Source organism: Felis catus, chromosome A1 (assembly GCF_018350175.1).
Source record: "Felis catus isolate Fca126 chromosome A1, F.catus_Fca126_mat1.0, whole genome shotgun sequence".
Lineage (NCBI taxonomy): Eukaryota > Metazoa > Chordata > Mammalia > Carnivora > Felidae > Felis > Felis catus.
In genome coordinates, this window is record NC_058368.1 from 188,246,468 (window position 1) to 188,495,342 (window position 248,875).

General features: G+C 43.3%; 2 protein-coding genes and 3 long non-coding RNA genes across 9 annotated transcripts; 1 reads left to right on the top strand and 4 right to left on the bottom strand.

Annotated features, from left to right (window-relative positions):
• Positions 1 to 53,262: 53,262 nt before the first annotated feature.
• Positions 53,263 to 53,535, bottom strand: LOC109492996 (40S ribosomal protein S27-like). Its single transcript, XM_019814310.3, has one exon. The coding sequence runs from the start codon at positions 53,515 to 53,517 to the stop codon at positions 53,263 to 53,265; it is 255 nt and encodes an 84-aa protein (XP_019669869.2). The 5' UTR covers positions 53,518 to 53,535.
• A 32,322-nt stretch (positions 53,536 to 85,857) lies between these two features.
• On the bottom strand, positions 85,858 to 92,016 carry LOC109492999. Its single transcript, XR_002147031.3, has 3 exons — positions 91,860 to 92,016; positions 88,415 to 91,403; positions 85,858 to 86,697 (listed from the first exon to the last, which is right to left on the bottom strand). It is a non-coding gene; the product is annotated as an uncharacterized LOC109492999 (long non-coding RNA).
• Positions 92,017 to 94,818: 2,802 nt separating this feature from the next.
• On the bottom strand, positions 94,819 to 154,669 carry LOC111562213. 2 transcript variants are annotated; one of them, XR_006584546.1, is made up of 7 exons: positions 152,149 to 154,669; positions 147,018 to 147,076; positions 145,542 to 145,639; positions 142,834 to 142,965; positions 140,017 to 140,296; positions 139,599 to 139,811; positions 94,819 to 96,789 (listed from the first exon to the last, which is right to left on the bottom strand). It is a non-coding gene; the product is annotated as an uncharacterized LOC111562213 (long non-coding RNA). The 2 variants fall into 2 exon arrangements; XR_002745241.2 differs by lacking the exon at positions 94,819 to 96,789 and adding an exon at positions 133,776 to 135,685.
• A 93-nt stretch (positions 154,670 to 154,762) lies between these two features.
• LOC109503415 lies at positions 154,763 to 221,530 on the bottom strand. Of its 4 annotated transcripts, none has more exons than XR_006584553.1 (9): positions 221,394 to 221,530; positions 218,559 to 218,746; positions 167,907 to 168,459; positions 164,915 to 165,108; positions 161,432 to 161,930; positions 160,925 to 161,020; positions 159,979 to 160,368; positions 156,546 to 156,683; positions 154,763 to 155,154 (listed from the first exon to the last, which is right to left on the bottom strand). It is a non-coding gene; the product is annotated as an uncharacterized LOC109503415 (long non-coding RNA). The 4 variants fall into 4 exon arrangements; XR_006584550.1 differs by lacking the exon at positions 154,763 to 155,154 and having other exon boundaries at positions 155,812 to 156,683; positions 161,432 to 161,551; positions 161,730 to 161,930; XR_006584549.1 differs by lacking the exon at positions 154,763 to 155,154 and having other exon boundaries at positions 155,812 to 156,683.
• A 5,699-nt stretch (positions 221,531 to 227,229) lies between these two features.
• Positions 227,230 to 236,700, top strand: IL12B (interleukin 12B; the record flags this gene model as incomplete). The annotated part of the gene is given in 6 exon segments (NM_001077413.1): positions 227,230 to 227,317; positions 230,716 to 230,991; positions 231,495 to 231,612; positions 233,152 to 233,369; positions 235,041 to 235,198; positions 236,567 to 236,700. Coding segments are annotated over 6 exon segments (990 nt in total).
• Between the last annotated feature and the right edge of the window lie 12,175 nt (positions 236,701 to 248,875).

Below are 248,875 nucleotides of genomic sequence, written 5' to 3' on the forward strand. Positions count from 1 at the left end.
CACCTTGTCGTGTGATATTCTTGGTCTGGTAGCCTCTCCAACAACCATTGTCCCTTCCTCCTTGGCTAATGGGAGTGAACAGACCTGGGGCAGTTTGGTTGTGTGGCACAAAGCAGATTCTTTTGTGGGTGTGTTGGTAGCCTCTGGTGGTTAGAGGCAGGAAGAAGTTATACAGTCTTTTTCTTGCCACCTTGATCCTAGATGGCATCCTGAAGAGGAAGCAAGTCTCAGGAAACATTCACCAAGCATACAGGTACTTATTAGCAAGCAGGCAGACAAGTACTGTGTCTTGGAAGAGACTCCTCCTCGCCCTGCCTGCAGGTTGCCTCGCACACCCTTTACAAGAGCAGCTTCCTGCGAAACAGATTTCCTTCAAGCATAACGGGAGGCCCCGCCACCAGGCCAGGTGGTAGGGTCCTCCGTGGGAAGACACAGGGCCACAGGGCTCCCGAACTTCCACTCTGGTACTGACAGCTGAGTGTGCCACGTTCCTCTACCTCATTCATGCACCAGCGGTGCCTTCTGCTACCCAGTCCTAACTGATCTTAAACACAGCTCATTTCACCAATAAAAACGTATTCCTCACATTCCTTCTGCTAATCAACAAACCAAAGGTATGGATTCAGATAAGGACTCTTCATATACTAATTAACCACTCATTCTTAGAGTGTCGATTGGCATGAACTTGCACACATACCCATCACACCGCTTATACTGAAGTAGTTTAAAGTAAATTACTAGGCACACAATATGCCACCAACAGAACCCTGATTTTGTTTGGGTTTCTAAGTATGCAGCCTTGAGAGATGAATTGTGATTGCGTTTGCTAATTCAATCATGACAAAGTCAGCCTCCTCTTATCAAATAGTCCCTTTGCCAGCCTTTGTTTGTGGTCTTAGGTGACCACTTGATTGAGTACTGGTCTGTGAAATAAAAGGGGAAGTATGCTGAGAAATATTTTCTTCTCTGATAAAAAAGAGACACACATGAAGCACTTTCTCAGCACCTTGTCTGCCTTTGTTTCTGCCTTTGTATGTAGTCAGGAGAAAATGTGATTCCTAGTGCTGAGGCAGTTACTTTGCAATCATGAGGCCTCCAGGATGAGGCTGAAAAACTAAAATTCTGAGGACGGTAGAATGGAAAGTCTTGAGTTCTAATGACCTCGCTGAGTTACTGACCATCCCTGAGGCTTCTGCCCTTCTTTTAGTAAGAAATACACCTACCTATGGTTTTAGTTATTGTTAGTTAGGTTTTCTATTATTTTCAGCCCAAAGTATCCCGATTGATACATTTGGTCTGAAATACACATATTTTTAAAAATTTTTTTATTGTTTATTTTTGAGAGAGACAGAGATGAAATGTGAGTGGGGGAGGGGCAAGGGAAGAGGGAGACACAGAATCCAAAGCAGGCTCCAGGCTCATAGCTGTCAGCACAGAGCTCAACGCAGGGCTCAAACTCATGAGCTGTGAGATCATGACCTGAGCTAAGTTGGATGCTTAACCGACTGAGCCACCCAAGCGCCCTTGGCCTGAAATAAATATATAAGGGAGGGACGTTTTCTACACATCTAATGCTCTAAGGTAACACACACACACACACACACACACACACACACACACATTTCCCTGCCCCACCAAGACTGAAGAAGACCCATTCTTCTCAAAGAATTAGTACAAGTCCATTTTTCAGAGTGTTCTGACCAGTTCTAGCCTCAGTTTCTTCATCTCTAAAATAAGAAGAATAGCATCTTCCCTAAAGATCTCATGGGCTTACGACAAAAATTAAATAAGATAATTTAAATGAGAGATGATTTAGGACAGTGCTTGAAGGCAGATACCCTGGGTTAAAACCACAGTTCTACTACTGGTAAATTGAACGAGCATATTATTTCTCTGTGCTCTAATTTCTTCATCTGCAAAATGAGGATAAAAATAATACCTGTTTCAAAGGGCTTTTATTAGGCTTTAATGACTTAATACATGTAAGGCACTTATAATAGCAACCAACAAAAGTTAGCACTATATAAGTATTAGGTATCATCTTTATCATTATCATTATCATTATTATTACATATGAAAGGGTTTTGGAAAATGTAAGCGCACTATGTGAAAGCATAAAAGGGTGATGATAACACTGATCACCCCCAGTTAGTAATAAAGGAATATTAGTGAAACCAACAGAACTGATGATTTTAGGGAGAGAGGAGAATAGAAGAGATAAGAAAACCACAGAAAGGGAAGAGAAGGAAATGGGAGGGGTTAGGAAGTGAGGGAGGAAAGAGGAGAGGAGAGGAAAGGAAACATGGCAGGTGGAATTGTGCGGAGTGGAAATAAGGGCTAAGTGACAAGAACAGGGAGGAACTGCTCATTTTCTTTTCAGCAGGCATCACTGTGACTTTGGGAGAACATTGTTCAAAATGTGCCATTTCCCACAGAGAGTAATGTGGCTTACCCACAATTTCATCAGTTGTGCCCCAGCTGCATTAAAAGCATTGAATCTAGCCCTTTACCTTAGGATACTGCCATGTGGTGCCATGGTTTCCATGACAAACAAAAGCATTCCTAGGAAACAGAGCAGGGAAAGTAACTGAAATGTCCATAGCATAGTGAGAAATTCAGAGCTGCTCTTCCACATTTGTGAGATTGCCCTGTGTTCGAGATTCCCACCCTGGTGGTTGGTCCCTAAGGGCCCTATTTTTTTATTTTCTTTCTTATTTTTTTTAATTTTTTTAATGTTTATTTATTTTTTGAAAGAGAGAGACAGAGTGCAAGTAGGGGAGGGGCAGAGAGAGAGAGGGAGACACAGAATCTGAAGCAGGTTCCAGCACAGAGCCTGATGAGGGGCTTGAACTCATGAGCTGTGAGATCATGACCCAAGCTGAAGTTGGACGCTCAACCGACTGAGCCACCCAGGCACCCCATGAGGGTCCTATTTTTGAACAGAGAACTAAGCATGAGCGTTGACTGCCCACACATGGGGGTTCAGATGCCTCCCCTCCTGATTCCTGGTACACACTAAATCAGGAACGTGTGAATTCTGTCCCAAGTCCAAAACCTTAGCTGCTCAGCTCCCCTCCTCCCTCAGAAAGACCTATTCCTCATCTCTGTTTACATTCCCTGGCTGGGATCTTGACCTGATGGTTCCCGCACAACCTTCATCTCTACCGATTCCCTTCACCTCAGTGTAAATGCCCTATAAACATTTTTGACTTTAAAATATAAAGTGATTACTAAAGAACCAAGAAGAGCTATTGGGGACGTACTAAAACCAAGCACTTAATAAATATTAGTTGCTCTTCATTTCCCTCCTATAAATTAGATCGTTCATATAATCCCTATCTCAATCTTTCATGGAGGCAGTGAAGTCCAATCTTGAAGGCTAGTGGCTTTGAGTGCTATAGATGTGAAAAATCATCTGCAAGCAGATTATGTTTTCATAAATCATTAATCACCTTATTTTATTTTATTATTTTTTATTTTCTTAATTTTTTATTAAAAATTTTTTGTAATGTTTATTTGTTTTTGAGAGAGAAAGAGTGTGAGCGTGGGAGGAGCAGAAAGAGAAGGAGACACAGAATCTGAAGCAGGCTCCAGGCTCCGAGCTGTCAGCACAGAGTCCAATGAGGGGCTTGAGCCCAAGAATTGTGAGATCATGACCTGAACTGAAGTTGGACACTTAAACCTATTGAGCCACCCGGGTGCCCCAATTACTTTATTTTAAAAATAAAATGGGTTGTTGAAGGAATCTACTATTTAACTTATAGAATCAAATTTAATACTACAACTATGAGGATATAAAGATCCATAAAAAACCATCGCTCCCTAACAACAACAGAAAACCATGTAAACAAACAAACAACAAAAGAGGGAGTTGAGCTTTTTTAGATAAACACAGACCAGAGACCATATTAATCTCTATAAGCTGCAGAGTCTGGGGGAGAAGCAAGCCTGCTGAGGGCAGAACAGTTTAGTGGGAACAAGGAGAAATCAGCCAAGCTTTTAAAGGCCCTGCATAGGCTGTCATGGAAGATTAGAATCTGGAAGAGTCGCAAAGTCAGAGTTAGCCCTCCCCACCTACCAATTTCCCCCACAGGCATTTTATTCAATAAATGAAATCATCAGAAAGCCTGGAACAGGTATGGAAAACACAGAGAGATGGCCAAGTCTTGTGGTGCTTAAGTCCCAAAACCCTGCTGAAGAGAGGGGTCTGATCTCCCTTAAGACCTTTAAACCAGAGGATAAAGGAAACTAATTCTGCTGGCCATGCAGCCCCTATTCAGCTCAACTGCTAATTAGCTTGATGAGTTCGGCCCCTAATAATAGCTGCATGTCAAACAAAAGGGTGAGTCCTTTCTGGAATCCGTGACAATCTCCTTCAGTCTCTGCTGATCTTTTACACACTGTGTCTGAAATATAATAAAAAATTATGACATGTGAAGAAGCAGAAGGGGCACTTGGGTGGTTCAGTGGGTTAGGCATCCAACTCTTGATTTCCGCTCAGGTAATGATCTCCCCAGTTTGCGAGTTCGAGTCCTGCATCCAGCTCTGTGCTGACAGCATGGGCCTGCTTGGTATTCTTTCTCTCTCCCTCTCTCTCTGCCCTTCCCCTGCTCTCACTGTCTCAAGATAAATAAACTTAAAAACATTATTTTGAAGAAGCAGGAATATGTGACACACAGTAAAGAGACATAAAACCTGAATATCAGTAGACTCAGATCCACAGGTGATCCATATGATGAAATTTTCAGAAAAGAACTTATTTATAATTACTATAACTATGAATGAATTCAGAAGAAAGGTTTAAATATTGTTAGAATTGGAGAATTTTATCATATAAATGAAAAATATACAAAAGAACCAAATAGAAATTGTATAACTGAAATATATATGTAATATATATGTGTAATGTGTAATATGTTATATATATATGTATATATACATATATATATATATATATATATATGAACTATCGGATGGGTTTAACAGTAGGCTACACAAAGCATAACAAAGGATTAGTGACCTGTAAGTGAGTCAATAGAAATTATTCAATTAAAGCAGAGAGAAAAACTGAAAAAAATAACAATATCAAAGACCTGTGGAAAGGTATAAACTTAACTAACACAAGTGCAATTGGAATCTCAGAAATAAAGAAGAGAAAATTGAAAAGAAAAAATATTTGAAGAGATGATGGCCCCCAAATTTCCAAAACAGATGAAACACTCTAACCCACACATTTTAAAAGCAGAATACAAAAAACAAACAACAATAAACCCCATATATTTTATCTCCCCTATTGTTTTTTTTTCCTCAGAGAGGTGAAAGGTCTTATACTTTCTTTTAAAAAAATAAAATAAGGTGGATTTTTACTCTGTGACCCTTCATTAATTTTTCATGTGAGTCATACTGATCTTTGCTCTGAGATTACACATTTAACTAATTGTTTCTTTTCTGAGTGAACTTGAGAGAGTGTGTATATATATCTTGAACAAGATCAAGTTCCAAGCTCTGTAGTACAGAAAATAAATTTGCAAACTGCTCTAGCTTCACCTCTGAGTTCGGTATATTCTGAAGTGGCTGGGAGGATGTGAAAGGACTTGGACACAGAGTGCTTGGGTAAAGGGGTGAAATATTATATTTCTTCAGGGGAGGACCTTGAGATATATTTCAAATGGAAGTCTCCTATAATTTGTAAGTTACAATTGACTGCTCATTTCAAACAAGAGGTACCTGCCCATGTGTGGGGACACACCATGTGCGCACGCACACACACACACACACACACACACTGCAAGACCTTTCAAGGTAAACCATCAAATATGTCTTATGACAAATTCTTTCTCATAAATCAGAACCATTATCAACTTGCAGTTCCTGAAGAGAATTAACTTTCCCTGTCAATCACGTTTTCCATAAACCCAAGGCTGTCCACCCTGGTGTTCTCTGCAGTCAGGAAAGGAGTAGATCTGAGAATGAGGTGACCCGCCATTTGGGCAATGCATTGGCTGTTGGAATGTGCTTCTTATCTTCCTGGCAAATTCACTGGAGAAACATTTCACCTTGGCTGCTCCACAGCACACTGCTGTCACTCCAGTGTGTGTGTGGAAGGATCCAAGTGTGCTACATATTTGCCTGAAAACTTGCCCACAGTTCATTACCAGAGAGGCCAGTCTATTTTATCTCAACCAAACTGAGGTTCTGGAAGCATTTATTTTGCAAGTCTACATTTTCTGTGCCATTGACCCTACTCCTCTCAGAGAACCAAAGTGGAGAAAGATTAGCTGTTTATAAACATAGCGTATAAGTTAATCAAGATTTAGGTCCTGTGGGTTTTTTTTTTTTTTTCCAATAGTAAAAAGGTCAAATTAAATGCCATGATGCAGCCTGTCTTTCTATAATGAACAGCTGGTTCCCTAAAAAAAAGTTGCACTAACAAAATTCACCTTATAATAATTTCCATCATTTATTGACCACTTACTGTGTGCTAGGCATTGTACTAAGGCCTCACAAGATTACTTCATTGACCTTTCATAATCCTACGAGATAAGCATTATTATTATCCTCATTTTACAAATGAAGAAATTGAAGCTGAGAGCTTAAGTAATTTTTTTTAAGTTTATTTATTTTGAGATAGAGACAGTGGAAGTGGGGGAGGGTCAGAGAGAGAGAGAGAGAGGAGAGAGAATCTCAAGCAGGCTCTACACTGTCAGTGCAGAGCCCAATGTGGGGTGTCAAACCCATAAAGCTGTGAGGTCATGACCTGAGCATAAATCAGGAGTCAGATGCTCAACCGACTGAGCCAGCCAGGTGCCCCTGAGAGCTTAAGTCATTTTTATACTAATCTTAATGGGGCCTGGATTCAAAGTCTAATTCAAAGAACTCTAATTCATAAGGCTTTTTTTGTAACCATGATTTTTTATTGCTTCCCACTAAAAACAAACCAATGAGCCAGTTGTAGCATTGGAGAAAAAGAGATTAGGAGTTAAAGAGTTTCTTTTACACAATTTTATCATCTTTGCTGTACATTGTTAACACAAATGAAAGAGGTTGTGACAGAATTTGCAACTACAAATGGACAACAACCCATACTGAGAAACTCACCACGCTGACAGGTAGCAATGTGCTTCCCTGCCTGGGGAGACCAGCTTTTCTCATCCAAGTGGTGCAGATTTCTCTGGGATTATATCAGAACTCTAATGTTCTGCACAGGTAAAATTATGTACTCTACTTGATCAATGCCACTGCATTTAGTTTGCATTATGAAAACTTGAGGTGTGGGGAAAATATCTGTAAATATAAAGTAAATTTTCAAGTATGAATAGTTCACATGCTTTTAGGGAGCCCCATGTTTATATTTCTTGCCATGTCTGGATCCCAATCTTCACGGTGCAGGGAATAAAGCACTGAGTTCACTGTAATGACTTTTTCTTTAATAGTCTGCAAACAGCAGAGAATTTGGGGCATTTTGTGTCCTGGGAAATAGCCACAGCCATGTAGCCTTTTCCTTGGTCTCATACCCCACTAAAGTAGTTAGATGGAGACTCAGAGTATCAGTCAGATTTCTGCAGTGATAATGCTGTGTAACAAACATCCAACTCCTTGCATCTCATTGACTTACAACAAGACTCTGTTTTGTGTTCATGGGAATGTAGGTTGCCTGTGAATTGGCTTGGCTCAGCAACACTAGGCTGAACTCCATTCCATGGTTTGTTTAAATCTGTGTCTAGAACTCAGGCTGAGAGACCAATGACTACCTGAGAGACATGGCCTTATGGTCAAAGGAAAAAGTCTGAGGTGTCTGACAGAAATTTGCTATGCCACTTAAAGTATTTGTTCAGAACCGGCTCATTGTCACTTTACTTCTGCCTAAATTAATTGGTCAAAGCAGGTCACATGGTCAAGTCCCAAGTGAATGGGATGGGAATATTTGCTCTGCCTACTCTTGTGACAGTCACTAGGAGGTATGTGGCAGAGAGCATGGGTGTATAATTCTTTATAGAAAGGTACAATAATCCAATCTACCACACTTAGTATTTCCATGGGACTTTGCTCATATTTTCTTTTAAAGTTTATTCATTAACTTTGAGAGAGAGAGAGAGAGAGACAGAGAGAGAGAACAAGTGAGCACACACAAGTGGGAGAGAGGCAGAGAGAGAGACAGAGAATCCCAAGAAGGCTCTGCACTGTCAGCACGGAGCCCGATGCAGGGCTCAATACCACAAACTGTGAGATCGTGACCTGAGCCAAAATCAAGAGTTGGACACTTAACTGAGCCACTCAGGTGCCCCCCATGGTCATATGTTTTTTAAAAGGACCTATGATATTTTACTACAACTGTATTCATATATATGATTCTCCCAGTAGACTGGGTCACCACTCATCTCCAGCCCCAGAGACCAGAGCACTGTTGTGACATTAGCAGATATTCAATAAATATATAATGAATGTATGAATGAAGATATTTGTAAGCCAAGTATTATGAGCATACATAAGTTATTTAATTCTCAAAATTAGATTATACCAGAGCATCATCTATAAGAAAGTTGGTAATTACTGGTTCAGAAAGTAATTATTCAGAAGTTTTATTTTGAAATGCTCTAATTTTGAACCATTTCACCCATTAAATCAGTATATATTTATGGAGTTTCAACTATGTGCCAGGTGCAAGGACATACAAGTGAATAAGATAGATACAATTACTGCTGTCACAAGTTAGTGGGCAAGAGACACAAATAGGAAATTATCACACTGTGTGATAACTGGCGGGGTTATGGAAGGGTACAACCCAGGTTTCAGATTTGGGCAGCTGGGTGGATGGTGATGTGATGACATTTACTAAGAAGAAATACAAGAGGAAGAAGAATCTGTTGGATGGGGTGGTGGGATGAGGATAGGGGTTTATTTGCAGACATTGATGGATTAGAGGTACCATGGTATCTCCTAAAAAAGCTACCCAGATAGCGGTTGAATCTGAGGGTCTTAATTTCAGAGGAGGTATATGAGCTGAAGCAATAAATTTGTGATTCATGTGTGCATATGTGCATGATATAATAAAAATATATATCTGGTCTTTGTCCCCAGTTCCTGGCACAAAGCTTCAAAAACCTTAGAATTTCTTAGTGACAAGAGTGTCTTTGTTATGCTAATGAATCTACCCTTGGTGGGCCCTAGATAGTTCTGCAATGAGAGTTGGCCACCAGAAAGACCAACCACATGATTAGAGGGTTAAAACTTTGGGCCAGTCCAACCCCCAGTGAGGAAGGTGCTGGACATTGAGTTCAATCACATGACCAATGATGCCTAGATAATGAAACCCCAATAAAAACTCTGGACACCAAGGCTCAGAGGACCTTCCTAATTGGCGAGCATATTGATATGATGGGAGGGTGGTGTGTCTAGATCCCATGAAGAGAGGCCATAGAAGCTGTGTCCACCATATCCCCAGATCTTGCCGTGTGCATCTCTTGGCTGTTCCTGAGTTTGTATCCTTTATAATAAAACTATAATCATAGGTATGGCATTTTCAGTGAGTTCTATGTGTTGTGCTAGCTAATTATTGAAACTGAGGGGGTCACAGGAACCCCTAAATTTATAGAAGTCAGAAGTGTGGGTATTCCCTGAGACTTGTGACTGGTATCTGAAATGGAAGCAATCTTGTGAAAGACATTTCTCTTAACTTGTAGGGTTTGCACTAACTGCAGCTAGTTGATGCCAGATTTGAATTACATTATAAGATATCCATTTTGTGCCAGAAGATTTTTGTCAGAACAATGTGTAAACTGAGACAATTTGCTGCTAATGAGTGGTTATAGACAAGACCATCTACTACAAAACCTCAGGGAATATGGACATTAATGCAATGTTCCCCAAAATGTCATTTTAATGCCATTGGTACTATATTGAGCTTGAGTGCTCTAGAAATAAACTTCTGTTATCTAATAACTATGTATTTCTTATAAATGTGTTGAGGCATAACTTTTATTTATAGAAAGAAATACTGGTTTTCCATTAATAAGAGTGCTATAAAGTTTCCTTGTAGGAAATTCATTTGAGTTTAAAAGGTGAGCCAATTAAAATAAAAATATTGGCAAAAAACTGTAGATGTGATACTCAAATGACTAGGTTCATTCATTCAACAAATATGTATTAAGTGCCCATTATGTGCCAGGTCTGGGAATCTATTAGTAAGCAAAGATTAAAAAAAAAAATGCCTGCCCTCATGTGGTTTATATTCTGATGGAGGGAGAAAGAGAACAATGAAGATAAGATACACACACACACACACACACACACACTCCAGCAGATGGTAATAAAAAGGCGGAATGTGGATAATAAGTTTGGGGAAGGAGGGCAGAAAGTTCAGATTTCAAGGCCATCAAGGCCAAGAAAGATTTCATCAGGAAGATGACAACTGAGCAAAGTCTTGAAGGAAGAAAGGAAGCTTGTGAATATTTGGAAGAAAAGCATTCTAGCAAGAAGCAGCGGGAAGTGCAAGGGACCTGGAGCAGGAGCAGACCTGGAAGCAAGGAGGCTGGTGTGGCCTGAGAGGAATGGACAAAGGGACAGCAGATGGATGAGAAGAGCCTCTAATCTTCCATGCGGCTGGAAGAGGCTGAAACTAGACAAGAGGAGTGACAGTTACTGGCAATCAATTGATCCAAGATGAGGAGGGGAGGAAGGTGCACAGAACGTAAGTGGAACTGTGTGTCTCAGATAAGAAGGGTGTGGATTCCATCGCAACAGGTAACAACAACAACAACAAAATGCCTGCCACAAAGTTAGATGCTGCTGAGCTGTCCCAGGGAGAAGATCATCTTCAGGATTTAGGACCTATTTCTTTCTAGCCTAAACTGCCCAGCAGGCGGGTATCCAATAGCTATCCCAGGCCTCCCACCTCCATTGACCTCATCCCAGTGAATCCCCATTATCTCTCTCACTTCTCTTGTTTGTTTGGGGCCTGGTGCCCTGCAGTCTAATTAGTAAAATAGCTCTACTCATTTGCATTACTTAAGCAGCATTTACCTGGAAAGTACTGAAGGTGATATGCAAATCACAAGGACAGTCTAGAAATCCCATAACTGAGGGTAAAGAACCATAAGCTAATTAAACTTCATCTGGTTTGTGGCACCATGAGTGCAATCCTGCTTCCCTAAGTAAAAGAAAACAAAATCTGCAGAGTGTTATTGCCAGAGGGGGGTTTGGGGACCTTCTTCTACAGCCTGTCTCATCTGTCCCCTCCCACCTCTAATTCTTTTAGCCCAGGGGAGCTGCTCAAGTATTCCAAGGCCACAGAGCTTGATAGGCAATGCTCAAGAACTCCAGGTACCCTCCAGACTTTTTAAACTTCTTCCTCCAAGTTTCATCAGGACAGCAGGGTTTGAATTTGTGTGGGGAAGAGGACTGGAGTTCCAGGCCCAAAAGCTCAAATTTCTTTATCTTTCAAATTGTACTTTTCTTTTGAAGGTCATCTAAATTTTGTATTATCCTCCATAATGTATCTGTGTTGTGTTTTGGTTTTAATGGACTCCCCTCCCCCCGCCCAGTTTTGAGTAAAACTGAGACTCCAGGAGAAAGGATCATGTTTTTTGGTTTTTGTTTTAATTTTGATTCCAGTGTAGTTAGCATACAGTGCTATATTAGTTTCAGGTGTACAACAGACTGATTCAACACTTGCATACAACACCATCAGTGTGTTCTCTATAGTTAAGAGTGTTTCTTGATTTGTCTCTCTTTTTTTTCCTTTGCTCATTTGTTTTGTTTCTTAAATTCCACATATGAGTGAAATCATACGGTATTTGTCTTTCTCTGACTGACTTATTTCCCTTAGCATTACTCTCTAGCTCCATCTATGTCATTGCAAAATTTGAGAATTCATTCTTTTTTATGGCTGAGTAATATTCCACATAATATACATACATATATATACACATTATGAATATATATTTATATATATTCCATATATTCTTTATCCATTTATCAGTCAATGGACACTTGGGCTACTTCCATACCTTGGCTATTGTAAATAACCCCAATAAACATTGGGTAATATTCCACATAATATACATACATATATATATACACATTATGAATATGTATTTATATATATTCCATATATTCTTTATCCATTTATCAGTCAATGGACACTTGGGCTACTTCCATACCTTGGCTATTGTAAATAACCCCAATAAACATTGGGGTGCATGTATCCCTTTGAATTAGTAGCTTTGTATTCTTTTGGCAAATAACCAGTAGTGGGATTACTGGATCATAGGGTAGTTCTATTTTTAATGAGGACCCTCTATACCATTTTCCACAGTGGCTGCTCCAGTTTGCATTCCCACCAACAGTGCAAGAGGGCTCCCCTTTCTCCACATCCTCCCCAACACTTGTTGTTTCTTTTGTTTTTGATTTTAGCCATTCTGACAGGTGTGAGGTGGCATTTTATCATGGTTTTGATCTGCATTTCCCTGATGGTGAGTGATATTGAGCATCTTTTCATATGTCTGTGGGCCATCTGGACATCTTCCTTGGAGAAAGGATTGTGTTTCATTCAGGTTCTTTCTACCTCACTACCCACTCTAAGAAGCCCAGTATGTGTGGTGTCATCCTCTATAATACCAGCCCTTTTGGCAGCTTCCTCTGAATAATCAGTGACACATCAATAACACATCAGTGACATGCAGTCTTTCATCACCACTCCTCTATATTTAGATCTTAAGTGCCCATTTCATTGTGATATCCTGTGGGCAGATGTGCTAGATGCAGTGTTTACTCTGTTATGGACTGAATATTCGTGTCCCCCTCCCCCAAATTCGTATGTTGAAACCATAACCCCCAATGTAATAGTATTTGGAGATAGGGAGTTTAGGAGGCAACTAATGTTAGATGAGGTCATGTGGTTGGGGCCCTCGTGATGGGATTAGTGTCCTTAGAATAAGACATAGCAGAGAGTTGGTGCTCTCTCTCTCCTTGCTCATGCACCAAAGAGAGCTCATGTGAGGACACAGTGAGAAGGTGGCTATCTGCAAGCCAGGAAGAAAGATCTCACCAGAATCCAACCATTCTGGCACCCTGGACTTCTAGCCTCCACAATTGTAAGAAATAAATGTCTGTTGTTTAAACCACCCAGTCCATGGTATTTTGTTATGGCAGCATGAGCAGATTAAGACAGCTTTTCTAGGCCTCCTTTATTCCTTTATTGGGACTGCCCTCTTCACATTCGCTCCCTTCCATAAGAGGAAGCTGTCCTCCTAAAATAACTGAAGCTGTCCAGGTCACAGCTGTTTGGTCCACATTGGGTAAGTAACTCTCTCCCTCCCCACCCATGCCATGGCTGATTGGTCCAATCAGAGAATTTCCATAAACTTCCACAATATGAAAGTCACTCTCTCTCCAGTGGTATGAGCAGAAAGGGTAAAATCAGGGGACGTTCATGGACATTGTCCTACCATGCAAAGAATGAGGCCAACACCAAGGCATAGTGGATGTGAGAACCAAGTGGAGGCCTCATACTGCTGAGTCTGCATCCAGTTTTCCTGAGCCCTGGCTATGGCCCTGCCCTTCCTGTGACTTGAAATTTATGCTTGCATTCTGGGGCCAATAAATTCCCCTTTACTTAAGCAACTTTGGCAGGGATGTCTGTCACTTGTTCTAAGAGGAATTAAATGTAATACTTCTTCAGAAAGCTACACAAAGATTAGGAGAGTAATAAGTACTTGTTGATTGCCTGTTTACCATTTATTGGCTTAAGTCTTGCTGAGAGATACCATCCTGGGAAAATATTGACTGCTAGAGACTTCAACCAGAAGACATAACCCCAGGCAGCTCACACTTGCAGTACTTGTGAAATTCATTACTACAGACTAGTCTAGCCCAGAGGGTAAAAACAAATGAAGGAGCCTCTGGCTAGGAAGGGGAGAAACAGACACAGCAATGGCTTTGCCCCAGGACAACACACTCAAAATGGTGACAAAAGATGAAGGAGAAGGTAAATAGTCTGGACCATGGATCAGAAGACCTGGATCTTCACCCTGGATCTACTACTGACTAGCTGTGGGACCCTGGAATAATCACAGGGCTTGTGTTTTCTCATTTATAGAATGAGAAGGTTAGATGAGACAACTTTTGAGATGTAAAAGGTGAGGCTTCCCTTTCCCTTTACTCACAGTGGGGGGGGGGGTGCTCTTAACCCATACCCTCATTTGAAGGGAGTTATGGGCTCTCCTCTCTCAATCTGAGGAGGTCATCACATTCTGCCTAAGGTGTGCCAATCCCTGCAGGTGGCAATCACCGTTACAGATCTGTCTGGAGAGGAAAGAGGTGGTCCTTGGGAAGGTCTTTCCTTAGATGGAGAGTTGGACATCCTCAGTGTGGATGGACACTATAGAGATCGATTTAAGGGCCATCAAATTTACCAAGGAGGAGAACGTGGTCTTCCAAATCAAGGTGGCGGAGTGACAAGCTTGCAGGGACAGAGAACTGTGCCAGGCAGAAACAGGAGCCAAATAGAGAGCAAATGGCTGTTCCTGTTTGGCAGATGATAATGAGGACCTAGGGAAGCTAGATCTTGTGAGAAAAGAAATAAACCAAAACAGAAATCAGATTGCAATGTGAAATCTTACTGTTTTAAAATGGGAGCATCCAAACAACAAAAACAACAAATACTATCAGGGGAAAAATAATACAACAATAATAAAAATCATGCCGGTAGACTCAATCTGAACCATGGCCTTGGCACAGTATGGTGTATATGTTACATTATGATTCCAAGATCCATAATACCTTATCATACCAACTCACTAGAGCTTCCAACATCCCAGGGAGAGTCACCAAGTACAGGCAACACATTAAAGTTGCTTGATTTGCATGCATGTAAAGTCTACAGTTTTATAGCCTGACAAGTGGAGGTAGTAGGCCAGCATGTGCAGTAGTCAAACTAGTAGGTTTCATTAAGGATGAGATGTTGAGTTTCCACGGCACCATGATGCTTGCTTTCACTTCATGCTCATGCTATGCTGATGCTCTCCTGGTGCTTGAGGGTCCCATCTCGGGCTGGGAACTCTAGACCTCACCCTAGATCCAATCCCCACTGCTAGGTTAGGTGGCTTCTATAGGAGAGAGCACCCAGCGCTTTAAACTATGTGAACCATCACAATCCCCTGTGATGTGGGGAAAGGTTGGGGTACTGTGGCCTCTTCCATCCCAAAGGAATGTGTATATGTCTATGCGGTATTGTATCTTAATAAGAAGGTTTGGCTTAAAAAGTTCAGATCATTTTATATTGGATAAGGTTTTGTTATGTTCAATAATTTTTATGATCAATAGCAGTCATTTGGGAAGCCTATCTCTGGTGGGTTTCTACCTATTATACTAAATCCAAGGAGCAAATGTAACAGGATTTGCTGAAGGCCTTAGATCTTCAAACCTGAGCCTCCCAAAAACAACAAAGAGAAGCAAATTTAGAGTATCTGTTTCCATGGACACTTTGATTCTCAGTCTCTTGCTCTTTTCTTCTTTCCATCCTTCTATCCTGAACTCAACTCTTCTTCTCTGGCTAGCAAAGGTTAGAAGACCCAAATGAGCCCAAAGTCATTAGCCTAAGTCTTTCTTGTTCAAAGAAAGGAACCATAAGGAAACCAAAGAGAGAAAACAAGGAAGAAGTAGAAAGTTGAGAGGTGGGCATTCTAAAACAAGGTCATTCATCTATATTTAATTCTGTTCATTTTTTATGCTATTTGACATTTACTTTCCATTTACCTCTGTTTGTTTTGCTGATAAGGAAGCAAAATTCAGGCATTTTAAGTGCCCAAAAGGGAAGGATATTCCAGCCACCATTGTAGATAAGCCTCCCAGACATGCAGACACATCTCTCAAGCTTGGTTCAGTGGAAACAGATTGGGGATTTTCACCACCTAAGTCCCCAGTGTTAGGGGCTGTCAGCTCTGATCATCTATCTTGTTGATTATCCAGGTGCTTTGTTGTTTTGTTCCATCCTGCCTACTGCCTGAGTAAGCTCAATGTCAAATTATCAGTCTGGAATGAGGAAGTATGGGAAAGGGCATGTATGGAAAAGAGTGGGAATGTTCTCCAGCATGTTGGAAGGAATCTTCTAAAAACTTACCCATGATCCCTAAAGTAGAGTCACTCCTGTCTCTGCAGTCCAGTCATACCTAAGGACATTAGCCTAGGCAGTTAGTGAGCAGTATAACCAGTGGTCCCAACATCCTACTTGAACAGAGTTCTAGACCCTTCTTCTCTATCCAGGGCTGCAGGTCATCTAACAGATGTAGACATGTATCAGATGGAAAAGTGAGTTAGGGGACTCAAAACTGTCTAGACTGCTTGGAGGGTAAAAGGGAGTGCTGTTCATAGGTACACAAGGACACCAGACATACAATCACACGGACTGGTATCATTATTCTTCTCATGAATCATGAAGACAAGCAGTCTCAAACTTTTTCTTGTCCTGGGTCCCTTTGAGAATGGGATGAAATTTATGTACTTTCACCCTGCATACATGTACATTGTTTTGCATAAAAATTCTGGAGTATCAGAAGCCCTCTTCATCCCATCCATTGATCCCAAGCTAGCAACCTTTTATAGCAAAGATAATAATAATTGCCTGTAAAACCACCTGTCCCCCAGTGTTCACTCACTTATATGAGGGAAAAAGAGGGGGCTTCAGAATTCTGTGTGGTCCTGAAAGAACCCCACCATGATCTCACCCCAAAAACTCTGCCTTAACACTATCAGGTCAGCACTAATCTCCCTATGCCTCTCATTCCGGATCTGTCTAGTCATTGGGTCCCCCATGCCAGTCCTTACATCCCACACCTCAATCTTCATTCAGCTCAGGGAGTGGTTGGGGAAAACAATGCGTGTGCACCCTGCTACTCCCCAGTACCATGGCACTTATCACTGTCTAAATATCATTTTACCTGTCTGACTCCTTTAGGCATGAGGTGTCAGGGGCTTGGTGCATAAAAGACTCTTTGTATACATATTTTGAATGAAAACCTAATTAATAGAAAGCTAACATTTATGGAGCACCTACTACATACCTGGCATGTAAACACTTTTGCATATAGTGTTTCATTTCATCTTTGCAACAACCCAATGAGAGAAGTACTTATTACTTTTATTTTATAGATGAGGAGACGGAGACTTACCAAGGTTATGGAAGGTATCCAAAGTCACAGAGCTAGTGAGCAGTGGAGCCAAGTTTCATTCCAGCAGCTGTGCTCCTAAGTACTAGGGTCTGATGAGGTTTAAGTCATTACCTGAAATATCCTAAGCTACAGGTTATTCTGGGTCACAGATGGGATATCTTGACCTGTTTTCTGTCTTTGTCTCAGCTGTGTTTTCTGTTATTCTAACAGATGGCGAGATAAACTCGATCTGTTCTACCCATACACACACACACACACACACACACACACACACACCATTTCCTCCCATAGCACATACCATAAGGAGATTTGGAACACTGGACCTAGAAATATTTGATTAGAACAAGTATCTTCATGAAACTACACAGTATTACTCACTTTCCACCACCCCTGGGTAAACCGTATCCACCAGATGAGAAGTCAGGTTGGTCCCAATTGAGCATTCACGGCATGCTTGGAGCGTGAGCTGAGGAGCCTGGCATACGCTCAGAATGATACATTGCACCTGCAAGACTGCAATGGCGCATTCATTTCTCATTCATGGGAAGAGTGGGACACCTCTGGAAAGAACAGGTCTGGAGCAGATGACTGAGAATTGACCAAAAAGCAAGCAAGTTGTCTGCTTGAAAGGACAGGACCATCTTCCAAAATAGAGCCCTCACTGCCTCCGCTAAGACGGTGCTGCAAAGGGAGAGGTGGGGGTGCCCCATCGCCACACAGAGAAAATCATGTGCAGAATCTGCATTAACCTCCACATTCCCATAAAGGCCAATTTTTCTCATGCTAAATAGAGTCATCACTTATCTGTATTAGTGATATTACAGAAGGTTCAAATTCAGATGGTCCCCTTTCTTTCCCCTTCAAAGCCCCAGTGGGGTTAGAAATGTCCACATTAAGACATTAAAGGTTTCTGATAAATTCACTCATTTGGTATGCATGGACATGCCAGGAATTGGGCTGAAGGACACAGGAATGGAAAAAGAAGGAAAAAAAAAAAAAGCAGGGCTCTCGTCTCCCATTCTCCTCAGACTAGACTTCACGTGGGGCAGTCACACTTTCCAAGGAGCATATTCTTAGGTCATCATCGGCATTGTGTCAGCAAGAGCTGCGGTACCTCTGAGTCACCTGCAGGACCAGAGCCCAGAGGTGGGCATTCTAAGGCATCTTAGCTACATCAAGTCTGATTGCAGGGTTTTCCAGTAGGATCTCAGAAGTTGTGGTGGGTCCCACTGGTCCCAGAACATTTACACCAGAATCACCTTGGGTGCTATTCTAAATGCAGATCGCTATGTCTATGAAATCAAAATCTCAGGGTGGTGGGCCAAAAATGTGCAAAAGGAGTGTTTAATGTGTGCCCTACCCATGACCACTGGCCTAGTGCCCATGGCTCTAGATCCCTAAGCCCACATTTAGGAGCAAGAGATACAACACATTACTCTGTTCTTTTCCCTTTGGTGACTTTTCTCATTGTGCTAGCTTAAGACCATCTATTTAGGAGCTAGTAGAGAATTTGTTAAGAGCTTGAGCTTTATAAATCAGGAGAGCCAGGTCGAAATCACTAAGTAGTCACAGTTACCTGGGACAAGTTACTTAGCTTTTTGAGCCCCAGTCAACTCACATGTTAGGTGGGGCGTACTACCTACCTCTTGGTATTGCTATGGAAGGTATTAGATGCGATAATGCCTGTGAGACGTCTGTCTGGTGCAGTGCTTGGAAAGGAGCAGGATAATGGCAGTGCTGGAGATGGTGGCGGTGGTGGTGATAGTGACATTGAGGCCTAGGGCCAGGAGGAAGGGGTGCTGACGGACATATGAGGAGTCTTAGGTTTAAAATCTGAGAACTTGGCAAAGTGAAGTAAGAAAAAGGATGGGTGAGTTATGAGAGGGTCACTGTCAGGGATACAGGAAGCACCCTAACCAGGGGTTCTGCAAACTACATCTCTTGGGTCAAATTCAGTCTGGCATCTGTTTGTAAATAAAGTTATATTGGAACACAGCCAGGCCCTGTGTTTACATACTCTCTATGGATGCTTTCAAGCCACAATGGCAGAGTTGAGTAGCTGTGACAGAGACCATATGGCCCACAGAGCTTAAAATATTTACTAATGGGTCCTTTTCAGAAAAAGTTTACCAATCCCTATTCCAGCAGGCTGGAGGAGGGACTTTTATATAGGAAAAGGGGGCCCAAGAGAAGATACTGAATAATATGGAAGACAAAGGTACCAGCTGAGCTGACCTGTGCTGCCCAACAACATCCACACACACAACAGGACACACACACACACATACACACACACACATACGAAACATCCCCCACACTTAGTACACATGACACACATAGTCCCACTACATAACCACTGCATCCACAAACACTCCCCACAACCCCAGACACTCCTACATATCCCACTAACCCACACACATCCCATACAAAACACTCCCAACACCCACATGTATCCATATTGCCCCCCATGCCTTACATAACTGCCCTCCCCCACACTACATTCTTCCACACAGACACTGCTTCCCATCAGGAGACTGGAAGGATTTGTTCTCCTTCTAAGGGTTTCTCAGCACACCCATCCCCCAGCCTTGCCAAGGTAAAGGAGCATGAAGTTAGGGGCTAGGATACTTGGACCCAGTCCTGGTCCTGCCACTGACCAGCTCTGTGACCTTGCACAGGTCGTTTTATCTTTCTGAGCCTCAGGGTCCTCATCTGTGCAATGAAGAGGCTGGACTTGCTGGACCATTTACTGATATACCTGAAGAGCAGGCATCTCATGCAGGGGCCACTAGTCTTTCTGTGTCTGTTAGGACAACATTGCTGGGAGTGAGGAACTGACTGGATAACTGGATATCCTTTTGGTCCTTAGCACCAGGTTTCAGGCTCATGCCCTGGGAATGGCATGAGTACTCTCCACATGACTTTGGACATGATGGTCAATAAACAAGTGTTGATTAGTGTTACAGAATGAATTGTGCCGCCCCCACCCCCGACTCTGACCCCTGCCAAATTCACAGTTGAAGCCCTAACCTCCAATGTGATGGTGTTTTGAGACAGGACTTTTAAAAAGGAAGTTATTAAGGTTAAGCAAGATCATTAGGGTGATGCCCTAATCCAATGGGATTGGTGCCTTTGTAGGAGACTGTCTCCATGCCTACACAGAGAAAAGACCATGGGAGGACACAGTGAGAAGGGGGTTGTCTACAAGTCAGGAAGAGAGGTCTCACCAGAAACTGACCCGACTGCGCCGTAAGCTCAGAGTTCTGGTCTCCAGAACCATGGGAAAATAAATTTCTGTTGTTTAAGCTGTCCAGTCTGTGGTATTTTGTTATGGCCGCCCTCACTGACTAATACATCTAGATTCCTGACTTGGAGATTCTGTGAGGGATAACAACGACACAGGATTTAGTTCAAAGGGCTTCTTCTGCAGGTGCAGATTAGGAAGGAGGAGTAGAGACACAGGACATCACTTCACCTTGGCCAGGCTGGGGGATGGGTGTTCACACCCACTCTTGCTCAGTTTCATTTCAACATTCTTTTGCCTGTGGGTGGATGGACTTAGTGGGTTTTGTTTTTTGGGTTTTTTTGCGTGGTTTTTTTTTGTTCGTTTGTTTTTTGTTTTGTTGTTTTTGACAAACAGGGAGGAGAAATGGGCTTTGAAGTCAGGAAGTCTACATTCCAATCTGAGTTCCACAGTATTATACAAGTCAGGTCCAGCTTGGCTTTGGGGTTGAACAGATCTGAAGTTAAAAACCTGTTATACCTCTAGTTGTGTGACCTTGGGCAATTTACCCAACACCTCTGATGGATATTCGCTTTATCTATAAAAGGGGAACAATATTAGTAATTTGCTGGGTCATTGTGAAGATTAAACGCCAATAGAGCATACAAAGAATTTGGTTCATATTAGGTAATGCCATGCACTATAACAAATGCAGCTCACAAGAAGGCAGTTGCATTAATTACTTTTTGTTATGTAACAAATTACCCCAAAACTTAATGGCTTAAAACAACAAATATTTATTATTTCACAGTTTCTTTAGGGTAAGAATCTGCACATGGCTTAGCTTGCTGCCTCCATTCTTTAAAAAAAATTTTTTTTAATGTTTATTTATTTTTTAGAGAGAGAGAGTGAGCGAGGGAGGGTCAGAAAGGGGGAGACAAAGGATCTGAAGCAGACTCCAGCGCAGTGAGCGCAGAGCCTGACGCAGCCCTCAAACTCACAAACCGTGAGATCATGACCTGACCTGAAACCAAGAGTCGGATGCTTAACCAACTGAGCCACCCAGGTGCCCCTTGCTGCCTCCATCCTAAGGTTTCATACAAAGCTCCAACTAATGAATTGGTCAGGATTGTCAGCTCATCTGAACCTGACTGGGGGAGCATCTGCTCACTCACGTGGTGTTTCAGGAACTGGTTCCTTGCTGTATTGAGAGCCTCCTTTCCTTGCTGGCTCTATCAGTTCCTTGCTATGTTGGCCTCTTTATAGGGCAGCTCACACCATGGCATCTGGCTTCCCACACAGTAAATAAGAAAGCATAATAGAGTGTCCAATATGAAAGTTATAGTCTTTTTGCAATTGAATCTTAAAAGTGACATCTTATTACCTTAAGTCACATTCTATTCATTAGAAATCAATCACGAGGTCCAGAACATACTCAAGGGAAGGGGATTACCAAGGACATGAAGGCCAGGAGGTGGGGATCACTGGAGGCCATTGTAGAGGCTGCTGATCACAGTACCAATTGTGAAGAAATGCACAAACACGATCTGGAATGAGACTACAGCCAGTCCTCATTATTTGCAAATTTGTAAATTGGCCTGCCTGCTAAAATTTACTTATAAGTCCAAAATCAATAGTTATGGCACTTTCATGGTCATTTGCTGACATGTCCAAAGCAGTGCAGAATTTGAGTCACCTAATTCAGACATCTGCAGCTGATACGGGACAACAAAAGGAACCTAACCTTGCATTTCCCTTAGAAACAATGGTTCAGTGTTCACTAATTCAGTGTTTATGCTGACTTTATAGAACATAGTCACTATGAATAGCACGAATTGATTGTACTTGGGTTTGAAATCCAGTGTCACCTCTTGCGCCGCTGTGCCATCCTGAGCAAGCTTCTTAACCTCTCTGTGTTTTATTTTCACTGAATAGAATGAGAATAACAACAGGACACATCGCCCAAGGTCTTTGGGGAGGATGAATTGTAATGTAGTCGGTGGCACATAGCAAATGCTTAACAAATAGGAGATATTTTTATAATTATTATTGTCTGACCTCAGTTTCATCTGAATTACACTAAATTTTCGGAGACTTCCCTCAGATTCCTGGACAGTGCTGGGCACAGAGTAGGTACTCCTTGACCACATACTGAATAAAATAAAGATTCTCTGATTCCATCAGAGATCTAGAGCTGGAGGAGAGAGAGGACTTCTGTGCCTGGCTTCTGGGTTTGAGATCATAATTGTAGCTGATGGGGGTGGGAAGATAGGACGCATTATAAAACCTCTCACACCAGAGCCCACATGAAGACACTAAATCCATAGTATTGACAGACTGTTAACTCACTTCCCCCAGGCACCCAGAGAACACCCAGCAGATGGAAATGTACCCAAGAGACAGCAGCCATGGTATTTTCCCCACATCACCAGGCATGAGGCCAGAAGTGGATTTGGCCACAGCACACAAAGGGATCAATCATCTGTAAATAAGTCGCCTACGTAGTCTCAGAGATGATTCTTCATCTCTAAACGCTGAGTCATCGCCACAGGAGCTGACGTGTAAAATCTCTATGGCTTCTGGGTTTGGGATCCAACCTTGCTTTTGCAAGTTGCTCTCCAACCCAAAGGCCCTGTCTTCCTCCAAGTTGGACAGCATTTGGGAGCTCTCCATCACCGACCATCTTCAGGAGGGGGCACGGGTGGATTTCAAGAGCTACTGTCATTCACCTTCTCTTGGGAAGGCAGAAAAATTATTCGAGAGGGTTATCATGGCCGCAGCGGACGGGGGTGTGTGTGGAGGATGGCTTGTTTCTTGAGGGCATCCTGACGGAGTTGTGTGACTCAGGCTCAATTAATCTCTCTGAGACTTAGTTGCCCTCATCAGTGAAATAAGAATGGTAAACAGTGCCTATTTTATAAACCTATGGAGATTCACCCATGTAAGGCGAAAGTAACTTAATTTGTTCCCAGTGGAATCATATCACCACGCACCCCTCCTTCTCAGCATTTAGTAATAGCTGCTTACAATAGGTAACTTTTATTGAGTACGATGTCCCACGCATGCTCTCATTCACTCCCCCACAAACCCGATTACTATTCCCATGAGACGACAGAACTGAGACACAGAGACGTAAAGTTACTTGCCTAAGGTCACGAAGCTAAGAATTGGCAGAGCTGGGATTTACCCCTGGATCATCTGACTGCAGAGCTTGGGCTAATGCCTTGCACCTCTTCTAGAAAATACCTATATTTTAACAAAGATAACGTTTTCACCTAAATAAACAGTGGACATTTCAGATTGTACATCCAACTGGTGAGAGAGACAGCTGGGGACGACAGGGTCTGCACTACACCTCACCCATGATTCTCCTACCTCGGTTTGAGAGCTGACTACCTAAAACAGGGAACGGAAAATTAACCTCGCTCATCATTTCTCCCTTCCCAGACATCCTTCCTCAATCTTAAATGAGGAGCTGTAATCTATTTGGTCTGCTAAGAGACTTTTCAGGGTCTCAGAGCTTAGGGCAAGAGGCCCCCAACTCCACAGACACCATCACCCGTGCTTTGTTTTTTAAGAAAGCACTATGTATCCCACCCCTACTCGGTACCAGGGCCTGGTCTCAGTACGTGGCACGCTTTATCACTACCCCTCACAAAAATTTATGAACTAGCAACTAAAACCCCATTTCACAGACGAGCAAGGGAAGTCAGAGCAGTCACGTGGGCTCTCAAGACAGACCACCGGTAAGAGATAGGTGCGGGGGTCTGGTCCGGGGCTGCCTGGCTCCAAAGCCAGGACTCCCACGTCACCACACTGTGACCCCAGAAAGCTTCCTTGGGTCTACAAACCTGCTCCTTGCTCCAGAAGGTTTCATTAGTCTGTCTGTTACCGGGTGGCAGCTGAAACTGCCAGGCTGGATAAGAGGCTGTCGAGCTTGGCAGGAGATGGAAGTGGCACATAAAACAAAAGCCTCTTTGGAGACAGAAAGAAGATGCAACCCAGGACGCCAGGTAACATATATTAGGGGTATAATGCGACTCAGGTGGTAAGCGAACTTTTATCACACCCAGGAGGAGTGGAACTAAAAAGGTTCACGGGCCAGGATTCCTACCTCGGATGTCCACCGCAGTTTTGAAGAATGTTCTTATACCACCCCTCAGAAAGGTCACCTCACAGGCCAGCACCGCAGAAACCCTTCCACACATGGAAGATTTTGACATAGTAATATCTTGAGCTAGAAGCCATGGAGATTTAAAAGAAAAAAAGTCCAGGAAGAGATTCTGACACCTAACTCTGAGGCAATTTGGGGCCTATTGAACCAAAATTGTTCTCAGCATCACATACTGGGAGAATTACAATCTGAAATAACATTTCCGGAGGGCATTTTAGCAATATGGATCAAAGAGCTTAAAAATATGCATGGCCTTTTATCCAGCCATTCTGCTTCTAGCAGCGTATCCTGAGGAAACAATCAGAGATTTGCACAAATGAGTTTATAACAGCATTAGTTTTCAAACAATAAATAATAATGAAGCGATCTACATGTCCAGTAATAGGGGGTGGGTTAGATTGACTCACAGTGGTGAAGTAGGCAGATGCCAGTTCAAAGCTCATGACTTTGCCTCGAGATCCTGCTTTTCCTCTAGTGCTCCCCTGCAGTGACACCCTCATCCATGCCAGTGTACCAGGTAGAAACCTGGGGGTGCTCCTGGATGCCTCTCTTCTTCCCTTCCCTAGCCAATCCGCCCCCAAGTCCCGTCCCACACAAGTCCTAAGAAGATCTCAGATCCATCTATTCTCTCTTGTTCCCATGGCGTAACCCTAGTCCAAACCACCACCCCTTCTCTCCCGATTACTCTGAGGTTCCCTGAATCCACCCATAGTCCCCACTTCTAATCTGCTCTCCCTACCATGTCCAGAGTTCTCCTTCTAAAAGGAGATCTGATTAGGTTTCTTCCCTGCTCTCCTGCAAATTCTTCCCATTGCACTTATAATAAAACAATTTTATCTCATCCCCAGCTGCAAGACCCAAAGCCGGGGTCAGCAAACTTTTCTATAAAGGGTAGATAGAGGGAGATAGTGAGCTTTCTGTAAAGGGAGATAGTAACAAATGTTTATGGTTTGCGAACCAAACATATGTCTCTGCAGCAACTACTCATCTCTGACACTATAGTGTGAAAACAACCATAGACATTACGTAGATGATTGGACATGGCTGTGCTCCAATAAAACTTTATTTAAAAAAAAGCAGCTGGTATGCTGGATTTGACCCATGGGTTGTAGTTTGTTGACACTTACCCTATAGGTTCTGACCCTATTTCCCTCTGCAACCTCCACAAATCTCTCATCTAGTCACTGTCCCCTCATCAGGACCTCAGGCAAGCTGTTCCCTCTACTGGGAGTCTTCCCTTTCTCTGTTCCCTGATGGCTCCCCGCCTCCCCCCCACTATCCCCTTGGTCCAACACATACCCCCTTTTCTGGCCAGCGATTTCTTACCATCCTGACTTCAGTTTCGAAGTTCCTTCCTTAGGTGCACTTCCTGATGCACTCAGGCTAAGGTAGGACCCCTATTCTCTCAACAGACTCAGTATGCCCTTTGTTGACTTTGCCAAGTTTGACATGAAATCCTTCTAAGTGCAGTTGTGTGTTTATGTGTCATTTCTGCTAGACCCAAAGTTTCATGAGATAAAGGATTATGCATTTGACCACAACTGTATTCCTGGTGCCTAGAAAGGTGTTCATACACACAGACAGCAATAAATATTTGTGGAAATGTTGACTGAATAAATGATCACACAACTAGGAGAAAAAAATCTGCACAGATCTATACTGAAATATTAGGAGATGAGTGTATAGGTGATTTTGTTTTCTTCCTACACATTCCTCCATTTCTTGAATTTTTCACAAAGAGCATATATTACTAGTATATTTAGAAAAATAATCAATGTCGAAAGAGGGGAGGGAAGAGAAAGTGAAAGAGAGAAAGAGAGAGAGTTTGTGCCTGTCTCAGCCTATTCATAGTAATGCCATAGGCTATAAGTACCTAGGCGCACTCACCTGGGTCCCGGTGAGCTTCCCCCAGATAGATACTTCCCCTTTCCAAGCCAATGTTACATGAGTGGACCAACCCATATGGTTCTTATTATGGTTGCAAGATGCCCTTCAGCAACAACCATCAAAGAATTTTGAAAAAATAAAAGTTTATACTTACAAGACCTGGAAATTATACAGCACACCTGGGGCCACACATCAAGGTTGCAAGTAGAGAGACAGACAGACAGAGAAAAGAGAGAGAATCTTGGCACAGGGGTTGGGGATTCTGCTTTTATTGGGTCGAAGATGGGGGCCTAGTGTTTCACACTCTTTGTTGGTGAACTGAAAATATAAGACTTGGAATTTAAAGTATGGGAAGAGAAATGACAAGAAGCCCAAATGATCAGTTGCTGAAATCAACTAGGACCTTTAAAACAAAGGGGTCTCAGTTGGGGAGGTGACTTGACTCTTTCTCTAGTCCTGTGGCTGGCAATGTGCTTATTGGAGATAGCTGTCTTACCAGAGAGGGAGGGAGGCAAACCATAAGAGTCTCTTAAATACTGAGAACAAACTGAGGGTTGATGGGGGGTGGGTGAGAGGGGAAAGTGGGTGATGGGCATGGAGGACAGCGCTTGTTGGGATGAGCACTGGGTTGTATGGAAACCAATTTGACAATAAATTATATTTAATATAAAAAATAAAAACATAAAGAAGATGTGGTGTATATATAAAAAAAATTAAAAAGTATTTGCTGTTCTTCTGAAATTCAAACAAACAAACAAAAAAGAAGCAGATGCCCCTTTGAAATGGATGCCTCAGCAAGCAAAGCTTAAGTCGGGTACTTGCATCCCAAAAAAGGAAAACAAAACAAAACAAAAGAAAATCCAACCCAACTGTCAGGGCTACAGAGAGAGAGACAGACAGAAAGAAAGAGAGAGACCCGGCTTCTGGCTTCTGATAACCTGGAAGATTAGCCCGTTATTGGCAGATGCTATGTTTTGGACCATCATTTTTCCTCTGCTTGTTCAGAGTTGCCTAATAAATAGCTCCATATTGCTCTTGTTGCCTTTACCTGGCCACTCCTCATGCTCTCCAGGTGTCCCCATAAGGTCCAGGGGTGCCTGTATACCTAGACAATGATTTGAGTCAAACCACTGCTTCCAGAAGTGCCCACAGCACATGAACACCAGTGTCTACACACCTGTGTGGTCGAATTAGCCTTCCAGGGCCTTCCAACTCCAAATTGAGGAAGGGGTTAAGAACCATGTGAGATCCTAAGCACCAGTGGCTTTGCAGCGCAGAAACTGTCCGTGCAGATGGAACGTGTGACAGCAAACTTTTTTATTTCACTCACCAGTGGCTGAGCTTCAAACATCTGGTCATTTCCATGCCAGGCTAGTCTCCAAGTAGTACTTGGGGGCAACAGGCCACATGGCCACCGTGTTCCTATTCATTCATCCAGTAATTCCCTCCACACTGACGAGAAAGCCAATAAAGATGAGACTAATTATTATCTCCAAAAGAGAGAGCATTTTGGTCACCATCTGAAAGAATCTGTGGATGGAATAAAGAGAGGGTTACTAATTGACAAAAATGTATGGATTATGTAAAGTGTGGTGGGGCTACAGAGAAGTAAAGGGTCCATCTCTGTCCTTGACGCAGAAAATTTCCAGACTAGTCAGATATTCAAAATAGTCACATAGAAAGGAAACAACAGTACAAGGTGAAATAAATACCAGCCATAATTGTCAAACAAGTGATAGTGACAATAAGCGACATGCAGGTCACTTCCACCAGTGCTCGCAAAGTCAAGTCCATTGCTTCACGTTCTTAAGTTTCATGGCATAGCAGAATGCTACTGGCCCCAAGAAAAATCCCAGCTCAGAAGGACTTAGGTAATAAAGGAAATATCACTTCATATTTGACAAAGTCAAGAGGTAAGGTAGGCATTGGTTGTTTAGCAGCTCATGAAGTCGCCCCAGAATCCTGCTTTTTTCCATCTTTTCGCTCTGCCATCAGTGATTGTTTCAATCTCAGATTTGGAATTAAAATGGCTGCAGCGATTACAGGCATGACATTGAGATGTAAAATCTCTTCTTGTGGTTTTCTATTAGGAATGAGAAAACTTTCCTCGGAAACCCTCCAAAAGATTCCCCTAATGTACCCTTGGCTAGAGTTGAATCATGTCCTCCATGAGGCAATCCTGGCAAAGGGACAGAGATGAACCACTGCTGGAGCTGGGGATAGGGTCAGCTTCTCCTGAACTGGTTACATGGGGGATGGCTTTTGTTAGGAAGAAGGGGAAATGAATGCTGAGCAGGCTACTGATAACGTCTACCATTCGTGGTTAATTCTAAAGATAAGAAACATTTTACCCCTGCAGAACCTGACATTGCAATTACCTTCCCAGATTCATCTCACTACTCCACACCTTCATCACACACACACACACACACACACACACTCACACTCTAGGCTAGTCAGACTCCAATTCTCTCAGTTCTTCAAAAGCAACATGCTTTCTCATACCACTCTGGAACTTTTTCTGCTTCTCAGCTCTGGGCTAATTACACATCTCTATTTACCCAGAGAAGCCGTGGTTTATACCTATTGTCTTGGCATAACTACCAATAGTGCCCTCTTCATTCTTGAAAATGTTCCAACTTGGATAAGAGCATGAACAATATGAAGCAGAACAGTATTTGGGGGATCAGGTGTGGAAGGTCAAGGAGACAGAGGAGTCTTGGATGAGTCTCAGGCATCTGATTCGAGAGACTGGGTAGGTGGCAGTGCCAACCATCAAAACAGGGAATCAAGAAGGAGATGCTTTGGAGGAACATGTTAAGGAATGAAGTTTATAGGGCTACAGAGAGTTCAAACACAATAAGGAACAGAGAGAGTTTATTGACATCCGGAATTCACTGGCTACCTTTCCTAGAGCATTCAGAGAACAGCACAGAATCATCTAATTTTAAGGTAGAAGAGAATGTTATTGATGACCTAGTTTTTAATGGAAAAACAGAGTCTTCACAAGATTAATTAAGGCTCCATGGACAAAAACCTGGACAAAAATCCCTGACACTTGACTCATCATTCATGGAATGGTCTACCATATTATGCTGTCTCTTTTTGTGTGCTGAAACTGTAGAGATGAGTGAAAATGGGAAGGATGTGGGATCAACACAAATCTGTCTTCATCTGTCTAGAAAAATAAGACTACCCTGTGTCTCCACTATTGCCACCTTGGTTGTGGCCACTATCACACTTAGCTTGGACTGCAGCAGTACCCTCCTCCTGATCGCCCCACTGCCTCCAGTTCATTTTCTTCACATCAGCAAGTACATCACATTGCTTCTCTACTTAAAACCCATCAGATAATTACCAAAGCGGTTCAAAGGGAGAAAGGAACAGATACTGTAATAACTGGATAATCATCTGAGAAAAAAAAGACTCTAACCCCTATGTGGTCAAAAATAAAATTTAAGGTGAGTCGTAAATCTAAACATGAAAACCAAAACTACACTGATTCTAGAAGAAAACTTGGGAAAGTAATTCACAACCTGGGCCCCGGCAAAGATTATTAGGTACAAAACAAAAAGCAGCAACTGCTAAAGAAAAAAGATCAAATGGGCTTCATCAAAATTAAAAACTTAATTCTCATCAAAAGACCCAATTAAGAAAATGAAATAAACAAGTCATAAACTGGGAGGAAATGGTTTGATAGACGTGTGGGTATGTTCGTGTGTATGTGTCTATCTACGTGTGTGTTCATTTACGTATGAAATCAATACCCAAGGCAAAAATCCCAATTTAAGAAACTTCACAAAAAGAAGGCTTATGAATGACCAAAAAAGCAAATGAAAGGTGCTCCAAATCATTAGTCATAAAGATAAGGCAAGTTAAAATTACGGTGTGATACCACTTCACATCCTGTGAGAATGGCTACGATTGAGAAAGACAGACTGAGAATGTTGACAAGTTTGTGGACCAAGTAGAACTCTAATGCATGGCTATTTGGAGGACAAAATCCACGACTCCTCTGAAGTACTGGAGGCAGTCCCTTACAAAGTTAAATACACACCTTTAAAAAAAGAAAAAGAAAATGGGAAGATTTGCACCATACAATTTCAAGACTTAACTATAACACTGTAGTAATCAAACTGTGATAATGATGCATGGATAGACATATAGAACAAGGGGACAGAAGAGAGAATCCAGAAAAAGACCCACAATATATGATAAATTGATTTTTTGACAAAGGTGTCAAGGTAATTCAATGAGGGAGAAGGTAACCTTTTTAAAAAACGGTGCAAGAACGAGTGAATATGCATATACAAAATAAATGAACCTTGACTCTTGTTTCACATCATTTATAAAAGTGAACTCAAAATTGATCATAAATCTAAACCTAAGACTAAAATTATAAAACTTCTAGGGGTGCCTGGGTGGCTCAGGCAGTTAAGCATCTGACTTTGGCTCAGATCATGATCTCACGGTCTGTGTATTGAAGCCCAGTGTCTGGCTCTGGGCTGACAGCTCAGAGCCTGGAGCCTGCTTTGGATTCTGTGTCTTCCACTCTCTCTGCCTCTCCCCTGCTCATGCTCTGCCTCTTTCAAAAATAAATAAACAAAAAAAATTTTTTTTAAATAAAACTACAATAAAATCTTGTGATCTTGGGTTCAGGAAGGATATCTTAGAAAGGACACAAAATATGAATCATAAAAGAAAAAAATTAGAAACTTGGACTTCATCAAAATAGAAAATTGCTTCTTGTCTTTTTTTAGTGTTTATTTACTTATTTCGAGAGAGAAAGGGAGAGAGAGAGAGAGAGAGAACAAGTGTAAGCAGGGGAGTGGCAGACAGGGAGAGGGAGGATTCCATGCAGGCTCTGGCTGTCAGCGCAGAGCCCAATGCAGGGCTTGATCTTATGAGCCATGAGATCATGACCTGAGCCGAAATCAAGAGTTGGACGCTTAACCAAACGAGCCACCCAGGCACCCCAAGAAAATTGCTTTTTGAAAGATACTGTTACAAAATTGAAAACATATGCTGCAGACTGGGAAAAAATGTTGGCTAAACATGTATTTGATGAAGGATTTGTATACATAATATATAAAGAATTCTCAAAACTCACAGGAAAATAACTTAATTTTTTAAAAATGTATAAAGGTTTGAGCAGACATTTTATCAAACAGTATAAGACTGGCACATAAGCACTTGAAAAGATGCTCAATGTTATTAGTCATTATGGAAATGCAAATTAGAACCAAATGAGGAAAATGGCAGAGTAAGGATCTTTGAGAATTCTTTCCTCAATAAAAGCAATGAAAAAACTGGCAAAAATGGTTAGAATCAACTTTTTCAGAACTCTGCAAATTAACCAGTCTTGCAGCAATCTGGGGAGCATTTGTTCAAGAAAAACAGATAAATCTCAGAAAGAACACAAGTTCTGTGGTATTCTAATTTGCCCTGGTCTCATCCCTACTCTCCAGCTCCAGAGTAGTTTTGAAAACCAGCAACCCCGAATCATAGTAAAAACCAGCAATCTGGCAGCCACCAGAGGAGGTAGAAGGGGGTTGGAGCTACTTCAAAGCCCCATTCCCAAAGAAATGTCATTATATGATATGTCTAATGATTCCCTGGAGGATCTCATTTGCTATCTGTATTTATTTGACCTGAGTCAGAACTCACCCATGCCTCTGTGTGTGTGTGGGGGGGGGGGGTAGATTTGCCAAAAATAGTTACAGGCAATTGCTTAATTCTATGACTGTCTGATTCCATGAATTGTCCATGATTCCATGACAGTTGGGGCAAGCAACGAACTAACCAAAAAGCTTAAAAGGGAAATTAAGTATGAGATGCCCATAAAGCCTTGGAAAGCTTTGACATATCCCTGAGAATCTAAAAGGCCACGAGCATACATGGGGCTGTGTACAGGCACAGCAAAGGCCTGAGAAAACCCTATGCCTGATTGACCTTGAGGCTCTGTGCAAGCAGGAAGTGAAGGATAAGGTAGACATGTCAGCTGCCTGGCTGAGCGTTCAAGGCATGTTCCCACATTAATGCAGAACCCTTTGCAAAGACTGGGACTCATATTGGTTCTAAGTGTTTTAAGGAAAACTGTCTAATTATCAGATGATCAGTAAGCTATAAGCAATAACCACAGTGGCCACACTCAACAACGAATACAAATATGTCAGAAAAGTCACCAAGCAAACTAACAGCAAGAACTACAACAACCAGCAATGACAACACACCCTAAGGAGGGGAGAGAACCTGACTTCCAGAGTTGCTACATTATATCATTTAAAATATCCAGTTTTCAACAAAAAATTAGGAGACATGTAAAGAAATAAGAAAGTATGACCCATACGCAGAAGAAAAAACAAAAAGCAAAAAGCAATCAGTGGAAACTCTCTGAGAAAGCACAGACATTGGGCTTTGTAAGCAAAGAATCTAAATTAGTTATTTTTAATATGTTCAAACAAATAAAGTATACCAGGTCTAAAGAACTAAAGGAAATGATGAGAACAATGTCTCACCAAACACAGAATATCAATAAAGAGATAGAAATTATATAAAAGAGTCAAACAGGAATTATGACATCAAAAAGTACAATGACAAGTGAAAAGTCACCAGAGGGAGGGGCTCCACAGCATATTTGAACAGGCTGGAGAACGCATTAGCAAATATGAAGGTAGGTCAGTTGAGATGATCTAATCTGAAGAATGTGAAGAAAAAGGAATGAAGAAAAATTAACAGAGCCTCAGAGACCTGTAGAACACTGCCCAGTATGCATAATTACAGTCCCATAAGGAGGGTGGTCATGGTAAGGGGCAGAAAGAATATTGGAAGAAATATTGGTCAGAAACTTCCCAAATTTGAGGGAAAGAATCAACTGACACATCCAAAATGCTCAACAAACCGCAGGTAGGAAAAACTCAAGGAGAGCCATGCCTAGACATACCATAACCAAACTGTCAAAATCAAAACCAAACAACATTCTCCTACACCCTAACGAGAATGGCTAAAATGAAAACGGGCATGAGGTCACCAGAACCCTTATGCATTTCTGGTGGAAATGCAAAATGGCACTGTTACTTTAGAATATATTTTTTTACTCTCATATACATTAAATACACACTTACCACATAGTTCAGCAACTCCACTCTATGTCCCCAAGAGAAATAAAAACATTAGGACCTCATGAAGACTTATATTTGAATGTTTACGGTAGCTTTTTAAGATAACAGCTCCACACTGTAAAAAAACAAAGAAACAAAAACAAAAAAACAACAAAAAACCTTAGTGTCCATCAACTGATGAGTGAATAAACAAATTGTGGCATATCCATTCCATAAAATACTACTCAGCAATACACAGAAACGAACTAGTTATGCATACATCGACATGGAGCTCATGCTCAAAAGCATTCAGCTAAGTGACAGAAATGAGACATAAAATATTACATAACATGATTTAATTAATGTATGAAAGTCTAGAAAAGGCAAAACTGTGGTGACAGAGAACAGATCAATGGTTGCCAAGGAAAATGTATGAGGAACTCATTGACTCCAAAGGGACATGAGGGAATTTCAGAAAATAATATAAATGCTCTTTGTTATACTTATGATGATGTTTACAGACCATATATATTTGTTAAAACTCATCAAGTAATTTATTTAAGATAGGTGATTTTTATTACATGTAAATTATACCTCCACAAAACAAATTAATTCAAAACATAGAAGAAAAAGTAATCATATACCTACCTATGGGTCACCTGTGTAGCTCAGTTGGTTGAGCATCTGACTACTGATTTTGGCTCACGTCATGATCCAGGGTCATGGGATCGAGCCCTGTGTCAGCTTTGAGCCCAGCATGGAGATTGCTTAAGATTTTCTCTTTTTCTCCTTCTGCCCCTCTCCCCCAGCTCCTCCATGCTCGCTTTCTCTCTCTCTCTCTCTCTCTCTCTCTCTCTCTCTCTCTAAAACAAAGAAACAAGAAACAAAGAAAATACTTACCTATAACTCAGCAATTTCACTCCCGTTATTTACTCAAAAGAAGTGAAAATATATGTCATCAAGGAGACTTGTACAGAAATGTGTATGGCAGTTTTATTTATAAAAGTCAAAACACAAAAGCAAAAAGTCCCTCAACAAGAGAATGGATGAGCCAATTGTGGTATATTCATACAATTAAATGATACTTAAAAGGAATCAGTAACTTGGATGAATCTCAAAAATATTATGGTGAGCAAAAAGCTAGATTCGAAACAATATATATTGCATGATTTCATTTGTATGAAGTTAAGAATAAGCAAAACGAATATATGGTGGTAGAAAGCAGAAGACTGGTATTATTTCTTAGGGGTGGTAATTGACTCAAAGGGGACATAAGGAAACTTTCTTGGGGGGAACTGAAATATTCTACATCATGACTAGGGAATTTGTTACAGGGTATACTCACTGGTTACTTTTGGTAGAATGCTACACTTGAGCTTTGTGCATTTCAGCATGTATAAATTTTACAAACTTCAAAGGATTCTCGTTGCATTTAGGATAAAATTCAGACTCCTCTCTGAGGCCTTTAAAATACCCGCCCACTTCTCCAATTTACCTTATTCCACACTTTCCGTTCCTCCCCTTCTTCCAGGCATATGAGCTTCCTTTAGGATGTCAAGCCTAACCTAGTAATCTGGGCCTTTGCACATGCTGTCCTTTTGCCTGGATACTCTCCTCTGCCCCTTCACTTGTCCCAGCCATTCTCATACTTCCGGTCTCAGATAAATGCCACCTCCTCCAAGAAGCTTTCCTTGACTACACCTAAAAGTGGACCTCCTTGGTTGTTTGCCTCTGTCCCTAGTGGTTGCACTCACAATATTTATTTACAATTCTTCATATTTTGTGGTCTAGTTACCTCTTTTTGCCACCCACAGAGCTGTAAGTCCCCAGCTCTGTCAACAGTGTTCCGTGTTTTGTTTTCCACTGTCGAGGGAAGTGGGGATGGAAGTTGTTTTTATTTAAAAGCAACACCTATCACTTTTTTCTCCAAACCTGTCTCAAGCACTTTTTCATCCCCGTCAGTCCTGACTTTCCAAATTAAATTAAAAATTCCTAAGGGTAGGCATCAGATTTATTTATTTCCAAGGGGGACTCCCTAGACACTCACTTGGTTTGATGTAGCTTCTGCTGCAAAAGCCTTACTTGCCCTCTGTTTAGCTCACCTGCTACTATGTCAGAATATCAGGATCCCCAATGTTAGAGATCTTTGTTGGGTCAAGATAAAAATATCTCTAGGAGGCCCCTGTGGAAATAGGAATACATCTTTGGAGTGGATAAAATGTTGTCATGTAGGTATCATTAATAATAGCCCTCCTTTACTCTTAAAAGTGTCCCAGTTTGGACACGAAATTCTATAGCCATCCTACCCAGCAGGAAACCTCACTGACACAGCAGCATGGAGGAGAGGTAAGCTGTGGTGGGGGCCGAGGGACAGGTGGCTGGCAGATGAGACAGACAGGTGCATAAAGTTGATAGGAGGTGCCAGATGTGCAAGAAGGAGGAGGAATGGTGAACAGTGGGCGATGGGGGCGCCTGGGTGGCGCAGTCGGTTAAGCGTCCGACTTCAGCCAGGTCACGATCTCGCGGTCCGGGAGTTCGAGCCCCGCGTCGGGCTCTGGGCTGATGGCTCGGAGCCTGGAGCCTGTTTCCGATTCTGTGTCTCCCTCTCTCTCTGCCCCTTCCCCGTTCATGCTCTGTCTCTCTCTGTCCCAAAAATAAATAAACGTTGAAAAAAAAAAAAAACAGTGGGCGATGAAAGAGGTCCCAGAAAGGGAAAGGAGAGGTCAAGACACGTTTGTTGCCTTGACAATTTTGTCAGGTGCTACTTCAGCCTCCAACACTCAAAACATAATCTACCTTTCCTTGAGGTGAAGGTGATGAGCACCAGTCTTGTCTACAGGAGAATTAATGCATATTCACAACTTATATTGAACCCACAACCCTGTTTATTCTAGAAGAGGAGTTAGGAACTTCTCTTTCAACACTTTAATCCTTTGGCCTAATCATTTTCCAGCAGTGGCTGAAGCTGCGTACAGACTAATCACAGAGAGAGGGGTGGCGGGGGTGGGGGTCGATGGGGAGATCCTGTGTGAGCCAAGCAAACAGTCAGTTTGAGCGCGGAATGCTGGCTAGACAGCACCGGTTTCTTGATCCCTTTGGGTTATGTTTGGGCAATTCCCACGAATGCTTATCTAAGGTTCCCTGGCCTGGCTGACAGTTCACTGTTTGCACCTCTTAACAGGGCTGGTCTATGGAGAAAACCCCTTTTCAGATTTCTCTCTCCCCTGAGCCTGGAAAAGAATCTCCTTTTCACTGTGACCTCCTGCCATGGCTGTTGGCCGGAGATGGAAAACCCAGGGCTCATCAGGCAGTAAATGTTTCCGGGTGTTTCCATTGAAGGTCTGCCATGGGTGGAGAGGCTGGACTCGACTTTCTGCAACTTCTCCACCACAGCTGAAAGCAGGGAGCTCCAGCGGTGAGCTGCCTTACACCCATGCTCACCATCTACCACGAAAAGGGGAGAAGAAACATTGTGGTCTTCATGGACCACGGAAACCTGTACTCCAAAGATGGTCACTTGGCAGCTTTTTGAATCCCCTTTTTCTACCCCAGTTGGGCTCTCTCTCAGAATTGTTTTCCAAGTGGCAGCTTGTGTTTATTCTACTGGGCTTTTGGAAAACTTAAGGAAAGAAAAAAATCAACAAAGTGTAGTTATGTGCACGGAAAACCATATGTTCGTAAAACTGCATATGCTCTGTGTTTAAGATGTACAGGAAGATACGCAAAAATAAACACCTGCCAACTTCCGAATCTACCTAGATTAGAAACTTCAGAAAGCCTATGTTCATACGCAAAAAATACAGCCTGACTTAAATGTCACAGGTTGTTAAACCTGAAAACTGACAGAGCTCATTCAAAGTTTTCACATTCAGATTCCTATGGGGAACAGACAGGTCGTCTAAGTGAGGGAAATGGGCCGGGTGGGGCCCGTGGGGAAATGGAACAAGATGGGGACTGCCCAAACTAGTTCCTTCAGACAATTGTTGCCCATCGAAAGCACAAGGACAGCTAGACATCAAGAATATGTGAATTCTCTTGATCTTTTCAGTGTTGTTGGGTCATTCCAATTAATTTAAAACCATTGTATAGGCCAAACAACACTGCAAATAGGATTTGATCCGTGGACATCCAGGTTGAGAACCCTTCTAGAAAGATTCCATAATTTATTAATAGATGAGTGGTTTGACGTAAAGAAAGACTTCCACAAAGTCACACTGATTATGAATAACAGATCGTCACCTGGGCGCAGCATTTATAACCGTTGTCCTGGTGGTCTTTCTGCTAATTCTGATGTTGTGTGACCTGCTTCAGTGTGGGATGATGCTTCATGTACATGTTTCCAGAGGATCAGCTGAGTTGTGCATTTTTCCTGCTTATTTTTCATTTGCCCCTCAAGATCCATTCTGCACCCACTTTATCTTGCTCTTTGTCTCAAGAGGCTGACCTGTATTGCCTAGGTCAACGGGCTCCCTGGTCTTTTGGCTTCCAGCGGAGTTTAGCCAATGAGAGGCCCCAATATGAGCTCAAAGAGATGGTGGAAGGACACTGACGTGTTTCCCTCTGCGAAAGGCTCCTATCAGGCAGCATGCTCCTTGGAGCTTTCTCTGGGTTTTGGTAACCACACCCTCTCCTTGCCCCTTCAGGCTTAGGGATGGTAATAGCCCCCAATTATTCTTGGGTTCAGAGTGCTGCATTCTTCCCCAATGGGTTGCCTAAACCCTGTCCATAAATTTCTGAATAGTTCCTTTATTAATGTTTTTTCAATTACCAGTTGATATTGGGTAAGCAACTATCCTGGCTTGCCTGAGACTCTGTTTTAGCACTAGAAAGCTTGCGTCCTGGGAAATCCCTCAGTCCTAGGCAAACCATGACGTTGGTCAATCTATGTATGAGCTATATTTGTATGCTTCTTCAAACTCAGCTGCTTCCTTTGCCATTCTATTCCTTCTCTCATATCTTTAATAGCTTCAGATATACTTATTTTATAGTCTCTTAAACATACTTGTATTACTTCTTTTTCTTTCTTTCTTTTTTTTTTTTTTTTTGGTGGAGCCCAACACAGGGCTTGAACTCACGACCCTGAGATCAAAACCTGAGCTGAGATCAAGAGTCAAGTGCTTAACCGACTGAGCCACCCAGGCGCCCCGATACTTCTATTATTTCTGAATCTTAGGGTGTTCATTAATCTTTGCTGCATCCAATGACTCTCACTCATGGTGGCTAACTTCCTTGTAGGAGTGTGCCTGTGTGCCTGTTTGTGTCCCAAGTTTTACAATTGCTTCTATTTTATTCTAAGGGTTCGGTTGACCTGAACAGCTTGTGCTCACTTGGCAGGAGTACACATGTAGATACCCTTCCCATATGTGGCACAGACTTGGGATTCTCATGTCTTGGACATAACTTAATTTTCTTCTTTAAACCCGGGCTTTAGACAGGTGGCAAGATTTCTTGCTTCTTTCCTAGACTCAAATGTGGAGTTTTCATAGTTGCCATTTTATAGACATTGTAACTTGTCAAGGCTCACAGCTTTATGCTGAAGCTCAGTTTTGGTTTCCCTGCCGGGCAAGGGCTTGAGGCCACATCTCCTGTAAATCTAGCAACCATCAGGCCCCCAACCGCCAGCTCTTACGGCCTCTATCTGGGTCAGAAACTTTGCTGAAATGCCAGCCCTCCATCACAAGTCCTGGCTTTGATTTCTTTCTTCATTCCTTGCACCAGAGGAATTTTTTTCTGCCTTTCATGTCAAAATTTTATAAAATTCTTTTTTTTCATTCAGCCTTTCAATGAATCTGTTCTGCCATGCCGTCAGAACCAAAGATTACTTTGAAACCCTGAAGTTCATACCCAGCATAAACTGGAAGGGGGCTTATGTGATTCTGCTTCTGCCCTTGCATAGTCAGTGAGAGAATCTGGCTCACAAACTGAGGCCAAAATGCAGCCAGTCTCAGAGGCCAGACTTGGATACCTAACCAAGTGTGAGTCACTTCTGATGCTAATCTAGTCTCATTGAAGGTGATTGGCACCAGGAGGCAAGGTGGAAATGAAATATTCATTGCCTATTCAATATTACCTAATTTGTATGTCCAAGTGTTGACAAAAGAGAGGCCTTTGCTGTCTACTTTATGAGTAATTGTAAATTAATATGCAACCCTGCACCCATTCTAGTGAGAAGAGAATAACTTCCATTTGCCAACTGTTCGACCACATGGCCTGGTTTCAACTGCAGATGTCACCCATCCTGCTGGAAATTTAGAGGGATGGAGAGACTTCCTAAGAGGAGCAACTCGGAATAACATTACAGAATGTGGAATCTAAGAATCTTAAATAGCCGAGGTAAAACAAACAAACAAACAAACAAACAAACAAACAAACAAACATTCAAGATCATCTTATTTAACAGGTGAGGAAGATGAGGCCCAACTTGGATTTCAGGTTTAGACATCTCTTCCAGCACTTTTACGGCACAGCCACACGGTCATTTTGCTCCTGAAGTGATTTTCTCACTATATAGCTTGCTAGACTTTGTTTTTCCACTGAAAAGTTGTATTGAACAGATCTTTGAATGTTCAATGCCTACACAGAACTTGCAGGCAGGACTAGCGTGTCACATCCATCAGAATGACGTCCAGCCCAAAGACAGCAACCTGTTCTTCATTTGCATAATTAATACATCAGGCCCTAAGCTTTCCCAGGGCTTGATCAGGGAGGAGATGCCCAGAGCTTTGACACTTTGCAAATGTCAGTTTGAAGTTCCAGACATTTCTGCTAACCTGTAGGTTGTCAGCACAGGAGCCAGCCACCCCCCCACCCCCACCCCCGAACGCCAGCACAAAGCAGTTCCTCCATCACCTCCCCGCCAGAGCCCTCTTTAGGGGGTTTCAGCTCAAGTCAAGAGCTAGGAGTTCTGAATCTAATTTCTTCATTCAATATCAGAGGCAAGAGCCAGTGGGAGAGGGTACCAGAGGAATAAGGTGATGTGGGTGAAGCAGAAGGGAAAAGCAGGACTGTAATTGGAAAAGGGGAAACCGATCCTGATAAAACTGGTAAGCGTCGTTTGTGGCCTTTGCGTTCATTATCTTATTTAATCATTACCAAACGCTGCGAGTGAAGTACTCCTCTTAATCCCATTCTGCAGATGAGAAAACTGAGGCACCAGGTAGTGGAGCAGGAGAACACACAGCTGGTTAAGTGGCAGAACCAGAATTTGATTCAGGCACTTTGACTTAGGAACCTCCAGTCTTAACCACTATGGGTGTTATGTCCTGTACTCTGGGGAGCAACATCATTCAAACTAATGTGTATCTGTCCTTGTGACACTTCCTAGGCATGCTCCCTTCTCTTAGTTTTAGATTTTAGTAATAACAATACCTAGATACTTCTGATAGAAAAACACTGAGTTGAACAAATGCTTTATATGCACCCCTTACCTCATTTGTCCTCACTGCTCTATGAGATATTATTATTCCCATTTTACTGATAGGAAAACAAAGGCTGAAAGGAGGCTAGGTCACTAGCCCAACGGCAGACAGGTAGTAAGTGGTAGAGGCCACATTCAAATCCAGGCCTTCTAATGTCAAAGTCTGATCTCTCGTTGCTATGGCAGTGGATTTCAAACTTCAGTGTGTACCCTGAGAGTCTTTTAAGAAAGCAGATCCCAGGCCTCTCCTCCCAGATTCTGAATCAGTGGATCTGGGGAAATCCCAGGAATGTGCCTTCTTCAGCTTCTCAGAGTTGAGGACTCTGCTTTTCCAGCCCACACTGTGCCATAATGCCTCTATGACTGTAATAGATCAGGCATAAACTGGTCAGTTGGATTTTAGCTCTGACAACGTAGTATTGCCAAAGCCTGCTCTCTGCTGCTGGCTGGATTATCCAAACCTTATTGCTCACTGTATTTGCTCAACACATTACGGATGTTCTTTTCTTCCCCCTTCCTGCACATAGCCCTGAGTACCAAGGTATCTGTGTTAGCTGGGACATTTTTCATTGAAAATGACAAAAATACAATTAATACAAACTTTAGTGAAAGGGGAGAATTCAGTGGCCCACTGAACCGAAGACTCCAGGGGTGATCTTACCTTCAGGTATGGCTTGATCCAGGTGGCCAACTGGTGTCACCAGGAATTCATCTTTGTCCACTTTTCAGTATTGTTTTCCTCTGTATTTGCTTCATTCTCAGGTCCAGGCTCTCTTCAAGAACTGATGGCCATCTGAAACTTGAGGCTTACATTCATGTAATTTAGTGACTCCTGTGGAAAGAGGGAAACTCATTCTCAATTGTCTTGGCAAAAATCCCCAGGATGAGTCTCATTAAGCTGTGTTGATTTAAATTCTCATTCTTGAATCAAATACTGTGGCCTCTGGCTGTAAAATACTCCAATTGGCTAAACATTGTCTGCCCCTGGGAGGTGGGGTTGGGGGTTGGGCAGCTGGACCATAACCGCATGACCTGAGATGAGGGAGAGGTGGTTCTCTAAAAAAAGAATGATGAAGGGCATAAAAGGAATAGATAAGAGGCAGGTGAAATTTACCCAGGCCCAGCATTAGAGCAAGATGTCTGATTCCTGGGGCAGAAATAACCAGGCCACAATTGATTCTTCTCTGGGAAATTGACTCTTCAGGCTTTTCCCGTACTCATAAGCAAGTTAGCCTGGTTTGGGGACCCTAACGTTTTGAGTACTAACAAAACAAAACAAAATAAACTTGGCCCTTTACAAATGGAATAGAACACACAATAGAATTTCAGAGTTGAGAAGGATCTTATTGATCTTCCAGTCCAGCCATTTAATTTTGACATTTTAAAAAATCAACAGAATTAACCATTTTGAGTTAGAAAAATCAATAAACCATTCACTGAGCACACAAGTAAGGAGCAGGTTTGTTGATGTCTGTGGAAACAGCACTAGAAGGTTTGGAGTCTTGAGTTCTAGTTCCAGATGAAGGAGGCAGGTCCCTTAAGCAATGTGGGTCCCACCTTCTTCCACCTGGTGATTGGTGACACTTTTCTCAGTGACAATCATATTGGAGTCAGGACCACAACCCACATCCCCTGGCCTAGAACTCTTTCTTTCGTCTTTGCAGTCCTTTTTTTTTTTTTTTTAATGTTTATTTGTTTTTGAGGGTAAGGCACACACATGCATGAGTGTGCAGGGCAGGGGAGGAGCAGAGAGAGAGAGGGAGACAGCAGATCTGAAGCAAGCTCTGCCCTCATAGCCAAGCACCAGATGCGGGGCTCAAATTCACTGAACTGAACCAAAGTCTGATGCTTAGTTGACTGAGCCAGCCAGGCGCCCCTATCTTTGCAGCCCTGGTGGGAGCTCATGTCCCCTCCCTTTCTTGGTCCTACTTTCTTTGCTCTTTCCTCCTTTTATACTTCCTGCCAATCAAGGGTTTGCATCGCTCATGCAGCCTGCATTTATGGACTTCACGAAGCATGTAAGGAAAGGAGTGACAAGGGAGACGCAGTTGGGCCCTCGAACGTACAACTGGGATGTCCTCAAGTTTCTTGGGAAACGCTTCTTTCCTGCCAGTTCGTCCCCATCTGCCACACAACCCCCTCAGTCTCAACAGTTCAGAGTCCTCCCCAGTCGTTCTCATTCCTCAAAACACCTTCCTCCTCAGGGAGGTTGTACAGAGACCAGCTCACTCCCTTTCTTGCTTTCCTGCCCCACGGGCACAGAGTAACCTTTCTCCAAGCTCATTCAGCACCACCTGACACCATCCGTTAAAATTTAACGGCAAGTGCTTAGCAAAAAGATGACGAGCTTTACTGGCAATTCAAACCAGGTTATTGGGCACCATCTGCCTTCCTTCAAATTAATGGGAAGAAGGAATGGATCCTTTGGGCCTTGTTTATTTTTAGATCATTGCAAAGGAACCCAGAGGGCTGACTCTTGATCATGTTAGTCCCCAGTTTAAATGAGGCCAAAATATCAAGGGGGAGAAGAAGTGACCATAAATAGGTATCTCTTCACATAGAGTAGTTGTGGGAAAAGCAGAATAAAGTGTTCCGGTGTCCCTGTCTTCCCTCTATCATCCCCACCCATCCCCGGACTCACTCGGAAAAAAGCAACTAGATGTATAGCCCCAAGGAGGTAGCTGATTGAGACTTTGCTGGAGTAACAGGAGTACAGCAAGCACATCCCATCTCTCCAGCAGCCTACATCAAATTCAGGCCAAGTCAGTGGTTATAATTCACCTTCAATGTCAGCTCCTAAGACAATCAGAACTCCAGAGACGAATCTCTCTGGAAAATGCTAGATAGGTCAAGTTTGGACTTGACTGAGCTTAGAAGGATGACTCCATAGGAGCTGTGGAGGAGACTGGGCTCCCATGGTTTTCAAACAGGAGTGTGCACAGGATTCCTCTGGGACACTGTCAAAAGGCAGATCCAGACCACATTTGCAGAGATGTGACACAATGTATCCAAGTGAGAGGAGGGAGTGTGCTTTTAACAAAACCCTGGACAGTTCTGAGGCAGGAAATTATTCTGGGGGCCCCCTTGAGAAATTCTCTCCATCTCATGCCCTCCTGCCCCCAGGCTGCCTTTCTAAAACTCTCCCCCTAGCAGGCATTGGCTCTAGAAGGCTCCCATTAAAAATCAAACAGATCCCCCCAGTGATGAACCAGTAACTCGTTAACAAATGCTAACCCTTCTACACAGATTGATGAGCAGACAGAAGCACTGCACTTAGAGGGACCAGTACAGGATTGATCAGGAATGAGCTAAGAAGTCCTGAACATGGGCCTCCCAGGAGCATGAACAGAGGGAAAGGAAAGATGGGGAAGGCTGGGGTGGGGGAAGGGGGATGAAGACACTGGGTCTTATAGGGTTTGGCGACAAAGGTGGAGCCTTGCCAGGATAAGAAGAGAAGAGGGAAGTGATGGGGAGTTGGAAAAGTCATGGGAAAGGATAAGAAATTTCAATAAAATTTTGGCTACCTTCCAGTTTCTTCTAGCGCACATTCTCCAGGATTGGAAAGAACAGCAGCGCATATGATTTTCCCATCCTTGATAAGTACCAGGTATTTGGGAGGGGGGAATATCTGTGTTAGCAACATTCACATTAATACATTACTAAGGGGCATCTGGGTGGGTCAGTTAGTTGAGCGTCGGACTTCAGATCAGGTAGCAATCTCTCAGTTTGTGAGTTCGAGCCCCACATCAGGCTCTCTGCTATCAGCACAGAGCCTACTTTGGATTCTCTAGTCTCCTGTCTCCCTCCCCCCACCTCTCAAAAATAAATAAGCATTAAAAAATTTTTAAAAATACATCAATAAAATTATCCTATTGGCCTAACATGTCTGTACATTATAAAGTATAAAAACAACTTTTGGCAATTCATTGGCAAATTATTTCATTTATTTATATGGCAATTATTACCTTCGGGAGCGTTTTGTGAGATCTACTTAATGCATTATATTTTACAAGCTCCCATTGGTGTCCTGTCAGAACCTCATCATTATAAAATTGTTTCATTGTTAAATAAGCTTGGGAAATGCTAAAGTCCAAATTGTCTTGTTTGCATACACCCAGTGATGGGGAACTCTTTTCCACCAGCAGTGAGACAGCTCAGTGTGCTGCTGAAAAACTCTACCAGGAAGAGCATTCTTCCTTATGTCCAATTAATGGTTCTGAAATTCTAGTGCACACCAGAATTAGTGGCGGGTTGGGGAAACACAGCTTGTGGGCCCCACCCCCAGAATTTCTGCCTCAGTACGTGTGTGGTGGGACCTGAGGACTTGCACCTAGGACATGTTCTCAGCTGCTGCTGCTGTGGCTGCTGGTCCAGGACCACATTTGAGAACCACTGGCCTAACTAACCCTGGGCACCTCCCTGTAATTTTCACTCCCTCTTCCCTAACTCTGATTCCCAGAATGACTGAGCAAGTCTAATTCCTTGTCTAAAACAAAGAACTTCAAACATGGGGCTTCAAACATGCAGCTTCCCAATGCAATGTAAGCACAAGCGTAAGGCTGGGTATGCAGCGTTCTTTCTTTATTCACAGTGGCTCAAACAGTGCTGGCAACTTAATGTGCATGCAAGAAAGATCTGTTGATTGACTGGCTGGCACACAGTAATCACTATATAATTGTAGCTCATTATTCTTATTACTTCTGAGGAATAATAATCTCACAAGGCAGATCTTCTTTCTAGAGGGCTCCAAGATAAGCTGTAAACACACTCTGACCCTGTCTGCTGCGTGTCCAGACCTCAGTAGGGCCTAGAACCATGCAAGGAGTGTCCTTTTGCCTCAGGGTAAGGAATTTCTAGAATTTTCCATACATGGGCCTGGCTCATATTATTCTACATTTCTTTAAAGAATGGGCTCACAGGGGCGCCTGGGTGGCGCAGTCGGTTAAGCGTCCGACTTCAGCCAGGTCACGATCTCGCGGTCTGTGAGTTTGAGCCCCGCGTCGGGCTCTGGGCTGATGGCTCAGAGCCTGGAGCCTGTTTCTGATTCTGTGTCTCCCTCTCTCTCTGCCCTTCCCCCGTTCATGCTTTGTCTCTCTCTGTCCCAAAAATAAATAAACGTTGAAAAAAAAAATTAAAAAAAAAAAAAAGAATGGGCTCACAAAAGGAATGATGTGATGAATATTTTCAGCAAAGAATTCTCTTACTGAATGGAAGAAAAGTGTGGAAGTCAGCAATCGGATGGGAGATGAAAGTGTGAAACCAGTATCCCTCAGGGGATGTCCTCCAGACATCCTCAGAGTAATTTACCTCAACCCTCCACAGCTGGAAAAGAGCAAAAGAGAGGTTGTGCAAAGAGTCTGGGGTGTGTACACAGCAGCTTCTTATTCCTGTCCTTCCCGAGGGAATGAACCTCTATCCAGTGTCATTTGTCATTATCAGTGTTCCCACCCTAGTGTTCGCATCCCATTGTGTCCCTCGGTGATGAAGTTGGTTTGCATCTTGTAGCTGGCCTTGGTGGTTCCCCAACCTGGTGCTTCAGTTTAAGGAAGAAGAAATAACAAGGCTTTCAAATGAATAACTATAAAAGCAATTCATTTTTGTCCTAAAGCATAAGTAGGGTCTGGGAGAGTTGAATGGAAAACTTCCTTTTCAGAGCTCTTCCCAGGCTCAGGAACAAGTTATTCCAAAGCCATCACAGGCAAAGAGAAAAAACAGAAGAAACTATTGCTATAATTATTGCTAATTACAATCTCATGATTCCATTTAATCTCCACAGAAGAAGTTCACCAACTGGAGAATGCCATTGATCCTCTGTGCCCAAGCCAATTAGATATTTTGGTCCAATCCAGAATGGTTACCCAGCCTTTGCCAGAATGAAATTGTGTTTAGAATTTTATTTTTATAGTCTCTGAGGCATCCCAGATTTTAACAGGACATTGGATACCATCCATTTGTGGCACATCTGCTCCAACAAGATCTGCATATTTCAAAAATCATTAAGAAGTTAATACCAAAACCTGTTTTAACTCTCTCTCTCATAACAAGTGGTTTTTTTTTTTAATGTTCAAGCGTTTAGATTTCCCTTCGAAAAAATGAAAATGATTCCTTTACCTTGGGATTTTGATCCAGATAGTGGAGGAGGAAAGAGATTATAAGTGACATCTTAATTTGGGGCACCTCATTAGTCAGGGGGACTTGGTTTTTGATGATGCTCTTCTAATTGACTATCTGCAGACGGCCATTCTCTGGAGTGTTGGAGAACTCTAAGAATCCAACTTCCAGTCCTCCCGAGTTTTGCAGACTCCTGCCTTTCACTGCCTAAGGGTCCCTGGAGCTCCAGAAATCACAGAAGGGGGTGGGGCCTCAGTCATTTACCTGCCCTGAAGCAAGTTGTTTATACCCTCTGACCCTCTGCTTTCTTGAGGTGTAAGATGAATAGAATGCTCCCTGCCTGAAAGTTTGCTGTGAGAATGGAAAACAGCATCTGTTGTCCTAGGGCTGGGGACAGGGTCAGTGCCCAAAACAAAACTGTGTATTTGTTTATTCAACCAAAAGTTAGGCACAAGAGTGAGTGCACAATATATGGGCCCCGCTTTCCTGGTCATTATGGTCTGGTGGAGAAAACAGATTATGAGTCAAATAATCACTCAGTTTAATTAAAGATGGAAGTAAGTACAATAAAGGAGAATTTACAGCAGAGAAACTGCTACTTAGTTGGGGGTGGACAAGGGGCCAGGGTGGGGATTAGGGAAGAGGAGGAAGTAACTTTTGAGCTGAGATCTGAAAGACAGGGGTGGGGGAGATACACTGCAGGGCCCCTGGGGGACAGTGTCAGAGAAGCAGGCCCTTGGAGAGAACAAGGGGGTAGCTGCAGACATCGGCCTTAATTAACCACTGGCAATTTCGCATAAATCACTAGCAAGCTTTAGCTGAGGAAGCCTTTGATTTAAATGACAAAATTTTACAAGTATGTCTTAAGAACAAATCTTTAATGTTGTGTGAAATAAGATTTATTGACAGAATACTTTTTGAGCCATTTCACTAATTTCTCTGAAAAGGTAATTAGTTTATATGAAAGAAAAAAAGGAAAAAGTATATATAGTTATATATAGCTACTTCATTACATACAGTAGATAGATAATGCATGAATGCATTAAAATTTATCATAAGTCATAAGGATAGGTGAACTGGAAGCATTTGGGATAGAGGCTCAACCGTGCTCATTGCTAGTTGTATTATCTTTTTTTTAAAGTTAATTTTTATTTATTTTGAGACAGAGAGACAGAGAGCAAGTGGGGGAGGGGCAGAGAGAGAGGAGACAGAGGGTCTCCACACTATCAGTGCAGAGCCCAATGTGGGGCTTGAACTCACAGACCATGAGACCATGACCTGAGCCAAAATCAAGAGTTGGACACTTAACCGACTGAGCCACTCAGGCGCCCCACTAGTTATGTTTTCTCAAGCAAGTTGTTTACTTAGGGTTTTCTCTGCTTTTTTTTCTGTTTTTCTCTGTTTTCACTGTACTAAGAGCTTACATGACATATATTACCGAAGGTTCACAACTATTCAGTGCTATCAACGTCCTCCTCCTCCTCGTCATTAGCATTATCTCCACTTTACGGTAGAGACAGAGGTTCAAAAAATTAAGTAGTATGCCAAGTTTTACATAGGTAATAAATAATAAGATTGGCATTTTAATCCTGGCAACCACTTCCCAAATCAGTGTTCTTAAAACCACAGCATCATTTGCTCTGTCCAGCCTGGAAGGTGGTCATGAACATGAAACAGTCGTGAAAGACACAACACCAATGTAAGAGACCACCAGGATGCACATTTCTGCTTTCCTGCCATGAAACCAGACCCTTTCAGGTTCACCTCAACTTGATTCCAACCATCCAAGCTGGGACTTCAGAAGAGGTTTTTTAGCAGATGTATGCCCAGGGGCTCATGGGTCCACTGGAATCGTTGGCGAGGTATTCAATACACGTGCAGATGTACATTTTTTTTGAGGTCAGTCACCCAAAACATTTATGAAGTTCTGGTAAGAAGAAGCCTCTCTCCAAATAATGATCCAATGAAGTGGATTAAGGACAATAAAGGACTGAGTTCAGGAGAGATTTTTAATTCAGTCTGGTCCCAAGCAATAAGCAATAACGACCTGCTCACTAGATACTTCAGGTAGGCCAATAATGTGCTAGTCCAGGGTTCTAACTGCAGTCAGGCTCCTTTAAAAATTATTCCTGGCTTACACCCTTAAAAAAACGCTTCCTCAGTCCTCAGTCCTCAGTCCTCTACATTTAAGCGTTAGGTAACCTTGCAGAGAAAAAAAGAGCCTAAATGACATTGAACTCTGAACTATCCACATCCTTCAAATTCTGTGCAGTCTTCGACAATATTTATTAAGATGACTTGCACAGCACTGTGATCAGTATATACATTCCCCTTTGCAGTGGTTTCTCATAAGTGGTATTTCACATGAACACTTTCTTACATTCACGTGGTCCACACACTTGTGATTTTAATAACCTGATAGTATTCCATTCTGTTAACATTTCTTGAATACATTTAGGTCTCTTTACAAAACAGAAACCCTCAATTTTAGATCCTTAACTCACAGGTTTTCATTTTAAGATTTAAAAAAATCTTATATAGAAAATGCTAACAATGTATAACATAATGGTTTCCGAGCATGGGTCTTGGAACCCAACAGACCTGTATTTGAATCCCATTTCTGTCTCTTATGAGTTATGTGACGTTGAGCAATTCACTTAAACTCTCTGGGCCCCAGTTTCCTCATTGTAAAACGAGATAATAGCAATATCTCCCACTTCAAATTGTTGCAAGATTAGCAATATGAAATGCTTAATGTGTTTTGCCGAGTGCCTAGTACATGCTAAAAGCTTGGTAAGTGATAGCTATTGGCATAATAGAAACTAGAGAACAGGGCCCACCTAGGGCCATTTCTTTAAGAGGGGTGAAAACATTATTTTTTCCAAGGTCACAAAGAAAGGAAATCTGGGGAAATAAGGAAGTTCAGTTGGCCACATGTTGGTATAATTTTACTTGCCAATTCCAAGTTTGGGTGTCTGAAACGAACATTTTCAGTCCTAAAATAAGATGGCAAACTTGGGGCTGGTGCACATGAATAAATATAGCCAGAGAATAAATACACCCCGCGTGTCCCTGGCATGGTGCATCTGTTCAGCCTTACCAATCCCCACCTCCCTGCAAAGCAAATTCTTCCAAACCAAGTCAGCCCTCCACCATCAAGGAGGATTTTCAGGCACCTTCCCCAACCAAATGCTTGAACATACAAGTGAGAAGAACCACAGCGATTCTCTCTTGTCCAACTCATTCACTTTATAGACCAGAAAAAGGGAGGCTTGGGCAAGTGACGTGCATTCCCGAGGTTGCATAACTCCTGAAGAGCAGAACTGGTCTAGAACTCCTTCCTGTTATTTTATTTAAGTGTGGACCTCTTAGACTAATATTTACTTAATTTTTAATTATCTCTTTCTTTTTTTTCCTAAAAGTAAATGTGAAAAGGAACTTTATATTACTATTAGTGGAAAATCCAGTATTACTCAACTTAAAAGATAATCATAAAAATAAGTAGCAGAACAGTGACACTGAATTCTAGCTAAAATATACAAAAGATTGCAGCCTGAGGTGAAGCCTCTCCTCCGCAGAGAAGGAGATTAGCAAGAGTTCAAGTGCAGCTGAACAAGGACCACCAAACTTATAAATGAAAATGCCATCAAACTTTTCTGTCTGAGGGTGGAAAAGGAATGAGAAGGAAATAACTGCCTTGGCATGGTATGGGGGGTGTGAATTTGGAAACACCAGTCTGCTCCATTTTGCTTGGTTACTTTCTCGTGTCCCTACACTATTTTATGGGTCACTCAACTTAGAATGTTCCCTGGAAGCCTTGCATTTTGAGGTCGATGCTAAGCTCCAACAAAGCAGTCCAATTCTTTGCTTCCCTTTTCAATCTCAAAGCTCCAGTCAAACCCTCAACATCCCTGTGCAGTTAAATTGTTCTCAGCCCACTTTGAGGCTCATTTTAGCCTCAGGTTAGTCTTGTTTGTATGCATTATTATATTCAATCTCCAATGATTTCTTTTTCTTTTTCTTTTTTTTTTTTTTTTTAGTTTTTTAAAAACTTGTTTAGAGAGAGAGGGAGCATGAGTCGGGGAGGGGCAGAGAGAGGAAGTGAGAGAATACCAAGCAAGCTGCACACTATCAGCACAGAACCTGATGTGGGTCTCAATCCCACAAACCATGAGATCATGACCTGAGCCAAAATCAAGAGGCAGATGCTTAACTGATTGAGCCACGCAGGTGCCCAACCAGTGATACCTTTTTAAGTAGACACTGCTACAATCCTCATTTGACATATAAGGAAATTGAGGCTTGAAGAAATCACTGAACTCATCCAAGTCCTTAGCTGATAGCTCAGAGCTATGTGATTCAGTATTCTATGCCTTTTTTTTTAAGTTTATTTACTTTTGAGAGAGCGAGAGAGAGAGAGCATGAGTGGGAGAGGGGCAGAAAGAGAAGGAGACACAGAATATGAAGCAGGCTCCAGGCTCTGAGCTGTCAGCACAGAAGCCCTATGTGGGGCTTGAACTCACAGACTGCGAGATCATGACCTGAGCCGAAGTCGGACGCTCAACTGACTGAGCCACCCATGCGCCCCATAGTATTCTATGCTCTTAATCACTGTGATATATTACCTTCCAGTCTAAATTCTATTATTTAATTTGCTTCAAAAATATTTACTGAATATTTCTTATGATCCCATCAACAGACTCAGTATAGTAGGGGCGAGCAAAGAAGGGCATAACGCAGTCCTGGTCCTTGAGTTTTATATGCCATTAATACATTCAGCAAATACTTATTGGCCTACTGCCAAGTTGTAACCTTGTTGAAGACCCAAGACACATACACATAAAGTGCATAAATAAATAATATAATCAAGTACCAATATGTACGAGTCGTTGGTAAGAGTTGTGAGCAGGTCAGGAAGGAGATGCATTATGTGATCTGGCATTACTGGGGAAGGCTTTATGGAAGACACAGCCCTTGGAAGGAGGGAGGACATTCCTTGTGAAAGTACAGAGTAAGCAAAAGGACAGAGGTGGGTGGTACTAAGCCCAGGGCGACAGGAGGCTCCTTTTCTTAATACATGATAAATTAACAACAACAGAACAAACAAACACACAAACCAGCCACAGGCTGGCAGGGTCTTACACTTGGCTATAATTTTCAGGAATCAGTTATAATAAACCCCTTGAGAAAAAAAGTTCCTCCGGTCTAAAGAGTAGCATTGGGTCAAAGGGGAGCTTTCCCCAAGGATGCTTTAGATTTCAATTGTGTGCCTGAGAAAGTTCTGCCACTGGCATGGCCTAGAATATCAACTCAGGGGCAGGAAGCTTTCAGGCAGCCTCAGTGCGGTAGAAGGAGGAAAAAAAAATCTACTTATTAGGATTGTTCGCCTGAGAAGCCTTGAGGTACACTAGCAAGGCAAGAGCTTAGGAAATAAGACCTGCTCCTTACAGTTAAATGCCAAGTGCTGTCAATGACTTAGGGCTGGCTCATTATGGACCTATTTCAGCTAATCCTCCGCAGGCAACAATCCTCCTCTTTTCAGGGACTATGGAAGCCTGGGGAAGGCCATTTCTTTTCCAGTCAGGTGTGAGGGCAAAGAGCCATCCATCTTTAATAAATCTCTAGGCTCACAGGATTCTTCTCATTGTAGCTAATGCAGAATTTCTATGTCTCTGAAATGTTCAACATTCATTCTGCCCCCTACTGATTAAACAACAACAGCAACCTGTCTATCTGACATCCTATCTCCTCTATTAGATGCTAAGTTTCTAGAATAGTCATCCCTATATTCCCTTACCTGTGCATTAATTCGATCAACAACTGAGTACCTCAATTGCATGCACCTTTATGTTAGCACCTAAACACTTGATTGTACTCGTTGCTATTTGGGGTCTGGCCCTTACCTATATCTCTCGCTTCATCTCCCACTCTCCTGTGCCCAACCCTCTAGATTCCAGACACACTGACTCTGCTCCCTCGTCTGACAGCCTCCTGCTTACCATAACCAACTCTTCTTATAAGCTAACTCTTCTGCACGGACATGGAACAAATATTCCTTTCCACCTCCCCACTTCATCTGGTTAGCTTCTCTGTCTCTCTCTCTCTCTCTCTGTCTCTCTTTTTCTTTTTAAATCCAAAATGTGTTTATTGGGATAGTTTCCCACTCATCTTGAGTCAAGGTGCTTTTAGTGCTGCTTCCGTCTGAAGGAGCATCCTTCTGTGAGCCTTGCTTTTCCTCCTGTAGGCTGGCCAAGGAAAATGGAGCAGCCAACACACAAAACTAGTGTTTGTGCCTGGCTAAAGATGGTGGTGATTTTGTAGCGTCCTGGGCACTTCCCATCCATGGAGTAGGAGTTGGGGCTGTGCACCAGGCGCTTCTTCCTGTGTTTCTTCTTCTCCTTTTCTGGAGATAGGTGAAGGAGGCCCTCTGAGAGGGACATGTTCTTGTGGGGAGGCTGTCACTGCTGGAAACTCATCTGGTTAGCCTCTTCTCCTCATTCAAATCAGCTCAGGTCTTCCCTTGTCTCCCAGGCCTGACTCCCAGGCTAAGCCAGGTTCTTGACTTATAGGCAGGTGAGCCTCTGTGCCCTCACTAGTCTGTGAGCTCCATGAGGCAAGGATCTTGTCTGCTTTTCTTCCCAACAGTTAGTGCAGTGTCTGGCCCATAGTAAGCATTCAACATAATTTGTTGTTTGAAGGAAGGATGGGAGGGAGGGAAGGAGAGAAGAAGGGAGGAAGGAAGGAAGGGAGGAAGGAAGGAAGGAAGGAAGGAAGGAAGGAAGAAAGTGCGGTCCTTTCTCCCAGGATTCTGTAAGACCTTAAAGGCAGTGTTGGTATCTCTTGGTCCTAGTGCCCAGCACAATGCCTGGCATAAGAGCACTTAGAAAGTATGTGTTGAAACAAACAAAGAAAACTTCCCTGTGCAAGCTACCACTTCAACGTTCCATGAAGGACCAAAAGTAAACAAAAAAAAACATTAAAAGGACAGACATATAAATACATGGTCCTAAACCTTATGGGGCTTTTAGTGAAAGAGAGAAAAGGGGGCAAGTACACAAATTAACCATAATACATAGTGAAAATAAATAGGTGTCTCAAGAGGAGTACAGACAAAGGGGCTTGGGAAGTTCAGTCAAGGAAGATCACATCTGAGGAAGGGGTTGGAGAAGGGGACAACACATGGCACAGGGAGATGAATGGAATGAGGCTTTAGGGAAGACGTGGCCCTAAACTCAGCAACTGTTCTAGTCTTTATCTGGAGCCGTGTGTCCAGTGCGGTCGTGTAGGGCAATTCCTGGTCTGACTTGAGTGGATGGGCTACCCATCCATCACCACCCCACTTCTAAAGCTTTTCTCTATTTTACGAAGGCTCAAAACAGGGCAGACAATTTAAAAGACTACAGAGGCCAGAAAGCGAAGATAACCACAAGATATAAGTTGGCTCTAGGACCCCGGCCAATTGCAAAGCATATCGCTTGCACGACAAGCAGAGGCAACTGATTCTCAAATACTGCCAGTTGTCGTCATGTGTGAATATGGGCCCTCTGGAGGGATGTCTTCCCATTTTTCCCCCAAGGAGAAAACAGAAGTCTGGATTCTTTGGTGAAAGCTTCCGATATTCAAATGTTGGCAACTAATTCAATTTTTTGGTTCAAAAACTACCCTTTGGTCAAACAAAACACATCCATGGATGGCATGCAGACCGCAGGCTTCATGCAGCCATGCACAACCGGTTTGCAACCTCTGGCCTAAACAGATTGGACTCATGAAAATTCAAACTGCCATTTTGCACCCACAAGATTAGCAAATGTTAGGAAATCTGTTCAAATCAAACCTTGCCAAGAAAGTGGAGCAACAGGAACGCTCGGATGCAGCTGCTGTGGGTGGTGACTGGGACAGCTACTCTGGGAATCAGTGGAGTGATCCTGTAAACATAAGGATTTGCACATCCTATTACCTAAAGTTCCATTCCTATGCATAAGCTCTAGTGAAATTGTTGCAAAAGTGCACAAAGAAGCATATATGGGAATATTGATAGCTGCATTATTATAGCAAGAAATTGGAAACAAACCAAATGCCAATTTCCAGAAGAATATATAAGCTGTGGCGCACTTGTAGAAGAGAATGAAAATAACCAACGTGCTATGGATTAATATGGATCTGATGTCTGCAAGGATTAGGTTCATGTGACCTCTAACGTATTTCCATCTCTAAAATGAAGCTTTCCTAGATATTACTAACCTCCTGTTCGCAGAATTTTTATTCATTCAACAACTATGAGCATCTATATACCTGGCACTCTGCTAAATGCTGGGGAAGCAGTGGGGACCAGACAGAAACCGTCCCTGCCTTTACAGTGTGGTGGGAGACAGCAATACACAACCAAATAGGCACATAGAGTCACAACTGACGGAAGAGCAGGGTGCTCTAAGGGAGCACAATCGAGGAGGAACGCGGTGTAGACAGCCGGGGTGGGGGGGGGGGGGGGGGGGGGAAGAGTATACAGAGTCAGGGAAGTCTTTTCTGTAGAAGCGATATTTAAATTGAAACCTGAGAAGTTAGCCAAGAAAAGAAGGCAGAAAAAACACACCGGGGCCTTCTCAGGGAGGGAACAGTCCCACAAAGGCCCTGAGTCAGGAAATAGCTTAGATGCTCAGGAACTGAGAGAAGCTCAGTGTGGCTACAGCATTGTGCACTACCGCTCTAAGGCCTGCTAGCAATGAGGAATAATCGGTGTTCGTTCTTCTACCCATTTTCAAGATGGCTGGCAAGCCAGAATAATGTATGAAATCTAAATAACAAAACAAAAGTAACTGGCTTCACCAGACAAGCTCTTGCTGCCTTAACATGGAATTCTACTAAACTACCCATCAGCTAGAAATAAGAGACTATGAGGAAAGCTCAAATGTCTTCCCTCTGCTTGTGCAAAGGGACCACGGTAAGGCTAAGTCTAGACATTCAGAGGATGAGAGTTCGTGACACAAAATAGTTTCAGCTTTTGAAGATAAACAAATTCATGTGAAACACTCAGCCCCCTGCAAGAAAGGCATTACAACCAATGATTGCTTTTCTCATGGTTTCTAATTCACAAATTGTGCACCATTTCCATATATCTCAACACCCATGCATACACATCTACCACCTATATACACAAATAACATCAGAATCTAATTTAAAATTTTTCTGTCTTCACTGAAGCAGGCTCAGTGGTTAAGTGTCAGGTGGCTCAGTTGGTTAAGTATCAGACTCCTGATTTGGGCTCAGGTCATAAACTCACAGTTCCAAGAGATCAAGCCCCATGTTGGGCCCCATGTTGGACCTCATGCTGATAGCACAAAGAACCTGCAAGGGATTCTCTCCCTCTCTCTCTCTGCCCCTTCCCCACTTGCTCTTTCTCTCTCATTCTCTTCTCTCTCATAATAAATAAATACAATTAAAAAGTTTTCTTCTATCTTCACTGTTTAATTCTTGCTGGTTTGGCCATGAAACTTCAACTGAGCACAGCTCATACTACAGTTCAACTTGTTTTAAAAATTTCATCTCCTAGGTAATGGGAATGGGGCAAGAACAGTGGCCCTTGCAACGGTTCCCCAGGGGCCTCACAGTGTGGACCACCACCTTTTAGGAACAGGCAGGCAGTGTTTTAATCTCAGGAGTGGTTTTTGCCAAAAGCTCTCCATAACTAATTTTGCAGTCAGATTCCACAAGACCTATTCAGTGTCTGGCTAAATCTCATGGAACATCTCATTTCCTTTCAATTTTTCATTAGTTTGAATTAAAAATAAAAAAAGCTAACAAGCGTGGCTTGCATGGATATTTCTAAATTAAAACACAGCAGCATTCTTATTCGTTTTGTTGTTTACAGGGCTGACCCCCACCGCCTGCTCTCCCCCAGTCTGAACCGCCTCCAGTTTTGCAGTGACCTCTTTGTGCCCTTGGAGAGTGTGACTTGACCTTGTTCCAAGCGGAAGATGAGGATAATGGCTTCCTTCCTATCACACAGTTCTTCGATTTGTTAGGTGCTGGGCAATGAGCATTTGTGTCCTAATCTCACATTCATAGCTCCCATTTCTAAGGGGTCTAAATGAAACTAGTAAGCAAGAAGGGGTGGGGTTCAGGGAGGATGCAGGGTAGAAGTGTCTTGGAACTTTGGACAAATGAATTATCTTGTAGGATCCACACCTGAAACGAGTGTGTCTGTGAGATTTCCCATGGAAAGAAGGTAGAAAATACTGTGCAGTCTAGTCATATGACCTCAGTGCATTCATAAAGTCTCCTGTTTTCTGCTCCCAGATTCCTTTTGGAGGTCAAATTTTCCTTGAGTTTCTAAATACTGCGTGTCTTTTGATCTTCTCCTATCTCTCTGACCACGTTCATTCATTCATTCAGCAAATTTTTTAGCACCTCTTAAGTGCCAAGGATTGTACTAGGCACGAAGATTATTCTGGTGGGATGGGGTAAATTATTGCCGCCAATCACACACTCCTACCACATCTCTATAAGAGAATTACATGCTCACCTAGCACCCTGCAACTTGCTGTGCTTTCTGGAGGTTACTTTGGGCTTGGCTATGGGTCAAGCTCTGGCCAATGGAAGGAGGGCAGGCATGGTATACCCCACATCCACGCAGAAGTTTTAGAGGCATCACCTGTTCCCACAGACCTCTTGCTTCTCCTTTCCTCCCTGAAAACAGCATGTCCCAGCTGGAGGTGGGTTCTCTCCACCAAATCCTGGAGTGGGAAGACACATGGAGCAGATGGCTGCCTTGAACAGAGTCACTGCTGACCTACAGTGCAACATGCCTGTTACAGGAGTGAAAAAAAGTGTCCATTGATGAAAGCCACAGAGATTAGGAGGTAGTTACTGCAGCAAGCCGGACTAATGCACTCACCAATGCAGTAAAAGCAGACTTGACCCTTGCTCTTATGGATCTAATAGTCTAATCAAGGGAGCCAGACAACAAAGCAGATGAACCAACTAATAATCATGTAAGTATATAATAACATCCCTATGTTCACCCTAACTCCTCTTCCTCACCCAACCAAATGTAGCCCCTGGCCCTCCTCTGTTATGGCCACATTCTCTCCTTTGACAACTCCATCTATTCCCATAGCTTCATATCTCTTCAAATGACCCGTTAATCTAGTTCCCTAGTCTGGCCAGATCCATGTTCCCAGCAGGCAGCTGGTTATCATGTCTGTAGGATCCATTTGTATACCTAACCTCAGCATAATTGGAACCAAATGCATCAATTATTTCTCATGGTTTCTGTGGGTCAAGAATTCAGGAAGAGCTCAGCTGGGTGGCTCTTCTCTGGGATCTCTGAGTGGTGCTGGAACAATGAGGGGCTGCCCCCATGGGTCTGTTCAAGCATTTTCTCCCTTTTTCTGGGTTTGCTCTTAGGGTCTCTCTTTGTGGTTTTTCCATGAGGGCAAGTTTGGGCTGTCAAAGGTGAAATTATTCTAGACAGCAAGATAGCACTTGAGTCACTTTTTATGACTTATGAGAAGTCACATGTGCCACATCCACCATCATTTGCAAGGAAATGATGAGCCCGCTCAGATTCAAGTTTAAGGGAATTAGACTTTATATTCTTATGCGGTGGGAAGGAAGTTAATGTTGTGGCCATCTTTGGAAAATATAATTTGCCACATCGTCCCTCAGATGCTTTTCCTGACTTCTTTTCTGTGACTGGTACCAAATTCTGCCATTTTACTTCCACCGCTTCCTCTGTTTTTTATTTTCAGAAGGCTCTCTTCATGATCAAGTTCCAATAACTTTCAGTATGAGTTAGTAGTGATGCTGTCTCTCTACTCCAATGTCTCTTCTTTCCTCTCCAATGCTACACAATCTCTTTTTCTAAAAGCACCACCCTGATCTTGCCGCGCATCTGCAGTGTGACCAGCACACAGTAGGTTTTCCTGGACAAGGGGCTTTCCTGAAATATCTCTGAGGACCCTCCATGGTCTGTTGAATTAGGTACAAAGACGTTGTTGCCCTGATACTGAAAGTCTCCATAAGATTCACCAATTTATTCAACAAATATTTATTCAGTTTCCACTCTGCCAGACACTGTGCTAGGAGATGGGAGAGGAGCATGTTTCCTGCCTTTGTGGAGTTTCTGCGTAGTGGGGAAAAGGGGTAAACCTTCATTCATTCATTCAGAAACTGTTTAACCTGTTGAACATACAACTGTTCCCCAGATACAGTTCTAATCTGCCCTAAGTGGGACAACGTTTATATAACATTAATATAGCCACATTGTATCTGATTTGCCACAGTGAATTGAGTTGAATTGCCTTGAAATACATGTTCTGAATAACCCAGACTATCCATTTATTTTCTTTTTCTGCCCAGAAAGTTTCCATTTTCATTTTAGAGTATGCTGGTCTAATTGTCTGGAATTCTCATTTCTCCCCAGGCTTCAAATTCTAACTCAAATCCTATATATTGTAAGGTATGTTTTCTCTACTCTGCAGTGAAGTGTGGGCTCTTCTTCCTTTACACCTCCACAGTGTAGTTTACACCTCCTTCAGGCCACCTATGATGTTCTGCTTTATAGGATGGGCAATTATGTATGAATCTTGGCTCCCCTGCTGGCCTAGTAGGCGCTTGAAGGCAAGGAATGTGTCCTACTTATCTTTATTGGTCTTTGTTACCTATACTTACTGCAGCTACTCAATATTTACCGAATTAATGGATAGTCTGGGAACAAAGTTGAGAAAGTACCAACCTCATCCCTTGTTTTGAGACAAGGAGTATTAGCAGACTGGTTTGGTTCTAAGTTCCCAGAAATCCAATTCCAACTGGCCTTAACGAAAAATGAAAGTATTGGCTGATGTAACTGAGAAGTCCGTGGACGGTTCTGTGGCACTGAGAGTCCCTTTTCTCCCTCTGTTGGTTCTGCTTGTTACTGTGGTGCTTTGTTCTCAGACAGGTTCTCCAATTGTCCACAAGGCTTATTATCCTATTAGCTTAGCAACTCCTTGGGAAAGAGAATAACCTTTTGCTAAGTTCCAAGATTCAATGTCATTGGCTCGGCTGAAGTCACATGCACAACCCTGGACCAATCACTGTGGCCCAAGGCCATGGTCCTCTGCCTCCTGTAGGTGTTCGAGGCAATGCAGGACTGTGGAGGCTCTGGAGCAGAAGCAAGATGAATTGTCTAGCAGAGTTGTGAGAAAAACAATCCGATGGGAAAGCAAAAGATGTATTGATGACAATGACAGACAAAAGAGAGGAGTCAAAAATGACATTTTGAACTCCAAGCCTGGGACCTCAATTCCCACTCTGCGGAAAAGACCAGCCAAAGTGGAGGAGCAGGAAGCATACAAAGAGACCTAAACCGAGGGGCGCCTGGGTGGCTCAGTCAGTTAAGCCTCTGACTTCCCCTCAGGTCATGATCTCACAGCTTGTGAGTTCGAGACCCGCGTCCAGTTCTGTGCTGACAGCTCAGAGCCTGGAGCCTTCTTCAGATTCTGTGTCTCCCTCTCTCTCTCTCTGTCCCTCCCCCACTCATGCTCTGTCTCCCTCTGTCTCTCAAAAATAAATAAACATTACAAAGAAACAAAACAAAAAACAAAGAGACCTAAACCGAAAGGCCCTGGGCAGCAGCTGAACAGGACTTACCGTCAGGCCTACACAGCAGCAAGGGAATCGTGGATCGACAACAGAACAGGAGGCAGGAAACTTGAGTCACATCCCTGCCTCTGCCACTAACTCTCATGATCTTGAACAAATCACTTAACCTTTCTGGACCTCAGTTTCCTCGTTTCTAAAATAAGCTGTGAGGATTGCTGGTCACTGACTTCCTTTTCTGTTGTGACATTCTGCATTGCTATTTCTGGAGATGAGTATAACTGATCCTTCCTTCATAATAGCTCTGGAATTCACTTCTCCCTGCCCAGTGGCCTAGGTCCTCACAGAGCCATTAAGAGTATGACTCCTTCCACTTACTAGCTGTGGGATCTCAGGCATATCATCTAATCTCTCTTGGCTCCAGGTTCCTCATCTATAAAACTTGGATAGTAACTGCCCCCGTCTCTTTGGTTTGCTGTCAGGATTAAATTAAGTGAATATATGTAAAATGCTTAGGAAGAGTGAGGCAAATTACTAGGTGCAATATAACTGTGAGCTATTACCAAAATTGAATAATTTTGTGTTGTTTCCTGACTTCTCTTAGGATGAGGGACCCTTGAAACCAGGACGTGGGAAGGTGGACACTGTCTGAGAGATACAATCCCCTTGGTCATGTGAATAATTCAGGAGTGGCCATGGTGACAATCTCCTTTGGGCTTGAAGAAGTAAAGCAGTTCCTTAGGGGTACGGTGACCATATTTTCAGAACCTCAAATTAGGCCGTCTGATTTTACAAGTCTGATTACACTTATTAGGCAAGGGGGAAAGATCATTTGAAAGGAAAACTCTCCTACGTTCTTGACATACTTAAGAGAAGATTTCATTTGCCTGTATCCATGTTCTGTCCCTCAACAAACACTTTAATGGCCCAAAAAGAAATGCCACTTGCATTAGAACCAGACCCAGTCATACTATGCCCTTGCTCCCTGAGAAATGCTTTCTAGATGCTTCAGGGACAGAACAGCACTTACGGACATAAATCACACACACACACACACACACACACACACACACACACCCCTCCTCTTTTTCTCCCCAAGGCTGAAGTTCCACCAACTTCAGGCTCCTCCAGCAAATTCCAGATGAGTCATTTTCCAAAATCTCCTCTGTCGGTACTGCCTCTTAGTGCCAACTTCCTCTGTGCAGAAAATAAAATAAAAATAAAATAAAATAAGACATGAAATTGATGGGTCCTGCAGCCTTCTAAAAACAACTCCATTTCATTTACGATGGTTATTGAGAATTGCTTCCAAAACCCAGGTTCTTATGGTAGTGCCCTCTACTACAAAGTTGTCATGAAGCTGAGGGCAGAGGAAGAGAGACCCCGATTGGCCCTGAATGCTGAGGGTCTTGGTCAGAAGAGCAGTTCACATCTGTGTTCATGCTTCGAGGGCCTTTCATGTCTACGACTATATCCATTTCTCACATGTACCCTGTGGCTACATGCTATCATTATTGCCATTTCACAAGAGAGGCAACTGAGGCTCAGAAAAAGAAAAGGACTTGTAAAAAAAAAATCTAAGTTTATGTTTCAACTGGACCAAAAATCTGTGTCTCCTTGGACTTCTACTTCATTGCTTTTCTCAAGAATAGCAAATAGGATTTTCCTCATGTGCCATTTCTAATCTATTGGTGATGGTTGACCAGTGATTTAACATTGAAAAGGATTCAAAGGCCATGCCTAGGCTGTGATTGATTAATAATGTCTGACATGCCCTGGGTAAGAAAGTGGTGGTAAATATGCCAGACATTTCCATCTTATGCTGTGTCATGATATCTATATTCTTAAACTGATCCCTGGATTCTAGCAATCTACACAGTTACATCTCAGAAGTGTCTCTTTTCATTGCAAGTAAGTTCAAATACACTTAAGCTGAAAAAGGAAATTTTATTATAAGAATACAGAAGTGTCTCTTAGAACCAATGACCAGAAATGCTGACCGGCCTGTCGGTGGACTAAAACCAAGAACTGGATTGTCATTAGGAACCCAGGCAGACTTTGCCTGTTGCTTTCCTTGTCTCTGTCTCGTTCCCTCTCTCTAACTCTTTCTAGCCCCATCTCCACCCCCACTCCCACTCCTTCTCCTTAGTCTCCCTCTTCTCTTTCTCTCTCTCTCTCTCCTTCTGGAGCCACATGTTCATTTGTATTTGCATTTCTCTGTCCATTCTTTTCTTCTTCTTTCTCTGTGGATCAGTTTTCTCTCTTTCTCCAGGCACATGGGATAGATTAAGAGAAGCTTTTTCCAATAGAAATACAATGCAAGTCACAAATATAATTTAAAAAATTTTAATAGAAACATTAAAAAAATTTTTTTAAATGTTTACTTATTTTTTATAGAGAGAGAGAGACAGAGCATGAGTGGGGGAGGGGCAGAGAGAGAGAGGGAGACACAGAATCAGAAGCAGGCTCCAGGCTCTGAGCTGTCAGCACAGAGCCCGATGCAGGGCTCGACCTCACAGACTGGGAGATCATGACCTGAGCCCAAATCGGACACTCAACTGACTGAGCCACCCAGGCACCCCATTGATAGAGACATTTTAAAAAGGAAAGATTAGTTTAAAAAATATACCTTTAATCAAGATATAAGTTAACGTAATCAATATAAAAAATTTAATGAGATGTTTTGAATTTTTTACTTCATGCTAAGTCTTTAAAATCTAATGTATAGTTTACACTCACAGACAATCTCAATTTGAATGGACCATATTTCATATGACCCATGTGTAGTGGCTACCAAACTGGACAGCAAAGACCTAGAGTTCGTATTACTTTGATTCTAGCAACAGCTGGGAATGGCTAGCATCTATGAATACCCACTTCAGGCTTTCAGGACAGAGATTCTGTTTGGCCCACATTGAGTCAGGTGTCTGTATCTCATCCAATCAGTCTTGACCAGGAAGGGAAGAATCACATCCTATAAATATGGAGGTCGAGGGGGCAGAAAACTTGTTAGAAGAAACAGGTAGTGTCACCTGAATTCTCTAGAAGATTCCAGAAGTTCTCAATAATCTTACATTTGGGGGATATAAAACAGAAGCTCCTCAGACAAGAACAACCCAAGAAGAATGGTGTGCTGCCACCTGGGGGAAATAAACTGAGTATGCATCCCTAACTCAGTTGAGACCCAGAGCTACCTAGAGAGAAGACACATCGTGCTGGATAAACTCAGCACTGGATCAGAAGTCTGAGGCAGAGGCTGGGAAAAAGGCAGTATTATGATCACTTTCTCAAATTCAGGACTCATCTTCAAGAGTGAATTTAATCCAGAAAGAAAATCCCATGTAGCTTGGGAATCTGCCCTGGCCCTCTGGCCCCCAGGCCTTGGGATAGAACATTTGTCGTGCCATTCGCCAACACCCAGAGCTCCCCTTTATACAGACGCCTTTCAGTTACACAAACAATTTTTGTGGGAACATCCAGTAATCTCTGGTTTTGTTTATGGAAGCTCTTCAATATGAAGAAGGCTTAAGTCCTTAATGAGAGCAGAGAAAATAGCTGTTCTTTCTCTCCTCAGGACACTGGGACTCCGAAGGAGCATATGCCCCTTATTTAGTCAGCCACGATCATTTTATGAGGTGGTCATGTCAGCCGTTTGTCACGGATCCTCACCCAAGCATGTTCACTTAGCCCTCAGTTAATAACAGGGACAGAGAAAGTTAGCCACGACTGCACATTGCTCTGAGGAGAGCAAATGGTGGGGACAGGGTGGAAAGGCAGTAAGGTGAGATTCCCGGAAGCCTGTTTCCTTGGCTGAGGCAAGGCCCCACGGTCAGTGTTTCTCAAAGCGTAGGATTATGGCTTTCTGCTGCTTCACTGCTTTCTAAGGCTTCACGTTTTTCTTAGGGTAAAGTCCAAACTCATCACTGTGGTCCCTGCCTATCTCTCTGACATCATCACGTAGCTCACTTTAGTCCAATACAGGTCTCCTTTCTGTTCCTTGAACACAGCAATCCATCAGAACCTCCTCTCCCCTAGCTCTGTGTGGCCATTTCACTCTCATGGTTCAAGAGATCAACTCAAATGCCAGTTCTTCAGAGAGTCTCAAGCATACAGTAATCCCCCACCCCTTTCTCCCAGCCATTCTTCAATCCATCACCCACTTCGTAACGTTCTCCCCAGGTTGAAATGATCTTATTTATTCATCATTATCTGCTCCACTGCGATAGGTAATAAGGTTCTTCAGGGTAAAGACACATCTAGTTTATTAACTGCTGAACCCCAAGGTCCAAAACAGTGGCTGGCACACAGGAGGATCTTAAGAACTATCTGTTCAGTAAGTGAATCAACTATCGGCAAGTACCTCAGACCCGCTAAAGAATATCTTCTGGGAGCAGCGCCTGGAATCAGCATGGTTCACAAGAGCCTCAAACAATTTGTGAACACCTTGGGATTTGAAAAAAATTTATGTTGATTTTACTTACTTAGTCAACAGCCCACCTTTCTTTCTTATCCTCAACTTAAGGGTTCTGTACTACCTGACCCTGGGGAGAAATTGGAGGACATTTAAGTCTCTTCCAGCTTGGTGGCTCGATCTATCCTTCCTCAACTGTTCATTGAACAATGATGCATCAGGAGTGTGGGATAATGAGCTCAATGAGGACAAGAGTCAAGTGAGTATTGTTCATCTTGGCACTGAGAGAGTGCCTACAATAAATACTTATTCAGTTTTATATATTATATAATATATAACACATGCAATATATATTAAATATATTAAAACATATTATAATATATATTATAAAATCTATAAATATTTTATAAAATATATTAAATATATACTCTAAAATATATAATATATAAATATATCTCATAAAAATATGTATTATAAAATACATATAAAATATATTAAATATATATTCTGAAATATATTAAATATATATCATAAAATTTATATATTATATATAACATACATAATATATAAAAATATATTATAAAATATATTATTAGATACAGAATAGATATTATAAAATATGTATATTATAAAATATCAACTACAATAAGTATTTGTTAAATCAATTAATAAAAAAAGTCATGAGCACTAGATGACATGCTAGGCACCAAATATGACAGATCTACATACGAGTTGCTCTAAGTCTAGAGGGAAGACAAAAATGAAAATTTGTAATTAGAATATAAGCTCTATGTACAAAGTACTGTGGGCTTCTACGTGAAGGTAAGGTTTGGGCTACATTGTTTTATTTCTTCTTCATCCCCTGTTACGTCAACTGACCTGAAGTAAAATATTTCAGTTTTCTGGAGAGGTAGAGAAGACTGGTAGTTTGCTTCTTGGCTTCATTTTCTTACCAACTGTGGAAAATGAAGCAAACCTCTCTAAACCTTGTTTTCCACCGTTTATGCCAACTTCATAGGGTTTAGGGAAGAGTTAGATAAATTACTTAATACACATGAAATGTTTATCCCAGTACCTGAGACACAGTAAGCACTCAAAATCCATCAGCTATTATTATCATGTAGTTTTAAGTGCCTCTAAACCCTGTATCCAGCCTCTCTTCATGCACATGGAAAAAATGCATTTTTACAAATTCATTTACCAATAGCTAAAGCAAAGGGGAATATCAGTCCCAGCCTCTGCCCAAGTTAATACAAATCCCAGGTTAGTGGAGTCTGAAATTACTTGGCTTTCTTCTCCTTGTAACATTGTAATTTAGAATGAGTCTGCTCCCTAGATGGGAGAGGAATTTCACTGTTACATCACGGAGAATCAGTATACCCATGTCTTGCAGAAGCATTTGCAAAGAAAAATTCTGTTACAATGAAATCACATGTTCAAACCAAAATCTTTTGTTATGTGAAACTTTGACTTTAACGAAAAAGAAATGTTAAATAGGTAGATTATTGTCCATGCCTTGGAGGGGCTTTGAATCCCTTGAAATGTGGAGACAATGGAGTTTGTTAATAGCTCCCATTAGCCAGTAAATTCCCAGACAATAGGATCTGGACTTTGTGGTTACAGAAACCACATGTCCTAGCTTGCCAGAGACAGTCACATTTTATGCCCATCCTTACTGTTTAATTAATAATAGCACTTTGGGGGCACCTGGGTGGTTCAGTTGGTTAAGCCTCTGACTCTTGATTTCAGCTCAGGTCATGATCGCGCGGTTCATGGGATCGAGCCCCATGATGGGCTCTGTGCTGACACTGCACAACCCATTTGGAATTCTCTCTCCACACACCGCCCGCCCCTCCCCTGCTTCCTCTCTCTCTCTCTCAAGACACATAAATTAACATTAAAAAAATAATAACACTTTCTTGTACTCTTAAAATTATCCGTTTGAGTGACAATTATATGGCCACCCTAGTCATGGCTCTCTGTTTCCCCAGTGGAGAACCTAAGGCCCATAATGGAGAAATAATGATGAAAACAACATTTGTAAAGCCTTGCTATGTGCCAGGCATGTCTCATCACTCACCAGGCAACATTTCATTCACTCTCCCCAGCAAGGCTCAGATAAGACTTCCAGAAGACTTGGACACAGAAGAGATTACAGTGGACTGACTGCCTTCCAACCATATTCAACATAAAAACAACTACATGTGGTAAATCAAATAAAGAAGACTGCATGCATCTCAAAATTAAAATAGCTTCTTTCTAGATGTATCATTGCAAAATTTGGAACTTGTTCATCAAAGCTGAACTTTTCACATTTCCTTTCCTTCCTTGCTGGTACCTTAAGCACACACTCAGTCTGCCTGAGCTCACAAATCTAGAACTGCTCGCAATGACCCAGCAAAATAGGTGTCATTGCACCCATTTCACAGATTAGACACCTAAGGTTTGGAGAAATCACCCCACTGTCACACCACTTTCTTGATTCTAAAACACCATGTTTATTCCCCTTCACATTTGAACAACTCTGGAATCAAGATGATCTCACAACCAATGAACACTTTTAGCATAGCATTACTCCCCTGACCCAGTGATATATCTTATACCTGATGGCTTCTTAGGCTCCAGGATATATGATGAATGGTGGAGCTGACACTTGAATCTGTTCCATAGCCTTACCCTAACCACTGCACCACACTGCACTTAATGAATGTTTATTAAATATCATTATACGTGAAGTGAAAAACTAGTAGCAACACTTAGCTGGCCACGTGGTAGTCCCACAATTAGAAGACTCCCCACCTCTACAGTTCTCATCCTTTCAATGTCTTCTTTCTAGTATTCTGTGTAACCAGTAGGGGTGGGAATAGGAGGAGGGGGCTGAGGAGAGGGGTCCAGAGAAAGCAGGGCATAAGGGCAAGGGTCCCCAAAGGAAGTTTTCTGATCTCACATTTTGCGGGGTACAGACACCGCAAACTGTTAGTAGATTAAGTCCTGCTTGACTTTGACCCTGGTTAATCACTCTGTCCCTCAGTTTCAGCATCTGTGAAGTGGTTACGACAAGAGCTGTGAGCCGTTGTTAGGAGCCAAGCTCCTAGGCCCTATGGAATGAGAGTTGGCGCAAAGAACCACACGGCACTCCGACGTCGGCAGAGAGTCTTTACTGGTGCACCAGGGCTCCCCAGTGTTGGAAAGCGGGAGAGCCCCGATAAACGGGGTCACAGGTCTTTTATGCTATTTTGAGTCTTATTTGCATACAGGCTGGTGGTAGGCTCTCTGCTCGGTGATGGTTAGGGTTGTGGGTAGTTTCGTCCCGGGGAAGCTTGGGAAATGAAGTTTCTTTTGGCTGATGCAACTTGGAGCCCGGGCTGCGAAGCGGCTAGGGACCTTCCGGTTAGGGTTGGGCGCGTAAGCAAGATTACTATGGTTGGGCGCGTAAGCAAGATTACAGAAGCGAGAGGAAAGCGGTTATCTATGTAGCAGCCTGTACAGCTCCCCCGGGGTCCAGATGTCTAACCGCAGAAATCCTGTTTGTTAACTAGTGGGAGTACAGGCTCTGCGAGTGAGGCGTTTACAAAGTTGAAGGTAGGGTGGGGGTGTTTTAGTAAGCTAGACCAGGGGTCTCTCACCGTAAAGGAACATTACAGGCAAAGCCCTTAGAACAGTGCCTGGCGTACTGTTAAGTCCTCAAGAAGTGTTATTCATTACTGCTAGTCATCTCTTGAGCCTCATTTGGGGTCACCTCCCCAACACACACACACACACACACACACACACACACACACACACACATATTTCCCAGCCATATTGGATTTCTTCCAGCCATTCCAACAAGCCAAGCTCTTTATCTCTTCAAAATTTTCATACATGCTGTTCTTTCATCCTGGGATGCTCTTCCTCTCCTCTTTGAAAGGCCAATTCATGCTCATGCTTTGAGGCTTACCTTAATTATCAGCTCCTCAAAGAGGCCTTTCTCGACCCCTCTTCAAATACCGTCTCATTCTGTCCCTTCCTATTATATTTCTCTGCTTATTTCTTTCCTAGCCTTTCTTGGATCTAAAATGGTCTTATTTATTCATTAGTTTATATACTTATCACCTGCTACCACCCCTCCCAGGAATGTTAAATGTCTTGCTAGTCATGTGTCTCTGCACCTAGCGTTGTGCCCGGCCTGATGGATGCTCAATAAAGATTTGTTGAATTGGATTTCCCAAACTCAATAAATGAAAACTTCAGATTCTAAATCCAGGTCAGGTTACAGCCAGAGGCATGACATAGAAAGGGAAATGGTGTGCTGTACAAATGGTTTTCTTTCCCACAGGAACCTCGGTCATCGTCAAGGGCTCTGAGCCTATGACTCAGCATTCCAACCCAGCCACCCTCTCCCCATTTATCTCCTGGCATGCATGCCCTGAAAGTAGAGTTATTGTCACACTCACGATTCGATGATTTGAGTCCCGTCCTGACACCTTGCGGAGAAACAGGAGCCCTCCGATGGACATTTGCTGAGAAAGCAAGGAAAGCTGCCTCATAAAACTCATTGTCTGTGCTGTTTGGGGAGCGACAGTTTCATAGGACGCATCACCACATGGCTTCCTGAATTGAACATATTTAAGCCAAACGTCTGTGGGATTTGGAAAACTCAAGTTGGCTTGGGGACTTTCCTGTCCTTGACAGAGACAGAGTGCAGGGTGATGAACTTTTGCATTGGTGAGAGTCACCTGCAGATCTTAGGTGAAAATGCTCCTGCCCAGCATCCCACCTCTTAAGGAATCAGTGGAGATTTCATTATAGTAGAAGCTATCAGAGTAACTTTTGTAACTGCAGACACATAGGTGCTGTGGCCAACAGCTTTACATATATTATTTGTTTTATACAACAGCAGCCCTATGATGTGGGCACTACCTTCTCCCTCTTTATAGATAAAGAACCTGGCACTGAAAGAAATTACTTTCCCCGTGCCCACGGAGCTCATGAGTGGAGCTATGCCAAGTGTGGTCTGTGGACCAGCAGCTTCAGCATCACCTGGAGGTTTGTTAGAAATGCAGATTCTCGGGCTCCATCTCAGAACTCCTGACTCCAAATCTGCATTTTAACAAGATCCTCCACTGACTAATGGCACATTCAAGTTTGAGAACCCTGCTCTAGTTTACTTGACTCAAAGCTGGCATCTTATTTTTTTAATGTTTTATTTATTTTTGAAGGAGGGAGAGACAGAGCGTGAGCAGGGAAGGGGCAGAGAGAGAGGGAGACACAGAATCCGAAGCAGGCTCCAGGCTCTGATCTGTCAACACAGAGCCTGATATGGGGCTCGAACTCACGAAATGTGAGTTCATGACCCGAGCAAAAGTCGGACGCTTAACCGACTGAGCCACCCAGAGCCCCAAAGCTGGCGTCTTATTAAGAGCATGGGAGTTGGAGTCACAGACCTTAATACAGACCCAGTTTTTCTGCTCCTTAGCTGCATAACTTTGGGAAAGTCACAAAACCTACTTAAACCTAAGTTTCCTTGTATACAAAACAGAAGTCATAATAGTAACAGTCTCCAAAGGTTGTAATGAAAATAATACTATTACAATGCATTATTACTTTAAACACTGACACACATTTTTACAGCCATGTTTGGTTTTTCAATGAGCTTGAAGTTGTTTTAATTGTTTTAAAGCCCCCTGAGGACAAGGGACTGTTCCTTGAACTCAACCCACAGTTCCCAACTGGATATATTCATGAGCACTTGCTCAGTGATAGAGATCAGCCCCAGTCATTGTTACTATGTTTGCATACCAAGGGAGGGAAGAAACTCTTCTTCAAGGCATAGTTTCCCTGACCCGTGCCTCACCCTGTTTCTCCATTTACAGAGAGAAGGCAGAAATGTACAGAGAAACTCCTACCAACTGCGGAAGATGAACTTTGCTTTAGAGAAAAGTTACCTTGAAAAAGAATTAAACTGGGCATCACCAGCACTTTTCCCATCTTTGTTGGTGGTCTTAGGCAAATCACTTAGTCTCTCTTGGTCTCTATTTCTCTCCCTGTTAAATAAGCAGGATGGTTGCTAACGTTTCTCCGGGCTCTTGCCAGTACTAACATTCTAATTCTGTAAATCCTTATTCAATGACTCTCAAATTGCCCACCCACCACTCTTAAGCTTCACTGTGGGATATTGATGAAGAATGACAAGGGTCTTGCCAAATGGGAGATGCACAAAATGTATTAAATATAATATCTATAAACCATTAGAACTACTATACATTGCGTGCCTACTATGTGCCACCCAGTAGTCTAGTGCCTGTACACAACTTTCACGGCAACCCTGAAAGGTGGGTTACTACTCTGATTTTACAGATGAGGAAACTAAGGCACAGAGAGCATAAGATGCACGCCCAAGGTCACACAGTGACATAGATAGGATTTGACCCCAGTTGTGTGTGTGTGTGTGTGTGTGTGTGTGTGTGTGTGTGTGATTCAGGATACATCATGAAGTTAAAAAAAAGGCAAAATGGTTAATAATGTGTACAATATACTACAATTTATCTAAGAAAAGGGAGATATGGATACAAGTTAGACACATGAAACATTATTTGTCTGTCAACCTGAAAATAAAGAGCCAACAATGAGAGGCATCAAACATTTATTTGGGATACAAAGGTTGCAACTGGGAGAGCACAGATTCCAGCAATAACCAGGAAAGTGTCTCCTGCCTGCAGGGTGAAGACGAGGAGTTTTTATGAGAAAGAGGGAGGTGGGCAATTACATGACTTGGATAAAAGAGAAACAAATTGTCAATTGGTGCTAACAGGTTGGTTACATACTGATGGACTATACTACTGATATTAAACCATTCCTGGTATGCATTAGTTAGCTATTTTGTCTTCAGAAAACCTGTACCAACAGTTTCATGGTCAGGAGGCTGCTTGTCCCATTGACTTTATGAACTACTGCCTGTAAAACCATTGCTGCTTCTGGCCTGGTCCAAGGGTCTTTATGCACAGTTCAAGAATCCATTAGCCATCTTTTCTAGCAAGGAAAATGGAGCTTTTGTCAAAACAGAGTCTGTCATGTCCAGAAACTTCACACAATCCCATGTGTCTATACCCATCTCAATATCGATGCAACAGAAAGATCCACTGTAAAAGTTTTTACGTGATTTCTTACAGGAAGAGGGAAGGAACCGGGTGAAAGTGACAGGGGCTTCTTTTTAATATATCTTGTTTTAAAAAGCACTCCCTAAAAATTCCAAGATCAAATGAAGCAAAGGAATTTAAATATGTAACCAGTTGTTGGCATAATCATATGACACGTTGAAGTGTCTTTAAAGCACCACTACCTGGCTGCATGTCCCTACTAAGATTTATCCTAAGGACAAAGGACCTGGTGAAAACAACTGTCTTTAGTAATTTAACTGGTGGTGGTAGTGTTGCTAGGGTTATTCCAAGACTGTTGTGAATGTAGTGCGGGATAAATCGAATGAATACTCTTGTGAGTATCATGGAAAACCAGGACTTTCAACACAGGAGCAAAGAAATACAGATGTAAGACAGATGGTGGTAAGGAAAAACCCTCTGAATAAAAGCGATCTGTATGATGCATATCAGTATGATACATATTTCCTAGTTCTATCCACTGAAAGGGCCTAGGAACAATAATCCAGAAGTGAGTCCCGCTTGGTCTAGATTATTATCTCTAAACTCCATTTTTCACTAAAAGAAACCAGGGCTCCTTGGAGAAATGACTGATTTCATGTCCAGGCAGAAAATGTACAAAATAAGCCTGGAAAATTTGTCACACCAGGAAGCGAGGAAGCTATCAAAGATTACTAGGATTGTGTCAAAAGGACTCGGGAACCGACTTGCAGAGGCTCCCATTCACCAAAGTTGGAATAATTTGAGCATCTAACCTGCAAATCACATCTAATGTATTTAAATTCATGATGCTTAAAAACATTTATTAATCACCCTTACACGTTGCTGTAGAATCAACATATTATTTAGAAAACTGGAAAGTAAGAGGAAAGAATTAGCATTAATTATATTTTTTGGTAAGAACTATGCCTTGACATAACCAGATAGTGGATGAAGAGAAGTTTCTCTGCATAGAGGTATTCTAGCTAATTAAAAAAAAAAAAAAAAAGATGGAACTCAGAATTAGTCCTTCATCATTTTGCAATATGAATCAATGGATCCAAGCAACGATCAATGACTGCTCACATTGCAGAGAAAATCAGACGCCCCAATCAAAGCACTACCAATGAAGCAGCCTTGCCAAAGAAGTGATTGTGAGCTTAATCAAGATTCAACATCCAACTACCAAATTGCAGTAAACCCAAGGGACAGGGAATCCGCCAGATGTCACCACTGAGAGGCTGTCAGTAAGATGGAGGTACGAGAAACCCTCCAGGACAACCCACGCAGGTTCAGAAAATCCGTTCCCCATGAGCACTGTGGGTCAGAGCGTTCACTTCATTCTTTAAACACGGAGATATCAGTCTGCGTCTGAACTGTCGCATTCAAGGTGACTCTATATCTGAAGTGCAACCATCAACTATTTCATAATGCTTCCAGAATAGTCAGGTCTACATTTTTCTACATTGCAATTCTTATTACTCTATCATAAATTATCTTTCTTTTCTTTTTTATTTATATTACAGAGAGGCATTACAATATCTTCTTTAAAAATTATGTATCTAAATGGATATGATGTTTGAACTTCATTTCACAATAACAAAGGGGGTGAGAGATATTTGTGATGAAAGGGTGTTCTGAATCTGGTGGGGTTGAGAGCATGGCTGTATCAGAACAGTAGTTACTCGTGCTCTCTGGCTCAAATTCCACATTCCTACCACAGATATGATATCTGCACCTATCTCACAGATTAGCTGTGAGGATTAAATACTAGCAATAGGCTTAATGAATGCAGTTATTATGATTAGGATTACAGTTACTGTTATTATAACTAATCACATAAAATCTCTCTTCACAGCTTTGTCTAATTGAAATTGGGCCTTTGTGACCTGGCCCCACGGACATTACACTATCCCAACCCTGTGGTCTGACCAAATGTAACAACTTCCCATCCCCTGAGTGATCTGAGCAGTTAAAAGGCCTGGCCATGTGCATGCTGTTCTCTCTGCCTAGACAGCTCTTTCTGTGACCCCAATCTTTCCCACTTTTCCCTCAAGACTCAGTTCAACTAACACCTCTTCTGGGAAGCCTTCTTCCACCAGCAAATCTTATGTCGCTCTCTCCTTTATGTTCCAAACACTGTGTTTCCTGCCCCTCTCATAGCTATATTGTAATTAGTAGTTGATTCATCCATTTCCCGTATTACACTGTGAATCCTTTGAGAGCATAGAGGGGGTTTTGTGTCTTTGAACTCTGGCACACGAGTTGGTGTTCAGTAAGTGTTTGTTGATTGACTGAATAAATGAGTAAGTGAGTGAAGGACGTGAAGGAATGAATGGTACCCATTGCCTAGAAACCCTTTCTAGGCCTGATAATTAGCAAAGCCAGGCCTGAAATGTGCGTCTTTAAACATCCAACTCAGGGGCGCTTCCTGTAGTAACCCAGCTCACCACAGTGGTTTGGCCTGGTCAACAGAGCAGAACAAATATTTTCCCTCCTGGAAAGTTTTACTTCCAGTTCCAGGATTCCCAGCTGTGTTGGACAAAGTGCTACCTTCAAAACAGTGAGGAAGAGTACTCCTCCTCTTAGGAAAGAAGTAGGGCCCAGGAAGTGCGAGGGCTCTCAGGAATCGAACATCCTTGGGCTTCCAATATATCCATCAGCTGTTCAGATTTTCTTCTGAGGCTTTGCCCTGATGAGGATTCTGGCCGCTCTACCCCAACCTCATATTCCAGGCAATTCTGCCTTTCCAGGAGGTACCTAATGGGACCCACTTAAGATTCTAACTTGACAACCACCATAAGTTACCAGGCCCAACCAGGACTTGGGGAAACACCAAAATTTTTGCTTTTCTCACATTTGTGGCTGTTAGGCGATGGGTCAGTAGCAACCAGGTCCTTAGTGAATTCCAGGACCCCAATTTGGTGACCACTGGCAGAGTAGACTTGGCTGCTGGCTTCCCCAGGTCAAGAGGAACCTTTTATTTTATTTATTCTTTTATTTTTATTATTTTGTAATGTCTTATTTATTTTTGAGACAGGGAGACAGAGTACCAGCAGGGGAGGGACAGAGAGAGAGCGAGACACAGAATCCGAAGCAGGCTCCAGGCTCCGAGCTGTCAGCACAGAGCCCAACGCCGGGCTCCAACTTGTGAACCGCATGATTGAGACCCGAGCTGAAGTCAGAGGCTCCACCAACTGAGCCACCCAGGCTCCCCCAGAGGTTCTTTTTTAAATGTTCATATTCTAGTGTTTCTGGTACCTGTTTTCGATTCCTTCCTTGCTTCCTGGGGAAGTAGAAAAAGTACCGAACTGTGAGGACCCAGTTCTAGACTTGGTTCTGCCATGGCACACATCTGTGGCCTTGAGGAAGTCACACAATTGGTCGGGGTTCTAGTTACCTAATTTGTGAAAAGATAGGATTCAAACTTATCTCTAAGATTGCTTCTAGTTCTAAGTACTCTACACACTTGCTACACAAAGTGTGGTCCACAGACCAGCAGCAGAGCATCACCTGGGAGATGGTAGAAATGCCAAGTCTCACTCAGGCCCCACCTGGAGCTACTGAATTAGAATCTGCATTTTACCAAGATCCCTATACCTTCAAAATTTAGAATGCATTGCTCTAGGACACCACATGTTTGATCACTAGACTGAGTTTCTCCTCCTTCTAGAAAAGTACTTTTGAATCCGGACAAGAACTGCATCTACCTAAGAGATTAGTGTCACTCAGAGAGGAAAGATGGCTCTTTGAATAGGGTTTGTTCAGCTCATACTGCCTAAGTAAGCTCTAACCAGATTCTTCCTTTCCTTTCCTGACTTTCTACCTTCTTTCCTTCCTTTTTTCTTTCCTTCTGTCCTTCCCTTCTCTTCCTTCCTTCTCTCCTTCCTCCCTCCCTCCCTCCCTTCCTCCCTTCCACCTCTCCTTCCTTCCTTTCCCACTGGGAAAATGGGGAGAAAAAGAAAAGCCTTACTATCTTCCAACAAAAGAATTATCTTACTCCTGCTTCCCCAGGGCCCCTGGTCCCCTCTGGGATAAGCCCTGTAAGTGTGCTCTGACTCCTGCCCAAGAACACAGCCCTCTGTAGCCATCCAGCTGAGGAGGTAGAGGAGAGGCCCTGGAAGTTGGGGAATGAGAAACAGGGGAGGGACTGAAAGGGCTCTGCAGGGAGCCAGGCCCCACTGAGGGAGCTTTTAAAAACAAACATTCCGATGGCTTTTCTCTACTCTTGCCAAAACTTCCCTTCTGGAAATGAGGCCACAAGGACCCTCTATGGCACCCATCCTTAGGCAGCCACAGGGCAGATTCAGAGAGCAAAGCTACCCATTGCTGCATGCTGCTGGTATGCCCAGTCCCTGATAGAAGATTAATGTCCCCTTGCCTGGTGAGAAGTTGAAAATTAACACGTGAGTGTTCCCAGTCCTCTCCTCATCTGCCTGATTAGGTTTTTCCTCTCCACACTCCTTCAGGGAGTCTGCTGCCATTGCCAGAAGGGTTCTTTGGTATGTGCACATGGCCAGAAAAGGGAAAGAGAGGTACGAGATTTAGGAGTCATAAAAGAAGACGGTTTTTTAGGTGAGTTTCAAAAAGAGATCATGAGGACAGCTAAAGGATGTGAGGGTTGTTGATGGGAGAGAAAAAACAGATGTTGTGTCCTTATAAACCAGTGGTTCTCAAAGTGAGGTCCCAAGACCCCTTGTATCAACATCATTTAAGAATGTGCTAGAAATACAAATTCTCAGGCCCTATCTCAGACCTATTGAATCAGATAGTCTGGGGATGGGGCCCAGCAATCTCTTTTAAAATGTTTTCCAGTTTGATGCCTGCTAAAGTTTGAGAATTATCATTATAAACTATGCATTATTTCCATAGTAAATAAGAATTAGAGGGGAAAAAACGGGTTTATTTGAAACTATCGCACTCTTTCTTTGGCCACACACTTTGGCTCTCAAATGGGAAGATGTGGATCACTGACATGATAGGGTTACACTTGTCTTGCTGGTGTTCGTTGCAAGAAAGCATCTTCTCATGCCGTGCATCTTCGTTCTGCTCTTACAAAGAATCATCACACAGGATTTCTATCTCGTCCATTGCATGGGCCTTAAGCAACAGGATGGTAGGTAAAGTTGAAGGACTGTTCTTTTGTCCTTGGTGTTTTATGCTCAAGAACTGACATCTACAAAACCCTGTTTTCATTCAATAGTGGACAGCCTATTTAACTTGTGCCCCAGACTACAATTTTACCTAAAACTTTAACCAGAACTGACCAGAGTTGGGAGACTGGAGAGAAAGCGTATATTCTCATGATCCAAGTTTTTCTAGATGCCACCAGCCTGTAAGCACAGGGGAGTTCAACACTCATCCAGATACTTCACTGTCTTCTTCCACTTTGTTCATGGAGGATCAGCTTCCCAAGCCTCCCTCCAGTACCTAATGTGATGTCATAAATCAGGCTGGCATTACCAAGTGCCATCCCTGCACAGGGATCCCTTCTGCTGGGTATCACCCTAACCAGTAAGTTCAGACTTATACGGAACACAGACATGTAAATAGGCTACTGTACTACAGGAGGATTTCTTCAAACCTTAAAAAAAGAAATAAATAAAAGACATGATTTAAAAAAACATAAATATAGTAAAATTGTATGAAACAAAAAGTAAAATTGCTTTCTCTCACTTTTAGCTACCTTATTCCCAAAACGTTTTGTGTGAATCTTTCCAGAAATGTTTTATGCACGTGCTAGCATATATATTCTTTCTTTCATTCGCACATGGGACCACTTTGTGCACACAGTTCTGCACTTCAATTTTCTCCATCAATAGCTTGGAAACTGTTTAGCACATTCTTTTTTGTGGGTGTGTGATTTTTTTTTAATTTTATTTTTAATTTTTTTTTAATTTACATCCAAATTAGCATATAGTGAAACAATGATTTCAGGAGTAGATCCCTTAATGCCTCTTACCCATTTAGCCCATCCCCCCCCCACAACCCCTCCAGCGACCCTCAGTTTGTTCTCCATATTTGAGTCTCTTCTGTTTTTTCCCCTCCCTGTTTTTATATTATTTTTGTTTCCCTTCCCGTTTGTTCATCTGTTTTGTCTCTTCAAGTCCTCATATGATAGCACATTCTTTTTAATGGCTGCATAATATTCCATCATATGGATGTGCCATGATTGTAATAACCAATCCTATTTATGGCCCTTTCCCGTTTTTACTTTCTAGAAACAATATTGCAGTGAACATTCCTGTAGTTATATTTGTGAATATATATATGTGGGTTAAACTATCACCCATGGATCAAAAGGTATACACACTTCCAATTATTGCCAAAATGCCCGACTAAAATATTATATCAGTTATATGCTCACTGACTGTGAATGCGTGTCCCTGTTTCCTTATTTACTCAACAACACGGAGTATTATCAAGCTTTTCAGATTTTTTCCAATCTGATAGGTGAAAAATGTCATCTCATTGCTGCCTAGATTTGCATGGCTTTGATTAGAAGAAAGCTGAACATCTTTTCGTGCATTTATTGGTTATTGCATTTTTTTTTCTGAACTGTCTTTTATATCCTTTGCCCATTTCTCGGTTGGTTTGTTCATATTTATTCTTATTGGTTTGTATGAGCTCTTTGTAAAGTAAGGAAATGACCTTCTTGTCTGTTCTACGTGTTGCAGATACTATGTACTGTTTTATCATTTGTCTCTACATTTTAATTTGTATTAATTTTTTTTTCTTTCTGGAGACCAGCATGATGCGGGAAGAATCGGCAGTGAGATGGTCCATTTCAGACAGCATTTCTTTGCCCGGCTGGTCCTTTGTGAAGCTGGAGACTCAGAGGTGACAGAGGCTGAGAGAGGGTGGATGGAAGGTGTGTGAGCCTGTGTCTTCCAGCTGTGAGTACTGGGGACGGTGCTGGGTCGGCCACTCCCACAGACCCAGCACAACACTTCTTTCATATCTCACCTTTGTAGCAAAACACAGCCCATCGGTCTGATCTTCACCATCAGAAAGAGTTCTCTTTCTGGGGCCTCGTGGCCCTTTCCACAATGGTGAGGTCACTACAGACCATCAAGCAAATTTTGATAACTCTGAACCTCCAGGAGATTAAGCTGGAATTTTTTGTCCCTTTCCTCCCAGGGGGCCACTGTGCTCCTAACTATATGGGTGTAAATAGCTCGGCCATCTCGCTCAGGGGAAACCAAGGCCCCTTCATACTAAAGAGAGAGTTAGTAATGAGTCCCTGATTTGACCTGTTACAAAATTAATGAACTAACTGATCACCTCTTAAGGCTTTCAGAGGAATATTGGTGGGAGAGAATCTCATATTGGTGGCATTTCAAGGAATATAACAAGGGAGGTGGAAAATCATTCAGGTTCTGTAAGAAAGGATACGCTTGGGCCGGGTGGGAGGGAGGTGGGTGGTACAGGGATATACTCACCCTGCCCCATGGTCTGCCTCCGAGTCAATGCCCACTTCCTAACCCATCCCACCTAACAAGGTCATTTTGACTTTATTTTTTATTTGTTTTTACTTTTATTTTTTTTAAACAGTAAGATTACGTCTTTATTTTTTAATGTTTATTTATTTTTGAGAGAGACAGAGACAGTGAGAGAGCATGAGTGGGGGAGGGGCAGAGAGAGCGGGAGAGAGAGAATCCCAAGCAGACTTTGTGCTACCAGCGCAGAGCCTGATGTGGGCCTCAAACCCACGAGTTGTGAAAGCACGACCTGAGCCGAAACCAAGAGTGGAATGCGTAACCGACTGAGCCACCCCGGCACCCCTGATTTTATTTTTTAAACCATGCCCACAGCAGTAGCTGTTGGGGGAAATGCTTAGAATAGCCTGTCAGAATGGAGATGGTGAGCTGGGAATTCTGTCTCCTCACTTTTTCAAGAGAATGGAGGAGAAACAGCACAGAGCTACCTAAAGGCAGAAGCTTGTATCATTCCTACCCCACTGTAATCCTTATGTGCTGATGGCAAGGAACGAGTATGAACTCTGCTTCAAAGCTCAGTTAGAAGGAACATCACGTTACTTCAAGTCTAAATAAGCCTAGCTCTTCAGCCCTCACCAGGTTGATGGGAAATTCAATCTGAGTCATGATTTTGAGAGCCCTTCCACTCCCTGAATTCATACCAGATTCCAGGAACTTATTTGGACGTTGGGTAACAGGAGAAGGGTCCTGAGCCACCTCACCCCAGTGACCCTTCTGATGACAAGAGGTAGTGTTATCCTGCTCACACCTTTGGGCACTGGGTCTTTCCTGGAAGCTACAATCTGACTGTTCTCTGAGATTCTAAACATGTTCAGGGTGCTGGGTGTCACCAGCTACAGGACTTGCCAAAACCCTGACACTTACCCAGTTGTGGTGCTTTTAACACCCATCTGCAATTTCCTTAACATTCCTCCCATCAAAAGGGAGAATTTAATTCCCCTCCCTTTGAATATGGACTAGCTTTGGTGTTACAGGCTGAATTATGTCTCTCCCTCCACCGCTGCCCCATAAAATTCATGCATTGAAGCCCTAATCCCCCAGTACCTAAGACGGTGACTGTTTGGAGATAGTGCCTTTAAAGAGGTAAATAAGTTAAATTGAGGCCATTTGGGTGGGTCCTTATGAGAAACGATTAGGACCCAAAAACACACACCAAGGGAAGACCAAATGAAGACACAGGGAGACGACAGTCTCCACAAGCCAAGGAGAGGGGCCTCGGAAGAAACCAATCCTGATAAAACCTTGATCTTGGACTTCCAGCCTCCAGAACTGTGAGAAATAAATTTCTGTTGCTTAAGCCTCCCAGTCTGTGGTGCTTTGCTATGGCAGCACTAGCAGATTAATACATGTGGTGACTAGAACGTAGTCCACGGGAGGCTGTGGGACTTCTCAGGCTAGGTTAGAAAAGGTAACACAGCTCCTGCCCGGCTCTCTCTCCCAAGATGCTTGCCCTTGGAGCCCAGCCACCATGTGGCAAGGAGGAAGCCCCGGCCATGAGAAGTGTACGTGTTCTGGCCGGCAGCCCCAGTGAAGGCCCCACTGACAGCCAGTATTAATTGTCAGGCATGTGAGCAAACAGACTTGAGAGGACTCCAGCCCCAACCTTCCAGACGCCCCAGCTGAGTGGAGACAGAGAGAGAGAGAGAGAGAGAGAGGTGCATTGTTCCCACCAACCCCTGGCCAACCTGCCAATTCATGAGTAAAATAAATGTTGTTGTTCTAAGCCACCAAGTTTTGGGGTGTTCCTTTAAGAAGCAATAGATAAAATGAACACCGGTCTCGAGGAGTCAACAACTTCTGGCTCTCTCTAGTCTTAAGAAATATTTCCTTTCTCCTCCTCCCATTGCAAAAGATCCCACATAATCTCCTTCAACTTGACTTTCACTATACAGTGTTGGCTTCTCTTTCTAGGGGGTAAGGGTGGGAGGACAGGTTTATACCAACCAGTTTTTTTTTTCTTATTATTTCACACTAATACAGTAATCTGAGTGCTCTCTGTATATCACTTTTTTATTTCCTGTGGATGGTGAGATCTATAGAGGTAAGCAGGTCCCTGCATCTGTATACAGTCAATACGTGCAGGGGTCCCTTTGACTGCCTCTGCTCCGGCTTAAGGCCAACCTTGAGTTAACATTCAGCACTCTGCCACACCCCTCAGAACAAACTTAATTCCCCATACGCTGGAGATTAATGCAGGTGTCATTGTAAATTGAACCGGAGGGTGGAGAGAGGGTTATAACACATACTACCCAGAAAAACTGTTGGTCTACTATAGACATCACTACTTTCTCTTTCCGGTTTTCCCAGGATCTACCCCTCTCCCCTGGTGCCCGGTCCCGGGGGCTCTTGGCTCCACCCCTCCAACAGTGGAATTCTACCTCTCTTTAGCTAGCGTGCTACACCCAGCAGAATACAAAATTTGGGGCAGCCAAACAGCAACAGTGCGGTTCCTGAAGCATGCCCCTAAGGCTTTCAGCTCTTTCCAACACGCTTTCAATCTCATTTTCGTGTTGTTACTCATGTTACTTGTTTCTGTTTCTTTCCCTGGGAGCTCAAGGAAATTGGCAAGGGCTGTGCTGTTTTCTCTCTGTTGCTTTGAAGAATGTGACCATGGCAGCCCTCCTCCAAAGTCCCTGTTGCCAAAGTCAACACTAGGGTGCAGAAGCTAGAGCCGGTCACCAGCGCATGGCGGCCCGGTCCTGCTGTAGCAATAGCCTCACCCGACAAAAGGCACACAGCCCCCAAATAGCAAGGAGCCAAGGCAGACGCGAGAAGAAACGCTCCTTCTATGTACCTCTTTATTTTATTTGCCAGATAAAGGGTGTTAGAGTCTAGTTCTCACCCCAGAGGTGGAAAACTGCAGCAATCATGCCAGGAGGGGTTGCCAAAGATAGTGGTTGGGGAAAGCCAGCCCCTCCCAAAGATGCAGCTATATGTAGCAATTATAACCAGAATGCACAGCTCCCATTTGTTCAGCACTTACTGTGTGGTAGTCATGTCGAGTTCTTCATGCGCTATCTCACCTGATACTCAGAACAACCTTATGAGGCAGGTACCATTATTACTCCCACTTCACAGATGACAAAACAGAGGCGCAGACGGTGCTAAGTGGCTTAGCCAAGACTACAGAGCCAATGAGGACAGGAGACCAATGAGCAAGTGAGGACAGTTCTTTTCTCTCATCATCAGTATCAAAGGAATGTCAAACAAATCTGGTCCAAGAGGACAGGGACTGTCATGTTCCCCATAAGAAGAGGCACCATTCCCAAGCACTCACCACGTGCTAACTCTTTAAGGTGAGGCCTCTCCTTTATTACTCATGTCAACCTTAGGAAGTAGATGTGCTCATTATTCCTTGTCTTACTGATGAGGATTTTATTTTATTTTATTTATTTATTTATTTATTTTTTTTGGGACAGAGACAGAGCATGAACGGGGGAGGGGCAGAGAGAGAGGGAGACACAGAATCGGAAACAGGCTCCAGGCTCTGAGTCATCAGCCCAGAGCCCGACGCGGGGCTCGAACCCACGGACCGCGAGATCGTAACCTGGCTGAAGTCGGACGCTTAACCGACTGCGCCACCCAGGCGCCCCATTGATGAGGATTTTAAACAAAGAAGGAGCACAACCTGATTTATATGTTGAAAGGCCCTCTCCAGGTCTTTGCCCAAATCCCTAAAGTCACTTCCTGCTGTGTGGAGAATGGGTGCTTGGAGGCAGGGTGGAAGCAAGGAAAGCAGTTACAGCACGTGCAATCATACAGGTGACGAGGAGAGGTAGCAGGCAGACCACAGGGACCTTGTGGAGGGATGCATGGTGGAGCCACAAGCCTCCGTGACTCCATTTTCTCTGGCGTGACTCCATTTTCTCGGGCTTGCAGGGAGAATCACCGCTGTTGTAATGATTAGCCAGCACACCCCACCCTCAGGGCAAATGCCTGGCACAGAGCCAACACTGAATCCGTGGGGGTGGTAATGGTGGCAGCAGTGGCAGCCACATCAGGAGAGATGATGAAAGATAACACAGTGCCTAGAAGGGTAAAAGAGTGCCCAAAGGAAAGATAGATGACAGTTGCCAGTAGGAACCATTTTGCAGAGGCTGATCCTGATGACCATGTGGACAATAGAGAGAATGACAATACCAGCCACCAACTCAGTGTGCGCCAGGGTTCAGGCACCTCGCCTTGCACGTTGAATTCATTCTCTCTGAATCCTCATAAGAACTCAGTTAAGTAGATGCTACTAATACCCTCCATTTATGTTTGAGGAAACAGGTTCAGGGAGCAGAAGCCAGGAGGCGACACAGCCAGGACCCTAACCCTCTCTGTTTGCCCAAGTAGTGAGCTCTCTGCACCACCTCTCCTCCCACGCCCCAAACCATAAGGGTGCTGCCTCATCCTGTGAACTCCCAGCCTCCTTCTGGGCAAGAAGGCTGGGCAATGCACTCTGTTCTTCTCTCTTCGGGGTCCGGAGGTCACGGCCCTGCAGCAAGCAGACAAGCCCCGGGCCAGGCAGGGCCAGATCTGAAGTCTTGCTATCTGCTTCATTTCATCAGGCTGCCAGCGGCCGAGCACAGGAAATTAAAAGCAACTCGTAGATCCCAGAGCGTGGCATCAAGTGATCTCAGACAGAATCTGTCCCCCTTCCCTCCCACTTCTCGCTTCTGCAAGAAGGTGGCTCTTAGCAGTCAGTAGCTGAACTTTGCAGAGAACCAGGGTGTCCTAGCTGCTGGAGCCCCAGAGGCAAATAAGGAGGCTCGCCCTCAGTGGGTTCGGGGTCTGGGGAGGCAGGTCCTTAGAGTGACGGTGGTAGTGCGTGCGTGTGCGCGAGTGTGTGTGTGTGTGTGCACATGTGAGCATGCACATGTGTATTCTAGAAGGAGACACAGAAAAGAATGGTGGCTTTCATGGGGCAAACTGGACTCACAGGTGACGAGAAGCCAATTTTTCTCTCTATACCTTTTGCATAGTTGAACTTTGTACCACGTGCTTACGTTAACTATTTTGATAAACAATATATACTTGGAAGATGAAATAAAATAAAGATCTACGTAGAAGAGAGACACCTAACCCATGGGGAAGGGGACAGTTAGAGAAAGTTTCTTTCAGGTGATACTCTTGAGTCTTAAAGAACAAAATGAATTAACAGGTAGCAAAGACAGGGGAAGGAATTTCAGGCAGAGGACACAGCTCAAGCAAAGGCTTAGAGGTGAGGGGGAGCCAGGGAGCTTACTGTAGGGAAAAGGCCGAGCACTGGAACACAAGGGACTGGATTTTCAGCTTCTCTCCTTCCTCCTCCATTTGCCAGCCACATGCTGGAGCATTGCTCAGGTCTAACCATAGGCCTGTTGTGAAATTAATTTCAAGACGTAGTGGGGGGGTTGGGTATCTTACCAATCCACCATTACGTGCCAGCAGTAACATCTCATAGCTGAGACACCCTGTGAGTGCAGACATCTGCTATTTCTGCTTGCCTAACATCCCTTCCTCTGAGTCTTGGCTGAAGTACCCCCTTTCCTTCCTTTGAAAACCCTCCCCTTACTCTCTCATGTGGTTCCGAGAAGATGGTCAATGATGACACCCCTACTCCATGTTACTCCAGCCAAGTGAGGGGGTGGGTGGTGGCACAGCTGACCCAGACTTGTCCACAGGACTCCCTCTCTCTAGGATCTGATCTTGGCAGGAACCTCGTCAGCATGCCCAAAGGCTGGGCTGATTCTCTCCTTTGGGGATGCCCTGAAGTGGCAGGTTCCTGTTCATTGGGAACTGACTGTTGGGTTTTTCCCTTCACTTCTCTGAACTAAGCCACCTAATAAGTTGGCTTAGTTGCTTTTTAGCCTATTACTTACAACCAAAGAACCCTAGGGAATGCCCCTGCTCTTTGAGAGTCAAATAAAAATTGGTTTGAGACCCCATCCTACATGCGAAGCACAATCCTCATTCCTGTCCACCCTTCTGAGGACTTCCTTAATCACCTGTTTCCACTGAACTATTTTAGTTTATGGATAATCCCCCCATCTTGTGCAGGCTGTCAGTGCCAATACACATGAGGAATTCAGCATGTTTTCCTCAATTTCTCTCTTCTTCCCTAAGACCCACTTATACAAGGGATGTGTGTGTGTGGGGGGGAATCTTTATCGAAGAGAGATAATGGTTTACAGCACTCACAAATAAAAACTGTGCAATCAAAAATTAGACATCCTTGTTCTTAAAATTTCCACAAGTATAAGTTTCAAGTTTCATTTCCCCCTGAGAAGTCCCCTCCTCCTGTACTTCCTCTCCTTCAGAGTCTCTCACCCAAAGTCCCTATTTATTTTTATGCACAAGACACCAGTTCTCTCTTCATCATTTTGTCTCTTGCCAACTTCGCCCTCAGGGTCTCAAGACAGTTCTCCTCCAGAAGAGAATTCTGGGGCCAGGCATTAGAATAGTTGCACCCCACTACAATGATTTCTTCAGACAGAAGATTAGAACCAGGCCAAAGAACTGCCGTGGCCCCTTCCAGTTTTAGAACAATGATTCTGGCCTCTGGAAAGGTCACAATCCTTTCTACTTGAGTTCACATTGAATTGGATGGGGTGATCACCTGTGCAAGAATGCAGGGCTCTCTCAAGGGCCACATTCATTTCTTCCCAGAGGCCAAAGCCCCCCAAGGGAAGGATGCTGTGGGAATTAGAGCCACAGGTGGGCTGAGGAAGTGACCAGTGACCAGTGACCAACAGTGATTCTGGTCAGGGAGGGTGTCTCAGTGGTACCCAGTTTCTCCTTCTGCTGAATCTTTGCCATGTTACTTTGTGTGTATCATTCTAGTCACTGGACACTTGGGGTCCTGAAAACATGAGATCCGCATGGTGTTTACTCTTCATGGTGTTCACTCATGATCTCGGTGGTGCTTGATCCATGCCTGTAGAAGTAGCATATTCCCTCCCCAGAACTCATACTTCTCACTGACCATTCATTCAATAAACATGTGTCAAATTCCCCTTCTGTGCCAGCTCCTATCCACGAGAGTCTAAGAACCTAGTGGGGGATGTAGGGAAGAAACAGGCCATTATTTAAGAGTGAGATAAGTTCTGGATCATGAGTCCACTTTAAATAGCTATTGAGTATCTTCGGTGTGCTAGGCCTTGTCAAGGGAAATAAGACAGATCTCTGGAAAAAAGGGGGGGGGGAAGAAAAGAAAAGAAAAGAAAAGAAAAGAAGAGGAGAGGAGAGGAGAGGAGAGGAAAGAAGAGAAGAGAAAAGAAAAGAAAAGAAAAGAAAAGAAAAGAAAAGAAAAGAAAGAAAAGAGAAAAGAAACCTGTGAGCTCGATTGTGTGTTGCACCTAACACAGTGCGAAGCACACGGAGTTACTCAGTAAATACTTACTGGATAAATACTGACAAAAATATAATTACAGGACATGGCACGGGCTATTCCAGAAGCAAAAAATCAGAGAACATCTTCGAAAATGGGATGGCATCCGAACCTTGCCTGAGCAGGGATGTGTGCTGAGTGGAGCACAAGTTTGGTGAGGGTGGTGGGGAAAAGGCAAATGATGGAGATGGAAAAAAGAAGTCTGGGGCTACAGTGCCGAAGGCTGTCTGTGACACAGTCACAGTTGAGAAGCCATCAGCCCCGACTTCCAGGCAGGATTGTGAGCAATTGCTGCCTCTACATGTCTGTGTTTTCACAGCAGAAGGTGGAAGGCGCCACTCACCCACTTGATAACAGAGTAGATAGGAACGAGGGATTTAGAATCAAGCAGACCCGGGTTCAAATCCCAGCTCCACCACCTTTTTAACACCAAGATGTTGAGCAAGTAATTTAACTTCTCTGAGCCTCAGTAGTTTCATCGCCATAAAGGGAACCATAATGTCCACCCCCGAAGAGTATCATAAAGGATTACACCAGGTCATGTACCGTAAAATCAGTCATAGAGTACCTGGCTCATAGTATTTTTAAAATGGTGCTTTGTTGCTGTCATTTTGGTTATAATTATAACTACTGTCACTCTTTTTGGAATAATGTTGCTTTGCATCCATCTGCCTATACTGCCTATGAGGAAACTTAACTTTGAGCCTCATCTCTTCTATATGGGTTATCTCAACAGAGCAAGTGAATTTAGATCCATCATTTGATGGGAAAGTGTGGATTACTCACCAAGAGAAATCCTCCAAGAGCATGTGGGCCAAGATTTCTCAACTTACCATTGAGGAGACTGAGGCCCACAGAAACTGAAGTCTTGGCCCTGGTCCCACCACGGCTCAGGGGGAAGAGCCCCTCACCACGGCTCAGGGGGCCAATTCCCCGAGTGTCCAGATTCCTATGCTATGCCCCTCTGGTTCCAGCCCACTATAATCCAGTTGACTCTATTGTTGTGTAGACAGGGCCAAGATTAAAATCAACTTCAAGTGCCAATCTTCCAAAGCCAAGTGCCCTGGAGGAGCCAGATCTCCTGCCCTGCCCCCCTCACAGGGGTGCCTGCTTTCCTCACACTCTCTCTGAAGCCTCCACAGGCAGCTGCTCTGTGTCTGAGAATAGATGTTGCCCTGGAGGCCTCCTGACCCCTGGAGGAGGAGACGAGAGGCCCTTCCCGGCCAGTGTCAGCTTACAGTGGGAACAGGGCCTGGGGACAAGGCCAGAGCTGGGCTGACACGGGGAATGTTATTGCTTCCCCAGGCCCTCATCCCCAGCAGAGGCTGTGTACGAGTCACACTGCGGTGGCCTCACCATAGCATGGGGTAGGTTTCTCACCAGCAGGCCTCGGTCGGTCGCTCTGGAGTCAGCCATTCTTTGGCAGTTTTGCAGGCTCCCGTGGCGTCCCAGAACTCCTCTCTTTGTCTGGGGTCACAGCGCTCCTCTGGAAGAGAAGCTCAAGGGGAGACCCTCAGCAGGACAGGAGTAGTTTGTCTTTTTCTGGAATTCCCCCAGTAGCTTTCCAAATCCTTCACTGAGGGCTCTCATGGGAGGATTCAAATGGTCTGGGCAAGCCACGTTAAGTGCCCAGCTGCTATTTGGTCCCCTTTGTGAGACTCAGAGAACTTGCCATACCCAGTCAAATTAAAGAACTCTTAACGCAAAAGAAGTGATTTTCTGCATCGTGGATCCCTACCCACATCTGGCCTGACCCATAGAGACCCAGGCTGTGGGCTAACTGAGGCCTGTGTGGGAGCCACTGCCTAGCCGATGGGACCCCGCTGGACTAGAGGATGACTGACCACCTGAACCAGTTAGATCCTCCCTCACTACCCTACTTTACTGAGTAGAGATTGAGGCTTTCTATGTGCCAGGTCCCATGGTACTATGCCAGGTCCCAGTGGTAGAAAACTGGGAGGGGTTCCATAACCCCAGATAATTTTGCCCTCTGTAAGAATTCAGTGTATGACTCCTGTGCCATATTAGCAGCTTAGATTAGCTATCAGGATTTTGTTGTGACATAAACACAACTCTCATTTATAAGGGGGCCATTACCTTAAATACACCAACACATTTATTAGAATCTTTGACTTCAAGGAACAGAAGCTGAACCCAATCTGGCTTAAGGAAAAGTCAGAACTCACTGGCTGTGAGAGACTACAGCTGTCCCCAGGGAATCAAATGACGAGAGCATCTCTCTTGGCCTCCTTCCCCTGCTCCCTTCTCACCCCATATCTTAGCTCTCTGCTTCTCTCCATGTGTTGGACTCATTCTTTCTTAAGATGAAAGAGGTCTGTCCACACAGCAGAAGGCATGGCAGAGGCAGCTCCAGGCTTCATCAACCCAGATTAGCAACATACACAGAGAAAGAGGATTTCGCTGTCCCAGACCCCGCGGGTAAAACTCAAGGGAAGGACCAAACTTGGGTCACAGGGCCACCACTGAGCCAATCACTGTGGCAAGGGGTATGACATATGACGACTGGTCCAGTCTTGGTCACATGATACCCCTCAGCCCACCCCAACCAGAGGCGAAAGAGGAACAGTTCTATAAAGAAGAGAGTATGTTCTTTCAATGGGCAAATGGAGCAGATGCTAAACAGGATGGGGGAGGGGGGAGAAATCTCTGTTACACCAGAAAGAATAAAAGGAAAAGCTATTTCTATACAGAAGAAAAAAGTAGGGAAGGCCTTTACCAAAGAGTAACTACCTTTAAGATTATTCCTAATGGCCAGCTTTTTTAGAATATGGAAAACATGAATATATTTAAAAATAGTCCATGGACTGGCAACTTTTATGGGATATATAGATGTGGTGAGTCAGTGCAGAGCTAATGCCCAGGGTGACAGAAAACAAATCAAGTGTCTTTGCGGGGAGGAAGAGAATTCACATCTACTGAACATCTACTGGGTGTTGGGCTTTGTGGGTCCATGTGATTCATGAAGCAATATGGCCACCCTATGAGGCAGGCACCATTGTTTCCCTCCATTTATAGGAGAGGAACCGATGCTGAAAGATATTTTGAAAAGCCCATCTCACTGAAGGCCCCTCAGCAAGTGAATAGTGAAGTTGGGATGTGAACCCAAGTTTGTCTTATTCCAAAGTTTGCCCTGCCAGCCAAAGGCAAAATATAGCCCAGCTAAAAGGTGGAGGGGCAAATAATGAGTCCCTCCTCTATTTATACACAGAGAACAAAACCAGACTGCATAAAAGGGCAGAAGTGCCAAAAAGGGAAATAGTTTTTCCGGGTCCTTCATGAGGACATTCTTTGCTCCCAAAATGGAGACAGCGCTTGAAAGTAAGCTTACACATTATTCTGTGGCAGCCAGGAGACCATGACCAAGAAAGGATAAGGGATTCAGCAGCCCAGGGGGCGCCCATGCCCTGCAAGAGTCAGCAGTGGAGGCCTGTGTCCAGACATGATATGTAAAGGGACTTAACGTCTTAACTGGTCGAGAAAGGGAGCTTTCAAAGGTAAACCTCCTCATATGAGAAGTGTGGTGATAAATGTGAAGATACCTGCATGTTTTTGAATTACAGGGAAACAATGACTGAAGAGGAAGGGTTAAAAGAATCAGATTTTAATGAAAACAAGTCCTTGCCTTATTACAGATACAAAAGCACTGGAAAGGACATGGCATGAACAACAGAAATAAAAATCCCAATTAACCTGCCCAGTGAAAACCCTGGGCTAGAAAAACAATGAGTCTGAATGATGACACAGTTCTCTGTTGGTTTGTCTTCCTTACACTCTTTCCCCACTTTTCCTGTGAACATCAAGTACAGACTGCTACACATAGGGTGCCATGTAAATGCTCTGGCCCCTCCTCATACTTTCTTCCACTGGATGCAGTAGTTGACTGACCTGATGTGACTCAAGCTAAGCCTGATGTTTCTCTGGGATCAACGTAAGAGTGTTAGGAGAGAGCAGTCCTCTCTCTCCACTGGGTTAGAACGGCCTCACATATCAGGAAACGGCCATAGGCAGCTCTAGGCTTCATCCATCCAGATTAGCAACAACCCAGACAACGGAGGATTTCTGTCCCTCAGAACACACACAGAAAATTCAAGAGAAGACACCTCTCCTGACCATGTGAAGGGATCCCACCAAGTGGGAGGGAATGAGGCCAGCCCAGAGAAGGGGAGAGAGACAGAGACAGACAGGCAAACAGAAACAACATCCTTCAAAATTCTGACTCCAGTCATACCTGCTCTCCATCCTGGACTCCCCTCCTGGTAAGACAGCTAGAATTGGACTTCTATAACAACAAAAATAGAGTCCACTAACAGAACTCCCATCAAAGCTTCAACCAATAGGATAGGGTACACTGTGAATAGAAATGAAAGTTGTGACCTGCTGGAGCCACTGAAAATGAATATCATAATAATTATAAAAGATACGGGCCCCTGTCCTCAAGGAGTTCAAAGTTATGAGAAGTTCTTTTGCTTTCCTGCTATAGGTAGGAAATCCTTCAGACATATCAGTAATAGTGTATGTGTGGTGGGGGGAGGGGATGACAGAGTCTTGAGTGTTTACAATCTTCCTCCAACAGGAAAATGATAATAACCGAGTTATTGGCTGGACGTGACAAATACACACAGAAACCAGGAAGGTGGCACACAGGGCTTTGTATGTTTCTCACGCTCACAGGGACGCTCTCAATGGGCTTTCATAAAGCCTTCCTCTCAGGCTTAGCTCCTCTTTCCTGGGACTCCCTTGGCATCCTGGCCTTTGGGCCCCTCTGCCCTCCTCCCAGGGCTCCCAGAAAACCAGTTCCACTCACCCCATGAGCAGCTGGAGGCAGTCAGATCAGATTCCTCCAGAGAGGGGGCTCCAGGTCCTTCGGCAAAACATCAGAAGAGCTACAGATTGTTCCTGGATAATACTGTCTCTCTCAGAGCACTTCTTCCGTGAACAACCACTATGGAGGTGTCGACCTTTTCTCTGTCTTACAAAAAAAGGGGGGTGTGAAAAAGAAGATAATTGTGTAACACAGCACAGGGTGAGGGCCTCTGACAGTCCCCGTTTCCTACCACCGCAGAAACAATACCAGCTCTCATGCTCGACGCACCATTTACAACTACAGAGCCACACTATAAAATGCACACCACTTTTTAAAATCCTGCTAAAAAGCTTTTTCTGCATAGGTAATAAACCTTCAATAAGGAGGATGTTTACATTTGCAGCTTCCATTGGGTTTGAAAATTCTTTTTCAAAGTCAGAGACCAGCACTCCAACACACACACACTGGCTCACAGATGCTGCTGGTGACAAAATAAATGGATACAACATTAATGGTGAGCTGTCTGGCGATGTGTTTCGAAAGCCTTGAAAGATGTCATATATTTTGACTCAGTAATTTTATTTTTGCGTGTGATTATAGTTGACACACAATGTTATACCAGTTTCGGGTGCAGAACATCGTGACTCGACATCACTGTATATGTTATGCTACGCCCCCTACAAGTGTAGCCATCATCCATCATCACGAAACCATGATTGGTCCCGTTGACTCTATTCCCTATGCTGTACCTGTTACTCCCGTGACTGACTTATTCCGTAACTGGCGGCCTCCCATTTTGCCCAACTCCTCCACCCATTGTGGCCAACCCCTCACCCCCACCCCACCCTGAACTGGCAGCCATTAGTTTGTTCTCTGTATTTATAATTCATCCAGCAATTGTAATTACAGACTGTGGACTCTGGAGCCACATCGGCTTCACCACCAATCGGTCATGTGATTTAGCCTCTTTGAGTCTCAGTTTCCTCATCTCTAAAGGAGGGATGGTAACAGTATCTATCTCTTGGGTTGGTTTTGAGGATTAAATGAAATAAATATATGCAATGCCTTAGAACGGTATCCAGCATAGGGTTACAGGCTACATAAGTGTTAGCTAAGTAGGTGATTACAGATAGGAGCAGAAATACATCCCAGAATTATTTTAATCAGCAAAATTTTAGAAAACATCTAATAATGGGAACTGGTTAAAAACAATTAAGGTACATCCATAAGACGGAAAGCTACATAAGCAGTCTTTAAAATCATATTTTAAAGAATATTTATGATTTGGAAGATGTTCATAACACAGTGTTAGGCCAAAGAAAACATAATCAAGTTTCAAATAGTATGTATAATATGGTACAAATATAAAACTGAAAAGTGAAGGAAATACTGTAAAGTGTTATTGGCAAGGGGATGGTTCAACCTTGCCTGCGACGCCAGAATCACCTCCAGAATTAAAAAAAAAAAAAAACCAATGCTGATGGATGACCCCATTTGTAGAAAATCTGATGTAATTGGCCTGGAATATCACCAGGGCCTCAAGATCTTTATTTTCTTCTGTGTGCTTGTTTCTTTCCCCCATTTTTTCCCCTAAAATTTTCTAAAATAAACACGTATCATTTTTGTAACTAGAAATTAAGACCATAAATGCTATTTAAAAGACACTGCAATTAGTCCCATCAGAGTAGCTAGCTGACTAAGCAGCTATGCCAGTACCTGGTTTACCAGGTTGCCTTCTCCCCAGGGGGGTGCTCCTGGAGGGAAGCCGGGGCTGGCCGAAGACGGACAGGTGGCTTCAGAGCATGAGTCAGCGTCCTGCAGAACGGATCTGGGAGGGGGCAGCCGATGGGGAGGTGAGGGACTGGGGCGGCCCAGAATGCTTGAGGGCCCGGGGTAGGGGGGCGGCCGGGAGGCCCCATGGCCGGCTGGCTCTGCTGGCAGAGCAGTGGTGCAATGTTATTTATGGCCTTCCTGCCAGAGGCCTTGCTCGGTGCCCGTTGTGATACTGGGATTTCATTTGCGTAAGTCAGCGTCGCGTTTTCTCTTTTCCAGCACACGCGCGTGCTAAGGGCCGAGAGGAGTGGAGAAACAAGGACAAAGGGAGCAAAGGAAGGTCTGCGGCTGCTAACAAATGTAACTGACAACGAGTCCAGGGCTGTTCCTATTTTTCTCCCTCGGTGTCTAATATTAAATGCTCTGGGCCTGCTGATTGAGCTTCTTCATCGGTGATAGCATTTATTTATTTTTTTCCCCCATCATTCAGCAAATCCTTTTGGAACTCTGATTATGTGCCAAGCCCTGTGCCAAATACTTTTCATCATTTAATTCTTATCTAGAGCTTTAAACTAATGACTCAGGTACTGTTATTAGCTTGCCTTTTACAGATGAACAGTTTGAAGCTCAGGGAAGTTACTGGCCTAAAGTTACCCAGCAAGTTGTTACTCAACACCATCATCATCAGAGTGGCTACCATTTACTGAGCACATACTATGTGCCAGGCACTATACAAAGAGCTTTATACCCATTATAATTGCCAACCCAACCCCTTACCCCACTCTACCCCACCCCTGCAATAGCCCCATGAAACAATTATTATTATTATTACTACCCCTGATTTTCAAGTGAGGAAACTTAGGCACAGAGAGAGAGAGCATTACTCACCTAAGGTCACACAGCTTTTAGCAACAGAAAAGGATTTATATCCGAGAGTGTCAAACTCCTGGGCTCCTATTCCTCAGCCATAAATTATGCTGCCCCCACAATTTAGTGCTGAGCTTCAGAAGTCAGGCCAGGCTTAATGCCTTTAGTATGCAGTGTATTAAGACGCTTACTTACATCAGTTCAAGATGTTCACCTGCCTTGGCCTGTTCTCGCTACCTGGGATTTCTTCATCCTACAAGCAAATAACATGAGGAGCTGGAAACCTACTCCAACCTAATTTGGGTTTCTTTTTTCCTCTTTTAATTCTAATTCTCTTTATAACTGCTATTTCAGGCATGTGCCCATTATCATCCACAAAGCCATGGCAGGAGAGAATTATGGGAAGATGAAAGAGAAGGCAAGAAAAGGGCACCTGCTGGTTGCCACGGTGAAATGTTCAAAGGAAGCAGGAGACAGCCATTAGCATTCAGTTTAATGGTGTGTTTAGCCCCATCCATAACTGGAAGTGTGTTTACTGTTTCATATATCCTTTGTAAGAGGGAGCCACAAATCTCATTCTCCATATTGAGAGCCAGTTAATGGTTCTAATTATGTGTCAGCTCACACTGTTCTTCAACCAAAGGATGGGGCAATCAGAGTTCCCCACTTACCCCAGGCTCTGCAAGCAAACACCTTGCACCTTGGTCCCACGGGACTACCTACTTGCTGATAATCCAGAAGCGCTGGGATGTGGCCCAGAGCACCACCACATGGAAACTGAAATCGGGTCACTTCAAAGCCCCAGGAGCACTTTCTCCCAATGCTTCCCATGTAAATGGCCCTCTACAAGCTGTTTATCCACCCAATGCTCTGCAATGTTGTCAAGCTCCATTGCCCACACGCTGCAAATGGAGATACTGAGACAAAGGTGCACTACCTGGAATGTGAATCAGCCACTTCCAAGAAGGGAATGGAAAAGTTTCTAACCACAAGGAATTTGCTAAATCCCTCCCAAACCTCTTCCTCTCCTCAGTGGTCCTCAAGCCTGGAGGCCTATCAGAACCACCTGGGAAGCTCTGGCTCCATCCTCAATCCAGAGATCCAGAATTTCAGGGGGTCAGGACCAGACCTCTCTAGCTCATGAATGCTCCTCGGGCAATTCAGGCGCGCAGCAGGGAGTAAGAACAAGAACGCTGCTCTGATCCCTCTACAGTTTCTCACGGGCCCTGACTTACACATTTGCCATTTCACTCCCTCTGCCAAACAAGCTTCCTCGTTAAGCTAGAGTGTCCTGCAGAGAGCATGGTTCAGTGGTAAGCATGGGGCTGCTGACACCCGGCTGGCCTGGGTTTGAATCCCAGCTCTGCCACTTTCTGGACAAGTAACTTAAACACACTGGGGCGTAATCTGCTGGTCTGCAGAACCGGAATGGGAATAGTGGCTGCCTTATGGGGCCATCGAAGGCGTCAAGTTCCCGGCACACGGTTAACACTGGTAAAGGGTAGCCACCACCACGGTGATGATCTAAACTGTTTCTTACGGAGGACAGGGGAAGGAGGGCTGTCCTGGCCCAGTGGGTTTCTGCTGTGAGCAGGGGATGCAAAGTCTGGCTCTGCATTTGCCAATATTTTCAGCACACAGTGGGAGGGTGCATTTTCCCCTGGTTCAGACACCAAGAGGCCTACCAGGACCGAGTAGGACCACAAACTGAGATAAACAGGTCTCAACAACACCACCCTTCTTTTTTTCAGTTCTGAAAACTGGGTAGTCAAAACATCCAGATGCACACGAACAAAAAAAAAAAAGAAAGAAAGAAAGAAAAAGGAAAAGAAAAAACACCACCAATTACCTGGTTTGGGGCAGCACAGATTCAGATCATTGCCCCGACTTTGCAGTTTCCACATATGTATATAGGTTCCTCCTAGACAATATCTAATAAGCATTGAGTGCTTGCTGTACATCAGAGCCAAGTAGTTTCTTTCTACGCCTCGTCTCATTCAATTCTCACAACGGGCCCCTAAGATAAATGCTGTTTTAAGTAAGCCACCAAGGCTCACAGAGGTTAAATAACTTGCCCAAGATTACACAGTAAGTAAGTAAGTTGAGACCTAAACTCTACAAGCCCCACCTCTCAGGCTTCCATCGGGCAGAGTGAATACATGGTGATTATCCCATGGCCAATGGGTTGCAAAGACTTACCCGCAACCAGGTGTCAATCCTCAAACTCTAGCTCAGCAGCTTGAATGTCACCTTCCTCCAACCTCTGATGGTCCTTCTTCCCCCACAGGGCCTTTGGGAAGGAATAACAGCATCTTTGCGTAGAGGTATTACAGCCCCACGGAAGTATCAGATGACCTGAAGTCCCCCCAGTCATCATGAACTCCGCTCAAGAAGCAGCACTGGCAACCTTTGTTTGCAAGAGTTATGCTAGTTCCTACCTCTGATTGCATTCTATCCTGCAAACAAGCCTGTAGGTAGAGGTGTTCCCACTGCCAAGAAAACACAAATGCAGCCACGGGGTGTGAAAAGGGCCAGAAAGGCAGCCACCTCCTACTTTTTCTCACTCTCTTTTTTTTGGTCCTTTGTCTCTGTTGCACTCTACCTCTGGGGAGGCAATGTCATATAGTCTAAGAATGTCAAAGAGACAGCATGTGCGCCACTGGACATCCTCCCTCACCCCTCACAGATGTGACATTACTGCCACATTGCAGCACTCTCTCCACCCAGTCGGGAGAGCACCCGATATTCTTCTAAGGGCTTCTGGCAGCAACTCCCAACCAATGGATGCAGGCACAGTACACACGGCATATTTCATTCCTGGTGTTGTGACTAACAGCATGTACTTTCGACTCAGTCAAACCTAGATTAGAGTCCCAGCTCTGACTGTGTGGCCATGACCATGTTACCTTTTGTTTTTTAAGTTTATTTATTTTGAGAGAAAGGGAGAGAGAGAGAGAGAGAGAGAGAGAGAGAGAGAGAGAGGATCCCAAGCAGGCTCCACACTGTCAGCACGGAGCCCAAAGCCTGATGTGGGGCTCGAACCCATGACCTGTGAGATTATGACCTGAGCTGAAACCAAGAGTCAGACACAATAGACTGAGCCTCCCAGCCACCTCTATGACCATGTTATTTAACCAGTCTGAGCTTTAGCTTACTTTTCAGCAAAATGAAGATTATCATCTTTCTTTCCCAGGATGATGATTAATTGAGGATGAGAAATGACTGCACAGCTCTGGGCTCCTCACCTGGCACACAGAGGGCCCTTCCTAAAAGGTATCCATCCCTCCCATGGCCCTAACATTTCTTGAGGATAACTAGCATTACTCTGTATCACTCTGCTAAGAGCTGGGACCCCGAGAGTGGGCAAGTAAGGTAAGCTTCCTGATCTCACATCACATTCTAGGGGAGAGAGCCATTTTTGGTAAATAATTATTTATCAAATCATTTCAGTCTGTGGTAAGTGGCCTGAAAGAAAGGGCTTTGTGATGAGATAAAAAGCACCAGGATGGGGTGAGGAGCAACATGGGGGCGTCTCAGACACTACAGAAAGTTTCATCCCTCTCAAGTGCCGGCCCTTGAATCCCTGGCAGAGGAAAAAACAAATGGAAATGGGCCAGAGTGGTGTTTTGAAGCACTGTGATGGTAAAGGAGGCAGGTTATTCATAGTACTTCTGCCCTCTGACCCTCTCCGGTTTGATTGGCTCTGTCTCCAGGATGAGAGAAGTAGAACACTCAGAGCTGTATTCATGTGTTCTGATGAGGCCCCTTTTAAGTCCCGACTAATCTGCTACAATCAGCCTGCAGTCTGCAGCACAGACCCAACCACCCCAGCAAATCAGCCCTGGACCCCTGGGAACCCATGCTGGCACACTGGCCCCTTCCTCTCTCATCCTCCCCCTTCCTCTGCTCCCAGTCCCACAACTTCCTCCCTCCACTTCCCCCTCCCCTCCTCCCTCCACTTCCCCATGCCTGGGGTACAGAGCCCATGGAGGCCTGGGGTGGGGGCCAAAGAATTACCTGCTGAGTGACCAGATTGCATTGCCTGGGTATGGGCTCAGCAGCCAGAGACAGAAACAAAAATCAATGGCCGGGGAAGGGACATTTCTAGAGAGGTGTAAGTCTGGGCTCCTCCAAAGGGTGACCCTGAGAATATATGCACATTCAAAGGGAGACAGACCCAGATAATTCTCATCTGCTTGTACATGATACTTAACAAACCATTTTCATAACATTTATCTTTCCAGCAACCTTCCAAGGCGTTAGGCAGGGGGAGGAAACAAGCTCAGGGGTCCTAAGAGTTTTGCCCAGGGCTGCTCAGCTGGGGAATGGAAGAACCAGGGCTAAGATCTGGTTTGTTTTTTTTTTAACACTGCCTCCCAACTCTCTACCCCCCAATATCCAGAGTGTGCTCCCTCTGCATCAGTCAGAGCTCTGCAGAGAAACAGAAGCAATAGGATATATATACAGTGAGAGAGAGAGATTTATTTTAAGGAACAGTTCACACAGTTGTGGAGGCTGGCAAGTCTGAAATCTGCAGGGCAGGCCAGCAGGCTGAAAAATCCAGGTAGGAGTTGATGTTGCAGTCTTGAGTCTGAAAACCACAAGGCAGCCCAGTACAGCTTGGAAACTGGGACAGGATCTCTGTGTTAACAGTCTTGAGACAGAATTCCTTCTTTTCTGGAAAACTTCAGTGTTTACTCTTAAAACTTCGGTGGATTATGTGAGGCCCAACTACATTATGGAGAGTAAGTAGTCTGTTTTACGTAAAGTCACCTGATTATAAATGTTAATCACATCTACAAAGTACCTTCACTGCAGCAACATCTAGGCTAGGGTTTGACCAAATAATTAAGCGCTACTGTCTAGCCATGTTGAAAATTAACCATCATGCCCTCTTTGGGACATTTTCATGCATCATCCCACTTAATCTTCACAATAACCCATGAGGAGTCTGTTGACATGATGCCCATTTTACAGATGAGGAAACTGAGGCTCAAAGAGCTAAAGTAACTTTTCCAGTCTCTCCTGTGGCTCACGTGGCTGAGCCAGGAGGCAGCCTCCCACTACAGAGACTTCTCAAGGTCCAAATTCTATGGTTGGAAGGCAGCAATTTATCCCTAAAATTCAGGTAACTATAAAGTCGTGAGACTGGTGTTTAGCATAAACATACCAGAATTTGCACAAAATCTAGTGATCTTAAAAGGCATTTTAAGCATTGACTGAATATATACAGATGATTCCTTTTTTATTTAATTTTTTAAAATTTACATGCAAATTAGTTAGCATATAGTGACACAGTGATTTCAGGAGTAGATTCCTTAGTGCCCCTTACCCATTTAGCCCATCCCCCCTCCCACAACCCCTCCAGTAACCCTCAGTTTGTTCTCCATTATTTATGAGTCTCTTCTGTTTTGTGCCCCTCCCTGTTTTATATTATTTTTGTTTCCCTTCCCTTATGTCCATCTGTTTTATCTCTTAAAGTCCTCAGATGAGTGATGTCGTATGATTTTTGTCTTTCTCTGACTGACTGATTTCATTCAGCATAATACCCTCCAGTTCCATCCACGGAGTTGCAAATGGCAAGATTTCATTCTTTTTCATTGCCAAGTAATACTCCATTATATATATATGTGTATATATATATATATATATATATATATATATATATGGCACATCTTCTTTATCCATTCATCCATCGCTGGACATTTGGGCTCTTTCCATACTTTGGCTATTGTTGATAGTGCCGCTATAAACATGGGCGTGCATGTGTCCCTTCGAAACAATACACCTGTATCCCATGGATAAATGCCTAGTAGTGCAATTGCTGGGTCGTAGGGTAGTTCTGTTTTTAGTTTTTTGAGGAACCTCCATACTATTTTCCAGAGTGGCTGCACTAGCTTGCATTCCCACCAACAATGCAAAAGAGATCCTCTTTCTTCGCATACTCGCCAACATCTGTTGTTGCCTGAGTTGTTAATGTGAGCCATTATGATAGGTATGAGGTGGTATCTCATTGTGGTTTTGATTTGTATTTCCCTGATGATGAGTGATGTTGAGCACTTTTTCATGTGTCGGTTGGCCAACAGATGATTCTTTGAGCCTTCTTCAAAACATTTAAGGCCCTCCAGACTCTCCAGAAGGAAAACTGGGTGAATGGGGGATTCAAAAGGGGCTTTTAACTATTTATCCTATTATATAATATATATTACATATTATTATATATTAAATTTGGAATTGTATTTGAATTATATATATCTTTGAAATTTGACCAATGTGAATGTGTTGGTTATGAAATTAATGAAAGTAGAAACAGATAACTAAGACAAAACATTTAAAAAGATCTTACAAGGATCTCAGTCTCATGATTGCACTTTGCTCTGGACACAGAAAAAAGATGAGGCAGACAGTCATGCTAGCCAACCTGTTCATCAACACTTGGCACTCAGGGACTCTAGCTTCTTCCAAAATCAGAACCACTCTCAAAGAATGAGGATTTGCCACCAGTGAGGATGTTCAAAGAATTTGCTTTAGGCTCTGAAAACAATTCCAAGAGGAGTCTGAAAATCCTTTTGAGAAAAAGCAGTATCATTGAGGAGAGTATACATCTCCCCCAAGGTGAGACTTTGAAGGAGAAGAATTCACTGGACTATGTAAGTTCAAGGTCCATTTTTTTCCCCCTTCCCTTCCTTTCCTCTCCCCCCCCCCCCAATTTGTCACAGTACAGTCTTCAAGTACCTAATCAACTATCACATGAAAAGATTAGACCAGACCAGGCATTACAAAATCAAAACGCTTCCCAGTGCAGGCAGGTAGCATAAACATAGGAAGCTCCCAGGAAATATAACGGGTGTTGTGGGGACCACAGGAAAAAGACTCTGCCTGATCACCTGAAGCACCCACACAACTTTATTCAAAACATCGTGTTGGGCAATGATCTTGTCTCAGGTCAGATATGGCGATAGTCTACCATTTTGCCTCTGCTGAATTAAGCTTTCTCTTTATGGATAAAAGAGAACTGAAGCCAGCACAGAGTTAGAAGGAAGACTTCAGGTCACTGGAAAGACTGATAAGCTTAATAATGGAAGTCCATCAACAATGAAATGGTTAGTTACAGGAGGAATGAGTTTCCTGTTGCTGGAAGGTATTCAAGGACACTAGTTGATTTTATGCTGGCTAGGTGGTTGACAGAGTTTCAAGCATTCAGTGATCACTGTGGAATTGATGATCTGGAAATTTCTTTCCTACCTAGAGATTTGATGGGTATGTGACTGATGAATGACAGATTCAGGGGAATATTCACATCTAACCAATGTTATGTTCACAGCCCTCTCTCTCTGCTCCCTACTTCCCCCTCTGTTTCCAACTACCAGAAGTGCTTCTTGACATAGATTTATTTTTTATATTTGTGAAAGGGAAACAAAAGACCTTTCTTCTCTCTTTCTCTTGTCTTCCCTAATCTTCCCTTCCTTCCTCCCTTCCTTTCTCTCCCTTCCTTTCTTTCTTTCTTTCTTTCTTTCTTTCTTTCTTTCTTTCTTTCTTTTTCTTTGTCCCTTCCTCCCTTCCTTATTCCCTCCCTCCCTTCTTTCTTTCTTTCTTTCTCTCTCTCAGTCCTCTTCTTCTGCTAATATCCCCCCAAATTTCTCTAGGACACTATTCTGTCAGGTGGTTCTGATGAATCTCTACTTCCTACCCCAATATTGGACCATGTGACCCAGGCCTGTTCAATTGCTGGAATTTTATCCCTAGGCTACAGTGATTGATTCAGGCATATGATGGCCCAATCAGAGTGAATACAGGGACATGTAGCTTCAGGAAGACAACCCCTTTTTCCACTAGACATCAACGTGGAGGACACAGAAATGGAGATGCTGCAGCCATCTTGCCACAATGTTTGGCCTGAGAATGAAGATTACCTGGAGGCCAGAGGAACTAAGAAATGGAGAGAGGCTGGGTCTGAAGCCTCTAGATCAACCTTTCTCTGGCTTTTTCTGTTATGTAAGATAATTCCTTATTTTGCTTAAGTCTTGAGTTGGGTTTTCTGTCATTTATCACCAAAATAGTTCTAATGAATACATTTGCCAGTAACAATATGTTCCTTTGGGTTTGAGAATAGAGAGAATTCTCAATCTGCCAAAATTTCCCATGAAAATGCAAATATTTTTGGGAAAGAGACTGATATAATGGGCAGAATCTAGGCCTTATAAAGATGGCAGGAATCTCAGAAATCTCCTTTCAGAAGTCCCCAATGATTTTCAAGTTTTCTTTCAGCAACAGAACACTTTTCAAAGAAAATCATACACAGAATCCTAATATTATAAATATATCTTTTCTTGCCCATTCTACACTGGTTGTACAACATAGGTGCCACTAGGCCTTTGCACATGCTGTTTCCACTACCTAAAGCTGTTTCTACTGCCCATTTCTCCCTCCTCACCCTCAGCCAGTTTACTAAACAAACTCAACTTCTGGATAATTCCCTTTAAATGGTACTTGCGTTGAGATGCCGTCTCTGAAGCTCGGGGTTTAGTGCCCTGCTAATATACTCCCACATGACACTATACTCCTCACCACAGCACCTATAACACACTGAGCTACAATCGCTCACATCTTTACCTACCTGCCCACCTGGAAGTTGGTTCTGAGGGTAGAGATCAGATCTTAAGCACTTCTCTATATAACGTATATCATGCACACAAGAATTTGTTGAATGAATGCGTGCATGGATGAATGGATGAATGAGATCTTGTGCCCCCACAGTTTAACCTCCATGCAGAGATTGGGTTATAGAAGACAGAATTAATAGCAGTCTTCCCTACTTGCCTACAAACTATTCTTCCCCACCAGGCTTTCTCTGTTTCTAACAATTCTACTTCAGCATTTTGTTTCTTTGTGTTAAAGGACATCAGTTGCTTCTCTGAGGGCAAGCATGACATCTTGGGTCATCTTTGGGTGCGTGGCATCAAATCCCACTGAGATGTAAGCCTCATGAAAGCAGGCCTTTGTTTCCTCTGTTTTGTATGGTGAACAGTGCCTGGTAGGTAACAGGGCTCCAGGAACATTCGTCAAATAAATAAATGGATCAGACGGCACTCCTGCTGCAACAGAATTTAGAAGGTAGACCATTCAGTGATTTCCAAAGGACTGTATTCTGAGGGACTAATATTTTGAGAAAAGAAGAGTCTGTGTCCAAATAAGTATGCGATCCTCTGTGTGCGATCTCCCAGTTTTAATGACTCACAGTGCATGTTAAAGACTAAATAATCCCTGTGGTGAAGATGCCCATTTAAGTTTCTTCAACCCAGAGGTTTCTATATTTATTTGACCAGAACAATTGATGTTTATTTTGATGTCTTTAGTGTAATGCCCCTTGACCTCCCGCAGAACTGGTGTTTTAAGGAGCGCACTTTGGGAAACGTTACCCTAGAACAATTTGCTAATTTTTCAGTGGAATTATAATGGTTTACATCTGTACAAAAGTTTTCTATTTCAAGTGCTGGCTTTGCTACTATCTCCTTTAAGCCTCCCCAAACGCCAAGAGATCAATAAGATAGTCTTCCTATTTTGGAGATAAGAAAATCGAGGTCCAGACGGGTTAAGGGATTTACTCAAGGCCACACAGCTAGTTAGTGACAGAGATGAGAAGCGAATCCAAGTCTCATATTTATCCAGTTATCATTAATTAACACCTTAGCAGGTGTCTGTCCAATCTTTTTCCATAACCAGGAAAGCAAGTTGAAAGCAGCATCTTTCTCAAAGAAACCTGAAATAGATCATTTTGGCTTGGGGGAGACAGAAATGTTGAAGATAAGAATTATTGCTAAGAATTTGGATGGATCTTCCTCCTTGTTAAAAACTTCAAAAGATTAAGGGTGACCCCAGGTCTCCTGCTTGTCTTTACTGTCACATGCATTCTTCACGCCCAGAGGTGGCACATTCATGGCACAATTGCCATCACGGCCCCTCCCTTGACCAAGACAGACATGGCTCAATCACTACCAACCACCGAGGCCCGGCATGGCCTGAGATTTCCTGAATCAAGGACTTCAGGCAGCCACTATTGACAGAGCAGAGCCGGCCCAAAGTTGAAGTCTGTTTGAGGGTTTTGCTTCTTCCTTCTACATAGTTCCCTTGGGCTAATGGGGTTTATAAATGTACTCCTTAAGTGTCGACTAAGGTTTCCTTTTTACTTGCCTGGAGGAGACATCTTTCAGACTTCAAAGAATTGGTGCTTATTTTTATAAGAATTCAGTGATACATATATATAAGTGAAAGAGCTTTGGAAACAAAGAATTAGACTACTAAAAGCATTATTATTGTGATTATTGCTCCTTTTCATCTGTCTAGACTAGAGACAGCATGCTTTATCTTCCTACTTTCTCTTTCTAATTTTGGCCCATTTGTTCTAACTATTGGTTGCTCCGTCCCAAATGACCTAAATAATTTTTTAAAAATCAACACTAAATTGAGCTTTACTTTAAATAGGCCATAGATACTCTAATAATTATAAACATTTTGTTTAGAGTAAAGGGTAACTTAAGACACAAGTTGAGAGCAAGCAGCACCCAGTTTAATTCCAACTATCATTGGATTTAGTACCTCCTTTAGACCCAGGCAAGAGGGCCCCTGCCCAGGTACCCACACTTTAGAGAGACCCGTCTGGTCTCTCCTCCGACTACACCTCTCTCCGTGGAGTGAGGGCTCCTGGGGGCCAAGGACTCCTATCCAGCACCTGCACTCACCTCTTTCACACTAACTACCAAGCAGCCCAGGATTTCCTTTCTACGTGACCCTGAGCTCACTTCTGGGACCATGCAGCTCTCTTCCCTAGAGCCTACTCTTCTGAGAGGGTAGAAATAGAGCTTGGGGGTGGTGCTGGGTGTGCCCCCACCTGCACTCACGGCCTCTCGTTGTGTGAGACGGAGCTGAGACAGGAAGACAAGGAGGGGTGGCCAGGTCAGACTCTCCCCGCCCTGCAGTGGTCTATGGGAGACTCTAAACCTGGTCCCAGAACATCATAAAGATCTATTTATTAAAGCAGGGGGACAGAATATATTTTATTTCATAGTTTTCTGGCTTGGTTTATATATTTTCAATATTCAAACATATGTGAGTGGGCCTCCATTTGTAACTACTCTTACTTTGAGCCCCGCAGATCTTAGATGTGGACCTGACTGGATCCTGTTGGCTCTTTTAGTTCTCAAAACAGCCTTACCTGATGTTTTTGTATGTGGTCTGTCATTCAAGGTCAATCTGACATATAATCCTAACTCTGGAGGAAACATGCAGCGATGGCTCTGTCTCTACATTGCATTTAAAAAGGCATTCATTTATTTACTGAACACCCAGAAGGTTCTTCAGCTTTATGAGGGAGTTAAAATCTACCAGATGGTTTATCTTCTTTTCAATCAGATTATATAACATAGGTAGCAATGCTTGTAAACTGTAAAGTGTTATTCAAATATAAGGCATTTTTATCTCTGTTTTTCGGGGGGGGGGAAGCATCTTACAGAGAGGATGGGCTGTGATTTCCTTCATCACGGTATGACTGAGGTTGTCAGAGATCTCATTTGTGATTCTAATGAGAAGCAGGGAAATGAATGACTTTTAAAATGCCCAGTTTTCCCATGGCCTTTTCATAAATGTGTATTTGGGGTCCCTATCACTGAAAATACATACCTGCATAAGGTAAATTATTTTCATTTCACATCCCTCAGGAGGACGTGTAGAAAGCCATAAGCAATACCAGCAAATGCATGGCCTTTGTATATTTCCACCTTTCCAGATTGTCTCCAAACATCTGAGCAGGTGCTCAATTTTCCCTGAAGCCTGGAAGCATATCAAGGCTGAGGAGCCCTCATCACGGCCAAGCAAATCAATCAAAACTGACTGAGAGCCCACATGACTGTCCAGGAGGCAGCAGACATAGTGGCTTAGGAGAGCCCAGGGTGAAAGGAGAGAACTTCACTCAAGAGCTGTTTCCCAGTTATCCAGGCAGGGAGGCATAGGAATAATAGAAACCCAGAGAGCTCCCAAAGTTTATTCCAGTCTACAGCTCCTGCCCCTTTCTTCCTCTATACCCTTTTAACTCAGGCATTGACAAGTAGGCCATGGACTTGAGAAATTGCGATTCTCAGAACCAATTGATGTCTATTTATCTCTTAGGGCTCTTGGTTGGCAGAGATTTACTGTTCTGTATATTTTGGCTTAGCAGCTACTATGTGCCAGGTTCTGTCCTGAGCCCTGAGAATAGTGATGAGTAAGATGAATATGGTCCCTGCTTTCCTGGAATATATTTAATAAGTTTTTTACTCCTTAAAGTGTGGCCTTTTTGAGATGTCTTTCCTAAACCTTCACTTCACTCCTAACTTACCCGCCACCACCAAAAAAATTTTTTGACATGTACCAGGCAATAAAGTAAAAATGAAAACAAAATAAGTCACGTTATAAGTACTACCAAAGAATTAGACCAGGTGGTATAATAAGACTGGAGGGGGCACATGATTAGCCTAGCTGGCCAGAGAAGGCTTACCTGTTACACTGAGTTCAATGTAACATTGAGCTGACACCCTCCGGGTGGGGGCCCTTGCAGAGTGGCCGAGTCCTGGCTACCCTCCACTGTGACTACTCAGCTTATGGGAAACACTTTTCTCCTGTCCCACAAATGACACAAGGATCATTGCTCGCACTGCTACCGTGTCTCCTGGCACCACTGTGACGAACAGTTCCAGCCAGCCCTTGGCCTTCAGAGTCTTCTGGGCAGGGATATGCACCCCCAATACTGCCACATATTCATTCTTGGGGTTCTCCTGTATGCTTGGAAGTAGTAGAGGCTGTTGGGGGGAGTTTTTAGTACTTTCTACTCCTAAGACATCCCTTCATTAAATCCCACGTTCTCAAATTGCTGATCTTCCTCCTACAGACACTAGGGTAAATGGCAGGCAGGAGGGAACCATTTTGCTGACTCTCAGTAGCTCTCCATGAATGGGTCTGGTGTCTAGCACCTTTTTCTCCCCCAGAAGCCATGGGTACTTATCACTCATTGCCCTCAACTCTGGGGACTCAGTTAAGCCTCTGAGAATACAATGAAAGTCAATATAACCTCCTGGTACATTAGTTTATAAGCTTAAAAGCACTCAACTTTAGGGGCACCTGTGTGGCTAAAGTTGGTTGAGCACCCTACCCTTGAATTTGGCTCAGGTCATAAACCCAGCATCATGGGATCAAACCCCACGTTGGGCTCCGCTCAGAGTGAACCTGCTTGAGATTCTCTCTCTCTCTCTCTCTCTCTCTCTCCCTCTCCCTCTGCCCCCTCCCCTACTTGTGCACTCTCTCTCTTTCTCAAATAAATAAACTTAAAAAAATAAAAAATAAATAAAAGCATTCAATTTTATTCCATCAATTGTATTTAAGAAGTAATAGGATCTCTTATCTTTTGTGGGAGAAGTGACTTCTCATAAAGACAAGCTGGTAGACACCTTTCAGCAGGAAGTGATTCAGTCCTTCCTCGAGTCTCTGACTGGCCATCTCAGCAGGAAAGAAAGCCATCTTCCATTAGTGCTGTCTGTTCCGGGCTTGGGAGGGGGAGTTGAGGCAAAAGTACCATGTATTTGCAATCCCTGGACTAAGGTCTTATATTTGTAAAGGTCTTATATAGAAAGAGCCTCAGTAAATGCTAACCTCCTGTGGACTATAATGAACTCCCTTCCAGACTAGCGTGAGAACATGAACCACTCCATCACTGTATATTTTTCTGCATCATTCACATTAATGAGATTTGCTTAAATTAGACGAATATAAATGTGCATATATTTTCAGCCTTTCTCCAGAGGAAATGTGTTTGGGGGCACTTTATCTGCAGAATTGGATATAATCCAATTGGATTATATCCAATTCTGGGCCTTGCCAGATATTTACTTACGGAAAATTGAAAACGATTCTGTGTTATATAAACTTTTCAATGAGCTTGACATTCCTTTACAACTAGGAAGGTTACCACTGCCTACTGTCCCGTGAATATGCACCATAGCCTGGACCTGGGGCCACATGGCCATGAGAGCATCCAACCAATCCGAGTTTGGCACCAACCTGGCTACCTGCCAAGCACAGACACCTAGTGATGGTTATTCACACCAGCGCTCCAAAATGAGGACTTATCTCTGGTCCTTGTGAGTGGAATACTTAATAAGGCACATAAACTCATTTAAAAAGGTGACTCACCCTGGTTAATGACCAACAATAAAATAATACAGTTATAACCCATTGTGTAAATGTCTACAAGAGGAAAGAACTTGACAAGAGCAGAATGTTATAATCATATTATGCAAATAGAAAAAAAAAGTGGCTTTCTTTGACAGAATTAAGCTTGTCTTATGCTTGTCTTTTGTCTAGGTCTAGCTAGCCCCAGAGAGATCTGTGAGCCCTAGGGTGAGGGGAAAGATGTGTGTATTCATTCAGTTATTTCCTACCTGGCAACAAAGTGAAAGTGTCATTTGAAGTTGAGACAATGTTGAAAAATCCTAAGTAATGGTAGGATCTCCTGCTCACTGTCAGAAGGGGAAGTCCCCTTAACATCCTGTGGGCTATCCCCCACACACATTGAAATCCAAAAAGGTGAAGTGACTTCTTCAAGGCCACATGGCTAGTTGATGACAAAGTAGGACCAGCATTCTGGATCCCAGACTCCTCGTCAAGTGCTCCTTCCCAGACCCCAGTCAACACTCTTTTGATGGACGCCCAGGTCCTAACATTTTCCACGTCTTTCAATTTCTTGCTAAAAAAAAGATGTTCTTCTAAGTTAATACAAGAGTCCTGAAATATGTCATCACCTCTCTGGTGATAGGTTACTGGATTTGTACCACGGCTACGGCTTTCCAAAAGGATCTACTTCTGGACATGTGCTTTGCCGCTGCTTCTGGGAGGTCTGGGAGAGAGACGCTCAAGACAGCATCAGCAAGAGCCATATGCTGAAGGAGGGTGAGGCCTCCTCTCAGGACTTCACTCCCAGAATTCCAGCCTCTGTTATTTCAGACCCACTTACTGCTTTGTAAATACTGCTTTTCCAGAATGGAAAAAGAAACAGCTTCTCTACAGCATAATAAAAGAAGCAGCCCCCGAATTAATCAAATTAATGGGGAAGAAAATCAATAAAGGTAATTATCACAAATAAACTCAAGGAAATAAACAACTTATTTACTGAATTATTCACTTTGCCACTAGGTGTTTTGACTTCAAAGAAGTGTAATTTAAAGGAGGTACGGGCTGTTCAAATGAGACCAGACTAGACAGGAATGGACATAAAGATGTATAAAAACAAAAAAGCCCAATGTGGGGCATTGAAAACAGGCACACTCATACATACTGCAAGAGTAGTCTTAAACTAACCCAACTTTTCAAGAAAGTAATTCGGCAATATGTATCAAGAGACTTAAAAATGTTCACGGTCTTTCAAGTGGAAATTCCATGTCTAGGGAATTTCTTTTATGAAGATAATCAGAGAGAAGCTCAGAGATTTTGTAGAATAAAGTTCAATAGTTTTATATCACAAAGAAAAAAGGTGGGGGGAAAGGAAAGAACATACATATCTAATAATAGGAGGGTAGTGGATATTGCTGGGGCTTTTCTACCAGCCAAATCCTAGTGGCCTTCCTGTTTGGGGGAAGGCCCCTACAGGTAAGTCTTGATGGAGTCAGGGCTCCACTTCTCACTACAAAATGTGTCTCCTTGTAGGCAGGGTGGGACACATTTCCTGGCCTTGGCCAACAAGAGGCTTCTTCTCAGAACCCTGAAATGTAAGTACAAAAATCTAAGAACAGATTGTTTCTGTGGTCAATCCTATATAGAGTGCACACTGCTGAGTCTATCTTGACTTCTGCCCTTTTTCTTAGCCTATTTTTCTAGCCCTTCCATAGATTCTATGGCTACCAAGTATTGTTCCAGTAAATTCTTCTTCCATTCAATTTAGCCAGGGTTGGTTTTGTGGCTTGGAAACAAAAACTGTGCCAGACACAAGGAGAGTCATCAAATACATTATGAAACATCTTTTCAATATATTACTATGCATCTATCAAAATCCATGTTTTCAACACATAATTAAAAGCATGGAAAAGCCAACATTGAATGATACATAGATATTATGATCACAGTTCCATAAACGTACAGACATCTATATAATCATTATTATGATATTTATACATAGATATTATGATCACAGTTCCATAAACGTACAGACATCTATATAATCATTATTATGATATTTATATATCTACCTCTCTGTGTATGGGAAAAAATCCTGGAAGAAAATACACATAAATGCTAACAGTTCTTTTATCTGAGAAGAAAAATTACAGGTGATATAGGATGCTTCCTCAACCACCCAAGCTATTTTATCTTCAGAACTGGCTTATTTGTCACCTCCTCCAGAAAGACTTCACCAGTGTGCTTTAGGCCCCCTCCTTTGAGCTTTGAGAGTGCGTAATACATCCTTGTATCATAACACCGAATTGTAATTGCCTCTTTAATCTACCTGTCTTCCTGACCATTTTTTATTGCCTACTCTCTATCCCTTATGCTCACATGGTGCCTGATCGTGGTAAAAATTCAATAAAATTCGCAAGTAGATGCATGCAAGAATTATTGTTATAAGGAAAAATGATGTGTTTTTTTTAAAGGCTAGAAACAGAAGATATTTGGGTGAGAAGTAAAGAGAGACAGAAAACTATTACTTTCTAATGAGTAAATTACACGTGACAGTGAATTGACTATTTTGGACCCAGTGAAACAGACAGATGTTGTGTTGTCTAGTGTATTAGATTGGTGTAGACAGATAAACCATGGCTTTTTCTTGGTCTAAATCACTGTGATAACTGCCTCCCCTCTCCATTGTCACTTTGCTCCCAGAGATATTGCCTGTTTACCTAGCGGCTTCTGTCCTCTGAGTGTATCTTCTGAGATTACCATCAGCTAAATATTGCATTGTCTTTGGCCGATTTTCCTACATTGTAACTCCCCACCGCATTTTCACTGCTTTTCTAGTTCCAGACAAGCTACAGACTGTTAATTTACCCTTGCCTCTGCCTTGCCCAAGGAAATTGAAAATAACTTTAATTTCCTAGTTGAGGGTTATGATGCTTTGTGTGGTTCAGAGAAAAAGAATAATTATTGTTTGATGGAATTAGGGAATATGAGGAGGGTTTCTGAAGTTAGTGAAGTTACACAGTAATTGGTCACTTGTCCACATATTTAGAAGTTGCTCCAGAAAACAGAGGTTTTGTCAACATCTGAGGTCTGTTTGAGACCTGGCCTCAATCTGTCAATTACTCCAGTAACCATATGCATAGACGTCAGCTCTGAATTTTGAATTCCATCAAAAGCTTTCAGCTGGCCTTGGAGACGCTATTGAGACCATTCTTGTAGTTACCTGTCTGACCACACAAAATGAAAGAAAAACTTCCTTTGGGGCCAATCAACCGTCTCTGGAAGGACAATAAACAAGGCTACTGTCAGAATTTCAGAGGCCTGAGCCTGAGAATCCAGAAGAAAAGGAGGAGTAGAGAAGTCTTTGTTGGTAGCTGAGACCACCTGTAGGAATTTAATGGAAGTTTGGGCATTTGGACTTGCTCAGTGCAGTCCTAGGATGAGCCTGTGTGATGGGACTGGAGGAGGCAGAACAAATTGTTATTTCTCAGGGAGGAAAAAACAAACAGTAATTTTTGGCAGCTTGGATTTTTTGTTGTTGTTGTTGCTGTTCTGTCTTTGAAAGTTGTTTTTATTGTAAACATACATAAAGCTAGCAATAGAATAGTCAACAAGAATTTATTGTATACCTACTGTGTGATACAAACTGGGTTCCACATGTCAGTGAACATAAAAGAAATAGCCTACATGCACACAAATGTCTGTGTATCTTGTCTTTTATTTTTACCTCGTTGTAATCATTACACGTATAAAAATGTTTTATTTTGACTCCACATTATTATGTCTCACACTTTCCCACGTTTCTGCATGGTCTTCTTGGTAAAAAGTTAATTCTGACAGAGGCGCCTGGGTGGCTCAGTCGGTAAGCATCCGACTTCGGCTCAGGCCATGATCTCATGGTTTGTGAGTTCAAGCCCCACATCGGGCTCTGTGTGGACAGCTCAGAGCCTGAAGCCTGTTTCTGATTCTGTGTCTCTCTCTCTCTCTCTGTTCCTCCCCCACTCACACTCTGTCTCTCTCTCAAAAATAAACATTAAAAAAAATTTTTTTTAATTTAATTCTGACAAGTGACCATTCCCCTTCTGTAGGATAAATTGCTGAGCTAGCAAACAGGATCAAGGAAAACATTTGTGTGGCATGTCACTTTTTTTCCTCCCATTGTAATTGTTTCCTGGGATAAATCCTCAGTGTGAGATTCTTCAGTCCCTGGAGAAGGCAAATGCAGTGGGTGTATACATACACCATGCTTCATTTCTAGGACACTGGAATGCTTCACTGTATCAGATGTACCACTGTTTCTGGGTGCCATCACTGCCTCAGAATCCTTCTTAACACAATACTCCAAGCAGCCTCTACCATTCAGCCTTGGAGATACAACGGGGGGGGGTGGGGGGGGGTGGGGGGTGGGGCGTTGCCACTTTCATTAGCTTCCCCTTCCTAAGAAATTAGCAGATTTTCCTTTTAGCTGACCCAATCTTCCCTGTGGTTTCTCACTCACTTTGTGTTTCTAAATATTCAATCCTCCCCCTTCCTATCCATGGTGTTCCATCAGAGCTCACTGTACCATGATGCAACCTGCCTGGATGCAATGAATTTCACCAGAGCTTAAACAAAAGCACTAAATTTCCTTTAGCTAAAGTGTCGGCCTTCCTGACAGTTCAATGACCACCAACAAGGGAAAAGAAACTTCCCAAAGCAATGAGGAAGAGGTCCTGATATCTTTGTTATTTTAGTTAGAGAAAATAAGTTTAAAGCAAGAGGCCACCAAGGGTCAGTATCCTGGCCCCGCCCCAACCAGGCACCATCTGCTGACCTCCACAAAGGAAAAGATGTGACTGGCCCGTGCAGTCATTTCTCCAGGAGTGTCAAGGTCTGGCCGATGCCTTTAACAGCTTCCTCTCCATCCACACCGAAAGCCCCCAGCACTCTAAAAAATTTTACTCCAGAGTCTCTCCAAGTTCTGCTTCTTTTCACTCCAAACCCTATTGCTCATTTTTTCTGATTTGTCCAGTGTAGGGGACATCTGCTACTTTGCTTTACCTAGTATCTCTCTCCTCTGGTTCACCGGATAACAGCCTCCATCTAGGGCATTATGCTTCTCATGTGAGGGTGGTAGGACTGCCAATTCCAGTTGCCTGCCCATCCCTCTGAAACAATTAGTATATGGCCCATCCTCAGTCCCCTGGCTAGAGAAATTGGTTCCAAGTTGACCGAGAGACCCAAGATAGAGTGATCACAGTCTTTTCCAGAGTCCTAAGTCTTCTGAAATAGGTTGGGAGGGTTCTGCTTTCCTCCCAAGGTGGCTAGGCGCGATTACAATGAGCTTGGATTGACTGTGGCCACGCCCCCTATGCCTTCTGCCCCAGGGTGGAAGATCAGCCACAAGAGAAGAGAAGGAAGCCTTCCTAAACAGATGGGGGGGCTACAGTGGGTGGGTCCTACTGGCAAATCGGAGTCTCTGAATTTAGTATGGGCAAGCGCAGGGGAAATAGTCTAAAGAATCTTTTGATTCTTCTAAAAGAATAATCTTTTCTTCTTTCATTTATTTTTTTAAGATTTTTCTTTAAGTTTATTTATTTATTTTGAGAGAAAGGGAGAGAGAGCAGGGGAGGAGCAGAGAGAGAGGGAGAGAAAATCTCTTGCAGGCTCCGAGCTGTCAAGCGCAGAGCCCTACGTGGGGCTCGAACTCACGAACGTGAGATCATGACCTGAGCCAAAACCAAGAGTCGGATGCTTAACTGACTGCGCCACCCAGGCACCCCATGAAGAATCCTTTCTTCATTTAGAAGAATCTAAAGACTTCTTCATCCCAAAGTACCCAGAGCCCGTCTTCACCCCGCTAACAAAAGTGGGGCTGGTATGACCATTCTCAGAAAGAACTGGGTCACTGATATAGGTTTATTAACCAGATGGTCTGAGGTACAGCCAGCTGGTCTACTCAATGCTTGAAAGGCTGGCTTCTTAACAGAGGCCTGGACTGAGTGGGGCAGCTCCAACCTTGTTTTTCACAGGTACACAAGGGCACACTTGTTAGGAGTTCACAAATGTGATCATCCCAAATTTTAGGAATATCCCCTAAGGACCCCTAAATTCTTGTCAATAAACCTCCTTCCCTTAAGAAGGCAGTCTCTCTGGGATACTCGAGTTTTGACGGAGAGGAAACGTGATTGATGAGGACATTAACTGATCAGCCAAAAAATGTGTGCTCACTGCCCCCAAACGTCTCAAGCACAGCTCTCTGCAAACACAGTTCCCACACCTCAGTGTCTTTCCTCCTTTCCCCCACGGATTCTAGGGACATCTGAGTTTTTTCAATTGTGCCACCTGCATCCAAAATCCATGCGTGGGTGCAGGCCGGCTGCAGGGTGATTTATTGACAAGGATGGTAGGTTGAGGGTCTCCCCATTTGGTATAGGACTTTTGGGTATGATTCAGTTGTTATTCAAGTGTACCTGGAAGCTTTATTGAGATTTATTTTTTCCTTTTGTCAGTAATCCCTCAGAAGGCCCACGTTTTATGAGGTAGTTTTAGTTAAGGAATGGAACTGAAAGGCTTCTGAATCATGCCATTTATTTATATTCAACTTCAATGACAATTACTAATTCATCCCAAAGTTCCAGCCAACACGCAACCAGAGTGATGACAAGTAACTGTGCTCCATGGCCGTGCCACGCCATGTGTGTTAGCCACGTCAGGAAATGTTTTAATTACAAAATCTCGGATGGGCTCTGCCCTGGACCCAGGCCATAGATGGAGGTAGGTGACTCTAAGAACCCCGTCCTCCATGAAGCATTCTCTGAGCTTCTTTCCCTTCTGAGCTTCTCATTAGCTTCTGATCATTTGTTGCATCTCATTAATAAGCATTTACTGAGGGCCAGACACCAACCAAGTACCAGACATTCTTTTTTTTTTAAGTTTTTATTTTAATTCCAGCTAGTTAACATACAATGTTATATTAGTTTTAGGCATCTGATTAATTCATTCCTACACCCACCTCCCCTCTATAACCATCAGTTTGTTCTCTATGGTTAAGGGTCTGATTCTTCATTTTCCCTCTCTCTTTTTACCCTTTTTCTGGTTTGTTTCTGAAAGTCCACATATGAATAAAATCATACGGTATTTGTTTTTCTTGGACTGATTTAATTCATTTAGCATTATGCTCTCTAGCTCCATCCATGTCATTGCAAACAGCCAGATTTCATTCTTTCTTTAAATTTTTGTTAATGTTTTTATTTATTTTTGAGACAGAGAGAGACAGAGCATGAGCAGGGGTAGAGGCAGAGAGAGAGGGAGACACAGAATCCGAAGCAGGTTCCAAGCTCAGAGCTGTCAGCACAGAGCCCCACGCGGGGCTCGAACTCACAGACTGTGAGATCATGACCTGAGCTGAAGTCCGACGCTTAACCGACTGAGCCACCCAGGTGCCCCATGATTTCATTCTTTTTGATGGCTGAGTAATATTCCATCATGTATAAATACCACATCTTCTTTATCCATTCATCATATATGGACATTTCGACTCTTTCCATAATTTGGCCATTGTAAATAATGTTGCTATAAACATTGGAGGTGCATGTATCCCTTTGAATTAGTAGTTCTGTATTCTCTGGGTAAATACCTAGTAGTGCAATTGCTGAATCATAGGGTAGTTCTATTTTTAACTTTTTCAGGAAGCTCCATACGGTTTTCCAGAGTGGCTGCATCAGTTTGCATTCCCACCGACAGTGCAAGAGCGTTCCCCTTTCTCCACATCCTCACTAACACCTGTTATTTCTTGTGTTGTTGATTTTAACCCTTCTAACAGGTGTGAAATGATATCTCATTGTAGTTTTGGTCTGTATTTCTCAGATGATCAGCAATGTTGAACATCTTTCCTTTTGTCTATTGGCCATCATGTCATCTTTGGGGGGAAAATCTGTTCATGTCTTCTGCTCATTTTTAATTGGATTATTCATTTTTTGGGTGTTGAGTTTTATAAGTTTTTTATATATTTTGGATACTAACCCTTTATCAGATGTGTCATTTGCAATTGCAAGTGCCAGTCTGTTAGGTATTGTAGGGAATCCTTTTTCCTTTCTCTTCCTGGAAGTACATACTTTTATCCCTCTCTCCACCTCTTGCCCACCCCTCCACATGGGAAGAGGAGAAGGTAATATGACTGATGACCCGTTGACTTTTTACTGTTAACAGTGTTACCCCTAATGGTCCTGCTGGCTCATCGCTGGCTGGATGGGTAAGGCAAGCCTGCCATCCTTGCCCATGTCTCTGGTTGGGCAAAAGCCCATGAACTTGGGTTCTGCTGCCTGTCTCCCTCTCCCTGTAGGCACATCTGAGAATGTGGGTCCCAAGACAGGGAGAAGTTCTACGGTGCAGGACAGAGCACACAATGAGGAATTCCCTCTGGTCAAATAGGAAGCAGAGTTAAGAAATTGTATATATATATATATATATATATATATATATATAGTCTAATATATATGTTATATAATATATATAGCTATTAGAAATTCTCTACACACACACACACACACACACACACACACACACACACAAACCCTTCTACTTTCTGTGAAATTTCTGTGAATTTTCCTATCAGTATCTCACTCTCTTTTTTCCTGGTTTTATGGAGATATCATTGCCATGGCACTATATAAGTTAAGGTGTACAGCATAATGATTTGGCTTGCATATATTGTGAAACAATAACAACAATCAGTTTAGTTAACATCCTGCATTCCACCTAAAAGCAAAAAGTAAGGTGGGGCGGGGGGCAGACATTTTTTCCTTGTGATGAAAACTCTTAGGATCTACTCTCTCTTTTTTTTTTTTTTTTTTTTTTTTTAATTTATTTTTGGGACAGAGAGAGACAGAGCATGAATGGGGGAGGGGCAGAGGGGCAGAGAGAGAGGGAGACACAGAATCGGAAACAGGCTCCAGGCTCCGAGCCATCAGCCCAGAGCCTGACGCGGGGCTCGAACTCCCGGACCGCGAGATGGTGACCTGGCTGAAGTCGGACGCTTAACCGACTGCGCCACCCAGGCGCCCCAGGATCTACTCTCTTAACATTCTTATCACCATAGAGGAGGGTCGACTATAGTCATCATGTACATCGTATCCCTAGTACTTATTTATCATATAACTGGAAGTTTGTACCTTTGGACCCCCCTTCCTCCTGTTCCCCTCCCTTCACCCCCTACTCTGGTAACCACATGTCTAATCTCTTTTTCTAGGAGTAGCTCATTCTTTTTTTTTTTTTTTTTTTTTTTTTTTTTTTGAGAAAGAGCGAGCACAAGCACATGTGCACTTGCATGAGTGGGGGAGGGCCAGGGGGAGAGAGAGAGAATCTTAGACAGGTTCCACATGGAGCCTGACCCCACCACCCTGGGATCATGACCTGAGCCAAAATCAAGTCAGTCACTTACCCAACAGAGTCACCCAGGGACCCCAGGAGTAGCTCACACTTAATGTTACATTGTTGCTATTTAATCTTCAGAAATCATCTCTTAAATTGCAAATATGTCTGGGAGAAGTCATAATTTATTAAGCCCTCATCTATCAATAACTGAGTAGGAGACTGGACAAATGATAGCCAATGGTGAACCAGCTGAAGACAAAGCCCAGAGCCAGTGGATCCCCACGCGCTCTCCCACATATAGGTAATGCTGTTTCTCTCATACAGAGTTGCAGTTATGACTAATAAAACATAAATGCATTTAGAAGTATCACCACACCCTCTCTAATGTGGAAAAAATATCCGAGACACAAGTGAAAAAGAGAGAGTGGAAGACAATTTGCATAAGGGAAGATAACTATCCAATCATGGAAAAATAAAAAATATACATTTGTGTTAGAGTACACATAGAAAATGAAGACCAAAAGAATATTCACCAAGCTATTTACAATTAATATGCAGAAGGCGAAATACGAAAATGCCCTTTTTTTCCCTTTGTTAAATTTAAGTTTAATTTTATCAGAATAATTTGTATAAAAAATTTAAAAGTCAAATAGTTCCACAGGGCTTATACCAGGAAAACAAGCACTCTCTTTCTCACACTCTTTGTAGCCCTCATTGCCTCCCTGGGGCCAATGACGTTCAGCTCTTCAGGCTGTTTCTCCTGGTATTTACTTCGATATATTAAAATAATGTTCATAAGCCAGTACTTCCTGAATGTTCCTTTTTATACATTATTTATTGACTTCCCACTGTGGCCTTGACCTTCTCGCACTGTTCCCCATATACTCTTTCTCTTCCTCCGCTCTCCTAACATATTTATATCATTATCTAGCACTTACAATACTGTACCTGAGTAGGTGTTGCTCACAGAGGTGACCACACCCTGACCACACCATATCATTTTCTTTCCTGTACAACTCTTCGGTCTTCCCGGAGTTGTCTTGTCTTGTTTTTGTTATGGTTGTGACTAACATTATTGTCTTAGTTTTCTATGTGCCTGTCACTAATTTATCCCCAAGTGTCCCCATGGAACTCTAAGAATTTCTCTCAGTATACCCACATCCATTAGCTATCTCTCAGAGACATTTTTGTTTAGGGACATCCATCACGGAGACTTCCATCCTTTTGTGCCAACCTGTACTGTATACTCTTGAGACCTGCTAAGCAGCTGTCATTTGAAAATGTCTTCCACCATCTGCCTGGGAATTCCCTTCAGTCCTCTCCTGTGTTGGATCCTCTATTTCTTATATCTTATGAATTTTCTGTCTTGTTTTACTTTCAATACGGCAGAACACAAACTAAAAATGATTACTATGGGATATAACATTCTCAAGATCTTATATATCTGAAAGTGCCATTTTTAAATTCTCACACTTGGTTCATAGTTTGTCTGTGAAGCCAAATGTAGAATGGATTTCATTTTCCTTCAGCAACATAAAGGCACTTCTTTACTGACTTCCGGTTTCCAGTGTAGCTGTTAAGGAGCCCCATGCCATTCTGAGTTCCCTTCTTTCTTTTTTCTTTTCTTTTCTTTTCTTTTCTTTTTTAATTTGAGGGAGAGAGAGAGAGAGAGAGAGAGAAAGCAAATGGGGGAGAAGGGCAGAGGAAGAGAGAGAAAAATTTAAGTAGGCTCAGCGTGGAGCCTGACTTGGGTCTTGATCCCATGACCCTGGGATCATGACCTGAGCCGAAATCAAGAGTCAGGCCCTTAACGGACTGAGCCATCCAGGCGCCCCTGATTTCCCTTCTTTGTATATGACCTGTTCTCCCTGGAAGCTTTCAGATTTGTCTCTGGCATTCTGGAATTTAACAATGATGTGCTTTGTGAGGGTCCTTTTAATGTCATTGTTGTGAGCACTTGGGTGGTCACTTTGCATCTAGACACTCGGGTCCTTCAATTACAGGCAGTATTATTACCTTGATATTCTCTTCTTCTTTAGTTTATTCCCTTTTTCTGAACTCCTATTAACTGAAGGTTGGACCTCCTGGATAAATCTTCTATTTTTCTCTCTACTTTCTCTCTTTTCTCTCTTCTTTCTACCCACTGGCAGGGAGATTTCCTCTATTTTAACAGAGTCTTTTACTGAAACTTTTATTCCTGTTACCCTATTTGTAACTATCAAAACCATGAGTGCTTTTTTACAATGTTCTGTTCTTATCTCTTAGATATAATGTCTTAGTTCTCTGGAGCTAATACTAATCTATTTTTTAAACCTTCCTTTTTACCACTGCACTGTCTTTGTCTCCTCCATTTTTGTTTCCCTTGCTAATTTACTTTGGTATCTGTATTTCAAGTTAGAAGCTATCTTCAGCGTTTAGCTATACTGAGGGGAGGCTCTTATGGCATGTTTGCATCCCCTTTAGAATTCATATGTTGAAACGCTAATGCCTGGTGTGCTAGTATTAGGAGATGGGGCTTTGGAGGGTGATCATGAAGGTGGAGCCCTCATGCATAAGGTTAATGCTCTTCTGAAAGAGACCCACAGAACTCCCTGGCTCCTTCCACCATATGAGGACACAAAGAAAAGGCACTGCAATGAACCCAGAAGACAGCCTTCACCCAACCATGCTAAAACCATGATCTTGGAATTCCCAGCCTCCAGAACTTCAAAAATAAATTTGTTAGGACCACCTGGGTGGCTCAGTTGGTTGAGCATCTGGCTTCAGCTCAGGGCATGACCTCGAGGTTTGTGAGTTCGAGCCCCACATCTGGCTCTCTGCTATCAGCCAGAGCCTGCTTTGGATCCTCCCTCTCTCTGGCCCTCCCCCAGTCTTTCTCTATCTCTCAAGAATAAATAAACATTTGGGGCGCCTGGATGGCTCAGTCGGTTAAGCAGCCGACTCGGCTCAGGTCATGATCTCGCGGTCCTTGAATTCGAGCCCTGAGTCGGGCTCTGTGCTGACAGCTCAGAGCCTGGAGCCTGTTTCAGATTCTGTGTCTCCCTCTCTCTGACCCTCCCCCGTTCATGCTCAGTCTCTCTCTGTCTCAAAAATAAATAAACGTTAAAAAAAAATTTTTTTTAAAGAATAAATAAATATTTAAAAATAAAATAAAATAGGGCGCCTGGGTGGCTCAGTCGGTTAGGGGTCCAACTTCAGCTCAGGTCATGATCTCACGGTTCGTGGGTTCAAGCCCCAAATCAGGTTCTGTGCTGACTGCTCGGAGCCTGAAGTCTGCTTCTGATTCTGTGTCTCCTTCTCTCTCCCTGCCCCTCCCCTGATTGCACTCTGTCTGTCTGTCTCTCTCTCTCAAAAATAAACATTAAAATCAATCAATCAGGGGCTCCCGGGTGGCTCAGTCGGTTAAGCGTCCGACTTCAGCTCAGGTCATGATCTGGCAGTAAGTTTGAACTCCACGTCGGGCTCTGTGCTGACCGCTCAGAGCCTGAAGCCTGCTTTGGATTCTGTGTCTCCCTCTCTCTCTGCCCTTCCCCTGCTCGTGCTCTGTCTCTCTCTGTCTCAAAAAAAAAAAAAAAAAAAAAAAAAAAAAAAAAAATTAAAAAAAATAAAATCAATCTATCCATCAATTAATTAATTAAATAATAAAAATAAATTTGTTGTTTATAAGTCACCCAGTCTATGATATTTTGTTATACCCACCAGAACAGACTAAGATATAGGTTTGGCTATTCCCCCACTTACAAGGGAAGCACTCACCAAGACTGACTCACCCACTCCTCTGGGGATTTCCAAAGCACAGTACTTACAGGATTTTCTCTTGTGTTGATCCAGTTCCCCTGAGAACAACCATCCAACCTACCTGTATAGAAGTGTGAGGCCGACTGCTGCATTCTGGGAACTGAGCGGTGGAAAGAAGCAGGGGCCCCACACATTTGACATAGAACCTTTTTCTTAATCCCTGGCTCACCACCCCTGTGCTCATCTGTGTCTCAAACCCGGAACCTCTCAGGTTCAACCTCTCCAGAGAAGACACATTGTATCCTCAGCTGGGATGTGGAAGGCAGAATGGCCCAGATGTTCAGTCTGGGGAAGGAGCCCTGAGGGTCTAACTGCTCCTTAATTAGACTTAAAACGTACCCTGTGTTGGGCCCACCTGCACCCTGGCTTGCCAGAGAGCCCGCTGCTCCAATCCCTGAGCCCGGGGGGCTCCGGGGGCCAAGTCAACTTGCTCTTCCACTTACAGGCTCTTGGGTTGCAACTGCCCTCTTGAAAAAGGCCCTTATTATCACTCCTACCTCTCATCTTCCATTCTCTCGACTTCTCTCATTTTCCCTTTGTTTTTATGGATTTTATCATCATCAATTAATTAGTATCATTTTAGCTGACTTTGGGGCAGAAATCCAGATTAACAGACCTATTCACTCTGCCTTTTTAAAAATTTTTATTTATTTTCAAGAGGCGGGGAGGGGCAGAGAGAGAGGCAGACACAGAATCTGTAGCAGGCCCCAGGCTCTGAGCTGTCAGCACAGAGCCTGAGGCGGGGCTTGAACTTACATGACCTGAGCCAAAGTCAGACCCTCAAGGGACTGAGCCCCCCAGGCGCCTCCACTCTGTCACAATTAAATGGTTGTTCTCAGGGCATCTTTATTTTTATGTTTCAGCAGCTTTTGTGTTATTTGTTTTATGTCCAAATAAATATATTTTTATTCCGTATTATAATTAGGAAAATATTAACATTTTAAAGAGCTTTTCTGAAATCTTATTAGCTATGACCATGTTTTTTCTCAAAAACAAAAACAAACAACAAACCTCCCCTAAAAACAAGCAATCAAGCAGAGGGTTCACTGAAAGCACCATCTCAGCCCATAACAACTTTTTTTCAAAAAAGCTCAGCCCAGGCCCCTGAAAGGGCTCAAGTTTTCTGGTCTGTGGGGCCCCCTCAGGTTGGAGAAAGAGGAAAGGAAGAGCGAGAGTGGGAGCAGCCATAGCAAGAAACCGCAAAGGAAAGAGGGGCTTGGAGAGGAGAAAGAGTGTGAGGAGGGACCCAAACAGGTGCCTCACCCCCACAGCCCTTCCTAGATCGGGCCCTACCCAGCAGAACAAACAGCATCACGGTCAAACTCTCTCCTACATAAAATGAGTTCGGAAGCCCAGATGACACCGAACCCAATAGAAATCAATACCACAAAATCTCAACAGAACTCAGGAAATCAGGGCAGCCCCTGGAAGTGGGCTGTGATGGGCTTCCACCTGCTGGTGTGGCTGTGTGGCTGAGGGAAGGAGGGGGGCCCGGGACCCAGGCCAAGGGAGGCATGGCCGGCTCATCCCCTCCCACACTCTATGTTTCTCTGAAGAAATCTAATTTTCTTTTTTGGGTTCTCTTCTCTGACAGCATCCATTCTTCTTGGTGAGGCCATGAAAACCTTCACCTCATTTTCTTTTGATCGGGTTCCCGGCTTTTATGGGCTTTGGCAGAGGGCGACTGAAATCTAGTTACCGTTATTCACGTGGCTATTGTTTCAAAAGGCAAACAGATAGGCTCCGAACCCTATTATGTGCCATCGATGTCCCCTCCAGCCTCGGGTCTGCTGGAATGTGCTCCGTCACCCCGACGGGATGGCTTCCTATTAATATTTTACCAGCTGCCGCTCTGAGTCTAATCCTCTTACCCCAGGACGCGGTCTAGCCACTAGCTGCAGCTCGAAAACCCGGCGTGGTAACTGTGTACTTAAGAGCCTGTGTTCTTGGCCCTTGATTGCAAACCCGGAAAGAAACCAAATAAGGATCAACTCATAAAATGAAATGCACAAATTAGATTTTGTTCTTCCCAAGGCCCAGCCCCCAGGATTACAGTGACAGCTGCCGCAGGTGGAGGGAAGCACGGAGATTTCAGGCCCTGGGGGACAGCTCGGGCTTGGCCACAAGTGCAATGGTCAGGAACCCAGGAAGGAGGTCTGCTTGGAGGGGTCCTGCCCTGAGCTAAAGCCACATGGGGGTGTTTGGAGAGCTCTAAAGTGTCTCTCTTGTCCAATTCTCTCCAAAAACCCCTGGAGGAAAACTCCAATGTGTGGTTTTCTACCCTGTACTTGTTTCTGGAAACTGTGGCTCAATTCCCATGTGCCCATGTGAGGCAGCCCACCTTCCTATCTCAGCAGTCAGAAATCAAAGTAGTGGACACTGTGGCCAGGAGGCACAGGCAACACGGTGGGATGGGCGTGAGAGACAGCTTCTGGAGTACTGGCAGGATTCTGGGTTTTGATCTGGGCGCTGATAACTTAGGGATACTCAGTTTATGCAAATCCAGCAAGCTGTACATTTATAATAAGAACACTTTTCTTTATGTATATATTCTATGTATGTTTATTACTTACTCTTCAATAAAGTGTATTAAAAATTGACATCAGTTATATTGTCTCTCTGGAGTCACAGAGCCCTTTGAGAATCTGATAAATGACGTGAACCTTCTCCCCAGGAAAACTCACAAACACCGCAAATTTTGCATCTACGGTCCCCGCCTTCCAGGGGTCTCTGCCTCCTCCCTCATGTCTCCCCAATTTCTGAATCACAGCCACTGCTCCTGCAGAACAGACAGGCTGGCCCACCTCTGGCCTCTGTTGTCCCTAATCCATCTCAGGCACCACTGTTTCATCATGAAAAGGTTTCTGCTCAAAAACTTACACTGCCTTCTCTTGACTAACTGGAACAAATAGAAACATCTTATCCCGGATTTGTAGAATCTCCATCAGCTGCCCTTTCTTACCTACCTAATGCCACCTCATACTCTCCTCCGACTGTACCCTTGCAATTTCAGTGACTGCAACATGTCAATTCATTCCTGCCTTTGAACATTCTACTTTTCTCAGCCAGAAATCTCCTTTTGTTAGGCTTGTAAAATACGACAACCACAGTCCTGCCTTCCCCAAGAACCCTTTCTCGACTACATCTGCAAAGATGTCTCCCTCCTTTGAATCCTAAGCACTTTTCTCTCTCTTATTTCATTACATGGTTCTGTATCATTCATTCATGTGTTCTGTAGAGAGTACCTGTTACTCTGTTTCAACTCCATTAGCTTTCTATTGCTGCCATGACTAATTACCACAAACTCAGTGACTTAAAATAACACAAATTTATTATAGTTCCGTAGGTCAGAAGTTCAAAATGAGTGCCAGTGGGCTAAAGTCAAGGTGTTGGATGGCTGTGTTCCTTTCTGGTGGCTGTAGAGGAGAATCTACTTCCTTACCATTTCCAGCTTCTAGAAGATGTCTACGTTCCACAGTGCAAAGCCCCTTCCTCTGTCTTCAAGCCAGCAACAGTGAGCTGAGCTGTTCTCACATGTCATCACTCTGACTTCCTCTTCTGCCTCTTCTGTCTTCCCCTTTCAAGAAACCTCATGATTACATTAGGCATTCCCAAATAATCCAGGATAATCTCCTTATTCTGAGGTCAGATGATTAGCAAACTTAATTCCATCCACAACCTAAATTCTTATTTGCCACGTAAAGTAACATATTCATAGGTTCCAGGAATTATAATGTGGGCATTCAGGGCGGGGGCGGGGGGGGGGGGGGGATTATCTTGCTCTACCACAAATTCCATTCCATATTTTTTTCTTTATACCTGATTTTATTACTTGGCTCTGTATAATTTATTCATTTTATTCACCCACTCCATTCATTCATTTTATAGTGAACATGTATTGTTGTGTGGTCCAGTATCCATTGCCCCACTTCTAATACAGTATCCCAAATTTTCCCTTGGGAATCACCGCCTGTCACTGTTGGTCCACCAGCTCCAGGACAGGAAACCTCTACCCAACTCCACCCCTGGCCATAGTCGTTCTTCTCACTATTTTATTTTATTTTATTTTTAATATGAAATTTATTGTCAAATTGGTTTCCATACAACACCCAGTGCTCATCCCAACAGATGCCCTCCTCAATGCCCATCACCCACTCTTCCCTCCTTCCCACCTCCCATCAACCCTCATGGGTTTTTTTTTTACTATTTTATTTTATTTTTTATATGAAATTTATTGTCAAATTCTCTCAGAAACATGTGACCCAGTAAGAATCAGCGAAACGATTAGTGCAACTAGTGGGAAAGAAGAACATGCTCTTTGCCACTAACATAATAGGAAAAATGAGAATCTGGAGGTACCCGGAATGCCATAGAAAGCCTGAAAATGAAATGGATGCCTGAAAACAGAGCCAACTTTTAAGAAGGCAGAGCTGAGAGATGAAAAGAAACTGAATATTACAGCCATCATTTAAGCCCCTGGATCAAGCCACACCTGAAGTCAAACCAACTTCTGGGCTTTTCAGTCATGAGGTCTGTAAGTTTCTTTTTTGGATTAAACCTGGTTAGATTGGGGTGTTCTGTCACTTATAACCGAAAGAGTTCTAAGTGAAACACATTCCTTCACTTCTTTATTCAGCAAGTTCCCACTGCACACCTACTTTGTGTTATGCACTAGAAATTGCAACATAATATTGCTATCACGATGAAGATTATGGAAGTGTTCAGCATAGACAGGTGATCTAAAGAATGGGGACAGGCAGGGTGACCTGTGGCTCAGTGGTTAAGTGTCCAACTTCAGCTCAGGCCATGATCTCAGAGTTCACAAGTTTGAGTCCCGTGTCAAGCTCTCTGCTGTCAGTGCAGAGCCTGCTTCAGATCCTTTGTCTCCCTCTCTCTCTGCCCCTGCCCTGCATGCTGTCTCTCTCTTCTCAAAAATAAATAAACATAAAAAAAAAAAAATTAAATAAAGAATGGGGACAGGGAAGCAACTAAGCTGATATAGTGTAATGAATAGGAATTTTCGAGGCTGAGGTTGGGAGAGGTGATAATAAATTGTGTTTCAGACTGAAGGAAAAATATGTGCAAAGGCTGGGAAGCAAGGGACTCTCTTCTTGTTTTCCAAGTGTAAGTCTTGCCTCTACAACCAGATCATAACTCCTCAGTGTCTGTCTAGATTCAAGGTGGCATTATAATTGTAGTCATAACAACTATAATATCATCATAACAACAAAGAATAAGCATAGTATCAATAAATGCCAACACTTTCTGAGCCCTTACCATATATCAGCCATTACTCCAAGTATTTATACGTATTATTTAATCTTCAAAGCCAGACTTTGAAGTGTTTCTTATTATCGCCATTTTACACACAGGGACGCTGAGGCAAAGAAAATCTAAGCAACTTGCTGAGCATGGCAGGTACTTCTGGTTGACTGACCAACAGTCGTGACTTTGTTTTTCCCTGGCTAGCAAAACCTCAGTTTTTGTTCAAAAGATCATGTCCAGTTTTTTTATACCACATATCATTTTTGTACATTCATAAAAATATTAAGGGAAGTAAATTGGTCAAGGTATTCCGAAATCTGCTTTAAAAAAAAAATGCTTATTTACTTTTGAGAGGGTGGGGAGAGAGAGAAAGAACATGAGTGGGTGAGGGGCACAGAGAGAGGGAGATACACTGTCAGTGCAGAGCTCGATGCGGGACTCGAACTCACGAACCGCGAGATCATGACCTGAGCTGAAGTCAGATGCTTAACCGAATGAGCCACCCAGGTGCCCCCCTAAATCTGCTTTACGTTGAGAATCTGCACACTTTTCCATCCAGAGTCCTCAGTGCTCAAGTTTTTCCATATATGATTGTCCTCTGTACCACCAAGAACTTTGATGATGTAGTGTTTCTCAAAAGGGTGCCCTTCTGTCATCTCTGGGCTGTGTTCCCAGGAAGCCATCAGCATTCTGCAGGGTTGCTGCATGAGGACAGGCAATGCTTAGCACTAATAACTGCATGACCTACCCAATATGAGAGACGCTAAAAATATATAATGTGTGTGTGTGCACATGTACATGCACACACATCTTAGGTTTAAAAAAAAAGAAGAATTGGGGCACCTGAGTGGCTCGGTGGGTTAAGGTCCGACTCTAGCTCAGGTCATGATCTCACAGTTCATAAGTTCGAGCCCCACATCGGGCTCTGTGCTAGAGCTCAGAGCCTGGAGCCTGCTTCAAATTCCGTGTCTCCCTCTCTAACTGCCCCTCTCCAGCCCACACTCTGTCTCTATCTCTCTCAAAAATAAACAAACATTAAAAAAATTAAAAATTAAATAAAAATTAGAAAAAGAAGAATAGTAACTTTCTCGTACTATTAAAACACTTTTAGTTTGGGGGCACCTGGTTGGCTCAGTCAGTAGACCATGCCACGCTTGATCATGAGTCCAAGCCCCCCATTGGGTGTGGAGCCTACTTTAAAAAAAATGTTAAAAAACACTTTTAGTTTGGTTTGTGTTATTTGCAGCCAAAAGCTTCTTTTCTGACTGACCAAGGTCACCAGTATAATATGTGGCAGAGCTCAGACTTGAACCCAGGCATTCTGACTCCAAAGAAAGCTACTGTGCTAAACAGCTTTTGTGTTTTAGCTGAAGTGACAGATCTGATGTATTGATAGCAATTCCCCAGAGTGTCGTGTTGAGAGGGATTCTGAAGCCATGGTGTGTTATCTATGACTGCCATGGAACCCTGACTGGTGACTCTTATTGTGCAAGCTACATGTTTACCCTTCCTAGATAATCACCTCAACTCTCAACTTTTATTCAAAGCCATGGATTCCTACAGCTGGAACAGGACCAGCTTCCACCTAAACACTTCAGAACAAACAGGCAGGACTGCCACAAACGGCCATGACTCCAAAGAGTGCTATTCACATAGATTATGGTGTAAATGTCAGCCCCTGGTTTTGTGCAGTACACAACCTACACAATTGTACCTGGAAGCTCTTCAAAGAGTAATTCTTTATTTAAATACCACAAATACAATCTTCATAGCTAATTGCAGTCATTTATTCTGGGATTTTATAACCACTATGAAGGTCAAGTCATTTTAATGTCTAATTAAATTTCTCCTGTTTAAATTAAATTCTCTTCCTGGATGACACAGACTTAAGAATAATACAAAGCATTTAGTCTGACTCTATAGGGGCTCAATATTCATGAAACATAAGTGAATCCTAAAAAGTCCTTCATACATTTGAAGACAATAATTAAGTCTCTTATTCCCATTAGCTTCCGTAAGCTAAACAAGCACAGTTTATTTTACTAGCCATTACCACGGGCCACTTTAATTCAGCATATCACTTCATCCTCACTGTAACCCTATGAAGAAGCCTTGTCATTGTTTCCATTTTACAGATGAAGACCGGAGTAGTTGGGAATACAGGTCCTGCAGTTAGTCAGCCTGGGTCTGTGTGACTTGGGATATGTTCCCTCTGTGCTCCAGGCCCCTCAGCTGTGACATAGAGATAACCACAGACCTGTTTCTCAGGATTGCCCCAGAATTTAGAGTATTTCACATCATGTCATTGCGTAGTAAATACTCGACACTCTTGTGCTGCCACTGTTAGTATAACTCCAGCATCCCAGCCTGGGAAGGGACTGAGCAGGGAGCTGAGCTCCAGATGTCTTTCTCCTACTCCACCCTTCTCACTCTATCACAGGTTTGAAAAGGACCTGAGAGACTGTGTCATCACCTCATCATTCTACAGACCAGGGACCTGAGGCCCACTGTGGATCATCATCACCCACTTAGCTATCAGGGAGAATCTGGTACTCAGAATAGTCACTCTTCTCTGCCTACCCTACTGCTTTGAACCTGATCTCATGGGCCCAGTCTTCACCCATCCATTGGGATCAATGGAGAAATCTTAAAAAAAAAAAAAAAAAAAAAAAAAATAGCGGCTCATACGGGACAACTTGGAGCCATGTTGTTTCATGGAGCAGTGAGAGATCGTCCCCCAACCATGCCAAGCTGATCAAGGTTCCAAGGGTCCCCAGGCGTGGCAGGAGCATGCTCATGCCTGGACACCCCAGGGACCCACAACAACTACAGGGCACCATTTGCTTGCCCTGGGGACTCCTTGTGTGAATTAGTGTGTCCTATTAAAAATGAAATCCAAGATAACAAATTGTCCTAAAAGGCTCAGATGTCTTTAACTGTGGCTTTATCTTCTCCCCCAGGCCCAGTGACTTCTAATGAGTTCCAGCTCACATCCTGGATGAATTATCGTTGGAGAAGTGTGTGCACTCAGTGAAAATAAACGAACAGCGAGACTCATGTTTACTCCTTAATTTACTCTATCCCAAAATAGTTTCCTTTAAAAAAAAAAAAAAAAAGAACATTTTCAAATAGAGGAATGAACATTGATTAACCCCTTGTGCTTCATACAAAAAAAAAAAAAAAAAAAAAAAAAAAACCCAAAACCACCACACACACACACACACACACACACAGTTGAATTTATGACTATTGACTTACAGAGTAATGTGAACTTGAAACATCTGTGACCTTTGACAAGTGTATTCCCATCCTGGGCCTCAGTCTACTCATCTACAGGTAAGGATAAAAACATCTATTTTTACGGCTATCGTGAGGATTCACGTAAATAAACTGGTTCAGCACATAGTAGTAAATGTTAGGTTTTTGCAAAAAGCTGATATTTTATAATGTTATGCAAAGTTGCATGTAAATTTAATTTGGGAAATCCATCCTGTTTTCCCCGTTGTTTTACATAATGTCAGAGATCCTTCGTCTTTTTCCTTCATTCCTCCTGGATGTCCAGCAGACTACAGGTCCTGTTTTTCTGCCTCCCTATGCCTTCCATCAAAAACTCATGATCTACAAGCTAATTCTTAAATGCCCTAGGGAACTACTCCTTAAAGGAATCCTGTGCAGAGGCAAAGCCATTGCCTGTAAAGTGAATAATCGCCTTTTAATTGATCTGGTTTATGAGGTAGTATATTGAGTTTCTGTAAGTTGAACCCACACTGTGGGGGTCACTCCACGTCGACTCCCTTGGCAACCTCATTTGGTGAGAAAGAAATTAGGTAGAATTGCTTATACTCCAAGGAAGGGAGACACGAAGCTGCTCCCTGTCCCTTCTCTCTACAGAGCAGTTTTATTTTTGTTTTTGTTCTTATTTTTCCATAATTCCTTCCTCATCCTGCCTGTGGAAGAAGAAACAGCCTCGGGGCAGGGTCACTTGTCACCATGGTGGTGAGGGACAGTTCCGCATGTGAGTGTGTGGATCTGAGAGTGGGTGTTTGAGGCGGGAACGGCACTTCAGAACTGAAGTCTGGGTCTGGGTAGAGACAGAGCCTCTGACAGGAAGAGCCCCTTGTCCCAAACAGCCACCACCTCTCTTCCCAGCACCTCCTGCCTCTCTTCCCCTTGCCTTCCTCACAGGGCTGCCTTGACCTCAACCTAGAAAAAAAACAGAAGCTGGAGGGACTCTAGTCAAGGGCATCATGACTTCCCCCTCAGCTCTGAGGGGTGAGTCATCTTCTGGTTTCTCCATTGATTAAAAGAGGAAAATGAATATGCATTCCCTCAGGGAAACCGTGAAGTCTACTGATGAAGCCTCAGCCATTATTCATGGGTTTAATATCTACCTTGGTCCTGGCAAGCACTTCAGATTATGAGAAGGCTGTCTGAGGGGGAAGTCAAGAGAAGACTAGAAAAGAAAATATTGGAGGATGTTTTTACCTAAACCCCTCTTGTGGGTATAAAGTTCACAGTCACAATTCTGGTACCACTGTTTCTGCAAGGGGCGAAAAAACTCTTAGCTCTTTCCACAGCAAGATAATGGCATCACTTCTCTGGTGAAAGCCCATCTCTTTGGGGGTAATTTATTCAATTGAATTGAAACTTCTTTCTCTTCCCCTTCATCTTGTCTCCTCCAGGGGGAAGCTAAATTCTCCGAAGGCTTTTTCTTTTTTTTTTTTTCTTTTTTTACATTTATTTATTTTTGAGAAACAGAGTGAGACAAAGCGTGAACGGGGGAGGGGCAGAAAGCGTAGGAGACACAGAATCTGAAGCAGGCTCCAGGCTCCGAGCAAGCGGTCAGCACAGAGCCTGATGCGGGGCTCGAACCCACAAACTGTGAGATCATGACCTGAGCCGAAGTTGGACACTCAACCGACTGAGTCACCCAGGCGCCTCCCCAGAAGGCTTTTTCTTAGCCTTCTAGCCTGATGGGAGGGTCCCCTGTTCCAGATATGTCTGTCATCCTGGTAGGTTTAGGTACCACCCAATGTCCAGGCTGGCCTTCACTGAGGTATATGCCATCTTTCTAGGCCTGGGTGTGGGCTTCTCCCCTTGTCCCACCCGCTTCCAAAGTGTCCACCCCTGATGTAACAGTGGTACAGTAAATACAAGTTGTTTTCCCAATGGCTGAGTGTCTTCTTGGGTCTGTGGATCCTGAGAACTGTCCTCTCTGAGCCCCACCTTTGGCCCATTACTAACGACTCTGCCAGGATGTCCCCTCAAGCCACATCCCAGTGACCCCATAGCAGGCACTAGATTCTGACTTCTTAACTGCATTTCTCTCCCCAATCAAATAGGGTGTAGGGGCATTTTGAGATCTCATCCACATCGGCTAGACCTGAGGGAGACTCAGAGGCAGGGTGCGGGGAAGACAGCACAAGACCCTCTCCACCTAAAAATGCAGCCACTCCTGCTCTATTGAAGCCGCCCCATATTGGCATGGGGCACCTCAACCAAAAGGTGGTCTCGTCCCAGAATATCGGATCCTGTTTTTAGATCTCCAACCTGCCCTCCTCCTTTGTGGATTCAACACAAAGCAGGAGGTGGGGGAAGTAAAGAATAATTATTCTACTTTCCACCTGTCTCAGAGTGTGGATATAAACCCTCAGAGGATCCAAGGAGAAAACATACGTAAGGCAGTAAGCGCATAGACCCAGAAAGTGCTCTATCAGTCTTAAAAAGATAAAGCTATCCCCATTAGCTAGCACAGCCTAATCAACTGTTTAATCAGTCACTTAATTGATTTAATATCTGTGTTCTTGTTATCCATGCCAACACAGTACCTTATACACAACAAGGGCTCAGAAAGTATTTGCTGAATTCACTCACTTTAAGGGAAGAAATGCAACCGGCTTGAAGACAAATCCTATCCTTTCCACTGGATTGGGAGAGAGGGTAGCTCATGTGGGAACCCCACAGGAACCAGGACATGAGCTGGCTAGGGGCAGTACTTCTGGGGCTTTCCAACCCATGATAGTCCTTCATGTACTTCTTCTTTAATTATTTGTCAAGAGTCCCTCTGAAAGCAAGAGGACAGGTCTACTTTAGGAAATGGTTTTGAAATTGATAGGCTCCAGGAAGTCTCCTTGATTCAAAACCTGAAGAAAGTGAGTATTGCTGAACAACGAGCTCATCCTACTCAAGGTAGAAAGAAAGACCTTAGGGGAAATGACATGGGACCAAGCAGCCCCTATTCAGCACTATTTCCTAGCACACAGCAGGGGTTCAATTGATGGAATGAATGATTTCTTGATTTCAGATAGCATTCAAAGCCTCACCTTCCCCCTCCCCCCCCCCCCGTCTTGTTCAGAGAGTGACCACAGTGCACATTTACTAGACCACAACCTGGCTATCTTAGCTACATAGACAGAACAGCAAATGCCCAAAAGGGCTTGATTTATTATTGCACACATGTGAATAAATCCCTGGCCTACCATATCCCAGCCCTCCTAGCACCTGGAACCAAAGCTGGCTACTTCAGAACGCCCTATAAGCTATTCAGTGTGGGCACCTACGATGTGTAAGAACAGTAATGAGATCTTTGAGGCAATGATGTAGGAATAAAATATAATTTCTGCCTTACAAATTGGGAGGAAAAAATAAACACACAAATGCAGACTTAGTTACACCAGGAAATTTATGTTAAATTACAACTGAGTGATATAATCATTTTGTGCTACAGGTTTGCAAAAGAGCAGATGATATCTGAGAGGTGATCAGAAGAGGTGAGGGAAGACTTTCTGGAGAAGCTGAGGTTGCATGAGTCATGAGGCATGAGTTATGGTCGGGGGAGCACTAGGACAGTGAGGAGACTGAGTGTCCATTGGCCACCTCACCAGGGGATCCTCAGAGAAGACATTGGGGAGAGCGTCGACTGATAACAATAGTTACCACATGTCAGGCATTGGACTGAGCTTGACATGAATAAGCTCAGGGAATCGTCTTAACAACTCTGAGACAGTGTGTTAGAAACTGCTGGGGTCTCCCTTTCTTCCTTCTTCACAGAACCTCGGTTTTGTTTCAGGCAACACTGTGTTCAGTTAAAATACTCAGGATCCCAGCTTCCTTTGCAGGTGTCGTTGGTCATCCTGGCATAGTTGTGGCCAATGAAGTGTAAGATGGAGTCACCTAGTGGGACTCTCCAGAAAGCTCTTCAAAGGGAGACAAATGCAACATGCTCATGTCTTAGCCACCTTGTGGCCCTGGGTGCTTGGGTAGCAAGACAGAGGGAGCCTGGGTCCCTGATGAGTCCCATGAACAATGGCACCAATACAGGATTACCCACCCCTGAACTGTTTGTCAACGTGAGAAAAACACACTCTTCCTTGGTTAAGCCACTACCATTCGATCTCTGTTACTTGCAGCAGAACACTATCTTAACACACACAGGTAATATTAATATCCTGTAGACAGACTAAGAAACCAGGTTCAAAAGTGTCACTGCTTTGAAGTAGTAAATGTAACATTCAAATCCAGACCAATGCAGAACGAGGCTGGTTGACTCCAAAACTGCACTGAGAATGTATGAAACTCCAGAATCCCATTAAAAAACAAGGTAAAGAAAGGAAGCAATCTTTAGCAATGTCTTAGTTTCTCGTGTAGTCCTTATCGCAGTGTACCTTTTATCGGCTGCTGGGAAGTGTCTCTGTCTCCCAGTACATTGCTTTGAAATCTCCTGGAAGGCAGGACCAGGACATAATCATGCCGGTAGCAAGCCCCTCTCCCTGCCTCCCTCAATGCTTAGCTCCGGCTGAGTAAACACCCCCACCAAAATGTGGGTTGGGTTGAGTTTGTTGAAAAACACTCAGGATAATAACTGCTCATGAGAAAGTGCATCTTTTTGTGAACAGATGCATATGGTTGTGCTGGTACCTACTTGAGGGAGTGTTTCACATTGTGTATTATATGTGTGTGCATGCACACAACCCCGTGTCTGCATGTCTGAGAAAGGGAGCCAGGAATATTTCCTCATCACTGTCACATCCATCCTCCACCCCCTTCCCGCTCCTACAGCCCTACAGTGACAGCACCAATGATTATATTAGTGATAACTAAACTTTTGTGCAGGACCTGAAAATTTAATTTCCTTGTGGGAAGACGTAGAGAACCAAGCTTATTCAGGGCGAAGAACTCATGAACTTTCTCAGAAAGGAAGAGAGAATACCAGATACAGTCATTGGTCTTTAGATTTTCTTGAAAAATATAAAAGCACCAGCTCATTTTTGAACGGCCCCTTTGGACGCAGCTTCAGATCTTTTTTCTCTGTCCCCACCCCACATCAGAGTGGAAAGGAAGAGATGAGTGGCCCTTGAGAAACAGCTAATTCATTCCAATTTATTCCATGAGTGTGAATTTCTTTTTTCCATTATTTAAGAAAGTACAATTCCATCAATTTTTCTTTTCCTTCTCAAATTGCTTGGATGGTCAGGATCCTGGTGATATTTAATGAGTGCTCATCATGTTGCAGGCGCTGGAGTTAAGTGTTTGCGTGCTTTAACTCTTTTAACCCTCCCATTTCGAGGATTAAGAAACTGAAACACAGAGAAGATAAGTAACTTGCCTAAGGTCACACAGCTAAGAAGTGACAGCCCTGGGATTCAAACCCCAAAAGTGCAGCTGTAAAGCCCAAGACGGTTTATGGCCACATCACGGTACAGCCTGGTCAGTCTGGAATTCTCCTCTGGGTGTCTGAGTGCATCAGTTCTTTGACTATAAACAACAATTATCTCTGAGACACTTAAGCAAAACAAAAAACAAAAAACAAAAAAAAGTGGAAAAATAAGAAGCAACATATCATTCAGCATTGGGGGATTTGCAGCCAATTCCCACGGACAGTCTGATCATCTCGGCCTCATCACAGCTCACCCTTAGACCAGGGTTGAACAGGTGACCTAAGGTGACCATCCCTGCTCTGCTTCAGAAGAAATGGAGGAGAAGCTATCAGAACGGGATGGTGTGGACACAGGGCGAGAGACAATGACAGATGCATATGCTGCCGTGCCTCTAAGGAAAGAACAAGTCTTGCTGAATTTAATGAATTTGGGGTCAAATTGTGACACAGACTTGGCAGCATGGGATTTTGAAGGTGTTCCACCCATATAATTCATCTGTTCACTCAGTTGTGCACCTGTTTATCCCCCCAACGCCCCGAACAGTCCCTTTCGTGTGCAAGCAGCGTTCTGGGTGATTCACTGCTCCCAGTCATGTATGGCCCATGTGGTGACCCCAGATGTATATCCCCCCAGTCATTTTCCAAGCTCTATTGCACACCACAGCAAACCAGGCCCAGTGTCGAGCACTGGGAATAGAGCAATGAACAACTCAGACGCAGTCCTCACCACATAGCTAATCTCCTGGTAACTGCAGTGAATTAGAAACAGCGGTGATCTGGGGAGCAAAGAGCAGGGACCTCGTTTAGGATGAGCTGCATATTTTCCATTCCACCCCACCCCCGCGCCCCACCCTGCCACCAGATCCACTTTCCACGTATTTCCATCCTTCTTGGTGCCCGCAGTAGGCTAGCATGTAAGGACTGTTCCCACAGGATCTCTTGCCCTCTGGCTCCCAGTTAGATTCAGCCAATTGAGACACTGGCAGGAGATTGAGGGAGAGGAGAAAATGAGGTTGAGGTATTTATTTTCTCAGCTCCTTCCTGCTGGGTGACTACCGGTGGGCCTCCTCCCTCTACGTAAGGCAAATCCTGCCAGGTGCCCTTTCCTACAATCCCTGCAACTATGACCCTTCTGGCCTCAAGGACTGCGCCCTCCCCTGCCTATTCCAGTCCAGCAGGGGTAAGCCTTGCAGCTCTCGCTAGCTCCAGGAAGGCATCACCTTCCTTGGCTGGATTCCTTTAATTCTGCCCACACCTTCGGAAAAGTCCCCTCCGTTAGCTTGGAGTGAAGGTAACACTGTTTCCTATAGGGAGGTCAAGTAAAGTTTCCCAAGAAGGGACGCTGAGGCTGATCTAGACCATCTTAAGCAAGAATGTCAGACAATAATGCACGAGATGCCCAGCAGAGCATTACTCCCAAAGGAACTACCAGCTTGGTCCTGCTAAAGTAATTCTAGCCTTAGCTTCACTGATTCAGAATTTCAAACGGTACAAATTAAATTAACTGTAAGTTAAATTGGGGGGATTTACCAAAGAAATATCCTAACATGAATGTGATTAACCCCCTACACACGAGCGTTTGGGGGTGCCTGCCCAACTGCCACAGCCACTTCTCTGAGGACAGGTTTGAACTGAAGAGTCTGCCCTTTGCAACAGCCGATCAGAGCACAGGCAGGCAGACACCTGGCCCAAACTAGACCAGTTTGTAGTTCAGCCAGAAATAAGACATGACGAAAATATCATTTCATCCTTGTGGGCACTGGAAAAACGTGGGTTAGATGACAGCACATTGAGGGCGGTTGGGCACCATCTGAACAACCAATATGCTAGAAGCCTGATTCATTATGCCAGTGAGTGTCCTCCCAGAACACAGCCTCTGTCTTCAGCTCTGTCCTATTCAGGTGGCAACTCATCAGAGTTGGGCCTTGGACCTAGCACATGGCACAAGCTCCCAGGCCATGCCTCCTGTCTTCCTACACAGGGACCAGTCAGAAGCCAGTCCGTGACTTGCTTTTCCCGCTGCAAGTAACAGCAAGGCACTCAAACTAACTAAGGAACAAAAGGGAGGGTATATTCAAGGCGTATGGGGTGTGTCCAGGAACCCAGGTAGGAGGAGCTCACCTGGGTTCTTTCTCAGACTGGCTACAGCACTGAGCATAAGCTAACAAGCTACGCAATTCTGTAGTCAGATTTTTAAATTCTCCAACTACACCGATCGTAGCTGGGAAGGAATGCAGCTTGGTGCTGGCACAGGTGGAAGGAACACTTAGGATTTTGACTGTCGGCTCAGGATGAGTCAACAGTATGATGTGACTGCCAAAATAGCAGTGTAATCTTGGGCTGCATTAATAAAAGAGGAGGGAATGGTACTTCCTTCAATTTAGGGCATCATGTATTCAAGGCACAGTGCACACAGAAGAGTGCCCAGGGAGAACTCAAATCATGCTCTGTGGGGAACAGTGGGATACCTGGGATATTGCTGTCTAGCTTTTGGGGGGATTGGTGAGAATTACCGGGATGTAGGCTCACCAGTCTGGAGTCTGGAATTAGACCACCTAATCTAAAACCCCAATTCAGCCACTTCCTAGCCATTTCTTATATGCCAGGAGCATCCTAAACACTTCATGTGACAAATCTTATTTAATCCTCACCACAACCCTCTGAAGGAGTACCATTTTTATCCTTATTTGACAGATGAGAAAATTTAGGCACAGAGAGGCTAATTAGCTTGCCTAAGGTCACACAGCTAACAGGTTGAAGAGCTAGACTCTAACGGCAAGGAGAGTATACTTTCTTTGCTCTGCCCCTAACTGGCCGTATGTCCTTGAGTCTTGTCACCCCTCTTCACTATGTCTCAGTTTGCCCAACTGGAATGTGGGGTGAAGAACCCCTGTCCTACACCAACTAGGAAGTATATGTTGTGGCTGAAGTGATATTGTTGACAGGAAAATATTAGAGAATGGTTAATATGATATGCCAAAGGATGTATTGCCTTAGCTTATGGAGGCTTACAGAGAAGAACCCTTTCCCTGCACTGCCACATACAGGGATTTCATCCTGGCTGTCTTTCATTTGCATAGTATAAACCCGTGGATCTCAGATGATCCAATCAGCTTTTTTTTTTTTTTGAAAGAGAGAGAGAGAGCAAGTGGGGTGGGAGAAGCAGAGGGAGAGAGAGGGGCAGGGAGAGAGAGAGAGAGAGAGAGAGAGAGAGAGAACCTCAAGCAGGTTCCACAACGCTCAGCGTAGGGTCCGATGTGGGGCTCGATCCCACAACTTTGGGATCATGACCTGAGCTGACATCAAGAGTCAGACACTCAACCGACCGAGCCACCCAGGCGCTCCAATCCGATCAGCTTTTATAGCCACTTATTAACCCCCAAACAGCCAATAGGAGTGGACACACTTTGGAGCAAAATTTACCCCACCTCAGGACATTATCTTCCTGATGTATAGTGACAGTGCACTAATTCAGGCAGAAGTAATAACATCAAAAGCCATTTATTGGGCATTGTTCTCATTATCTAACCTGCATAAGAAACCACCCCCAAACATAGGGGCTTAAAAGGAAAACATTTATTTTGCTCACAAATCTGCAACGGGGCAGGGCTTGGTTGGGACAGTTCGTCTCTGCTCTACTCGGCATCAGCTGCACTGGGCTCAGAGGTGGGGCCCTTCACCTCACTCACTCTGGCTGGTGCCCAGGGAGAGAAGACTCACACAGCGGGAAGCTGGAAGAGCTGGGGCTCCCGGGTATCACTCTGTCTCTGTGAGGGCCTCCCTACTACATGCCCTCTCCAACACAATGGCGGCCGGTTAACCAGCCCACTTACCTGTTGACACAAGGCTCCCCGGGGCACATGTCTCAAGATTGAGGGAAAGAGGCAGGCGGACACTTTCATGATCCAGTCTCAGAAGTCACATAGTATTACTTCCATTGTACTCTGTTGGCCAAGGCATTTACCACGATGCATCCTGGTCCAAAAGGAGGGACTCTAAACCTAACGGTCAGTGAAGCAGTGTCACCATCACGCGGGTAAAAGAGCCTGTGGGATGGTGTCGATATTGAGATGGACAGCTTTGGGCAATACATGTGCCACAGGCACTTGCTATGTTCTCAGCATGGAGATAAGTGCTTCATAACCATTATGTATTGCCATTATACCCACCCCCAAATCCTGTTCTAGTAGGCACTATTATTTCGTCTTACGGGAGGTAGAAGACCGAGATACAGAAAGGTGAGCAACTTACCCCAGTCACACACCAGCCTGTGGAGGAGCTGGGGATGAGCCCCAGGTGTTTTGACTATGAGGCCAGGGAAACACATGAGGTTCATGAAGGTCCCACTTCCACGAAGGAACACACTTGGTGGCGGCCATGTGGCACAATGACTAGCTGTGGGAGGGCTTGACATCAGTCTGCTAGGGCTCCCTTCCGGGCCCCTCCACTCACAAACTGCACAACCTAGCTTCTTCACCTCTCCAAGCTTCACTGTCTTCACCAGCAAAACGGGAATAACCACAGCGCCCACCTGTGAGGACGAATCGAGACGACACAGGTCAAAGGCCCCACACGTTGTCTGGAATCTAGTGAGGACTCTATAAATGTCAGCTGTTATTATTTTAAAAGTGGCTCAGGAAAGACATCTTAAAAGGACAAATCTATTGCTATTAGCAAAAACATGTGTCACACATCCTCAAGCCCGGCAAACATATTTAGTTCATTGGCGTCATTATTCTTGTCTATCCCTGTGTAGACAGGATGCTGCAGTGTGCTGGCCGGGAAAGACACTCCACCCCCTCCCTCCCTCCCCTCTGATCAACAAGGCAGGTGGTGCAGCCTGTAAGAGTTCCTAGCGTGTCCTTTCCGGGAGGGGTACCTGGGCTGACTCAGCTGGGAGGGTGTCCAGTGACTCATTAAGTGTCAAAAGCTGATTAAATGTCCTCAGGCCTCAGGAAGGGAGCTAACACCCAGGAGACCCTAGATTCTCTCCTCACCCCAGGCTCCCGGTAGCTCTCAGATAGGAGAACAGGGGCGGGACGATGACCTGGGTCTCCATATCAGCAGGGAGGTTAGTCATTCTACACACACACCTCTCCAGCTTTAATAAGAGGAGTTTCACCTCTCTTCTGCATATTCAAACTCATGGCTCAGCACCCCTCCCTCATCTGTTCCCATGGCTTCAATTACCATCCAGAGCTAATGAGTCCCAAATTCACATCTCCAAACCAGACTTTCAGACGTCTTTCCAGAGCTGGATACCCGCCTCCACTCAGATGTCCCACAGGCCCCTCAAACCAGCCTGCCCCCCACCTTGGACTTGTCTCCTTCCCCTCACCTGGACCAGGCTCTCCTCCAGGATGCTCGGTGACGATTTCCATGGCCCACCCAGGGGCCCAAACCAGAAATCCAGCTCACCCTGACACTCCCCTGCCCTGCCCCACAGGTGGTCCATCACAAATCCTACTGTTTCTACCTCCTGAGTCTCTCCTTCTGCCAGATTCTCTTAGAGGGTCACCCAACCACTTGCAAACCCATCTCCATTCTTCTCCAACTCTTTCCCCTTGCTGCTGTAAGAATCTGTAAAATGCAAACACGAGCACTGTCACCCTGCCTTAGTCTCTGCTGTGACTCCTCCTCGTCTTCAGATAAAGTCCTTAACACGGTTCCCAGGCCTTGTGTGATCTAGGCACTGCCCATGTGTTATGATCTGAATCATGTCCCCCAAATTCACATGTTGAAGCCCCAACCTCCAGTACCTTAGAATGGGACTGTATTTGGAGACAGAGCCTTTAAAGAGGTGATTAAGTCAAAATGGCATCATTATAGTAGACTCAAATCCAACGTGACTAGTGTCCTTATAAGTTGCCTCCCGGGGCTCCTGGGTGGCTCAGTCAGTTGAGTGTCCAACTCTTGGTTTCGCCTTAGGTCATGACCTCACAGTTAGTGAGTTCGAGCCTCACATCACGCTCTGCACTGAAAGTGTGGAGCCTGCTTGGAATTCTCTTTCTCCCTCTCTCTCTGCCCCTCCTCCATTCTCTCTCTCAATAAATAAAAACTTAAAAAAAAAAAAAGATGCCTCCCAGTGTATGCCTCCCAGTTTGGTCCTTTGTCACCCTAGCTGTCTAATGCACCATCGTTCACCTCTACCTCACCACCCCCCACCCCATACAGCTGCAGCTGCACACATTCCTGCTCTCTGCTCTGGGCTTGGCCCTGCTCTTTCTTAAGGATCTAATGGTCTTCCCAAGCCTCTTTATCCAGTCACCTCCTTCCAGTTCTGGCATTATTTCCTCCAGGAAGCCATCCCTGACCTCCATGTTTAAGTGTCTCCCAAAACAACCCTCAAGTTCCTCCCTCATAGCCCCATATTACAACCACCGATTTATTTATCTGTGTGTGTCACTAGACTGTTAGCAGCATGGGCACAGGGACCACGACATCTAGGACAGCATCTGATCCCTAGAAGGTGCTCTATAAATCCTTTTCAATGACTGGCACTTCATGAGTGGATGAAAAGTCACAAAAAATTCAAAATAATTTAAAAATACAAAACTACTTTTAGCATTCAAAAAAAAAAAGTTCATAAATATCCTAGTACAGATCCCAACACAGCTCCTTTTGGACTACCTAAGTTTCCAAGCAAAAGAGAGCCATTGTCTCATAAATCTGATTCTTGGGCCTCCAGATAGTCTGTAAAAGAAGGGGGTGTCTGTGGACCTTAAACTGAAGGTGCTGATGAAGATTTGGTTCAGCTCCTGAACCCACGTTTAACATGTAACATGATGAGCTTATATCTCACTTCAGGTTTATGGCCTCATGACGGGGAAAGCCGTCCCAGAATTCCCGGCCATCTCCATAACGGCCAGCAAGATGGAGCACCTGGGTGGCTTGGTCGGTTAAATGTCTGACTGTTGGTTTGGGCTCAGGTCATGATCTCGCGGTTTGTGAGATCGAGCCCTGCATCAGGCTCTGCACTGACAGCACAGAGCCTGCTTAGTATTCTCTCTCTGTCTTTCTGCTCCTCTCCTGCCCTCTCTTTCTCCCTATTAATAAATACATACATACCCTCTGTCTCTTAAGGGCAGCCTGTGGCAGCAGAACACACATCCATACTGGTCTTGACCACCCAGGTCAGTGCTGTTCCCAACCCACCAGTCAAGGGTGGGCCTGGGGTCCCCGGCTCTGCGTGAACTGGCCCTGTATGGAGCAGAGAATAATTTCACCCTTAAGTCCCTCCTTGGCTCTGAGAGTCCCCTGCCAGGTGTTGGACTTACCTGCATTTTACCCATATAGGGTGAATCTGGGTTTTCTGAATAATGACCTGCTTGTTTAGAAAAACAAAAACAAAAACAACCTGATTCTAGCTCCACCTGGAACTAGAATGAAGGTCCGTATGCAGACAGATTCAACTCTACCAGCCCTCCCCTCCTCCCTTCCCTGATTTGTTAAGTCACTTTCACCATCACCTAATTTACTGTGTATTCATTGTATTTGCTCACCCTACCCCACCGCACCGCTATCAGCAATAGAATAAGGGCACTGTGAGGGCGAGCATTTTGTCTGTTTTCTTCCCTGCTGTTCCTCTCATGCCTTGAACACAGTCTGGCACAGAATAGAACACAGCTTGCTCAGGGTGTGTGTGCTGAGCGAAGAGATGAAAAACTGAATGAAGGAATGAATGTACACACTCCCTTCTGTCCTCCCGCCACTCTCACTGCCACCTTGGAAATCCCCCTAAATTCGCAGGGGGAATCCCCTCTGGTGCCCCTCATACCTTACCTTCCTCTAAATGAGATTTCAATATGTGCATTAAAATCATTCCCTGGTCCATCTGTGAATATTGCCCCAGTTCTACAAATGTCCCTCTAGGGCCAAGGGGAGTTCTGTTCACACGTGAAATGAGACAGGATTCCATTGATCCTAAAACCCACATGAACAGATCCACCAGTGACCTGGGTTTCCTGCCCTCTCTGGGCAGAGCTCCCAGGGGACAAAAATGTGAGGCCGAGACCCTGACTGTGGAGGTACAGTGGACACTTGGGGTCCATCAGCACCTGCTGCCTCAGGACAGACTTGGGAGGTGGGGGCAGCAGAGAGGGCACTGGACCAGGAGTCAGGATCTGGCCTCTGGGCTAGCTGACCAACCTCAAGTCATGGCAAGCAGGTCAGGTTTACTGAGCCCAAAGACCTGTCTTGGGCCATTGTGAGAAGCAAAAGAAGCATGGCGAGGGTGTGTGTGTGTGGGGGGGGGTGCAGCAAAGCCATGGTGAATGGCTCAGTCTGGGATTGAAACCCCCATCCACCACTCGATGCTACGTGACCTCCAGCAGGCTTCCAAACCAACTCCAGACCTCATTGTCATCTCAGGATCCAGCATGTGGTTAACAAGCCATTATTATGAAATGTAAAAGAATGCAAGAGAGTAACCTGATCCCAGGAAGGAGGGAGGAAAAATGTAGGTGCTCTGCAAATGTACAGCCTCACTGCAGTTATCTGAGAATCTGAAAATTGTCCTGTTCCCACTATTCTCTCCCTCTTGGCCCCCACAAATTTTGGGGGCGGGGGGAGGAGCACTGGTATGCTGCTTTGGGCATGGGTGGCTGCTGGGCCTAGAATCTTCCCAGAAGCTGCAAATACTAAAGCCTTCCCTTAGTTGCTGACTGATTTGAGACCCATATGTGATCTCCACCCTGAAAAGGCTCTGGAGTCAGACCGATGGCAGTTCAAATCCCAGCTCTACCGCTTAGCTGTGTGACCTCAGCCAAATTAATCACCCTCTCTGTACCTCATTTTCCTCCTCTGTAAAATGCAAATAATGATAGGTAGCACCTACCTCATACGGTGATGCATTACCAACACGTCCGTGTCACCAAAACAAACCCCATGCTTCTCTGCCATGGCTCCTGGTGGTTCCTTCCAGCCTCTAATGCTTTCTTCCCTTTTCATCTCTGCCTGTTGAGACCCAAACTAATCCAGAAGGCCATGTTCAAATGACTCCTCCACCATAGTGTTTTCCCAGGTCTCTCTGTCATGTGCCCTCGCCTTCCTTTCAACCTTGCTGACACGCTTACATACACCCTTCTATGAAGTCGCCTTGGAATCACATGAATGAAGGACACATTTTATTCCTGGCCTCCTTCTCAACAGATCCTCAGTTTCCTCACCCGTAAAAAGAACATGCTGAAACACCTAGCTTATAAGTTTGTGGTAAGAATTAAAGGGGATAATGCGTACAAAACATGGGGCACAGAGCAGATCACATCATATATGCCAGGAAATGTTACTATAATTGTAACGATTGTTAGTACTAAGTAGACGTGAGTCTGAAAGGCTGCCATTTGGAATTCATTCCTCTGGGTCTCTCTCCAGTTCAGTTTCTTCTCAACTGTGATCTTGGGTCAGTAGTGGTAGCCCCAGGGAGGAACAATTGGCTCTGAACTCTCCCTAAAGACTTAGCTATTCTTTTGACAACAGGACTTTTGGTGCCTGAGGCAAAAGGAGAGAAGAGAAGGGGCAGGGAGAAGCTGGAAGGAGCATCTTCCAAGTAAAAGGGGGCGTAATATGGAAGGTGGCCACCATGCGTTGAGGGCTCCGCATGCGACCCTTTTCCACAAGTTGTCTCTTTGGACCTCATGACAAACCTTCAGAGCCCTCCCCCCCCCCCCCAGCTATTTTCTAGGTGACAACTCTGACCTCAAAACAATAAAGTGATGAACCCAAGGTCACACAACCAGTGGCAACACAGCTCAGATACAAACCCAGGTCTCTCTTACCCCGAGGCTCATGGAGAGGAGAGAGGTCAGAAGAAAGAAGGGAGAGAACTTTTATCCACGGAAAGCACACACCTCCATCATAGGGCAGAAAAAACAATCTGTGAAAATGTATGGTTTTATTTATGGAAAATTAATTCAGCATACAACTTCATCATAATACCATTTCTCGAAACATTAACTCCCATCAATGTTGTAAAAGTCTGGGAAGCTACAAAATGTCTTTTTTTTTTTTAACCTGCTATTATCTATAAACATCCTTGATGGCCAAGATGGCCAAGATTTCCCCTCCTCCCCTCTTAATCTGTTGATTTTCAATCTAGAAAGGTCAGGGATGGCCCCATGTGTTACTGTGGCTTGAGAAAGGTTCCCATCAGCCTATAAACTCAGGGTAAAGCAATGCTCACTTTAATTGCTCTGTGAATTAGAGCCTCCTTTTGATTTAAATCCACAGCCACAAATGTATTGTTTTCCCCAGTCCTAGAAACAACCGTGAAGCATTTCTTTTGTTTCTCTTGTCCGATATCGCCCTCTAGTGGTCGCAACTCTACTTGAAAATAGAGTGTAAACCCACCAAAGAGATGTGTGCCACTCAGACCCTTTCACAGCCTCCCCTATCTATTCATCCATCCAGTCAGCCATACCTCTGGCCATCATTGCTTGAGAGCCTACTGTGTGCCAAGCACAAGCAGCGAGGATTCTGGGATGCCCTAAGAGCTTAACAATTTGCTTACTAATGTGGAACTTGAGGGAGGGTCTAGGGAAAATGGCCTAGATCCTAGGCCTCGAGAACTGGGTTGGAATCCTAGCTCTTCCAACCCAAGTGATCCTTGGGATGGAGGTCAGTTCCCCGCCAGACTTGTTTCATCACCACAGAGCTGGTAACCAACTTGTCCATCTTCAAAATAGACAATATTAGATGCATCCTATCTTTATTTAATCTTACCTTTGTTTTTCACAACCAGATCGCCCCACTACTCTTGGAGCACACCTAGTTTTTGTGATGGAGGAAAGGCAGGGGAGCTAGTGGGTAAGCTCAGATCATGGTTTCAGAAGCCCTGGGTTCGAATCCCTGTTCTGCCAGTTACCATGGACAAACTACACAGCCTCTCTCAGTCTATTCTTTCTTGTCTATAAAATGGGCACAATCAGAGAATCCAAGATAATTCAGGTTCTCGGACTTCGGTGTAAGCAAAATCCCCTGGGGATCTTGTTAACAGGACAGCCCCTTCTCAAACTTACTCGTCCAAAATCTCTGAAAACAGTCCCAGGTATCTGATCAGTAACCAAGGTGGCCAGGTGATTTGGATGTCCAACAGCCTTTGACAGCAAGGGGGACACAACAGCCCCCTGGCCCTCAAGCTTGGCCAGACATTAGAATCTTTGAAAATTCTGATTCCCACCCCACTAGATTCTGACAGAACTGGCCCCGGGGAGTCTGGCATTGGGATTTTCAAGAATTCCTGTGGTGATACTCACGTGCAGCCAGGGTTGACAACCGCTGCCGTAGACCAGTGCTTAATGCGCAGTAATACTTCCTAAAAGTTAAAAGAAGCCCTCTCAACACATCCACATCATGACTCAAACACCTTCACTCAACAATAATACATAATGAGCTTCTGTCGGGTGCCAGGCATTGGCAAAAGAATGGCCATCAAACCAAAACAAAAAGATAAGAATCTCTACCCTCAGGGAGCTCACGATAATGTAGCAGGGCCAATTTGCCCTTTTGTACTGACCCCCCCCAAATTATAAAGCCAGCCCCCAAAAGCAGGCATGGCATATCATGTAGTTCCTTGTGGGTCACAGTAAGAGCTTTCTCTTTGAGATGGAAAGTCATCACATGCCCTGCCATTATCTGTCTTAGAAAAAAAAAAAGAGATTTTGAGATGCCCTTGCACCTTCCAGAAAAGTGACTATCTCATGGTAAGATTTCAGTCAGAGACTGGGTGTGGGGCAGGTGCATATTTGGGGCAGTGAGACCTACCCTGACTTACTGCATCCCATGTGTCTGTCTATTCCCCTCTGAGTAAGGCTGTCGGAGCAGGAGACAGACGACTGTAGCCTGGAGCTTCCCTCCTGCGCCCCCTCCACCCACTGGCCTGCAGCCTGCAGCCTCCTTCTCGGCTGACTCAGAGGGCCAGCTGTTTCCAGCTGTACAGACACATGGGAATACTTATTCTTAATCAGGATTTGAGCCTTGCACCTGCTCCCCTTGGCTGGGGCTGAGCCTACTTCAGAGGCCAGGGATACAGAGGGTGCAGGGAAACCCTTTTTTATCACTGTAGCCACGCCAACCCCTAGCTGCTCATTAGCACCTATGAACGAGGCCAGAAAACCCTGTGAAATCTGGTTAAATCACTGAGAGTGTGGGAGGAGGGAGGATAGAGAGGCCTCTCCTGGTCCTCCAACTTAAAATAACTGCCTCCATCACTCTCTCTTCTCCCTGCATTATCTTTATTCATAGCACCCATCGCAAGCTGACACTTTACTCTGTGTTTGTTTACTTCTCGTAGTCGGCCTCCCCCACTGGAATGTAAATGCTCTATCTTCAGCACCAAGCAGTGCGTGACACCTAGAGAGATGTTTAATTAATATTATGTGTTGAATGAGTGAGTGAATGAATGAATGAATGAATGACACCGGTCTCCTGGAGTTTCCAGGAGCTGCCTACTCCTCACATTTACTGCTTTCCTGCCCAGCCCTGGAGGCTTTGGATTGCTCACCCCTCCTCTCCCTGCCCTGCTGGCTTAGCTCCCACTCCAGGGCTTGGGGGCTTCCATGCCGGCTCCTGGGGACTGAACTCAGGCTGCACTGGGCAGCAGAATTTGCCTGGACAGCCTCCCAGACCTGTCCGCAGAGTCACGGCCCTAAGAGGCCAAGGTCACCTGGGGGACACCCGGCATCTCTCCTGTGCAACCACATGGCAAGCCTAAGGGTGAGGGTTATTCTTTCCTTCCTTCATGTGGCTTCCAAGAATTCAGCCACCAGGGTGATTTTATTCAGGTCACCTTCCCCAGCTTTAGACACCAACACCCCCCCTTTTTTTGCTTAGCCTGGTAGACATAACCCCCCAGCCTTCATGATCTCTGATCCCCCAGCCCTCTATCCCCATCTTAAATTTCCTAACCAAGCTCATTCCTTTCCATATTTCTCTGTGGCCGCCATCCCCCAGCCCCGCAAACCTACTCAACCATCTCTGGCACGCAGCCTGTCCTGCTTGTTATTCATATTCTTGAGAATAATGGATAATAAATAAGACCTTGCTTGCAAAGAGCTTTCACACCACCAACCCAGAGCCTCACACGAACCCTATGAGGTAAATGGTGACTCGCAGAGCTTAAGTGACTTGTCGATGATCAGCAGCTAGTTAGTGGCCGAGCCAAGTCGGGAACCTATTTTAAGTGCCATTATTTATGTCTTATCAGGAGATTGTCATTGTAGAAAGGAAACGAGTGGAAATGACAGTCCAGGTTTTAATGTATGGCTTTATTATATTTCAAGGGTAAGATTTATTCCCACTCCTTAGTATTGTAATTAAAGTAAATGGAATAAGATTTGGTTTTATATTTGCCTTTCAAACAACCTTTCAGAGACACCTGCATTGCTCTGCAAAAGGAAAGCCATCTGTTCATGTATTCACTGTGTTAAACAACTACTCATTCACTCAGTCAACAATTCTGTATTTTATTTTCCCTGTGTGCCGGACCCTGGGCTTGACACAAGACAAGCACTGGTGAGCAGAGCAGGCCTGGCCTTTCCCTCATGCACTTTGAGTCTAGTGAAGTCAGGTATTACACCAAGGTTCATGCCAAGAATGGAGGGTCAGAAATAGGGTAAGGGCCTTGAAGGAGGCACAGGAGCTCCGGCAACTTCTTTTTTTTTTTTTTAATTTTTTTTTCAACGTTTTTATTTATTTTTGGGACAGAGAGAGACAGAGCATGAATGGGGGAGGGGCAGAGAGAGAGGGAGACACAGAATCGGGAACAGGCTCCAGGCTCTGAGCCATCAGCCCAGAGCCTGACGCGGGGCTCGAACTCACGGACCGCGAGATCGTGACCTGGCTGAAGTCGGACACTTAACCGACTGTGCCACCCAGGCGCTCCTAGCTCCGGCAACTTCTAGCAAAGAAATTGACTCAGCCCAGGAGTTCAGGGAGGGCTTCCCAAGGGAGTGACCATTGGCCCGGGAGGAGAAAGATGAGAATTTAACACAGGGAAGAGGGAAGAGAAGGAATTTGTGGAAGAGGGAACAGCATGAGCAATGCCCTGTTGCTGGAGAGAGAACAGCACTCTCAGGAAACCATGAGGAGTTGGAGAAGTGACCTGGTGTGAGACAAGGTGGGGGGCCTGGACTACTCAGGCCTTGTGGGTCCAGGAAGCGGTCTTGGTCTCTTCCCAGAGAGCACAACAAACTGCTCAAAGCAGAGATTGATATAATCAGATTAGGTCTAATTCTGTGCTGAGCATTTGCAGTGGCACAGGGAGAAGAATGTCTGAAACTGCAAAGAACTTTCCATCACCTTCTTTAGCATTAATGAAGCCCCGTTCAAAATTAGGACATTGATTTTCTCAGAAATATAGGTACCACTCTTAAGCTGACAATATTAATAAAACCAATAATTATAATAATTATAATAATAAGTACCTACTAGGCATTTGATGTTTTGTATATATGATTTCATGTAATCCATGCTTCACCATAATTTATAAGACAGGCATTATCTTTGCCCATCTACAGATGAAGAAAGTGAAGTTCAGAGGGGGTTAGCAACTTACCCAAGGTCACACAGCTACTGGCAGATCCAGAGTCCAAACTTAGAAGACTGTCTAAATAAATGGTGGCTCTGTCATCTCTATGCTCCATAATCTTGGGATCCTTACCCAGAAATTCAAGGGCAGCCACCATGATAGGTCTAAAGAGTTTGTCATCACTAGGGTATCAGGGTCAATAAAGGCCTACGCTTTGCCAAAGCCAATGGCCAAATCTCTCCTTATCTTATTTGACCTTCAGCAGCAATGACCTGATGATCACCTCTCCTTCTTGAAACATGTTCTTCTTTTTTCAGTTTTAATTTTTTGAGACACAGAGAAAGAGAGAGTATGCACACGTGTGTGTGCACAGGGTAAGGACAGAGGACAAGGGAGAGAGAGAGAATCCCAAGCAGGCTCCACACCCATCACAGAATCCAGCTGAATCTCAGGACCAACTGGGAGACCATGACCTAAGCCGAAATCAAGAGTTGTACACTTAACCAACTGAAACATCCAAGCACCCCAAAACATGTTTTTCTTTAACCCTCACCTGGTTGTCCTCCTACCCACTGCTTTTTCCTGCTCAGTCTCCTCTGCTAGCTACCCCCCCCCATACACACACACACAGCTCACCCTTTAATTGCTAGACTCTCTAAAGCTCCGCCCTTGGCCATTTTCTTATTTATAGTCCTTTACTTGACGATCTCATCGAGCCCAGGACTTTAAACTGCATCTATACACTGATGACAACCAAATGTACACCTCTTCTCCCTACCTCTCCCCTGATGGTGTTTCCATTCAGTTATTGAATTGACCCTCCAGGTTAGTTTTCGATCTTCACCCCCAAACCCTGCCCTGCCCTTGAGGTCCCCATCTTAGCAAATGACACTTCCTTGCGCTTTGTTGCTCAGATCAAAAATCTAGGTCTTATCTTTTGATTAATATCTTTCTCACGTTTCACATCCAACCATCAACACACCTTCAATATACACCTTGAATCCAAGCATCCTGCACCACTTCTCCAACACCACCTTAGTCTGAGCTATCATTTTTTTCCCACCTGGATTATTGTGTCTACCTCCTCACTGGTCCTGCTGCTTCTGCCTTCGCTCCCCCACAGCAGTCAGGGTGCAGGTGTTTAATTTGCACACAGGGAGTCTGACCTGGATTCAAATGTCAGCTCAGCCCTGGGGCAGGACACTTAAACTCAGTTTCCCATCTTTCAACCAAGGCTTAGGTCATAGCATTGTTTGAGTAGTCAGTGAGATGCTTAGCCTGGTTCCTGGTTCATAATGAGTGCTCAATAAATGGGAGTTCTTGTTACAGGCTCCTTGGATTTCCTCGAAGTTGGCCCCCAAAGTTGATGCTGATGCTGCTCAGTAAACCGGGTAACTCCTAATTCATCATGTGCCAGCTTCTTGGGGCTTCCCCAGGCTGTGATGGGCACCGGGCACCTCTCCAGGCTCCACCACTTGGTGTGTGTTAACTATCAGGGATGTACACCAAGGCCTACAAGCAGAGTTTCAAAATGCAAAGTGACATGGGGTTTGGACAGCAGTTTTCTTCACTCCCGGTGAAACCACTCCCCGAAACACCTATCCTCTAAGACCCAGAGGGAAGCCCTGACATTTGCATCCTCCAACTCTGAGGCAAGATTTTGTTGTCACATCCTGGAAGAACCAAAGTCTTGGCCAAGAGAGGAGGTGGGTGTGGTGGGAAAAGAGCCATTGTGGGTGATGTTTGTGTCCTCCTATGGGATTTCCAAACTATGAAGACAAAAATTCTCATCCTTTTGAAAGCACCGGACCCAAACCTCACAGGCTGGGGCACTCTTGCCCTCTGGGGCCCATCTTTACCTTCTCTCATCTTGTCTCCCTCCTTCCTGGAAGGCGGGGCTCAGGCTGCAGGGTTTGAGGGCCAGCTCTGCTGCTCACTGGCCCGGGACAACCGTGAAATCTCCTTGAACCTCAGCTTCTCTACATACAAAATGGAAAATAAAAGTAGGAGCTGTGGCCATTGCAAAAATAAGAACCATTGTATCTGAAAACAGAGAGGCAGCATAGGATGGCAGTAAAGAGGATGGTCTCTAGGGTTGGAGTCCAGCTCTTCTGTGCACTGGCTGGCCCTCGCACAAGTTGCCTAATCTCTGTTTCATTTGTAAGATGAGGATGACAACTGTTCCTCCCCCAATGGCACGCTGGGGAACCAAAGGCATGAACACACATAAAGAGCCTTGAACAGTCTACAGTTAGAAAGTGCCCACACTTGCTATTATTTCCACCCACTTCCTATGGCCTTCCCGGGACTGACTGTGCATGGAGCCTGGGTCCCAAGAGAGGGAGGTCCCAATGTCAGATGGATGACAACCCTCTTACACGCTCCCTTACAAGAGGACTCACTGCAATTTTCTTGTTTCCCAGAAAGCTTTGCAATTGGCAGTGAACTAACCCCCCAAAAAGAGGCTCATGGGACCTCCATGGGACAAGTCTTCCCTCAGAGCTGTAAGGGAATATCCATAGGCAGGCACTGTCTGTATCATCTACTCCTAACCCTCACCATTAGCATGCAAAGTGAACTGGTTCCAAACAGTGCCTGACCTCCCATCTCTGATGCATTCTCCACATGACAACCAGAATAGGCTTGCTAACATGCATTGTTCAGCAATGCCTTGACCTACCCCTGCTCCACAACCTGCCATGGCTCCTGAGGACCCCAGGAGAGAGTCCAAGCCCCTTACCTGGTCTTGAGGTTCTCACACAATCTACCTCCAGCCTGTCTCTGCTGTTCTCTTTCCATACAACGTGCCTTCCCCCTCCTCCTCCCCTCCACACACCATTGCCACCCTGCAGTACTTAATAACCCCAAAGGGAAATTTCATACCTTTGTGCTTTTCCTCACTTGGTTTGCTCAGTCTGGGATGCCTTCTCACCTTTGGCAAGTGCCTACTGATGTCTCAGGACCCAGTTTAAATGCCAGGTCTTCTGGGAAGCCTGTCCTCACTTAGTAAGTTAACACCTTACTTGCACTTCATACAAACCTTTGTCAAAACCACTGGCGTGCTGGTAAATACTTAACGACAACTCTCTGGGGAGGCAGGGTGGGAGGGGAGCCACGATTTGTAGTGCTTGCCAACTTCCATGGTGTAAATGCTCTCTCTCACCTGTTTTTGAATTTCAAGCTACCATGATTTAACACTCAGCTTGCGAATCTCCTAAAAATTTAACAATTGGCCCTGGTGAGCAAGTACAAGCTCCGGCACATCACATTACGTGACTTTTTTTCCATGCTCCTTAGTGGATTCCTCATTCCCTTCAGATAATGTCCAAACTCATGGACATTAACAGAGCTCATGGCCCTGAGAAAATCAGGGCTGGCTGGGCTGAGGACATGAAAGCAAACCAGCAAGCATAGAGACCCTGAGGCAGGAGTGGGCTTGCGGTGTTTAAGGCCAACGTAGCTAGAGCAGAATGGTGAGGATTTGGCTTTTACTCCGAGCCCACAAGAAGCCACTGGAGGGTCTGAGCAGAGCAGGGACACAATCTGACGTGTTTTAAGAGGATCACTGTTGGCAGCACCAATCAGGAGCCAGATGGCCACCCCAGCCCTGCCACTGACTAGATGGGTGACTTCAGTTAAGTACTGTCTTCCTGGGGCTGTTGTAAGAATCCAGGTGAGTTGAAATCTGTAAAGCACTCAGACTTGTGCCTGGCACCTAGGGAGCACCATTTAAGTATTTGCTTAAAAAAATAAAAACGATCTACAAACAAGCTAATCCCACCAAAGGATCATGCTGTGGAGTCAAGGATGGAAACAGGGAGACCAGGTAGGAGTTGAGATGCAGGTAGGAGATGCTGGCAACTTTGACCAGGGTCAGCAGAGGGGTGGAGCAGGTGAAGCCGGGACAACCCGCCAACAGTATTTCACGGCTGTTTGAGGAGAACGGAGTCAACGATGATGCCAAGTTTTTTGGCTTCAGCAAAGGGAAAGCTGAGTTGCATTCATGGAGATGGGCTGGTCATCATGGAAACAGCAGGTGTCAGGTAGAGTGTGGATGGACAGGGACATGAACACGCCCCTCTTGAAGTCATGACCGCATTTTACATGCGTTTTCCAGGACTGTTCCACGTGGCCCCACCACAACCTTTCAAGAGGGGTATTACTATCGCCACTTAGAGATAAGGAAACCGAGGTTCAGAGAGGTAGAGTAACCTCACCAAGGCCACATAGGGAGTAAGAAGGAGCAGGCTCAGGACCTGAACCGGGCAGCAGTGCTAGCTCATGTGCTAAGCATTTTCTCTTTGAAGACCATGGGAACCATACCTGCCAGATGCATGCACACCACCAGGTGACATTACAAATGAATGGGTGTTAATCCATGCAGGAGTCAGGACTGCGGTATGAGTTTAGAGGACAGGAAACAATAGCAACGTAAGTGGTTTCTTACTGACCTCATTTCACTGAAGAGGAGGCTGAGCCTTAGAGAGAAAGAATGAGCTCTCCAACAATACGGCTAGAGAGAGGTGATGTTCTGAACTGAAGGGCACGGTGCCTGATCCCAGCACCTGGGTTCATGACCTGCAGGCCCACCACCTGACCTGAAGGGACAATGGACTAACACAAACACATAGAAGATCAGCACACATTCTTCAGCGGCAATGGAACAAGTGGTTTGGGGCCTCTCTGCGAGTTTCTGCTCTCCAGGAATCGGTAGAAGCCAAGGTCCCAAAGGACAAGAAGGGATGGGTTCTCAGAAGGCACGGGTGGGGGCTATTCCCTGCCCCAGATGCTCACTCACCTGCTGGCTCATGGCCATGTCACAGGTACAGAAGGTGGGGGAGCCAGCCCACAAACAGCCCAGCCATCTGGTGAAGAAGATACATGACAAGATATGGCTGGATGTACTGGCAGAATGAGCCTAGATGCCCAGAAAATGTGGTAATACGCCACACAGATGATAGGTTCCCCAGAACCCAGGAGAGCCAGGACGTCTGCTGTCTAGGGCTGCTCTGGGGCCTCAGCACAAAGGGGACCTGGTGAAGGGTCACTCTGTGGGGGAGGGGGAATCCCAGTCCCATTTTCCCTATGCTCTGTGGGAGTGGTTGAGAACCCAAGTGTCATTATCAAACAGACCTGGTTACAAATCCAGCCCTGTAATCCCAGGGGTGTGACTTAGTCTATCTGAGCTTTAATTCCCCCCACCTATCAAATGGAGCTGATGGCGAGATGCATGTCATAGGGTCATTAGAATTAAATGGCTCACTCTGTACAAAGTGTTGAGAATGATGCCAGGCACAGAATTTGCATCCAGTCAGTGATAGCTGCCATTGTGGCTGGAAATACTCTGACCCTTTTTATTTTCCAAATTCCACCACATATCCAGCCTCTCCATTTCTTGGCATGAAGCAGCCTCCGTTTTCTGTTTAAGCCTCAGAATAACTGAGGGATTTCCCGGAGAGACAAAGCAAGGTACAAGTGAGGTCTGACCTTGTGTTCACAGGGAACAGATGAGCAGGCAAAGGTGCGTGGGATTTGGTCATTTATTCAATTATCCAACAACTCTATTGAGGGACCATTGTGTACTGGCCCTGTTCTGTCTCCTGGGACCCACAGTGAATAATACAGAGATGGCCCCTACCTTCAAAGACTTCACATTCTAGAGCAACGCCATCCAACAGAAATAGCATGTGAACGCCCACATGACTTTAGTTTTCTGGTGGCCACTTTTTTTTCTTAAAGGTACAATAAACCTTAATGATATAGTTTGTATCCAAAACACAGTCACTTCAACATGCAGTCAATATTAAAAATTATTAATGGTATATTTTGCATTCTTTTTGTATTAGGTCTTCTAAACCTGGTATGTATTCTACACATACAGCACATGAGCTCAGACCAGCCACATTTCAGAGCAGTTCTTGAGTTAAGTGTGGGAGAGTGCCAACTGGATTGGATTAGAAAGACGGTGAGGGCTGTGGGGTTGGGGGAACCAAAGTGTTCAGCTCTGCACCCCGCCCCCTAGCACAGAGGGGGCACTGTGTCAGCCTTGGGTGAATGAATGCAGGGTGAACGAAAAGACCATACGCTTGGGGGTGCCAGGGTTTCAATGCCATTGACTGTGACATTAAGCGAGTTGCTTAAGTGCTCTGTGCCTCAAGTCCTTCTTTGGAAAATGGGCATATACAGGTTGTTCCTCACGGGGTTTTGTGAGGATTAAATGGGAGGATAGAGGAAGAGCACTCAGAGCAGCGCTCACCGCGTAGAATGTTCTCAGTAACTGTCCGCTCTGGCCAGCCTCCACACCGTGGGCCTCACCCTGCTTCACTCTTCAGGTTTGAGCCACAGTTATCTGTGCATCATGCCTCTGTTCAGCTCAACCTTACATCTCGGGCTCCTGCAAAAAGCACCACGAACAGGTGGCTTAAAGCAACAGAAATGTATGCACTTGCATCATTCTTCTGGAGGCTGCAAGTCCAAGATCAAGCAGTCTTCAGGACTTTGCTCTCTCTCTGTCTCTTAATGTTTATTAATTTTGAGAGACAGACAGGCAGACAGACAGACAGAATGTGAGTGGGAAAGGGCAGAGAGAGAGGGAAACACAGAATCTGAAACAGGCTCTAGGCTCTGAGCTGTCAGCACAGAGCCTGACGTGGGGCTCAGACTCACAAACCATGAGATCATGACCTGAGCAGAAGTCAGATGCTCACTGACTGAGCCACTGAGGCACCCCAGGACTGCGCTCTCTCTAGAGCCTGGAGGGGAGAATCTGTTCTGTGCCTTTTTCTCTGTCTCTGCTGTTGTCAGCACTCCTGGTGCTCTTTGGCTCCTGGACGCCTCCCTGCCTCGTCACACGGCATCTCCCTGCCTGTCTAGGTCGGCACCTGCCATTCTTCTCTCGGTATGTGGCTGTCTCTATGCCTCTTCTTTTCTTCTAAGGACGACAGTCATATTGGGTTAAGGGCCACCCTTCTCCATTTTGACCTCCTCTTCATTTACATCTTGATGACATCTGCAAAGACCTTATTTCCCAATAGGGTCACATTCACAGGTAACAGGGATTAGGATTTCAACACGTCTTTTGGGGGCACACAATGCAACCCATAACACAGGGTTATCGTGAGGATTAGACAATCTAGTGTGTGTAAACGCCCTGCTAGCTCCCCCGTGCTCCCCCCTCTAGGCTACCTCAGATCTCCTCTGTCAGCACCCGGGCCACAGCGTTTGCCCCTACAGCTGCCACCAGTGACTTCTTGCACCTCTCAATACTCCCAGACATGGACTCAGATAAATTGCCAGCCACAGGGCATGCAACTTGAACTGGAAATGCATGAGAGTTAACTCTCCCTGGGGTGAGCTTGAGCCACTGGGGGATCAGAAATGGGAGAGAGCCAGAAAATACATTTCCTCTCCATCCCCTGACCCCCGACAGGACACTGCATCGACGACCTTCCATGCAGCCTCTCTGGGGCTGTCTAGTGAGAGGCAGCAATCATCCAGGCTTGCTACAGAGCTGCGGCCGGTGCAATAATGCACTCCATCATATTACTCTCCACTCTGCACACTCACTACCCTTTCCTTCATGCCTGCTTTCCCTAGGGTTACACTCTTCCCTAGTATCAGCATATAATCCCTCAGATTTGCTCTTCTACACAACTCGGACTAAGATATTCAAGAGATGGCAGTTTTATTTGCCTGTCCAGACTCAGCCCAACTGATGTTACCAGACTCAGCCCACCTGATGTTACCTTTTCCAAAAGCCTCTGGTATGTCCTGCTTCTTACCCTGGTTCCTTCATGCTTTGATAGCACCCTAAACACTTACATCTGTGATAGCACTTACTATATATTACAGTTACTTGCATCCTTGCCTGTCTCCCCCACCAGACTGTGACTTTTTCCATGGACCACACTCTACTCATTATTGTATCTCCAGCACCCACCACTCAGATGTTTGATAACTGAAGTTTTGTGACTGAAGTAATTAGCATCTGCTGACATGATGCTATGGGGTTGGGGGGAGTCTATAAAATCTCTCCTGCTAGCTTCCCCCCCTTGCCCCTGAGAAAATGCCTCTTCTACCTTCTTACTGATGCTGGGAATTGACCCTTTTCCAAGGGTCAATCATCACAGCGAGATAAGATGTAAAACACAAATATCTCTGTTAGAGGAAACATAAGTCCTTATATTCTCACTAAAATGTAAATGACTGATAGGGTGGTTCTTTTCTGACAGAGGCAGGAAAGTCATCAGGGGACACAGGGGCATTTTATCCCACATAGAGTCAGTATTATGCATATAGAAAAGAGCTTTGGGGCAATCAAAAGGGTGAAGAGTACCCCCGCCTCAAGTTAGCTCTGCCATTGATCTGCTATGGTGCCCAAAACTCCTGCTCCCGCATGGATCAAGTCTACCATGCAGTAAAGGAAATTTTCTCAGAAGCCAGAAGACCCAATTCTTTCACTAGCATTTCTGCTTGCTAGCTGTGTGATCTTGGGCAAAGCCCTTACCCTTTCAGTTCTTTTAAATATAAAATTAAGAAGAAGAAGAAGAAGAAGAAGAAGAAGAAGAAGAAGAAGAGAAAGAAGAAGAAGAAGAAGAAGAAGAAGAAGAAGAAGAAGAAGAAGAAGGGGGAGGAGAAGGAGGAGAGGAAGAAGAAGAAGGGGGAGGAAGAGGAGAAGAGGAAGGAGGAGGAAGGATGGTGTTGATGGTGATGATACATTCTCTAGCTTCTTTACATGGCCCTTGGAAAAATCAAATAAGAAATGCATGTGAACCTGCTTTCCAATGTGGGAAGCAATTTACATATGTGAAGAATATACTATTTTTACATTTGTAATACAAACCGTCTTGACAGAAGGACCTTTTTTACAGAAATCTGGACCTCTCGGGGGGAAAGTCGACAAGCAAGCTCTCTCTGTGATTCCCAGCCACCCGTACTCATAGGTGTCATTCTGCCTTTAGGGCTTGGATGCCAGGAGCCCATCTGCCTCTCAGGCTAAGGGGAGCTATCGTCCTCCCAGGAGAGCTCTCGCCCACAATCTTGTCCCTACCCCCCCATTCCCCCCCCCACCCCTGCCAATCCGCAAGAGGAGGATGTGGCCTCCAGTCCTTTCTCCCAGAGTCACTCGGCTCCTTGCAAACGACTGCAATTCCATCTGAGTTGGAAGCTACTCAGAATTCAGTTCTTATCTCAGGTTTAACTCAAGGGGGTGTTTGCTATGGAAAGTTTAAATGAAGACATGAGAAATGAAAAGGACCACAGTGTGAAATCAGAAAAGCAAAACCCAACGCAGTGTCTTCTCCTGGGGTTGTTTCTGTTCTCTCTAGGAAACACCCCAAAATGTAGACCTCTCCTTTCTAACTCTGGATTTGTCCTCATGTATCCTCATTTCTGCCAAGTTCCATTAGTTGAGGTAGTTACAAAGGTCCGCGCAGGTTTGAGGGGAGAGAACGCTGACCCTGTTAACTTCAATGGAGATGTGTCACATAAAAATGTTCCATCAGAGAGCAGCACATAGGATGGGGTATACTTTGGTGTGGCCATCTTTGGGAAATACTATCTGTCACACTAGCTTTTTAATGAAGGGGGGAAAGCTCTCATTAAAAACTATTAAGTCAGGCTGAAAAAAATAAAATGTGAAGTAGTGAATTATTATAAGCATTAATATTACAAGGAAACAGTATGCTTACCAAAGCATCCCCTTAGAATATATTTTGATGGTAATGATAATAATGATGTTAAGTGCTTCTCAACCAATGGAGTGTCTCTGCATCGTGATCTCCTTTAATCCAGCAATGCTGGGAAGCAGGGGTATCCACTTTCCAGTTAGTTCACAGCAGCAAGTACCTTGCCATGCATCACACACTGGTAACAGTTGTGGGGCTTGAACCCAGGGCTTCTGACTCAGATTGTCCTTTCCACATCTGACCAGCAGCCAGGTTGAGTGATATATAGCACCCATTTCAGACAGCTCAGAAGTTCATAAGAAACTTCTATCTAGTAATTGAGTTCCAGGCATGGCTTTGCTGTGGCTTAAGTCTGAGCAAATCACCGTCTTCTCTGAATCTCCCTCTGATCATCTGCAAATGCAGAGGATTGCACTCGTGGAAGTTAAACTTTTTCCTTTAAAAAGAAATCTTAAGCAGCCACACGTCCCAAGTGAAATCTTATGAGGACCCCCGCTTTATAAAATGTCTATTCAAAAACAGCTATTCTACCCACCAGAGCTCTATAAACCATCCCTGGGTATACACTCAACAGAAATGCACTCATTTGTCCATCACAAGGCTTGTGCAAGAATGTTCATAACAGCTATGTTCATAATACCAAAACCCAGAAACAACCCAACTGTGCATCAATAGTACAAAAGATGAATAAACTGTAATATTGTCATGCAATGTAATACTACATGGCAATGAAAAAACGAAGACCATTGCTACACTCCAAAATGTGGATGAATGTCTCCATATAATTTTGAATGAAAGAAGCCAGACACAAAAAGAGCATGAACTTTATAATTCTATTTATATGAAGTTCAAAAACAGGAAAGATCAGAAGGTGGTTATCTTTGGTGAGGGCACTGACTAGGAGGGGACAGCAGAGAACTTGCCCCGGGGAGCAGAGAATGTTCTTTACCTTGATCTGGGTAATGGCTACCTGGATGTATACATATATAAAAACTCATCAAGCTTTCTCATGAGATTTGTGCGCTTTGCTATATGTAAGTTGTACCTAAAAAAAAAAAAAAAAGTGAAAAGCAAAGTGAAATCGCTCTAGTTGAAGCAAGGAAGAGGGTCTTAAAGACCCATGTGCTGAGCCCCCACCTAGGACCCCATCTACCCACTCCTTGGAGGACTCTAAGGGTCCACAGGGCACAGTTTAAAAGAGCATGAGATGAGTCTAGACCATCTCTAAGGAAACAGAAGCTTTGACAGTGTGATTCACCTTTAGAATTCAGTCTTCAAGATCCCACAGGTGACAGCTGTCTCAAACACCCAACTCCATGTCCATGGTCATCCTGTCTTGCCCTCTTCCCAAAGCCCAAAGCCCACATGCTGCCTCCAGGACCAAAGCCTCCTATTCACCCTCCCTAAGCATCACCCTCTGCTTCCAACTTCCCAAGAAGGCCCACACGAAGCTTACCTCCTGCTGGTGAGTGCAAGCGCTCAAGTTCAGCCACCTTGGTTCAAATCCTGACTCCTCTACCTGTGGCTGGATGTGCTTCTTCTTTGTACACTGACGTTAATTGTACAGACCTCATTGCTTGTGAAGAGAATTAATTTAGTACACGGAGAGATCTTTCAACAGTGTCTAATCCATCCTAGGCACTCAATAAATGTTAGCTATCATTCTGATCATTGTTTGTTCTCTTTCTTTGCTTGTTCATGGCCAAAGAATATATAGCTTTAAAAAATTAATAGTAATCTAGTAAAATGCTTACCATGTGCTTTGTTGGACTTCTCATAGCCCAGCCTCCTTTTGAGTGAACTGAAGAGACTGAGTTTCCAAAGTCACACAACTGATTAATGATGGATTCAAGACTCAAACTCAAGCCCTCCTGACCCCCAGACTCCACAGGCTGATCTCCTGGTTACCTTGGTCAGTAAACCACGTAACAGAGTTGACAGAGCAGGTCCCGATCCTTTAAGAGTGAACATATAGTGGGGCCACTAGTGTGATAGAGTCTGGAATCAAACAAGCCTGAGCTTCAATCTTGAGATGTGTGGTTTACCAGCTGTATGAGTTTCCACTGTTTAATTTATCCAAGCCTCAATTAGCTCATCTATAAATTGAGACACCACTATGGAATGCATTAAATGAGCTTCATAAGTGTGGCCAGAAGGAAAGCAAAGTTAACCCCGGGGATTTCCAGTATTATGGGATGCTGATAGGGAGTGATTTGGGGAAGGGACCATAAACTCCATCCCTGTTTCACCGAGATCTTCCTCCAGTTCAGAACAGAACCTCTTATCCAGGGACAACCCCTCTGAAGATTGGGGACTTTTTGAAAGATCAAACGATGCTGAAGGGCAAAATGTTAACTTTGTCTGTGGTTCTGGTCTCTCTTCCTCTGTTGTCAATTTTAAAACAGTTGCTAAAAACTAACCTCCCCTGTCAGCCTCTCTTCCTCTTCTTGTTCTCAGAACAGAGGCTATGATGGAATCCAAGGCAGTTTTCATTTCCAAATAGCCCATCTTTCTGAGTCCCTCCTCCCTCTCAGCCCTCAATATTACTTTCTCTCTCTACTTCATTCTGCTCTACCGACACAACTGTGCCTTAAGTGATGGGAGTGAGGATGACATCCTAGACTCCATGATTTTAGGACTCCCAGGTGGCCACAAGGAGCAGGTGGCTGGAACAGTGACTCAGACTCAGAAGGGAAGGATTTGGCAGTAAATGTGGGTTAAAAAGGCCTGATATTCTTACACACCAGATCTGAACATAACCTTTTCCTACCCCCAGAGGTAAGAGGGGACAATCACACCCTCTTGCTCACTCCCATACAAATTACTGAACCTGCAAGGTTTTCTGGGGACATCCTCCTTTCTCTCCCCTGGATCATCACCTTTGATGGCCAATGTATTGAGATGGCACCCTCCAGGCCTGAAAAAAGTTGTCACATGAAGTGGGCAGATACAAGCAGCTGGGGAAAGGCATAGTGGCTATGAAAATTGAATCTTTAAAAGGCCATTGCCCAATAACTACGATGGAATCCAGTTTATTAAGGAACAGAGTTTCAAACACAAAAGTGCCACCATGTGCTCTCAAACTTTCTTTAGCAATGCTTACCATCATCTTAGTCCAATACCACTTATTTCCAGTTATTAGGGGTTACTCCTTCACATTTTGAGCTTATTTTCAAGCAATGACTCTCTTCTTCCCACCGTCCCCTGACAGTGTTTGCCCCCAACCCCAAACACATACACAAACACTGGACCTGTGTCTCTAAGGAGCTTGGCAGGGAGGGGAGCAGGGTCTGTTGTCACCACCCTGTCTCCTCCACACATGTCCTCTGGTGTTGAAGCAGGACAGAAGGATGGAAGGGCCGAAGTGTCCCCTTACTTAGCTGCCCCTGGTGAGGGACTGGTCCTCTTCATTACATGGGTTGTCGTTTCCTTGAATGACATGGACTGGCCTTTGGCTCTCCCTGTGAGGCTTCATCTCATGGGGAACACACATTGGTTTCATTGTGGAGTGTTGTGAGGCCACCCCTACATGTGTGGGCCATCCCCCTACATAGGTGTTGGTATGTAGCACCAGTTTGGGCTCTAGCTGCTTCCCTCCTTTCTCTCCCCAATCAGAGACAGTCCACCCCTCACTCCCCTTTTACTATGATCATCTCATCTGCTCAGAACCCACTTAGGGATAATGGCAAGTGTAGTCCTGCTTCCCAGGGTGTTCTGTCAACCCGGGGGGGAACAGACGCATCCTGTCACACCTGAGAGGCTACAGGCCCCAATCTCCTGCCTCCTTCTCCAGGCCTCAACAGCATCAGGTACTCTGCTGGTTCATGGCTCAGAAATTGTGAAAGAAAAAATAATTTTAATCTATTGGTGTTATTAGGAATTTTAAAAATCCTTCCCAAATCTGCACACCTTGATTTAAGTCTACTAAGCACACACTCCTCAGGAGAAGGGCCGGGTGAAAACAAAAAGTAGAAGTCAAATTCCATGCCAGGCTCCATGCAGGGGGCAGGGTAGTGTGTGGTCCCTTCATGGGAGAAGTGAACCCAGAGCTCCTCATAGGCAGAAACCCGGAACCAGCACGAACCAAAACAATGTCAACTTCAGAGATGACAGAAATCTGGGGGAGGACATTAGACATCCCAGCAAGTAGGATAAGGTTTAAAGAAAATAGGATAAAGAGCTTAAGTCACTTTGATTTAAACCTCAAAGTACAGGGTGACTCAGCTCCAAAAAGTGGCATCTTGTACAGGGGTTGTTAGCCTGTCAGGTTTGTTCTCTGCATAGAAATATCAAAAGTTGATATACCCTTGAAACCCCTTAGCATGATACCATATGGGAGATGCACATTCCTCAGTACGTTTCATCAGCCAGTGCTTCCCTAAATGCTCAATGGATCTTCGACTCCTAGTGTGACCATCAGCGGAAGCAGGTGGTCCCAACGAGGTGCCATGTTGAACCCCAACACATCTCTTTAATAAACCTAGACCCACAGCCTACGTGGTGAGACACTCACACGACAGGAGGCCCAGGAGCTGAGGTCTAAGGAGGGAACAGCAGAATCCCCCTCTGTTCCCATCTCATGCTCACTCCAGCGCACCCACTAAAATTCTTTGGTTTCCTGCCCTCTTCTCTCTCAAAAGTGTATAGTTGAACATGTATAACTTTACTGCACATGTGATGTGATGCCCATTAAAATATATAAAAACTACTTAAGCCAAGAAAGAATATGAGAAAGGAACACACCATGATCTTAGCCATGGCAGTCCTTAGGTGCTCTATTATTCAAAGTTTATGTAATAAGCACATACAACATTTACAATGGTAAGTATGCCATTGGGTAGTTGCAGGGAATGAAGGTGCTTACAACAGGACACAAGCACATAGTAGGCCCTAAATATATATTATCTCATTATTATTATCAGGAAAAAATAAAATTTACCTCACTGCTGTATGACAGGAACGAGGTGGCAGAGGAGATGGGCCCCCAGCAGGGAGGCCCCTCTCCACCCCTAAACCTGCAGAAGTTTCATGGCCTTTGTTACCCCTGCCCACAGATGACTGGAATGTTTTCGCTGAGGTAGGATCACAGAAGATTATACTGCCCACATGTCAACCCCGAAAGGATCTAGAAACCTGGGAGAAAAAAGCAGGAAGGTGAGAGGGGGTGGTTAAGAGATGAAAATAATTTCCAGAAGGAATTTGATTAATGCTGTTGTCCTGGGCAAGGAGCAGTTCTGGGCCAGCATCCCTCCTAGGGCAGGAGAAGAGAGGAGGGCAAGGCTTAGGAGCTCGGGCTGTGCATTCCCGCTGACCTAAGATGTCAATCCCAGTCCTACCATTAGGACAAGTTACTTATTCCCTTGGCCTCAGTTTCCTCATGTAGAAAACGAGGGATAATAATAACACACACCATGGGGTGCCTGGTGGCTCAGTCGGTTAAGCGTCCAACTTCGGCTCAGGCCATGATCTGACGGTTTGGGGGTTCGAGCCCCGTATCGGGCTCTGTGCTGACAGCTCAGAGCCTGGAGCCTGCTTTGGATTCTGTGTCTCCCTCCTTCAATCCCTCCCCCGTTCATGCTCACTTTCTCTCTGTCTCAAAAATGAATAAACATTAAAAAATTTAAAAAAATAATAATAACACTGCATCAGGATGCCATGGGGGATAAAAGAGGTACCACAACTGCAGAGCCTGGTGTGGAGTGGCACTTCTCAGCTAGCACTGTTATCTGCACCCTAAAATTCCTGCATGATTATGTGTGATTATGAGTGCTTGAATGATTTGGAGTGTTGAAATCTATAGACGTAAGTTATTGTTTAAAGCATATGTTTGCAATACAAATTGAAATGTGTCACCCTCTATCATCTATTAAGTTGGAAAGTGTGGGGTGCCTGGGTGACTCACTCAGTTTAGCATCCGTCTCTTGATTTCAGCTCAGGTCATGATCTCACAGTGTGTGGGATCGAGCCCCGCGTCTGGTTCCGTGCTGAGAGTACGGACTCTGCTTGGGATTCTCTCTCTCCCTCTCTCTCTGCCCCTCCCCGCTCATGTGCTTGCTCTCTCTCTCTCTCTCTCTCTCAAAATAAAATGAATAAACTTCAAAACATATATATATACATATATATATATATGTATATATATATATATATATACACACACACACTAGTGAGAATGTGGGGAAATGGACACGCCTTCTCTATTGATGGGAATATAAGCGGCACAATCTCTGGGAAGAGCTATTTGACAACATGTATCAGTTCCCTTAAACATGTCCAGTCTCGGGCAGAGAAGTCATATGGTGTCACAGGGTTGAGGAGAGATGGGAACAGAATGCCTAGTGGAGGTGAAAGGCAGAAACCAGGATGGGTCCAGGGAATTAACAGATCTTCTTTAAGGAGCCCCAGAAATTCCAGGGAGGAGATATAAAATGTGTGGTCATGCAAACTGTCATAAACAATTGTTATTTGGGTGTTAGAGAGAATGCCAGCCCTTTAACTGGAGATGCAGAACTAGTGTACCTCCAGTTGCCAACTGCATATCCCTTCCTGGAGGCCTCAAATGCATCTTCCACTCCAGCACACCCAGGATGGACCTATGGACTGACCACACTCCCCACTCAAACCGTTCATCCCCACTGTTCCAATCTTAACAACAAAAAACCACCACCATTTACTAGTTGTTCAAGTGCCAACCCCGATGAGTTATCCTTGATTTCTGCTTTTCACTTCACCAATACCACCAGCAGCACCATCCAAACCCTCACATCCAATCACTCAACGGGTCCTGTTTCTTCTGCTTCCAAAATACATCCTGAATCTAGTCACTGCTCTCCGTCACCACTGCTACTGTCTGATAGAGGCCACCATTATTTCCCACCTGGACTAGGCTTGTCAATTATCTTACTTCTACTCATAATCCCTCCAAATCATTCTCCAAGTAACAGCCTGGATGCTCTTTTAAAAATAGAAACCAGAATGTTAAGTGCAGCTGAAGAGAATTGATAAATGTGACTATATATCCGAAATTATTCTAACTTGAGCACAGAGTAACTAGACTAAAAGAGGTAAAATAGGAAAGGTATGTCAAGAATAATGGATGACAGGCTTAGAAGGACTAACATGCATCTTGTTAAAGTACTGGAGAAATGAATAGAAAGAGTGGAAGAGAGGAAATTTTCAATGAGTTAATAGGTTTGCATTTTCCAAAACTGGTGCAAGAAACTAAGCTTCAGACTGAGGATTCCCCACCAAACCCCAAATAGAATGAATAAGATTAAATCCACACCTGAGCACATTTATAGATAAACTAAGGAGCACTAAAACAAAGACCTGATATTATAAAAGCGGCAGAGAAAACAGAGGTCACCTACAAAAGACTGACAATGAGAGCTGAGATGGCAACGGCAGCTGGTGGAAGTCAGGCGACAGCCAAGAACGATATACTCAGAAATCGCCTCTTAAAAACAAGGGCAGATATTGTTTCACACATTTCTCTCAATGGGTTTAAGAGAATTCATTAAAAAAGAGGGAGAGAGAGAGACCAAGTTGAGTCACATAATCAACCAGATTAAAATTCATCCATTTCTTTACATTGTCTCTTTTTCCTTGTCTCCTATCCCTCTTTCCCCACCCACCACCCTGGAGACACTCAGGCCTTCTTTCTCTTCCTCCAACAGCACACTCTGGGTCTTTCCTCCTACTCTGCCCCCTGCCTGGAGTGCCCTGTGCTTGCTCTCCTCTCAACCTTCAGGTCTCTCCTCAAAAAAATAGTCCCTCCAGCCATTAACGTGACACCCTGTTCCATTTTGCTGGAAGCACTTATCTACAACTGAAATTCTTTTGTTTGCTTTTTTGTTTACTTGTGTGTTGTTTATGTTCCCCTCCTCACACCATTAGAATGTGAGCCCCATGAGGGCAGAAGCCTGCCTGCTTACCTCTTTATTGCTTATCCTCAACAACCAGGGCATCTGAAGTGCTCAATAATTAGTAGGGAAAAAATCAATGAACGAGTATCTGGGTCACACAAGGTTGTGGCACCTCTTACTCCAGTATCCAGTTCATGGTGGGAGAAGGGGCCAGAGCCACTGGTTCTGAGGATGAATCCTTCTTGTTTAACTATAGGAGAGCTCAGGATTCCATCTGGGCTAGCAGAACAAGTTAACAGCAGGATGAGAAGCTAAAGCTTTTGGATCCTTGGCACTCGTCTAGGTGATTGCTTCAGATGTGTCTTGTCACCATCTCACCAGTGCTATTTCACAATGGTATACAAAGGATGAGAATTAACTTCATCCCAAAGGAACTCTTCTTGGGACATCTGGTCACATGGCATGTAGGAAGTGGGTCAATGAATAAGCATTCAAATGAGGAAATGTTGAAACATCACTGGTCCGCATTGCAGAGCTGAGATCCCTTAGCTTAGTATTCAAGGCACTCCGCTCTCCAGCCTTGTTCCAGATCTGAGATCTCTCTTGACCTCAATTTCCCCATCTGTAAAATGAGAAGAAAATGATCAGAAAGGTCCCTTCCAGGCCTAATGGTTTAGCATGCTTCTCTTGGACATGAATTCCTTCCTGCAGCCAAACTGATCTAATTACTGTCTTCCCTGTCCCCCACCTACACATAAACCTAAAAATTTTGCCTTTGATTACACTGGTCTCCTGCCTATAATGCTATCATTTCCTCTCTGGTCTTTGAAATAACAGGTGGCCTTCAATGGTCAATGGAGTTTCTACTCCCATTCTTCTTTCTTATTTGTTCTAGCTGAAAATATGTCCTTTTTATAAACCCCTGGGCATGTACTGTCTCATCTAAGGCGTTAATAAACTATAACCCGCAAGCCAGATTTAGGCCATGGGCCAAATCTGTCTGTTTTTATAAAGTTTTGTTGGGACACAGCCATGCCAGTTCATTTACATATTGTTTATGGCTGCTTTTACTAAAAGACTACAATGTCAGGGTTGAATCGTTGTTAACAGAAACAGCGTGGCCCACAAAGCCTAAAAATGTACTATCTGGCTCTTTACAAAATCAGTTTCCAACTTCTGGCCAATCCATGCTTCTCAAACTTGATCTCTGTGTACAAAGATCCCTGCCAAGATCCAGACAGAAGATATCCAAAGCCACAGATCACCACAGTGTGTATCTTCTTGCACCATCAATTTGAAGAATGGGGAGGGGGGAAAATGGTTAATGAAATATAAATGTGTACCTTAAAGCAAACACATTTATCTTACAAAATGGAATCTAGCATTTGCATGAAATTGTGACTGAAAATCCCGAATGTGACCCAAATTCCAAGCTTAGGTAGGACCTCTTCACATTGTTCCGACTCCCTCACTGCTAAAATGTTTTAGTATAAAATTCTGGGAAAAACCCATCTATGCTATTAGATTTGAAGTGAAACCACCTGAATTTTTGTATCCTTACCACTCGTGACCTAGTGCTTTACTAAGGAATGGGGTTATTTATCAAGGTAAATCCTGAAAGGTCCTCCCCTGTCAGGATGGTTAATGGGGTCCTGCATGATGGCAGGACCAGGGGACTTGACCTGCAGAGGTCTCATTCACTGTAGGGGATTTATGAGTGCCTTGACTGTTTCTATGGCAACAAAAAGACTAATAGCATTTTGTTACATTAACAATATTTGCCACAATGTTATTGCCAGTTCAAGCCACAAATTAGTTCCTTCCTGAGCTCAAGGCAGAACCAACCATACAAGTGAAAGAGTGATGACCTAGTCGTTTTGTTTTGTTCGCCTTTCTCTTTTTCTTTTCTTTTATTTATTTGCTTATTTATTTACAGAGAAGAAATGGGAAAAGAGATACTATAAAATTTATTCCAACCCTGGCTAACAACACCACGGCTATTTGTGTGCCCCCTTCCATTTCCCTCACCCCAAATAACCTCTATTGCATAAAACAGTGATCACTGTTTTGTGTTTGATGTGGTTGTCTATCTTTGTTTTGTTTTTAAAAGGCAAACATCCCTAGGAAAGGATAACACATAATATTACCAACACCTAGTAAGAATCAGGAGGTGGTTTTGGCATTGGGGGGTGGAGGAAGAAAGGCAGCCCCAGACTCCCAGCCAAGGTTGCAAGATCTGAGGCCAACCCCAATTCTGGCACCAACCTGCCGGGCTGGCCTGGGGGAGTCATTTGCCATTCCTGCACCTTCGTGTGTCTTTCCAGTAACATGAAAGTAGGGAGCTGGGTGACCTCCAACAGTAAGACTTACAGTCCAACTGTAAGACTCTACAGTTCAAGGCAGCATAATTAATGGAAAGATCAAGGTCATGACCACATGGATAGGCCTCAATAACATAAACCAGACTGGAAAATGTTATGCAGAATGACTTATACTGTATAATGCCATTCTAGTTTTTTAATTTAATTTTGGGGATAGGTAACACAGTCCATCCATGTTGCTCAAAAAAAAAAATATTTTAAAATACATTTAAAAGTCTTCCTTTCTTCTTTCATCCTCCTCCTTTCTTCCCACATACAACACTGTTACTAGTTTTCATATGTAAACTTCCTGGACAGATAAGCTTAATTTTCCTCTTTGCTGCACAAAGGTAGCATACTATACATAGTGTTCTGCACTTTTGCTTTTTTGTTAGTCAGTATGTGTGGGAGAAATTTCCACTTTGGCATAGAGAATGCCTTCATTTTTCTAGTTGGGATGTACCACAATTTATTCAACCAGTCCCTTATTGATGGGTGTGTGGATTATTCCCGGTCTTTTTATTACAAGCAACACTTTAAAGAATCACCTTGAACACATGTGCTTTTGAAAATGTACACATATACCTATAGACAGATTTCTGGAAATGAAATTTCTCTTGTAATTTTGTGCATTTACATTTTTTCAAAATTTGAGAGAGAGAGAGACAAAAAGGGGGAGAAGCAGAGAGAGAGAGGGTGAGAGGGAATCCCAAGCAGGCTCCACACTGCCAGCACAGAGCCCAATACTGGGCTTTAACCCACGATCCATGAGATCATGGCCTGAGCCCAAATCAAGAGTCGACACTTAACCAACTGAGCCACCCAGGTTCCCTGGGGCATTTGCATTTTTGATGCAGACTGTCAAATCGCCCTCTAGCGAGAAGACATCACTTCACTCACTCACAATCAAAATTGGACTACCTCTTCCCTGTGGCCTCTTCTACACAGTGAGTTACCAAATTGTCAGTACTGGCCAATCTGACGAGGTTAAAAAACAGTATCTCAAGGTGATCTTAATCTGTGCTGCTCTTTTAGTGAATGAGACCGTGAAATTTTTTTGTTAAGAGCCATTTGTATTTTTTTCCTCTGTAAATGAATACTTTTAGTTAGCCCTTTTTCATATATGTAAACATTTAAAACACACCAGGCTATAGATGGCTTATGGCTGTGAACAGGTAATGAAGGGTAGGGAGGATACTCCCACTCTATAGCCTCAATTAAGAGACTGGTTGCCTCCAGAGAGGAAGGGAGGAGAATGAGACAGGGGAGGGACACAAAGGGACTCCTGCTGCATATGCGACAATGTATTTCTTTTTAAAAAGACACAAAGCAAACAGGGCAGAAAGAAAATAGAAGAGGAAGGAAGGAAGGGAGGAAGGAAGGAAGAGAAAGAGGGAGGGAAAGAGAAAACAGGCTTTAAAATCAACTGAACCTGACCTTGAAGCTCAGCTTTACCACACACACTCTGTGGCCTTTGGCAACTCTCGCAACCTCTCTCATTCTCAATTTCAACACCTATAGAATGTAGATTAAGCCTACTTTGCAGAGTTAGCATAAGGACTGAGGATAATCCCTGGAAAACTGTGATTAGCACACCACTGTGGCTCAACAGTCACATCAGAATTGTAACATTAATTTGGCTCTTATTATTCAAATGTATACACAATGCCTCAAGCCAAAAGAAAAGTCTGGTGGCTTTTCTTGGCTCAAACTACCTCTTTTTCCTGTTGGGTTTCCCAAGCAGTCTTCTCGATGATCCCACGCCAGTGTCGTTCCCAGAGCTGTCTGACTGGGAAGCCCAAATGTGACAGAAGCAAGGGTGTGGTCACGGGCAGGGAGGGGGAGTTTCCTCTGTGTTGCAAGCCCTGTTCCCAAGAGCTGTGACCTCTATTAGCACAGGCTGAGACTCTGGCTTCCCATCCCACTGTGGTGGCATCTAGAAAGCCCAAGCCCAACACACTCCTTTTCTAAGGACAAACCATGGCCCAGAGTCTCCCTGCCATCCCTCTTATAGGGACAATGTATGGGAGAATTACGACTGTGGTTGACCTGAAACCTGTACTCCCCGAGGCCTCAGAAGAGGCCATTCTCTCCCTCTCTCTTTGGTTCCGTGACATCTAGGAGCAGCAGACTGCCACACCTCACCCCACAGTGCTACTTCAACCTCTCATTGCCTCATTTCCCAGACAAGATTCCTTTGCTGTAAACTTGTTGTATCAGCATGGGGAAGAGTCAAGCAGTGAACTTTGTACAGACTTCCTTATACCTTTGGGTTATTTCCTGAGCTGAAATTGTGTCTATTCTTTTTCATTATTTTGATCCTAAAACACCAAAAACTAGAGAGGAGAGAAGAGAGGGCAGGAAAGAGAGAGAAAGGAGGAAAGAAAATGGCAAAGAGGGAAAGGAAAAGATTCAAAACAGATGGCATCTGAGACATGTAATGTACACTCTCTAGAGAGAAAGCTCTGGAAGTGACCTAAAGGTCTGCCTTGGACACCACCAGGTCCCCGATTAGTGGCTGGACCCACTACAGGAGCCAATGCCAGGTGTGGGGTGAGCATCAAGTAATGCCTACTCTGTTAACATCTGGAAGCTTCACCGAGCCAGCAAAGACAACACCCTTCAATTATTGGCAGCAATGAGCCCATAATAACCCATCAATCAACTCACGAAAATCTTGGGGAAACCTATTATGACTATTCATGGCCGGGGAAGGTTGCTTTATCCTTGGCAGAACTGATTTGAAGGGAAATTGTAAGCCACACAAAGTTTAACTTTCTTGGCATTTGTGAGTATTTCTCTCTTGTTTTAGCGACCTAGATACGGTAAAGCCAGGAACCTCTCTCTGTAGCATCACTCACAGGCCTGCCAGCATATTTACTGCCAGTGCCTCACCTCTCTTCCCTTAATCCAAATTTCCCTTTTATTGGCCTCATTTCCCAGAGCTCTTTGCTGGGAGACAAACTACCTGCCCTGAGAAACCGATTCATTCTGAAGTGATAACAGATGTAGTGGTAGGCAAAATAATAGCCTTCCAAAGACATTCATGCCCTAATCTCCAGGATCTTTCCATCTTTAAAGGAGAATGTGCAAGTGGGATTAAGGTTAAGGACACTGAGATGGGGAGGATATCCTGGATTATCCAGGTAAACCCAATCTAAGTACTTGGGTCCTTAAAGGTTGGAGAACCTTTCTCTGCCAGGTCAGAGAGATGAGAGGGGAGAAGAGTTGAGGACTTTGAAGACAGAAGAAGTGGGCGCAAGTCAAGGAATGTGGGTGGCTGCTAGAAGCTAGAAATTGCCCTCAGTGACAGCCAGAAAGGAAACAGGATCTCAGATCTACAGACGCAAGGAACTGGATTTTGCAAACTCAAATGTCCAAGGAAGCCAATCCATTCCTAGAACCTCCAGTAATGAATGCAGCCCCATTGACACCTTGACTTTAGCCCAACGAGACCCATGTTGGGAATCTGACCCATAGAACTGTAAGGTAATAGATGTGTGTTGTTTAAACCACTCGTACTGGTGGAAATGTGTTATTTTCTAGCAATAAGAAACTAATAAGATGCTAAGATGAGACTCAGTCAACAGGGCTTTCAGTCAGTTTATTTTCTTAAAAATTTCTTAACGTTTTTATTCATTTTCAAGAGACAGAGAGAGACAGAGCATGAGCAGGGAAGGAGCAGAGACAGAGGAGACACAGAATCCAAAGCAGGCTCCAGGCCCTGAGCTGTCAGCACAGAGCCCAACACGAGGCTCGAACTCACGAACTATGAGATCATGACCTGAGCCAAAGACAGACGCCTAACCGACTGAGTCACCCAGGCGCCCCTCAGTCACTTTGTTTTCTGAAGCAATGATGATGTTACAGATGAGAAACAAAAAATCTTGTTTATGTTTTGGAACAGGCAGATTGTTTTACAGTCACGGCCAAGCATATCATCCACTTTGTTCATTCACCTGTTCCATAAATATTTATGGGATGCCAACTATGGACCAGACACAGCTTCTGACACATATGTCTCCTTCCGGATCATGTCTACACAAGTGGATTCAGTCTGTCAACAAGTATTCACTGAGCATCCACAAGTATTAGTACAAGGGCAACTCAGTTGAAATTCACTGAAGGGGTCTTTCAGCTGCCTGGGGAGGGGCTGGGAAGCCTTCTAAATTCTGCAAAGGGAGACTGGAATGAGACAGCATTTGAGCCTGTCTCCACAAGAGCTAGGAGGTATTACTGCCTCCCTTTTACCGATGCAAAAACTGAGGCTCAGAGGGACTAATTGGCCAAGTCACAATGCTCCTAAGTGATGGAGCTGGAATTTTTGTTAAAGTTTTAATCGTAAAATACACATTACATAAAAGTTACCATTTTAAAGCATACACACTGTTCAGTAGTATTAAGTACATTCACATTATTGTGCAACTCATCTCCAGAATTCTTTTCATCTTGCAAAAGTGAAACTCCATACCCATTAAACAATTCCCCATGCCTCCCTCTCCCCAGCCCTTGCAACCGCCACTCTACTTTCTGTTTCTATGAATTTCACTATTCTAGATACTCCATGTAAGGTGGAACCGTACAGTATTTTTTTGTGCCTGGCTTACTGCACTTACCAGATTATCCTCAAGGCTCACCCATAGTGTAGCATGTGTCCGAGTCTCCTTTATTTTTAAGGCTGGATAATACTCCATCGTGTGCATATACCACATTTTGCCCACCCACTCTTCTTGATAAACACTTGGTTTGCTTCCTTTTTTTTGACTATTGTGAATAATAGTGCTATAAACATGGGTGTACACATATCTTTGGGACCCTACTTTCACCTTCGGATATGTACCAGTGGATCCGGAGTTTGAACACACATCTGTAGGACCCTGACATTCATTCTATTTCCAGGATGCTTCACACACAGCCTGGGCGAAACTCTGGCTTTCGATGCTGCAGCTAACCGAATACATGAAACGTGTTTGATCACATTCCATTCTACCCAGGTCAGACGAAGCTAGTTTTATTTTATGACTTCCCAGTGACTAAAATGTAATCGGATGTACTGCACTAAGGATTAAACTCGAACTTCTTGACCCTAGAAGATCTGGCCCCTACCTACCGTACTAACTGCATTTCCAACAATTTGCTATACTTCAGTCATACTGGCTGTTTCTATTCTTCAAACACACCAAGCTGGAAGCTTGTTCCCACCTCAGGGGCTTTGCATTTGCTGTGCCTTTACCCTGGGACTTGCATAACGGGCACCTCCTCATCACTCAGGTTTCAGCTCAGATGTGACTTTCTTGGAGTGCCTGGGATGCTGAGTCGGTTGAGCGTCTGACGCGGGCTCAGGTCATGATCTCGCAGTTCAAGAGTTTGAGGCCCACGTCAGGCTCTGTGCTGACAGCTCGAAGCTGGAGACTGTTTTGGATTCTGTGTCCCACTTTCTCTCTCTGCCCCTCTCCTGCTCACGCTCTGTCTCTCTCTCTCTCAAAACATAAATAAACATTAAAAAAAATTTTTTTTTTAATTTTTAAATGTGACTTTCTCAAAGAAGCCTTCCCAGACCACCCTTTGTGGAGTAGTACCTGCTCTCCCCATCTACCATATTGTTCTGTTTTTCTCCATAACTAGTTAAAATTTCATTGTTGTTTTCCAGTTTATAATCTGTCTCCCTCACGAGAATGTAATTTCCACACAGAGATCTTATCTGTCTCATTACCCCCACTATCCCCAGAGCATAGAACGATGCCTAACACGTACTTGGTGCTTAATAAATACTATATTGAATAAAGAAATGCATAAGAATATTTCACTGCACCATTGTTAACCATATCAAAAAAGTAGAAACAGTGTGAATGTCCATCAGTATGAAATGGTTAAGTAAATAAATATGGAAAATTCTACAGCCATTGAAAAGAGTTAAGAGAAAGTGAAATTACTGATGGGAGAGAATGACTTCAAGTTGTGATTGATTTTTTCAAGCAAGCTGCAAAACAATAAGTATGCTATAATTCTTGTTTGGTAAAATATCATATATATATATATATGTATGTATATATATATATAGTTCCAATTATATATTTGGAATTATACTTATGAGCAGTCATGCCTGAAGAACAAGACTGGAGATAGAAGAGAGAGAGATTTTCTTCTCAGTTCATACCTCCTATATTGTCAAAAAGTTTTACAATTAGCTTCAATTGCCTTTGCAATGAAAAAAAATGACTATTTTGCTGAACTGTTTAGGAGAAAAGCATACTGTGTTTACAATTCACTTTGAAATATAAAAAAGATAGAATGGATTGATAGATGGATGGAGGATTAGATGGTTGGATGGATGTGTGATAAAGCAAATATACTAACATCTAGACGCGAGTATGTAGGTGTTCACTGTGCAAGTTGTACAATCTTCTGTGTTGTTGAAAATGTTCTTAATAAAATTGGGGGGTGGAAATCTTATTCAATGCACATTTCTCGAATGCCTGTTATGTGTCAGGCATGCATTGTAAGTTTCATTTTATTTTTATGCTGCTAAAGTGGCACTAAATGGCATTTGGCTCAACGGTCATCATCATGTCCCCTCCCCTTCATTCATTCACCAGGTATAAGTCAGTCCACAGCTCTCCTAGCATCCTAGAAAATAAGGTCCATCAGTGTAGCTGCCCATGTTTGGATTTAGGTTTCCCTGTGTTAAAGAGCTCCGTGCCCCAGATGGAGACTGGATCTGAGTGTTAAAGAATCTGTATTTGTTCAAGTGAGGCAGGAAATAGGCAGCAGACTCAAAACAGTTGGCTGGAAGGAATTCAATGAGGGACTATCTACCGAGGTGTGGGCAGAGTTAAGGAAGCAGCTGGGAAAGGCAACACACCCAGGGAAGCCCTTACCACCCCTCATCCCTAGGCCTGAAGGAGCCAGGCAAGGGTGAGGTTCACAGAGATCAGGCCCAGGATAGATGTGGGTGTAGGCAGCAGCCAATTCCAAGGTTGCAGTGAAGGGGGCAGCAGAGGATTCATGCCCCTACGTCTCTTTTCCCACACGCCCATCTGCTGATACCTCCCATTGCCAATCCTCACTGGAAACCAGGGAGCAGAGGCATCCAAGTGACAATGTCCTTGGAGGTCAGCATTTTGGGTCACGAAGTGAGGCAGAGCATGAATCTGGGGGTGGGGCAGAGGCAGGGGCAGGCAATAAAACACATTTTTTTGAAGGCAAAATATTATAACTGGAAGAGACAAATCAAATTGATCTTATAATTTATCAGGTGGTCTAGGTCACTTAGAGAACGAAAGAAGTTATCACTAATAATTATACCAGATCTATAGGCCAAGCCAGGACTGTATGGCCACTCTCCTTTAATCATCTATTCCAACCCCTTCCATTTGTAGATGAGGACTGAAGAGATCCAGAGAGGTAAGGTGACCTGATGGAGGTTGCACAGCAACTCGGGGGCAGAGTTGGAAAAAGTCTCGACTGCTGACACCAAGGCCAGGGCATCTGACGCTTCATCTGTTGGTTGTTCTCGGGCACGACGAAACATACCCCCCAGTCTGTTGCAATAAACTCACGTGACTCTGGGAAAAAGACAGCTCACTCTTCTGTCCCAAGAAGCATGTGGTTTGGAGCTGCTCTTTTCCTCTTATTTTTTCTTCCCCCTTTTTGTGGTCAGATACTGGGCTAGCGGGAGGGGAAGCCCTCAGGTGTCGTGGGGTTTCACTGCTGTTTCATTACATAAGCGAAAGCCCTGCACAAGGAGAATGAAATACAGAGCAGGGCCATCTGACAAGCTCTGTGGCCGGTCCCAGGACTGTCTCAGTCACCCGCTGGGCTCAGTTCTGGGAAGTATTCCTTCAGTACACTCCTTGTCCAACAACTATTTCTTGAGCATGTGCTAGGTGCCAGGCACCGTGCTATGCACATGGTACATAAGAATGGATGAGAGAGGCCCTAGGCAGCTCAGCTGGTTAAGCATCTAACTCCTGATTTTGGCCCAGGTCACGATCTCATGGTTCCTGAGTTTGAGCCCCATGTCAGGCTCTGCGCTGAAAGCAGGGAGCCTACTTGGGATTCTGTCTCTCCCTTTCTCTCTGCCTCCCTCGTGCTCTCTCTCTCTCAAAATATAAATAACCTTAAAAAAAAAAAAAGAATGGATGAGAAAGACTGGGTCGCTGCTCTTACAAAGATCCCATTACGGGTGTCAGATAATAAACATACTTACAATAAATTAATCATAGATATGGTTAGTTCTAGAAAGGAAATAGAGCTCTCTGATGAACAGTAAAATAATAGCTGACATCTATTAAAGTCATCCTTTGTCCACATCACTTGGTGAAATAGATATTACAGGTTTCCCACACTATCTGAAAGTCGAACATTCCTATGAAATGGCATGAAGTCAAGGGCATCCGCCCCTTTCTGAAAGTTTGCATTACACCACTTTGCTTTCACAAAAGACCTTTGTTAGTTCGCTAATGGCTTTTTTTATAAAAGTGAAAATCCTCTTGAGATTCCTTTTAGTTGGTGAAAACAGGTACTAATATAGGTCTTTTTTAAAAGTGAAGTGAACTTCAACTTTCGAAAGTGGGGGATACCCGTATTAATATTTCATCTTATAGATGTGGGAAGTGAGGCACAGACAGGTTAGGTGACTGCCCAAGGTCAAACAACTGGTATATTTCAGAGTTGAATTTGAACCCAAGAGTCCTGCTTGGAAGCCTGGGTTTAACCACTTGCTGTCTTGGACAGTAAAGGCCCAGAGCGGAGTGCAGGCTTTCAATGTTCTTGCGTTTCTGAAGAAGTGGTTTATAAGCTGAGGTGAGGCAGAACAAGCCCTAGAAAACCTGGTAGAATGTTCTAAGCAGAAAAGGAGCACATGTCAATAGACAAAGGTGGGAAAGAAACCGGTGTATTCTATAATCCATCAGAAGGCCCCGAAGATTGGGGCAGAGACTGTGGTTTATTCTAGGTGCACCTTACACAGTGTCTTCGCAGGCATACATTTTCTCATGTGATCCTCAAACAGCCTAGTAAAGCCAGTCCAGGAAGTGTTATTATCCGTGTTGTACAGAATACTATGCATTGTTTCTGGAAACCCAGGGACAGAGATGAGACCGCCCCCCATGTCTGTGGACTCCTGCCAAGGGCTCTTTCTACTCAACCTCACAGCGAAGGAGCCAGCTGCCCCTTTACTGTCCGGATGGTCCCTGAACTACAATGCGCCCCTGTATCCCCAGCAACTCCTCCTTCTCCTCCCACTTCAGAATCTACCTCTCTGGCCCACAACTTAATTTCTTGGGGAATCTGACAAACAAATCTGTTCTCATCAGCTAATGGGTAATCAAGCTCTGTTGGAACCTACAGTCAACTTGTTTTTATATGCCTGTGAGAACTTACAGCAGCCTTGCTCTCTTCCAGTCATAAGATCAGCCTCCAGCTATTAGGATTTCCTTCCCTGCCAAAGTGGAAATCATTAGGTGATTAGTGGCCCCTTCCCAGAGGAGCCTGGCCAGGGCTTGAGCCTTTGGTTAACAGGTAGCAGTTTACAGATGCCAATAAACCACATGCAGTTCAAATCAGCTAATTCCTCATCTGTGAATATGATCTTGTCCACATTCAGAAACCACCTCCAGGAGATGGGGCAGGAGGCCAGGATCCCCCCCAGGCCTCTCAGTTCCTCATGACAGCATTCAAGCTTTCCACGTCCTAAACACAGCCTTCCTCTCCATCTCAACTCATCCCACTTCCCACCTGACCTTGGAGCCCAGGCACACAGGACCCTTCACACCGCCTCGCTGCCCACTCTGCTTGTGCCATGCTCCCCACCTTCTTCACTGGGCTTTCTCCTTTACATCTGCTACAATACAACCCAGATACCACCCACTGCTGAAGCCCTCCCTGACTAAGTCTGTGTTACATGCCCCTTCTCTGTGCTTCCGTAATCATAATGAATAACATTCTTTGAGCATTTCTGATACACCACACACTCTATTAAGCATTCTACGTGGATCCTTTCAATCTGATAGCAAGTCAAAGAAAGAGATTCTATCATCCTATTTTACCAGTGAAATACACAGGCCCATGACTGAGCAGAAAGTGCTGGAGGCAGGATACAAACCCAGGCAGTCTGACTTCAGGATCTGGATCCTCACTATCTGTTGTGCTCACCATCTCGACTAACATGTACAGGTGCCAACAGTGTGCCTCCTACAGCTGAGCCTTCACATACATTTTCTCATTGAATATTCATAACAGTCCTATAAAATTGAGTCACTGCAAGGGAGGTGTTATTATTAAGTCCATTTGCAAGGTGAGAAAAATCAAGGCACAGAGTGGTTTAATTATTTAGCTAATCCACACATTCAGTAGAATGCATGACCATGTGCTAAAATTGCCCAGCTTAGCTGAGGCTGTTAGTAATCTACCCAATACCCCTTCTCTCCCTCTTTTATAATAACTAAGACTATATCGGTGGAGGTAGCACTGGGCCCTTTTAAGAAAAGAAACAACTAAACAAACAACACCTCCCAGCCACCTTTGCAGATAGGATGGGTGATGAAGCATAAGTCAATACCTTAGTGACAAGCTTCCAGGAAAGTGATTCAAAGAGTATATACTCAGTCAACATGCACTCACTTGTATTTTCCCCTCTCTCCATCTTCCTGCCTGAGATATGAAGTCTGGCTCTCCAATAGCCACTTTCTGACCAAGCAATCCTAAGAAAAAAAGGTGGAGCAGAAAAAAAGAAAGACCCTGCGGTCCTGGTGACAGCACAGAGCTGGCCCCAGCATGTGAGGCACAGGCACTGGTAGGGATCAGCCCAGCATCCAACCTGCCCGCGTCTGGGAGGGCAATGCTGGCTGAGTGCCAGGAGCTCCGCTGCTCCTCTGCTTTGCACAGTGGTGTTGCCATATCCACGCCTGGGAAACCCAGGGCCAGGAGCCAAATTAAACATGGAAAGTGAAGTCAGCAGAGCACCCGAGCCAGAGCTGGCTGTCGACTTATGCAAGACAGCCAGACTCCCAAGTATTACAAGTTGAAGAATTACATCTCCACCCTCTCCTTACCACACGCGGAACCCTGCCACAAGGCTGGTGATGCCAGTGAGATGTATGGCTCACCACACCCATGCCCCGAGGACAGTGGCTGCACTGGCTGTTGGTACCCCAATACCAAACTCTGGAAGCCTCGATTTCTTCATTGGTACAGTGGAAAAAACACTGCCTATTTCTCTAGGGGAGCTGGTGAGATGGTCAAATACAACAATGAATAAGAAACCCTTATAAACAGTAAAACATTATACAAACCCAAGACAGTGCATGCATTCATTTTTTTCTGGGGCCTTAGCTTCCAAAATTATGAAAAATGCTGTTTAGATCCCACATTTTATATTTGTTACAATCTTTTCTACACTTAAATGTAAGCCACTGATAAAAGGCTTTTCTGAAATGGAAAAAGTGAAAATAAGGTAGGGGTTTTACAGGAGTGGAGAGAAAAAGTAAAGAGTATGGAAGACAAAATACATACGAACAAGACCACACTTTTGCAATTTGTAGCCCAGGGGGTGGCAAAAGCCAAAGAAGATGAGGTTGGTTGCTTGATTGGCTGGTTCTCTGAGGATAGAATAGTCAAGCTTATAGGTTTAGATATTTATAAGAAATTAACAGGGGTGCCTGGGTGGCTCAGTCAGTCAAGCATCTGACCCTTGATCTTGGCTCCAATCATGATCTCACGGTTCATGAGTTCAAGCCCCATATCAGGCCCTGGGCTAATGACACAGAACCTGCTTAAGATTCTGTCTTTCCTTCTCTCTGCCCCCATCTGCTTGTTCTCTCTCTCTCTCTCTCTCTCTCTCTCTCTCTCTCAAAATAAATAAATAAATGAAACAAATAGTTTTTTAAAAAGGAAATTAACAGTAGTTAATTCCTTTAGGGAGAAGGACTAAGTTTGAGGGGCAGAAACTTTCACTCTTTATACCTTTCTAGGTTTTTTTTTTTTTTTACCACAAATGTACTTTTTTAACTTAAAAAATATTTATATGTTTATTAGGAGTTTAAAATGTGATCAACAAAAATATTTAAACGGCTTTAAGATTGTCATGGTTCTCCTCCCTGTCCCCCATGCCTCGCGACCTCCCACCCACTGTGGGGCCACCACATAATACAAAACCCAGAGGTTTTAGTCTGGTCATTAGGCTCTGGACATCTTACTGATGCTGTGGTTGGAGCCTGGGTCATGTGCCCATTCCTGTCCAGCCTCATGCTGGTGCTGCCCCTAGGGTGTAGTTGCAGGGATACTGGGCATGGAAACGTGAATTCCCACTATTTGTCAATCCCCCAGGGCAAGATCAGAAGGGATATAATTTAACCCAACTATGGCATTAAGTCATGGGAGGAGTTGCCCATTAGCTAATGTACCCATTAGCAGAGGTTAGCTTATCTGATTAGCTCATTGCCACCACCCACTCCAACCAACAGAAAGCAGAACCTGAAGAGAATAGATGAAGGGTGTGCTAGTTTTGATGGGAGGCAAAACATTTAAATATTGGAGCTCAAAAGGACCTAAGAGATGATCTAGTCAGGAGGCTGCAAATCCAAAAGCTCTGGATTTATTTATCCTTTTTTATTGTTGTGGTGTGTTTTTCTTGTAGCTGAAGGTCTTCATATGCACTTTTCATTGAATTACCCACTTCTGCCTGTTATTCTTTTCCCACCTGCCTTCCATAACCATGTTATCTTCTTGGCCCATGAAGTGGGCCCAACCAAGGCCAGGGTCCTGCCTTTCGATACCTATCCTAGTGCCCTTTGGTTGGGGCTAAGCATCTAAAAGGATTACAACACTAGATGCCCACAAGAGATGCAGGGCACCACAAGGAGAAAGGGATACAAAAAGGATTAGAAAAAAATTGGGCAGAAGAATCTCTCTGAATCTCAGAAACCTCTAAGTATCTCCTATACTGGAGCTAATACTGCCTATTGTACTGTTTGGGGGAAATCTGATCTGAGAAGGCAAATGAATTGCCTGGGATACAGAAGATCTTCAATGGGGATTTCTTTCCTTTCCTAGTCAGAGATTTAAGATGCTTCTCAACACTCGTGCCTTGTGACTCCACATCCCTTACCTGAAGAAGTATGGAAGAAGTCAACTATAATTAGGGACTTTCAGAGAGGTAAATTGAGGCACAGAATTAGGAAGTTCTCTGTCCCCAAACCTTGCACTTGGGACAGGTGCTTCCACTATAGCTGTCACCCACTTGTCCAGTCAACATCAGCAGTGGGAGCTATGTCACCAACTCTACAAAAGAGCTGGGTACTGCATGGTGTTGATCCTGCTGGTATTGGCAACGGATTCCACACAAGTGGGTCAAACAACGGCAGAGACCAGTCACCTCAAGCAAGCCAAGAGCTTCCTCACTGGTTTCTTTTCCCTGCTTTATTCTTTTGGAGAACAATACATCCCACAGCCAGATTCTTGGCTTCTGGGTTGTCCCGTGGGTTAGTTCACAGTCGGCCCAAGGACTCTAACCCAGCTAACCATCTCGGCAACTGAGCTAAAACATCAGTCAATGGAGGCAAACTGATTGTTTGAAGTCATGGAAAGCCACCATCCAGGGGCTGGTCACCATACAGCCTCATGAGCTACGTGCCCAAAAAGACTGCCCAGCTCTGTTGGCTAGTCCGCCTGCAAGACTCCTGTGTCTGGGGCCAGGCTCCTGTGCTGATCTACCATGCTTAACATTAACCCAGTTTTAAATGACTAAGTAATCAAATTGCAATAGAAACCAAGGGTCTGGTCCTGACTGAAATCTTGGCATTTCTGTCACTAGTAACCAGTGACCTTACATCTGAGCCCCTCTCTTCTTTCACTCATGATATTATCTTTCTTTGGATTTTCCATGGAGTTTCCTTTCTTAGCAGCTGGTTCCTTGGGTTTTTATCATTTTACACTAATTTCCTCTTTATCGCTAGCCTAAGTCTCAACTCTTCCCTCTGCCTCCTCCACATTACTTTCTTCCTCCTTTCCTCTTTCCAATCTCCTTTCTGTAACCATTCCTTGAAATGCTTCTGCTCTTGATGAGAAGTGAAGAAGGGAGAAGGGAGAAACAGTAGAGTTTACTGGTTAAAAGCAGAAGCTTTGGTGTCAGCTCTGAGTTTGAAGCCAAGAATTTGCCACTTAGCAACTAAATGACTTTGGACACATGATCTAGTCACTCTGAACCTCAGTTTCCTCATCTTGACAACAGATGAACCAATACTCATTTCATGGGATCAAGCATAATGCTGTGTGCGTAAATTATTTTGTTTGCAAAGTGTCTAGCATATGATATACCATACATAAGGTTTAACTTGGTGAGGGGGAAGGTATTAACATAATCTTTATTCTCTATCAAGTTTAAATCAACAGGCTTTAAACTGGGTTTCTTGAAGGACTGTCTCCAAGACTTGCCAGGGATGGGAAGGCACAGGGCAAGCTTACTTATCCTCCTCCTTTTCAAAACAGATTCCATTTTCTCTCTTTTGTATATTGGGTCTCTGAATAACATTCTGAAATAAGGATCTCATGCCCATGAAAAAAATTTTCTGGAACTGGTTTTAAGTGACTTTTCACCTGTACTTTTGCCAGAATTCTCCTATTTTTGTTCACTCCAAATGAGTAGGTCCCTGACACATAGAACCTACTAAATTGTTGTTGTATTGCCTGTTGCTTCCCTACAGCTTGAAGCCTCTTTCTCTCCACTAAAAAGCGTACCTGATATTTTGTATTCTGCAATGAAGATTTAGAGGAGTTTGACCAGCCAGTCAGGTCTGTACTGGAAGTTTGTTCTCAGGCTTCTGACTGTTAGATAGTGAAGGACAGTATATTAGTTGCTTGGTTTCATTTGAAGAAAGCTGACTGCCCACATTCTGTACCATTTGAGAAATGTGGTTACACCCAGAATTGCACACAAGACCCTGTGGTTGCAAATTGAATCTGAAAAAGTGTTGTCTATACTAAACGAGGCTGTTTCACTACCTTAAAAAATGTTTATCTTAAAAAATAAAAAGCCTGACCTTATTGAAAACAGACCAGGAACAGAGGTCATCTTTATAACCTTTAATTCCTTCAGTGATCCCCTGGTGGGAAAGGCCTCTGGAAACCGTTGCTCACAAATATATGTACAGCTTTCAGTGAGGTTCCAGGCTAGTGGCAGGTAAAGTCAAAGGCCTCCTTCTCCCCTTGCATCCATTTTGCACCCCATGTTTGTATTCCTTGTGTTTTGCTGAGGGAGGTAAGAAGCTCCAAGGAAGGTGCCTCGGGAGGAGATATCCTACATGGTTTCTTGTCCCAGTGGTGAGCCCACACGAAAGTGCATGGGGTTCAGGTGAGCCCCTATAGGATTAATGTTCACGAAAGACAACGTGCACAGCCAGCGCTGCTTGAGGACCCAGGAAACCAAAAGGGACATTTGACTAAAAGTTTAGCGGCAGCGCAGCTCAAGACAATATATCAGTGTAGACCCAGTGCCTAACATATTGCTGACACCCAACAGATATTCAGGTAAGAGCTACTGAATGATTGATTGAATAGAGAGTTGGGGAGAGAGCCATTCTCCCTGCCTCCCCTACCTATTCCACAGTAGTCCACAGTGGGGCTGATGGCCTTTCTGCTTTCCCTCCTGTTTCCCTCCAGTCCATGCTCCATGCCGCAGCAAAGGTGATCCATTTGAAACATAAATCAGGTCTTGTCACTCCCCTATTCAAACCCCCATCTAGGTAGGACTTAAACTATAACCAAAATCTTTGCCTTGGTCTTCCAAGTCTATGGGGTGTCATCTCTAACTCCAGCGACCACATTCCTTCTCTTATTCCCTTATTCTCTGTACTCCACCCACTCTGATCTTTTGCTTGATTCCCGGTTAAGCCAAACTCACACCTGCTTCAGTGCCTTTGCACTCTCTGTTCCCTTAGCTTGAAACAATCTTCCCCCAGATTTTTCAATGAGAAGATACTTTTTTTTGTCATTCAAACCTCAGGTCAAATGACACCCTCTCAGAGTGGCCTTTCTTGTACACCCAATCTTAAGTACCCTTCTATTCATTCTCTATCACATCACCATTTTCTTTTTCTTCACCGTAGTAAGCATTTGGGAATGTTTGGCTCCTGTATTTGCATGATCACTGTCAGGCTTGTGCACTATAATGAAAGGCCCTTCTCTACTGTGTTCACAGTTGATAATTCTCCAATGCCTGGAATAGAACTTGGCAATAGAGGGCCCTCAATAAGTATTTTCTGAATTAATGAATAAATGTAGCATAGCATCCTGAGGGCTTGGGGCAACAGCAAGTGAATTCTCCCAGGGCACCAATGCATCAGAAGCAGCACACAAATGCCCCAAATAAAAGGGCCAGGAAGCAAGAAATATGAATGACAATAGCAACAGAATGACACCAAGAAAATCCTGAAATATTTGGGTAATAAACAGCACATTTGTAAATAACCCACAGGTCAAAGAAGAAATAACAAGGGGAATTAGAAAATATTTTAAACTAAATTAAAATGATAAGAAACTTTAGAAATTTGTAGGATCCCGTTAAAGGGATCTTTAAGTACTTAAAGAGAAACTGACAGTATTAAATACTGATATTAGAAAAAAAGGTCTAAAATCGAATATTTAAGTTTCCACTTCATAATATTAGAAAATTAAATGCAAATGAAACCCAAAGTAAATAAAAGGAAGGAAATAATAAAGATAAGGGCAAAAAAAAATTAAAAGGGAAAACAAATATACTAAGCAAAATCAACAAGACCAAAAGCTGGTGCTTTGGAAAGACCAATGAAATTGGTTAGGCATACTAACCAAGAAAAACGACGGAGACCCAAATTACCAACGTTATGAATGAAAGAGGGATTATCACTGCAGATCTATCAGCCATTAAAAGGAATAATGTAATATTAAGAACAACTTTCTGACAATATATTTGACAACTTAGATGAAATAGACAAATTCCTTGCTAACACTCACTCAGGAAAGGGAAAACTTGGATGGTCTTAAATCTATTAAAACGGGGAGCCTGGGTGGCTCAGTCGGTTAAGCATCTGACTTCAGCTCAGATCATGATCTCATGGCTCGTGAGTTTGAGCCCCACGTTGGGCTCTGTGCTGACAGCTCAGAGCCTGGAGCCTGCTTCCGATTCTGTGTTTCCCTTTCTCTCTGCCCGTCTTCTGCCTGTGCTGTCTCTCTCTGTCTCTCAAAAATAAATAAACGGTGCCTGGGTGGCTCAGTCTGTTGAGCGTCCAACTTTGGCTCAGGTCATGATCTCACAGCTTGTGAATTCGAGCCCCGCATCGGGCTCTGTGCTGACAGCTCCGAGCCTGCAGCCTGTTTTGGATTCTGTGTCTCCTTCTTTCTCTGCCCCTCCCCCACTTGTACTCTATCTCTCTCTGTCTCTCAAAAATAAATAAATGTAAATTTAAAAAATAAAAATAAACATTAAAATTTTTTAATCTATTAGAGAAATTATATTCATAGTTAAAATCCTTCCCACAAAGAAACTATAGGTCCAAATGACTTTCCTAAGGAATTATACCAAACATTTAAAGAAGATATTGAAGGGGTTCAGAACAGGACCCCCAGAATATGCTACTGCTTTGGTATGTGGATTATTTTGAGCTGAAGGCATTGAAGACCCTAAAGGCTCAAGAGAAACTTTTACCTCTCCCCCCACCCACCCCCACCTTAACTACATATAATAATCCCAATTAAGGGGTGCCTGGCTGGCTCAGTCAGTGGAGAGTGAGACTCTTGATCTCAGCATCATGAGTTCCAGCCCCACATCAGTGTAGGGATTACTTAAAAATAAAATATTGAAGAAGGAGAAGGAGAGGGAGGACGAGGAGAAGGAGAAGGAGGAGGAGGAGGAGGAGGAGGAGGAGGAGAAGAAGAAGAAGAAGAAGAAGAAGAAGAAGAAGAAGAAGAAGAAGAAGAAGAAGTGGTGCCTGGGTGACCCAGTCGGTTAAGAGTCTGACTCTTGGTTTCAGCTCAGGTCACGGTCTCATGGTTTGTGATTTTGAGCCCCACATCAGGCTCCACATTGTCAATACAGAGCTTGCTTGGAATTCTCTCTCCCTCTCTCTCTTTCTGGCCCTCCCTTGCTTCTATTCTCTCCCTTTCTCCCTCTCTCTCAAAATAAATAAATAAACTTGAAAAAAATAAAATAATAAAATAAAATAAATTTTAAAAAAGAAGTTAAAAAAGAAGAAGAATCTTAATTGGAGGGTCTTGCCAGAATAAGGGTTATTACCAGAGATACATGTTTATCTGAGTAACCAATCTATATGGCAGGACAAACATCTAATTACCAAACAGCTGTTCTTCTCCTTATTACCCTGTGAATTGTATTCCTTTCTTTTGAAACCACAGACCCCTAACCCCATTTCCTTGGTTAAGGATGACATATGTGTCTCATTTTGCTTAATTGTCTTTGAAATTTCCATGTCTATATGGACTCCTCATACATACATTATTAAATTTGACTTTCTCCTGTTAATGTGTCTCATGTCAATTTGAGTCATAGAAGGATCTTGAAGAAGAGAGGAATTCTTGCCCACCCCCCACAGTATAATATCAATTCTACATGAACTCTTCCAGAACATAAAAGAGGAAAAAACACTTCCCAACTAATTTTATGATGTCAACATTACCCTAACATTAAAACCAAATTAAAAAAGAAATGCAAGATAAAAATACTCCACACCAAAATGTCTCATGAAACTAAACTCAAAAATCCTTGACAAAATATTAATAAAATGAGTCCAGAAAAATAGAAACTACATTATGCCCAAGTAGGGTTTATGCTAGGAATGCAATGTTGGCTCAACATTGGAAAATAGATCAGTGTAATTCATCATGTCAACAGACTGAAAAACAAAAGCTATAAGAAAGTCAAAATAGATGCAGAAAAAAGATTTGACCAAAGTCAACATCCATTCATGATAAAAATTCACAGCTGATTAAAGGATACAGTTGACAAAAGAACTTCCCTAATCTGATAAAGGGTATCTACAAAAGTCCTACGGCTAACATCATACTCAATGATAAAAGATTAAACACTTTTCTCCTAAAGTTGGTAACGAGGCAATGGTATCTGCTTTCACCACTTCTATTCTCTACTGTATTACAGGTCTTAGCCAGTATTTCCTGTATTAAGAGAAATAAAACAAACAAAGACACCAACATTCAAAGGAAGAACTGCTATTATTTGCTGATGATATGATGATCTACAAACAAAAGCCTAAGGAATCTACATAAATAAATAAATACATACATACATACATACATACATACATACATACATAACACCTAAAACAAAGACTGTCAGAACTTCTAAATTAGCTTAGCATGATTGCAAGGTACAGGACCAAGACACAAATTAATAAATATTACAAAATATGTGCAAGATTTTTATACAGAAAACTACAAAATACTGCTTAGAAACTTAGCTAAATAGAGAGACAAACCATATTCATGGATCAGAAGATTCGATGTTATTAAGAAGTCAATTCTCCCCAAATTCCACATTAACATATAGGTCTAATACAACCTGAATCAAAATCCCAGTGGGCTTATTTTTTGTATAAATTGGTATAACATCTTTAAATTTTATATTAAGTACAAAGGAATTTAAATAGCTAAAATAATTATTTCATATAAATATCAAAGAGAACTTATAAATGATTTTAAAACTTACTATAAAGCTGCAGGTATCAAGAGAGTGTGGTACTGATGGACAGACATATAGTTCAACATATCAAAACAGAGAGGGAGGAGTTAAGATGGCAGACTAGTAAGGGGACCTTGGGCTTGCCTCCTTCCTCCAACACAGATAGATCAACATCAAATCATCTTGAACACCTAGGAAACTTATTGGAGGATTAAGAGAACAATCTGTATAACTTGAGGGAGAAAATGTGGCAGGTATGAGGTGCAGAGATGTGAACTGGGGGAGACAAAAGGCACAGTATCAGAGGGGAGGGAGCCCTTTTCACAGAAAGGAGGAGAGAAGGGGAGAGAAAGAGCAATGCCTCTGGTTCACACAAAAAACACACTCCCTCAAAACCACTGACTGGGGGAATCAGGAGGCACTGACTATTGAAAATTTTTGCAAACATTGGGGCTCAAATTCTGAGGTTTCGGAAGTGTGCACCATTGGCTGGTGCACAAACTGGGGCGGGGGACAGCGGTGCTCCTGTAGAAAAGGAGGGCAGAGGTTCCAGGAGCAGGCAGGCAGTGGACAGCGTGATGTGGGGATCTCCTGAGTCACACTGGGAGACACTGGAGTGTACACTGGAGTGCATTTGGAAGAGGGTAAATTGCCTCTCCGAGGACAAAACACCCAGCTGGCACCTGTGAGTGGCCGTTCAACAGCATGGGACAGAGGCACTCACAGAGGGCAGATAACCTGGTCACAGCTTTCCACAGTGTTTCACCATAAACTCCAGGCATCTGCACAGCCATGCAACTGCTTTTCTGGGACAGGACGGTACCAGGTGCAGTACTGGGAGGTTCTCTTTAGGAGGAAGGGAGCATTCCATGCCCTGCTGGATCCTTTAAGATTTGGAGTCTTGAATCCCAGCCACGCCCCAAAGATAAAACACGGGACAGCTGTGGCACCAGGAGAGCTGATGGCCTTGGGCACAGAAGGGTTGAGGGCAGGGATCTGACAGAAGCCTGGGCCACAGGAGAGAAGATTATTCTTTTGGCTCTGAGAGTTTCCTGAAGAGCAGGAGAGAGCTCCCCTCCCTGGGGATGAGAGAGCAGGGTAACCAGTGACACCATCTCCCCCCCCACCACACCCACCAGCATGGTGGGACTTCAGTGAGCAACACAGCACCCCCAGTTGAGGCTGGAGCCACTTACATCAAAGCCTACCCCTTCATGCCCTACAGGGGCATCTTTACTAGGGCGGATGTGACTGTCAGGCACCAGAGCTGGCCTCTCTCCCAGAGGACTAACACAGGCCTCTGCAACGTGCACCAAGTCAACTGATCATAGAGTGCTCCAAAGCATCAGCTTCGGTTCTGATAGAAATAGGACCAGGGTTTCTTTTCTTTTTTTTTTTTTTCCCCTTTGGAATCAGGATTAGAGGTTTTTGTTCATTTGTTTTTTTGTTTCCTTTTCTCTTTTTCTGGACGCCAGGACACAGGGGTGGAGTTGGTTTTGTTGTTGTTGTTGTTCTTTTTTTTTTATCTTTTAAAATTTACATCCAAATTAGTTAGCATATAGTGCAACAACGATTTCAGGAGTAGATTCCTTAGTGCCCCTTACCCATTTAGCCCATCCCCCCTCCCACAATCCCTCCAGTAACCCTCAGTTTGTTCTCCATTATTTATGAGTCTCGTCTGTTTTGTCCCCCTCCCTGTTTTTATATTATTTCTGTTTCCCTTCCCTTATGTTCATCTGTTTTGTCTCTTAAAGTCTTCATATGAGTGAAGTCATATGATGTTTGTCTTTCTCTGACTGACTAATTTCACTTAGCATAATACCCTCCAGTTCCATCCACGTAGTTGCAAATGGCAAGATTTCATTCTTTTTGATTGCTGAGTAATACTCCATTGTATGTATATACCACATCTTCTTTATCCCTTCATCCATCGATGGACATTTGGGCTCTTTCCATACTTTGGTTATTGTTGAGAGTGCTGCTATAAACATGGGGGTGCACGTGTCCCTTCGAAACAGCATACCTGTATCTCATGGATAAATGCCTAGTAGTGCAATTGCTGGGTTGTAGGGTAGTTCTATTTTTAGTTTTTTGAGGAACCTCCACACTGTTTTCCAGAGTGGCTGCACCAGCTTGCATTCCCACTTTTGTTTTTTTTAATCAGGCTTTGTTTGTTTAAGTTTATTTATTTATTTAGAGAGAGGCAGAGACAGCATGAGCAGGGGATGGGCAGAGAGGGAGAGGGAGAAGAGAGAGAATCCCAAGCAGGCCTTGCACTGTCAGCACAGAGCCCAACACGAGGTTTGATCCCACAAACTATGAGACCATGACCTGAGCCGAAATCAAGAGATGCTTAACTGACTGAGCCACCCAGGTGCTCCTAATCAGGCTTACTTTAATAAACAAATCAAAGCACACCTAGTTAAAGGTTGAAACACTCTCCACTGCAAGCAAGAAGAAACTCTGCAGAGGACTGACCTGGGGGAAAGAGCAGTGAAATGACAACAGCAGAGTGCACACAGCATACACCTAGAAACACTTCCTGCCGTGCCAGGCTCTGGACAGTGTCCGACCCCTTCTTAATATGGCACTATTCTCAGCAGCAGGAAACATAACAAGCTTTCATAACATGCAAAAGACAGAAACCTAGACAAAATGACAAGATGGAGGAACCCTCCCCAAAAGAAATATCAACAAGAAACCACAGCCAGGGGGTGCCTGGGTGGCTCAGTCAGTTGAACATTCGACTCTTGATTTTGGTTCAGGTCATGATCTCATGGTTCATGAGTTTGAGCCCCACATTGGACTTCATGCTTCATGCTCATGCTCAAAGGCTGCTTGGATTCTGAATCTCTCTCCCTCTCTTTCTGCCCCTCCCCCACTCATTCTGTCTCTAAAAATAAATAAATAAACTTAAAAAAAAAAAAGCCACAGACAGGGATTTGCTCAAAACAAATATAAGCGATATATCTGAACAAGAATTTAGAACAACAGTTATAACAATACTAGCTGAGCTTGGAAAAAGCTTAGAAGATCCCCAGAGAAACCTTTGCCGTAGAGATAAAAGACCTAAAAATTAGGTCAAAATAAAAAAATGATATAACTGAGATGCAAAAACAACTGATGTAATAACAATGAGGATACAAGAAGCAGAGGAATGAATAGATGATATAGAAGATAAAATTATGGAAAATAATGAAGCTGAAAAGAGGGGAAGAAAATTATTAGATCACAAATACAGACTTAGAGAAGTTAGCAATTCCACAAAGCACAATAATATCCGTATCTTAGGAGTCCAAGAAGAAGAGCAGGAAAAAGGGGCAGAAGGTTTATTTGAAAAAAATATAGCTGAAAATGTCCCTAATCTGGGGAAGGAAACAGGCATTCAAATCCAAAAGGCACAGAGAACTCCCTTCAAAATCAACCAAAACAGGTCAACACCAAGATATAGCATAGTGAAACTTGCAAAATATAAAGATAAAGCAGCTGGGGACAAGAGGTCCTTAACCTACGAGAAAGCAGCTGGGGACAAGAGGTCCTTAACCTACGAGAGTAGACAAATAAGGTTAGAAGCAGACCTGTCCACAGAAACTTGGCAGGGCAGAACGGAGTGGCATGATATATTCAATGTGCTAACTGGGGAAAATATTCAGCCAAGAATAGTTTATCCAGCAAGGCTGTCATTCAGAATAGAAGGAGAGATTAAGAGTTTCCAAGACAAACAAAAACTAAAGGAGTTCGTGAACACGAAACCAACTCTGCAAGCATTATTAAGGGGGGCCTTCTGAACAGGAAAGAGAGACCAGAAGCAATAAAGACTAGAAAGGAACAGAGACAATCTATAGGAACAGCAACTTTACAGGTAATACAATGGCACTAAATTCATATCTATCAGTAATTACTCTGAATGTAAATGGACTAAATGTTCCAAACAAAAGACATAGGGTATCAGAATGGGTTAAAAAACAAGACCCATTGATATGCTGCTTACAAGAGACTCATTTTTGACCCCAAAACACCTCCAAATTGAAAGTGAGGGGGTGGAGAACCATATATTATGTTAATGAACATCAAAATAAAGCTGGAGCAGCTATACTTATATCCGATAAACTAGATTTTGAAGCAAATACTGTAATAAGAGACGAAGAAGGGCACTATATCATAATAAAGGGGTCTAGCCAACAAGATCTAACAATTGTTAAGTATTTATGCCCCCAACTTGTAGAAAGCCAAATATATAAATCAATTAATAACAAACTTAAAGAAACACATTGATAATAACACAATAATAGTAGGGGACTTTAACACCCCACTTACAGGAACAGACAGATCATCTAAGCAGAAGATCAACAAAGAAACAATGGCTTTGAATGACACACTGGACCAGATAGACTTAACAGACATATTCAGAGCATTTTATCCTAAAACAGAAGAATACACATTCTTTTCGCATGCACATGGAACATTCTCCAGAATAGATCACACACTGGGTCACAAATCAGCCTTCAACCAGCACAAAAAGATTGAGATCACACCATGCATATTTTCAGACCACAACACTATGAAACTTGAAGTCAACCACAAGAAAAAATCTGTAAAGACTACAAATACATGGAGGTTAAAGAACATCCTACTAAAGAATGAATGGGTTAATCAGGAAGTTAAAGAAGAAATTTAAAAGCAAATTAAAATGAATCATAACAGTCCAAACCCTTTAGGATGCAGCAAAGGTGGTCATAAGAGAGAAATATATAGCAATCCAGGCCTTACTCAAGAAGAAGAAAATACAAATATACAACCTAACCTTACACCTAAGGGAGCTAGAAAAGGAGCAGCAAATAAAGCTCAAAAACGGCAGAAGAAGGAAAATAATAAAGATTAGAACAGAAATAAATGATATAGAAAATTTTTTAAAAAGTAGTACAGATCATCAAAACTAGGAGCTGGTTCTTTGAAAGAATTAATAAAATTGATAACCCCCTAGCCAGACTTATCAAAAAAAAAAGAGAAATGATCCAAATAAATAAAATCATGAATGAAAGAAGAGAGATCACAACCCGAAACACAGAACTACAAACAATTATAAGAGAACATTATGAGGAATTATATACCAACAAATTGGGCAATATGGAAGAATGGATAAATTCCTAGAAACATATAAACTACCAAAACTGAAAGAGGAGAAAGAGAAAATTTGAACAGACCCATAACCAGAAAAGAAATTGAATTAGTAATCAAAAATCTCCCAACAAACAAGAGTCCAAGGCCAGATGGCTTCCCTGGGGAAATCTACCAAACATTTAAAGAAGAACTAATACTTATTCTTCTGAAAATATTTCAAAAAAATAAAAATGGAAGGAAAACTTCCAAACTCATTCCATGACACAAGCATCACCTTGATTCTAAAGCCAGATAAAGACCTCACTAAAAAGGAGAATTACAGACCAATTTCCTTGATGAACATGGATGCAAAAATTCTGAACAAGATACTAGCAAACTGAATCCACCAGTACATTAAAAGAATTATTCACCATGATCAAGTGGGATTTATTCCTGGGCTGCAGGGGTATTTCAATATCCATAGATCAATCAATGTGATACATCACATTAATAAAAGAAAGGATAAGAACATAATATGACCCTCTCAGATCATGGATACAGAAAAAACATTTGACAAAATACAGCATCCTTTCTTGATAAAAACCCTCAAGAAAGTAGGGATCGTAGGAACATACCTCAACATCATAAAGACCATATATGAAAGACCCACAGCTAGTATTATCCTCAGTGGGGAAAAACTGAGAGCTTTTTTCATAAGGTCAGGAACATGACAGAAATGTCAACTCTCACCACTGCTGTCCAACACAGTACATAGTAGAGGAAGTCCTAGAATCAGCAATCAGACACCAAAAAGAAATGAAAGGTATCCAAATTGTCAAGGAAGAGTCAACCTTTCACTCTTCACAGATGACATGACACTCTACGTGGAAAACCCGAAAGACTCCACCAAAAAATTGCTAGAACTGATACATGAATTCAGCAAAGCTGCTGATATAAAATCAATATACAGAAATCTGTTGCATTTCTATACACCAATAATGAAACAACACAACGAGATATCAAGGGATCGATCCCATTTACAACTGCACCAAAACCATGAGATACCTAGGAATAAAGCTAACCAAAGAGGCAAAAGATCTGTACTCTGAAAATTATAGAACACTTATGAAAGAAACTGAATAAGAGACAAAGAAATGGAAAAAGATTCTATGCTCCTGGATAGGAAGAACAAATATTGTTAAAATGTCTATCCTACCCAAAGCAATCTACACATTCAATGCAATCTGTATCAAAATAACACCAGCATTCTTCACAGAGCTAGAACAAATACTCCTAAAATTTGTCTGGAACCAGAAAAAGACCCCAAATAGCCAAAGTAATGTTGAAAAAGAAAAGCAAAGTGGGAGGCATTACAATTTCATATTTTAAGCTATACTACAAAGCTGTAATCATCAAGACAGTATGGTAGTGGCATAAAAACTGACACATGGAGCAATGGAACAGAATAGAGAACCCAAAAATGGACCCATCACTATATGGTCAACTAATCTTCTACAAAGTAGGGAAGAATATCCAATGGAAAAAAGTCTTTTCAACAAATGGTGTTGGGAAAACTGGACAGAGACATGTAGAAACACAGATGTGAAAAGATGCTCGACATCACTCATCATCAGGGAAATACAATCAAAACCACAATGAGATATCACCTCACATCTGTCAGAATGACTAAAATTGACATCTCAAGAAATAACAGATGTTGGCAAGGATGTGGAGAAAATGAACCTTCTTACACTGCTTGTAGAAATGCAAACTGGTGCAGCCACTCTGGAAAACAGTATGGAGGTTCCTCAAAAGTTAAAAATAGAACTACCCTATGACCCAGCAATTGCACTACTAGGTATTCACCCAAAGGATACAAAAATACTGATTTGAAGGGGTACACGCACCCCAATGTTTATAGCAGTACTATTAACAATAGTCAAATTAAGGAAAGAGGCCAAATATCCATCCACTGATGAATGGATAAAGAAGATGAGAGAGATAGAGATAGAGATATATAGATACACCAACCCAAACCACATGCACACATGTGCATGCGCACACACACACACACACACACACACACACACACACACACAGTGGAACTAGGGTGTATTATGCTAAGCGAAATAAGTCAGTCAGAGAAAGACAAATATCATATGAGTGGAATTTAAGAAACAAAACAAATGAATAATAGGGGAAGGGAAGGAAAAATAAAATGAGATAAAAACAGAGAGAGGCAAACCATAAGAGAGTCTTAACTATACAGAACAAACTGAGGGGCTGATAGAGGGGAGGCAATGGGTACATGGGTGATGGACATTAAGGAGGGCACTTGTGATGACCACTGGATGTTATATGTAAGTGATGTATCACTAAATTCTACTCCTGAAACCAGTACTACACTTTATGTTAATTAACTTGAATTTGAACAAAATTGGAAGATAAAAAAACCATATCAGAATAGAGTTCAGAAATAGATCCATATGTGTGTTGTATCAATTGATTTTAGACAAAAGTGCCAAAATAATTTAATGGGAAGAAATAGTCTCTTCACCAAATGGCAGTATTATAATTGGGTACTCAAATGCAAAAATTACAAACCACAGTTCTTATCTCACACCATATACAAAAATTAATTCAAAATGGGTTCCAGATATAAAAATAATAACTAAAATTAAAACTTCTAGGGGTACCTGGGTAGTTCAGTTGGTTAAGCTTCTGACGTCAGCTCAGGTCATGATCTTACAGTCCGTGAGTTTGAGTCCCACGTCAGGCTCTGTGCTGACAGCTCAGACCCTGGAGCCTGTTTCAGATTCCATGTCTCCCTCTCTCTCTGCTCCTCTCCTGCTAGCACTCTCTCTCTCTCAAAAATAAACATTTAATAATTTTTAAAAAAAACTTCTAAAAGAAAACATGAGGAAAACCTTTGTGACTGCATTAAGCAAAAAATGTGTTAGGACATAAAAACACAAACCACAAAATTTAAAAATTGAAAAATTGGACTTCATAAAATGAAAAATATATTGTCTTTGAAATACACTGTTGTTTTTTTTAATGAAAAGACACATTACAGACTGGGAGAAAACATTTTTCTTTTTTGAGAGAGAGAGAGAGGGCACAAGTGAGTGAAGGGCAGAGAGAGAGAGGAAGAGAGAGAGAGAAGTGGGGCTTACCTGAAGCAGACCTCAAACTCAAACTGTGAAATCATGACCTAAACTGAAGTCAGATGCTTAAGCAACTGAGCCACCCAGGTGCTCTGGGAGAAAATATTTTTAAATCACATATCTAGTGTAAGACTTATATCTAGAAAATATGAAAACTGCTTTCAATTCACTAATTTGAGGACAAATGACTCAATCAAAAAATAGGCAAAATATTCAAACAGACATCTACCAAAGGAGATATTCAAATGGCAGAAAGAAAGAAAGAAAGAAAGAAAGAAAGAAAGAAAGAAAGAAGAAAGAAAAGAAAGAAAAGAAAGAAAGAAAGAAAGAAAGAAAGAAAGAAAGAAAGAAAGAAAGAGAAAGAAAGAAAAAACAGAAAGAGAAAGAAAAGAAAGAAAGAAAGAAAGAAAGAAGAAAGAAAAAAGAAAGAAAGAAAAGAAAGAAAGAAAGAAAGAAAGAAAGAAAGAAAAAAGAAAGAAAGAAAGAAAGAAAGAAAGAAAGAAAGAAAGAAAGAAAGAAGAAAAAGGAAAAAAAAGTACATAAGTAAGATACCACTAGAATGGCTAAAATTTTCAAAATAACTGACAATACCAAGTGTGGAGCAGGATATGCAGGAACTGAAATTTTTATATATTGCTATTGGAAATGCAAAATTGTACAATCACTTTGGAAAATAATTTGGTAGTTTCGTATAAAGTTAAACATACTTTTACCATACAACCTAGAAATCCTACTCTAAGAATTTACACAAGAGAAATGTCCTCCCAAAGATTTATATAAGAAAGTTTATAGTATATTTATTCCTAGTAGCCAAAAACTGTAAATGGTGCAAATTTCCATCACTAGGTGAGTGTATAAATGAATTGTGGTATATAAAGAAAACTACTCAGTAATTTTAAAAAGACAAACTAGTGATACATTCAGAAACATGGATGAATCTCAAAAGCATTACACTAAGTGAAAAAAAAAGACACAAAAGACTACATACCATTACATGATTCCACTTAAAAGACAGTCTAGGAAAGACAAAAATATAGGGACAGAGAACAGATTAGCGGTTTCTAGGGGCCAGGAATGGGGAGAAGTGCTTAACTCCAAAGGGGCATGAAGGAACTTTTGGGGATGATGGAGATGTTCTGTATTTTGATTGCGATGGGAGTTACTCAGTTGTACATATTAGTCAAAGCTCATCAAATTGTATACTTTAAAAGAACGAGTTTTATTATGGACAAATTGTATCTCAGTAATTCTAAAATTTCTTTAAGAAAATTACCATTAGGGAAAACTGGGTAAAAGGTACACAGGATTTTACCGTAGCATTTTATCCAAATGCATGTGAATCTATACTTACCTCAAAATAAAAAGGTTTTAAATAATATTTTTTAACTATGAGATTTTAAAAATCTCTTTAAGAGAAAGATGAAGCATGAAACATTACTTCTATTCATAAAAGAAGTAGTAGAGGAGGAGGAGGAAGAGAAAAAAGGCTTATGCTACAAATCAGGGCTCAGTGGGAGTACAGACCACACCTATGGGTCCAGCGTTCAAGGTGATTTACCCAAAGTCATATTCCTGTGAGAGAGAGATGGCTTCTCCTCTGAGCTTGCACAAGTTGTCATCAGAAAGCCACTGTCAGTTATGACTCCAAATGTCCCCCAGTATTAGGAGGAATCCTACGATCCTCTACAACAAACTTTAGTTCAACATCTTACCAAAAAAGCTCACGGTGACAGTGAGCTGCGAAGAATCAATGTCAAACTGCAACCATTCTAAATCTCCCAGCTGTACTTGCCACCAGTGGATTAGGTCAACCCAGGACAAGTGGCCCTGCCTAATGAGAGACTGGCAAGCCACAAAAGTACTTCCCCCAAAATCCATGGGGGCAGGAAGAGGTAGAGCTGTCCATAGCAGTGGATGAAGTTCCTCTTTAGGATTCCACATCTGCCTGTCAGACTTCCTTTCTTTGGTCCAGCAGACTGGGTTCCAGTAACCACAGGTAGGCATCACCACAGACCAAGCAGTAGGTGAGGCATTCTGGCAGGAAGCAAAAAGGCCAACTGTCATAAAGAGTTTGAACTTCAGTTTGGGGAAAGGCCCTCCACATATTCAGCTAGAAGCTAGACCTTGACTTTCATCAGAAAACTCGAGTTTCATCCCAGCTTGGCTTTTGCGGGATCTTGCACAAGTCCTAACCTTGGTTTTCTCATCTCTGATGATGGTAATACTTCATGAGAGATAGATGCAATGAGGTCACGGTTATTCAAATGTCAGGGTTCTTCTTTTTCCCTGAGCCACTGTTTCCCAAAGTGTAGCCCACATATCACTAGGGGTACATAAGAAAATTTTGGGCTATAATAGACTTTTTAATTTCAATACTTATAAACTTAATTTAAAGGGTATTAGAAAAATAGAACTAGCCCATCTACTTTGCTAAAATGAAATTAAGTTTAAAATTGGGTCCAAGTAAAAACTACGTCAAAAATATATTAGGTTAATAAATTTTTAATGTAATTAAGTAGATATGGTAGAAATCATAAAGATGATTAAAATTTGAGAAATAATACTCTCAGCTATGAGAACCAGGGCTGTGAATCTCATCCTGGGGTCTCTTGGCAGGGGCCCTTGAGGGCTTTACATTATACAACACAGTGCTCTCTTTGTAAGAACCCAAGTCACATTATTTCTGGTCATAGGATCAGATGCAATTGTACTTATCCTACGGATTTGGTTTGTTTTATCTCATGGAATTGCAAACTGTGTAGTTGATTGGGTTTTCCGGCTTGCACTGACAGCAAGAAAGCTTAAAGCTCAACTTGAGAACCAGTTGTCAAATACATATAGGATTGTGTCCTATTTGTTTTTTACTGGCCTCACTCCTAATTCTATATAATGGCTCTACCTGATCGTCATTTTTAATCTCTTCTACTTTTAACTTACTCTCTTCCCATATTTTTATATCCTTTGAAGCCATCTTAAATCGTTTTTTTTTAAGTAATGGAAGTTATAAATTTTTAAATGTACTAAGTTCCTCTTCTTGTCTTCCTTTTTTTGAAGATAGCATAAGCAAAATTTGTCCTTAAACTCAAGGGTTTGTTCTTTCTGCATCTTTCTGAGTCCCTAGGTTAATAGAAATTTCAGTGTGCTTGATAAGCGTGAGACAATCAATTATTTCATATCATTTTGGAATCAGTCCTTGTCAAAAGCCATTCTTTTCAGTGTTACATCATTACGACACAAACAGATAGTTACGACTGATTTCAGACCTGGGTAACCCCACAGACCTAAAGTAAAATGGAAAGTGGGTGCTGTGGTGGAATTGGGCTTCCTTTGTTTCCTCAAAAGCCAAGGTTTGCTGACAAAGGAAAGAAAAAACCCCAAGCTAAAATGATACCAAAATTTGGTGTCAGAACATTCAGAATACCACAGCAATGGGAAGCCATTCTCTTCATAGTTAGTATAATGAATCTCCCAAGACAGCAGACTTTTCCTGCCCACATGTCTTTGAACCTCCTAATGTTTTCTCCAGGGAGAGAAGACTGTATATTTTAGGTCAATTCTTCATCTTTTTTAGAATCTTGGTTACATTATTTTTTTTTCTGAGCCTCATTTTGTTCTCTGTAAAATAAAGATAATCCCTATTCTATCTATTTCAACATGAAGTCACAATGAAATATTCATCAGGACTCTTTGCTGCATTTGACAAAAATTCAACTCAAACTAGCTAAGGGCAAAAGATAGCTAGTGGTGGCAGCAGGGATTATTAGAAGTTATTCATATGAAGATTCAATAACCAAAGCAGTGCATAAAGATGGATCTCAAAGACCCCTGGAATCAGATAATTAAGTGCCACCAAGACCCTCTTTGCACCCCTCATTTCTGTTTCATTTTACAGGTCTACTTTATTCTTTTTTTAAATAGACCAGCCAGGGGGTGCCTGGGTAGGTCAGGCAGTTAAGCGTCTGACTTCAGCACAGGTCATGATCTCATAGTTCCTGAGTTCAAGCCCCACATCGGGCTCTGCGCTGACAGGTCAGAACCTGGAGCCTGCTTCCCATTCTGTGTCTCTCTCTCTGCCCCTCCCCCACTTGTGTGCACATGTGCGCTCTCTCTCACTCTCTCTCAAAAATAAAAATAAATATAAATAAAATAAAATAAAATAAAATAAAATAAAATAAAATAAAATAAAATAAGACCAGCCAGGAAGATGACCACCATAGCTCCAGGATCTCAGAATTCACAAAGCACAAACCCACAGAGGAACCAAGATTCGCTTTCTCTAGTACCAAACTCAAAAATCCAACAAATGGAACTGATTAACTAATCTTTGGTCAGGTACCAATCACTGAACTCATCAACTGTGGCCATAAATTTGGCTATTTTCATTGGCTCAGATCAGATCAAGTGCTTATTTCATGGCAATTAATACAATCTGGGAGAGAGGTCTTTTAAAAGATGGCAGCTCCCACTCAAGTCACATGGAGTAGAGAAAGAAGCATTTCCCAGAAAAAGAGAAGATGAAGAAAGGTAACAGTTATGGCAGAAAAAAACACTAGATAATTACTATAGAAGATTTTAGGAAATCTGGATTATTAGGCAAATAAATGTTCTTCAAATCAATCAAGACTTCAAGACTCTTATCAAGTTCTACCTACTCCAGGAAGCCTTTACTCATAATTGTTGCCAATTATGAAACCCTTCCCTCACTAAGCTACCCATTATGTTTATGTGAAACATACCTCCCACTCAACTATATTTAATTCCTCATTTGAGTATATACTACATTAAATTGCTTCCTAAAAAAACTATTTTAAATTTTGTCTCCTCCCCTTGATTGTTCCCTGATGATAGAAATCAGCTGATGTGGTCATAATGATTGGTGTTAATTTATTACTGCTCCCAAGAAACATATTTGCATTTTAACTAGGGTCTACCACCAGCAAGGTCTTAGCCCAAAGGAGTGATAGCAAGGTTGGGAATGTTAAACCTGTACAGCAGGACATCTCTGGCAGCCCAAACCAGAGTCCAAGTGCTATGAAATCAAATGTGACCCCTACTATATTCCTATATTTGTCATCATCATCGTCATCAGTTCTGGTCTGTTGATAGACTTACAGAAATTATGCATTTAGGATGTATTACTTGGAGGTGGGGAAGGGTGGGCAGCATTGCATTGATAAGACCACGAACTCTGGAGTTGAGCAGACCTGAATTTGGTCTAAGTTCTGCTACCTAGTTACATGATTGAAGTCAAATTTCTTCATACCTATGAATATTAGTTTCCTCACTATAAAGTGGGTAGCACCTACTTTGGGGAGCTATTTCAAGGATTAAATAAGATGTCTAAAGCCCTTAGCCTTGCAGCTGTTACACAGGAAGTACTCAATAAATGGTAGCATTTTGTTAAAGTTCTAAATCAAATAATATGTCCCATTCCCCCATAAACACATGTATTCATAAAACCACATGATGCAACATTCAGTTGCAGAGTGCAACAATTATATCTAAATTCTATGTGGAAAGGGCTACAGTCACAACAGTATATTCAAGCATATTCCTACATAAACTCTGTAAAATCTTCTGTCAACACATAGGACTGCAATACTTCCATAAAACTTTATTAAAGCTACTATTTTTTAATTAAGACTTCCTACAAAATCCCACACACAAACATGTATAAAAACACAACTACCCCCGTCCCCGACCCTGGTGAGTAGCACGGACCCATAGCAGATTCTAAAAGGGTAAGAAACTAACCTTTCCTGGATTATGCTACTGAAAATACGAGGTAGTTTTCTATTGTAGTATAACACAGCCTAACCTGAGTAATAAAGAATTTCTTAATTTTTTCCCCAGTGCCCTTGAAACTACCCTTCCAGAACTTCCTCTTCCCTGTGCTCTAGATCTTTACTTCCTGCTTTCTTCATCAAAACACACCTCTCCTATATCCTATGCCTTCAGTGACAACGAATTCTATATCAATTCATGCTGACTTGCGAGTGGCTACAGAAGTGTGAAAATGTTATTCTTTCCAGGAAACAAACCTATGTTTTAACTAGAGCCAAATACAACAAAGCATCTTATCCCAAAGGAGTGTTAACACCACGGAAGTCCAAAGAGAAAGAAATTTGGGACATGAGATGGTCAGACATTTTATTACCATATTATGAAAAATGTCTCATAATTTTCTATACTTCATAAAGAACTTTTTATTCATTATCTGATGGGCAACAATTCTTATTCCTATTATACAAATAAAGGAATGGGGTATTAGAAAGTTAAAATTGCCTAAGGTCACATAGCTGATCAATGATAGGTTCAGAAATATTTACTCTAGATCTCCTAACTCCAAGCACAGGGTCCATTCATTCAGTGAATATTTGTAGATTATTTACTATATGCCAGACACTGTTCTAGAATTAATTAATTAATTTTTTTTTAATTTTTTTTTCAACGTTTATTTATTTTTGGGACAGAGAGAGACAGAGCATGAACGGGGGAGGGGCAGAGAGAGAGGGAGACACAGAATGGGAAACAGGCTCCAGGCTCTGAGCCATCAGCCCAGAGCCCGACGCGGGGCTCGAACTCACGGACCGTGAGATGGTGACCTGGCTGAAGTTGATCGTGACCTGGCTGAAGTCGGACGCTTAACCGACTGCGCCACCTAGGCGCCCCCAGAATTAATTAATTAATTTAAAAAATCTTGCTCTCATGGAGTTTACATTCGAGATAAGGAAGAAGGGAGGAACCAACAAATTTAAATTTATTTTGTGTCATTTGGCAAAGAGACATAATAAAGAAAGTAAATCAAGACAAAGGGGATAGAGTGTGCTAAGAGTGCTATTTTATGTAGGGTAGTCATAGAAGGCCTTTATGGAAAGGCACATCTCACAGAGACCTGAATGAAGGGAGGGAGCAAGTCATGTGTTTATCTGAAGTATAAACTTTCCAGAGACAGGAATCTGTCTGAAGCTTCTAAGGAACAGCAAGGGAGCAAATGTGGCTGGAGTAAGCTGGATATGGGAGTGAGCAGCAGCAGATGAAACCAATGAGGGAGTTGGGGCAGATCGTGGGGGGACAAATGTACCAATGTAAGGATTTGGACTTTATCCTAAATGAAATAAGAAGGCTTTAGAACACTTTGAGCATAGGAGAGACTGAGCACTCTGATAGGAGCTAGTGATGTAACAATGGGTAACCAATGATGATTAATTTGGGAGCTCAAGCTAAGATCATGTGTATAGAAAAACCTACAATCTTAAAACTCATATATTAAAAAAGAGGACAATCTGAAAAAAACAATGATTTATGCTTCTATCTCAAGAAGTTAGGCATGAAATAAACTAAACCTAAATAAAGTGGAAGAAAGAAAACAGTAAGAGCAGAAAGTAATTAAATAAAAAATTAATCCTTACTGAGACAAATCAAGTTCAAAAGGAAGGAACAAATACCCAAGAGCAGAAATGAAGAGGGGCATTACTATAGATATTTTAAACACTGAAAATATCATAAGGGACAATATTAAAAACTGTACTTCTAAACTTCAAATTTTAGAGGAAATAGACAAATTCCTACAACAATGTAACTTACCAGAACTGACATAAGAAGAAATAGAAAATTGAAACAATACTGTAAACATTAAATAAATTGAATACATAATTTAAAATATTTCCCCAAAGAAAACCACAGGCCCAGATAGCATTACAGATGAGTTTTACCAAGTATTTAAAGAAGAAATTACGTCAGATTCTACAATAAATAAAATGGAACACTAACTGATTTGGGGGCCACCATAACCATGATATCAAAAATTGACAAGAATATTCTGAGGAAGGAAAATTACAGGCTAATATCACGCATGAACACTGATGCACTAAAGCCAGCAATATATAAAGGACAATATATTATAACCAAGTAGTATATTATAGGAATTTAAGACTGAGTTAACATTTAGAAATCTATACCTGTTAATTATGACATTAAAAGGATAAAAATAAATATCATATTACTGTCTCAGGAAATGAAGATAAAGTGAGACTTTGAATAGGAGATAATTGTTCATTCATCATATTTTCCTTGCGGTATCAGTTGTAATGCCTCCTCTTTCATTTCTAATTTTATTTGAGTCCCCTCGCTGTTTTTCCTAGTAAATCTAGCTAATGGTTTGTCTATTTTGTTTATCTTGTAAAAAAAAAAAAATTCATTGATCTTTTCTATTGTCTTTCTAGTCTGTATTTCATTTATTTCCACTCAACTCTTTTTTATTTCTTCTTTCTGCTTCCGTTCAACGTCTGGCTTCCATTCAAATATGCAACCCTTTGAGATCTTGGTAGAACTTTGAGTTGTTCTTTAGTTTACCGCCACTGGAGTAAATCAATCATCAATGGAAATTATGATACCTTTCATGGGAACCAGTGGATCATCTTGGCAGGGAGAGAGAGAAGATGTTACCTGGAAGTCGGTAGTTTCAAATATCCTCATCTAAGATGCCCCAGATCCAGGTCACTATAAATCTGCCAATGAGCCCCTCCCTGTAGCATGGTTCATCTCCTTCATCACATTTGTCTAGCAAGTCAAACTTGAAGTTCAATCATTTGATTCCCAAGGTAAACCCACTGAGTAAAAGGTGCCATGGGATAACTGTTCCCATTTTATTGTTGAGAAGACTGGGCCCACAGGAAATCAGAATTTGTAGAGCTAAGTAAAGATCCAAAGAGAGTTTGACAAAGTTCACTCAATGCATATTTTGTTTTTGCCACATCTAAATACCACCTGCACTATTCCATTCCATTTTGTTTTGTTTTTTTTTTCTTAACGAGCACTTACTATTTTTACTTAAGTCAACTGATATTGAAAAGAAATTTTACTTCATTATCTTAAATATAAAAGCGATATAATTTGCCATGAATAGACTAATAGATACAACATAAAATGTTTTTAATTAGAAACTGTTGCCTCAAGAGCTTTGAAAAGTCCCAATGCCCAGGCTTTATCCCAGACCTATTAAACTAGAACTCTTTAGGGGATGAAGGATGCTGGCCCTAAGTAGTTTTCTAAAGTTCTCCCCAGGAAATAGCAATGTGAGCCAAGGATGAGACCCTCTGGAATGGATGGTATTGCCTGCTACAGCCTATGTGTCCAAGGCCTGCTCCTTGATCAAAAGAGACATCAACAAGTGATGGAAAGGTCTTAAAGACACACTAGCCCAAAACTGAATCTTCCTCATTGATGGCATCTAAGGGATGGAAAATTAAATTTGCAATGGGGGAACAAAGTGCTCATTTGGGATTTGTAACTATATAATGAGTTGTTCTCTTGCAGTCTAGAATCACCTCACAGGGCACTTGACCTTTGGAAAACACTGAACCAGAAGATCCCAGGTGGTCTGGTTTCTATTTCTGTGCCCTTTCTACTCCAACAGTCTGCTTTCCAGCCAAAGACTCCACCAAGATGATTCTGGAGAGTTCTTTCCCTTTGTGTGCCTCCAGGAGAAACTCCAAACACCTGAGTTTACATCACACTCTCAGACCTATCTTTCTATTTCAACATGAATATATCCAGTGGATCACAGCAGAAAATCTTAAAGCCACCACATCTCTGTGTCCTTTCATTTCCTCTTGAGAAGCCCCACATTTTCACCCAGGAATGTTTGGCCCTAGAGATGGCTTAAGTCAGCTTTTGCTCTTTTGGATCTTAAAAGGAAGTATCACCAGGGAAGAGAGAAATGGGAGAGATGGTGCAGAAAGCCACATGATTTTCAGGAGCGCTTCTGCTACTGGGTTTCTCTTTCTCCCCTCACCTCTAAGCACTCACAAGCACCCAAAGACAGCCTGTGCCGATTGAGAGAGGAGTCTAAAATGAAAGCTAGACTACTGAATAGAGATTCCTATCTCCAAGACATTGTTTCCTTTCCCAGCCTGGAGCATCACCATCAGTACTGGGCACCTGCCAGCCTGGACTCAAATTTGAAGACCTGCCCTGGAGGACAGACAGCATGGCCCCAAGAAGAGACAGTTTAGCTCGCTAAACAGAAAGTTAAGCACAGTTCTGAACTCCACACTTCCTATATTTAAAACCTCCAATGCTGACACACTGTCTACTGCCAGACAGCCAGGCCATTTTACTGCCTTGTCAGCTGAATCCTTTTCCCCTGCTTCCCTTGGAGCCATGGATCCAGTGTTGGAGTCTCCTTCCTCATCTCCATTGCAAAGCTGGGCAGCTACTGCTGTGCCCATGGCCTAGAAAGTCCTTCCGCCCCATCCCTACCTGTCCAAAGCCTACCCACCCTCAAGGCTGATTGCAAATATCTCCTCCTCCATGAAACTAAGGTGATTCCTCCAGTCAAACGACAATGGTAATAGAATTAATAATAATATCTAGCATTTATTGAGTGATTGCTACAGGCAGGCACTAAGCTAAGAGCTCACAAGCATGACCTCGGCAAATCATGCATTACATAGGATCTCATTATCTCTGCCCTGCCATTTTCTAACCCTATGACATTAGTTGAATTACTTTTTCTCTCTGTGCTTCATTTTCCTTAGACATCACTGGGGTTTATAAAATACCTTCTTCATAAGGTTATTGTAAGAATAAAATCAGTTAATGCATATATAGCATGTGGCATAGAACCTGACACATGGTTTTTGCTCAGTAAGTAGTATTATTTCTTCTAAGAACTTTACAATAAGTAAATACTAATGTATTAGTATTATCCTCATTTTACAGAAGAGGAAACCAAAGCACAGAGAGTTTGGGGTAAACAGCCCCCGTTCAGTGAAGAGCCAGAATTTTTCTTCTCTCTGATATTAACTGGGCTTTACTCACAGTGCTCAACCGCTCTTGTCAATTATTTGTGTATCTGTCTGCTGTCATCTTTCCAGCTTCCTTGCCCACTTTTTCTTCAGCGGACACTAAACTCAAGGGAACTATTTGGCATCTCTTGGACACTCGCCCCTGCATATTCTTACCTCATTGTCCCCTCCCCATCCCTTTTCTCCTGATCACAACGTAGCCCCTTCCTTCAAATCTATTGTGACTGTCTCCTGTTTCATGTAATCTGCCTTCATCCTCCCAGGTGGGCATGCTCTCTCTGCCTCTTAAATTCCCCTGGCACTTCGAGTGGTCTTGGAGCACTTCTCTCATCCTGTCCTGTTTAACAGCCATCTGAGCACTTGGCTTATTTCCCCTGCTAAACTGTAAACTCCTCATGGAAAGGGATTCCCTCTCAACTAAATGATACACTATGCATTCAATAAGTACAATGGATGAGTGAATGGATGAAACCATGAATGAATGGATGCACTTGTTTCAATGCTTCCTTGGAGAGGCTCTGTCTTCCTAGATGTGTTTGGTTGCCTGCATTGTACTAAAAGCACTTTTGTCCTGAGCACTTTGAAGAGAAGATAACTGTTATTTCATCACTTTTCACCTAGACCAAAGAGATATCAAGAGAAGTCATATTCGCTCTGATTCTTAGTGCAGAAATCTGAGCTTTATTATACCTTGGCAAGTTTTACACGCACCCTTTCCAGAAGTTGCAATCAGTCAGTGCAGTCAAATCCAACCCACAGACATGTTTGTTGTAGTGATTACAATATTGTTTTTTGAACTGAGTTTGAGGTATAGTCACTTTGAAAGACAGCTTGACAGCTTTTACAAGACTAAACATACTTTTACCATCCAATCCAGCAATCACTGTCCTTGGTATTTACCCAAAGGAATTTAAAACTTATGTGCACACAAAAGTCTGCATATGGATGTTTATAGCAGGTTTATGTGTAACTGGAAAAACTTGGAAGAAACAAAGATGTCTTACAGTAGGTGAATGAATAAATAAACTACAGTACATCCAGGCAGTGGAATATTATTTATCACCGAAAAGAAATGAGGATTAAGTCACGAGAAGGCACGAAAGAACATTACTAGGTGAAACAGGCCAATCTGAAAAGATTATACACTGTACAATTTCAACCATAGGACATTCTGGAAAAGGAAAAATTGTGAAGACAATAAAAGATCAGAGGTTACCAGGAATGGAGAGAAGAAGGATGAATAGGTGGGTGCAGAGGATTTTTAAGACTGAAAATAGTCTATATATCATAATGGATGTATGTCATCATACGTTTGTCCAAACCCACAGAATGCACAACACGAAAAGTGAATCATAATGTAAACTATGGACTTTGGGTGATAATGTCATGTCAGTGTAAGTTCATCAACTGAAACAAACTTACCACTCTGGTGGGGATGTTGATAATGGTGAGGCTGTACGTGTGAAGGTAGGGCAGATGGTATATGGGAATTCTTTGTACCTTCCCCTCCATATTGCTGTGAACCTTAAACTGCTCTAAAAAATAAAGGCCTTATATTTTTTAATGTTTATTTTTGAGAGAGTGCAAGTGAGGGACGGAGGGGCAAATGGGGGGGGGGGGCAGGGGATCTGAAATAGGCTCCATGCTGACAGCAGCAAGCTGGATGTGGGGCTCGAACTCAAGAGCTGTGAGGTCAAGACCTGAGCCAAAGTCAGACACTCAACCAACTGAGCCACCCAGGTGCCCAGGTCTTAACCTTTAAAAATGGAACTTAAACTCATTTAGATGGTACATGACCACCCTAGTATTTTGATGTCTCCAATGCCATCCACACGTGGTACCCTTCCCTTGTTTACTTTTCATACCTGGCTCCTAAAAGCCCCAGAGTTTATCATCCCACAAGTGTAGCATAATAAGGGGCCTTTACTTCAAGCCTTGGCTCTAAAACTTTCCAATAGAACAATGAGAGAATCTGAATAAAGATATGTTCATTTCAAATGCAATAATTCTGAGTGGATATAGAAGAAAATGAGGTATGAGCATCTGGAACTGTAATTGAGGACCGTTTGACTGTGTTAGTTTTATGACCAAGGACGCTGAGAGTTCTTGTTGCCTTCAGAAGTGCCTGAGTATCCACTGGGAAATATTTTTATAATTTATTCATCAACCGCACCAATTTTTGCCTGATAGTATTCTAAATACTGTAAGATTTAGAAGGGAAAGAGGCATCTTGACATGAAGAACCTTATAATCTATGTATATAGCCCTGGAGGATAACAGTCTTAAAATAATAAAAATAACTTACCAGGTACTGAGTGCCTGCTGTGAGCTAGGTTCTGTTAATAAAGCCTATGAGTCCTCTATACACAGTGTGTACCTCAATCTTCACAACAGCCCTTTGTGGTAAGCACTAGGAAAGGTATCCACATTTTAACATGAGAAAAGTACAGCGCAGGAAAATTGAGTACCTTTCCCAATGCCATATAGAAAATAAATCTGTGTTTAAGCATCTGGGCTCTTAGAGACTGTTACATTTAACTATGTCTTATACTCCACCTCAAAAGGTAGGATGAGTTTACTTTAAATGAAATATGTAGAGAGAAAAGGTGGCTCCAGTTCAGGTCATCCAAGTTTAAAAGGATATATTACTGCTTCCCATCTCAACCCCCAATAAAGTCATGCTTCTTCTGCATAAATTAACCACTGGCCCCACTCTCCATGTGGCATACCATGACAAAAGTCAGTAGATCCAGGAGGAAACTCACATGGCTACACCATGCAGAGAGAACTCAGATCATTCAAGGTGATGATACAAATGCAACATTTCCAAGGCTAGGATTTCCCCACCAGGAAGTGACTCTCTGGTCAACTGCCAGATAGAACGAGATAGCCTAAAGTCAACCTAGGAGCCCTTCTTCATTCAGAGTGTATTTTTTCATGCCTAAAGTGTTGACCAATGAGAACACATCTTATCTCTGAGTGATACTGTGTGTTCTCTGGCTGATTATCCTTACATCACAAAAATGATGTAAGGATATCTCTCAGTTCCCATGGGAACTGGTTTCATCAGTATCCCAACCAACCTGGAAAATTTACATATGTGGTGTCATGCAGAAAGAGAAAGTTAAATTGCCTTAAAGTCAACTGGTTCTACTGACTACTATTCTTTGAGACAACATGGTATTTATATTGCAGCAAGGTTCTGGGGCATTCCAAAGACAGGTCTGCTCATCTGCTCACTAATCTTCACACTTTCTCTCACTCACCAAGAATGGCATCCAGCTAAGGAAATAGATGAGAGCAACCAAAGAAATGTGCTGGTGGAGCCGGGGGTTAAATTTCTTCTTGGCATGTTCTATAACTGCCTTCTGGCAGGATGTTCCTGATTACAAAGCGCAAGGCCCCAAGGCTTAGCTAACTTAACTGCAGGTTCTGACAACCACCAACCCTTCAGAATCGGAGCATTCATTTCTTCATCAAGGGCTCCAAAATCGCTATTGCATATCACATACTCATTTCCTCTTTCTTCACCAGCACATGCTTTCATGCTATTGCTGAAGATCCATACGTGTTTCTCCTGCTTTTCCTCCTCTCCCCTATCAAAAGTAGTCAGACTGTGTTAGCACTCTGGGGTATCGCTAGAGGTTTAAGGACAAATAGGATACAGATTTCGGAAAGAGTAGCAAGTTTGCTTCTTGGAATTTTCACAGAAAATACTACTATGTACTCAAATACAGCTTTGGATTTAGCAGCAAAGGATGATATTGGTTCTATAATCTGAAATATCTAGTTCTGTGGTCCCCAACCTGTATACCAAATCCCCCCAGGGTACCATGTAAATTCACAGAAGTGCCGTGAGGTATTTGAAAATCCCCAAAGGAAACACGGGATACGCAACATCTATTGAGCACTTCACTGACTCAGGACTGCTCAGTGTGTCAATACTAGAGCATGCCACATTCCTTTCAATGACAGCATATCTTTGCAAAGCTATGTTTTCAGCAGTTACCATACTGTACCATAAGGAAATCCATGTGGAACAGGAAATGAAGGTGGCCGTGTCCAATCTGACTCCACACACAGCCCATTAGTAACTGCATGACTTAAGAAGCAATAAAAATATTATGTTCTTCTTTCAATCTGTGCGTATTGTTGTTTTCAAATGACTACTAAAAAGTTGTCAGAACATAAAGACTTATCAAATTGTCTGGACCAACCTACTTAATAAATGAAACCATTAGGTATCTCTTTTGGCCTAAGGGTGCCATGAAAAAAGTCACTGAGGCACTCAGGGTTCTGTAAACTGAGAAGGTTTAGAAACCTCTGCTCTGGTCAGTAATGTTTTCCAGCTCCCAGGGACCTCATTTGTACCGACCTGATTACAAAGCATATCTAGGTGTTGGTTTGGGTATTGTGGCTGCTTCAGCTCAGTGACTTTTCCACCTTTCAGTGCCAAAGGTACCCACGACACAGGCCATCCTAACTAGTGCACGCAGCCCAGGGCCTGCTCAGCCTTGCAGGGCATTTCCCACAGCCCTCTGCTCTACTCACACTGGCCCTCTTTCCGCTCCTCAGACACACCCAGCGCTCTCTCATTATGGGGTCTTCTTACTTGCTTTTATCCTGTTCACTTTCATCTTAAATGCCACCTCGTCAGGAAGGCCTCCCCCGACCTATTGCAGCCAGGTCTCTCTGTTATTCCATCTCTTCCACCTTTCATTTCCTTCATGGTATTTTGTCCCTCTGCATACACGTATTTACCTCCATGGGGGCAGAGTCTCTATTTGCTCACTGCTGTGTCTGAAAAACTTAGCACAGTGCCTAGGATATAATTGTCATTCAATAAATAACTGTGAGGCAGACCAATGCCCACATTTTGACTCTGGCCCTGTCAAGCCCAAAGAATTCAAAAGGCTTTCCTGGAAAACAGCCCTTCACATAGAAACATGGGCCAACTGTATCAGTAGCCCTGGCACAGGTCTCTGGTCCAGGGTGGTATCTGAGATCATGAATCCCAGGTCTGCCCCTCCTTGCTGGTTGACACTCATTCTGTCTCTACCTCCAGGGTCTTTGCCTATAACAGGGTTGTTATGGGAATTAACAACCTGTCATTGGTGCTGTCACTGGTGCCTGGCAAGAAACAAATGCTCTAAATAAAAGTCAGCTGCCATTATGAGGACAGCATTCAAGGACTCCCCATTGATGCTCACATATCATTCTTAGGGGAAGTTTCTGCCTCAGAAACTGATGGGTCCAAATGACTCTTGCTCATTTTAAAATACATGGATCACTGCAAACAGTGATACATGGGCAGTTAATACCCAGACCCATCGGTTCCCCTTGCACAACTCATGATTGGAACCAAAAATAATCTGTATGGAACTCTGACTATCCAGTTGGATGCCAGAAATGGAGAATGTTCACTGAATTACAGCTAATTTGTCTAGATGTGGCCTGCCCTAGGGCTCCAAACACTGAGTGTATTTGCTTGATCCTCTCACCCCTCTGCTTGCTTCCTTTTAACCATCTTCTAGGCTTCTGTCCAGTGGTACCTGGGAGCTTCTAATCACACGGCCATGTGGCTCCCCTCCTTGCAGGGGGAGGACACATGAGTGCCGTCTTCATCCATTCATACCGGATTGCCGCTGCATTCTCTTTCCTGAGCCTTCTGCCCACAGTCTCTCCTCACCTCACCTAATCATATCTGGATGCATCATTTTCAAAAACCACTGGAATCACATCCTTCTCCTCCCCTCCTATAGCTCACATATCTGAAAAACAATTCTTCCTTTGGCCTCCTATATATGGCTTGGCTGAGGATAATGCCTTTCCTGCTAACCTGAGTAGCCCTCACTTCATAAACATAATATAGGGTGGCCTTGCGTGACAGATGGTACTGATGGACTTGAACACATGATGTTTCAATTTCAGCCTCTTGACTTACTAGCTACATTTTCTATGGCAAGTTAACTTCACATCTATGAGCCTCAGTTCTCTCGTCTGTAAAGTGGGCAAGACAGTACCTGCCTCATAGTTTTGTTGAGTCCTGGATGGGAAAACACACAGGAAACATAGCATGGTACCTGGCAGACAGAAGCATACTCAAAAATGTTAGCTTTTATTGTTTCTCATACAAACTCAACTCCTCATTCTTCAAGTCTCAGCTTAGACATCACCTCTCCTGGGAAGCCTTCTGTGACCACCACCCCAATGACGAGTATGTTTGTAAAGCACCCTACCCTGATCATCATCGTAAGATGTATCACACCCCAGTGTCATTGCCTCTTGGCTCTTTGGTTGCCCCCTAGGATGCGTGAGAGCATCACTGCAGGGACAGCATTTCTACTACACTGCCATAGCATCTGGCATAAAGTAAGTGCTCAGTAACATGTAGTCCAATGAAAAGTAATTAAAGAAACAAACTACTAAAGACAAAATCATTATTAAAATTTTGCTATTACATGACCTAATAATTGCTCCATCATAAGACCAGAAACTCGTCTGGCAACGAACCACATTCCTTTTTTATATTATTTAATTTTAATAAGAGTTACCATCTATTGACCCATCTTTTTTTCTTTTTTTAATTTTTTTAAACATTTATTAATTTTTGAGAGACAGAGAGAGACAAGAGTGTGCGCAGGGGAGGGGCAGAGAGAGAGAAGGAGAGAGAGAGACACAGAATCCGAAGCAGGCTCCAGGCTCTGAAATGTCAGCACAGAGCCTAACGCAGGGCTCAAACCCACAAACGATGAGATCATGACCCGAACTGACTGACGCTTAACTGTCAGACGCTTAACCGACTGAGCCACCCAGATGCCCCCGTTGATCCACCTTGTACATAGAATGTAATTTGATTTTTGTATCTACTCTCAGAGCTGTACACTATCAGAGGTCCCATCTTCCTCAGATGAGGACACGGAGGCTCAGAAAGTTGAAGTGATTTGTCCAAGGTCATCCATGTGGCAGAACTGAGCAGAGACCAAAACTCAACACTGATCAACTCCAGGGTCTGTTTGCTGTGCTGCTTTTTGATAGAAGTGAGGATGCTGCTTTTCCCTTTTGCTAAATTTCTCTGGCCTCTCAAATACTCCAGAGTGGCATTTCATCATCATTGGTGCTTACGCCACATACACGGTAGTGCCCTAGGTGTAAATCAGTTTGGTGACTAACCGCCCGGTACCAAGCCACATATTTGTCTTGGCATTATTTAACTTTCACGCCTCATCGGGTCTCCCCAACATGAGCAAATCCTGTAGGCGGCAGTGCCCACATCAAACCATTCTATCTCCCATGGTCTAAAGGTTGTTACATATTCACGTAAAATGACTGGAGGGTCTTTACCAAATGTGACAGGTAAGTTTGAACAGCCTGCCTTGGATCTGTGGTATAAACAGTTTTCACACTGGGGAATCCAGGAGGCACCTACAGAAGACAGACATATCTAACAACCTTTGTACTACTTGATTTTTTTTTTTTTAACCAGGGGCATGAGTTATTTTTTTAAAGTACCATCAAAAATAAATATAGATCGATAAATAGAAAGGATTTTTTAAAGCCAAAAATTGGAGAGAAAATGACAGGGCAGGAGACCAGGGTCAATAGCTGCCTTCCAGGATAGGTTTCCAGAGCAAGATATAATAAAAAAAAAAAGCCCAGATGAATATAAACGCCTAATAAAGAGAGAAATTAACATAGGCTCAAATATGAGTCCTAGACCAACAGTCACAGTGGAAGATGCTCCAAATGTCAGGCCCTGATTTTTGGTCCAAGCTACTTCGTGTCTAGAGAATTCTATGCTCCCAGAAATTCTAGCAGTAGGAATATGCTTTATTGAACGATGATTTAACAATTTACCCTACAAATGCAGGGGGGTGGCCAGTTGATATGCAATAATTGTCTTTTGGTTTGAGTTGACGTGGAAAGACGCAGTAGATGGTAGCACTTCACCCCAGAAGTTTGCCCTCTCCACCTTGGTCCCACCTTGCTTGGTTCTACCTGTCTCAGGTGACAGTAATACCAGACCAACTGTTCCCGCAGCTTTCTAACATAAGCATTTAGATACCTCTGCAACCCTACAGCCCAGGACACACCCACTTCCGGCCTGCACACCCATTCCTTTCACTGGGATTAACATAAAATTGCACTTAGAAAGGAAGAGAAAAAGATTTCCATATGCAAATGAAGATATCAATGACAAAGTGGAACACTTGTATTACTGTGCAGTCCGTCCAGTCTAGCAGGCAGAGATGCCCACTTGGGCAACGGACTTCTGCAGTGACAGCATCTGACACCCATTGCCTTCAGAGCAGACCCAGATGGAAGGGTGACTGTAGAAATGTGACCGGACTCACTGTTGAAGGGAAGGAGGTAGGTGAAGACACCTCAGCCCCTTTAAAAAAGAAGCTGACTTTAGGGATCTCTTATAAAGCATTAAAACAAAAAACATATCTGAATGACACTTGAAAACTTGAATGAGATCACTTTGGACTGCCTTCTGCTTCCAGGAAAACACCACACCCATGACACTGGGTCTCCACTGCCACCCATAAAGTCCAGCGCTTCAGCAGTGACACGGCAACTCTCATCCCAAGAGCACATTCAATTACATGACATAAATATGGACCATATCTAACCTAGCACTGTCCGGTTCTAGAAAGCAAATTCCTAACCACGACATATTCTGCCTTTTTTGCGTGCTTCATTCATGTCTTTTTTCAATGACATTTTTTCTGACTAGAGAAGTAATACATGTCCATTACAGGCATTTTGGAAAATTAAGGAAATCAAAAAGAAGAAGACAAAAATCATCTATGATCATACCACTCAGATTATTCACTGTTAAGTTTTTGGCCATAGAACCTCCAGTCTTTTTTTTTAAAGCACACATCCCACAGGTATGCTGTTTCAAACGGGCACATGCACCTCAATATTTATAGCAGCACTATCAATAATAGCCAAAGTATGGAAAGGGCCCAAATGTCTACCGACAGATGAATGGGTAAAGAAGATGTGGTATATATATACAATGGAACATTACTCGGCAATCAAAAAGAATGAAATCTTGCCATTTGCAACTACGTGGATGGAACTAGATGGTATTATGCTAAGTGAAATTAGTCAGAGACAGACAAATATCATATGACTTCATTCATATGAGGACTTTAAGATACAAAACAGATGAACATAAGGGAAGGGAAGCAAAAATAATATAAAAACAGGGAGGGGGACAAAACAGAAGAGACTCTTAAATATGGAGAACAAACAAAGCGTTACTGGAGGGGGTGTGGGAGGGGGGATGGGCTAAATGGGTAAGGGGCACTAAGGAATCTACTCCTGAAGTCATTGTTGCACTATATGCTAACTTGGATGTACATTTTAAAAACAAATTAAAAAAAATAATAATAAAGATGAAAAAAAGGCACACATCCCCCATGCAAGTGGGAGCTACTTCCCATGCCCCTAAACTAGAAGTGTCCCCTCAAAGCAGCTAATCATTTGAGGGAATAACACTTGGTCTTGTGTGAAATTAATTGTCATATTTCTTTACTTCACTGACAGCCCTAACCACTTATATTTGACTCTCAGTCACCTACCTGGTTCCCACCCAGTTGGAGTATCCATTCCTCTGGGATCTTGATCCTCTCCACAGCTCAGGGCAAAACAGACTAGTGTAAAACCTGACTTTCATTGTGAGCCCATTCTCTTTCTCAATGATCAGTTTATAGGTGACCAGGAAGATGAGGAGAAGAATACGAGGACTTCCAGGACAAATTCTTTGCTCCTAAGAGAGACACACAAGGAAAAAACAGTCCTTTATTATCCTAGATGCTGTCCTGTGTGGATGAATGCCTAGAACCAGAGAGCTATTTTGGGAGGCTGAGAGAAGCTAGCTGGAGATTAAAGCTCAAAGCGCCCTAACTGATCCAGACAGAATATTCTAGGTGACCTCCAGCAAGATACAAGTAACCACTAGACACAAAACAGACTATTGTGAGAAAACAGCAATTTACAGAAGAATATGTATAGTATGACCCTATTTATATAGCCAGATAGATATAAATGCATAGAAAAAAGTCAGGAGTAGACTCTGGAGAAATATACATGAAAATGTTGGCAATGGTGACCTCTAACCACCATGTGAATCAGGGCTTCAACTGTTTATTCTGCATGTATTTGTAGTGTTTGAAGTTTTTACAGTAGCATGCCTGCATGTATTGCTTGTGTAATTTTTTTAGCATTTTAATTTTAAGGAGTATGCAAGGCTTCCCCTTTATTTGAAATTTGTATTAGAAAGCTCAGAGCATTCATCTTTTAAAAAAAAGTTTTGGGGCGCCTGGGTGGCTCAGTCAGTTGAACTTCCGACTTCGGTTCAGGTCATGATCTCATGGTTCATGGGTTCGAGCCCCGCATCAGGCTCTGTGCTGACAGCTCAGAGCCTGGAGCCTGCTTCAGATTCTGTGTCTCCCTTTTTCTCTGCCCCTCCCCTGCTCATGATCTGTCTCTCTCTCTCTCTCTCTCTCAAAAATAAATAAACATAAACAAAAATTTTAAAAAAAAGTTTTGTGGTCAGAAAACTCTTCAAGTTATTTTCAGTTTCTAGGGGGATCCTCTCCTTCTTACAGCTCAGCCTGCCTGCTGTTTGCCTGCAGACCTTACTTTTCCACAGGAAGAATCTGAGGGAGATCACAGGCTGTGGTTCAGTTTACTTGGGGCAGAGTCTGGACTGTGATGTGGGGCAAGGTGATAAACATCTTCTATGAAATCAGGATAATGGGCATTTGGCTGACATTACCAGAGTGCCGTCCGGCCTTGTGAGTGTCCAGAGATAAGGAAGGCAAAAGATGTTATCTCTGGACAGTGGCACACTGGGGTTATTCAGAGTGTCTCAAAGTGCAGGCCAAGATCCCCACAGCAGAGTCACCTGCAAGCTCATTAAAATGCAGATTCCTGGGGCGCCTGGGTGGCGCAGTCGGTTAAGCGTCCGACTTCAGCCAGGTCACGATCTCGCGGTCCGTGAGTTCGAGCCCCGCGTCGGGCTCTGGGCTGATGGCTCGGAGCCTGGAGCCTGTTTCCGATTCTGTGTCTCCCTCTCTCTCTGTCCCTCCCCTGTTCATGCTCTGTCTCTCTCTGTCCCAAAAATAAATAAAAACGCTGAAAAAAAAAATTTTAAAAAAAATGCAGATTCCTGAGCCCCACCTCAGATCTACTGATTAACAATCTCTGAAGGTAGCGCCTGAGAACCTGAATTCTTTATTATCTGCAGATAAAGTGTGAGAAGTACTTTCTTCATAGGTAAACTGGACTTGTCAAAATAGTCGGGCCTGTGGCAGAGATGGGGCAAGTGCAGGTTCTTCCTTCTCATCCTGGTTATCTGGATGCTCAGGGCCAAATGAGTGGCTAGCTGCAGCCACAGGGTTTCATGGCATGAGGACTATTAGGAGCTCTATCTCAGGCTCCTCCCATTAATTCTGTCACTCATCTTCTAGCTTCAATGTCCCCTAGCAAGCTACCAAAAGTCTTCCTGGGACAGGCAGGATAGATAGATAGATAGATAGATAGATAGATAGATAGATAGATAGATAGATAGATAGATGATAGATAGATAGAGATAGATAGATAGATAAATCAGCCACTTATTAAGCACTTAGCCAGGATGCTGTGCTAAGTGCATTGCATCTCACCTCATTTAACCTCACAACATACCTAAGATCGGGTACTATTATTAACCCCATTTTACAGATGTGAGAACTGAGGCTTAGAGAAGTTAAGTAATGTGCACAGCAGGTGCCGGAATTCAGGTCTACTTGTCCTTGGTGCAGGTGGTCCCACACACCTTTCACACAGGACTGGTCCTGGGGCTGCAATCTGAGCCGGGGCAGGGGGGGGGGGGGGAGCAAGGCTTACCTTGAACCTGCTTTTGCAAAACTAGCACGCTATTTTTACTTAGATTTTATATTCAAATCAGTTTTTTTTTTAATTCTGAGGCTGCTTTTATGAACACATTGGTAAAATGGTTTTGTCTTACTTGTCTTATTTTATGTAAGTATGTACTTAAGGAAGGCCACAGAAAGGCTCCCCTGTGGTGATGCAGCCACTGTAAACAAGCTGGTGAAACTATTTCTGCCAACTTTATATTAAGTTTTCTGTTAAGTAATCTTTGATGACTTGTTGGGAGTAGTAAACACATTTTTACAGAAAGAAACCCCCCCATTGGTACATATTTTAATGTATGTATGTGTGTGTGAGTGTACAGGTGCCTCACATAACAACAAAAATCAAACTGTGGAAAGGTCCCTTCCGCATCACCGTCCAGCTATATTCGTCAGAGATGCCCATGGTAACAAGCAGGAGAGCTCACGCGTGAACACACACACACACACACACACACACACACACGGTATCATACAACCCAATACAATGCAACTTACTTTGTTCATATCTACATATGACTTGGATACAGGACGTTTCGCTTTGTTGTTTAACTTGAGAAGAACTTCTGTTTCCCTTGAAGCCTAGAGGGCAGAGGAGGTGGGAGAAGGCACTCGAGCTCGAGGTACTGTCTCCGCCCAAGCCAGAGCACCAGGTCGGATAAACAGTGGGACTGCCAGCTCAGCAGACCCCGCCCTTCCCGGATGGGTCAAACGGAGGGAGGAAGTGTGCGGTTGGGAAGCTCCGCTGCTCTCGCCCGGTCTCCAGTTTTCCCCGCGCAGAAACTGCAAGGAAAGTTAGTATGGGAAGCTGCGTCCACCTGAAACCCTGCCGGGGCCCAGGAACTTCCCAGGCGGCGGGGACTGGGGACTGTGCTCCGAAATGGAGACCTCGCGGGTGAGAGCGAGCTCTCGGGCCGCCGGCGCGGGACTGGCACGGCCTCGCAGCAGCGCCCTCTCTCGGCGGCCCTGGGTACGGCCTGTATCTATCGGCGTGCATTTGTGGGCTTGTACTTGGTGTTGGTGTTCCAGCTAGTGTTTCTGTTGCTGCTCTTGTGCAGAATGGTTGTGGGTGTCTAACACCGTGTTCACCTTTCACTCCTCTTAACAATGTTAAATTCCTCTAGGAATTTCTAGCTAATTCTGCTAATTCTGTGCATCGGTATAGAGCTCCTAGGGCTCTATGGTTTTGTGTGCATAGGAGTGTGAGGTTATAGTCCGGTGTGTGCCTTGAGTGTGGCATAGGTTGTCTATATCCCTGACTGTGGATATTTCACTTTCTGTCCCCACCTGTCTGTGAGCAATTACCTATGAGCATGAGCTGTATCCCTCCATATTTGAGTCTTACTAGTAATACACATTTTTACCATCTTCCCATGGCTGTGCCTGTATAAATGTACAGGCGCGTGTGTGGTGCATGAAGCCACAATGGGTAGTAATGGGATGTTTCTGAAATCCAGATGTTGAAGGAATAATGTGGAAGAGGGGAACCTCAAATATACTAAGCCTTTTGCCCTTCATCTCATTCTCGTTGACTTCAGAAGAACCATACAGTTTGCTTTTGGACCCTCTGGCTTACAATTGCTTGATTCTGACCTGAACCTGGCCTCCTGTGTGAACTCTCCTTGGCCTTCCTTCTCCTGTCTGTGGAGGCTGCCTGCTGCAGGCAGGCTTTAAGCCCATTGACCCTGATGTCAACAGAAGCAAGTGAGCATCCCATCTCCTTCCTTTTTCCCCACCCAAAAGTCACTTCCTCTTAGTTCATTACCTGGGATTTTGATGCTTGTGTTCCCTCAGCATTATTGATACACATGGGGAAAAAAAAAAAAAAGGAACTTCTTGAAATTCCCCCAGAAGGTTTTGAGAGTTGTTTTCAGTGTTGCAACTTGAACAAGTCAGTTTCTAGTTTAAGTTTCCATCAGAAAGCTTGGTAGGAGTAGGGTATATAAGCCCCAGTAGTAACAACAGCAGCAACAGCAGCAGCAGCAGCAGCAGCAGCAGCAGCAGAAGAGACTAGTTTCAGACCCAGAAAACTCTGCAGCCTGCCCAGAAGCAAGGTAAGCACTTCCTTGGCCCCTTCTAGCTTTCCACAGGCCCGCAGGCTGTCCGGGGTAGCACCATTTGAGTGGTACCCCTACCCCTGGCAAGCTACCAGGAGTGTGTGGATTTCTGGAGGCATTCCTGGTGACTTACCTGCCGGGACACTAGTGAAAAGTCAGTATTTTGGGGACTGATGTATCAGGTCTTAATTTTAAAAGTCAACTAATAATAATTGTACACGAGAGTCTGCAAATGAATGCACATTTGATAGAAGGGCTTGTTTTGTCTTGTCTGAGAGTAGTGTGTACATAAAAGAGTGTTCCTCAATTTTAATGCCCACCAGTTAAATTGTATCAAGTGAGTGGTGCCTCTGTTAGGACTGTAAACTTTTTTAAAGCTGTTCGTTCATTAAGCCATAATGAATTCAATAAACAATTGAATTCATACTTACACCTCATAATTGAAAGTTGCAGAGCAAACTTTGTGTTGGGCTTAATAGATAGTTGGAACAGTCAAGCAGACTGGAGTCCGGGTTATCCAGATTTTTTTGGATTAACTTCGAAGCTACTTTAAAAATGAAAAGCAGCCGCATTGTTTAAAAGTATTTGCCAAAGGGTTTTAAAATCTGTGAGGAGGAAAACAAAAGATTATACTCTATTAGTGTCTTATGGTTGCCCAGGTAAATCGTGTGCAACAGTTTTTCAGGTTAAAAAAAATAGCGATCAGGTTAAAATAACATTTTAACCAAGAGATTACCAAACCCCCGCTGATGGCCCACTTCCGTCAGATAAGGAACTTCAAGATATTGGAAAGAATTTGGACAACCTCTTGGGGTTCCTTTTACTGGGATCTGAAAACTGATGATTTCTGTACATTTATTCATTTTCCTCTAATAATTCATAAGATCCCTCGAGGCCAGAGTGTTTATGCTAGACTCTGGAGGTATAGTGTGGAGTCAGAAAGACATGATCCCTGCCCTCAGAGAGCTCAGTGTGGCAGAGAAGACAAACATCGACAACTGTATTACCGCAATCACAGGAAAAAGTGCTATGAGTGGGATTCAGGGAGAGCAAACAGCCAGGAGTCCTGACTTCCTTGGGGCACCCTGCTGGATACCTTCATGAATTATTTCATTAACTCCTCACCACAGTAGGATGCCCATTTTACAAGGTTGAATGTGAGACTTAAATAAGTCAAGTGACTTTCCTAGAGTCACACAACTAATAAGTGGAAGGGCTGGGATGCCAATGCAGTCTGCCTGGCTCTAGAATTGGGGGTGCTACCCATGCTTTGTGTGATTTTGCCTTTTTATTTTTAAATAATAATTCTTTTTATTTTTTATTTTTTTTAATGTTTATTTTTGAGAGAGAGAGAGAGAGCACGACAGAATGCTAGCAGCTGAGCTGTCAGCACAGAGCCTGACGTGGGGCTTGAACTCACAAACCGTGAGATCATGACTTAAGCCAAAGTCAGATGCTTAACCAACTGAGCCACCCAGGCACCCAATAATAATTCCTTCTAAATTAAAAAGTAACAAAATAAAGCTTGCAAACGAGATGCCCACCCAAGTGTCCTGGGCATGCCCATGTTGGCACCAGCTTTAGGGAGCATAACCATACCACAGGACCTGGGGTCCCTATGTTCCTTATACAAAGATTTCAAGAATTTAGAAAACCTACAAAATTACATGGAAAAAAATGTTTAATCCTGAAGACTCTCAAATGTAACATGCCAAGGAAATGTGGGCTGTGGAATATAGCTCTCTGATATCAGCTGATCTGGAGAACAACAGGGCAAATACATGCTGCCCCCTTTTTGGATTTCCCTGGGTTGGATTAAGAGAGTGACCCACCACCACATCCCCCCCCCACCCCATCCAGCCAGTGTTCCATGGTTTAAAATGTAGGTGATACTAAAATGCAAGTTGTTTCTTAGAATCATCACCAAGGCTCCCTTGATCGTGAAGTGCAGTTCACCTGAAATTCTCAAACACATCTAAGGCCCCAAGAGGAAGTGCCAGGCATATAGCCAAAGGGAAAATCCCAGCATTAAGATAGTGCAAAAGAATCACCAGGAGATGCCAGGAATCTCTGTTATTTCCCTGCCCAGAGTGCCGGCATCTGGGCTTTACAGGCCTATGTAATTACAATACCTCTAGGGCATTTCCCTACAACCAGCAGGAAGGTTTTGTCCGCTGTTGTATACAAAACAGACAAATCGCATTTTTCCTTTATCTCTTCACCCAAGTACAAGCTAACATGTTATTGGTTGCCTTCTATAATATGATATGTCATCTCATTGCATTCTGTCAACAACCCTCTGAAATGGGTATAATGTCCATTTTATAGACGAGGAGACTGAAGCTCAGAGATAATTTGGGCAACATCACACAACTATAAGTGGAGGAAGCGGAATTCAAGCCCGTCTGCTGGACTCCAAGCCTGTGAATGTACTAACTGATACCCTGTGGCAACTAGTACATTGTTACAGTCATAACTTGGACATGATTAATGGGCATGTCTGTGAAAGCTCCATGCTGCAGTGACAAAGTGCTGACAGTACAGGAAGGCCTGACTTCTAGTCCCATATCTGCCACTCTCAACCTTTGTAATCTGATTGAATAAAGCACATGGCAAGGTTCTCCTAGGATTAGCAGCAATTCTAACAAAGCCGTGATTTGTCAATATTCAGTCACCCCAGCCAAAAGATGTTCATTTTTAAGGTATCTGGCTGAAAATTTTTTAATGTTTTATTTATTTTTGAGAGAGAGAGAGAGAAAGCACAAGCAGGGGAAGGGCAGAAAGAGGGAGACACAGAATCTGAAGCAGGCTCCAGGCTCTGAGCTGTCAGCACAGAGCCTGATAAAAGGCTGGAACCCATGAACCATGAGATCATGACCTGAGCCGAAGTGGGACGCTTAACCGACTGAGCCACCCAGGTGCCCCCTGACCAAAAATTTTGGGTCTTATTATTTGTATGATTTATTCAGTGGTTTCTGAAAACATGTTCCTGCAGAACATTGGTGCTCTCTGAGATGGATGGAGGTGTTTCAGAATGAAATTCAATAATCACCATCTCTACCTAATTCAGAAGTAGGGTACAATCTTCACGTCCTGAAGATTTGCATAAACCCTGGATCCCAATCTAGATTGAGTTTTACTCTAAGATGGTAGCTGATATTTAGCACAAAATTATACATTTCACTTTTCAGAGTGGATATATCAATATTTCATGGCCTTCTTCCAAAGAACATCTTGGTTTTCAGAGCTGTGGACGCTAAGCATGGGTTAACCCAGTAGTTCTCAAAGTGTGATCCCTGGACCAGCAACATCAGCTTCACCAGGAAACTTTTAAGAAATGCAGATTCTGAGGTCCCTCTCCTCCTTCCATCCCCCTTCGCCCCTACCTGCTGAATCAGACACTCTGTAGGTGGAACTCAGCCATCTGTGTTTTAGCAAGGCTTCCAGGTTACTCTGATGTGTGCTCAAGTTTGAGAATCACTTGTTTCGTTATGTGAGAGGAAGTAACCTTTGAGTTTGGAGCAGTTACAATCTAAACGAGGAGAGAAACTAAACCTGGCTGCCAGGTGGCTGCCATAACTTGGATCATAAATATTTGTTGAATGAAAGTATTTGCTCCTAGAAGACAGGACCCAGGCCCAAAATCCTTTTTTTTTTTCCTCTCCTAACCACTCTATCTCTATGCCCTTTACATAGTAAGTACATAGTAAGTAAATAACAGTTGAATGTTGATCCAGACAAGTCATGTTCCTTCTCTGCACCTTAGGTTTCTCAGTTTAAAAATGAGAAGATTCTGGGACGCCTGGGTGGCTCAGTTGGTTGGGCGGCCGACTTCAGCTCAGGTCACGATCTCGTGGTCTGTGGGTTCGAGCCCCGCGTTGGGCTCTGTGCTGGCAGCTCAGAGCCTCCAATTCTGTGTCTCCCCCTCTCTCTGCCCCTCCGCTGCTTCCTCTCTGCCTCTGTCTCTCTCTCTCTCAAATAATAAATATTTAAAAAAAAAAAAAAGAGTATTCTATCAGATGGCTGGCCTCAGTTCTCCTTCAGCTCCAGATAGTCTGTGGTTCTCTCTTTGGAGATGTTCTTACTCAGAGACTGGCACAGGGTTCCTGCAATTCGCGTGGTATGAATCTGACGAGACAAATCAAGATTAAAACCAAGGTACATTGAATGAATATGGTTTCCAAAATGACTGAGTAACTGCTGACATTGTCTCTTCTCTTTTCCCTCCTCTTCTCTCTCTTTCTCCTTCTTCTCCTCTGTTTCTCCGCCTCCTGCAGATGCATCCTCAGCAGCTGGTCATCGCCTGGTTTTCCCTGGTTTTGCTGGCACCTCCCCTCATGGCCATATGGGAACTGGAGAAAAACGGTAACCAGCCTCTCCTTCTCTGGGGAGGCCCTGAATTCCAAGCCAGGACTGTCAGGCAGGCGGTGTGGGGACCTCAGACTAGAAGGGGAAACCAAGCCTTGGGGCCTCCTAGTGAGTGCCATCCCTGGGAATGTGTGGGGCTGTCTGTCCTTCCTTCACCTTTGAGGGTGTCTGTGTTGTTTGGCCTTCACATTAAATGCCACAGTAGGAGCTTTGTGTGGACTCTGATGGGAAAAGATATATGGATTTTGCCAGTATTACTAAAAACTGGCTGTATCGTTCAATTAAAATTCCAAAGTGAAGGATTTGAAAAGCATAAGAACTCTGTTCTCTCATCCCCGCTCCATCACACAATATCACCCCCTCTGCTGGCACCAAGAGTACTAACCTCTGACTATGCACTTGACTAGACTCACATTGACTTGGGCTCAAAGGCTGATTCTGCCACTTATCAGGTAGGTGACCTTGAGCTGGGTCACCTCCAAGCCTGAGTTTCCTCGACTGTGACCTGGGGATCACAAAGAGTTGTCTACTGTACAGATGATTAAATGTGTCAGTGAATTCAGGGAACAGCACAACAGATGTCCAGTGACAGTCAATGTTAGCTGCTATTGTTCTGGTTGTTTAAAGTGATGGCAATGATGATTCAAAAGAACCTGTTTATAATCCCAATGACCAATAAAAATTACTAGAATAATAGAATAGGTGTTAGTGAAATTCACTATATCCTTTTATTATCTCACACAAAGTAATGTATTAACTGATTGTTAGTTGTTCCTGAAAGACCTCAAATGTTTCTCGTTTAATTCTCACAACATCCATATAAAATAGGGACTGTCTGTACCCCATTTTAGAGATGTTGAAAATAGAGGCTACAGAGATTAAGCAACTTCCCCAATTTCACATACTTGGTAAGGATAGTACAGGGACTTGATTCCAATTCTGTCTCACTTCAAAGCCTGTGCATTTAAGTATTTGAAGAAGGTCTTACAAGAAGGGACATAGAGCAATGGTTTCCTATGTGCTTGGAGAACAGGAGGAAATAGGCATAAGTTACAAGTGAAGACATTTCCGCTGATGACCAGAAATAATCTTTCGATAGGAAAGTACCACACTGGAAAATGGGTACCCGAAAGGAATGTGGGACTATTCTTCTATTCTTAATCTTTTCGGGAAGACAAGAATTCAGTCATCTCCTCTCCGCCTGAGGAGGGTTTGAGTTTTAGACCCTGCCTTGAGGAAAGGCAAAAGCCTGAGCTAGATGATTATGTCAGATTCCTATCAATCCTCGTATAGTTAGTGAGCTCAGGAAACTTGGCCCTCGCATAGTAAACCCTTAAGTTACTTCTAATTTGGTAAACCACAGAAATTCCAGGAAGTCCATGTGAGAAACAGAGGGCATAGGACTTTGGAGACCAGATGAGATGATAAAGCCAGGCACAAGGTTCCAGATGCTCTTCATCAGGCTCCCCTTTGTGGTTGTTTTCCCCTGTTCTTGGGTAAGGGTCTTCTAGGACTTCTGAGTTTTAGCTGTGACAGAAAAATAGCCTTGCTGTGGTTCAATTTCCAGCAGAACAAAGAAAAACTAGAGAAAGCCGAAGGTGAGACACGGTTTTATTTCAGCATAGGTAATCATTTCCAAAGAGTTGGGTCCCAAATACTTTTTACCTCTTGTTTTGTTACCGATTCAGTAGTTAAAAATCCCTCGGATCTAAAGTGAGAACTTTATATCCCACAATGCTTTACATTTGGACGCCAACCATAAAAGTCACCATTTATAGAGCATTTAAGGGCACTACGTTAAGCTGTTGTATGAATTGGCTTATATAATCCATGTCTCAACCTGCTGAAGCAAGCACTAATATTTTGCTCATTTTAAAAACGATGACACCCAAGCTTAGAGTAATTGAATGTCTCGCCTGAGGCCACAGGCAAGTATAAGATACAGAGCTGAATCTAAACTCAGACCTATGTGACTCCAAAATCCAGGCTCTTCACCTGTGTGGCTCTCCAATTAGAGAGGGCATCAAAATCATATGGAGAGCATAACAGACCACCAGGCCCATCCCAAAGTGGCTGGTTTGGTAACTCTGAATTTGGATATCTATCAGTTTCCTCGGTGCTGCTGCTGATAATGGTGGCTGAATGATCAGGTTTGGGGAACCAGTGCATTGAATGATTCTAGTTAATGAATAAGTGATGCATGAGTGAATGAATGAAGCTGTGATGTGGCACACTCATTGAAATACTCTACTAAGCCATTCCTCAGGTGCGAGTTTGGATACTCGTATTTGAGATCCAGTGCAAAGTCAACGAGATAGAAGGCCTGAGCTACAGCTCTTGTGTTTCTAACTTGATGTAACCTTGCTTGGTCTGTTGGTTTCGGTATGAAATGGGAAGACCAGGATCTACTGAACTGCTTCATAAGGGTGTAAAATTGTTTTTAAAAGTGGAATGAAAATCTCTGTTGGTGAGTTTTGCACAGTAGGGACTAAATCCTTAAATGCCCTTGGAAAATTGTAGGACAGTTTCTCTGTGCAGTCATCTGACCCTTTGGTCTCTGAATAACAATAACAAACACTGAGTTTACTGTGGTAGGCACAGTGCTAAGTGCTTTATATGTTTGTTTTTTATTTAATCCTCATAGCCAAACCTACGACATAGATGTTATTATTGTCATTTCACTGTTGAGGAAACTGAGGTTCATGGTGATTAAGTACCTCATTCCAAATCCCTTAGCCAATTCGTGGGGACAGGATTTCAGTGCTGGTCAGTCTTTCTTGACATTTCTGTGCCCTGCCTTATTCCCTATGAAACCAAAGTTGTGCTGGAAGGTTCTTATCTCCACCAGGTCTTTGGTAAAGAGTTTTGTGCTCTTTGCATTTTTGGTGTATCAAGGCCTTCTCCATCTGCTAGCTAATCAGAAGTTAATTATTGAAGACAGCCCGTCAGTTAATGAGTGGATGGCAGCTGTAAAACTCTTTGCTTGTCTTAGGGCGCCTGGGTGGCTCAGTTGGTTAAGGGTCCGACTCATGATTTCAGCTCAGGTCATGATCTCACAGTTGGTGAGTTCGAGCCCCGCGTTGGGCTCTGCACTGGCAGGCTTGGGATTCAATCTCTGTCTCTCTCTGTCTCTCTCTGCCCCTCCCCCACTCATTCTCTCTCTCTCTCTCTCTCTCTCAAAATAAATAAAAATTAAACAAACAAACTACTCTTTGTTGTCTCTTCACGACCTGGAGTCCAAGTAGGGCCCAGTGACCTGAGATCATCTCAGCAAGTATTTGCTGTTACAAACAAGGCTGTGCTTTTCTGCAGTGCAAATGCACAGGTGGTTCATAAAACCCAGTCCCAAGTTCACGTTGTTCACAGTCCTGTTCTCCATTCCCTGTGCTCTCCAGTTTATGTTGTAGAGTTGGACTGGCACCCTGATGCCCCCGGAGAAATGGTGGTCCTCACCTGCAATACTCCTGAAGAAGATGACATCACCTGGACCTCTGACCAGAGCAGTGAAGTCCTAGGCTCTGGTAAAACTCTGACCATCCAAGTCAAAGAATTTGCAGATGCTGGCCAGTATACCTGTCATAAAGGAGGCGAGGTTCTGAGCCATTCGTTCCTCCTGATACACAAAAAGGAAGATGGAATTTGGTCCACTGATATCTTAAGGGAACAGAAAGGTAATCCCATTCCCTCAGATGGTGTTTTCTCTTTTGCCCCATAAAAAATTAAAAAAAAAAATTTAATGTAAGTCCCTTGCTGAAACCACCCAGCACCTGTTTTTCTTTGCTTTCTTAGACACTTTGAGTAATCAACCATCCACATCTCATGTTCAGAGATTTTCGTGGTGAATCTGGTTGGTTTTCCTGAAGTTCTTTTTAAATGGTTAATGGAAATTAACCAATGTGTATAGTTCATAACTCAGCTCTGTGATGGCAGCCTTGCCAAATTTAATCCCTCCCTCTGATATATCAGGTGCAAAGTATACTCTGCAGAATCAGCATCCTACTGACACATTCCCAGTCCTCGCTGAACTGCCTGTCAGGGAAGCAGCATCATTTTCCAAGGAAATAAATGGAAGATCTTCACTCCTGTACCACTTGGTGGCCTGTGGTTCATCACAATTAAGATCTACCTGAAAGAAAACTTCTAAATATTGAATTTTTGTTCTTTTCAAATCCAGAATCCAAAAATAAGATCTTTCTAAAATGTGAGGCAAAGAATTATTCTGGACGTTTCACCTGCTGGTGGCTGACGGCAATCAGTACCGATTTGAAATTCACTGTCAAAAGCAGCAGAGGGTAAGTGAAACCACTCTGATCTCTTAGCATTTTGTGACAACTATTTCATTAAGAAAATAAGGGCAACCTAGCAATGGCCTATCAGTTAATGATAAGTGAGCAAACACAGTCAGACCTGTATTTTTTTCAACACCCCCTCTTGCCTAAATTGGGAAAAGAACATGGAGATTTAAGCTAATCACCTGAACAAATGTGTAGGTTAGAACAGGACATTATTGGGGCCTGAGAATAGCCTCTGCTGTGTTTGAACCCACTCATCCAGATTGCCTGGCAATGCTTCATTAAGGCTCACGGCACCATGGGGAGGCATAAAAGGGGAAATCGAAGCTACAAATGACTTGCCAAAATTGCACCCTGAGATGAAAAGAGAAACAAAAGCTCTCGGACACAGATCTTGAAAGCCCTGAAGCCGACTCCAAAACTCTGAGGCCTCCAGAAATTTTCTCAGGGCCATTTCAACTCCTTTTCCCTCTGCTGACGTCACTAATCTGAAGTTCGTTGTTTGTCCAATACACTTGGACTTCCCCTAAGAAACCAGTTTCCATGGATACCGAACCTATGTTAGCCAGTCTGTGTGACTTCCCTCACTCACCATCTAGGTTCCTGAACAAGGCAGGGTAACAGAGCAAACCCCAGGTGATTAACTGAGCAAATTAACCTCTGGAGTCTTCCTTTCCATCTTTAAGATGAAAATCCATACTAAATGGATGCTTATACAAGGGCACAGAGACATGGAAGCCAGTGTTCATTGTAATGTTTTTGGTAATCAGCAGGGGAAAAGCTAAATAAAGCGTGGTACATTATCCCCCAGCTTAACGTGCATTCATCAGAATGGATAACCCAATCTGTGTGGTCTGTCATGGAGCGCTCTCCATATGTTCCGAGGGGGAAGAGATGGTTACAAACCATATATATATATATACATATACATATATATATATACATATATGTATATGTATATATATATATATGTATATGTATATATATATATGTATAGTAGGATCCTATTTAATGGAAAATAAAAGCATTGTCTGTATATAGACAAAATTTGTGTGAATGCATATATACATGTGGATATATGATTGGTCTGAATATTCATAGACTAAGGTCTGGAGGGACACAACAAGCTATGAATAGTATTTCTATTTGGGGAGTGAGATTAGGGTTGAAAGAGGCACACACGTTTCATTTATACACATTTTTATCTTTTTAATTTTTTATCATTAGCATGTGTTGATTGTGTAATTAGAATGAGAAAAACGAATTTAAAATTCTAATACGGAGATTTAACCCAGGGCTCTGGATCTAGAAATTTCTGGATTCGTTTAGGCCAGAGGCATGTAAATGCAGAGCTGTCTCTAAATATTTGTACCACCTCTTGAAGCAAAGCTTGTTTTCATGGGGAGGGCAGATTCTTACCCCCTTAGGAGAAATCAAACCAGTTGGAGAAATTGTGTCCTCAAACAGCTGCCTGGCTCCAGCCCCTAGAAACTCACCCACAATTGTGTGACACAGGGTAATGTCTGTCTTTGACTTCAGCTCCTCTGACCCCCAAGGGGTGACTTGTGGAGCAGCGACACTCTCAGCAGAGAAGGTCAGAGTGGACAACAGGGATTATAAGAAGTACACAGTGGAGTGTCAGGAGGGCAGTGCCTGCCCGGCTGCCGAGGAGAGCCTACCCATTGAAGTCGTGGTGGACGCTATTCACAAGCTCAAGTACGAAAACTACACCAGCAGCTTCTTCATCAGGGACATCAGTGAGTTTGCTTGATTATACGTACTTACTAAGGATAAATGCCATTTGTCACATGTACACAATGCCCCATGCACTGAGGTAAGGGGTTTACATGCATTATCTCTTTTATTCTAACCCCCCCCCAAAGTGTACAATGTAGATACTATTGTCTGCATTTTAAGGAAGAGAAAATTGAGTCTTACACAGGTTAAATAAGTTGCCCCAGATCTCACAGATAACAATTCAGACCCAGTCCCGCCCCACTAGAAAAAAGTAGGCTCTTGGGGCACCTGGGTGGCTCAGTCAGTTAAGCAACCGACTATTGATTTCGGCTCAGGTCATGATCTCACAGTTCATGAGTTTGAGCCCTGCATCTGGCTCCCTGCTGACAGTGTGGAGCCTGCTTGGGATTCTCTCTCTCCTTTCTCTCTCCTCTCTCTCTCTCCTCTCTCTCTCTCTCTCTCTCTCTCTCTCTCTCTCTCTCACACACACACACACACACACACACACACACAATAAATAAATATACATTAAAAAAGGAAAGAATAAGTAGACTCTTGGCTATACTTGTATTCTGCTATTCTGCTGTCCAGGAAGCTTCCACAGGGAACCTAGGAGGAGCCCCTCAAGCATACCATACCATGCCAGGCTTCCATACTAATTGTGGTTATTCCCAACCAATCTTTCTCCAGCATTGGAAAAGAGTCTTCTTTATTGGAATATAAGACCCTCCGAAATGGACATCGATTTTTTTTAATTTGCAGATGGAGATTTTGCCATTTGTCATTTCCTTTGCCATTTATCCACTGAATTTTCATCATGAAGTAAAATGTATAAAACCACAGAACTCACTCTAGTATTTGTGGAGAGACTGCCCTTGGCGGGTAGGGAAAGGTTTGCATTTACATAGGATGGCCAGGGAAGGTCTCTCGGAGGTGACATTTAGCTGAGTTCTAAAGGAAAAAAGAAAAATGTCAGTTATGTTAATAATAGAAGAATATTTGAAAAACATCTACCAGGAACCATGGTCTTTGGGATTTGGACATCCCATAGAATGTCTCCTCTGCCCTTGTCTAGACAAGGGTCTAGAGTCTTCCGTGATACTTGCTACTGTATCCTCTGTGCACAGTCTAGTTAGTGACTGGCACGTGACGGGTGCTCAGTCATCATTTATTGAATGAATGAATGAGCATAGAGACAATTTGATAACTGCTGCAAGACGAGTCAGTGCCAGCTGCCATGAAAAGACAACAGAAAGAGCACTAAGTGGAAATTCTCTCATCTCATCCCCAGCAAGGGGCTCCACTCAGCTCCAAGTTCAGTGCAAAGAGGCATATTGACCACAGAGAGGGTGGTCCTTCACCACGTAGCCCAGATATGAGTCTTGTCTCTACAAAATTTCTTCTGAGCACTATGCAGAGGTGGTTCCACTGCTATGGCTCATCTGATTGTGCAGTGGTGAGGATTCTGAGCCTCTCTAGGGGTCAGCCACAGAGGCTGTGGCCGCCTTCCACAGGCACCAGCAGCAGGGGTGCCTCATGTCTGCCAACAGGTGCCCAGAGAAGTGAAGTAACTACCTATGGACTCACAACTGGTCAAAGGTGAAAGTCGGTTCAGAAGCCAAACACCATACACCATACACCAAAGAGCCCCATTAGGAAAATAAAGGGCGTTTCTTTGGATTCTTCCACAGTCAAACCGGACCCACCCAAGAACCTGCAACTGAAGCCATTAAAAAATTCTCGGCATGTGGAAGTGAGCTGGGAATACCCTGACACCTGGAGCACCCCACATTCCTACTTCTCCTTAACATTTGGCGTACAGGTCCAGGGCAAGAACAACAGAGAAAAGGTAAGATGTGATCCAGGCTCCGTGTATTCAGTTTTATGCACATCCAGGGGATGAGGATACCAGTAACTAACATTTATCTAGCACTTTCTAAGTGCCTGAGACTGCGCTGAGGGTTTCACATGCATATCTCACTGAATCCTTAAGGTAACCCTGCAAAGGCAGGTAGTATTATCACCACTTCACTCGTGGAGTCATGGAAGCTCAGAGAGGTTAAATGACTTGCTCAAAGTTACTCATCTAGGAAAGAGGAAGGATCAGAACCACGGAATTCAGTCTAGGGGACGCAAATGGCCTGCACCGAACCACACTACTATTGCCTCCAGTATGGTTCGTCATTAATTCTTGCACTCAGAATTGATCCCCGTATAAGAAATCTGGGCTCGAGGCACCTAAAATTATTGCTTGAATTTAGCAAGTGTAATGAATGATAGAACATTCATGCTATGTCTCACCCAAAATGGATAATTCCCAGCTGTTCCACAGATGGTGAAATTATCTTATTGAACAGAATGTTAGTGTTCACACAGGCTATGACAATGGCTTTCAAACTTCTTGCCTTGGCATCATAGTTCCCAGGTCCAAGATGCACTTTTATAAAGCCCAACACTGCTTTGACCCCGGTTTTAGAAATCACTGGATAAAGGCCTTATTCAGGATAGTATTTAGCATTTAGAAGGAATTCAGTCATTTAGTCACTCCCTGAACATTATGTTTTGTAGGAGGGAAGGGCTATTCTGGGTGAATTTTACCTAAATATTATTTAAAAACTTCATATGTATCTTCCCTACATAAGATTTATATCGTCAATAGATAAATATCTACTGAATACTTTCTACCTGATGAAAGACTTCACTAAGAGTTTTACATGATGATTACCTTTAACTTTTACACGTCTTGAGGTAGGAATGATTATTATCCCTCTTTTATAAATGACGAAACTCAGACACAGAGCCTAAAGCATTTTCCTGTGATTACACAAATAAAAGTAAACAATGCCTGGATTTCAGCACGTTTTCTGATAAAAGGATCAGGATATACTATTTAGGAATATCCAGGGGGCAGCTATAGCAAATCTGCCCTAGTCCCACCATCGCCCAGTACAGACTGAGTGTGCATTGGGCCTTCAGGCAAGGTAGCTGTGCTAGAAAGATGTGAGCTGGACGGAACCATTCCTCCCTCTGGGCTGAGGTAGAAAATGTGTTTAGAGCTTCTATCAGTAGGTGGCGCAAGTTCTATACAACTCCACTGTTTATTGCAACTGTGGAGCCCTTAAACCCAGGTGTACTTGTTTTGAGAGACCAAGCGTTGCAAAAATAGGCCCAGCCCATCTTGTGACTGCATTGCTAAAGACATCCCTCTCCTTTGCAGAAAGACAGACTCTCCGTGGACAAGACCTCAGCCAAGGTCGTGTGCCACAAGGATGCCAAGATCCGCGTGCAAGCCAGAGACCGCTACTATAGCTCATCCTGGAGCAACTGGGCATCCGTGTCCTGCAGTTAGGTGAGCAGGCCCACAAAGCCCAGCCCGTACCTAAACACTCAGTGGACCCAGGTGCAGGGCTTTGGTGGGGGGCAGTGCAGGAGAAGAAAGGGGAGACAGGGTGCCCGGCACATAGTCACTAGAGTCAGAAACATACATTTGTTCATTAACAGATATTTGATGCCCATATTGTTCCAGGCACTGTGCTGGGTACAGAGATACTGCAGTAAAGAAAACATACATAGGTCCTGTTGCTCTAAGGGTCAGAGCAAAAATGGCTTGCAAGCTGTTTTCAGGACTTAGAACCTTCTCCTAGGCACCCTGGGGGGGACACTGAAAGCAGCCATATCCTAGACCACATACGGGCAGGCTGGGCCCTTCTAACATGGAATCCCTAAAACCTCATTGCCCCAATAATATGTTGTGCGAAATAAGAAGGGTTTGCTGCCACATTTCTAATTCACATAGACTGTTGGTATTCTTTTTCAGGTTCCAATCCCAGGATGAAACCTTGGAGGAAAAGTGGAAGATATTATGCAGAAGTTTTTAAAGAGACAATGGAATAGGCCCCAAAAGTTATTTTCTACCTAATTTGCTTTTTGCAAAGGATCATTATAATGTTTTTGTAGTAGTTTTACATTGAAATGCCAAATGCCCACTGAAGCAATTAGCTACTTTATTTATAGATTTTCTAGCTAGCAGGTTGCCACCGACCTTAATGCTATTTAAATATTTAAGTAATTTATGTATTTATTAATTTATTGTTATTGAACACTTCTGTGTCAAGATGTATTGTATGTTTCATACTCTCAGGACCTGATCTGTAAGGAATAGGCCCTATTATGCAAAATGTGAATTTATGTGTTATTTATACTGACAACTTTTCAAACAAGACTACAAGTGCATCAGTTTTATGACAACCAGTGAGAACACAGTATTCTGATGCCAGCACCAATAATATGTTTGTGATGGATGGGAACACAGTTAAACAGAAGCACGGAGACATGAATCCATTTGAAAAGGTTCTGGTGACCGAGATGTTAGCTCCTGTGTCCGTGAAGATTTCCTTGAGGTGGTGTTGCTAAAGCAATTCAGGACCACCTGCACTTCTAAGCAAGTTCAGTTGTTTTATTTTTGTTGTTGGTGGTGAGTTTTTTTGGGGGGGAGGCAGTTGGATGCCTGAATTTAGAAAGGACTAAAAAAATAACTGAAATTGAAATTCAGCTTCAGCTACCCTGGCAGTCCCCACCTCCATCTATCTGTAAGACATCGGAGAGTGACCCAGAGACATTGGAAGTGTCTGGAAAGTAAAAAGGTCTTAGGATCCAAGAGGGAGAACAAGTATAGTACGGCCAAGCAAACAAAATTGTCAAAATTGCCAGCTGCTTTTTAATAGCCATGCAAGACAACACAGAGTTGCAAAGAAAACAATCAAGAATTGCTTACTCATCAGCATGAGTGAACCTGACTGGTGGATATGACCGGACAGTGCCAATCACTAAGGTGCTACTTTTAAGTAATGAATGTGCTTTCTGTAAAGTGATTTCATTTGTTTTCTGTTTACTTATTTCTGACAGTGAACTAATAAAAATATAATTCTTCTTTGCAATAATATTTTGGGCTTTCTCAGCTGACTCAAGTATCCTGTTCCCGCATTTACCAGGATTGCATTACTTTTCCCCTGCCATTTAAGAATTGCCCTTCTTTGAAGCAATTTCACTTCCAGTTTTGCAGAGTTGCCCTTTCCCTTTATAGGACTCCCAAAGTCGGTGTCTTGCTGAGCTCAGGGAATGTCCCTGCGGTCTGACCACGGGGAACTCTGCAAGGGCACTGAACTGCATTATGCCCTCTTCAGGGGTTGGATGTTCTTGCTTCTTTCGCCTTCTATCCTGGAATCAACTCTACTTGCTCCCAAACTGTCATGAAATAAAGCACCAACCTGGTAGAGTCATGAGCATCCCAGCCCATAGGTCCAGACCTGGTGTTTGCAGAGGATTTGTCACATGTCTGGATGTGTGCTAAAACCTTGGGTTGAGGAGATCCAGACAACCTTGGGTTGCCTTCCCCAAACAGTGCCCATTCCTGGCACAGCTTAGAAGGCAGCGATGAAAAGTTAACTTCAATAGCACTAAATGCTAAAATGTTCAGTATATATGGTGCCCTGGGGTAAGAACAAAGGAGAAGAATCAGTGTAACCTAGAGTCACCCAGGAAGGCTCAATAGAGAAGGGGAAGTCAAAGAAAGGGCAGAGCCTCCCAGTTTCTCTTTGGTGCCTCCCATGGAAAGAGCAAGTGGTGGGATCAGAGAGAAGGAGTACAGTCTCTACTACCTTCAATAGCCAAATGTACATGTCTGGGCTTCCTTGCAATGGCAAGGTAATTATAATAGGGATGCTTTAAGTGTCCTTATTTTAAGTGTCTCCTGGAGCCCTTATTCTACTCTGCTTCTGACCTGGAGGAATGGTGGAAAGATTCTATCATTCTCAGCCAACATTTGAAACCTATCATCTTGAATTACGAGCCCATACTGGATAGCACGTGGTTGGTTAATAACTATTTGTCCTCCTACAGGGTCTTTCATCTAGAGATACAAAAAAACACTTAATGGGCATTTAATGAACAACACTAACCAAGAAAAAATAATTAATCATACTTATAAGTACAGACACCAGGAGACCTTTCCCAAAACTTCCGGCCAGCCTGGGGCAGAGCTCAGATGTTCCCTCTCCCAGCATGCCCAGTGCTTTCCTGACATGACCTCTTAGCATCCAATTAAGTTGAATTTCAATGAAGAGTTTTTATCTTGGAAGGACATTCTCCAGGACAATCCTTTTTTATGGGGAATCTAGCCGCTACAAACATATCAAATGTTCTACCTAAAGAGCTCAGGACCGGGAACCAGGAGACTGGGCCCTGGGCCTGGTCAGCCCTGCTACATGACCATGTGACCTTCAGCAGAACACTGGACACAACCTGCTGCTTGTCCCATCAGTAGTCACTCTCAACTTCTTTCCCTCCCAGTGACCTTCCTGAGCTCTAAGATTGGGAAGCTAAGAGCCCCAAAGATTGGGACACTTTTCTAGTCACCCTGGCTGCCCAGCAAAGCCATGAGACCTTGTTCCAGCTCATGAGATATGAGAAAATTCTGCCTGTGTTCTCCTGAGAAAAGAGAACCATAGCCAATCACTCTTGCCCTCCTTCCTCTCTTGAGCAGATGACATTTAAGAAGTTTCAGAGAATGGGGCACCTGGGTGGCTCAGTTAGTTGAGCATCTGACTTTGGCTCGGATCATGATCTCATGGCTCGTGAGTTCAGGCCCACGTCGGGCTCTGTGCTGACAGCTCAGAGCCTGGAGCCTGCTTCAGATTCTGTCTCGTCTCTCTGTCCCTCCGCCACTCGCGCTCTGTGTGAGTGTAAATCACTCTCTCTCTCAAATGTAAATCAACATTTAAAAAAAAACTTTTTTTTAAAGAAGTCTCAGAGAAAACCCTGCAACCAGAATGGAAGCCACCATGATGGGACTGTAAAGCTACATCGACTTTGGGACTCAAGCAAAATCAAAAAGCTGAACCAACCCCTCTAACCACTTACCCCAGACTTCTTGTATTAGAAAGATAGACCCATATGTGTGTGTATTTTTTAACCGTGGTAAAATACACATAAGATAAAATGTACCATTATAACCATCTTTGGGTGTCCAATTCACTGGCATCAACTACTGGGAGGAAATGGGTCAGAACACCAGGTCTGCCCCTCACAGCTGGCATGTCCCTAGGGACACCCTGGAGCCACATCCAATGATGCCAAGTGGGGTCCTGGTGATGCCCTGTCTGCCTGAAGAGAGATAACCAGGGTCAGGAAGCTTGTTCCAAGGGCAGCTGGAGCCTGAGCAGGACGCACCGGGGGTGGGGGGCGGGGAGGGGTTGGCAAGCAGCTTCCATGGGAGAGACACCTCTGCTGTTCCTTCATTCACTCAACAGTTACTGCTCTGTCCCTGGCACCATCGTCAACTTTCTGGATACAAGGCTAAACAAGACCTTGCTCTCTCACTGTTTCCAGTCTCCAAAGGATGAAATGCTTGAAATTCTAAGCACCGAAGGTCACCTCTTGAGGGTTAAGAGCTCTATAAAATGAGATGATCAGTTTAATGGGGTTAGCACAGTGCCTGGCCCACAGTAAACACTCAATAAATGGTAGCTATTTCTACCCAAGAGCTCTGTGATCTTGGGCAAGTTACTTCACCTTTTCAAGCCTCACTTTTCTCATCTGTAGAATGGGATAATAAGAGTACCCACTTCACAGAGTGGTTGTTAGGATTAATGGAATAACACTTAGAAAGTGCTTATAAAAATACCAGATCCATAATAAGTACTCAATAAAGGCTGATTGTTAATATTCTTATTATATTACCTATACCTTAAAAAAAGAATAATTCGGGCCGCTATGTCTTTGTGGGTGTAGGGAAATGGAGAGATTGTTGTTAGGAGGTCGTGATGTTTCTTAGAAGTGGGTCAGGATGAAGGATGCATTAATGAGCCAATGAAGAGATCAGTCAAGCTCCTCAGGGCAGAAACCCTTTCTTATAAATACAATTGTAAGAACATCCCCATCTGGGGGGTACCAAGATGCACCGAACCCAATTCCTGCCTCTAGGGATTGGACAGTCTGAAAGGGGCAAACATGGGGAATACATATATTAAAATATAGCCAGGCTGGGTTAAGGGTATGCACACCCTAAATATTTCTTTTTACAAAGGTTTTCAGCTCCAGGGAAGATCCTTTTCATTCCCTTTAACCTTCCTGGATGCAATAATTTGGCATAAACCTGCCAATTCACCTTACCCATAAATCCGATTTTAATCATCTCTTTCCTTTTCATTTCAGTATGGCCCCTCTTCTAACACAGCATTTGCGAGCAGACTGTATTTGGACAAGACTTTCTCCAGAGGGCCATATTATAACCAAGGAAATGAATTCCCTTTCTCAGGCTCATAAAATGCAAAAATAAAATCAGCATTCTAACTGAGGGCAGAGGAAACCAGGCGCGCATACTGAACACCCTCCTCCTGCAGGAAGCGCGCTTGGCGGAGCGGATTTGCATTTACCTTCACGCAGGCCTGGGTTCCGAGGCGCGAGGCGCGGGGCGTCCTGGCAGCCGGCCTCCGCGGTTGTGCGCAGCCCCTCCTCCTAGTGCAGGCCAGTGTGTGACCCGCTTCAGGGCTCTGCAGATGCTCGCTAATCTCCCCTGCCTCCTTTCGAAAAGAACACAAACCGCCTCTCCCCTGCCCATCGCCCCAGCTGACCAGGGGTCTTCCTTGGCACTTTGCAAAAAGACCATTGCTAACCCCAGCATAGGGGGTTCTAGAGAGCTGAGTGTTGTGTCAGTGACCCTGGGGGGTCACTTTGGAGGAGAGGGAAAGTTAGGGGACAAATCATAGTGTCCAGTGGGCTTCTTCCTTCCCACACCATCATCCAACACGCGCACACCAAACACTGGTGGAGTGGGGGCCCCGGTGCCTGGGAGGATCCGAGGCACAGAGTGTGTGTGCACCTGGCTCTGAAGCAAGAAGACCTGGGTTCAAATCCCTGCTCCCCACTTACCAGCTTTGTGCCCTGGGGCAATTCCTTAATCTCTCTGTGCCTCAGTTTCCTCACCTCTAAAACAAGTACGCTGGCTGTGCCATCACCTCCTGGGGATGTTGTGAGAATTTAAGGAAACCAGTTCCACAGCACCCAGCACCTAGCAAGTATACCTCCAAGGCCAGTTGCAGTTTCTGTTTTCATAAAGTCAAGCCCAAAAGGGGAAGCAGTCCTAATTCCTCCTCTTCTTCCCTCCCCATGTAGATGAGGGCAGGTTTGGGACATGTACATAAGCTTTCAGTCCTGACTCAGAAATCTGTGTCCTCCCACCCACCAGCCCTCTCCTGCCAGCACAGAGCAGTGACATCTCCCCCGGATCACAGCATACAGAGCGGTACTCCATGCCAGCAACTACTGCATGGGTCTCTGCTCTGCCTTACGAAACATTCTGTAGCCATGGTTGACCCCTTTCTCTGAAATCCCTCTGTTTGCACTTTTGGGTGCCTTAGAGGCTAACCAGACCAATGGTCTCCCAACTTGTTTGAGCCAGAATCCCTTTGCTCAAGTGGAATTCCTAAATGAAGTCCCACTATACACAGGCACCTGGGAGGATGGTGGCCAAAGGGACTTTAGTTTTATCAGCAATGCTCTAATTCTTTACAAGAAGAATGCATTATCATATTTCCTGCATGATTAAAAATTAATTTTTTATAAAGTCCTGTATGTAAAGCAGACAAAAGCAGAACTTCTCTGCCTGAAGCCTCCCACCCACTCAGCCCAGCCACCCTCCCTACTCACCCCTATAGCCCTGGGGCCCCACCTCGACACCCCCAAATTCTTCAGAGCCCAGTTTGAAAACCTCTCATTTTATAAGATGAAGAAATTGAAGGCCAGAGAAGTTTGGTGCCTTGCCCAAACACCCAGAGCCTGATTCTTGCCAAGGCTCAAACTTGAACCTGAGTCTCCTGACTCCCGTTTTGGCTGTTCCTGACATGTTAAGTAATAATTCCCAGAAGATTGCTATTAAACTGAGCAGCCTATCCCTAGTGAGCAGCAGCACCTGAAAACCTAGGGGTTCCCACAAACACTTGCATGCTAATTAGCTTCTTAAAATAGTTTCCCAGCTCCTTGGAATGTGGTGTCTGAAACCTTAACGCATCCTCTGCTTTACTCCAGGGAGAGTAGAAAAGAACCGGCAAGGACACGCACCCTACAAGACAAAGGAAGTCATAATTTGGGCTGCCACAACACTGCTACCAGCCCTAAAGCACCTTGATGCAAATAAGAAAAAGGTATCTCTTCTTCTGGGCAGGCACAGCCCCATACCAGGGTACGTGACTTACTGAGTGGGGAGCAGGCTAGATTTCTGCTCCCTCTTGACCCCTCAACCAGGGACCCTTGTGCAGGACACAACCTGCCCAAACACACATGGCAACGATGGTCATGGTGAGAGTGGTAGGTGCTTGGAATAAAGGAAGTTGAAGGGGAGGGAAGGCTTTCATTCATTCATTCATTCATTCAGCAAATAATGACTCGGTGTTTACTGTGCCAGGCCCACAAGTGCAGAGAAGAATACATGAGCAAGGTGGGCAGGTATAGTGCCTCCAAGATCTTACAGCCTCAAGAGGGCTGAAGACAACAGCACAGACAATAAGAGTACAGTGTGGTTGAGTGTTAGCACAGGTAAGGAAAACTGTGGAGTTATCTATGGGGATTTGCCTTCACAGATGCTTCAGGCTGCAGGTAAGGGAGACCTCATTAACAAGTGACTTGAGCAATAAGGAGCTGTGAGGGCACCTACAAGAAGTCTGGAGGTAAGGTATGGCAGGATGTAACTGGGCAATTTGATGACATCATCAAGAACTCAGACTCTTTTCAACTTTCTTCTCCACTAGCTTCAGTGTGCAAGCTTTTGTCCTGGTATTTGCCCTTCAAGATGGCTGCTGCAGCCATCATATCCTCATGTCACCATGCCTGAGGACTGGAAAGGCAGTTCTCTTCTAAAATTTAGAGGGTTTTTAAAAAATTTTTTTAATGTTTATTTATTTTTGAGAGAGAGAGAGAGAGAGAGAGAGAGCAAGCAGGAGAAGAGCAGAGAGAGAGGGAGACACAGAATCTGAAGCAGGCTCTGAACTGTCAGCACAGCCTGATGCAGGGCTCGAATCCATGAACCATGAGATCATGACCTGAGCCAAAGTTGGATGTTTAAACAACTGAGCCACCCAGGCGCCCCTAAAGTTTGTTTTTAATCAGAGAAGACAGTCTTTCCAGAGCCCTTGGCAGATATGCTCATGCCTTACCTACCAGGAGGATGGGAAAGCAAGAACCTCACAATTTCTCTCTCTAAAGTGGGAGGCAGGCCCTGACAGCAAGGGAGGAGCTGAGTGGGAAATGGTTACTGTTTAGGCAACTAACAGTGCATGCTACAGGACTGCAAAGGATGACCCAGAACCTAGCTTTGAAGGCGGGCATCTGTGGTAGGCAAAATTATACACCCCTCCCCCAAGATGTCCATGCCTAGTCCTCAGAACTTGTGAATATGATGAGATCATCCCAGATGATCCAGGTGGAACGAGTGTAATCACATGAGCCCTTAAAAGTAAAATACAGTAGAGGGAGAAGTCACAGATGTATGAAGCATGGGAAGGATTTGACCTTCAAGCTGTTGCTGGCTTGAATACGAAGGAGCAACGTTTCAGAGAAATTTGGACCTCATTCCTATAGCCACAAAGAGCTGAATTCTGCAAGAACCTGAACGAGTTTGGAAACAGATTGTTCCCCAGAGTTTCCAGAAGGGAACACAGCCCTGCCTTGGTGAAGCACTAAGCAGAGAACGCATCCAGGCCCACCTGGACCTCTGACCTTTAGGTCTGCAAGATAATAAATGGGTATTGCTGTAGGCAGCTAAATATATGGTAATTTGTTGCAGCAGCAGTCAAAACTAAAACAGATCCCAAATTAGAATATATCACATGCTGTGACTTTACGAATTAAGAAGAATTACCAGGTAAAAGGAATAACATGAGCACAAATCTGAAAGAAAGACATGTTGGAAACCAGAAAGCTCCTTTGAACTGAAGCATAGTGTGAGGAACAAAAGGAAAGGAGTAAGATAAAAAGATAAGAAATAAGAATGGGGGGGGGGCGCCTGGGTGGCTCAGTCGGTTAAGTGGCCGACTTCAGCTCAGGTCATGATCTCGCGGTCCGTGAGTTCGAGCCCCACGTCGGGCTCTGTGCTGACAGCTCAGAGCCTGAAGCCTGTTTCAGATTCTGTGTCTCCCTCTCTCTGACCCTCCTCCGTTCATGCTCTGTCTCAAAAAAATAAATAAACGTTAAAAAAAAAAGTTAAAAAAAAAAAGAAATAAGAATGGGGAATAAGGGAATAAGTAGGAACTAAATCCTACTAAAGTAAACCAAAGTAAGAGGGTCCTCAAGTGTCAAGCTTGGGCTTCACCATGATGGCAACAGAAAGTCATCGAAGGATTGAAAGCAGAAAAGTGATGGAGTCAGATTTTCATTTTTTCTGGATCGTTCAAGTTGCTATGTGAAGAATAGACAGGGAGAGAAGGCAAGTAGGCAAGGTAAAGGTCACAGTAGTGGTCCAGGTGAGAGATTATAACAGATTGGACAGGAAAAATGCTAGTAGGGATGAAGATTGGAAGATTACTTTGAAAGAAATGAAGGAGAGAATTGACTGGACCTATTCATTGGACATGAGTGGTAAGAGAAAAGAATCAAGAATAAAGCCCATTCATTTATTCATTCATTCAATACACCTTTGTTAGAACCTTCCACAGTACGTGGTCCAAGGACTGAGGGAGTCACAGGATGTTGCCTAAAAAACAGGCAAAAAGAGACATAGCCCTACTTACATAGAACTTCGAGATTTCTGATTTGATCACCTTATTCACTGAGAGAGAAGCAGGGTTGAGTGTGGAAGGAACAAAGATGAGGGACTAAAGACGATGAGCTCCCCTTATATCAGTGGACATATACATGGGACAACCAATGGTAATATCCAATAAGCCTTGGATATATGGGTTCAGAGCCCATGTGTGAAATTTGAGCTAGAGATAGAGAGCTGGGGATCACTGTTATATGCAAGAAAATTCCCTTCAGTCATTCAGAAGACAATGCCTTTGAGGAGAGGGGTTAAGAATTGGGAAATGGGAATGTGCCTTCAAGAGCTTTCACTTCCACCTTTTTGCCTTGGGAACAACCCTGAATAAAATCTGAGACTGTCTTCTTCAAGTCATGCTGGCTGAGCTAGTACCAGGAAGCCCAGTGGTGTTCAATAGAGGTTAATTGAGTAAGGAATGACTCAAGAAGGCAAACAAATGAACCCCAGTGGGCAATTCTCCCTGGTTATTTGCCATCAAATGGAAGACACCTTTACTCTCCCCTTTTCCTAAGTAGTTCCACTGCCCTAGGATGCAGTGCCCCATGATTTGAATGGCTGAGTTTAATTCCAGTATTCACTTAAATTATTTGCTCACTTCCAAAATGGAATCTCTCCTTGGATGACTAATGCAACTTTCTTGGGAGGACTAAGATGTTGGATGTTCAGGGTTTCCAAATAAGCATTTGATTTAATCATGCTGGGGTGATTGTAGAAAAACGGGTGGTATCCACATGTGTACTTTACTATTTTTCATCTCTGGAATTTATATATGAGGTGTAGAAAGAAACTAACCAAAGGCAACCATTTTGCACCCCATAAGAAACCTTCGGGATTAAAAACCAGGAGCAGTAAGAAGTATGGGCAGTCAAAGGGTGCCTGAGTGGCGCAGTCGGCTCAGGTCATGATCTCACAGTTTGTGAGGGCAAGCCTCACATCAGGCTCTGTGCTGATGGTGCAGAGCCTGCTTGGGATCCTGCCTCTCCCTCCTCTGCCCCTCCCTAGCTTGTGCTCTCTCTCTCTCTCAAAATAAATAAATAAAAAACGTAAAAAAAAAAAAAAAAAAAGTATGTGCAGTCATTAGGAATATGCCCACGTCACACTGGAGAGGTTTTCACCTACTCAGCCATGTACTAGCTGTAGTTCCTTACCACTATATGCATCAGTTCTCCAGGCTACCAGTTGGAAGCAATGATAGCAGTTCCTGCAAAGGGCAGAGTGAAGATGAAATGAAATAATGCATGCGAAGATCTCAAAATAGAGCCTGGAAAATTGTTAGCTAGTTATTTGTTTGCTAGTGTATTTGTTTGCTAGGGCCAGTTAACAATGTACCACAAACCAGGTGGCTTAAACAACAGATTTTTATTGTCTCACAGTTCTAGAGACTGGAAGTCCAAGATCAAGCTATCAGCATGCAAGCTGTGAGGGTGAATCTATGCCTCCCTCCTGGCTCCTTGTGGTATGCTGGCTACCTTTGGTGATCCTTGGCTTCTGCTGCACTACCCCAATCTCTGCCTTAATCTTCCCCTAGCATTCTCCCTGGGCGCCAGCCTGGGTCCCAACTTCCCCTTTTTGTAAAGACACTGGATTAAGAGGCCACCCTCCTTCAGTATGACCCCATCTTAATTACATCTACAATGACCCTATTTCTAAGTAAGGTGATACTCTGAGGGTGTTAGAACTTCAACGTGTGAACTGGGGGAGGGACACAGTCCAACCTATACCAGTAGGTTAATATACAGTATTATATATATAATAATATATACAGTGTATATACAATATTATGTAATAATAATAATAATATACAGTATTATTACTACTATCATCACTCCTATGCTCAGTTCAGCATAGTTTACCAAGTAAATACATCTATCTTTGTTTTTAAGTTTTTATTTTGAATTCATTTCAGACATAGAAAAAATTGCAAACATAGTAAAAGAGCTCTCTTATAACTATTACTGAGCTTCCCCTAATATGAATATCATCCATAATCTTAGTAGTATCTAAATCAGAAAATTAATGTTGATACAATACCATTAGCTAATGCACAGACCTCATTTTTGCCAATTGTCCCACCAATGTCCTTTTTTGGCCCAGGATCCAATCCAGGATGAACATTGCATTAAATTTCATGTCCCTGTAATTACCTCAAATCGAAGATAGTTTCTTGGGTCTTTGTTAGTCATTTGTTATCTTGACATTTTTGAAAAGCAGTGATCAGTTATTTTGTAAAATGTCCCTCAATTTGGATTTGCTTATTGTTTCCTCATGATTAAACTTGGGTTCTGCATGTTTGTCAAGAACCCCACACAAGTGACATCTTCCTGTTCTCAGTGGGTTCCATCAGGAGGTGCATGGAGTCAAAGTATCTCAGGGCTGGTGATGTCAAGCTTGAGCACTTGGCTTAGGTGATGTCTACCAGGTTTTCGCACAGGATATCTTCTATTTTTTTCCTTTAGAATTAATGTATCTGGTGGAGAGATACTCAGAGTATGTTAATATCCCCGTCATACTTTTACCCACTGACTTTAGCATACACTGATGATACTTGCCACAACAATAGCTTTGCCTGATGGCGATTTTCTATTTTCATCATTCTTTCTACATCTATTAATTCGGATTCTACTATAATGAAAGCTTTCCCTTCTTATATTCTTTTTAATAAAACATCCCTAAATCTGAGGTTATCAGAGGTCATTGTATTGACTCTCCCAGGATCCT

Excerpts from the sequence above, each read along its gene's own strand:
- LOC109492996 (XM_019814310.3), bottom strand. The coding sequence starts at position 53,517 with ATGTCCCTCTCAGAGGGCCTCCTTCACCTATCTCCAGAAAAGGAGAAG.